Source organism: Neolamprologus multifasciatus, chromosome 22 (genome assembly GCF_963576455.1).
Source record: "Neolamprologus multifasciatus chromosome 22, fNeoMul1.2, whole genome shotgun sequence".
NCBI lineage: Eukaryota > Metazoa > Chordata > Actinopteri > Cichliformes > Cichlidae > Neolamprologus > Neolamprologus multifasciatus.
This window is the reverse complement of record NC_140459.1, coordinates 27,491,702-27,780,059: the sequence shown is the minus strand read 5'-3', so window position 1 is coordinate 27,780,059 and position 288,358 is coordinate 27,491,702. Positions and strand designations below refer to the sequence as shown.

The 288,358-nt window shown below is 40.1% G+C and overlaps 5 protein-coding genes and 3 long non-coding RNA genes across 13 annotated transcripts; 2 read left to right on the top strand and 6 right to left on the bottom strand.

Moving 5' to 3' along the window:
• Positions 1–20,810: 20,810 nt before the first annotated feature.
• On the bottom strand, positions 20,811–57,606 carry LOC146493659 (uncharacterized). The gene is made up of 2 exons (XR_014871970.1): positions 56,832–57,606; positions 20,811–22,373 (listed from the first exon to the last, which is right to left on the bottom strand). It is a non-coding gene; the product is annotated as an uncharacterized LOC146493659 (long non-coding RNA).
• LOC146493660 (uncharacterized) lies at positions 24,465–27,663 on the top strand. Its single transcript, XM_085148890.1, has one exon. It carries the CDS (start codon positions 24,861–24,863, stop codon positions 25,929–25,931), a length of 1,071 nt encoding a protein of 356 aa, XP_085005016.1. The 5' UTR covers positions 24,465–24,860; the 3' UTR covers positions 25,932–27,663.
• Positions 57,607–103,481: 45,875 nt separating the features above from the next.
• On the bottom strand, positions 103,482–159,170 carry fam135b (family with sequence similarity 135 member B). The gene is made up of 20 exons (XM_085148877.1): positions 158,800–159,170; positions 153,026–153,122; positions 149,981–150,060; positions 139,326–139,465; positions 134,637–134,707; positions 133,682–133,855; positions 133,001–133,127; positions 129,326–129,485; positions 128,610–128,659; positions 126,012–126,167; positions 122,022–122,095; positions 121,787–121,941; positions 119,725–121,681; positions 114,381–114,547; positions 114,009–114,100; positions 113,823–113,920; positions 112,543–112,694; positions 112,274–112,384; positions 111,610–111,723; positions 103,482–107,795 (listed from the first exon to the last, which is right to left on the bottom strand). The coding sequence occupies exons 2-20, from the start codon at positions 153,100–153,102 to the stop codon at positions 107,590–107,592; spliced, it is 4,161 nt and encodes a 1,386-aa protein (XP_085005003.1). The 5' UTR covers positions 153,103–153,122; positions 158,800–159,170; the 3' UTR covers positions 103,482–107,589.
• A 3,265-nt stretch (positions 159,171–162,435) lies between these two features.
• col9a1c (collagen, type IX, alpha 1c) lies at positions 162,436–198,120 on the top strand. Of its 2 annotated transcripts, XM_085148883.1 has the most exons (39): positions 162,436–164,321; positions 164,700–164,838; positions 169,269–169,354; positions 170,710–170,781; positions 173,802–173,931; positions 176,460–176,856; positions 177,228–177,308; positions 178,770–178,787; positions 179,174–179,263; positions 179,341–179,376; positions 182,886–182,957; positions 183,178–183,222; positions 183,308–183,343; positions 183,446–183,469; positions 183,560–183,613; positions 186,343–186,414; positions 186,771–186,809; positions 186,966–187,022; positions 188,263–188,316; positions 188,487–188,540; positions 188,652–188,705; positions 188,782–188,835; positions 188,944–188,997; positions 189,088–189,141; positions 189,243–189,296; positions 189,841–189,894; positions 190,458–190,502; positions 190,642–190,695; positions 190,807–190,860; positions 191,006–191,059; positions 192,990–193,061; positions 193,141–193,176; positions 193,270–193,314; positions 193,410–193,442; positions 193,763–193,909; positions 194,157–194,211; positions 194,305–194,499; positions 194,978–195,064; positions 197,394–198,120. In XM_085148883.1, the coding sequence occupies exons 2-39, from the start codon at positions 164,810–164,812 to the stop codon at positions 197,594–197,596; spliced, it is 2,850 nt and encodes a 949-aa protein (XP_085005009.1). In that variant the 5' UTR covers positions 162,436–164,321; positions 164,700–164,809; the 3' UTR covers positions 197,597–198,120. The 2 variants fall into 2 exon arrangements, with proteins under 2 accessions (XP_085005009.1, XP_085005010.1); XM_085148884.1 differs by lacking the exon at positions 178,770–178,787 and having other exon boundaries at positions 162,436–164,838.
• Positions 198,121–198,663: 543 nt separating this feature from the next.
• col22a1 (collagen, type XXII, alpha 1) lies at positions 198,664–288,070 on the bottom strand. Of its 5 annotated transcripts, XM_085148870.1 has the most exons (66): positions 287,238–288,070; positions 286,923–287,000; positions 282,805–282,953; positions 282,141–282,707; positions 277,424–277,504; positions 272,005–272,116; positions 270,547–270,670; positions 270,064–270,339; positions 269,889–269,969; positions 268,568–268,684; positions 268,410–268,454; positions 268,238–268,300; positions 266,950–266,988; positions 265,358–265,411; positions 265,212–265,265; positions 264,468–264,521; positions 248,319–248,372; positions 248,168–248,212; positions 246,484–246,537; positions 246,326–246,379; positions 245,779–245,814; positions 245,258–245,287; positions 244,780–244,833; positions 244,570–244,623; positions 237,827–237,880; positions 234,868–234,921; positions 234,695–234,748; positions 234,518–234,571; positions 229,541–229,594; positions 229,409–229,453; positions 229,245–229,307; positions 228,882–228,935; positions 228,676–228,717; positions 228,557–228,589; positions 227,671–227,724; positions 227,165–227,218; positions 227,028–227,081; positions 226,879–226,932; positions 226,723–226,776; positions 226,198–226,302; positions 223,903–223,947; positions 223,309–223,386; positions 223,016–223,051; positions 222,883–222,936; positions 222,671–222,715; positions 221,293–221,319; positions 221,108–221,221; positions 220,748–220,801; positions 220,538–220,591; positions 220,382–220,435; positions 220,237–220,290; positions 220,016–220,069; positions 219,814–219,867; positions 219,665–219,718; positions 219,532–219,576; positions 217,943–217,996; positions 214,158–214,211; positions 213,924–213,977; positions 210,050–210,121; positions 209,905–209,940; positions 209,780–209,824; positions 207,594–207,773; positions 207,420–207,486; positions 207,136–207,318; positions 202,014–202,091; positions 198,664–201,931 (listed from the first exon to the last, which is right to left on the bottom strand). In XM_085148870.1, the coding sequence occupies exons 3-66, from the start codon at positions 282,893–282,895 to the stop codon at positions 201,738–201,740; spliced, it is 4,860 nt and encodes a 1,619-aa protein (XP_085004996.1). In that variant the 5' UTR covers positions 282,896–282,953; positions 286,923–287,000; positions 287,238–288,070; the 3' UTR covers positions 198,664–201,737. The 5 variants fall into 5 exon arrangements, with proteins under 5 accessions (XP_085004996.1, XP_085004999.1, XP_085005000.1 ...); XM_085148873.1 differs by lacking the exon at positions 286,923–287,000; XM_085148874.1 differs by lacking the exons at positions 266,950–266,988; positions 268,238–268,300; positions 268,410–268,454 and having other exon boundaries at positions 287,238–288,068.
• LOC146493656 (uncharacterized) lies at positions 235,526–237,820 on the bottom strand. The gene is made up of 2 exons (XR_014871968.1): positions 237,193–237,820; positions 235,526–235,849 (listed from the first exon to the last, which is right to left on the bottom strand). It is a non-coding gene; the product is annotated as an uncharacterized LOC146493656 (long non-coding RNA).
• LOC146493655 (uncharacterized) lies at positions 239,353–244,563 on the bottom strand. The gene is made up of 2 exons (XR_014871969.1): positions 242,551–244,563; positions 239,353–242,513 (listed from the first exon to the last, which is right to left on the bottom strand). It is a non-coding gene; the product is annotated as an uncharacterized LOC146493655 (long non-coding RNA).
• Positions 251,081–260,056, bottom strand: LOC146493654 (uncharacterized). The gene is made up of 2 exons (XM_085149357.1): positions 258,300–260,056; positions 251,081–254,290 (listed from the first exon to the last, which is right to left on the bottom strand). Exons 1-2 carry the CDS (start codon positions 259,896–259,898, stop codon positions 252,728–252,730), a joined length of 3,162 nt encoding a protein of 1,053 aa, XP_085005483.1. The 5' UTR covers positions 259,899–260,056; the 3' UTR covers positions 251,081–252,727.
• Positions 288,071–288,358: the final 288 nt, after the last annotated feature.

The following is a 288,358-nucleotide window of genomic DNA, read 5'->3' as shown; positions in this document are numbered from 1 at the left end:
GTGCTCTCCCAAGATTGGAGAAAGTAATATTATGTGGAAAGAAAGACTATAAAGACGGCATACACATGCCTGAAATGTCATTTGCTTCCACAGGAGACTCATCGGCTGCTTTCTCAAAACAACATGGCTCCTGGTAAAGTTAAAGCTTTCAGGTTAAGCTGTTTGTGTGAACTTACCCTGTTGGTCCTGGCTGCTGCTATGAATAAACAAGTGGACACATTATATTCCTGTCTGAATAAAAGGTAGGTAATGCTTAATAGAGTTTTACTTCATATCAAATAAATGTAGTTTTCTGGTACAAAGAATGAAGTTTAAAAGCAAAAATTCTAAGCCACAGTGGATCAAAAGGATTTAAAAAGCTCAGGAAAAAGTGTGTTTTGAACATGAGCCTATAATTCCACAAAAACCCCACTAACTTCTGATGAAAACTGTGTAATGTGTTTTAATGGCTCTGCCTTTAAGATCAATAAATAATTCCTGAGACATGTTTAGCTGATTTGACAGTGTCTGCTACACACTTGCTGCATTATACATATATATATATATATATATATATATGTATTTATAGGATGAGAGAAAAGTAAGCTGTGAGCAAAACTGAATTGCTGCTCACTTCATTGTTTCAACTCCAATAAATAAATAAATAAATAAATGCTTGTTTAATGTTACAGCTTGGTTGGGAAATAATTTGAAGTATAATATACAAATGCACAAAAATTCTGAGTAAGTGGAAAAAGTGAGGAATGACCACATAATTACGAAGTGGTTAACAAAGAAGGGCCTGAATAACTAATGAATATCGACTTGTACAGCTGATGAAGCTGTTAGAGAATAATCTATGTTATATCAGTGAATTATTTAACAAAATTGTGGGTTATGTATAAATACCTGTGAAATGGAATAAAAATCCCTTTCTTCATAAGTTATTTCTGTGCAGGCATGTTCGGCTTTTGTATTTACTTAACCTTTAGAAAAGATTTTGCAATTAAATTATCAGTTGTCTTGACCTTTCAACTGTGTAGGCTTGTAAGGCTGCAAAAGCGACTGAAGAGGCAAAAAAGAAAGAAAAGAAAAACCCTGTTTTTAAATTTTGACCCAAAACTATTTTCAAAGGTAGAATGGGAGGCAGATCCTTCAGTGTTCAGACTTCTTTTATGAGGAACCAACTCCCAGTTTGGATTGAGGACACAGACGAACTCTGTTTTTAAAATGAAACTTGAAAATTGATGTCTGGCAAATGCTGAGGTCTGACAGATGTATCTCCCTTTAAACTGGGAGTTCGTCTTCACTGGGAAGCGTCTGATCCTTGGGGTTATCTTTTTAATGTTGTAGGGATTTTATGACAATGGAAAGCGCCTTAAGTAGATGTTAACTTGAGCTATTTTTTTATGTTTAATTAAATAGAAGATTGATAATAGCACATTAGTATATAGAATTAAACAGGGGTGATTTACTGGCAATAAAATGATCGAGCACTGGGGAGATTTCGGAACAAGCCTGAGACGATGTAATGACACGAAGTCAGCTGGATGAGATAAATTCCTGGTTCACTCAGAGGGGGTTGAATGGTGATTGGGCACAGCGCAAAGGGGGTCCTGCAGAAAACATCCATACCCTCAGGGCTCCTGCTGGGATAATCCATCCTCGATAACAGGAATGGATTTTATTCTAATCTCCTCCTTATCTGCGCTGGCTCCATTTGGATGTATGCAAGACACATTTTCTCCTTTATGCACACGAGTTTCAATTTACAATGTCAACACAAATGTGTTTAAAGTTGTTAATTAAGAACACACATGTGAGCACACACGCACCAGCGCTACACAATATTTGCAATAGGAGTCATCTTTGGGTTTGTCCTACATGAAGCAGAGCATCACCTGACTCTTATTAATGTCTTTTCGAAGGGGATGAAGGGGATTATTCATGTATAAACCCAATTCCAAAATTTAAAAAAAGAACATTGTGCAAAAATGTAAATAAAAGCAGAATGCAATGTTAATTTTTTTAATAACAGAAACAGGCAGAAAAACTCTGTTTGTTGGTACAAGAAAATGTACCAGTTTGTGATGGCTGCAGTCACAGCCACACAGTGGTCATTTCAGTGTAGAGGCTTACACACAACACTGCATTCACGTTTGTCTTTCTTTAAATATAAGGTTTCATTTACAGGATAATAAATAACTGGTTTTGGTTTAGAATTAATTCACATATTAACATGACACTGTATTCTTAAATAAGTGCACATTTTAGTTTACACTGTTATGTATGATTTACTGAGTTACTGAGCAAACCTTGATGGAAAGCTGCAAATTGGCTCATTCAAAACTCGGGACCATGGGGGAGAATTGTGTTTATTATGTTAGTTTTAGTTATGTGTTTTGTGTGTTTTACCCCTTTTTGTGTTTTCTGTGGGCTGATCAGCAACTATTTACGTTTCCCCTTTGTCTCTTAGTTATGTCAGTTTGTTTGAGTTATCAGCATAGTTTGCAGATACTACTTAACTAAACTTTGAGTAGAGTTCTGTTATTTCAACCTCTTTTATGGGCCCAAGATTTTGATTTCGTGTATGATTTAACCAACCATGTTGTTGGGTTAAACAAAAGTACTTTTTTACTTTCACCTGTGCCTGACTTTCTTTCACTGCTCGGTCCATCACACAGTTTCAGAAAAATAATAGTAATATTGAAATAATAGTAAAATTTGGTTGCACATTCAAATAAAGTCCCACTATTAAGGATTAGTAGGGCATTATTATGGTATGAGTAAGGTATTATTAATTACTCCTCCTTTGTATGTCATTTATATACAGATGTGTTTATTTATCTGTTACTGTTAAACCATGTGCAGCTTTCAATGCTAATCATAATTTCTCTTAAAAGGCAATTTCTTTTTACTCTAATATTCTTTATTATTCACATTAGTATATTCAATTCAATTCAATTTTATTTTATTTATATAGCACCAAATCACAACAACGGTTGCCTCAAGGCGCTGTATCTACATTGTGTAACAATGACAGAGCCGATAGGAGAAGAGAGAGTGAAAAAAGAAAGGAGCAATATTCATTTGCTGCATCCGAATCAGAACAATGGGTCACCAACTGCTACTTCTAAAAAAAAGGTTTGTGTGTTTCTGTGTATGTGTCTTCGTCACAAAACATCTTTGATAATGAGGGCCACCTGACTACCACCCCCCCATCCCCCGAAGAGCAATGAAGTCCTGAAACCACACTTCCTAATGACAACTGCATGCACGCCCCAGCAGAAGGAAGATGGAGCTCCCAGACGGAGCCTCCACAGCCAAAGGACAACAGCCTCAGAGGACCAGAGGCAACAGGCAGCTGACCCCGACAGAAGCTGGCTATCCTAGCACAAGCCCAGGACGTGACCCCAGCACACCATGGCCCCAGGTAACCAAGAATTGCCCGGCAGAGATCGGGCACGGAGCCACCAAGTACCCCCAGCAACAACCCCCCATCAATCATAACCTTGTCTCACAGGGGCCAAAGAACAGCAATCCCCAGCCCCAGCAATGCGCACATTCAGACACACACACAGAGAAACACACACGGCAAACTGTGTTCACAGACAGTGATTTCTGGAAGCGTTCTGAGCCCATGGAGTGATTTCTATTACAGAGGCTACGTCCACACTGGCCCGGATAAAAATGTGAAGAAAAGCTATCTGGAGCATGTACAGACTGATATTAATCTTTAATAGGGCCGTCGAAATTTAGAACAAACAAAACAACTGCTGTATAATGCCCTCCGCTATCTCGGTTGAATTGGTCACATGACTGCATCATATGACTAAAATGTGTCTTCATTTTCGAAAAGTCTGCGGGTTCGCTGTCCACACTGCGACCAGAAAACGGCGTTTTCAAATGTATCCGTTTTGGAGAGCGTTTTCAAAACACTGCGTTTTCCTTGACCGAAAACGGCGTCTCAATGTGGGCAGAAGGCCAAAAAGGAGAGAAAAAGATGCGTTTTCAAACGCAAACGTATTAGTTTGCCCTCATTAAAATCATGTCTGTTTTTAATGAGGACACAACAGCTCACGGGCATCCGTTACTTTCCTTCCACACAGAGATTTCTTCATTCTGACATTCTTTTGAATGATATATGATACTGACAGTGTTGGGGAGTAACGGAATACATGTACCGCTGTTACGTATTTAAAATACAAAATATGAGTAACTGTATTCCGTTACAGTTACCGTTTAAAAAGGTGAAAGGTGAAAAAGAAGAGAGCCTGACGAGCCCAGTTGTAAGTAAGCTATTAGGACTCGACTGTACACCGTGTTCGTGTTTTCCTCCGAAAACAATAAGTTCCGTTGAAGCAGCCTTTCAACGCCTCTCTCTGTCTCTCGCTAGCAAAGTTGATCCAGACAACAAAGTAAAGCTAGTGTTCAGCTACGAGCCTGACACAGAACCCACCGTATTAGCCAGAGGTCCCTTTACTACGGTTCGGAGCCGCGGACCTTCAGTAACAGTAATAAATCACAGCAATAGTACATTCATGTAGTTGTAAACAGAATGATAATATATTAAGTAATCCAAAGTATTCAGAATATGTTACTCTCATTGATTAACATAACGGAATACGTTACAGAATACATTTTGGGGCATGTATTCTGTATTCTGTAATGGAATACATTTTAAAAGTAACCTTCCCAACACTGGATACTGATGATATTATGTTCTGTGGATGATGAGATATTTAAAGTTATGAAGTTGCTCCATAATGTCTTCATTCAATGTAGCATATAATTTTACAGCCTGGTGAGGCTCTGCCCATCTTTGCTGCCGCTCTCTAAGACACTCTTTTTTTCGAACCAGTCATATTACTGACCTGTTGCGAGTGTCCCTCCCTAACGATGCTGTTTTTTGGTTGTTGTCCCAGCTTTTTGAGATCCGATGCTGCCATCAAATTCAAAATGTGACAAGCTGTTCCTCAAAATGGTCCACTTACTCAGTTCAAACATTTTTATATGTTTTCCATGGGCCATTGCAAATTTTCATTTACACTTTACAAACTGTCCCTACTTTTTCAGAATCCGTCTAATACGCACATACTGCTTTGGCTGTTAAAGATTATGACATACAGGAATTTTACACCTGTTATTAAGGTTTTTCTCATTACAGTTATACACCCTTAAAATGTGTTCCTATTAACGCTGGTTGCTGATGTCGCTAATTAACCTCAAAACTGAGAAATCAATTATGACTTAAAGTGGCCACAAATGAATATCTCAAGCTCACTAAAGACTTTTCTCATCTTTCCCAAACATTGTGTTGGAAACGCGTGATATCAACATCCTGTATGCTGTTTGCAGTCTGCTCCATAAAAGTAGAACGCTGACTGCTGTCTCTTTTTGCACACACACACACCCACTCACGCGCACACACACATACACGCACAGGGGGAGGCGGAAATAAAAATGCTGCCATAAAGACTCGTAGATCCATAAAGACTGAAACATTTCTAAAGCTGTCTCTGCAACACAACACGCCTCCTTTACAACACAAATGTAGAAACATGCTGTTTAGCGTGGCCTCGGGCTGTAAATGTTGAAATATTCTAGGGCAGATGTATCCCGTGCTGGGACAGGCAGGATGCAGAGCAGGTGTCATTGTTGGAATATCTCACGCAGATGGATTCCAGAAAGAAAAGACGCGTGAATGCCTCAGTCCAACCGTGGAAAGGTATTATTAACACAAAGCCAACTATCACAATCTCCATTATTCTATTAATGAAGAATTGAGCAGACTCCAGATTAAAATGTCAGGGCCACGAAGGCAAAACCTCGACATGACCTCCCTGAATTTGAATTAATGGGATATTTAGACTGTGATTTTCTTTTCCTTGTGCCCTGAGGGCTACGTGATTATCCTAAGCTGTGGAATACATCTGTGTCTATTAATTTTCATCTGACACTAAGCAGGCAGGCACATATTCAGCAGACATCCCTGTCACATGCAGAGGAGCTTTCAACCTGCACGTTGTGGGTCAACAGTCATTTTGGTAATGCTGGAGAGCTCCTCAGCTGATGACATTTCTCCACCCTCAGTACTGAAGCTTCCAGCTGACTTAATTAAGAAGATGTCTTGGCCCCTTTTGAAGACTCTATTGCATGGTTTTCAAACGATTATTGAATCTTATGTTCATATTACACAGTACTACACTAAAAATATGGTATGAAAGAAGCTTCTCAAGGTTATAAAGCTTTGTTCTGTACATCACAGAAAAACGTTTCTGGTCCCAAAAAAGAAAAAAAGTACTCGGGAAGAAATGAGCTGATTATGTGAAGCCACGTGAATTCCGCTGGAAAGTCCAACGTGCATCCATCTCCTCCCTGGCACTTAACAAAACCACAAATCACCTGAAGGGGGCACACGAAAGAAATTTATCACCACATGACATCAGAAATGTATTTCTCAGAAGGAGCAGCACCATTAACTCCTCCATTTGTCTTCCTGCAGTGGTCATCTTGCATAATAAGTCTAAGTCGAGCATTAAATCGGGGCCCACCATGTAATCAGAATGTGGTGATACTTACATTGTATCTACATTTGATTTAAAACTTTTAAAATTTACCAGCAATAAATTGTCATAATTAATACAGATATGATTGTTCTCTCAAGCATTCGCCTCCATGATGCTGGTAATCTCCTTGTTTTGAAAATGTAATTTCCTTAGCATTATTATATGTATATGTATATAATATGTCTAAATAACTGTAAAACAAGTTACATTTGCATTATGGTTAGCAAAAATTTGGGCTGATAATTGGCAAATACTTTGGTGATACACCAAACACACTAAACAGCTCCATAGTGGGGTGGTTAACCCACCACACACTTTTTTCCAGAAATGGATGTTTTGAAGGAGGCCTCATACATTCCTTTTCGGAAATACAGTTACCCTGTTAAAAGCTTTTCTATTATGGAGTTCCAAATAGGTTAAAAAAAAAAGCACATGTGATAAACTAACCTTGGATGGGTCACTGGTGACTTTTTGGATGTCAGAGGCTTAAACAGCCACATTAAGACTGACCAAACTTAGCTCCTATAAAAACATCACCTAAGCCAATTATGAAGGCAAATTAAGAGGAAGTAAAGAAACAAGTTTGTTTAGGGAGGAAGTCTGTGTGGATGGATGGGCCAACTAAACATTGGACCTGAAGGAAGATTATCTATACATAATCCTTCTTTTGGGCTACATACATAAACAAAAATGCTGTGGATGGGACTTGTACTGTAGGTTGTAGGAGTTTCAGCAATATAGGGAAAAAGCTAAAAGGAAATTTCAGTGCCCCTTCAATCTCCCGGAGCCACCATTCTCCCAAATTTCTCCCGATTTTTCACCCGGACAACAAAATTGAACAACCATAACCCAGATTGGCCCAGCCAATTCCAGTTTCCAACAATGGCTACTACTACTGCAGCTACTTAGTTTTAATATCACTCTTATTACTCTTTCTGGGTTGCAAAATAGACTTTTAACATATTTTCAGGTGAGAATGTAGCTGTGTAAACTTCAAATATCTGAGCCGACCGACACATCGTCTTCAAACCCCCGCGGTCTTTCGCTACTCAGGTTAAACATGATATATAAGTCACTTTGATAACTGAGAGGCTGAGATTAAAGTTATTAGATTAGATTAAATTAAATTTAACTTTATTAAACCCTCGGGAGGGTTCCTCCGAGGGAGCCTGTGACGTACTACCCGGCTTTCTTTAGACTGCAAAGGCCGGGTCCTCAGGTGGAAGCAGCCTCTGAATTTGGACACCCCTGCTGTTTTCTGGGCCGGGCAATAAAAACGGTGACATTTAACGTATTTTATCCAATAAATAAACCATGTCAAATGTATTAACCCCCCCACAGCCCTTTTGAATGTTTCCCTAGTATGGCCACAACACCTAACTCTTGGAGCAATTTCTTGCCACATGTATCGCAAACCATGTCTCAGCTATTTGTGGAGGTAAAATAAGTCCGCACACGACTTTAATTACGCTCAGCCATTGTTGTGAGTGCGCACGCCAAGGGGCTGCGAGACATTTATACAACCGTATTTCGCACATGACTATGAAAGGTGGAAGAGGAAGTAGTTCCTTTGAATGTAGACAATCCGAATGTTATAGTTTCTTTCCACTGTGTTCCTGTTAATGATAAACTACAAATTTACTCTAAATTACTAAAATATCGATATTTTAATGTGAGAATCGATTCTAGAACATAAATGATTGGTATCGGAGGAATCGATATTTCAGGATTGATCCGCACATCACTAGGGATGGGTATCGTTTAGGTTTTATCCGATACCGGTGCCAAACCGGTTCTTTTGAAACGGTGCGGTGCTTAAACGGTGTTCAAACCGGTGCTTAAAGAATGGAGAACACAAAATTGGTCCAAAAACCTCTCATGTTCAGCTGTTTTTTTGTAAAAAGATAACAATGTTAGCCTTTTCTGCAGCTATGGGGCATATATGGTATCATTCTTGATACCATAAATTTTGTCCAAAAACCTCTCATGTTTAACTGTTTTCTACTTTTTCTTTGGTCATTTTAGCCTTTTTGGCCAGGGTGAAGGGAGTATCTGCCATCAAACAAGAAGACAGCTGCATGTAGCTATGATGATGTTTGCTAGTTCACCTTACATGCATTAATGTAATAACGTGGTTAGCCTACTCAACGTAAATTACACACGAACAACATTAAGCTACTCTCTCAGAGAAGAACGGCTGCTGCTGCCATCATCATCCATCATCATTTCTGCTACACTGGCAGGGCTAGGGTCCAGGACTCTCCTCTTCGGGTTTTTGGGGGATGTTGCTAACTTCGGGTCCGATAACAGGCACCACACCCGCAGTAGATGTGCTCGGTGTGAGGTCTCGCAGCAAGCTATCAAATACGGCGCATTTCTCAGCTTTAAAAAAAAACACTATGCGTACGTACCTGGACCCGCCTACTATCCTCGGAAACGTAAAATGTTGGCTAGAATCTAAAGTGTATCACAGCTCAGGAAAAAAAAAAGCACCGAAATAAAGCACCGAAATGTGCGCTGCTTTTCGGTCTGGTTACTACCGTTTATGACAGCATCATGCCACCGGATACTGGTACCCATCACTACTGATGACGTATCATGAGTACACGAGAAAGTACAGTGCACAAGTACGCATATTGAGACAGGCCCTATGTGCTTAAAACATAATGAAGTGCAAAAAAATAAGCCACACATTGTATAAAAAATAATCATGTAACTAAGGCACCTTTAAAACATTTCTTGGTTTCAGGTATGGATATGACTCAAAATTAACCTAACAACACTACTAGCAAGTGTAGCTAAGGTATTAATGCTTCATCTTGCATTTTCCCCTAACAAACGGAAATGTAGCCCAAAATCGCGGCAGATATTCCAAATGAAACATGAACACAAACTCCTCACATTCTCATTGGACAGCATGAACATCTCAACAAATGCACCATAAATAGTCTGACTGGACAATCGCCATCTTACAAAGTATAATGTTTATTTTTAAACAAAACCCATGCGCGATGCCACTGACTTTACCTTTACCTTGCAAAGCAAATGCGGTAAACACCAAGATGGCGCCCGCGCAAACAAGAAACTTGAACTACGGTGTCCTGTAGAGGACAAATGGTGGAAATTGCGCAAATCTACAGTTACCATGCAGCTCAACAGCGACCATCTGTGATGTATTCAAGTCACTACCGTACACTAAAATTACAGAATTTACTCAGAGGACACAAACTTGGGTTGTGTGGACACCTGTTAGGTTGGGTGTATTTCTTGTGTACTAGAGAAAGACCTGGATTTTTCTCAATACATTTATGCTGTGGTTCAGTCAAATTGTTCTCTCTGTTCTTTAAATTCCAGTCAGGCATGGATTATTATCCTCTGGGATTTGGATTATTGATTTCTTTTAGCTATTTATTTGTGGTCCTATTCTTATTGGTGACAGTTAGCTGGAACACTTGTGGGGTTTTCAAACTATGTGCAGTACTGGAGCGTGATCATTTTGTCAGGTGAGTAGTGAATCCAACACAGCGCCCCATGCTGTGCTGCAACCCTGCCTCCCCCCCAAAAAATATACTTTAGCAAAACCAAGAGATCCTTTAATCCTATAAAGCTATCATAGTTTTTATATTTAAAAAAATACTTGTAAATGAAATGGCATTGGTACTTTCACTGCTGTGTTTGCTTAAAGTACACATTAATTAAATGTGTTTTAAATATTGTGGTAGCCCCCTAGAAGTACGACACAAATATGCAGTTTTGTTTATGCAGTTTTTGCATTACACGAATAACATTTCTATATGTTTGGTGATTTAGATTGAACCTACTAAATGATATTGATACCTGAAATGATCCTATGAGTTGAATTTTGCTGTAAGACGGATTTAAATATGAACCTTTTGTGAGAATAATCGGTGTAATAAAAGCTTAAAAGCTTTTTATCTTGCAAGCTCCATGCAGCGGTTTTTACTGCATTCAGCGTGTTAATTGGATCTAAGAAAAAGAAACATTGAAAGGAAGAAAATCCATACAACAATGTAACTTTCCCTTGTCCAGTCATTAACAAAAAAGGGGTAACACTATCCCAGCGCTTTGTGCATTGATTTATTGATTTCCCTGTGGATCCCAACACAATTCATTTAATAAAAAGAAGGAAATAGCTGGAGTGGCGGAGTAGGCTAAGAACAAAAACAAGACGCATTGTACTGAAGTTGGTTGCTACTGGTTTTCCATGGAGATACTTTGAATTTGATGGCAGCTGCTGCTACTTTTGTAAAGGACAGACTTCCTTTCATACATATTATTTTATCATATGTGTCATACTGCCACTGTGCCATGGACTGAAATCAAATCACTGCATATCAATGTCTTACTGAGCCAGGCATTTCTGTTTCAGTTTGATTGAAAGCTTGATTGGTGCAAAGGTGGGAATACTTGCGAGATGAATGTATAATTTGTATAAAAGTACTGGCAGGGGTTTCTCTGCTAATGCAAGGAGGCAAAAAATGAAGAAAAAAATAAGCAGCTTCAGCATGAAATCAAAGAGGACCCAGGGCAAACAAGCAATTTGATCTAATTACCTGAAAGTCTGGCTTACAGAGGGAGCTGGAAAAACTAGAGGGCAACAAATAACTACTGACTTTAAAAGAAGTGATGGGGAAAAACAAATTACATTTACATTGCTATATTTAAAAAATATTTATGCATATTTCTATAATATATTTCTATAATATATTTAAGTGACTGCATATGTAATTTTTGATCTTTGCAGGATGCGAACACCCATATAGAGTAGCAGCAGTTATTGCTTTTCTTCCATTTGTGGACAGTTTGTTTAGACAATTATTCATTAAGTCAAATTAGCTTTGTCTAGCACTGATGATCAAGACATATTTAGCAACTGTTTAATGCAGCAATCAAGGCAAATAGGAACACTTCACAAACATTTCATGAAACTATAGTAGAACATATTGCGGTCAAAGAGCTGGGTATTTCCATAAGCATCTGCAAAAACCTCAAGATTGAATGTTAGCTTTGTGCTCAGAAACAACCTCAAATACCTTAGCATCTGCAATAACGCAAGCAGCTTTACATAATGCTTGCTCTCATGAAAACCAAAAGAGTCTATAGGCTGAAAAATTAGGCCTATTCTACTGATGACCACTTGAGGCTGGAACCAGAAGAGAATCAGACTTAGATCCTCCTGCACCGATCGGTGCATCGGGCGACAAGAGAACCCTATCGAACTCGGTCCATCGTGGCTGCTGCTTCATCCCATGACAGTTTGACCGAGCGTAAATCTTCATGAAAAGTACTCCTCCACGTTATTTTGGGTCTTCCTCGCCGTCTCTTTCCATGGTCATGTCCAAATTCATGGGTTGCATCCTCCTGAGGACGCATTTGCAGACCGATTACGTCACAGCGATGCGCCGAAGGCTGTCCAAATTCGTAGGTCGTGTCCAAATTCATGGGCTGCATCCTCCTGAGGACCCGGCCTTCGCGGTCTACATGGGCCGGGTCCTCAGAAGGTTGGGTAGGCCGGAAGTAAATGGCTGTGAAATTGGACGGTCTAGCCTTCTGATTAGCGTCTTCTGATTAGCTGGGCCGCACTATGAATTCTGGGATATGGTGGGTCACGAAGGACACACCCGACCGACCCATCCTTCAAATTTGGGGATAAGGAGGACGCATTTGTCGGCTGCATTCCGAGGAGTCTACGGCTGTGTCCCAATTCAGGGTCTGCACGCTTGAAGTACGCATTCTAAGTGCGATTACGTCACCGCCACGCGACGACGGCTGTCCCAATTTGAAGTGTACTTCAAATGCATACTCCAAATGCGCCGTCGATTTCACCAAATATCAAGTGTGGTCCGGTGCACGCTTCGTGGTCCCATATATCCCACAATTCATAGTGCGGCGGTGGGTGTGGATAATTTTGCCGCAAAACACGGCAGAAGGGAGCGGCCAAGAGTGAGCTGTCAAAAGTAAGTACTGAATACGACGTCACTTATTTATGTGCGAATGTTTAATAACGAAGAACATTAAAACATTAATGTTGGCCACATGTCGGCAAAGTTGTGTGACATTAGTGATGTTTGTACTTTCAGCGTTAACTTGATTTTAAAGCCTTTATATATATATATATATATATATATATATATATATATATATATATATATATATATATATATATATATATATAGTCTACCTTAATCTTACGGAGAATGTGATGATTTTATGGATAATTAAAGTCAGTCATATATCCACAAACACAACAAGCTGAAAGTCAGTGATGCTGCTCGGTTTGCAGTCCTGAATATCACGGCACAAGCAGGATCCACTGCACTGTTAATGTTAGCTATGTTATATTGCTGCCTCAGTTTGGTGGTGTCGAGAAAAACGGACTTTAATGTGTGTTTGAACGAGCTGACGGTTCACTCGTTAAGCTGAAAGAAAGATGCTTTAATCACAGGAGTCACACATGTGTCCACTGTACCATCTGGGAACTCTTCTTGTTGAGCACTCGTAATAACACAAACACTAAATCCTCCTTCTCTTGTGCTGTTTTGTAGCAGTGTCTACACCTGACACTGTCACCTGTCTGTCTGTCCTGCACTCTCTCTCTGTTTCTTTCTCTCTGATTGTGTAATAAAAGTATGAACATGTATTTATAAGTTACACTTGTGTTTGAATCCTGCAGCTTATCATACATTTGATTTCCATGTGTGACAACTGCAAGTGTCCAGAGTGAGGACAGACTGAGGGACCCACTGCTGCACATCATCTGTGAGGCTTTGCACCCCTGATCATCCACCAGGACAAACTCAGCAGTGTGTGAGGAAGAGGAGGAGGAAGAGCCAGCAGCAGCTGACAGATGGAGAGAATAGATAGACTGTTCCCTGTTTGTGAAAGACTGCTAGAAAAGTTTAAAATAACTAACTGTCTGTCCTGAATCAGTCTTATTAGGTAATGTTCAAATAATTTTATCATTCCAGTGTTTTCAGTGTGGGAGAAAGTACTCAGGGCCTTCGAGTTACACACTATGAAAGGCAGCAACAAGTTTAATGTTCAGAAACCTAAAGTATGTATCAGCAGCAGAATGGACCTAAAAATAAATGTTTGTTTCAGTTCTATGAAGCTTTGAGTATTTTGGATTAGTAGTACTGCTGTGTTTGTTGTATCATATTACTGTAATTGTTTATATGCTTTATGTATTCTGAGGTAAGTTGATCTATAGTGTTACATCATATTCTATAAGGATGTTATGTGTTTGTATACTTTCTGCCCAGTTTGACCCATTTAGCAGAGGTCAGCCTGTTTAAGGCTCTGATATCTATTCTGTATGACTTAAAGCAGTTATGACATGGTGTGATTTTCTCACCCAATAAAGGAATATTTAATATATCAGTCTACTCTTCATTCTATCAGAAACAGTTTTCACAGCTCGTACATTTTCCTTTTTACACATATATGTAAGCATTGAGCCACATGTAATAATGCCAACATATTAAACAAACAATATTTGTCTCTTATATATAATACATCTTTAGATACACTTTTGAGTGAAGATTTAAGATGATAGGAAATATAAATAACTGCAACTTGAATCTTCGACCCAGAGTTCAAGCTTACTGCTGTACATATATATATATATATATATATATATATATATATATATATATACTGATATATATATATATATATTAGGGGTGCAACGATACTCGTATCGATATTGAACCGTTCGATACAGTGCTTTCGGTTCGGTACGCATATGTATCGAACGATACAAAATTTTTAATTTATTTTATCAACTTTCCTTCTGACGATGCTGTCTGTGTTGAGCGCTCAGTGGATCTGCGCTCGACAGTGCAGCCTAGGCGGAGTAGTCGAACGCAGATTCACTGAGCGCAGGGCAAGCTAGCGAGACAGAAGTTAAGCTCTCCTTGCAACATGGCAAATTGAACCTCCCCCACCCTCATTCAGATTGGAGCGTTTGGAACTATTTTGGTTTTCATGTGACGTATGACCCTGAAGGTAAGCGCGTCATGGACAAAAGTAAAACAGTATGTTGGATGTGCCACGCAATGCTCAATTACATTGGTGGGAACTAGTGTGTTAGCGCAGTTAGCTCGTTAACGTGTTGGCCGTCCAGCCCCACGCACGGGGCGTTCCGCGGTAGCTCATTAACGGAGATTTGCCGTGTTGTGGCGTTAATGTCATTTCAACGAGATTTACGCTGACAGCACTAGTGGGAGCACAACAAATATGACTGCACATTTACTCCGACATCATCCTAGTGCAAAGACAAGTGGAAGCAGAGAAAAACAACAAGCAGGCATGCTACAAACTTTACCCGAGTCATTTAGACAGCCGTTAGCACAAGATTCTCCTTATGGGGACCTGATATGTTTAATATGCTGCTGAGAATATAGCCCAGAAGAAGCGTATAGTGTAGCTTTTATTTTGGAAAGAGCCATTTCTCTGTAATAAACTCTCTTTTCCAAAGATGATATCAGATACAGGGCTCGCTAAATTTTTCCAGTCGGGCTACCAAAATCTATCTTTGCCCTGCCCGTCGGCCTATCGTAGGAAGGAAAAATATGTGTCAATGCTTTTCCATTCTTTCGGAAATGTAGCTGGGTAATTATGTCATTGGCATCGGTGAGCCACTGTCAATATGTGACATATTGAAATCGCGTTTGAATTTGCACTTGTTTTTTTGCTTTCACTTTGCAATCGCGCGAACTGTGTATAGAGAGCGACAGCACTGATTGGTGAGTGATGATAATTTGCGCACCAATTCCTCTGACATCGTCTTATCAGTCGTTAGCTTACTATGCAAACATGACAAGTGAAATCTCCCGCAGCTTAAACATGTGAGAGGTTGATCGCACAGAGAATCGCTGAGCGTTATGTGAGTGCGTGTGTAAAAGCAGCAGGATATATATTTTAGTTCTGCTGAGCCAAATAAGACAGGTCAGGGTGAAGAAGTGACCACAAAACAGAAAAGTTATGACAAATCAGACTATAAGGCAAAAAGAAAGTGCAGCTTTATGGTTTCATGGACAAACGAATTTCTGTGGCTGTAATATGACGAGCTAAATAACCAGGGCTGCACAGAAGTCGTCCGCAGGTGCGCATTCGCTGTCAAAATAAAAAACGCGCACAAGATAAGAAGCTGCAACGCGTGTTTGCGTACATAAGATTTTCTGGAGGAGGACAGACATTTGTTTAGAACTCTTAAAGATGTCGAAGAAGCTCCTTTAAGCAATTACTTTGGTGTTCCTCCACCTCCAAAGAAATGTCAGAAGGAGTCCGAACCACAAAAGAAGCGCGTATTCTCGGAAAAGTGGTTGCAGGAGGTGAGCTGGCTTCAAACAAATGATGAACGCACTGAGATGTGGTGCAGAATGTGCCGTGAAAATTTAATAAATGACAAATTAAAAAGGCATGAACATTTTTTTTTGTATCGAAAAAATATCGAACCGAACCGTGAATTTTGTGTATCGTTGCACCCCTAATAAAAAAAAAAAAAAAAATATATATATATATATATATATATATCATAATAATCTGACAATACTGTAATATTGGCCATATTATAATTACATTACCACGGTGAGATGACTTCTCATGAACAACATCAGCTAATTGTTATTTACTAACTAATCTTGAACTGACTGTTCAGTACAGAAATGAAGCCCAACAATCATGTTTTACAGTCCTGTGGTCTCAGCCTCAGATACTCAACTAATCAAAGTGATGTCATGACAAAAATGAATGACCAAAAAAACATTTTTTCTCCTTCATTTATGTCACACAAAGCTGTATGAAACGTTTCTCGCGGTTAGTATCATGGTTGCAAGGCAACCTGAACAGCGCGACGAAGGCTAGACCGTCCCATTTCACAAGCCTCTCACTTCCGCACTTCTCGTACTTATAGTACGCACCGTACGTAGTACGCACCGTACGTAGTACGCGTAGTACGCGTACTTCAAGCGTGCAGACCCTGAATTGGGACACAGCCTACGAATTTGGACAGCATCCGGCGCGTCGCTGTGATGTAATCGGTCTACAAATGCGTCCTCAGGAGGATGCAGCCCATAAATTTGGACACAAATTCATGGGCACAAGTTTTAAAATTACTCAAACAAAGTTTGCAAACAAATAACATAGTTATTTGCATCAATTTACCTTTTACCTTGATTTTTTAAATAGCCATTTCAAACTATTTACAGAACAATCAGCTGTTCTGCATTCAATAAGATGCCACACAAATTTTTTGTGCCACTCCAAATATTTCTGCCCACTATAAAGGAGAACATCACAGCCTGATACCTGCAGGTCTGACAGCAGCAGGTGTATCACTCCTTTTTCTACCTGGAGACAGCAGTCACCTCATTGTTCTGACACACAACACAAAACTATCCACAACACTACACACTAACTACACAAGACAACACATTAACTACACACTCGAAACACGCTAAACCTCACAAATCTCTCACATCTCAAAACTCGCTCTCTCTCTTTTTGCTGTCTTCTCTCTCTCTTGCCGTCACTCCTAAAAAGTCCCCTGTTTTTTTTTTTTTGGTCATAAGCAGAGAGTGCTTGCTAGCATTGTCCTTAGACAGTAAATGTTAGTGATGTGTCGGTCGTGAACGAAATGGCTCTTAGAGCCGGTTCTTTGACGTGAAAACGCTGTGGGGTTTTTTTCTTTCTCTCACCCTCTCTCTCGCACTTTTTCCCGCTTCACTCAGCACGCGAGCCTTGTGCTTTACGCTGGGATGCGGGGGTAGGGGCGGTAGTTACACAGTAGCACAGGAACAGAGCAGGAGGGAGAGAGAGAGAGAAAGAGAGCCAGGGACAACAACGTCACATTAGAAAGGTATAGTAATCATCCACAACTATTTTGTCTGTTTCAGATGATAAAGGATTCAGAAAGTTTATTCATGCAGGTCCATATGACAGAGAATATGCATCTTCTTTTTGTTTTCATATTATAATTTATATTTAATTGTGCTGTGGTTTGCAGTGTTTTGTGTTGTTTCACTTTAAATTTGTAAAAGGAAAAAGCTGAAAATTTAAATAGTTAAAAGTTGTTTTTTGTATTATATGATTTATTTATTACATTTTATGTGGAGTGAATAAATAAAAGTATATTTACAGTGGCCCCTAGAGACAAAGCATGTACAAACTTCAAAACACGTACGAACTCTGAAGCACATAAAAACTCAAAACAACAGAAGTGCTCCAGGATGATAGGCCCAGTGTTGAGCTTTTGTTACCTAGTGGCTACACAAGCCAGGAAGTACCAACGACCGGATTTGGTGTGTGGTAGTAACAGGTAAATGAACTTTTTTTAAAATTATTTGAATATATATGAATGCTTGTGTATAAATACACAAACAATACACATATGCTTTCATGTTTTCAATTGTGTAATTTAAGTGATCTAGGTAGCTCTGTTTTGGAAGTTTTTTGTGTCTAGGGGCCACCGCATATATTTATATATAAACATATATAAATAAAACCACTTTTTTTTACATTAGTAATTCCTTTTATGCATAACTTTATATTATTGTTAATAATAAATTAAATAAAGCAACAAAACAACCTGAAGAGCCGGTTCGGAGCCGAAAGAGTCGGCTCTTTTTAGTGAGCCGAACCGATAGAGCCGGTTCTCTAAAAAGAGCCGGAAATCCCATCACTAGTAAATGTGACGAAACTATTGAGGAAAAATGTTTATCATGACTCTGGTTTTGCGTGGCCTATCAACACAATTTAAAAGCTGGTATATATCACCTTGTTGCTTTGTCTTGAAGTGGTCATGTGATTGGCTTACCACGACTACTTTATTCTTCCTCAGTCAAACAGCAGCACTCATGCGATTGTTTTGCCCTCTTAGCTCCAGGTGTTGTGCTAAACAGTGATCCACTGGCCAGCTGGAGTCAGTTTGTTGGGGTTTGTGCCCACCACCACCACCACACACACACACACGCACACTCACACCTTCTTCCCATTTTCACGTTAGGTTAATTGTGGAAATTGAAATTGGCTGTAGGTGAGTGTGGATGTTTGCCTGTTTTGTAATGTCCAGGGTGTACCCTATTCCTCACCTCATGACAGCCAGGATAGGTTCCATTTATATAACACAGACAGTGACACTCTATATTAGCACACATTTGTGATGCACACATTGACTTAAATGAACAGTTTCACAGACATTAACTAAGCTCATGCAATAAAAAGTGCTTCAGGAAACCTGTTGCGTCCTACATGTATTACTGCTGTAAATTCAGCTGTTAGAAAGCATTGACTGTAAAGTGTGAACCTCCTTTTATAATCTTTATACAAACTGTGACATATTCAGAGCAATGCTTTCTCTCACCCTGCTGGGCAACCATTAAATTCTGATTTGATGAGTCCGGTGCCAAACGCTATATGACAGTGAACCTCTGCTGTCAGATGTCAGTGAAGTTGGGTAAAAAGATACAAACACCCGTAAAGAAAGCAGATAATTTGATTGTGTTCCACTGGTTTAGCTGGTGACATTTATTGTGGACTGGAGAAGAGGAGGCCAGAGAGGGTGCAACCAGTCTGATCACTAAACCGAGCTGTGACAAATAGCTCTGACAGTCCTGTCACTGGTGCAAACATTAAGCCACAGTGTCTGAAAGTGAATGGAAACCTGCCACGCTCCGTGTGACAAATCATCTCAGACTGACAATTTGTCTGCCTGCTCACATACTTTCAGCTGTCAAATAATGTAGAGCCAAAGCTCAAAGATTATGGAATAAATGCCACATTTCTGTTATTTATTTATTTATTTTGTTTATTTTTGTTTTTGAAGTAGAATAGTATTGGGCAAAATTACTCAAATATTCTTAGTGGCACCAATGCTGAAGCTCATAGTAACTCATAGTACACACTGCGGAAAATAGTTAAATGGATATGAAATCACCTTGGGAATCACCTTGTTGATGCAAAAATACTATTTTCTGCCTGCCAAACTATGTTAGCTTTGGCATTTTTCATAGATTCAGCAAAAGAAATTGGAGCAAATTATTTTTTTACAGGCTTCTAAAGCACCTAAACACACTATTTGAAAGTGGTTCTTTGCTAAGTTGTAGGTGTGTATGGTTTGTTAGTGTACACACAAACTGGTTCATCCCTTTAGTTAGGAAACTTAAAGAAATTCTCTGAAAATGGTCCGGACTAGATTGCTCAAGACAACTTTAATATGCTCATTTAACAATTTGCTACAAAGACAGGTGGCATTTATATGCAGAGATGGGCGCGTTACTGTAATCCGATTACTTTTTTCAAGTAACAACTAAAGTAAGGGATTACTATTGCAAAAACAGTAATTAGATTACCGTTACTTTCCCGTAGGAACACTGCGTTACTAAAACCTTGATTTTTTTGCGAGACTGTCTCGTGACAGTAACGTAAACGAGTGCGACATTTGTGACAACAGCTGTGTGCAGATCAACAATGGATAATAAATGGAGTGCGGGAGAGAGTATGAGCATGCAGAATTTAAAGCGTGGAAGTACTGACCTTACTTTGAGTTTGATTCCATAAAAAGTGACAAAAACATTAGTGTCCGTTGTGCGTGGGAAAAAATTATTTTTACAGCGAAAAAAAACCCCTAAATTTCCAAGCAAGCATCGAGTGCGCTACCACGTAATGGGAAATTCACAGAGAAACTCGCAGATTCTTCCACTGACCGCTGCGGCACACCTGCACCAGGGTAAACCTCCGCCTACCCTACTCCTGCTTTACAGGTGAAAATAGAGCAACAGGACCGCTAGTCTTTGACTTTATTTATTTTCTGCTGTGTTTTACTTGCATCTATTTGAAAGAGTGAGTGTAAACACAAAAAATATATATATATTTTATGTGCTGGAATGTGTAGAAAATAGGTTTAAATGTTAAACAATTTTCTTCCAGTCAGAGAATGGTGCATATAATTAAATTTTGCTTGATGCATAAAGTTAAAAGATTAAACTAGTAAAACAAGTTTTAAAAAGAGACGTTTCCATTTGATTACATTTTGTATGATGGATTATGCAGAAAACAGAATTGGGCTGAAAGATCTATCTCTTTATCACCTATTCAGGTTGTAAATCATGTTTTTAAAAAGTAACTAATTAATTAATTACTTTTGAAAATAAGTAATCAGTAAAGTAATGGGATTACTTTTGGGGGGGAAATAATCAGTAATTAGTTACTGATTACTTTTTTCAAGTAACTTGACCAACAATGTCCCTGGGTCGTTTAGAGCAATCTTGATTTTTTTTTTAACAGGGTTAAACGTAGGGACAGAGGGGAGCATTCAATTCAAAACACCAAAAACTGGATCATGTATGAACTCAAGTTGAGGTAAAGATGATGACTTGGTGATGAAGCATTCAGAGGATGACACTGTTGATACAAATTTCTATTTTTTGTCTTTCAGAAATCAGAGCAGTGAAAGGCCAATACAGAACTAGAAAATGCATTTTCTGAAGAAACTGGATTCTGAATGCTGAAATCTGAATGTTTGAGCTGAAATGAAATAATTGCTGAATGTTAAGTTAAAAATGTTGAATGAGCTGGAAAATACAGAAATTTTCACCTGAAAACAAAAGTGCAGAACTTTTGAAAGCTGACGTTCACACAGAAGAAGTTTAAAAATATCTGAACGTGTTTAAAAAGGGAAATGAGAAAAAGCTGAGTAAGTAAGCTGACAAAAGAAAATTTAGAGTCAGAAAACATCTGAATGAATATTAAAAGTTCATATTCTATAAATCACTGAATAACTAAAGTGTGATCCCTCTACTTGCATCCACACAGTTTAAAAAATTTAAATGTCTGAGCTTTGAAAGACACTGCTCGTGTCCAAATTCATGGGCTGCATCCTCCTGAGGACCCGGCCTTCGTGGTCTACGTGGGCCGGGTCCTCAGAAGGTCGGGTAGGCCGGAAGTAAACGACCGTGAAATTGGACAGTCTAGCCTTCTGATTAGCGTCACCGCTGTCTCGGTGGAGTTTAATAAACTCAGCCGTCTGCTCCTTGCTATCTAAAATATAACAGGACACTGGCGTAAATTCTCGACTGTCTCACACTTCTGTTTAATCAGTTTTCTGTTTGACGTTTATTCAGCTGTGTGAAAACCAAGGAGGAACCCACCGGGGGTTTAATAAAGTTTTATTTTATCTAATCTAATCTAATAACTTTAATCTCAGCCAAACCGATTGACTCGCGAACAAACAAAACACCGAAAAAAGCCCAACAATAACATTTTTAGGTTGTCTAAGTGACTTATATATTACGTTTAACCCGAGCAGCGAAAGTCCGCGGTGATCTGAAAATGATGTACCGGGAGTTGTGCCGTTCTCGGCTGCATCAGTAACCCTCGAGCTCCCGGCGAGCTATCGAGCTGGTGGGTAGCAGACGTCTCCGAAAACGTCGAAGCACTTTTGCAAATATGCGATATCTTGATAAACCGAGCAGATATTTGATGTTTACACAGCTACTTTATTGCCTGAAAATATGTTAAAAGTTTATTTTGTGACCCAGAAAGATTAGTAAGAGTAATTTTAAAACTTAGTAGCGGCCGCCATTGTTGGAAACTGGAGTTTGGCTGGGCCGCGCTACGAATTCTGGGATATGGTAGGCCACGAAGGACACACCCGACCCATCCTTCAAATTCGGGGAAAAGGAGAACGCATTTGTCGGCTGCATTCGGAGGAGTCTACAAATTTGGACAGCCTTTGGCGCGTCGCTGTGACGTAATCGGTCTACAAATGCGGCCTCAGGAGGATGTAGCCCATGAATTTGGACACTACCATTGTGTTGGAAAGAGAACAACAATGGCTACGTTTTGAGGGTAAAATGATGGCTGTAGAGCGAACACTGTGGACACAGCAGCAGTTGAAAGAGAAGTGTTTAAGATGAATCTTGGCAGAGTGGCAGACAGAGCTCGTTAAGCAGGCAGGTGTGAGCCTGGTTGCTATAGAGATTGACAGACCACGTGACTTTCGCGCATTGCATGCCGGTAACTCGTGGCAAAAAATCCAAGTACCGCATCAAATGCAAGCATTTGCAGAACCGCAAAACGTTCATTCTCCGGTTCCAATACCTTCTTGCTTTTTCTTTGCCCCCCAAAAAAGTTATGTACAAAACGAAGGATAACAATGCCGGTCTGTACAAAGACAGACTTGATGAAAAGTCAAAGAAAAGATACGAGGAAAAAAATCAAAGGAGTGAAAGGGTTAGACCCTTACGAGCACAGAGTGGACAAAATACGTTAGCATGCTGCCCAACTTTCACCACGCTCATATTTATAATCATACGGTTCTTGGAGTGAGTGCATACACTCATGAAGTTTAGTAACTTCAGGTCACTGCAACAAGCCCAGGTACAGTTTACCGACGGATGGGTACAGGACCATGAAATGCACCGTGTAGAACGAAAGACCATCGTATGTATCATAAGTTTGCCAGTCTCACAAATCGTCTTCATAAATACACATTCGTTAACCGTTTATTAATAGGACCTTTAAGCTAAACGGTAATTAATTAGTAGTGGAAATAATTTCTGGTTCGCATTACAGAAATGTAGCAGTGACAATAATATTGTATGCTGTAATCGTACTGGGCAATTAGTGATACAAAAAAACCTGTTTTATCCTGTGAATAAAACTACATGTTTTTGTCAATGTACCATGGTAATAACAGAAGCGAAACGCAATATTGTGTCAGGACAATTCACTATTTATGCACAATAAACAAAGGAGCATAGCGCCACAATTTCTGTTCAGCGCCAGACTTGCTTGTAACCTATATCACCAATTATGTTATAAAAAATGACGTATTAACTACAACTGAAGACTGACCTTTGTGGAAATGCTTGGAGTAGACTCACCTGTGAGCTGGAGTGTTCTGGGACGTTATATTTGGTCTTTGAATGGCTGTAATCCAGGCCATCCGTCGCCTCTTTTTACTTCGGAAACATGGCTCGAACAATTTCTCTTCAACGACGTAATCCGATAAAAAAACGATCTCTTTACCTGTCAGCTTCCCGTGGCTGTCATGCGACCGGCTATTGCAGTTAATAATACAACAGCTTCTTGACAGTTTTTTGTGTTTCTTTTTATCGCTGTGTAACTGATTTCAATTGAAAGCCTGCGTGCGCCAGTACCTCTTGCCACGAGTTCCCAGAATTCTTTGCGGTTTTACCCTTGAATGACGTCACATCTCTATAACGACTCAGCCAGGGGCACCACACAAGCACACAGACAAGCGCCTCTCTTCTGCTGCTTCAAATAAACAGAAAAGGGACACCGAAACAAATGCTTCCCAAAAGAAAACTACAACTTGTATTGACGAAATTTTTTCACCGTGAGCGCCAGCAATGTCCAGTCTACCAAATTCTCAGTTTTCATGCCTGTTGAGTTTATTATATGGACGTGGTGACAGTGTAAAGACAGCCCGTACTTCTGATTTTCAAATGAACTTTCTGAGCCATTTTAAAATTGGACTCTATGAAAGAGTTGCAGGGAGGAGGCTGTGCATTGGTGACATTTATGAAAGAACCATAATGTCTACTACAATAATAACAACATTGGATGAAAGAGACCAACGATGGCTACGTTTTGAGGTTAAAATGATGGCTGTAGAGCGAACATTGTGGACACAGCAGCAGTTTAAAGAATTTTTTCCCTCCTCCCACTGTAGCAGTTGAGCTGTCTCACTCTAGCGCCAACATTCCGTCCCATACACACCCATTATAAACTCTGAAACTGGTGAAAAAAAGCATGAAATTTAAACTTTCAAGCATTCACACTAACTAGCTGATGAATCTTAAATTTTTTACTTTATTTTTAAAGTAAAGTCTGCATTATTCCAAAACAAATCGGAAAAAAATTCTGATTAAAAAAAAAAAAAATGTATATATTTCAAAACCTTTTATTAATTTTTTCTAAATGTCCATTACAGGTTTATAGATTATGGAACCATTAATTAAATTTACCACATGATGCTATTGTTTTGTTTTTTTCCATCATTTCATCTGACATGTTCATTGTGACATCACATGTTTCTTATGACATCAGCATTACTCATCACATTCTATTAGAATTCCTTTGATCTTAAACAGGCTTCCTTTGCTCTGAAATCCATATAGTAACCCAAACCCTACGTCCATTCAGTTCTAACCTCACTGAACAGGCAAACAGCTTATACACTTGACTGTAATTTGAGGCACGTTTTGTAGTGAAAAAAGAACACAGTTGTAAGTAGTAGATTTTAACTTTAGTTAAATTATAAAAATGGCTGAGTCCCCTTCCATTTCCAGTGACGTGATTGAAGAGAATGAGAACCTTCGCCAGCAAGTGAGGGAATTCAAAGATGAGAATGAAAACCTCCAAAAAAATATTGAACTGCTTCTCAAAGAACATGGGTTTTCTAAAAACAAGAAGAAAAGGGAACTACAACTAGAAAATGAGAAGCTTTGCTTGGAGAATTCAGACTTGAACTATCGCGTTACCAGTTTGCACTGTGAAAATCAAGCTTTGAAACAACAAGTTCAAGCAAAGGAGAGTGCTTATGAACAAAATGCTCAAGAATTGAAAAGTGCTCTGGAGGATTCCCGTAAAGAATTCCAAGACTTTCTTGACCAGCAGAGCAAGAGTGTGGAGATTTTGCTCAATAAAGATTTGCAAGCAGAAGAAGAGCGTAACAGAATAAAGCAACAAAACAACGCTCTGGAACAGGAAGTCCAGGAGCTTACCAAAAAGTTGGCTGATTGTCAGAAGGAAGTGAGACAAAAGAAACAGGCTCTGGAAGAAGAAATGCACCGTAAGCAGAGAGAATATGAAATGGAGAAGCTGGCATTGCAGCTAAAAGTTGAAGCTCTCCAAAGGGAGAACCAGGCATTCAGATCACAAAAGGATGCTGCAACGGGGAGCACGTGTGATCTGATAGAGAGTTTTCAAAATGAAAAAGACAAAATAAAGCAACAAAACAACGCTTACCAAAAAGTGGAGCTTACCAAAAAGTTGGCTGATTGTCAGAAGGAAGTGGGACAAAATGAACAGACTGTGCAAGAAGAAATGCAAGAGCTTGATAAAGGTGAAACCCATCAAAGTAGTTTTGAGCTCACACCTGAATCCAATGAGTCAACTGAAAAGGAAGAGAGGATCAAAACAAGCGAAACTACAGACCTGGAGGAGAAAAACAAGGACATCCCTACAGAAAGTTCATCTCACATGGAAACTCCTCAAGAGCAGACATTTCAACCCATGGACGTGGAGGAAAAGGATCAGTGGAGATGGACAACATGGCTTCTACGTGCTGCCTTGCATTTAGCATATCCTGACTACATCTATCCCCATTTCTGAAAGGTAGTTTGCAGTAAGTAAGGGGAACTGTGCATTTCTTCCCCACTTCCATCGTTCAACATCCCATGTATATACAACACTACAACTCTTTCCCCTCAAGCCCCATAGACAGTATAGAACAGGGGTGTCCAACTCCAGTCCTCAAGAGCTATTATCCTGCCGCTTTTAGATGTATCCTTGTTCCAACACACCTGAATAAAATGGATGGCTTGTTATCAGGCCTTTGCCAGATTTGATGGCATGCTGAAGAGGCAATCCAACCATTTGATTCAGCTGTTGGAGTAGGGATGCATCTAAAAGCTGCAGGACAGTAGCTCTCGAGCCCTGGTATAGAATATAGACTGTATAAAATATTGATATAGCTACAGTAACATCATCCATTGGTCTCTGAAGTCCCATTTTGTAGTGTCAAGAGGAGCATTATCACTGTTGCCATCTTGATGGCAAAAACCAGCTGTGATGAGGGGGAGTGGATCAAGAAAGAAAGCTGTTTACCTATAGATTTCTATAGGTTTGCATCAGGCTAGCTGTTGCCATCTGGTAGACTTCAGACTGAATATACACTTAAGGTTCTTCTGTATTTGCTTCATGTTTCCAACGAACAAGCTATGTCCGTGTTTTGTACCATCGATGCCCCAACCAGTCACGGGAGATGGCTGCCCCTTCCTGAGCCTGGTTCTTCCGTAGGTTTATTCCTGTTAAAAGGGAGTTTTTCCTTCCTGCTGTCGCCAAGTGCTTGCTCAGAGGGGATCGTTAGATTGTTGGGGTTTCTTTTATATTGCAGGGACTTTACCATGCAATATAAAGTTTCTTGAGGCCACTGGCTATGAATTGGCCTAACTTAGCCAGTGGTCACATTGCATACATAGCTATTTATCAACCATCATTTGCATTCTGGATTCCAAAAGATGGAATCTGTTGATCTGGACGTAGCGTTTTCAGTGGGAGAAATGTTTCGTCACTCATCCAAGTGACTGAAGGAGAATGTTTCTCCCACTGAAAACGCTACGTCCAGATGAACAGATTCAGCCTTTTGGGATTTACTTACCTGGATGACTGAGCATGCATCAGTGCATTCTCTATTGTTTTTCCATCTTTTTTGTATGGTTGATTATAAGATTAATGGAGGTTTTCTCCATTTTCTTGAGCTGGGTTGGAAACTGTTCTTAGCATGACCTTTAACATAATTTGCTGATAAAATAAAAAGAAATTGTGAAACAGTTTAAAGCTTTGTACTGTTTGATTATTGGATCGTAACAAAAGGTTTGGAGAATATGCTACTTTAGTGAGACAGTACTGACATAATCAGGATCTAAAAGAAGACGCAAAGAACAGTGCTTTTCAAGAACATGACAAAAATATTTTTATTAAACTACTGTTTTGGTAATGTTTGTAGCTTATGTGAGTCCCTAATCTGAATGAAACGTATCTAAGCCTCACAGGGAACAGGAAATCATATCTGTGTAGCTAAAGCAGTAAATTCTTGTAAACTCAAATCCTTACAAATGTGATATACTATGAGTTTTACCTGATTTCAAAATGAATGGCAATATTATGTCTGTGTTACGTGCACCTGTGCATTGTGGCTTGTAAACTGTTTTTGGAGTGTGTGGCTGACCCAACATCAAAATCAAGAACATTTGTCATACAAATAAAAACCCTGCAAACTGAAATATGTTGCCATGCAAGTGTTCATCAAACAATGATGCTAATAGTTCCTGTAATGAATTAATCTGCAAAGAAGAAGAGTAAAAATATAATGATTTTTTAATGATTTTTATAATTTATAATTTTCATTTTTTTGATGTTTATGAACAGTTGTTTTTGCTGTTTCACTATACACAGCGATATAATTAAGATAAAAAGAATAACATGATAGATTAACACACATATCTGCGTTTAAATTGATGAGCGAAGCAAACAAGTGGCGCAGGCTTAAAGAAACGATGGTAGGATGCATTTTTGCTAGTTTAAGTAAGAAGGCTTCAAAATGTGGTGTCTGGAAACCAGAGTGATGTCATGGCATCTGTGTCCATCTTTTACTTACAGTTTTTGTATATATTTCCCAATAACAGTTTTGAACCTTATGAAATCCTTGTGATTGTTCTTCACTATAGAAACATAAAAATCTGAAGTTGCAAAGACCATGAAAAACAAAGTTTGTGCTCCTGCCGAAACTTTTGGTCATAGTTTTGTCACTACTAATGTGCTTTTGGAGCCAACTTCAAATGGCTGAAGTGAAGAGGAACTGCAGTTTTAGGCACTTCTCGGTTTGTTTAATTGTTCAGAACTTAGTGCTTGGTAAGCACATTGTCCAAAATGGCCCTTTCTCATTGTATAGCAAACAGTAGTAGATAGCTTGCATCAGATGGACCAATTGAATTTCATCACCAGTGAAACTGGGAATCAGACCTGCAGAATCAGTAATGAGATCATCAATTACATTAAATGCAACAGCAATAGGATGAAACTTTAAAGTCTGATCCTCATTCACTCATCCAGCTGATATTATAAATGGTATAGAACCCCTAAGCATTCCATACCTGACTCCCACTCTGCACAGAAAGGTGACTTTTTGCATAATGCTGTATGCGTCTTTCTGTCAGGTAACACAAAGTTATCCTTTTGTACTGTCACTCTGAGACATAATGGTGCAATTTGACTGGAAATGCCAAGTACATTAAGTGTATGCAGTTTTGACATAAAAATCTTTTACAAGTTAAGCATTAGAATCAGATTTTATCAGAAATATGGAGTCGATGTTGTTATTAATTCATTAAAATAGAAAGATGTTGCATAAATAAGCAATGGTCAAAAATATAATTTCCATTTTACACCAGCCAAAGTTCATCTATTCATATTAGAAGACAAAATACTATAGAGTGTGGATTAAAAACCAGTCATGATCTAGAATTTTAGGATGACATTTACAAGTTAATTTTCACACCAAAATACTAGAACAGAATAGAATAGAATAGCTCTTTATTGTCACTGTTACAAGAACAATGAAACAAAGGTCTACACCTACTATCACTAGATGCATGAATTACATGGCATAGCCTTTGTGTACAGTGGTACAGTGATAGTAATAAGCAAATACACACCATGTCAGTTGTAAATGTTAGAATGATACGATTTTCAAGGTTCGAGGTTCTTTATTCGTCACATGCATATGGGGTAAGTAGAACACACAGTGAAATGTAACCGGACACGCTCCTTGACTTGTGCAAAAGGGGGGAGGGGCAGTCCAACACCCATGTACACAGACAGCTGTTGAGTCCCAGATCCCTCAGCTTTGTGAACAGTCTGCTGGGCACTATTGTGTTAAACGCTGAACTGTAATCTACAAACAGCAGTCTCACATAGTTACCCTGTTTCTTGTCCACGTGGCTGAGGGTTATGAGGAGATGATGTTCTTCAGCAGCCTCTCGAACACCTTCATTACTACCGAGGTCAGTGCAACTGGCCGATAATCGTTCAGGGATGAGGGTTTGTTGTTCTTGGGCACAGGGATGGCAGTGGATCTTTTGAAGCATGTGGGGACCACAGACTTCACCAGGGACTTGTTGAAGATGGAAGTAAACACACCTGCTAGCTGGTCAGCGCAGCAGACGGCCGGTGATGCCGTCTGGCCCCGCCACTTTCCTTGTGTTCACTCTCCTCATGCTCCGCAATGCTGATCACCGGTCTCTTGCTGATGACGTCACTGTCCTCAGTAGTCAGGCAGTAGTTAGCATTAGCTGCCTGGCTAACCTCGAAACGGGCGTAAAACTGGTTCAGCTCGTTGGTGAATGCAGAGTCGGCGTTGATCGGCACAGTGTCCCTGGCTTTTTCTGTGAGAAACTTGAGATTAGTATCTTGCCTAAGTGTATTTGACATGCAGACTAGAGCAGCCAGAGATCAACACCAACCTTCCAATTAGTAAATCTACCTCCTGAGCTACAGTCACCCCGTAGTAAGGATTTTTTAGGACATCATTTAAAATTGGGGGGGAAAAATCCTTTGAGATTCTACAGGCCTGTTAGGATTTTAAATGTTCAAGACAATGAACAATGTCCTTTGGGCACAAAAGGCCAAAGTGGGATAGCAACTGTCAAGCACAGCGGTCAAGGGCTGATGATTTAGGCTTGTTTTACAGCCTTAGGACCTGGGCACGTGGCAGTCAATGAGTCAACTATGAACTCCTCTGTTTACCAAAGTATTCTAGAGCAGCGGTCCCCAACCCCCGGGCCTCGGACCGGTACCGGTCCGTGAGTCATTTGGTACCGGGCCGCGAGACTTGAGGCTTAGATGTGAAATGTATGGTTTTCAGGGTTTTTATCAGTTTTCAGCATTATTTTGTTATCATTTTTATTGTTAACTCGGTTTTCCTGGGTCTTTTCACGTGTGTTATGAATAAATCTTCTTTTTTCGGTACCGTTACTTTATTTATTTGTATTTATCCGTGACACCTTAAAGGCCGGTCCGTGAAAATATTGTCGGGCATAAACCGGTCCGTGGCGCAAAAAAGGTTGGGGACCGCTGTTCTAGAGTGAAGGCCAACTGTCAAACATCTAAAGCTTGGCCATAACTGGATCATGCAACAGGACTATGATCCCAAGCTCAAAGTGCTGCAGTGGCAAAGTCAAAGTTCAGACCTCAACACAATTTAAATGTTGTGCTGGGGCCAGAGAGCTGTGCATAAGTGAATGCCTGCAAACCTCAATGATCTGAAGCAGGATCTGGATCAAAATTTCCCCACAACAATGTCAAACCCTGATAAAGTCAGAAAGAAAGAAATTACTTATTTTGCAGCTCAAGGTGGTTGTATAATTAACACAGGGTGGACTCAGGGTGGACTTACCATGAATGTACATAAATTAGTATGTAACAGTTCCTAACACATTATATATTACTAGTCCCAAACATTTTCTTGCGCTTGTCCATCTTTGAAATCATAATCTTGAACGTGTCATTACACACCACCTGAGTCTTTTGCTTTAACTGCTAAGAACAACTATTTTAAAATCATTTGTACACATATGAAATGACAGGATTTTTCCCCCTCGTTTAGTATTGAGTCTTTCCAGGAGAGTGAGGTAAAAACTTGTTTCTGATCCCCCTGATAATGGAAACAGAAATGGACTGGCATATATATAGCACTTATCTACTCTTACTGATCACTCCTGGTTGTAGCAACCATTACTGTGGTCTTTTTTAAATGAATGAATGAATGAAGAAACGAAAGGAAACGAGTCAAATTTAAAGTAACTTGAGCAGCTCTGAGGAGTTATTGCAGGCCTACGTTCTAACAGCACCAAATTTTTTATCATGATAAAACTTCATATTTACAGCCTGGAACACAAAAAATGCATTCTGTACCAGGCTGAGTACAATGCATAGTTTTGTTATAACTCATCCAGGTGGATACTGGAGTTAGGGGAAAGAGCTGGACCCAACAGGAATCTCACGGGCCTATCTGTCTATCAACGTAATGGTAATCAGGACTATCTACTATTATGGCTTACTGTGTGGCTTAGACCACCCTGAAGTTTCAGTTTGTGTGAGTAAAATTCTAGTTCGTTATTAATGCATTACATAGCATTAATAAGCTGATCTGTGTCTGTGTGTTGCACCCTCACAGTTTTTTGGTGTACATAGGTAACAAAGTACAGCTAACACCTGTTGCAACCATGTTGGATTCCAAAAGTTGGAAGATTTGTCCGTGGCACCACCACCAAAATATATTTTTTTATTAAATCCTTGTGATTCTTCATCACTACATCATAGAAACATAAAAAATATATATCATCTTTAAAAAAATCTATTCAAATTAAGTCTGATCAGCAATTAGCCTAAGTCACAATTTGCTCAGTAACGCAGCATGTGTTTTATTTTTAACATGAATACAGAATACAACAAGAAAATGACAGGTTTTACATGTATGGTGAAATAACCAAGAATGATCAAGAATCATTGCTGTGATGATAACAAATGTACTTTTGGCTCTATCATGAAAAACCCCTATGTGAACATGATCAAGAAAGGCTGCAGCTTTGTCTGAGGCAAAGATTTTTAAAATGGACTAGCCAAATCAAAATGTGATATCTAAATGCCACATCCTTTCAATCAACGCTAAAAGGGGCAATTCTGTTTCGTTATGACCTCTCAGTTCAAAAGCCTGCAACTATCGGTGCACAAGTGACAGTGGAAGTGGCAACTTCGACATGTGGAAAGGCATATAATGGTTTAGAAGCAAGATATGCTGTGTTATTTTTATTTTATATCTATGTTTTAGAATCAATGTTGTAATTCTACAATCAAGCCTCCCTTTAGAAGCTTGATTTACACAAGTTGCTTACTGCAGAGTTTGTTCCCTTTTCAATAGTTTATACTGGCAGTGACAGCCGCTTCAAACATTTGTCTGTGGTATACATTGATACGAGAGAACAAAATGTATATTAGTATTGTCAGTTTTTGAATAGGAAAGAAAACCCACTCTGAAATGTTAACCTTATAATCTCTCATTCAAAATAATTAAATATGCTCTAATGTACTCCTAGTGCTGGTCCCAACCCTGGATAAAAGGAGAGGGCTGTGTCAGGAAGAGCATCCAGAATATAATCTTTGCCAAATCAAAGGAATGGCTCATCGAGAAGATTCATAGAAGCAGCAAAGGAGGATATGGAGAGGGTTGGTGTGACACAGATAGGGTGAGATGGAGGCAGATAATTCCTCTTTGTCCTCACCTCATCAATTGTTTTCCTGCCTTGAGTTACCTTTTGTTATGCTTCACTATTGGACTTGGTTTTATCGCATTAGCTTGTTAAGTAAAGCTTACTTTTTTGTTGTGTTTTGTTGGGCATTTGGGCCTCAAGCTAATGATAAATATCACCTCTTTTCTCAGTCTATTGAAAAGAAGCAGAGCTATACCTAACTCACAGCAGAGTACTTAATAATCCTACACAAAATAAACAGGACTAGAAGCAAAAGGGGAAGGAGAAAAGTCAGCCATTAATATGTGAAGATGTTATGCAGCCACCCAGAGTTTGTAATGACCAGTAACACCATCTCCTGTGTTCCTGACCCAGTGATACCCCGTTTTAAAATAAAAAAATGAATAAAAAATTATTTCTCTTTTTTTTATATGCTGTCAACCACAAACAGCCAAAGGTCATATATACAGAGAGAATCATGACATAGAGCCAGGCCTGTTACAAAACCCAACCCAAATTTTCAGACAGATTTTCATTTCACCTTGTGTATGTTAACCCTCATCATCCTAAAACTAACTTCAAACCAGCCATAATGTATTTGTTGTTCTTTTAAAAAAAATTCTCTGACACTTTGTCAAACAGGAGACAAAAAGTGATGGCAGATATCAACATTTGTTTACTTTTTTTCCCCAAAAAGTACTTAGTTTTCTTCTTCTTACTTTTTTCAAAAACACAGTGTTGTGGTTAGGGTGTGGGGCTACGGCTGAGATCATCACCAACAATGACTCAGGGCACAAAGAAAAGATCTGGGACTTTCTCATGCTGTAAGCAACGTCTACACAGATTCACTAATCACTCTCTTTCTTAATCTTTGTCTATCTATCGTTTAACATTCTGCAGCATGTTGTTTTATGACTCTCCCTGCAGTCCAAGTCAAGCAATTATTGAGTTACTTAGATAAAAAATGAAGTAACTCAATACTTTTCTCTGGAGCCAGCTCCATTTACATTCCATGTAACGAATCTTAGTGCACCCATATTTAACCAACTCAAAAAACTACAGGCAGATGTTGTCCTTTTACAAGAGACCCACAGACCTCTTAGAGGTTCGAATGAACTTAAAACACCTGAGTTTCCTAATGTGTTCTCAGCCTGTTATAATTCTAGACAAAGGGGAGTAGCAATTTTAATTCATAAAAAAATTAATTTCACAGTACTCGATACAGTTATAGATCCAGAGGGCAGATTCTTAATCATTAAACTATCTATACTTGATAAAAATCTATGTATTGTAAGTGTATATGGTCCAAATGTTGATGATCCCTCATTCTTTCACGGTTTTTTCAGTGCACTCTCTGAACACTTAGATGGCACACTTGTGCTTGGAGGCGACCTCAACCTTGGACTGAATGAAGAAATGGATAGGCTCAATACAGCAGGAACTCAGCGTAATTGGCAGTCCACAAATATAATCAAACAGTATATGAGCGACTTTGGTCTTTGCGATGCATGGCGCTCCCTTCACCCCACCAGTAAGGAATATACTTTTTTCTCACATGTTTATCACTCCTACTCTCGTCTGGATTATTTTTTGGTCAGCAGCTCACTGCTGAGCGACATTTCAGACATTGAGATTCATCCTATAGCTGTCAGCGATCATGCTCCTGTATCTCTAACACTAATGCACAAGAATAATACTATGCCAAGTAAAAACTGGAGATTTAATACATCACTGCTTAATGATGAAGACTTTATTAAATATTTTAAAAAAGAGTGGACTTCATATTTAGACTTTAATGACACTCCCGGAACATCAGCTTCTGTTTTATGGGAAGCAGGGAAAGCTGTGATGAGAGGTAAAATAATTTCTTTCTCATCACATAAAAAGAAAAAAGAAAACAAAAATATTCAGGAATTAGAAAAAAACATCAAATCACTAGAAGAAGCCTACGCGTCCCACCAAGATCAGGAAACATTGAACAAAATACGCAAAACAAAACTAGAATTAAATGAGATAATTGATAGAAAAACAAAATTCTTAGTACAAAGACTACGCTTACAAAATTATGAACATAGTAATAAATCCGGTAAATTTCTAGCAAACCAGTTAAAAATAAATAAAGAAAAAACAACTATATGTGCTGTTCAAGATTCATCTGGGAACACAATATATGAACCGAAACAAATAAACAACATTTTCAGGGATTTCTATAAAACGTTGTATTCACCACAAATAAACCCATCTAAAAAGGAAATTGATCAATTTTTAGACAACATAACTCTCCCAAAATTATTAGAATCTCAAGCAATGGCACTGGATTCGCCACTGACATCAGGTGAACTCCAGGAAGCCCTGATAAATATGTCCAATAATAAGGCTCCAGGTCCAGACGGCTTTCCTGCAGAATTCTACAAAGAATTCTGGACGATTCTAGCACCAGTTTTTTACAGAACGTTGTTAGAAATCAAAGAAAAGGGCAGACTTCCATCAAATATGAATTCTGCAAACATTAATCTCCTGCTAAAACCAGGCAAAGACCCTGTATATCCCTCAAGCTATCGTCCAATATCCCTTATTAATGTAGACCTCAAAATAATCTGCAAAGCTCTCTCGAAGAGACTAGAGAAAATAACCCCCCTCTTAATTCATCCTGACCAAACTGGTTTCATAAAAGGTAGGCACTCATCAACAAATACACGTAGATTACTTAATTTGATAGACTACTCATACAGTAAAAACCTTGAAACTACAATATTTTCCTTAGATGCAGAAAAAGCGTTTGACAGAGTTAACTGGAAATTTCTATTTGCAACTTTACACAAATTTGGTTTTGGATCTTCTTTCATCAACTGGTTAAAAATATTATATAATTCCCCAACAGCTTGTGTCAGAACAAATGACCAGACATCCTCCAGCTTATGTCTCCTGAGGGGCACCAGGCAGGGATGCCCACTCTCCCCTTCACTGTTTGCAATTTTTATCGAACCACTAGCAGCAGCAATTAGACAGAATTCAGCAATTAAGGGCATAAAATGCAAGAACGTAGAACATAAAATCAGCCTTTATGCTGATGATGTGTTACTCTTTCTCCAAAATTCACAAACCAATATCACTGGGGTGATTGAATTGATAAACTCTTTTGCAAGAATATCAGATTACTCAATTAACTGGTCAAAATCTACAGTCCTTCCTATTAATTGCTGCTTCCATAATTCCTCTTCTACTCCACTGCAATCGGGAAATATAAAATATTTAGGTATTAATATTTCTCCCAAGCTTGCAGATCTAACTAAATTAAACCATACCCCACTTTTAAAGAAAGTAGAAGGTGATCTGGCTAGATGGAAATGTCTACCCATATCACTCATGGGAAGGGTTGCTGCTATAAAAATGATGGTATTACCAAAAATAAATTATTTATTCTCAATGATCCCAACTAAACCGCCGCAAGATTGGTTCAGATCTTTAGATTCATATATGTCCAAATTCCTTTGGAAAAATAAGCCCCCACGTATAAGCTTAAAAACACTACAAAAGACCAAGGATAAAGGAGGATTAGAACTACCTAACTTTCAGCACTACTTCTTAGCCAACAGGCTTCAGTTTATCTCAGGATGGCTAAAACATACCCTCTTAGATGAACCTTGGCTAGATGTAGAACAAGCACTTTGCAATAATCTAGAGATTTCAGATCTACCATTTATCAGCTCAAACATCCAACGACATGAATGCTTCAAAAGCATCAACATCAGCTCTTCTCTGACAGCATGGTGGGAGTTTCTGAAGTTGACAGAGTCTTCATTAATCCCATGCAAACGTACACCTATCTGGAACAACCCTGACATATTACAAAACAATAATATGATAAACTTTTCAGATTGGAATGGTAAAGGAATCAAATATGTAGAACATATACTAGAAGGAACAGAATTTATTTCATTTGACAGACTAGTTACACAATATGGGATCAACAAGAAAAGATTTTTAGAATATCAACAAATTAAATCCATAATAAAAAAGAAATTTAAACTGGGTCAAGTTGAACTACAAACACCACCAAGTGTGGTTCAATTTTTTACTCTTAAAACCCCCAAATTACTATCCAAAATATACAAAATGCTTTCTAAAACAGATGAATCAATATCACTTCCTATTGCAAAATGGGAAGCGGATTTATCAGTTAACTTAGACCAAAACTTCTGGTCTCAGATTTGCTTAAAAACCTTTCATCTAATCAGAAATCCCAGTCTTCAATTAATTCAATACAAAATACTACATAGAGTGCACTATACAGGTCATCGGATGTTCAAGATGGGCTTTGCATCTACCAACAACTGCTCACACTGCCAAACCAATTCACCGGACAATTATATCCACGCTCTTTGGTTCTGTCCACCAGTTCAGAAGTTTTGGCGCGAGATATGTGAAGACTTATCAAAGTGTCTGAAATGTAACATTCCAACTTCCCCCTTAGTGTGTTTGTTGGGCAGCTTAGATAATGTCACTTCAGAAAAGAATATAGCCCATATGGTTTTCACTGCTCTATGCATAGCCAAGAAAACAGTCCTCATGAACTGGAAAAATAAAAACAATCTTAATTCTAACCAATATAGAAATTATCTATTAGATTACATTAGTCTTGATACAGCCTCTGCCACCACATCAGATCAATCGCTCTGGGCTCCTCTGATCAGCTCCATCACCTAGTGGGGGTGGGGGGTCATATTTTGGTCTCGCCTTCACTGTTGTGATTGGTGTGGGGGTAGGGTCAGGCTTGGGGCGTCGGGGGGTTCCCCGGGAGCATCTTCCTTGGGGGGCTCAACCCGGGGTAGCGGTCATGGCCAATTAGGGGCTCTGTTGGTTCTTAGGTGACGGCTTCCTCGTGGCTACGTGCAGCGGGGCTAGGGGAGGGTCTGTGCTGACGGACGGGGGTTACTGACCTGGTAGCCTGGCTGCCCCTGGGTGGGTCCGGGACGGGCGTGAGGTTCTGGGGGCGCTCCGGCTCTGGCCTGGGGCCCTGGCCGGGCCTCGGGGGCCTGGGTCCTGGTTGGTGTGTTGCCGGGGTTGTGGGCCGGTGGGTATATGGGGGCCCGCCACTGGCGCAGGGTGCCGCCGGTGCGCCGAGCCAGCTGGGGGGCTCTTCAACTGGTGGGGGGGGGGTTGTCACATCTTGCAGGGGCTTTCCTCTCTCAGGAACTCTCTCTGCAAGAGGGGGAGATACAGGAGAGGTGGAGGAAGATCTCAGCCTGGGCGTCTATTGTCTTATGTAGTCTGGAAGATGAGTGGATGATGGGGTGGGTGCAGTTTTCTCTGTTGTGGGGTTGAGTGGACTGCCCCGGGCTCTGTGGGGCCGGGCGGCGCCGCTGCGCTGGGCCCCGGTTCGGATGGGCCTGGGCCCCCCTTCCCTGGTGGGTCGCGGAGTATGGGGGTGCCTACTGGGGTCAGCGGGGGAGCTGGCCCCAGGGAGGGGTCACTTGCTCCTCCCTTCCTTCCCTCCCCATCTCCAGCTGCCTCCCTCTTCCCGCTCCACCACAACCACCCACACATGCAGGGCCTTGGAGTGGGGGTATGTCACCAGGGTGCAGAGGAGGTAACCCCCCCCCCTCTGTCCCCTTCTGGCTGCCTCTGCCTCAATTTTATCCCGCAACTTAGACATTCACATTACTCACATTCTCATTACACATAAATATAGGATCTTGGGGGTGGGCACGCTACACGGAATCCCAATTACCATCAGGGTGTACACCTCACCCCCGGCGTCGTTGCCCACCTCTCAATTTTAAATACACGTAGACATTGAGGGCTAGCAGGAGGGACTATGCGCTTACCTGCTGCTCTCTGGCAGGTAGCTCCATGCCCTCCTGGGTTTTAAACGCACCTTAGAACACACATACATCAACACTACAATGAGCGGGTGGAGGGAGGTTAGGAGTCTTCTCTCACCCTCGTTCTCTGCTTTCTGCTGGGGCGGGGGGGCTAGGAGGAGGAGTTGGCCGTCCGACTGGGGTCCGGAGTGTGGGGCCTCCCTGCTGCTGCGGAGTCGGGGCGGTCTGCTTCTCCCCACTGCAGGGAAAAGGGTAACACAACCTGGGTCTGGGTGCAGTTCCCCCCTCCAGGGGCAAGGGTACCTAGACCCGGTTCGTAGAGTACGCTTGGGGAGTGTGATTGTGTGTACAGCGTCTCTTTATGTCTGTCTCCACGTTGGTTGAGTGTGGAGTAAGTGCATATGAGAGCATGAGGGTGGGAATGGATGTTTGTATCTGTGTGTGCCTGTATGTCTGTGTCTGTATGTCAGGTTGGGTATCAGATGCCACCTCTCTGAGGACAGCTCAGGCCCTCCAAGGTTTGGAGGCCTATCTCCCCCCACCACTTCCCCTGCCGGGGGCGGACTCCCTCAGACGTCGGTGCGTTGGTGGTTCTTTGTGTCCGGGGGTGGGCGTCCGGGTACACACCGGCTCACTCCTTGGCGGCTGCTTATCGGGGCCTGGAGCCTGGGGCTCGCTTGGGCCACTTCGGAGGTGGGGTGCCCCCGGCCTCTCGGCCTGGGGCTCGGTCACTCAGGCACAGCTGGCTGCCGGCGGAGCTCACGGGCACGTCACTGCAGCCCCCCCTGGCTTCTGCTCCGTGGCTGCTGGGTGACCCCTCATCTGGGACTCTCCTCAGCTCTTTCTGGGACAGTGGCGCGGCTGCCCCTCTGTTGGTCTTCCTTGGTCTCTTGTGTTCTGGGGGCCTCTGGATGTCTGGGGTTTTGATCTCCTCCATACCTGCTTCATGCCCTGGAGGACGGGGCAGTGGCCCCCCACACCCTCTAGCAGATCATTACATGAGGGAACCTTTTAAGAAAACAAGCGCGTCCATGCTCACAGGTGTACACACGGGTGATCACACACACAAACTACACCCTTTTTGGCTCCTACCTCAATGCACACTGTGCTGTCGATCTTACGTGCTGCACAATAATGTTTAATATTTAGTATTTACTGTCATATTCCCATATATCATTGTGATGTGGTTTATTGTATTACTCTCGTTTTCTTCTGCTTGTTTTCTTTTTTCTTTCTCAACAGGTGATCCAGGTGATCGATATATGTATTTTTTTTTTTTTTTTTTCTTCTGCTTATTCTGTTGGTTTTTGTTTTTTGCCCTTCTCCCCCGTCCCTCTTCTCAACTGTTTTTCTTCCCCTCTTTCTTTCTCCCTTTTCTTTCCCCCAGTCAAGTCTGTCCCGTATTCAGCAAGTGAAAATAAAATAAAGAATAAAAGGTGAATCAAATGGACCATTACGGCAAAGCTGGGATGGTCAATTTGGTAAAGAAAATCCGTTGGGCATCTTTCTTCGCCTTTAGACAATAATTCTGATGGCAAAAGAACCAAACGGGACAGGCAAAAAAGAAAAAAAAAAAAAAAAAAAAAAAAAAAGATAAAAAATGAACAAACTGCCCTAAATTGCAGGGAGATGGGCAACTTAACTGAAGGTCACATTTGCATACAATTTCCCACTATTGACTTATAACCTGAACAACGGAGGCTTCGCGAGGCGAGTATTCCCTCTGACAGCAGCAACATGCTTGAGTGCCGGTGAGAAAGCCCCGGGGCTGTGTAAAGGCTCCGGGTAAAGTGTTTGTCACACACTCTGAAGCTCATTTTTTTCCCAGACAACAAGCTTTCCCTCTCCTTCAGAGTGCCACAGGCGCACACACACAAACAACAATGAGAAAAAAGTGCCTCTGGTGCAGAAATGTCATGCAAATTGACTTGTTAGTAAATCTGGAGAATGCAGCTTTTGTTGCTAAGGTAGTGTTTAAAAAGGAGAAGAAAGGGAAATAGATTTCCAGCAAGTCAGTACAGATGAAAAATGGGGCACTGATGGCCAGTGCCCTCCATCTCTTCTTGACACAGTTAAAGCCTGAAGTTAAACTCCTCAAGCACCTTGACTCTCAATAGAAACTCGTGATAATTTCGGTTTTCTAAAGTTCTCCATAATAGAATAGTTCTTTTTTTTGGTGTCACATCAAGATGTATTTTAGGCTTCTTCCCCCCTGCAAGCAACATGTGACCAGCTCTCATTAATTTAATCATACACTCCACCCATGGTACTTATCAGTGGGTCGTGCCCCATTATAAATACAGTTTTCTCTATTCATGCACACAGTGATTCCCAGCAGGGTTGAAGAGTAAGTGATTAATTTGATTGGCTTTCCCCTCTGGCGGTAAAGCCTCAGACTTGGCGAGAGTTTTGTCATTGTGCTGAGCAGATGGGAACTGCTACTGCGTTGCTGATGAAATTTTAGGCAAGTACAAGCTCACCTCCGTGCCGCACAATGACAAACACCTCGTCTAACATATTTTATTTTCAGTGATAAAACACAACTGTGTAATATACTTTAATTGCTGTGCATCATGTTTACTCCCATTGAGCAGTAGATTAAAAATTATCATGAATAACAGTCATGCAAACATTTGATAAAAGGGCGTTTGTATAGGTACCAGTTACCGAGGTGATGGTAGAAATTAGAAAGAAGGCGACTGGACTTCTTTAATTATATTTATATATATTTTCATATATTTATGAATAATTTGGAACCTGTGTTTTTAGCGATACATCCTGAGCAATAGTATCACGGATCCACTTTATAAGTTAACATTAAGAAGTTATTTAAAAGATATTTAGTTAAACAATTCTGTCTTTCCATGATGCTAGCATGCCTAGGTCCTATAAATCTTCTGGATACTAGTGATGAGCTCATGATAACTTTGTACCAAGAAAAAGTTATTTTTGTTTAAATTTAAAACATTACCAGTGTTTTTTAAAGATATTTTAAAGCAGCAGTCCCCAACCTTTTTGTGTGCCACCAACCGGTTTAATGTCAGAGAATATTTTCATGGACCGGCCTTTAAGGTGTCGCAGATAAATACAACAAAATAAAATGATACGACCGAGACAAAAACTGTGGTATTTTGTAAATATAATAATGAACGTGAATTCACTGTGTAATTGTGTAACTTTATTAGCAGCGTCCTCCTGAAATGCGCCAACAACATTGAGAGCAACATCCTCCTCCCTGCCCCTTAATGTTGTCTGGTCGCTATGGTAACGCGTAAATATTTCTTTCAAAATAAGACACACAACTATAACAAGGGAAAAGACGCAGGGAAACCGAGTTAACGATAAAAACCCTGAAAACTATAAACTTCATGTATTTAAGAAATGTTATTTAAATAATGTTTTATTTCTTAATTATCTGAGCAAATTTAGGTCAGAACTACACTATGCTGCAACTTTTCTGTGAAGGCTTTCCACAAGGTTTAGGTTTATGGGGATGTTTGACCGTTCTTCCAGAAGCATATTTGTGAGGTCAGACACTGATGTTGGAGAAGAAGTACTGGCTCACAGCCTCCACTCTAATTTTCCCCAAAGGTGTTCTGTCAGGTTGAGGTCAGGACTCTGTGCAGTTAGTCAAGTTCTTCCCAACCAGTCTTGCTGATGTATGTCTTGTCTAACCTTTCTTTGTGTGCTGGTGTGCAGTCAAACTAGGCACAGTGCAGTCAGACAAGGACTGATTTCCTGGCAGCTGCCAAATACAGACTCATTGGATTCCCAGACGGAGACCTGATTTGTTATTCCAGAGAACACGTCTCCACAGCTCTAGAATCCAGTGGTGGCATGCTTTACAACACAGAATTTGACATTTTGCATTCAACTTGCTGATGTAAGGCTTGAATGCAGCTGCTCCACCGTGGGAAGCCATTCCATGAAGCTCTCTACACACTGTTCTTGATCTGATGGGCACTTGGAGCTTGGAGGTCTGTAGCTACTGACTCTGCAGAATCTTGGTGACCTCTGCACACTTTGCACCTCATCTACTGACCCCACTCTGTGATTTTACGTGGACTGAGTTGCTGTTGTTCCCAGTCGCTTCCATTTTGTTATAATAACACTAACAGTTGACTGTGGAATATTTAGTAGCGGGGAAATTTCACGACTGGACCTGATGCTCAGCAGGTGCTTGATTTTATACACCTGTGGAATTGGAACACCTGATTTTGATGGGTGAGTGAATACTTTTGGCAGTCTAATGTATTTTCATTGTTAGGGAACAGTGGAGTGTCACCAGCTGAAGGATCACAAGCCAAATTGAGACTTCAAGATAAGCAAGGTTTTTATTTTAGCTGATAAAATTTTTTTTTTTTTAAAAAAGGCAGGATTTAAATGCTCACACACGAGCTCATCAAGTGGAGTAGATACAGGACGATAGACTCAGGTCAAACCAATAAGGATAACGACACAAGGTAAGCACAAATAATACAATGCAAGGTGACAAAATACCCAAATAGAACAGGAAGTAAGTAAAAAGGTTAGACGTTACACAAACACATAGCAACTTTACACTAATGGGAAGTCTGGGATAAACTAAAACACAAGGTATCAAATTGTAAACAATAAACAAACCAAGAAAAGATCTGTTCTTCTTCTTCTGCTCCTTCCTTTAGCAATCGCCACAGTGGATCACCTTTCTCCATCTCATCCTATAGCATCCTCTTCTGTCACAGAGGAGGGTTACTCTCACGGTCCCCTTTCACAACGTCTTTCACTGAATCTTCTCTGTGGTCTTCTTCTTTTTCTCCTGACAGGCAGCTCACTTTTCAGCATCCTTTGTCCAGTATGTCTTGCACTGGTACCGCTTCTGTATATGTCAAAATCATCTAAGCCTTGCATCGCTGAAATTGTTACAAACTGCTCAATCTGACCTCTGATGACTCATTTCTAATCCCGGTCACTCCCAGTGAAAATGTTAACATCTTGAGCTCTGTCACCTCCAACTCAGCCTGTTGCTTTTTTGTTAGTGCTACTGTGTCTAAACCATGAATCACAGCAGATGTTTCAAACATCTTCACCCGCTCTGCGCTCTTCTTTACCTCTCTTGTGCACTGTTCATTGCTTTGGATGGTTGATCCTCTCTTTATTACAGGTATGTAATTTAGACCAATCACCTTTCTATTGTTTATCAACTCCATAGCTACTCTCACTTCCCCTGCACTCCCTGATTTAATAAACTGTTCTCCATCCATCCTCCCTTCTCTTTCATTTTCTACATTCGTCAGCTCCTCAAATTAGTCCTTACATCATCTCAAGACACTCTCTTCACTTTTTAGCTCATTTCCAGCTGTACCCTTAATCACTCTAACCTGCTGCACATCTTTTCCAAATTGATCTCTCTGTCTAGCTAGTTGATATAAGCCAGTTTCCACTTTTTCATTCAAAACTTGAAACTTTTCCTTTGCTGTTTCCTCCTCTAAACACCTCCTCATCACCTCTGTTCCCTTCATCTACATGTCAGTTGAAGTTCTCTATTTTCTGTTGAAGTAATCACCAATCCCTCCCCCATAGAAACACTCTCTATTACTTAAAAAGCAGCTCACACATCATGCATCATGATGTTTGGTTGCTAGTGACCCTTCCTGGTTCAAATTGTGCAAGTAATGTATTTTTCGTGCCTTTATGCCAATCAGTTGTATCCTTTACTGCTATGGATACTGTTAATGGTCTGCAATGACCCTTTAATGTGTTTATTTCTGAATTTACCTCTTGAGTAGTGTTACGAACTTGCATGTTCATGTGTTTGTTTTGTGCAGGTGATGTATCTTTTTATGTTAATTCAGCTGTGCCAGGGCCCTGCTCTGATTGGTGCGTGGATACACTGCCCCGACGTGACTGGTTCCAGCTGGAGGACCCGCCCATTAAAAGGAGGCTGGAGTGCAGCGGGAGAGGTCCTCGCATTTCTCCTCATGACCCAGCAGTATTCCTGTGGCAGCCGCTGGCTGCAGTGCCGCTTAAAAGTTGTGGAAGTGGAGTGGGTACGGGTGAGCTGCCGTTTCTTTTGATCACCCGTTTACTCCTGTTTTGACTTAGTTAAGGAGGTCAGACTCTGTCTTTATTTTTGACTTTGTTTTGGTAAGGTCAGGGGTGCGGGATTTGTGTAGATTTGTTTTGTTTATTGTTTTGGCCTTGGCTCACCCTGAAGTGTTGACACTCCCGTTTTGGTTCCTTTTTTCACATTGTAAATAAATCACATTGTAACTAACGGATTTGTTTCCTGTGGCTGCTTGGGTCTTGGGGGGGGAAGCGAGTGCCTCACTCATGTTATTGCCTGGCCCTAGACGGGTCGTAACATGAATTGGGGGCTCGTCCTCTGCCTTGTCCTGTGGTTGTTTTCGTGTGTTTTGGTCTGTTTGGCGGTTTTCTTGGTGTGGGGATAGTAGGTGTGTGGGATTATGGAGTTTTCTTTGGATGATTTTGTTACTTCACCTTCATGGGATAAAATAGTGAAGTGCAGGAAAGCTGATTTGCTCATTATTGCTAGTTTTTATGATGTTCAAGTGTCCTATAGTGCCCGTAAAGCGGAGGTTAAGGACGCTTTGTGTGCAGGGCTGGTGGAGCGAGGCATCCTTCCTGCCCCGAAGGCAGCTGTAGAGCAGCCTGGCGGCGGGGGTGTGAAGGTGGCTCCGGAGGCTGAGCCGGGCCTGTTAACATGCTCCCGGCTGAGGTGGAGTCTGATGCAGCTGAGGCGGAGTCTGAAGCAGCTGAGTCTGGTATGGCCGGGGAACCCCTGGTGGGGCGGTCTGGAGGAGGATCTCTGTTTGACCCTCGTATAAGGGAGGTGGAAACCCGTGCTAAAGAGCTTGAGGTACAAGCAATGCACCTCCGTGTCAGAGCTTTGGAGCTGGAGCTCCAAAGCGAGTGCCTCACTCATGTTATTGCCTGGCCCTAGACGGGTCATAACAGTAGTTTTTAGCTTTAGCTGATAAAATAGAAATAAGTTAAATGAACGCAAATGTTCAAAGATATTTTTGTGATTAGCTTCTGTAGAATTGAACCAAAACCTTCACCACCAGGGGGCAGCATTAAGCAGAAGGTGTGTACAAATATTTCCAAACGTGTCCATGGTTTTTCATCAACAGACTTAGCTAGCTCAGTAGCCCAGGACGTAGAGCGGGCTGTTTGTTATACTGCATGCCAAATGTCCTCGGGCAAGATGCTAACTCCAAGATAGCTATTTGATGCATCCACTGTGAATGTTAAATAAAAAACATTTACATATAGAAAAAAAACTGCTTGCTTGAATGGATGTGAATGAGGCAAGTGCTTTGAGTGCCCAGAGAGAGTAGAAAAGCACTATGTAAGGACAAGTCCACTAAGTATTTATTGCCCGTCTGCCAAATAAATGAATAAAAAGTTAAATAAAAAGGTGCTCCTAAAACTTGTCTGAGATCAATATCCCTGTGGGGCCATTATTTATAGATATTCGGCAGTTAGCTTTTGCATTTTAATGCAGCTTGATTAAGTTTCAAGCAACAACTGCGGTTGGTTGGGTTTGGGAAAAGATTATTGCTACGGTTGCTTCAATAAGCCGCAAGGAAATCGGCTGTCATTTCCAGAAAGGGGTGGGAATTGTCTCCATAGTAATCAAGACCTAAGGCATCTTGCCTTTCTTGTAATTTTAACACATTACATGCCACCAACATCAAATGAGTAGATATGTGTGTACTCATGCTACTACCACTCACACTCTGTAATCAAGTGTTACAAGGATACATGGCATTAAAAAAGAAGCACCAGTCTGTGCAGATCAAAGACCGTTTGTAGATGTATTATGAAGAAAGATGAAGTCTTCTGAAATCTTTTGAAATCAACTGTGTGAAGTTTTATACATACAGTCAAACACCTTTGGGAGCTGAAGACTATAAAATATAGATATTTCTGCATTTACTGCCTATTTTTTCAAAATAGTGCAAATTGCACACTTCTTGCAGAACATATTATATACACTACAAGTTACTACACAGTCATTCCTTTCTCTTGGATGTAGTTAACAGTTAAACAACAGTGTTAGCTTAGCGTTGCGGCATTTTTCTTAGTGCATAAGGCTTGCTTCAAGTGTTATTAGGTCAACCTGTTTGACAGAAAGGCTGCTGCTGTAAATGCACTTATTGGCAGCAGATTTTCCACTGTGGTGTCACTAGTGTCAAACCCACTTAAGCATTTCAGAAGATGGAATAAGTTCAATTCAATTTTATTCATACAGCACCAAATCACAACAACAGTCGCCTCAAGGTGCTTTATATTGTAAGGTAGAGCCGACAATAATACATACAGAGAACAACCCAGCAATCATGTGACCCCCACCCTCCCGCCACCCCATTTAACAAGTGAAGTCTTGGTGAATGCCTTAATGCATATTAACAAGACTTTGATTGATTTACACATCTTTAATCTGCTGCCACAAATCAGCAGGCTTTTTATCTTTTTATTTCCCTTTTATAACTACAGCCTTACCAACAAGCACACCTACAATGACATACTTTACTTCTCACCTTGTAGCACAGATGCACTTCAGTGGTGCTGAAGGAAGCTGGAGGGGGGGGGGGGGGGTTGCTCAAGCTAGGTGCTTGAATAATGGTTCATGAAGTGTTGATAACCTTTCAGCTTATTATGCCAATTAGAGTACACAGCTGGAGGAGGAAATTAATTCAACACCGGGCCATTTTGTTTGTTTATTTACCAACGTGTGCCGATTGCAATGGGGTAAACAGAGCTTGAGAAATCGAGGCTTTTGCTCGGCGCCACAACGATGGTCGTTGTTTTAACAAGACGCGCTTTAATTTCCAAAGCAACGTCAGAGATGCTCGGGGTCTAATGAAAACTATTTGTTTAAACACACGGGGATAATCATAAAGACCCCATTTGTATATCTTCAATTTAAAAAAGCTGATTTTGTCATTAGAAATATCTAATTGCAAGTAACATAAGTCACAACAGATGACACTAAACTCCAAAGATAAACTGACAAAACACCAACAGTACCATAAAGCAAAGAGAAAGGACGGGGAATTGATAATCAAGCAGCAGATGGAAAATTTTCTTTTGAGACCACACAGTTGGCTCATTTGAAACTGAAAGATGTATGACAGGAGAGAGGAAATTGTGCTTTCCTCTGTTCTCCTCGAGCCATAATGTGGGTTTCCTCTGAACTGGTGTAATTCCCCTCCCAAGGGGACAAGGTTGTTCCACATGAGCTGGTTCCCTAATAACCAACCCAAGCCTCCCATTGCAAAATCCATTAAGGTCAAGTCATGCATAGTTGATTGAACATCTCGTCTGGTGGTCTGCTAAGGAGAGCCATGAGCCTAAGAATACCACATTAATCAGAGGCAAAATGTTTTTATGGTTATGGAACCGCAGATGTTCTTTAGGGGACTTTTTGGCACATTTGTATCATTAGCGCATACGTCTGATTTCGAAGCATATTGCCAGCAATGACTTGATGTATGACTGCAGAGCTGGAAGTAAACAAAAGCAAGGGACCTTTAAATTGCAGATCCAAACACTCTGAAGGGATCATCCCGCCGGAACCCCCTAGGAAGCCATGGCATCTTTCGCCACTAAATATTTCTCTGCTTCCTGAAAAAGAAAAAGGAGAAACCCCGATGACAGTAACCTGCTGTTGTGCGAATGCAAAGAGGTGCTTCAAGAGCACCCTGATCTCTCCTCCACCTCCTTCTATTCACAGGCAGCCTGTGTTCTCCCTGCTCCATTAGTTCAGACACCGCATCCATCCCGCCGAGCCTCACACGGGGGAGGCAGAACCAAGGACGTCACCATCTGATGCTGTGCGCGTTCTCATGTGTGTCTGTGTGTTTTGTATTGCGGCGGTGGAGTGTAGCGCCTACGAAACGATGCAGTCGAGCATGAAATCACCTCTCTTCAGGTTTAAAGGGCTTACATGGATTTTTAATGATGAGCCCGTATCTTTTATGTGCCAAATATACTCAATGACTCCATTCTTTTCGATGCATATTTAACAGTAAGAAAGAGGACGGACTGTAACAAGATTAATGGGATATGCATAGACGCAGGTGTCTCTCTTTTTCTTTGGGTTAACAATGAAGCTGTTGTGTTCCTTCAAGCTGCCATTTTTTAATTTAGTGAGGTTTTGGGTTTTGTTTTTTTTTTTTGAGAAAACATCAAGCTGATGAGAGGACAACTTAATTATGGTTAAAAAGTCAATCCTAAAACTTAGCTTGTAATGTCTAACACTTATAAGACATCTAGTCATTTAACTTACACATACAAAGTGAGATTAATAATACTGATAACAATTATAAATATCTAAATAGTAGCAGTTTAGTTTGTATTTTTTTAAATTATAATTGTAAATGTACAGTACATATGTACAACTACTTCATAGATTATTATTCTATACTATAAGTGTGTTAGGTGTAATGAAGACGTTCAAATTTGCATTGTTACATTTCAGTCAGTCAGTCATATCAGTGAGCATGTTGAGATGAGCTAGTGTGTTGGCAGAGAGGAATAATACGTATTGTAAGTCAGTGACACAGGCTTGTAATGTTTATGTGTTGTGGTAACATACAATTTATAAGGATGTTTAATTTGTGCTTAAACATCTGAAATCAGGGGTACTGTGCATTTTTACAGTTAAAAAAAAAGCATAAGAAGCAGAGGTATCGTGGCTTTCAGTTCTAGAGTAAATGAGAGCAGGAGTCGACCTGCTAAAGTGAAAAAGAAGGCAATGTGAAGCAGTAAAACTGTAGATCCCTTAATGGTAACTTGAGGTTGTGCTTATACGTGAGGCCATCTATATTAAAGACCAGTAGAAAGTTGTTTTAATTCAGAGAGATCTGCTACTGGCCAAGCTTTATACCTTCTTTTCTTTTGTTTATTTCTATCTTCTCCCCTTCTTCTGTGTGCCTCCTGTGGTTGGCTCCACAGGGAGTCAATAGAATTTACATGTTAAAATGTCCACTTATCAATAATCATTAAAATGCATGTTTACAGCTGGGTAGGAAAAAAAAGTATACTTTCCCCAATATAACATAATATTGAATTTTTTAAAGTCTTTTTCTAGGATAATTCAGTCAGATCGGTGGTCAAAGATGACTGACAAATGTCCAGGCACAGGCAGGTGGAGTATGGTAGGCCTCATCCGCTACTTCTTCCATTAGGACTTGATGTCTTCATTGAGTATTGTTTTAACAGGTGGTACTGAAAACACATCTCTGTGTTCAAGCTCCGCTATACCTGATGTCTGATAAATATCTTTAATATACAGACCCCTAGTTTGTAAGACAGGTTTTCTGTTTGAAGTTTCGAGGCACGACTGAGATAATTCTATTTAACTGGTAAAATATAGACATCTCCTGATTAATTAATTCGGCCTTTTGGAGGGGCTACCTCATCAACGTTCTCTTTGTCACCATTATCAGTACTTAAGGAGTGTTCATAGGAGGTAATTTAGTTGCCATCCAGGTTCATAGGAGAAACCAGGTTGCTAATGTGGCCATTATGGGATAGCTAATTAGACCATGAGGTAAATTAGTAGGTTACTTTAGATTTATACAAGACCAAAACTCCTTAGCCCTGTTGGCAGCAGTGAGACCAGAATGAGAATTACCTTTCTTACACTATGCACAGCCAATAGTGGGGAAAAGCTAAGCTTGTCTTAAGGATCTAAACTGATCTAAAATATGACGTTTTTCTCAAACTCAGCTTATCCAGCTCAGTCCTGCATTTTAAGATTTTTGGACATCTCAGCTAGAAGATTTATAATCTGACTTTTCCTGCTAAGTAGATATACTTGGGCCCAATGGTGCTTTTGTTTGTGCTCATCATAGCATATTGACGTCTATCAAGAATAAAATTGATGGACACCCATCCATTTTCAACCACTTATCCAATTTGATGTCACTGGGAGCTGGAGCCTATCCCTACGGAAACGTAGAGCTGCCACCCGGGCAAAAGAAAAATAGTATTTCACGTTATAACATGAAAACTTTATTGTTCTAACAATGGCAGCTCTACACTTCCGTATATCCCAGCTGCTGTAGGGCAGCTCCCTGTTTTTAGCCTGTGCCAGAGACACACAACCATTTACAACAACAGCACAACAACAAAACTATAACCATTGGCCAAAATGGTTTTTGCATTTGCCTCTAAACGTTTTATTGATATTAAAGCTGAGGTCATTAACATGGGAACTGAATTACTTTTGGAGGCAATCACAGGTGTTTATTAGAAAAACTGCAGTTTTTCTTATATTTTAGCTTAACTTTTGAATTAGCTCATCATGCAAGAGCATGCAGTTCTTGTCCTTAAGCTGAACTACTTATTTTAACCTAACGCTAGTGCTTTCTTTGCACAATGGATTTTTAACCCCTTCAGTTCATTGTGTCCACCGCTTCTTGTGAATAGCTGTTGACAGCCTGCGTGTTTCTTGAAGAGATACTAATACGATAGCAGTGCAGCCAAAATGAGACACACCACTTTTGAAAACACTCTAAGCTTGGTTTGCATTACACGATGCAGACCAGAGACATGGCATCCCCCCGTTACTGTAATTATGTTCCGCAATGGTGCCAATGAATTTAAAGCAGCCACATTATTACAACTGACAGTAGACTCATCTCTTCATCACTTATTCAGCGCAAGGCAATTTTCCAAGGCTTCCCCAGATGGCTGTCAATTTTATGCAAAATGGAAAAGAGATTCAGTCCAACCAGGCTCAAATTGATATCTCCAAGTCATAGGTTGGATAGCTGTTTGAAAGCGTTGAAATAAAGTATGGGGTTTTGGTCTCATATGTGCCTGACAAAAAGTGACAAAGAAAAATACATGTTTTGCACAGATATTTTTCATGAAGGATGACAAAACATCCTGGCTGGCTTTTATGGAGCCATTTATTCCACTTTAACATCTCCCACACTTTTAAGGGTCACTTAGGTTGCGTTAAAAGCGGCCATTAGCGCAGCTTTCAGAGACAGGGACCTCATGGACGAGGAACACCTTTCGTCTGATCTTTCTGTCTGAATGCGGCGGTTCAGCCGCAAAACAAACATATCACGCAGGGTTAAATTAGAATGTGTCCAGATAACACGTTACAACCTGCTGAAAATGCATTAACACCACAAGCATCAAGTGTACTCACTCTATTTACTTTGAGCAACCTCTAATTATTATTTTGACCTACACAATGCAATGCTTCATGTTTTTGTAAAAAATCTGATACACAGTTTTTCTAATTGTTTGATGTGTTGAAACTGCGGTTGAGTGTTTTGCTTTTATTTTTCTCTCGGGGTTGTTTTTTCTTTCTGTTCGGCTCCTTTGCTTAAAAGCCCATGATGGGTAGGTTAGACTTGACCCGACTTGAGCTGAATGAACTATTACTTCTCACAGCCTCAGAACTAACATTGTGGGAAGGGAAGTGGTGATCCCAGAAGAAAATCAGTATTATTTTTTTCTTGATATTATATGGTTCTATTATATGGTTTATAATTATGATTATTTGTATTAGGTGCATTTGTGCCTTTACCAAATGTTTATTATCTATTACCACTCTTTACATTAATGATTGGCTGTGTTGTTGTGGGAGATTGAATGAACTGGTTTTGGTCATGGTGAGTAAGACTGACTGAGATACAAAATGCAAAGCACCGTTTCTGAAAGTGAGAAAATCCATGAATTTTGCTTGACATGGTAGATTGCTTTAATATTCAAGTTTTCAGTCAGGAAATGTTGACTTTTCTATGTCAGTCTGATTCGGTACCCAACTTAAATATGTACAGAGGGAATATATTCATAAATTAATTCAAAAAGGCAAACATTTATATATATTCTTGCATTAAATACATATATGTCCAACTTATGAAAGGCATTTTTAATTTTTACGTTTTCAGTTTTTTCAGTGTTATTTATAGAGCGCCAAATCACAACAGCAGTTGTCTCAAGGTACTTTATACTGTAAAGATCCCACAATAACCCCATTTATACTAGTGTTATTAGTACTTCTTTCAGTAGGAATTACTGCATCAGTAAGGTGTGGCAGGGAGGAGTTTAGCTTGTGGCACTGCTGATTTATTAAAGTCCTGACTGATCTGATCTGCGACTGTATTTTTGGGTTGGGTGTTCGTCATCGTCCACTTGTTCAGGTCAGGTCAGTTGTTACGGCAAATCAACCATAGCACTAGCATGATCAGGAAGCTGTTTAGTAGTAGTATTGGCCCTTTGGTTAGATGCTAAGTCCTGCTAGAAAGGAATGGGTTTTTCCATAAATCTGATTTTACGGTCGAGCAGAGGTAGCACGTTCGCTGTCTCCTCCAGTCTGGGACTGACCGTCTGCCTGCAGTGATAGAGGCAGTGTACAACCGGACTCTATCTTGCGCTGCTTTGGCCCATCAGTTTGTTGTCATAAAGACAGAAAGTTATTACATAAAAGGAGCTGAAGTGAAACAGAGTGTTTAAAACAATGAAATGTGTCCAATGCAGCCACCGTCTTTTCATGCTGTATTTTTTGGCTTATCTTTACAGTTCTCCTGTTACCATTAAACTTGTTCCTGTCCCTATTTAAATATTCTGGCCAACTTGTTAGCAAGAAAATACCTTTCCCTCCTCCACCCGACCAGAACCCTGTACACTGATAGACAGGACTACAAAAAGATTTTCAGCTGATGGAAGCATGTAGTGGTCTAAAATCTAAAAACCTTGTAAGCAGCTGTGTTGACAGTGGACTTGATAAAACCACGACCACCTACTCCAACAGTTCACACCCCAAATCATCACAGTCAACTTAGAATTTGTGCCTCTCCGCTCTTCTTCCAGACTTTGATTTCCCAAATTAAAATTAAAATTTTACTTTCATCCGAAAAAAGGATATTGGACCACTGAGAAACAGTCCAGATGTTTGTTAATGTTTCTTAATGCTTTGACGCCAGCCCCGTTTCCTGTGAAATGCTCCCAAGCTTGAATAAACTTTTCTCGACTGTCGTCTTGAGGCTGCACTTAGCCCCGTTCCTCGTCCTACGACACCTCTCCCTTTCAGTCAACTTTCCACATGCTTACATCGATACAGCACTCTGTAAACAGCCAGCATTTTCAGCAACAACCTTCTGTAGCTTACCTCTTTGTGGAGGGTGTCACTGATCATCATCTGGACAAGTCAGCAGTCTTCCCCATGATTGTGGTTGTGTATGTGGAACTAGGCTGAGAATTTGAATATTTATTTCTTCAGACTTTACATGAAATAGTCTGATAAACTGAAATACTGGACTTCTGGTTTTCATTAGCTATAAGAGAATAATCAAAATTTAAATAGATAAAAAGCTTAATTTTATATTTTGATGATACTGTTTTTTAATTTAGTGTACAGTATCCATGCACACTCCTTAAAATATATTAGTTAACATGAAAAATCTTAACTTTTGATGTGAAAGTATCTGACCCTTCTTATATTATTATTATTTTGTTCATTGAATGCTTTGCTTGAAAAGTAATTGATTTGAATCTGTAAAATTTTATACTTTGCTACTAAAATTATTCATCAGAATATTTAATAAATTGATCCCTTAATTTTTTTTAGCAGTGCGTTATAAATACATGCCTCATAAGGGTCTAAAAAGACGAGCATTCACAGTAAAGATAAACAAATACATGATCATAACCAGTGAATATGAATGATATCAAATCATTTTCTATTATAACTTCTGTACCTGAGCGTACCTGGATTTTACTTGTGTGGGCAACTCAAACTTTAATATCATCCCAGTACAGACCTGCATCACTGAATTTATACACACTTTTTTATGCATGTGCACCCAGTTATTTTTATAGTTAGTCTTTTCAACCATCACAATGAATATACTACTGTACAATTCCTTCACTCTTTATATTTGAATTTTTTGAAAGATTAGTCACTACTTGCACATTTCACGTTTCCTTACTGTTAGGCTGATAACTGCACTTTTGCATCCCCGGAGAGGGAACAGGACTGAACATATCGATCGACTGACTGATTGAGCTGAACTCTCTGTTCTCTCAGCCTCATGTTCACATTCTGCAGCATCTTCCTCTTTTTTTTCTTTTAACCCGTTTTTCTCTGAACAGAATAGAACATTGCACACACGAGGAAGACTGTGGCCAAACACTCCTTATGTTTCTGCTCCACTGTTCAACAGTGTTTCAGTTTCTCCCTGGAGCAGGATGGAAAATAATCTGAAAAGGAGTTTATTTGTAGTCTTGCAATCAGCGACCCTGCAAAGAGCCCCCATCTTTGAGAAATCTAATAGGTAATATCTGAAAACATTGACTGATAATAACATATTGTTTTTATGAGGGTGGCAGACTTTTGCAATCTTTCAAAAGTTTTCTGGCATGGTAGTCTTCATACACTTCAGCAGTGTATAGAATAAGTTTTAAGTCAGGATCAACCAAATTTAAGCCTAGACTCAACTATTTCCAGTTTTATTCATTGGCATGCATGTGAATGGATATGGCTATGGCTGTTTTCTGCTATTAAGAACTGTCGTTTTTATTTTCATGTCTGATTTGCAGCAACACTGAATCAAAATAAAACAAAGGGGAATTTAAATTATATTAAATTATGAAAATCAATAAAGCTGTACCGTCAACACCTTCACGGTCAAGCAGTCTAATTATGTAATAACAAAGTGAAAAGAGGTCTTCAACAAAGCAAAGAAAGGCATTTCTTTGAAAATGAGAGCAAAGCTCACGTTGCTAGGTTTTTTGTGAAGATTCAACTACTTTTAAATGATCTCGCCTCTCGCGGCGCTGACCATGGTAAACACAAACTGTACATCCAATGGCAGCGCTAGACATTTCCTCCTAATCAGAGACAAAATCTCCCAATCAACTCCTCACTGCTGTGTACGCTCAGCTGCTTGCAAAGCGTCTGCTCAATTTAAACCTTTTAAATGACACGAGACGCCGTCTTCAGCGTTAGAAGCTGTACAGGAATGTCCAAGTGAAAGGAAGGTTTAAGCTGAAATGGCTTTTTTGTTACAGCTGGTGCATTTGTTACAATGTTTGTCTTTGTGCTAATAGCTATGTGTTGACTGTCTGCTGTATGGTTTGAAGGATCAGCAGTGACTTTATATGACTTTAGCACACAACAAGGTGAGCCTTGAGCTGCTAACTCTGTAGCAACAGACTGCGAGAAACCTGATAACATATACAGGAGCCTAAATAAAATAAGATGTGGACCCAAGGATAAAGTTTGGATTTGCTGTAACTCTGTTTTACCCCTCTGAGTCTTTCATAGAAACATCAGCTAGGGTGCAGAGATACAGCAGTTTCTCCAAACTGTGTGATAAAAAGATTGAAAATGTTTTTGCCTCATTATCACTCTATTGCACATCATAGTGGGACATACCTCATAATGGCCAACAGCTATACTCTAACAATACAACTGATTAAGCTGTAATTTTATGTACTGATTTTCAGGCAGCTCGTTGCAAGACTGAGTGTTAGATGAGTGAGGAAGCTTCTCCTCCACCCACATTTTGTATTGACTTTATAGGGCTATAAAATGTGTCATGCTTCATCCCTGATTGTCCTTACTTTTTGGAACTGAGGACAATCTATAAGCCAACAAGAGCGAACTGAACAAATACCAAATTAGCTTCAGACAGATAGAAAAGAAAAATTCCAATTAATACTAGTATAATCAATTTAGCTGATTCTGTGGGAGAATAAACTGTTTTGGTGGTAATCATTAGATATTACAAAATCACAAGTTAGAAGCATTAATGGTATTTTCTAAGCTTTTCTTGCTTTAGTTTGGGTTAGCAAGGTGCATATTTGGAGTAGCTCATTCACTCTATGTAAATGTAACTTCCTCATATGGAAAGTGGAAGTGCTTTATTTTTCAGCACCAATTGTTAATGCTTGGTCAGGACCAGTGCTCTTCACTTTATATAAAATGGGCTCTGAACACCTCAGGAACACACTATCCGTTCTATAATTGATGAATCCTGCTTCAGGGCCCAAACTACTCTGCGTTTAATAAGGCTGTTGTGTTTTTAACATGTTTTAATGATTTGTATCTTGTTCTATTTAATCTCAACAAGCCCCTAAAAACAGGCAGTGATCACTGTCGGCCTCTCTATGTGTTTATTATCACTGTTCATTTTAAAGCTCAGTTTTTAAACTCTTACGATGTAACTACAGCCCAGTCCATGCAGCAGTATATTAATGACTAACCTCGTATTGTGGATGAATTATCTCAGTTGTTCTCCCACCCTCACGTTAACATTTATGGAAAAAAGTTAGCGTTCATCCCCCAGCTTCGCTGTTTTAATTATGCTAACATAGCTGTGTCGCTAGCGATCACGTAGCACATCATTATATACCAGCTAGCCCAACTTCAGTAACCCTACAAACGTCACTGCTGTTTACTCGCCTGTCTTCATTTATGTTGGAAGTGATAGCGGAGCTGTACGTGTTAATTTGTCTCAGAAATCTCTCAGTCCGAACATGCTATATTATATTTAGATGGAAACTAGCGAGCTAACTCCCTGCTAACTTCTGACTCTGTTAAATTTAATAAATTCTGTTTTCATGGATGCCTGGATGCTAAACTTAATTGTTACACCTGGTAAATTTTATTTTATTTCATTTTATTACAGATGAAAGAAATTAGACAGTTTTTCAACTCTCAATGATCCCACAGTGACTGTGTGACTTTGGGACCTGCAGCAGAGTTTGGACCCAGACACGGCTAATGACATCAGACTTAAAGACCGGATTGAACAGTATAGATGAACACTACAGGGAGGAAGCTTGGAGTGATTTATGACCAGTACGTGTTCTTTCACTAACACATTAAAAACAAGAGTTTACAGTTGTCTTCTTCCTAATTATATCATAATCAGGAATACTGTCTCAGTTAAGATTAATTGAGGAGGCACTGATCCAGCTTCATCCAGTTTCAACAGAGTGCTGAGACCTTGGATTCCAACCCAGTGTTAAAGTCTACCTCATTCTGAGGAAGAGACTGAGAGTCATTCTTTTACAGTGACATCAGGCTCAAACTAACTGTTTCTGTCCTAACTCTGTAAAACATAATAATAATAATCACAATAATATATATAGATATACTCTAGTCCTATGCAAGAATTTAATCCACACAGGGTCAAAAGTATATATAAACTCTTTTATATACATATAGTCACCTAATATTTTAGTAAGTGTTGCTTTAGTGTCTTTTAACTTGACAAGGTCTATTAACTTCTCGTTAGTGATCATGATTGAATACAACTGGTTTTACTTCAGCAGCATCAAAAGGATTTGTTTGACAGCGCTCACTGGATGAAAGTGTCACAGTCATGAAATACCTTCAAACTACTGATTCTTTGCTGTCAGTGTTCTTCATGCTGTGTTAGCAACTCTGCTAATAACTCATTCCAATGGCTGGCATTGCAAAGAATAACACAGAATTGAATTGAAATGACTAGATTGACCATATAAATTGCTCTGTGTCATGACTCAGCTTTCTGAGTTGGGATCAGACTGATATCTCATTCAGATACGGTGTAGGTGCCGCCCTAGTCCTGGTCCTAGCTCCAGCATCCTCACTTATTAAAGGATCCAGACACGCAGACAAGCAGTGCTTCTTGAGTCGCTGCAAAGAAGCTTTGTTTTTTTAGTGCTGACCATTCTAACAGAATGAAATATACTGCAAAACAAACCCGTTCATACCTGCACATGATAAGCAGCAAGGACCGAGGCTTATTTGTTCTGCGATGCATTTCAGCAGGACGAAAGACTCTGCAGGAGACACCGCAGAGAGCTACGGAGGTTTGTATTGATGCAATGACTGTAAAAGATGCGGCACCCTCTGCTTTGATTTATTAGCTCCTGCTCAATGTAACTGTAGCCACAGTTGAAAGGTACATATTGGTCACAGCCCGATATTGATTTTTCTACAGTTAAATGGATGGCTTTGTTTAACAGTGAAAAAGTGAGCAATTTTACTCGCACTAGCAAGCTGTTTAATAGTCCCAAATCTATATTTCATTAAAATGATGACACATTGCACTCCCAGCCCCTCTCTTTACTCCTGTTCTATTGATCTCTAGCAGTTTGGGCCTTGCAGAGAATCATAAATCGTCCAAGCATCTGTGGCACTTTTTTTTTTTAACACTTACCTTCCATCTCACAAATAATGAAGCACGGGAATTACACAGAGCCATGAGCGAATGTGAGGTCTGCGTTTCAGAGTATTCTCATCCTCATCATTTCCATGCAGAGCTGGACAGTAAACACCAGCTAGGAATGTCGTCATGTACAGTGCATGTTCCCTGTCACAAAAGAATTCATTCACTCAGTAGTTCTCAGTTTTTTGGAGATAACAGCAAGGAGAGTAACAGCCATATAATTCCCTCTTGTTTTCCTTTACTCAAAACACTCTGTGGCTCACACTCGCCTTGAACAACTACAGGTTACATCCCTGCTTAATAAGCTTGCAGTGTGTCTTCATTGTGTCATCATTCCTGAATAGATGACCTTTATAGTCCCTAAACTAGCATTTCTCTGGAAAAGAGAGCAGCAGACTTTTCCCACATCTACCTTTCTCTCCTTTTTATTTTCACACAATTAAACCAGAGGCAATGGCTGCACAGCTCAAAACGGGATGAGGGAATTTTTCCGTAATGGGAACCTGTTGTGTTTATGATGAATTCTGGCCAATCTGTCTGCTTCTGGAGGGTAAACACGTTTGACATTTGGTGATGACCTTATCCATTCTATTAGGCTGCTTGTTTTTCTGACAGAGATGGATAAGCCTGCTTTTTCTCATTTCATCTTACAGAATGATGTTGGTTAACAAGGTGTCCTTGTTAGGTCAGAGCATGTTCACATTTACATGTTTCACTGGGACTGTCACTGTCTGTGAATACAGACTCAATTTGATAAAAACTTTCATTTTAAATGCAAAAGAATCAAACAAACGAATAAAATCCATAAATTTCAAATAACATTTTCAAATGTTTGACTGATTTTTTTTAGAAACTGTGTAATATTTCCTTGTTTTCCCTTTTTTCCCTCCTAAAAAAGCTGTTACTGTAACTTTGTAGCATAAAAAAAAGTCGTGCTGTCAGCGTTAATCTCGACATGACGTTAACGCCATAACCGCATTAACGCGGCAAATCTCCGTTAGCTCGTTAACACAGATCGCCCCGTGTGAGGGGTGCACGGCGTCAGCGCCTTAGCGTGGTTAGCTCGTTAACACGTTAGCGTTGTCCAGCCGCACGCGCGGGGCGATCCGGCTCTTTGAGCTCCTCCCAAAACTCCTTCAATTAGCTTCTGTCCAATTATTACACACGTATTCTTTTTTAAATCATAATAGTTAAATATGTTCTTATTAATCAATTATAGTATGTCCGTGTGTATTTACTGACCTCGTCCATTACAAGGTGATTTCCAGTCCCCGGCTGTAATTAGTTTCCTGTGCGTTTGTGATGCTCTTTTGTCATTATTACTGCAACAACTCTGATTTATGTTGATCGGCTTTTATAAAGCATCTCGTTTTTATTTAGAGTGAACTGATGCCTAGCTTAAACGATGAATTTGGAGCCTTAAGATGAACACAATGTGCCACATTTAGAATAATGATTGCTTAAGTATACCCACTGTTGGTCATTAACATAATAATTAGTGTGTAACAATTTTATTGTCATCATCACCAGGACTGACAGATGTTTTCATTGTTTTTTTTTTTGTTTGTTTGTTTTTTATAGATTTTGCTCCAAATATGAAGGGCTAGGCATAAAATTTCAGATGTGCAGGAGAAGCAGCCGTGGACAGGAGATGCTACAGTGGTTTAACAGCAAAAGGAAAGAGGTTGCTCTCCTAACAAAGTCAAGCAGTAAATCAAAGAGACGTCAGAGTGCCAAGCACATGGCTTGATTGACAGGTGACCTCTGGGAGGTGCTGTGCTGAAACTCTGTGGCAAGATGCTAATCAGGATGAGCACCTGGGATCAGGGGAGTGCGTTGGGAAACTGTGACAGTAGAGGAGACGGGAAAATGTGACCCTTACTGACCCAGACACACCAACCATCACAAAGCATTTACATCCCACAATGTGGACATATTAAGAAGACGGTCCTCACAAAGCTTGTTTGTTTTGATTTGTTCACCCTGAAATATGTCGCATTAAGGCTAACAAGACACTTCTGATGGAACCTATTTTTTTAGCTTATGCACAAAACAATAAATCTGTCATTAACATGTCAGTCTATAGAAGGTGGAGTGTACTAAAATGCATGTTTTTGCATATTTGTCACACTTAAATGTTTCAGGTCATCAAAACATAAATATTAGACAAAAATGACAAAATGCAGGTTTCACATGATGACTTCATTTTTTTAAAAAAGCTTTAAAAAAAAAAGCTAAAAAAAGCGTCTCCTGTTGCGGTCTTCTATGTATTAGTGCTTTCTCTATGCTGTTGTTTAGTGACGAATGCATGTTTTACTTGATGTGTGTATTATTTTTGTTTTCACTTCCTCTTTACTTTTACTTGTCCCTTGTTCTCGATCTGTTTCACATCTCCCAGTAACGTCTACGATGGATAAGTTTGCTTTTAGTCCTTTTTATTCCTGCTTTCTTCTTGTCTTTGTTTTATCCTGTTGTGCTCCTCAGTTGTTCTTCCTTCTTTTGTGCCTGTGTTTCCTGTCTTAACTTAGTTTTCCTACTGGTTTTTTTTGGAATAGCTTTTAGACTTTTGGATCAGGCAAATGAAGGCTTGACTTCCCCTATCCCAGCAGTTTAGAAAAATATACTCTAAAAGATAGCAGGCTTTTGATTGTCTCACCTCATTGTGATCTTCTTTACAGTATGTAAACAGTAAATGCACCATGCCGTGGATACAGTGCATTGCTGCGTTGCCTTCCTTTTACAGTAGACAATTGGCAACCCTTTTTCGGTGCTTACCATTTTTAAATATTGTAACATGTATTTATAAAATGCTGTTATATCAGTTATAGCATACATTACAAATGTTGATCCGTGGTAATTTCAGAGAGCTAAGACAGACAGAGTAAGACAGATAGAGAGAAAAGGAAATAAAGAAAAGTAAGCCTTGTTTTGTATCTATTTTCCTTTTAGTTTAAACAGGAACAATCATCTGTTTGATTTTTTTGAGCTGCTGCTAATGCTAGTTTTTGTCATTTTTTTTTGATGATTGTTTTATCATTTGCTGTATTACACCTATACAGTTACTGTGCATCAGAAAACCGACCGTGGATTTTTTTTTTTTTTTTTTTTTTTGCACAAAGTGGCTTAAAAAAATATTCTTTTGATATTTATTCTCACATCATGTGCTTTAATTGGAAAATACTCTTTGCTTTAACTCTCATGCTGCTTGTCACTAACTATGTTTGCAATAAAGTGGCTGTGTTTTGTTTTGAATTTTAGTTTTGTCTGCAAAGGTTGGACATTTAACCTTCTAGAGTCTAAGAAATTGCTGGTATGTCCAGATCACATGACCAATTAAGATCATGTAATAGCAACATACACTCTGGTTGAGTCTTCATTTCAAGTAATGTCGAATCTCAAATTGTTCAGTTATCTTGATAGGTCGGGTAAAACCAGACTTATGATAAATAAACTATTGTTGAGCTCAGCACAGGAAAAAAACAGTAAAGATGGGATTTAAGAAGATTTAAAACTTTCTGCTTGAAAGCACCACCAAGCCTTCTGGTAGAAAAATGCACGACGTCAGCCAATCAAAAGATTAGAAGGCAACATGAGGCATTTGGTTGCTGAGGGAAAGGGGAGGTTGTGGGCATGACAGCAAAAGCCAGAAGAGTGATATGAACAGCAAGTTTTGAAATTTGTGACATGGTGGTAAGAAGCTTCTCGTAGTTGGTCACCAGATTTGGACACATTTCACGAGGGCCTGTTTACCTAAACTCTGTAAAATCCTTTAGGCTTCTTTGGGTGAAACTTGAAGCTTCAGCTCCCTTTCTGAGGTCTGGAGCCTGGTTAGGCTACTCCATGACATTAATGTGCTTCTTTTGGGGTCTTTTTTTTAGCCATTTTGTATTGTTGGCGGTGTGTTTTTGGTCATACTACGAAGACCTATCTTCAGTCTACTGGCTGAAAGAAGAAGGTTAATTTTCCACGATTTTACACTACATAGTCCTGCCCAATGGGTAAAAATACTATACAGCAGCGGTCTCTAACCTTTTTTGCGCCACGGACCGGTTTATGCCCGACAATATTTTCACGCACTTTAATGTGTCGCGGATAAATACGACAAAATAAAACTAGTACCGGTACCGAAAAAAAGAAGATTTATTCATAACACACGTGAAAAGACCCAGGAAAACCGAGTAAACGATAAAAACGATAACAAAATAACGCTGAAAACTGATAAAAACCCTCAAATCCATACATTTCACACCTGAGCCTCAACTCTCGCGGCCCGGTACCAAACGACTCACGGACCGGTACCGGTCCGAGGCCCGGGGACCACTGCTATACAGTATAAAGGGCAAATATACAGTTTATCCGACTCCTAACCTCAACCTTAAATAGGTCACCAATAACCTGGTGAATGTTAAGAGGGTTTTTTAATAGCGTTTTATAATTTGGTGCCCCTCCCTGAGCCTGGTTCTGCTGGAGGTTTCTTCCTGTTAAAAGAGAGTTTTTCCTTCCCACTCTCACCACTGCTTGCTCATAGGGGGTCATATGATTGTTGGGTTTTTCCTCTGTATGTATTATTGTAGGATCAACCGTACAGTATAAATCACCTTAAGGCGACTGTTGTTGTGATTTGATGCTGTATAAATAACATTGAATTGAATTCATGTTACACATCAGCAACAGTACGCTGACTAATAAACAGTGAACTGAGCATTTTTATTGCCTTGTATTGTAGAAAATGTAGTGAGATGGTAGACGGATTTTGCAATGCTCAGCTACCATTGCATGACTAACAATGCCTTCATTATATAAAGCCCTGTTCATATAATTCATGTGCTTCATTTATAAACAGTTGCCTCCATTTGCTAAAGACAAAACTGTTCATTTCTGTTGCTCAAATAAATATGTTGTCATGTGTCATTGTTTTCTCAGTGCCCAGACCCCAGAAATAACATCCCATTAAAATAAAATTCTGTAAAATGTAGTCAGTTAAAATCATTAATTAATATTTATCTTTCTGGTTCACTTACTCAGTGGGATTGTGCGCATTACAGAAACGTAAAATATATGCTCGATTTATTGGCTTATTTGATTCGATTATGCTTTGGTTCAACAGGTAAGGGCTACAGCTGTTGTGATGGTCCCGGCTGTAAACAAAAATCCTATTAGGTCATGATAAATGATTATCTTTCTGTGAGAAAACTGTTCCATCGCTCTCCAGTGTGCCTCTTAATTATGTTCCTTGGCCCCGGTGAATTTAAAGAGGTAAATAATGATATGATTTTTTTATTACGATTCATCAACTTTGCCTTTCACTGCCATTTGAGCTCGGAGAGTGCCCCGAGTCATCATCTCTCATTAAGTAATGAATAGTGATTGGTATGAAATTACTTCACCCCACTCTGCTGCCTGTCCATTAGTCCGTTAATCAACAGCATATGACTGCCAGGCTGCACAAAATCCTCTTGCAAACAAATCACCCTCGCCCTCCGTCCCTTCCCTTACCCTAAAATACAATTCCTGATTTGCATAATGAGGGCCAAAGGAGGCCAATGTTTGCTCATAATCAAAATGCATTTATTCACAGGAAGCTGTCCTGTTTCACCCGCTTAATTCACACCTGCTCTTTTCTGTAATCAAAGCCAGGGTTCAGGTGGAAGCACAGGACTTGTAATGTGTTCTCGTTGGGCCCAGAGTCTATGAACTGACAAGAGAAGAATGTTTATGATTCAGCGAGCTTGCACAAGTACAGGCGAAGCAGGAGGGTTACCCTTCACCAACATGACATGTTGACGGCCGGTGATTTTTGGAATCATCAGTTTGTTCTTTGCGCTGTGGTCTTCTTACGTGATAAATACATGCAATGTGACCAAATGTTTGATAATAATGCACAAATTCCCACCATTTCATGCTTTTATTCCTGGTAAATGCAAATCAGGACTCGCAGCTGGCAAAAATCGAATTTCAATGACGTCGATGGATTAAAGCGTTGAATCATTGTTTTTATTCAGTCAGTAGATCAAATGTGTAATGTGCATGGGGGCTGCTCATACGGACAGCATGACAGAGGAACAACAGCCAAATCTGACACAAGTTTAAAGCACAATTTTAGTGATTTTTAGCTATTAAGCTCATTTAGAGTTTGTATCTCACTTCTCTTAAAGGCCTTTAGGGAATGAAAAATTGATCCGCCAACACCAATTCCCCCAGAGATCCTCACTCCTCAACAATCCTTGATCTTAATGCTTAAGGACGGTGAACGGGAAGAAAAGGCTGAGGAATGACACATCACACAAGAACTGCACTGAAACAAGTGTTTTGGAGTGATGGACCCAAATTTAAAATTTTGGGTTGAAATCATCATCAGTTTTCATTGTTCGTTGTTTAATAGCCATTTGCAACCTACGCTTTTAACCTGGTTCAGTATGAACTGTGATTTCTTTTGTGTGTATATGAGAATTTTGCTTGTAATTTTTCTTCAGCAATTGATCTGTGATGTATTGACTGAATACCAATAAAGGAATCTGAATCTGAAAATCTGTGTACGGAGGTCAGAAGAGACAAAGCACTGGGTGTGTACAGCCATCAGTAAAACATATGGATATAAGAAATGTCTATCTGTTTTTAAAAAGATAGACTGGTGCAATAATTTTATGCTCTAGTACTATAAGAAAATCAGAAGTTAAGCTTTAATTACAGATCAAAATGGCATCAAGCTTTGAAAAATTCTAGCATTTCTATATCTAGGCTAGTTGTTTTGAATTGAAAAGATGTGAAAATAGTTAGCAAACTCTAAATGTGAAGGTTTGGGTGTAATATACATAGGGATGGGTATCGTTTAGGTTTTATCCGATACTGGTGCCAAACTGGTACTTTTGAAACGGTGCCAGTGCTTAAAGAATGGAGAACACAAAATTGGTCCAAAAACCTCTCATGTTCAGCTGTTTTTTTGTAAAAAGATAACAATGTTAGCATTTTCTGCAGCTATGGGGCATATGTGGTATCACTCTGGGCTGGAAGCAGTGCTTAAACAATGGAAAAAACACAAACTTTGTCCAAAAACCTCTCATGTTCAGCTGTTTTCCACTTTTTCTTTGGTCATTTTAGCCTTTTTGGCCAGGGTGAAGGGAGCATCTGCCATCAAACAAGAAGACAGCCTCATGTAGCTATGATGATGTTTGCTAGTCCACCTTACATGCATTAATGTAATAACGTGGTTAGCCTACTCAACGTAAATTACACACAAACAACATTAAGCTACTCACGCAGAGAAGAACGGCTGCTGCTGCCATCATCATCCGTCATCATTTCTGCTACACTGGCAGGGCTAGGGGCCAGGACTCTCCTCTTCAGGTTTTTGGGGGATGTTGCTAACTCCGGGTCCAATAACAGGCAACCCACTCGCAGTAGATGTGCTCGGTGTGAGGTCTTGCAGCAAGCTATCAAATACGGCGCATTTTTCGGCTTTTAAAAAAAAACGCTATGCGTCGCCAGGTGTTTCATCAGATTTGAGGTGTTACCTCCTTTGACAGTATCACAGTATCAGCTTAAAGCACTTGTTTCAGGCTGCTGAGTTTGCATCTTTTGCTGTGAAGTACAGCCAGACTTTAACCGCATCGCCTTGGGCATTTTTAATCTGTAGCTCTGCTCTAAAAGAACGTACGTACCTGGACCCGCCTACTATCCTCGGAAACGTAAAATGATTGGCTAGAATCTAAAGTGTATCACATCTCAGGAAAATAAAGCACCGAAATGTGCACTGCTTTTCGGTCTGGTTGCTACCGTTTATGTCAGAACCGGTGCCATCATGGCACCGGATACTGGTACCCATCCTTAAATATACATATAATTGATAGTAGACCTAATTTATGTGAAAAACTGTGATATACTGTTGAAATGAGGCTGTTCATCATCTCTTTTGTAAATTAAATAGCCACTTATTAAAAGAGGAGAATATCTTAACAAGAAATAATGCCTCCTGTTGTGCAGTCATTTGTCAGATGAGAGGTGTACGGGCTTGTGGTTTCAATTTTTTTAAATCCAGGCAATCGCTCAAGTGAACATCATCTGAATGCAATTATAACTAAATCTAAAGAAAGGGGAAAACATTTATTATTTTATGGATAAAAGGTATCATGCATTTGACAATAAATAGGGTAGCATCTGGCCCATGAACTAAGGGTAGTTTCACACTCACAAAATGCTGCAAAACTGGATAAGACACATAATAAATTTTTGTTTAAGTGTGTTTTAGCAGGGACCAAGAAACTTGCAGGTGAGTCCAGCAATGGCTGAATTCCTACAAATCATCCACCCACATAGCAATAAATAGCCTCCGAGCAGAGTTCACTAAAAGTCTAAATGTGCTATAACTCAGTTTGTGTTTGTTAAAGGTCTTCAGGCAACTATTTGGCAGGCTTTTTAACAATATGTGTTTTATGTCCCTGTTTTCACCATTGTTTTTGAAGGAGATATGTGATGGTCTTTATGGGATTTGAAGCAGCTTTTATTTCTTCTCTGCACAGTTTTATGAGTTCTTTTGGAAATACTTCAGCAACTGAGGAGTCCAGATGAAGCGTCGACGTGCATATGGTCCAATAATCTAATCCATATGGTTGAAGTTATTCCTCATGTAAACATCCAATTAAATATGCTCTCTCATTCCCCGCACAGTGTTGATCTATCATTACTGAACAGGTGCTGTTTGAATAGTGAAATGTGTAAATTGTGGAGCTTACTTGAATCTCTTGTCTCTTGACAGTCAGTGTGCATGTGCAGAGAAAAAAGACAGACAAGGAAACGAAGTCATAGTCCAGATCAATGTACCAATATATCACTGTGGGGGGGAGGTGGTGCACTCACACCAGATTTATTCAGATCATTGCAGCAGATCATGCTGCAGGTTCAGTAAATCTGAATTTTAAATGCTCCCAACTGTGTGGCTGTCTGTGGAGGATCAGAAGAGTCACGCACATCAGATAAAGAATTTCGTGCTTCAGTAAGAATTGTGGAATGAAATATCTTTAATTGTTTCATTTATTAGATATGACTAAAGTCATTTATTATTTAATTTTTTAAAATGCAATTTTAAAAAAGAGAAATAAGTAAATGGACCTCCCCGTTGCCTCTATCATGTCAGACTTACTAGAAGCTCAATGTTCTGGTCTCTGAACTGTTGAAGCCTTTAGTAAACACCTATCTGGGAGTTCTTGATTGTTATCAAATGGCTGAAGAAACCCAAAGTAGAGCTTCGGGCTGATTTATCTGCAGCGCACATCAGTGCACAAACTCCACAGGTCTCAATCGATATACAGTTTACAGAGAGTTTATCAGTCTAGAATCAGTTGTAAGTGTAGAAACAACATAGTTGGTGTTAAAATGCTCCTCTCATAAAATGATAGGCTGCAGAGATTTTTTTCCGGACATTTAACATTTGCATTGAAAAAGCTAGCAGCGCTAAATGTAGGGTTCAGTTTGTTCAAAGGTCTTACTGTAGTCATGCTAAATTTATTCTGTGCAGATTGGATGTTTTTAGCAGCACGACTGGTCTTGAAGAAGCTGCTTGCAGGTTCAATAAGAAACATCTGTAGTCACACATCTGTCTGCTTCCCAGGTGTTTGGTGGATAATCTAATCACTTCCACTTGAAGTGATATGTTTTTTTTTGTTTTTTTATTGATTAGCATTCAAATATCTCAGTGAAGACAGAACAAAGATTTACCACAAAGCAAGAAAGCATGAGACAAGGCTAATCAAAAGGTATTGGCTGAAGCATTTGCTTATTACGCCAACCCTTTTAACAAAAGATATTTTAGCATGCAGCTCCTGTACACACGGCTCGAAGCAAATAATAAAATTCAATTCAATTCAATTTCATTTATATAGCACCAAATCACAACAAATGTCGCCTCAAGGCGCTTCATAGATACAGAGAAAAGCCCAACAATCATATGACCCCCTATGAGCAAGCACTTTGGCGACAGTGGGAAGGAAAAACTCCCTTTTAACAGGAAGAAACCTCCGGCAGAACCAGGCTCAGGGAGGGGCGGCCATCTGCTGCGACCGGTTGGGGTGAGAGAAGGCAAACAAAGCAAAAACAAAACAAACAAACAAACAAACAAGAAAAAAAACAAAAAAAAAAAAACTTTCCACCTTAGTAAGTAACAACATCAAAGCAAAAGAATCAAGAGGTTTTTTTGTTTTTTGTTTTTGTTTTTTTTTTTGCTCTTTTCATTCTTGATATATATATTTTTCTAATACTCTATTTTTAAACATATTTTTAAACAAGGAAAATGAACTACACCTTTTTAAATCACTGTCATAACTATTCCACAGGTTAACTCCTCTAACAGAAACACATCTCTGCTTTATATTTGTCCTTATCTTGTTTTTTTTAAAGAAATCTGTTCCCCTTAAGTCATATTGACTCTCTCTGACTTTGAACAGCTTCTGAGTACTGGGGCAAAGCAAGTTATTTTGTGCTTTATACATTATCTGTGCCATTTTATATTCAACTAAATCATAAAATTTCAGGGTATTCAGATTACAGTTTTTCTCCATTGGTTTGGCTCATTTCTTGAAACAGAAATTACATTCTCAAAACTCTAAGATCATTTGGCAAAACACTCTTACAGTTTAGCACAACACTATAGCTCACCTGCAAATGCTCATATCTCTTCCAAAACTGTTCACTCAGGCTTCAATCTAAATCTCTTTCTCATTTAAACAGTCAGTGTCTCCAAAATGGCAAAGATCCTTCTCAATAGCTTTGGCTCATTTCTCGACACAGATCGGACATTCTCATCATTCTTGGTGCTTTTGTCAAAATAAACCTGGATGGTTGATCACAACAACATGGTCCACCTGCAAAAGCTCATATCTCCCCTAAAACAGTTCACTCATGTGTCAAAACTACATTTCTTTCTAATCTGAATAGTCAGTGCCCCCAAAATGCATCGTCCCTTTGGCATTGTGTGAGTACTGCCATACAAAATGTTTAGATGTTTTGTCACTATGGCAGAGGACCAACAATATACAACAGAAAAGAGTAGCCTCCAAGGTTTGACATCACAGATTGCACTCACACTACCAAGGAAATTATAACCATTTTTTATTCACACGCAAAGAAAGTTTCATACATATGTAAAAAGAAAATGTACATTACAGTAGTAAATTGTATGAACACAAAATCAAAAAACAAGGACTTATTCAGTGGTTGCTGTACTAATTCTCCCGCTGCACAGTGACTGGAATACTTCTCTAAACTGTATGAATTAGGTAATTCCATAGTTTACAGTAATTTGTTCAATATATTTCTTGTCATATTTAGTATCAAAACATTCCACTAGTCCTCTCCACCTGCTAGTATAGACCTACCACTGTAGGAAGGTGCACACAAAATCTCTACAGTAAGTTATACATTTTTTGCCTCACGCATAGTGCCCTGTCCTATATAACATATAATTCCATTATAGATGACATAGAGTACATACCTGTTTTCCCTGCGAAAGGTTTGGATAATGGAGGAGACTGTAGAGCAAGGCACATTAGGCTGAACTCGACGACCTGCCTCTGACATTGTGAGGCCATGGTTTATGACATGGTCTATAATTGTGGCCTGAATTTCATTCGGGACAGCACAGTGTCTTCGTGCTCCTCGGCCTCCTCTTCCCCCTATTCCTCCACCACGCATTCTCAGTCCTCCTCTTCTTCTTCTTCTTCCTCCTCTTCCTTGAGGAAGAACTTCCCCTTGTCCGTTTGCTTGGCCTTGTCTATCCATGTTCAGAGATCGGACTGGCTCTGGTCAAGCTCTATATATCTGTGTTTGGCAGCACACAAACATGGAACACACCTGTGTGTGACACCTAGTTTCACCTGACTGTCAATGACTGTCATCAGTTTATCAAATATTCAAAGAAATTCATATATGGTATTCATGGTATTATGTTCTTGACCAATTTTGACAATTGAACAGACAGTTGTGCATGCGAGTACTTATACAATGAAATCATGCTGACATGTTTTGGAGAGAATGATCATTAGACTGAGAATCAACTAATCACTTTAGATCTACAAGATCTATTCATTTGGAAAATGTGCTACATGTGGGCTAACTGTATAACTGTAGGCTACTTGTACTTAATCATTTGCAAAGATGCACTGAGACAATTGAGACATGTACTAAGGCATTTGCCATTTGATAAAATGAATGAGAAATGCCATTCTGTTGTGAACATTTGCCAAGAGGTTTGGAGGTTTGTCCATGTTATTTTGAGAATGTAATTTCTGTTTCAAGAAATGAGCCAAACCAATGGAGAAAAACTGTAATAAACAAAATGTTAGTTGGTTCTATATAGTTTGATTGGTTTATAATTCTTATAGCTCTTTTTTGCAACTTGAAAATAGGAAGAGTGTTCGTTTTATATGCATTACCCCATATCTCCAGACAGTAAGTCATATATGGAGGCAACAGAGTACAATAGAGTGTGTATAATGATTTTTTGTTCAGGACATGCTTTGTTTTATAGAGAATAGCAATGGTTTTTGACATTTTTGTTTTTACATGGTTTATATGAGACTTCCAACTCAGCTTATCATCAATTATCACTCCAAGAAATTTATTTTCGTACACTCTTTCAATTTCAATTCCATTAACCCTGATTTTAGATACATTTTTCATTTGTCTAGTGCCAAAAATAATCAATTTTGTTTTCTTTATATTTAATGATAACTTATTTACATCAAACCAGTTTTTTAATATATTTAACTCCTTTTCCGCTGTAGTCAGAAGCTGTTCTAGGTTTTTACCTGAGCAATACAGAGTGGTATCATCAGCAAACAATACACATTTTAACAGTTTGGAAATGCTACATATGTCATTTACGTATAATATAAATAATTTAGGGCCCAGCACAGAGCCCTGAGGAACACCACAAGTTACCTTCAACTGCTTAGATTTTACATTATTGAATTCGACATATTGATATCTGTCATCCAGGTAACTTTTCATCCACTTGTATGCTAACCCTCTTATGCCATATCTCTCTAGTTTATTCATTAATATAGAATGATCAATCGTATCAAACGCCTTTTTTAAGTCTATAAAAACACCAACAGTATATTCCTTATTATCTATAGCATTAGATATCCCTTCTACAAGTTCCATCACTGCCATCGAAGTGGACCTTTTCACTCTAAAGCCATATTGGTTATCACTTAGGAGATTATGCTTCTCAATATATTTATCAAGTCTATTAACAAATAACTTTTCTAAAATTTTTGAGAACTGTGGGAGCAGTGATATTGGCCTATAATTGGTAAACTGACTTCTCTCTCCGTTTTTATGGATTGGAATAACTTTTGCTATTTTCATTTGTGAGGGAAACACACCAGTTTGAAAGGACAGATTACAAATGTATGCGAAAGGTTGCACTATATATTCTATAATACTTTTAACTAATATCATGTCAATACCAAAACAGTCAGTGGACTTTTTATTTTTAAATGTCTTCACAATGTTAATTATTTCTCTATGAGTTACAGCACCAATAAACATGGAGGACACATTCTGAGTAATATGTTTATTTAGGTCGTTATTATTTCTTGACTCTGGAATTTCTTTTGCTAAATTAAAGCCAACATTTACAAAGAAATCATTAAATTCATTTGCAATGTCTTTAGTTTTATCAAGCACAATATCTTTATCTTTTTTAAAATAATCTGGATAATTCTTATTTTTTGAGCCCTTTTTGATTATACTATTTAATATCCTCCATGTTTCTTGTGTGTTACTTCTACTTTGCTCCAATAATTTGTGGTAATATTCTTTCTTACTTGTTCTTATAATATTTACTAATCTATTTTTATATAACTTGTACTTTATTTCAGCATCTTTTGTCCTCTGTTTTATGAATCTCTTATATAGATTATTTTTCTTTTTACATGCATCTTCTATCCCCTTTGTGATCCATGGCTTATTTGATCTGTGATGCTTTCTAGTGATTTTCATTAAAGGACAATGTTTTTCATATAGTGAAATTACAGTTGATAAGAATGCATCATATGCACTATTTGAATCTTCATTTGCAAAAACCTCATTCCAATTGTGTTCCTTTAAGTCCACCTGGAGGGCAGCAATGGCTCTTGTTGTTCTAAGTCGTATCATATCAAATATTTGATTCTTTTGTTTAGTTTTAATCCCAAAATAATTTTGAAAAATTGCAAAAACAGGAAGATGATCGCTTATATCAGTTATAAGAAGTCCACCTACTATTTCATGGTCAATTTTATTTGTGAATATATTATCTATCAATGTAGCTGTATCAATTGTTATTCTACTTGGTTTTATAATTACAGGGAAAAGGGAGTTACTATACATTGTATTTATGAAATCTGTTGTTTTCTGATGTCCATTTGGGTTTAGCAAATCTATATTAAAATCACCACAAATTATTTGCACTTTTTTATCATTTAGGTTGCTAAACATAGCAGCAAGTTTTTCATTGAATGTCTCAAGGCATGAACCTGGTGTCCTATAGATGCAACTTATAATTATATTGTTAGCTTTTTCAACATGGATTTCAATAGTGACACATTCCAATACGTTATCTATGGTGCTTGACATACATTCAATCAGACTACATTTCAAAACTTTATCTACATATAAGGCAACACCGCCTCCTTTTTTATTCACCCTGTTCATTGTAAATAATTCGTATCCTTCCAGTCCCATTTCACTAATTTTCTCATTATCGAGCCATGTTTCTGATATTGCAATTATATTAAACTTTTTTAACTTACTTAAACATTCTGTAATTTTAGAAAAATTTTTATACAGGCTTCTACTATTGAAATGTATGACCGACAATGCATTTGCCATTTTAATATTCATATTGAATTGGTCATCTGTATAGTACTCACAAGTATTATTGGTGTTATTGTAGAAGTGGGTATCTGGGTCAATGTTACTTTCAGGGTCATGCATGTTGTGCTCTGCATAGTTAAACGTTTTGAAGTTCGTTTTCTCAGCGTGTGTGGCAAAATAACCACCTCGACAGTCCTTTTCATAATCAAATTCTTCCTCTTCAATATCTCTGAATGGAAACCTATAATCTGTGTCCAAACTTGTCATTTATGTGTTTTTGTTTTTGTTGTTGTTTTTTGAGCCGTAAGGCCAGAAACACTTTCCATACCCATTGTTCATTATCCAATCGTCACTTTTCCAATAGATTCCAGAGCAGATTCCTGATTATTTATATTGCTCTAAGTCTTTGAGTTCTCTTATCATCACAACTTTCGCTTCTTCGGGAGTGCCATTTAGTCTTATCATTACTTTGCAGTTCCTCGTCCATGTCGCTTGTATCTTATTTTGTTTTCTCAGGCTGTGTGCCTGTCTTGCAATTTCAGCAGTCTTTTTCGTTAAATGTTCATTTAAATACACACCAGTCCCTTTAAGCTTCTTACCCTGTTTCAGTAACTCAATCTTTGTTTTGCGACTCACAAACCAAAGAATAATTGATGGCTTTGTTTTACTGTCTTTCCTGGGGAGCGTGTGGCATGCTGCAATATGATGGCTCTGAATACTTACATTCTTCGTTTGAAGGAATTTTATCACTTGCTGTTCAAGCGTTTGCAGCTCCTCTACCGGGGCATCTTCACCATCTTTACCTCCCCCAGCTGTTACTCCGGCGTAGGTTCGGTGTTGCGTCTCCAGTCCACTTATGACTAAATCATCCATTCTTGTGTATTGTTCAAGGTCCTCGATTCGCCGTTCCAAGTCGTCTATTTTCTTGTCCTTGTCCTTTATGAGGTTTTTTAGTTGTTTTATTTCATCCATTAGGTCATGTAGCATACCTTGTTGTTTAGCCACTTTGCTCAGTTCATCAGACATGAAATTAAGCGATTTCTTAATCTCCTCCAACTCCTCTTCAACTCCTGGGTTTGCTCTTTTAGGCGGCATTTTGAAAATGATGAGATTTGTATTTCCTTGTGATGGCCCGTTGAAGTCACTGTTGATTAACTTGTTGGTTGAGCCTTGGCCTAGTGGCTGCTGGAAGAGCCTTGGCCTGGTGGCTGCTGGAGGATCCTGGGCCTGGTGGCTGCTGGAAGAGCCTGGGCCTGGTGGCTGCTGGAGGATCCTGGGCCTGGTGGCTGCTGCAGGAGCCTGGGCCTGGTGGCTGCTGGAAGAGCCTGGGCCTGGTGGCTGCTGGAGGATCCTGGGCCTGGTGGAGCAGGAGGGTCCTGGGCCTGGTGGCTGCTGGAGGGTCCTGGGCCTGGTGGCTGCTGGAGGATCCTGGGCCTGGTGGAGCAGGAGGGTCCTGGGCCTGGTGGCTGCTGGAGGGTCCTGGGCCTGGTGGAGCAGGAGGGTCCTGGGCCTGGTGGCTGCTGGAGGGTCCTGGGCCTGGTGGAGCAGGAGGGTCCTGGGCCTGGTGGCTGCTGGAGGGTCCTGGGCCTGGTGGCTGCTGGAGGGTCCTGGGCCTGGTGGAGCAGGAGGGTCCTGGGCCTGGTGGCTGCTGAAGGATCCTGGGCCTGGTGGCTGCTGGAAGAGCCTTGGCCTAGTGGCTTATTTTTCAGTTTTGGTGCAACAAGCTACCAATTGTCTGGTGTTCGTTTCTTTTTCCGTAGATATGTGTGCTTCCTTCTTGTGTCATTTGTTGTCTTCAGTTTTGTCAAAAAAAAATTTTTTTTTGTCTTCAGTTTTGTCAAATTAGTAGAATACCTTGTCTTGGGCTGCTACTCCCTGGAGTTCTGAGTGTGACAGCGGCTTGTGACTCGGCTTCTCTGCCGAGGAAGAAGATGACCAGGCAATAATGTTTACTCGACACACACTGCACTTCAACACACTGTCAAGCTCATTGCGACGTCACTCGTCTAATCCAATCACGTTTCCGTCTGCCTTCTTCAGTCCAATCAGCCTCCACTCCACGTACTTTAAGTGTCACTGCTCATTGCAGGCACCTTCATACGATTCACCTTCTCCCATCTCAGCCTCCCCCAGGTTACTCAGGCTCCAGCTAAGTCTCCATTTTTATGTCTGCTACAAGCATCTAACATCCTGGGGTTGTCATGGCCTAATCCCGATCACCGCTGGGATTACATTCTGCTGCGATGGGCCATAGAAGCCTAATCACCAAATACCTTACTTAAATTCTGCATATTACAGTTTTTCTCCATTGGTTTGGCTCATTTCTTGAAACAGAAATTACATTCTCAAAACTTTAAGATCATTTGGCAAAACACTCTTACAGTTTAGCACAACACTATAGCTCACCTGCAAATGCTCATATCTCTTCCAAAACTGTTCACTCAGGCTTCAATCTAAATCTCTTTCTCATTTAAACAGTCAGTGTCTCCAAAATAGCAAAGATCCTTCTCAATAGCTTTGGCTCATTTCTCGACACAGATCGGACATTCTCATCATTCTTGGTGCTTTTGTCAAAATAAACCTGGATGGTTGATCACAACAACATGGTCCACCTGCAAAAGCTCATATCTCCCCTAAAACAGTTCACTCATGTGTCAAAACTACATTTCTTTCTAATCTGAATAGTCAGTGCCCCCAAAATGCATCGTCCCTTTGGCATTGTGTGAGTACTGTCATACAAAATGTTTAGATGTTTTGTCACTATGGCAGAGGACCAACAATATACCACAGAAAAGAGTAGCCTCCAAGGTTTGACATCACAGATTGCACTCACACTACCAAGGAAATTATAACCATTTTTTATTCACACGCAAAGAAAGTTTCATACATATGTAAAAAGAAAATGTACATTACAGTAGTAAATTGTATGAACACAAAATCAAAAAACAAGGACTTATTCAGTGGTTGCTGTACTAATTCTCCCGCTGCACAGTGACTGGAATACTTCTCTAAACTGTATGAATTAGGTAATTCCATAGTTTACAGTAATTTGTTCAATATATTTCTTGTCATATTTAGTATCAAAACATTCCACTAGTCCTCTCCACCTGCTAGTATAGACCTACCACTGTAGGAAGGTGCACACAAAATCTCTACAGTAAGTTATACATTTTTTGCCTCGCGCACAGTGCCCTGTCCTATACAACATATAATTCCATCATAGATTACATAGAGTACATACCTGTTTTCCCTGCGAAAGGTTTGGATGATGGAGGAGACTGTAGAGCGAGGCACATTAGGCTGAACTCGACGACCTGCCTCTGCCATTGTGAGGCCATGGTTTATGACATGGTCTATAATTGTGGCCCGAATTTCATTCGGGACTGCACAGTGTCTTCGCGCTCCTCTTCCCCCTATTCCTCCACCACGCATTCTCAGTCCTCCTCCTCTTCCTCTTCCTCCTCTTCTTCTTCTTCTTCTTCTTCTTCTTCTTCTTCTTCTTCTTCTTCCTTGAGGAAGAACTTCCCCTTGTCCGTTTGCTTGGCCTTCTCTATCCATGTTCAGAGATCGGACTGGCTCTGGTCAAGCTCTATACATCTGTGTTTGGCAGCACACAAACATGGAACACACCTGTGTGTGACACCTAGTTTCACCTGACTGTCAATGACTGTCATCAGTTTATCAAATATTCAAAGAAATTCATATATGGTATTCATGGTATTATGTTCTTGACCAATTTTGACAATTGAACAGACGGTTGTGCATGCGAGTACTTATACAATGAAATCATGCTGACATGTTTTGGAGAGAATGATCATTAGACTGAGAATCAACTAATCAGTTTAGATCTACAAGATCTATTCATTTGGAAAATGTGCTACATGTGGGCTAACTGTATAACTGTAGGCTACTTGTACTTAATCATTTGCAAAGATGCACTGAGACAATTGAGACATGTACTACGGCATTTGCCATTTGATAAAATGAATGAGAAATGCCATTCTGTTGTGAACATTTGCCAAGAGGTTTGGAGGTTTGTCCATGTTATTTTGAGAATGTAATTTCTGTTTCAAGAAATGAGCCAAACCAATGGAGAAAAACTGTAATAAATCATGGAATCCTTCTAATGATCTCTATTTATTGAAATGGTTAATTCAACAATGGCTGAAGCTCTTGGTGAGTGACCACTGAGTTTCTGTTTGTTACAGAAGAAGTTTGTTACAAGACCTGCCTAGCAACATTTATGCACACATCACTCACAAGTAGAAAAGAAGTGATAACAGTGAATGGCATAGTTTATAAAATATCCTATTCAGTCATATAAGAATGTGTTTCAAAGTGACCAGTCACCTTAGTGTTCATATCGTAGCTCTGTGGGGAAACGAGGAGCTGGTTCTCATGGATGAGCAGGTTAAACACAGACTTTAAGTTTCTTTGTTTGTTCTCAATCAGACTCATGATATCGAGTATGTTGGAACACAGCACAATATCAGATAATGCTCTAGTTATTCTGGATGTATTAAAGAGACCCAGAATCAAGGATAATCTGTGAAATGCAAATTTCTTTCCTGTCTAATGACTCATGAAAATGTTTCAGGGCTTTCAGCTATGCTTTTGTGTTGTGTGGCATGTTGGACATGAGAATTAAAGTTTTCATAGGACTTGCTGTGAAAAATGAAGTAAACTCCACGAGTCAGCAGCTGGTAGGACTACTTGTAGCTGCAGTAACTGATTTATTTTCAGTACAACTTTATCAGTCTCTCCCGTCTTTGTGGAGGAATCTTTGACCAACTCTTCTTTGCTTCTGTATTTCAGTTCATTTCGATTTTGTGCGCAGCTTTTTTAAGCTACCACCACAACATTTTAGTCAGGTTAACATCTGGACTTTCACTGAGCCACTGCAATACCTTGATTCTTTTTTAGCCATTCGGTTTTAGATGTGTTGCTGTGCTTTGGAATATTGTCCCATTATATTGTAGAGGAATAATTTCTCTCTGCTTTGTTCAGGATTCTGCTGCTGTAGGCCAACACTTCTTCTGTGCCTAATGCACTTTGTTGAACAAGCACAGCTCCAAGTCAAACCGGTCTGTGTACACAACAAAGGATAGGTCAAGGTTGGGATGGCCTAAGATGTGAGGGGATATCAGATGTTGTTTAAGTGTCTCAAAGGAATGCTTACATTCTGTGGTCCAATGGAATTTGGCTCCTTTTCAGTTTAAAGCATTCAGCAATTCTAGGAGAAATTCTACTATTCCCAAGAACCTCTGAACATCCTTGAGAATAGTAGGTGCTATGAAATCCTTCATACAACCTGGATGCTTTCTGCTGATACACTGTGATCTTAATAAATTTATGTCTTTGTCTGGAATAAATTAGCTTGGCCTGCCTTAATTTGTCTAACACACACCGAAGATTCAAAAAATAACTTTGAATTTGAAAAGGTCAAAGGGACACCTGAGCGCTGTTTAGTCAATGCTGTTTTTCTGAGACTCACCTAGTAGCTACGTTTTTTCCTTTCACAGAGAGCCCTCTGGCTGGCACCACAAAAATATAAAATTAAAAAAAGGATAAAAATAAGGAAGTTCTTGGGCAAACCGTTACAATATGAGCCAATTTCAGCCAAACTTTAGCTGTCGGACAGATTCCCTCACATTTGAATATAGAATATTTTAGTCTACAGGGATGTTCATGTTCATTTGTAAATGGTTTAAATGCAAAGATGAACTTTCATATTGACCAAAAGTCTCAAGTATATAAGAACATTTCAAAAGAAAAAGTTTATGTTGTAATTTATGTAACTAACACACTGTCTCCACTCTGATGTGTAGCAACAAGCTGTCTGATATGAAATGCTGTCATTTAGAATTAGAGGATTTTAAAATCTTTAAAATGTATATGAAAAAAAAAATCTATTTTTATTTTTCTTCCTATCTGCTGTTTTCAAAAAACAGCAGCCCTTTGTGGCTTTAGTCAGATCGTTGACTACCAACGAATATGTGCATACATTCAATCATTCATTAGCTCATTCGTGTTTTGTTTTTTTTCTTTTTAATAAAGTTGAATTAGAATTCAACTTTATTGTCATTGCACATGCACAGGTACAGGGCAACGAAATGCAGTTTGCATCCATCCAGAATTGCTTTTAGTGATATAGATATATTTTATATATATATATATATATATATATATATATATATTAGCAATAATATAGATATGTAAGTATATTACAGAAATGGGTCTATTATGGTATGTTATAATGTACACGGTATGAAGTATGTTATGAATATTCTATACCTATAAGTATGTACAGGCTGTAGTGAGTACAAGCTATGTACAGGCTATGAACAGGATACAATATGAAATAAAAAAACTATACAGAAATCTGAAATATACAGTTATACAGAAATGTGAACTATGCAAGTTATAAACAGTTGTAGGATTAAAAATTATCGTATGTACAGAATGATTATTTACACAGAACTATACAGTAGTGCAGTTAAGATAAGTGAGATATGTGGATAATTTCTACAGAGGCTTTATAAAGTGCTAGTGGTTGTGAGTGGTGGTTCAGTCCATGTTATTATTGTGTGTTTGAGGGTACAGTTGTCCATTGTGTGTGTGTGTAGGTGGTTGTGGGTGTGTGTATGTTCAGTCCATGAGTTTAACGTGGGTCAGAAGTATTTAGTACTTTGTGTTATTTCTACTTCCTTTCTGACTTTTTCTGTGCAGGAGAAAAGTGGCCAACGCTTAACTCAACACATGATTAATATGTCCTGTTTTAGTCTACGAACGTGATCCACATTACTGTTCATATTTATTCCAGTCACAGCAGATGGCCCCGCCCTTCCCTGAGCCTGGTTCTGCCAGAGGTTTCTTCCTGTTAAAAGGGAGTTTTTCCTTCCCACTGTCGCCAAAGTGCTTGCTCATAGGGGGTCATATGATTGTTGGGTTTTTCTCTGTATGTATCATTGTTGTGTCTGCCTTACAATACAAAGCACCTTGAAGCAACTGTTGTTGCAATATGGCGCTGTATAAATAAAATTGAATTGAATTTACAGTGTATTTTCTAAGCTGCTGCAATTATTGATAGCAAAGAAGACAGTTCCACTTTGAGGGCATCGCCCAACCTTAAAAAAAGTTTTACTTTTAATGTTAGTACTCTGCAACTTCAGCTTCACAGTAGTTTCTGACATCTTCCAACTGTTGGATAATGAAAAATGCATCACCATTGATCTCTGCTCTGTTGCAAATCTTGCATAACGTCGACTCTGTTGAACAAACCGTCCTCTTTTATTTCTGTTATTCATTCTTTGTCCTACCTGGTCGCCATTAAAATGTAATCTTGACAGTTTGATACCCAACATCAAAGCTGCCAGCACCACTTCTACCCAAATGAGATGAGGCCTCCTTTCAATTAAAACTGACTCCTGACTGTTCTTTGTTGGACTTTCTCTGTTCATGATTTCCCTGTAACCCTTTCATCACCTGCTCCTCATTAATTCACCTCACATGGTGTATTTCCTCCTCTCTCGCGCTCCTGTTTTCTGGCACATGATAATAATGAAATGGAGAGTGGTCGCAGCACGCTGTTGTCCGTATATTTTTCAAGACTGTAATGTAGGCACATGGAATATAAGAATTTATTTTTTTAAATTCAGAAAACCCACCTGCACCAGCAATTTCAGCAGGTCGCTGTGCACTGTGCTGGCTTCCAGGAGGGCAGAATGAAGCCTGGGATTAACAGACTAACACAGCTTTACGTTTGCATATTTTTCCCCTCCTTTTAAATTCATGAAGTGGTCTATCCTTCCCTCTTTGCTGGATGTCCCCACTGAGATTGACTGAAGCTTCATGTTTAAAAATCATCTGCGTTTGACCCAATATTTCTGTTTGATTCTTCTTGCAAAGATTTCTGCCAACTCTGCAAACTGCTTAGTTTCAGGCCAACAGCATAGTGAAGCTGGCATTTTAAAGTAATCCCTGGTAAAATCTTTTGTCTCCACTATCTTTATCGAGAATCCACATCTGCTAGTGATTAAACGGCTCAGCAGCTTTAAAAATTAGCTCAGAATCATATTACTTTTTATTAATAGACTTCTCCCTCATAGTCCGGAGAGAGAAAACTATATCTCTGTAAAATTAAAAGGGTGAATAGCCAACTTCGCAATTCAATTCTGAAATTTAATCAAATTGCCAATTAACTGTATTAGCAGGGGAGGCTACATGTTTAGAATTGATGGATCCCAGTTGCTCCCCTTCCTTGCGCTTAATGAAACTATAAGGCAAGTGAAATCTTCAGAGAATGACCTTCATCTGCTAATCTGGTAATTAACTTTGAATTAGACTTTGATGCTTAATTATTTACCTGCATATGTACAACTACATTTTCACAGATTACGGGGGTGAAGCATAAATAAAGATGAGCAAATTTGTGTACCGTGTCCTATTATGGCATCCTGCAGCCATAACCACCCAGGGAGAGTAACTAAAACCCAGGCAGCTCTTACGCCCGTCCTCCTCCATCTGTCCGTCCATCCATCTCAATTCACTCCCCTTTTCTTACTTGTGCCCATCAAGACCAAGTGTCAGATGGAGGTGGAAAAAAGCATTTATGAAAGCAAAAAATATATCAAGGACTGCCATGGTGCTCTGAAGTTGCACAATGCTTTGCACAATGCTAAAATGACATCAAAAAAGTGACAGCCTAAAAACCACTTTTGGAGCAAAGGCTCCATGCAGTAGTGCTCTCTACTTGCTACAATATTGTAATGTTGTTATGCTCATTATGGCACATATGTATTAGTTCCTCACACATGCAGTCAGTGTGGAAACATACAGCCTGTTTTTAGTCTTAATGATCCCTAAAAGCCACATATACTCTTTCATAATATATAAATTCAGCACTTTATTTTATGCATTTCAGTACATGGCTGGACAGTTAATGTTACTGTAATGTATATTCCAACAATAATTTAAAAAAAAAAACAATCACATAATTGCTTTAACTACAAAGCTGTCATTTTGTCTGGTGTTATAAGCACATGACTTTTATTTAGCAGTGAAAGCCCAAATTCACGTGCAAATGTGATGGAAAGAGAAACATTTTTATAGGTGAGCATGTGAATGGATGTGATTTGTCTGCCTATTTTGCCACTGCTGACTTCCCAAGCTGCATGAGTCCGACTGAGGCTCCGGGACTAGCAGAGCGCACCAGCTACCTTTACAAGCTTAACTTTATGGTCAAAAATATGAGCAATTCGGTCTTTAAGTGATGACGTGATGAATCCTGCTTCCGGGCCCAAACTACTCTGCGTACTCTGCGCATATTAATGACTAACCTCGTATTGTGGATGGATTATCTCAGTTGTTCTCCTGACTGAAGTTTGGTCCGTTTACAGCATCCTGCCATGCGATTGCATTTGTCCCTGAACATCGGAAACCCTCACGTTAGCTTTTACTGAGTGGGAAAAGTTAGCGTTCATCCTCCAGCATCAATGTTTATATTATGTTGGGATAGTTGTGTTGTTAGCGATCACGTAGCATAGGGTGACCATATTTTGTTTTTCCAAAAAGAGGACACTTGGCTCAGTCATGAAGAGCTTTAATAATACAATAATACAACTTTGGGTGACTTCAAATACATGGGTCCTCTGTCGGACTATAGGAAAACCCGGACATTTTCATCAATCGCGAAAATCCCCTTGGACGCCACGGACAGAACGTGAAAAGTTGACATGTCCAGGGAAAAGAGGACGGTTGGTCACCCTAACGTAGCACATCATTAAATACCAGCTAGCCAAACGTCAGTAGGGGAGACCGGGGATAGTTGTAACATTTTTGACATTTCTGTCTGTAAATTGGAGCTCTTTTAAGGTAGTGGATTCAAAATGTAATGCAAAGTATTTACATGTCTCTGCTATTAAATAGTGCAGCTATTTTCTCTGCAGCACAATTACCCATTGCATGATATGGTCTCAAACACAAAGAGTGAAATGTTACAATTAACCCCATAGTCTGGGTTAGTTGTAACATATCCTGGGGTGAAATGTAACACAATGAAATAAGGGTAGTAACAAAACATTAACATGTAATCTTTGTTTATTCAACACATGAATGCACTTAGAGCCATTTATGTAACTGTGTGTGTGTGTGACAGAATGCAGAAATCGAGCTTTTGAACATATGCCAACCCCCCAAAAAAGACAAATTATGGAATTTTCTGCAACTGAATATTTCATTAATTTTGGTTGGTCTTCCTTGAGTTTGGCCTCATTGGCTCAGTGGGCATTATAACCTACAACTCTTGCACCAATTTTGAACATAATAATGAAGCTGAAAAATGTAGTTGTTCACCAGCATTGCAATTCCATTACTTTTTATCATGGCTTACCTTGGTGTGGTTTGCAAAGTGCTTCAGAAAGATGAGGAAATCTGTTTCTTGCACCCATCCTGATTTATTTCCACTACCAATACTTCCTACTTGTTATGTGATGGCTGTGTGCAGGCAGGAGAAGGACCCAAAGTGCAGACTCCGGAGACAAAACTTAAACTCAAAACAAGGATAGAAAAAACACACAGCTAAATAAACGGTAGATCGTGACAATGACAAACTGAAACACAGGGCTTAAATACATAGAGGGAGCAATCAGGGAATGGACAACAGGAGGGAAACACAGCTGGGGCAAATCAGAACTGACGAGACAAGGAAGCGTAAACTGAACACACTGAGATAAGACAGAGACCTTCAAAGTAAAACAGGAAACACATAACACAGACTGAACAAAAGACACAGACTCACATGCAGGCACTACAACAGAGGGAACAGAGACGTGGGACCAGGGCAGACACAGACACTGACTGGACACGGGGATATAGCAGACAGGGGAGACAGCAACTAAGGATTACACAGAGACAAACCATAAGACATGACTCTAACGAAAACCCAAAGACTAGAAATTATAAATAATATAATAAACTCAAAAACCCTGGGTCAACGACCCAGGCATCCTAACACTACTGGTCCATCTCTGACACAGTGGTCTGCATAATGTATGTGTGGGAACACAAACAGTGGAGGAATTGTGTTGCCAATGGCATTAACCGCATATACAAAAGTGACCAGTGAACCTCTCTCTGCTGATGTCGTTGCCCCAACTTGTTTAATATAAGTTAAAGTAATAGTGTGGTAAGTTGTAACATCTGCATTATTGTTACAACTAACCCAGACTGTTGCTGTTACAACTGACCCAGACTCCTATAGCCATGAACTAGCTAACATTACAGCCAACGGCTAAAACATTAGCACTAAAGACCTACACAGAATATATCCCCATAGACATACATTGGATTGAATGGATGGTGGCGCTGTCACTTGGTGTTCGCTCGCTCGCTCTGTGGTATAGTATCGCTTCCTGTTCCTGCTCAAACACAGTGGTGTTTCTGAGTAGCTTATTTGCTTAGCAGTTTAATTAACAACTTTTAAATACATTCTTTTTTCACAGTATAATCTTCACGTGGTTCATCCGAAGCACAATTTCTGTGTACTCACTACCTAATTTATAGTATTCACTCACTGTCTCTGTACTGTTTCGCTAGCTTAGCTCGTAGCCGACCCGTTAGCACCATGGCTACTTCACCTGTCCCTTCTGCACTTTCTTGCTCATTGTGTCAGATGTTTAGTTACTCCTCGGCCTCCTTTAGCAGTAATGATATCTGTAACAAATGTAGCATATTTGCAGCTCTGGAGGCCAGGATTACTGAATTGGAGACTCGGCTTTGCACCCTGCTCTCACCCTTAGCTAGCCAGGCCCCTGTAGCTGGTGCAGCCGAAGATAGCGTAGGCCCCGCTAGCTGTTCCCCGGCAGACCCCAAGCAGCTGGGGAAAGGCTGGGTAACGGTGAGGAGGAAGCGTAGTCCTAAACAGAAGCCCCAGGTACACCACCAACCCGTTCATGTGTCTAACCGTTTTTCCCCACTCGGTGACACACCCGCCGGGGGTCAAACTCTGGTAATTGGTGATTCTGTTCTCAGACATGTGAAGCTAGAGACACCGGCAACCATAGTCAATTGTCTTCCAGGGGCCAGAGCAGTGTTGCCAACTCCTCAGTAAGGAAAATCGCTATTGGTTGTCCTAAAAGTCGCTAGAAGTCGCTAAATGACGTCATCGCCTAATTTGCATAATTGGTCATGCTAATGTAATTGTAACCTACGCTGCTGGAGAGAGAAATAACGTCGTGGACGAGACATAAAGTGAGCAAAAAACGTCCTAAATGCATTTAGAATTTATTTAGAACTACAAATTAAATTTCTTTTAGCAATTATTGTTTTTTGTAATGTCACAATTCCAACCCTGCTCCTTTACCCGGGCTTGGACCGGCAAAAGTGACCCGAAATAGGTACTCTGGTGGAGTTACTTTGTGTGTGTGTGTTTATAAGTAGTTTTAAACCTGATCCACAAAACAGCATAAGAGTAAAAGAAGAACTGACTGCGTTACAGCACCCGCTGCTTGTTGAGAGTAAAAGCGATATGTGCTTTCACGTCTTTTTTTAGCGACTTTGTTTAGAAAAAAAGTCGCTAGGGGGTCTGAAAACTCGCTAAATATAGCGACAAAGTCGCTAAGTTGGCAACACTGGGCCAGAGCAGGCGAAATTGAAGGAAATTTAAAACTGCTGGCTAAGGGTAAACGTAAATTCAATAAAATCATAATTCACGTCGGCAGTAATGACACCCGGTTACGCCAATCGGAGGTCACTAAAATCAATATTGAATCGGTGTGTAACTTTGCCAAAACAATGTCGGACTCTGTAGTTTTCTCTGGTCCCCTCCCCAATCAGACCAGGAGTGACATGTTTAGCCGCATGTTCTCCTTAAACTGCTGGCTGTCTGAGTGGTGTCCCAGAAACGATGTGGGCTTCATAGATAATTGGCAAACCTTCTGGAGGAAACCTGGTCTTGTTAGGAGAGATGGCATCCATCCCACTTTGGATGGAGCAGCTCTCATTTCTAGAAATATCGACAAATTTATTAAACCCCTCAAAACATGACTATCCAGAGTTGGGACCAGGAAGCAGAGTTGCAGTCTTACACGCCTCTCTGCAGCTTCTCTCCTCCTGCTACCCCCCCCAAAAACCCATCTCCATAGAGACTGTGTCTGCTTCCAAAAAGACAAAAAACAAACTAAAAACCAGCAACAAACAACTTAAACAATCACAAAGAAAGAACAATACAGTATCCACATCTGAACCAAAGAGTAAAACAGTGAAATGTGGATTATTAAATATTAGGTCTCTCTCCTCCAAGTCTCTGTTAGTACATGACTTAATAATTGATCAACAAATTGATTTACTCTGCCTTACAGAAACCTGGTTGCAGCAGGATGATTATGTTAGTTTAAATGAATCAACACCCCCGAGTCATTCTAACTACCAGAAATCTCGAAGCACAGGTCAAGGGGGCGGTGTGGCAGCAATTTTTCACACCAGTCTATTAATTAATGAAAGACCAAGACAGACTTTTAATTCATTTGAAAGCCTGATGCTTAACATTGTCCACCCCAGCTGTGAAACTCAGAAACCAGTCTTACTTGTTATCATCTATCGTCCACCTGGGCCTTACACAGAGTTTCTGTCTGATTTCTCAGACTTTATATCTAATTTAGTTCTGAGCTCAGATAAAATAATTATTGTGGGTGATTTTAACATCCATGTAGATGCTAAAAATGACAGCCTCAACATGGCATTTAATCTGTTGTTAGACTCAATTGGTTTCTCTCAAAATGTAAAAGAACCCACCCACCACTTTAATCACACTCTAGATCTTGTTTTAACATATGGCATAGAAACTGAACATTTAACAGTGTTTCCTGAAAACCCTCTCCTGTCTGATCATTTCTTGATAACATTTACATTTACAATAATTGATTACGCAGCAGTGGAGAGTGGACTTTATCAAAGTAGATGTCTTTCTGAAAGCGCTGTAACTAAGTTTAAGAATATAATCCAGCCACTGTTATCATCGTCAATGCCCTGTACCAACACAGAGCAGAGCAGCTATCTGAACGCTACCCCAACAGAGGTCGATTATCTTGTTAATAATTTCACCTCCTCACTACGTACGACTCTGGATACTGTAGCTCCAGTGAAAACTAAGGTCTCTAATCAGAAGTACCTGACCCCGTGGTATAATTCTCAAACACGTACCCTAAAGCAGATGACTCGTAATCTGGAGAGGAAATGGCGTGTCACAAATTTAGAGGATCATCATTTAGCCTGGAGAAATAGTTTGTTGCTTTATAAGAAAGCCCTCCGCAAAGCCAGAACAGCTTACTACTCATCACTGATTGAAGAAAATAAGAACAACCCCAGGTTTCTCTTCAGCACTGTAGCCAGGCTGACAAAAAGTCAGAGCTCTTTTGAGCCAACCATCCCTTTAACGTTAACTAGTGATGACTTCATGAACTTCTTCACAAATAAAATTTTTATCATTAGAGAAAAAATTACCAATAATCATCCCACAGATGTAATATTATCTACAGCTACTCTTAGTTCCATTGATGTTAAGTTAGACTCTTTTTTTCCAATCGATCTTTCTGAGTTAACTTCAATAATTACTTCCTCCAAACCATCAACGTGTCTTTTAGACCCCATTCCTACAAAACTGCTCAAAGAAGTCCTGCCATTGATTAATTCTTCGATCTTATATATGATCAACCTATCTCTAATAATCGGCTATGTACCACAGGCCTTCAAGGTGGCTGCAGTTAAACCTTTACTCAAAAAGCCATCTCTAGACCCAGCAGTCTTAGCTAATTATAGGCCAATCTCCAACCTTCCTTTCATATCAAAAATCCTTGAAAGAGTAGTTGTCAAACAGCTAACAGATCATCTGCAGAGGAATGGTTTATTTGAAGAGTTTCAGTCAGGTTTCAGAGTTCATCACAGCACAGAAACAGCTTTATTGAAGGTTACAAATGATCTTCTTATGGCCTCTGACAGTGGACTCATCTCTGTGCTTGTCCTTCTTGACCTTAGTGCAGCATTCGATACTGTTGACCATAATATTCTATTAGAGCAATTAGAACATGCTGTAGGTATTACAGGTATTGCACTGCAGTGGTTTGTATCATATCTATCTAATAGACTCCAATTTGTGCATGTAAATGGAGAGTCCTCTTCACACACTGAGGTTAATTATGGAGTTCCACAGGGTTCGGTGCTAGGACCAATTCTGTTTACATTATACATGCTTCCCTTAGGCAGCATCATTAGAAGACATAGCATACATTTTCACTGCTATGCAGATGACACCCAGCTCTATCTGTCCATGAAGCCAGATAACACACACCAATTAGTTAAACTGCAGGAATGTCTTAAAGACATAAAGACTTGGATGGCCACTAACTTTCTGCTTCTTAACTCAGATAAAACTGAGGTCATTGTACTTGGCGCTGAAAAGCTTAGAAATATGGTATCTAACCAGATTCTTACTCTGGATGGCATTACCTTGGCCTCCAGTAACACTGTGAGGAACCTTGGAGTCATTTTTGACCAGGATATGTCCTTCAACGCACATATTAAACAAATATGTAAGACTGCGTTCTTCCATTTGCGCAACATCTCTAAAATTAGAAATATCCTGTCTCAGAGTGACGCTGAAAAACTAGTTCATGCATTTATTACTTCCAGGCTAGACTACTGCAATTCATTATTATCAGGATGTCCAAAAAACTCACTGAAAAGCCTTCAGTTAATCCAAAATGCTGCAGCAAGAGTACTGACAGGGACTAGAAAGAGAGAGCATATTTCTCCTGTTTTGGCTTCCCTTCATTGGCTTCCTGTTAAATCCAGAATTGAATTCAAAATCCTGCTTCTCACATACAAGGTCTTAAATAATCAGGCCCCATCTTATCTTAATGACCTTGTAGTACCATATCACCCTATTAGAGCACTTCGCTCTCGCTCTGCAGGCCTACTTGTTGTTCCTAGAGTATTTAAAAGTAGAATGGGAGGGAGAGCCTTCAGTTTTCAGGCCCCTCTTCTGTGGAACCAGCTTCCAGTTTGGATTCAGGAGACAGACACTATCTCTACTTTTAAGATTAGGCTTAAAACCTTCCTTTTTGCTAAAGCATATAGTTAGGGCTGGACCAGGTGACCCTGAATCCTCCCTTAGTTATGCTGCAATAGATGTAGGCTGCCGGGGGATTCCCATGATGCATTGAGTTTTTCCTTTCCAGTCACCTTTCTCACTCACTATGTGTTAACAGACCTCTCTGTATTGAATCGTATCTGTTATTAATCTCTGTCTCTCTTCCACAGCATGTCTTTATCCTGTCTTCCTTCTCTCACCCCAACCGGTCGCAGCAGATGGCCGCCCCTCCCTGAGCCTGGTTCTGCCGGAGGTTTCTTCCTGTTAAAAGGGAGTTTTTCCTTCCCACTGTCGCCAAAGTGCTTGCTCATAGGGGGTCATATGATTGTTGGGCTTTTCTCTGTATCTATGAAGCGCCTTGAGGCGACATTTGTTGTGATTTGGCGCTATATAAATAAAATTGAATTGAATTGAATTGAAATAACATAATTTAAGTTTGATGAGTTTAACTGCAAAGCAGATAATGCTATTAGAAAATGAAATAAAGTAGAAAAACTTACTTTTTGGCATACAAATTACTTTTTTTCATGTTAAATTGTCTGTGTTTGACAAAATGTGCTGATTTTTCACATGTGATAGCAGAACTGAATTGGGCATGCACAGGATGAGTCACATCATTTGAAACTTAGCCCTGATTGGAGAAATTGGAAGTGTTACAACTGACCCACGTTACAACTATCCCCGGTCTCCTCTAATCCTACAAACGTCACTGCTGTTTACTTTTCTGTCTTCATTTATGTTGGAAGTGATAACAGAGCTGTACGTGTTAATTTGTTTCGGAAATCTCTCAGTCAGAACATGATATATTTAGATGGAAACTAGCGAGCTAACTTCCTGCTAACTTCTAACTCCATTAAATTTCATTAATTCTGTTTTCATGGATGCCTGGATGTTAAACTTAATTGTTACACCTGGTAAAGCAGCAACGCTGATCATTTTATTACAGATGAAAGGATATAAACAGTTTTTCACTCTCAGCGATGCCGCAGTGATCGTTTGGCTTATGGACCTGCAGCGGAGTTTGGGCCCAGACACGGCTAATGACGTCAGACTTAAAGATCGGATTCTGGGAATAACGCTCTACCAGATGACTCTGTGTCCCCCACTGTCTGAAACTCAAGGAAATCCCCAGTAAAGTTCAGTATCTACCTTCTATTCACGTCTACACACAGGAGGAAGCCAATGATTCCAACTCACAATATTCTTCTTATGAGATTTCTGAGTCTTTGGCTTTGTTATTGGGAACAAACGAACGTTTTATTCTTGGTTTAGTTACAGTATTTTGTCCACTTCTGTAGTGTATATGTATAATGACTAAACAACCCTAATCCTACCTCCACTCAGAGGTGGATGTTAAGACGCTAAGGCTTTCATTCCATCAGTATCCTCTTTGCTTCAGTGTTTTCTTCTCCTGTGGAAAGACAGAGTCTGGCTTTTTGAAATATTCATCCTCACTGCCTCACTCTTTCCCCACCTCATCCCCACCAGCTAAGATGTTGCAGATTTGTCATTTCAGGTGTCAGGTATACTTTCTTCTGTAATCCCAGGCAGCGTCAAATGAAAACCTCAGCGAAAAACAAACTCTTATTATACAGCAGTGAGCAAAAACTCTCTCCAGAAACGTCAGACTCATCAACATTAGATCTGTTGTATCTTTTCAATCCTCTGCTGTTCTTTTTTTTTTTTTTTTATTAAATCTTAAATACATCGAAAACAAGCCACAGATTTGCTTGTTTGTGCTTGATGTGACGTTTGAACCTCTCTGTCATCTCTCTGTTGTCTTTGCATGAATAATTCCCCTATAGTCTATTCTATACTGTCTATTATTAAATAACTCTCAATTATGCAACTTAAAATGTCTTTTTCAGTCTGCACTCTTCACCGGGGCCTGTAGCCTGAGGCTGGCCTGCAGGGCTTAAACTTTCCAAAACTCCTTCACCTTTCAGTTTCTCTTACCACCTGAGAAGAAGCAGGCTGAGGCTGCAGAAGAAGCAAAAGTAAACAAGTGGAGGACAAATGCTGTGCACGTAAAGCGTCTGATTCTTCCTCGGTGTAGTTGTGTGATGTTCAGATGAGGACCACGAAGGCCCCTGACATCTGAAGAAGATGCTGTCGATTCTAAAGAGTGCCAGCAGTGCGATCTTGAAGAGAAGGGGACTGTACAAATGCATGCAGCTATGATGGTGGATTTGGATGCATTTCAGAAAAGCACACCATATGTACTTGTCACTGAGTGGATAATCCCGAGATACACAGGATCAAGGTTAATCTGTCGTTAAAAAATGAAATGGATTCAGAAGATATCAAGACCAAATATCTCTCACTCAGCACGTTCTGTGGTTTTGCCAATGCAGCACATTTAGCTGGAGGGCGAAAGTCATGATGACTTACTTGAGAGTCCAGACGTAAAGCCTGCATGGGTTTATGTCTGTATATCCTCTTTCACCTTTCTTTCACAGGCTTTCTTTTGCATGATAGAGTGGACCTTTGTAAAGATCATCTATCATTATGTGGGATTACTATTTCTTTGCATGTAGGGATCTCTTGGGATTACAGGGAGATTACTTCATATTTTTAAACCCCTGTGCCAAATCTGCCTTTATCTTTTCCATCCAACAGTTTTTGGTAAGACACTCAATCTCCTCCATCCTGACGACTTCTCCGAGAATTAATTTCTATTTTGTCAACATTAGTAAAACTTGTGATTTATGTGCATCCATCACCATTCTAGCTACCTCTGTAAGACCAAATCAGTATTATATGCTTCAGTTTGGGTGTTTTTTGTAGGTTTTTTTTTACATTTTCATATGCATTGAGCAAACAGGTTTGAAATTTTCCTCAAGACTTGCCTGTTCTCTCTCCCTAAGGATTTGAAGGAGACATAGTAGCTGTTTCATGTAGGAAACTGCACTTTATTAACAACGCAGGAAGTCAGCTGAGTAAATTTGAAGGTGATATTCTGGTCTGTTCTCTTTTGCCTTCTTGGAATGGGGATAAAAAATAGGCTTGGGAATTGTGTCTCCAACAAAGCACAGGAAGCTGGCTTAAATAAAAGCCAGCTTCCTAGATAGATAGATAGATAGATAGATAGATAGATAGATAGATAGATAGATAGATAGATAGATAGATAGATAGATAGATAGATAGATAGATAGATAGATAGATAGATAGATAGATAGATAGATAGATAGAATTCATTGGAGTTTGGGCAACAACTTGATTTAAGGTCATGCCAAAGTATCTCAATCAGGCTTTAAGTCTGGACTTAAATACAATGTTAGTTAGTTTTATGTCAGATGTAACAGGATGCAAACCTCTCTTGTCAGTCCACAGGATATTTTTCCAAAAGTCTTCATCTGTATGTTTTTGGCAAATATCAGATGAGCCTTTATGGGTTTTTATTTTAGGTCAGCAGTGGTTTTCTCCTCAGAACTCTTGCATGGATGCTATCTTTGCTCGGTCTCTCTCTTATTACTGAATTATGCACTCTGACCTTAACTGAGTCCTGCAGGTCTTTAGATGTTGTTCTGGGTTCTGTTGTGACCTCCTGGGTGAGTCGTTCATGCGCTCTATTAGTATTCTATTTTGTAGGCTGGCCACTTCTGGGAAGTTTCAAAACGTTTTCTCTATTTCTGGATAATAGCCAACTTAGCTGTTTGTCCATTTCAGCTGTCCTTACTGCGTAGGAAATGCAAACAGTGACTTTAACCTTAAAGTCCAGACATGACTGATGGGATGATATTAATCTATTGGATTACCTAAAATTACCTAAAAAACACAAATAATGCTGATTTCCCACTGCAGACATTTTCATCAAATGATCAAAGCTGGACAATTTAATGAAACTGGTTGTAACTCAGTGTCTAAGTGTTACACACTGAATGACCTCTCAAACAATCGCGGCAGATGGGAAGGGGAGTTTTTCTTTCCCACTGTCGCCAAAATGCTTGCCCAGAGTGTGTCATCTGATTGTTGGGTTGCTCTCTGTATGTTATTGTAGGGTCTACCTTACAGTGTAAGGTAACTTGAGGTGACTGTTAATGTGGTTTGATGCTGTATATATAAAATTGAATTGAATTAAATAGAAAGAGGCACCGTGAGATGAGTGTGCACCGTCTAAAACATGCGACACTGGAAAAATGGACTGTTGGTGATCATAAAAAGTTTTGTAAAGCACCATTATTTCATTTTATTAGGGAAAATATTTCACCTTTCTAGCAGCTGTACAGTGGAGATTGCAGTATTCACTTCTGTGGATACTGCTAAAGTTTGGAGCGTAGCTGCTTTCCTGTATCCTGACATTCAGAGCAGCTGCTGCAGCTCCACCGTGTTCGTGGTTTGGTACGTCCTATATAAGAACACAGTGCTTCCTGTTTTGGTTAGTGAAATTCTGCACCATTGCATAACCATTAATGTTTCTTCATTCAAGAAGCAAGAATTTTTTGTCCCAGCAAATTATCTGACAATTTATTAAAAGCACTAATACTATACTTTCTCGTGATCCCTGCCATCAGATGCCTTAGATTGTGGAGCACTCTATACGTGAGAATAAGTATTTTTCCTCCAAATGTTGAACACTCGCTTTAACCACATCATTTTCTTCTCTTATCCTCCCACTTTGCATCTGCCCAGCTCTTTCTTGACAGCCTGTCACCCCCCACAGATATATCTAGTTTCAGGTTTCACTGACCTCTATAGTTACAGCCCAGCCCAGCTGAGAAATGATATGGATGTGTCAGGTGAAGTGTGTTCACCAGCAATGACACAAAATTGGTAGGTATTGTCTGAATCACTTTTGGAAGCCGACTTGCTATTATCCCACAGCAGAGGTTGGTCACCTTGAGGAAAGATGGAGGAAACGGGTCTCATCGAGGTGAAAACGAATAGATTTTGTGTATTTTTTCCTTCCTTTTTTCTTGCCTGCTTTCTAACCACTTAGCTGAGATATGAGGAGGCATCTTGACACTTTATGGCCTGTAAGGATGCTACAGTAAATGTCTCTGGATCAATATCATTGCCTGTAGCACTGCACAGTACAACATCTCTCTCACTTCTCTGCTCATTATAGATGCATCTGACCCATGGGTCTACATAACCTTAAAACTGCACAAACAGGAGCTACATAAACATAATGCAATAATTTAAAGGGCACTGTGTAGACGTTTTTTCCCCATATTACTGACAAAATGTTTTCATTGATGGTTCTTTTAATAACAGGCTGCAGTTACAGGTGCAGTAGCATCACCTGCTGGACAAACGCACCATGACAGAAGACAGCCAGATGTATTTATGCCCTTACACTACAGCTACAGTAATATTCAACTGCTGCAATGCAATGTCGAAACGCAACACCCTGCGTTCTTGTGCATGCTACTTAGACACATATCACACACTTAAATGGTGTTTCAGACCAAACATATGTTCTAATTATGTATCTGATCCATAGTGAACTTGCATAGGAGTTGTCACCATCTTTTCATGATTCACTGGCATTTCAGGAGACAGAGTCGATTCTGTCATGGTGATTAGTATAAGACAAACAATTTTGAATGTATATAACTCCATCTAGCAATTAGAAAAATTGTAATTTTACTTCTCAGTATAACATTTTTGAAAGATTGCCAGCAGGCTGTGGTGTACACATGCTGTCGTCAGTGACAGATGAAATGACCATTTTAAGGAGATTGACATCTCAACTCTATAAAAGGCTCGAGTTCTGCAGCTTACACTGCACCCAAAATCTGTCAGCCATCTTTACAATGAGGGTGAAAAAAGTGCAAACTGTTTATTTTAGCTGAGAATCTTTTTTCATTTATACATATTTGGAAGGCCAAGCTTGGAAGCAAATATGTAAAATATCTGAGATAACAGTCGTAGTGATGTGAACAGATTATTCCAGAGCCAATCCACGAGAGTGTCATACTGTTTGATTGGTTTAGACATTAAGGATTCATGAGATGACATGCTCCTTTGATGGTAGTTGTTTTTCACATCAAATATTTGATGTGTAGTTAAATTCAGAAACAGAAACTTACATGTGTAAATGAAGCAGCTAGCTGTGCTGGCCTTAAGCAAATATGAAAAGTGCTTCTAAATTCTGCCTTTGTTGTTAGCGTGACTACAACATCTTGGATGTTTTGGGAACAGAAGGGGCAACGAAGTGGAACCCAAGTTTTCAGCTCATGCTTGCAAACATTTTCCTTTTTTTAACAAAGTTAAGAACTAATTCTGTTAATTAGTCCCAAGCAAGTACACCAAAAATAAAAAGCATTCAGAAACATTTAAAACACAGTCTTCTTTGATGAGATAGTGCACACAGCAAGTAAGATAATTACAGCAGTAAAAACACAGTTAAGAGGTCCAGCTGGTTTATCTGCTGGGATGAACCTAGCAGATAAACCAGCTGGACCTAGCAGATCCTGGCAATCACAGCAGTCATGCACCAGTATAACCAGTATAAGTTATAAAAACAATTAAACCAGTGTAAACAGGCTTTTTGTAAAACTGTGAAGTAGATTTTAAGAAATCCACAGTGACTGACTGTCATTTGAAAATTAGAGGCATTGTGAAGAACTGCACTTAGTCTGGAACTTAAAGGCCAGCTTAACTTTTAGCCCATGCTAACATTTACCCACAGGTAAATTTACCCACAGGTAAATGTTAGCACAGAGCCAACTCAGGACAACGAGTCATCACAGGTGGTCCCCTAAGCCTAATCCTAATATATTAGAAAGGAAAAAAAAGATTTTACAAGAAAAAATGTGAAAGTTGTGTCAGTTAGAATGATTATACTCTTTATTTCCCGATCACCAAAACAATTAGGAAAAAAAGACATATTCGGACTGCTTAAGGTTAGAGTTAGCGGTCACAGTTAGTCACAGATGGCAAGTTAAACATCTGAGGATTAAAAGTCAAGGAGACTGGTTGGTTGCATCTCAGACAAATTGTGAATTTCTTCATTTGACAGCATGCAAATATAAAATGAGTAACTATATTTGGATTATGTTGCACTATGTTGCAGGCAATTCATCAGGTAATTATAGCTGGCTGGAATTCTGGTTGGCTAGCAAAGATCACCTGAACAAGATTAATAAATCCTTAATTTTCAATGAATTTAACGGGAATTTGTGAATTGACTATAAAAGAGAAAACTGTATCTCTTTCTTCTACCACAGTGTAAACATGTTTGTGTCTGTGGACACTAGTGTCTGTGGGGACTGATTTGCTTCTAGAACCAGGCTCAAGTAGATCTTCAAGGAACTACAGTTTAGTACGAGAGTACTTTAAGCTGTAGCTTCTTTTTTTGGTCTCAGAGGCTGCTGGTTGGATTGAGTAGTTATTTTAACATTAATACACCGCGCCGCGACTTGCATTCTTTCTGAACTGTTTGCTACCCAAAGTTAAAGGTAAAGTGTTAAATATATGGTTATTACTCTCCGTTAAATCACTAAGTAAATGGTAAATGGACTGGTTCTTATAGAGCGCTTGTATACACTGTCTTGAGCACTCAAAGCGCTTTACACAACTTGTGCACTCACCCAATCACTTTTTCCTAAGCTTATCAAGCACTTCCTAACTAACATTCACACACACATTCATTACTACCATGGATGCATCAGAGAGCAACTTGGGGTTAGTATCTTGCCTAAGGATATTTAGCAAGCAGACTAGGGGGAAGCCAGGAGTCGAACCACCAACCTTCCGATCAGTAGATGACCTGCTCTACTGCCTTAGCGACAGCCTGAGGAAGTCCATTTTTGTTGATGTTTTCATGCATCCTGTCTGCACATAATGGTACACTACACTTGTTTTTAAAGGCATGTAGAGTGGGGTATTGTTCTCAGTTGGATCTTTCTTTCAAATACATCATTTTCCAAACAAATTCTGCAACAAAAATCCGTAGCGGTTAGGCTTCAGAACCGTGTGCACTTCCAAACAACAGACAGCGAGACGTCATTCAGAACAGCTCTGGAAGTCCAGTTCCGTCAGATTTGTGCTGCTTTATGTCCCCAATATTTAGGTGTGAAATCCTGCTAATCAGTGTCACTGGAGATAATGAGACCATGTGAGATCTTATTACCTTCCAGCACCGACAGTTTCATGCAGCAATAATTACTCCCACTGGCGGCTTGCTTATTGACGACGCCTGCCCAAAGTATCGCTCTGGGACTAATGGTTTCCCTCCTTCACAAGGCAAACAATGGAATGAACACTGCTTCAATCAACTCTGAGTGATGGATTTAATGACAAAATCATCCCTCGCTCCGCTTTATGGCCGGGGCGGAGCGACACATGCAGAATGAGATGGGTCTCCGAGGGGATGTGTTTGTGCGAGAGTCGAGCTGTAAACAAGAAACATGCCTTTTATTTGCTACGATTTCCCAGCATTCGATGATAAGTGAATGTGACCGACAAATTACTGTTAACTTGATGAAAATGAAATGCATTACTATGTGTGAGCGCAACTCCCTCATCATTTTTCCAGTGACAGTGATGTCTTTAGGGTTGGGGGAGGAAAAATGAGCTCTATTGATTTCAGGGAGGGAAGAAAGAAAGGAGAAAGGCAAGTAGTGGGACTCCAACTAGCCTCAGTTGGATCATGAGTTCAACACGCAATGACAAATGGGGGGCGGAATGAGAAAGAACACCCTGAAATCAAATTGAGTATGGATTGTTGTGGGCCTGGATTTATAGCTCCAGGGTACCCCAGACCTGGAAGTCATAAATTGATGTAGTTGAAATGGGGCGTCAGTAGGGGATTGCTGCTATGATTCGTTTACTGCGCGTGTCAGCGTTGGACAATACAAATGGCGAGTCACTGTAGTCCCACAACAGGGCTCGTTAATAGAATATACACAGACAGAATTTAAAGGGCGTGACAAATCTGCCTCTGTGGGCCGAGTGGCTCAGGGGGGCAGGAAACAGCCACATATCTGCGCGCGGCACAAGCACCGCCAAGGGACACTGATAGGTTGACATGCGAGGTTAGACCAGGTAGAGTACGCATTTTTTGTAGTAGTTGTAGTTGTAGTGTAAAAATACACAAACTACAAGGTAAGCAGTTACCTTGCAAAAAAATAAAGTGATGCGTTAAATCTGAGGTTTCTAAACCACTTTCAGTAAGGTCCATATGGGGAAATAAGAATCCCAAGGAATAGAAATTTTTAATAACCATGTTCGTCATTGGTGAGCCTAAAATGATGCTAAATGTTTATGAAAATGTATATTTTCAACATTCAAGGGATAAAGAAAGTAACATATAACAAAAATCTATTCACTTTTTTAACATTCTGCATGTTAGTTGTTGCTTTTCTTAAAAGTAATGCATTACATTACTTCATTAGTCACCAGAGAAAGTCATGGGTTACACCAGCGGTCCCCAACCCCCGGGCCATGGACCGGCACTGGTCTGTGAGTCGCTTACCGAGAGTTGAGGCTCGGGTGTGAAATTTATGGTTTTCAGGGTTTTTATTGTTAACTCTGTTACACTGTGTCTGTTACACTGTGTTGTAGTTGTGTGTTTTATTTTGAAAGAAATATTTACGCGTTACCATAGCAACCAAAGAGCATTAGGGGACAGAGAGGAGGACGTTACTCTTACTGTTGTTGGCGCATTTCAGTAATAAAGTTACACAATTACACAGTGAATTTGGGTTTGTTATTATATTTACAAAATACCACCGTTTTTGTCTCGGTCGTATCGTTTATTTTGTTGTATTTATCCGCGACACCTTAAAGGCCAGTCTGTAAAAATATTGTGTGACATTAAATTGGTTCGTGGTGCAAAAAAAGGTTGGAGACCGCTGGGTTACACTACGTGTTACATTACTTTCTCATTACTCTGCAGAATGACCTGAAACACCTTATCACACACCAACACAATTCCCCATTTTCATAAGGAGACAGAGATAGGATCTTTTGTTTAGTTTTTAGGTATAGTTACAAGTCAACAACACAAAGTAAAAGTTAAAAGAGCCAAAAATACGTTGAAGCGATCGTCACAAAGATTCTACTTTAGAAACATGAACAAGTAGAAGTAGAGGTTGTAAGCCTGACTGCTCATCACTGCTTTAACGTCATTTGGCTAGCTTAGCGTTAGCTGGCCATCTGCGTAGGTGCTAGCAAAGAGCAGAAGTTCTGTTAGCAGCATAATCCAGCTGTCCTGGATGCAGTTTGCACTTTACCATCTCACTCTCGTCCTTTTGTGCAATAAAAATAAAAGTAATGTCCACATCCACGCTGTAGGCTGCAACACTATTTTCCTCGTTCAGCACCAAATTCAAATCAGTGGATTATAGCAGTAGTGGACTGATAAATGGAAATGATAGGCGAGCTAACAATTCCAAGGAATTGAACTGTAAGAGTTATTTTTTAATTCCGATCCCTACTTACACCTCAGAGGGTTAATACTTCACTAATTCCCAAGGAAATTATGATTGAAAATCATTTGAAAAGAGAGAGTTGAGCATAAAAATGAAGCTCTCAGTTTATCAGTCGGTCTACGCCCCTACCCTCACCTATGGTCACAGGTTTTGTGTAGTGACCGAAAGAACAAGTTCGCAGATACAAGCGTCGGAAATGAGCTTTCTCCGACGGGTGGCTGGCCTCTCTCTTAGAGACATGGTGAGCAGTTCAGCCGTCTGCTCAGAGTAGAGCCACTGCTCCTCCACATCGAAAGGATCCAGTTGACGTGGTTCGGGCATCTGACAAGGATGCCTCCTGGGCGCCTCCTGGGTGAGTAGTTGTGGGCATGTCACACCGAGAGGAGGCCCCGGGGCAGACCCAGGACACGCTGGAGAGATTATACCTCTCAGTGGGCCTGGAAACGCCTTGGTGTTCACGTGGAAAGGCTGGAGGAGGTGGCCGGGTAGAGGGAGGTCTGGGCTTCTCTGCTTAGGCTGGATGGATGGCTGGATGGACATGCTTGTATTTATTTGAAAATTATGTCTTTTATAGTTTGTTGAAGTACAGTTTGGTCCACATAAACCCTTCAGCCCGTCCAGAAAAATGATTAGCCCTTATTAGACAAGCACAGTAATTAATTTGGAATACAGTTGAACTCACAACAACCTGTCTCACAAGGCTGAAGCCTGAATTGGATAGCTATTGGCATGTAATAAAACCAAATACATCCTGATGTAAAAGAAAACCGATGAAACTTTAATTTTGACAAATTCCATATTGTGACACAAATCATATGTCTAGATAATTCCTAGCCTCTTTCACAGGTCTAAACAACAAATCTCATTTTTTAATATATACAAAGTTGCCAAAAAGTAGCATTTTTTCAGTCTTCTCCATGAGAAAGGAAGATTGATTCTGCTGCAATTTTACATCTTTGCATTAATAGCCAGCAATTGTTTCCGTATTATTAACCAACACTTTTCAGGACATTTTCCATGTCATGTCAACACATTTTAAGCTTTTCACGAGTCATTTCACCCTGAGAAGGACTGCCAGAATTGATGGAGCAGAGACTACAGTAACTAAGATAACCCCTCTTTCGAACTGTGCTGAGATGACAAGCTTCTCAGAATGCATTCTGCTGAGGCTGCACATAGTACGCTCACGAGTTGGCTCACAACAGCATGAACGAACAGACCAAACTTGCAGCACGTCAACAGTTCACGCTCAGTATCAGTGAGGTGTGTTGTGTTGCCTGCACCAATCAATCACTGTTTGAATGCTTTGTGGCCCTTTATGGCCACAATTTTGCACCTTCTCAAGGTAACTTCCAACATGAACATGCTTCATTTCACAGAGCAGTCCACAGGATGGTTTAATGAACATGACAAAGATTCATATCATCAGTAAATACCAGTGACCCGGGTCCAGTGGCACCCATGAATGACAGTGCAGTAATTATGCCTTTTACAATGTTTGAAAGATGCTTTGGATCATGAGCTTCTCATTTCCCTTCTCCATACTCATCCCATCCCTCTTCTACGAGTTCATCTAGGTTTAAGCTGTCCCGAAAAACTTGTTTCATACATGAACAGACTTTAAGATGTTTCCTGTGAATGTCTTTCTGCTTGGAAGTGTTACCTGTTGTTTGCCTCTATTCTAGTCTCTTTACTGTACTTAGACTTGGATTCCTTCTTTTTAAACTGTACCAGGTTTTTGATTCAGTTCAATTCAGTTTAATATGTATAGCCCAAAATAACAAGTCACCTCAAAGTGCTTTCTATTGTAAGGTCAAGACCTCACAATAATAGAGAGAAACCCCCAATATTCAGATGATCCCCTATGAGCAAGCACTTGGCGACAGTGGGAAGGAAAAACTCCCTTTTAACAGGAAGAAACCTCCAGCAGAATCTGAGAGAGGGGCAGTCATCTTTTGATGTGTATCAGTCAGAATGATTACTTTCTTTGTCGCCCCTAATTAAAAGTACTTTTAAGGGGAAAATATATGCTGATACTCTGTTAGAGTTAACAGTAATGACCTCGCCGAGCTAAAACCTAGCCTTTACCTCATGCTATGAGAATATGTAACATGTATGACCTCTTAACACGAACCAGGCTCCTAAAACTAGGCTTGTTTACCATGTCGCCAATATGCAACACATCCGTACCCCTAATCCTAAAGCCTTGATTGTACTTTCTGTGTCCACAAGTACGCTAGGATCAAATCAGGTATGAGTGACATGAGTTTCATTATAAGACAGTGAACACAATGGTCCACATGAATGCAGAGTTTTTGTGACCGCAACGACTCTTGCACGTGCTCCATGTCTAGCTGTTCGCAGTGTTAAGTGGCTGATCCTCTGAGATCTAAGGCATTATTAATGATAATCCTAACCTTATGCTAACTCTGTACTTTTAACCCTTGTGTGGTGTTTGTATTTTTGTTACTCAGCCGGTGTTCATGGGTCTGGTGGACCCGCTAGAGTTTTGGCTTTCCAATTAACACTATCAAACAATTTTATGTTAAATTACTCAACAGATGTTTACTTCATCCCAATTACGAGCCATGTGAACAGCAAACATGGTTACTTTTTTCCCTTTACCTTTGTTCGATCACATTTATGAATTAATGTGCTTCTCGTTTTTTTTTAATAAAATGTTATAAAAAAAATAAAATCAGTTATAATCAAGTGTAAATATCTTTATACCATATTTTGCAGATTTTGATGGTCTATACTGCCTAAAGGGGCAGCGGCCTCTAAATGGCATTGGTCTCACAGACCCGAACACCATACAAGGGTTAAGAAAGAAAAATGTCAATTTTTAGTGTTTATCAGGTAGAAAGATTCTTTTCTTTGTTTTGGGTTCAGGTTGGGATCATCATTCAAACTGAGAGAGTTAACATCAATATAGAACTGAGGCTCACAAACAAAATAATTATGCAAAAGAACATTTGTCATTTATTTTTTTCATATATGTTATAACAATATTATGCTATATACTACATATAATTATATTTCTATTTCTACATTGAACACAAGCTACTAAGGAATGCGTACAGTACAGTCAGCAACATAGAAAAATATTATAGTAGTATTGGCACAGATGAAGTAGTATTTGTTTTATACTTTACATGTTGTACATTCAGCAAAAGAAATGCAGAATGAAATAAATTAATGATTCTTTGAGGGACATGAAACATTTTTTATAATCAGATCAAACAAATGGAGGGTCCAAAATAACAGGGACAGCGAAGACAGATGAGCTTTCACAGACATATAACACAGTTTCCATACACACCTCCATGTGCTACACATAAACGAGGCTCTCTAAAAAGTCAAATACAAAATGGTTCAAGTCAGTCAAGTGTTGGGTTTATAGAATTTACTCAACAACATAAATGTACAGTTAACAGCCAATAAATATTTGGTAAAAAAAAAAAAGAGAGCTAAGAGTGATGTAAATACAATTCTTTCTGATGAAACCTTCAAATGAAACCTTTTGCAGGACAGCCATCCATCTCATAAAGCAATTTCATACCTCTGTTTGCCCTTGAAGGGGTCAATCTCAATACCTCTCCATCACTTTTTCCCTCCATTGATTCCTGCCGACTCCTTTGAGTAAACACACACAAAGGAAAAGCAAACAAGCTTAAGCCTCAGCCATGTACAGTATGTGTGTTTGTGGTGCATGATACACGGCAGCTCCAGCAGACTGCTTGCGCAGCTTTGCTTAGCGGGTCTTTGAGAACCATCGTCCTTAAAGAACCCATTTGGTTAGAGTCGATCACAGTGACAGAGCAGCAGCTTCCACACGGGGGAAAAAAGCACTTTGCCGTGTCACACCGGTCGTTCTTTGAGACAGCACGCTTTGAACAAAGGACAATGCTTGTACAGCCAAGACAGACAGGTGAGGTTAGTTTTTACAATGAGAACAGGACGTGACCTTCAGACCTAAAAAAGAAAGAAAAAAATCGCTGTTTGTAGTTTGTAAAGCTAGTGGAAGTTGATACGAGGTTTTCAATAAAGTGCACTTCAAACCAGTGCAAAGGTTAAAATATATCTCTCTGTCTGTACATAACTACATATGCAGCAGACGCATAACTACAGCTGGAAATGAGACGTGTGTGACAGTTCTCTAATATCAGAATATGTAAACACTGTCTGATGAACAGCACGGCGGTGAGGAAATAATCCTCGCCAAGATGCTAGAAAACAACACTTTGCGTCTGACAGCCAAGGATGTGGGATAAGCTGATGAGATCACAATACGGCATGTTACATGTTCAAGAGAACATTCGACTGCTTGCAGAGCGGTTCCCTGCTATCATCATGCATCACATTGCGTAGACAGTGTGCGGGGGAGAAGCTTGGCAGTGTGTCAGTATTACACAGAATCATCCAGGATAACAAAAGCAATGACACCCTGATTTACACCAATTTAAAAAAAAGCAATGCATTTAAAAGGGTTTTAATCTACAGCTTTACATGGCTAATTAGAAAATAGATCCTCATTAGACCACAATAGTCTGTTGTATCGTACAGTCATGAATGGCAAATCTTTGTCACATGCATGCACATCAAATCTGCCGTCGATTATATCAGCAAGCCTATTTACCGCCTGCCATTCGAGATTTAAGACGCATTATCAAAATAACTGATTAACTAGAGGCTACAACTACTAGTAGTTGTATATAATTTTATATTTTATAGCAGTAATTCCATAAAATTGCTTCAGCATTGTTAGATTGTTAAATATTCATCACATCAAAGGAAAAATTGTTTGCTAAACCTCTCTCCCGGTTAGCTATCGCTCCATCGTAGCAACTCGTTTAGGCACAAGAAGCCTGTCAAGCTATGGATTTCTGCATGTTTAAGTGCGTGGGCATTTATACAGCTTTTCTAGCTTTGTTGATAAATCAAAGTGCTTTTGACTCCAAGCCACACTTAAACATGCATTCATAGAGTGCTTTACTCAATGCAGTTTAAATATTTTATCTATACATCACATGCAGGCCAATTTAGACTTTAGACTGTGGAGGAAGAGTACCCCGAGGAAAACCTGCTCATTTACAGGGAGAACACGAAAGCTCAACACAGAAAATTCCCAGCTGGGGTTCAAACCAGTGAAGCAACAGAACTAAACGCTGCCCGTGGCTTGTTCCAAAACCAAAAGTAGGCACAAAAGTATGGGAGGGTATGATAATGTTGGGTGCTACCATCAGCTGCAGCTGTATGCATTTACATCTTACATCATTGTAACCTATCCACTTCCACATCCAAAGATGTCAGTGCCAAAGCAGATGAATAATTTGTGTTATAGGTTGTGAAATATAAGAAGTTGTAGACTGACTTTAGATAAATGTGACGTTACCTATTGGAAGAAAATGTGCTGTACTGTGCTGAGGGCTGAACATTTTCACTGTCGCTACTTTGGTGTTTTTAAACAGGATGTGAGAGGGGAAACTGACGGAGAACCAGAATGCACTGCATACACATGCAGCAGCCACTTGTCAACCACACAGCAGCCCTGGCCTAAGGGCTTTTACCCTTTTACTGTTTTTTTAACCTACTAAGGACCAGAATTTACCAAACCTGCACTGTGCTAGCCACTGACACCATAAAAGAGATCAGAAGAGCCAAGGGCAATTTTTCCATTGACTATAGAAGTTCTTTTTGATACAAGAAGAGTCGCCCCCTTCTGGTCATTAGAAGAAATGCGTGTTTAAAGCCACATACAGTATCTTTTATTTGGAGCTGGTTTCTTTTTATTTTATTTTATTTTTTCTGCATTATTTGACAAATACTATGGCTGTGCAGTTATTTATTTCAAACACACCATCTAAGAAGTCCAAAAACATTATGAATCTACATATACATGTCTCGTTCCAAAAATCCCAAATGCCAAATTCACATTCACTTTTTATATAATGCCATGCACACATTGCCTAAAATTTGTCTGCCATATTGGACATGATACAACAACCTGTTGCTAAGGAAACATATGTATGCCTTGACTGGTTGGCAGCAAATGTTTCCTGTAGTTCTTCAGATTTGTCAGCAAACACTTTTATCGGCACTATTAGCCAAGCAGATATAAAACAAACCAGAAAGGGAGAACGCTCACCTTCAAAGTAATGGTCAGACTGTCACTAAGCTTTTGTGTCTAGTCTTCAACTGATCTTGTCACCATTTTTGGCACATGTTTAAAATGGGTGATGAATGGTTGGTGGTCAAATGTCTACAGAATCAGTATAAAAACGTCTAATCACAACTTGTACTACTTTTTCCTTTGTGCGCTGTTTAACACATTTTGGGATGTTGGCTTCCCCAACCAACATACCCCAAAACGTGTAAAAATCATGCAAATAAAGCTATTTTATGTCTAAATTCAGCTTAAAAAAGGAAAAATTGTAGGCAACAAAGTCAAACAGAGGTATGATAGTCAAGTAGCTGAGATTAGCTTGATTGGTTAGCTAGCTAACGCTGAAAAATCCAGGAGCAGTGACAGGTCTGCTTTCGTCTACTTAGGTCTGACATCACATTTTAGTAATGTAAACATTACTGCAGGTTGGAGGGGTATCATTCTAAATTGCATAAGGGCCTTGAGAGGCTGAAAAGCTCGACAGGTGGCACGATGGTAACTAAGGGGAGGTGGGGCTTAGCAAATGGTCCGATCCTGAATCGTGTTAATCTGTTACTAAATCAGTACAAAAACACAATTACAAAGTAAATGCTATCACAGCAGGTAGGATCATTTCTTATCAAATATACTTTGCTGCACACTTCTATGCAAACGTTTGTTGTAGCCTAACACTTAGCTAGTCATGGACAGCAAGATTTTTTGAGATGTACAGATAAACATACAGACAACACACTTTTTACTTTTCATTTGACACATTTGATGATAATTACACACAGAGACTTAGATGTAGACGGACTACTTACACTGTAAATAACATAAGCAGGTAAAAAATAAATAATTTTAAACAATATAGTCATTTCTGTATAAATGAACATCTATGTTTCGTACAACAAAATACTTCATGTACAATCAAGGACATAAATGCTATGCATCTATTGCCTTGTAAGGATAGTGTAAGACTATCATTAGTGTAACCCTTAAAGAAGAATTCAATCAACCAGCGATAGCAAAAGCTCTAAACCAACTCTAAAGGGAAAGTAAGTAAATGCTTTAAACCACAATTAGCATCTGTTAGTGTTCTGGCTGAGAGGTTATTCATAAGGCCGACAAAACATCTACAATCAATCCTGTCATCGATGTCAGATGTTTTGCTTTGACTGGCTACACATCAAACTCAGACTTCTGAGTTAGCGGTTTAAACAGTCACAATATACCAATCCTTTATTAACAGCTGCTAACCATCCTAGCAAATGAGATATACAAATCTGGCCTCTTGGATACCAGCAAATATATACATTACATCTATTGTACAGGGTAAAATAACCTCATCCCCTTCCTTTAGACTCCTTTATCCACCATTCAGATCGGTCCAGTAAGCCTGCAGTAGGAGCACCTTTACTTGAAGTAGTTGAGTCCTGCCACTAAGAAGAACTTCTCCAGGAATAATTCAGAGTCCAAGACGGCGATGTGGGCGGCGCGGCCGATCAGCGTGTTGGCTGTGTTGGGCAGAGCGTGGAACACATTCTGGCGGATCAGGCGGCACTCTTTAGCTTCTACGAGTGGCTGCAGGAGGTTGTTGATCATCTCGGTGTACACGGGCCCTTCAGTGCGAGGGAAAAAAAAGGAAAGTAATGGCGAGTCCTCCTACGTGCATGATGTCTTATTCATATTCAAGTGTTAAAACTTAGGGCCACAGTTAGATTCATTAGTGATTCATCAGCTGTTTTTGTTTGGTCAACAAATGCCAGATATTCTATGGAGAAACTTACTTTTTCATGTTGATAGAGTGGATATAAAATTAGGAAAGCTTCTAAATATAAAGCAGTGCAGAACATCACCACCATCTAAACGACCTTAATATGAAACATGAAACATACGCCCCATAATAACAATAATTCTTGTCAATTTTTCTGATTTGGATACTTACTTACTAGGCATTGAAATCTCTGATGAGTGCAAAGTTTTGGCATTACTGAGTGTTTACCCTTACTGGTATTTTTGCATGTACAGGTGCTGGTGAGCCAGACTGCTTTTTGCCCCAGTGCAATGACTTCCTAGAGTCTTGGCTGTTTGCCATACAACACCCTAGAGCCTAATCTCCTGTAAAACTGAAAATGTCATGCCAACCCCACTAACCATGTCATGTGTGGAACATGGGTGACAGGATCAGTTCAGAGTGTCTGCACAGATATGTATGACTTAAGTTTTCCATATGGGTAGAAATTTAGAAGAAGTTGCTAAATCTGAGGTTTATAAATGAAAGCAAATGAATTTGTTAAAGACGTCATCAGGCAATGCATTCATATTTAGCCACATGCTAAACAGTTTTTATACAAACTAGGACATGTTTAAAGAGCTTGACGGCTTGATGTATTAAGGACATTTCACTTCCCATTCAAGGTTTCTTGATTTCTAAAAACAAAAGGTGCAGAGTCTCAGGTATTTACCTCCCAGTCGGGGTTAAACAGAGCTCGTGGCTTACAACACCAGCTATCAGCTACCTACCATGCAGTCTTGAGATCTCTTTCCAGACATTTTACCCCTATTCACACTTTGCCTCTAGTTACCTTAAGGTCTCGCAGCGATTTAACCCTTAACTCCTAGTGACGTTAACAACTTGCGCCAGTTTTCACACCTTAGCTCATGTGATGACACGCATGATCAATAGTGGATCAACGACCCTCAAGACCACCTTGAAATCTCCACCTTTTGGTTTTTAAATCTGAAGAAATCTCTTGCGCTACGTCCATGGATATTTTTGAAAATGGAGATTTTCCGTTTTCGTTTTGAAAAAACAAAACAAAATTCTGTCCACATGTAAACGCTAAAAACAAAATGTTCAATCAGAAGTCTAGAATCCTGGTGTCAGCGTTTTCAAAACTACCCATGTACGTGTGGACATAGCCTTGGATGAACGGTCCAGTTCCTTTCTTTTTTTCAGCTCTTGAGTCTACCCTGACCTGGATGACTAAGAAACATATAAAACTAGAAGATGATACATCAGTGAATGGTATCTGGCCTACACTGGCACAGTTACAGGTCTTCTGCTAACCCCCTATAATCACTGATAACCCCAACCCTAAATGTATGGTATAAGATTTTTTTTTTCATTATTCCATAAAGTCTTGGCAATCAATGGACAAAGAGAGGAATAATTCTCACTGACACATATAAAAATCTGTTGAGGCTATTTTCCAAAGAGGTACTTTTTTGCTTCTCTCCAAATAATAAGGTCAGTGTTGAGAGCAAAGGCTGGAATCATCACTGATGAAGCCCTTAAAAGGTTTTGCATGTGGGTGTTCTAGATCCAGATACACGTAAAACAAAAGTAAACCATTCCTATATCTTATTTTAACTCAACAGGGATGGCATGAAATGAGAAAAAGTGTGACTAATTAACCTTCTGGCGTTTAAGTCATCGATGACACCACCAACTCTAACTCCAACGCAAACTCTGACCTGAGGCGATCAGAATATGTAGTTGCTGTTTTTATGACACTGTTCTGACAAGTCTTCCCTATTAACCTGCTGTCACGATCCTGGGTCTTATGACCCAGTGTTTTGAGTTTTGATGTTTATATGATTAAGCTCATTAGTTTTTCTAGTTCTGTGTTATTAGAGTTCCCTTCTGTCTTCCAACCCCGGTTAAGTCTCCCTTGCCCTTCATGTGTTTCATGTCTGTGTCTTACGTTGTCAAGTTCTGGTTGTCATGTCTGCGTCTCATGTTTCCTGTTTTATTTTGAAGAGGTCTGGTGTTCCTGTGTTCATCGTGTTTACTTTAGCTGTGTCCCATTTCAGGGTCTGCACGCTTGAAGTACGCGCACTACGCGCACTACGCGTACTACGTACGGTGCGTACTATAAGTACGAGAAGTGCGGAAGTGAGAGGCTTGTGAAATGGGACGGTGTATGCTTCGTCGCGCTGTTCAGGTTGCCTAGCAACCATGATACTAACCGCGAGACACGTTTCATACAGCTTTGTGTGACATAAATGAAGGATAAAAATGTTTTGTTGGTCATTCATTTTTGTCATGACATCACTGTGATTAGTTGAGTATCTGAGGCTGAGACCACAGGACTGTAAAACATGATTGTTGGGCTTCATTTCTGTACTGAACAGTCATTTAAGATTAGTTAGTAAATAACAATTAGTTAATGTTGATCATGAGACTAAAGTCATCTCACTATGGTAATGTAAATATCATATGGCCAATATTATAGTATTGTCAGATTATTATGATATATATATATATATATATATATATATATATATATATATATATATATATATATCTCACTGACTTTCAGCTTGTTGTGTTTGTGGATATATGACTGACTTTAATTATCCATAAAATCATCAGATTCTCTGTAAGATTAAGGTCGACTATATATATATTTAGAAGTAGAGGCTTTAAAACCAAGTTAACGCTGAAAGTACAAACATCACTAATGTCACATAACTTTGCCGACATGTGGCCAACAGCAATGTTTTAATGTTCTTCGTTATTAAACATTCGCACATGAATAAGTGACGTCATATTCAGTACTTACTTTTGACAGTTCACTCTTCGGCCGCTCCCTTCTTGCGGCAAAATTATCCACACCCACCGCCGCGCTATGAGTTGTGGGATATATGGGACCAAGAAGTGTGCACCGGACCACGCTTGATATTTGGGGAAATCGACGGCGCATTTGGAGTATGCATTTGAAGTACACTTCGAATTGGGACAGCCGTCGTCGCGTGGCGGTGACGTAACCGCACTTAAAATGCGTACTTCAAGCGTGCAGACCCTGAAATGGGACACAGCCTTTTACTCTTCCACTGTGACGTCGTTATGTTCATGTGTGTCAGCTGTCCCCCATGTGTTCCCACTTCTCTCATTAGCCTCCTGTGTGTATTTAGTCTGTGCGTTCTCATTCAGTCTTTGTCGGATTGTCTGTGTTGTTCCCATGCGTTCAGGTTTTCATATATCCTCATCGTTGCCATGTTTAGAGTTTGTGTTTCTGTTTGCCAGGGTTTTCATAGTTTGTGTTTCCTTTCTATGTTACCCAGTTTAGGTTATTGCTTAGTTTGCATTGTTTTTGCCCTTTTATTTTGTACTGTTCTGCCTTAATAAACAGCTCATCAGTTAAGTTTGAGTTTTAGAATGTCTGCACCTGGGTCCACTCTTCACACTCCACGCAGTTTGCCTCGGCAAACTGTGACACCTGCAGTGTTAGAGGAGAGAAGGGGACACAGTCTTACCTGCTGTCATGTGAGGCACACTCCTTTCGTGAATAATTTAAAATGTCATTCCAGGAATAAACAAATGTGCTAAAATAATGTGGACGACAAGGCCCCCAGGTGCCCAGATATCCAGATAGAAACTATTGAAATACAAATATGAGCTAAAGTAATGACAGCTGCATTGTTCACCTGTGGTTCTATCTTTGAGAGCAGTTTTGCACATCTCTATTCTGGCAGAGTGAAAAGGAACGTAGCGGTCCTGCGGAGACGCCACCAGCACAATGTTCTTGAAGAACTGGAGCCCTACAAGGACATGAAAGACGCAAGTAAAGGAGACAGCACAGAGTAGAGAGAAGGAGGGCAAGACAGGGTAAAAGATTGAATTGGTTGTAAAATGCAAAGTACAATCACAAAGCACAATGACAGGCCTTGATACGATAAAGCTGTGTGTTTTTTTTCTGTCTCTCTCTCTCTAGTCTCCTCTCTGTGTGCTTTTAAGAGAGTGCACTGGTGGGTTTCCAATGACAGGGTTTGGATCACTTTGTCAGCCTGCCACAGCTGTACAGAGTGGGGGAAAAAAAGCGTTTTCAGGCTTATCTTCTTCAAGCCTGTGTGACAAACGACTGCTTTGTTCCACTCACACAGTGGGGAGGCCTCTCACAGGCCTCTTGCAGCTCGCTGGCAGGGGTTTGAGTGTTAGCGAGCTGACACGTACAGAAATTTGACAAAAAAAAGACAAGCTGACAACATTTTCATGAATATTTGAACAGCCTGCCTTTCAAGCAACAGTCGGTAAAGTGGGGCCGTCAACACGCAGCCTCTGTTTCGGATCTCAGCCGCTTTCAAGCCGTACCTGGTTTCTGGCTCAGGAGATAGAGGAACGTTTTCCGTGGATCAACGTGATCTCTGAAGGTGAGCTGCAGCAAAGATCCGGATTTTTTCAGCTTCTGCATTAACCACAAACCTAAGCAAAACACACACACACACCAAATCAGGACTCCAACATGCATCACAGTAGCTGAGCAGTATGGATGATATGCTTAGACAAAAGACAATATGCTGCTGAGAGGCGCGAAACACGCAGCGCTGTGCCTTCTTCCAGGAGACGAGCCGTGGCCTCACCTGTGCTGACCAGTGTGCTGTTGTTGTACAGCGTTCCCAAGTGTGGCCCTGACAGCGAGAGGAAAGTGTGCAGTTTGGGCAAATAGCAGCGGAAGCGAGGCCTCGTCAGCACCGAGCGGATGATGATGTTCCCCAGAGAGTGGCCGATGAAGCTGTTGGCCGAAGACAAACAACTTTCAGAGAGAGGAACTTGCAGCATGAGTGGGCGGCTGGAAAAAAAAAAATGCCTCCAACGCTGCTGACCTACGACACTGCCCGATAGCTTTGGTAGATTCCTCTGGAAGCAGGAACGGGTTGCAGCGGAAGCTATTTGGAGATTCCTGCTGCAGCATGGGGTGATTACAGAAAATTCATTAACTTGCTAAATGTTTAAACATCCTCAAAGGCAATGACAACTTATTGATGCGAACATAGAGGACAAACCGCACGAATTAATAGCAGCTTCCCAGCAGTGGGAAATATTAGATTCATCAAGCTATGTCTGTCACTTAGTTTAATTACTGTACTGTTGCGGCTCTACCCACAATCCCTCATCTCCATGCCTGCTCCTTCTCATCTGTCTGCTCCCAAACTAAATATAGAGGTAATGTGGAAAGAACCAGATGCTGTTGCGGCACTCCATTGCCTTTTGTCTTTGATACTCGCTCCCCAGAGACTACGCGACAATAAAAAGAGAGTTAAGAAACTTGGGCAGAAACTCTCACAAAGAAATAAATTGTCACATTGAGGGCAATTAAGCGGGAAGATGAATAGCTTAATTTGATTGGAACTAGGCAGCACAGTGCTGCATAAAGCAGCGCAGTCCATCATGTGAAAGTCACAAGCTTATTGGCACGGTATGATAAGAGCTTTTCATCTGTTTTGTGTCACTTATCCATTTTGAGTCTATACATTATCACGGAGCTGTCATTCTCCGAAGTTAAGACTTCCACAGAAGAATCAGGGCAAAGTCTCTGCTGCCATCTGCTGACTGGACTGAATACTGCTCAGGCTGGTCCTTTACTGGTTTCCCTTAACCTCAAATGACTTCCCACATGAGAATCTTCTAGCAGAGGAACTGTAAGACCAAAATGAAACTACAAACTCAACTTGAAGGGTGATATATTCTAATTTCTGGAAGCAGGCTTGTTTGAAACTGTCACTTGAATGTATTTGCACCCTATCTCTGCCCTTAGGGGGTTCACCAGCAAGCTAGTGGATATTAAGAGGTTTAATATCCAATCAAAATGAAATGTGTCAATAATGGGCAAGCTGCAGCGTGTTAAACCTGGCCGACTGACCTGATCCTGGCTATGGTGAGATTGTAGAGCTGGATGTGCTGAATGATTTCATCCAGCAGCCTGTCCGTCATGGCGTCGAAGTCTGCAAACGTGTCGGCCTGCGGGAGAAAAGCAAGGCTGTCAGCGCTCTGCAAATTGCCTCGAAGCACACTTTCACAGTTTTGCTCCCGTCACTGTCAAATGTACCTGGTTCCTCTCAGACATGAGGAAGTCAAGCCTGGATCCTGGCAGTCCCAGCTCTATGAAAGTCTTCACAAGCCGAAGGTCAGCACTGTTTCCTGGAAGCAGGTGACGAAACAGACACACAAAGTTTGTAGCTCTGCTTTTATTAAGCATGTTCGATAAACATTTAAAAGTTAACCTGAAATGCGTTTCAGGGAATTAGTATTCACAGACTGCACAGTGCAGTGTAATAAAGTTGTAGGACTTTATTACATTTACAATGCTAATAGGGAATCATATGAAAGGCTGTACAGAAAGTTATGGATGTGTCAGTGCAATGCAGACGTGGAACTGGATCGCAGCGAAGCAGAACATTTTTTAAATGTGCAGCCTCACCATCAAGCCCATGGACGCACACCACCAGGTGTATGCCGTCGTCAAACTCCTCATCATCCTCTTCAGGAGGGAAGTAGGGGAGATCTGATGCCAGGAACGGGAGGTCGCTGTACAAGCTGGCCTGGAAGCTCAACTCTTTGAACAGCTCCTCTTTGGCTTTGTAGAAACTGGAGAAAAAAATGTGATATTATATTACTAAACTTATACTGAACAATTTTAAGCTAATGAGATATGAGCTGATTTAAGCCTTTAACCCTTTGCTGTCTCAGCCATCATACGTTCTAATTGTAATCTAGTCTTAAAAGGGCAAAATGTGACTACTTTTTCATGTGTGACAGAATGATTCATTTTTATGATTCGTGACTGTAAACACTGGAGAGAATAGTTTAATAATATTTTTTAAAAATTATATACTCTAATTGCCTAGCTTTAGACTTAGGCCTGAGTTTAGGGTTGGCATGTAGACCTTAGAGCAGGGGTGGCAAATTAATTTCCCCAAGGGGCCACATGAGATGTGGAGGGTTGCGCCAGTAGTCTTATAAAAAGATCAAATTGATATTAAGCAGAACTGAGTCCAGCCTACTGGTACAGTCCTCCACAACAGTCCCAGTATCTCACTTGCAGCCCGTTGGGAAAACCTAATTGTCTACCCCCGCCTTAGAGAGACAAGTTGATGAATGTTTCATTTTCCAAAAAGTGAATTACTCCTACAGCTTTCGCTGTGTAGCCCAAATATAATAGACAACCTACATTCAATTTTCAGAATTTACATTGCTCATGCTGCCCACTTCTTGAGCCCATGTTGCTTAACAGAAGTCTCAGACTAACCAGTAAGCTGCTCAAAAGTTTTATTACTCTGTCATTCTGCCAGGTTTCAGATTACAGTCATGCAGAAGTCAAAGCCAATCCGATTCAAGTTAGTGTACTTCCAGCTTATCATGATGGATTTGTCTGTGTACTCTTTGATGTGACTTAATACATTCAGGAGGCATTTCACCTTGGCTCCCTTGCTTCAAATTTGCCCTCGTTTCATTTTGTTATGCTAGACTTTCCAAGCATGAGTAACTGCCAGCTACTGCACCAGATGTCAGGAGTCATCTCCCAAAATCCATGAAAACCCCTCATGTTTTGGCCTTCAGTGATTCCTACGATTAGGGACAAAACAGGTTTTAATTTTCTAAAATATATTTTTTAATTTTTCAAAAACACATTTACATATAATTGTTACACAAAGTTTTGGCTGTCTCACCATGTTTTGGTACAATCTCCCAGGTGTAACATTTTTTAATAATTTATGTTTTTGCTGGAGAAGTGCAAGGTTTTTGTCAACACCGTCAGACACAAAGAAATGCAAAAATATATATTTTAAATTCAGTTGTTTCAGCTATTTTGACTATTACTTTTCTTACTCAGTTGTATATAGCATTTGTATTCTATTTTATTCTATTGTATATATTATTCTATTCTATTGTATATAGTATTTTATTTTATTCTATTGCATTCCAGTGTTTTCTAATTTTTGCTACATAACTTTGCACTTTTGCTGTAACAAAACAAATTTCCCACCTGAGGGACTAATAAAGGTCATCTTATCTTATCTTATTAGCAGCTTTTCTATTCTATTGTTTATGCACATATGTTTTCAAAGTAATTATACCACATTTAAAAGTAAGATTGTTTTGGCTTTTTATTATTAGAGTTACAGTCATACATATTTTCAGAGGCTTGTATTTAATTTGTATAAGAAACAGTCATATTAAGCAGCATGCAAATTACACATTTATTGAGAAAATTACGTATTTTTATTGGAAGATCATGAGGGAGGAAAATATATGGTTCTCCAAAAGAGAAAAATAAACAAAAACTCCATATTATGGAGTTGATAATGTGCTGACGGTGGTGACACACTAGTAGAAAACAAGATATTATTTCTTTCAAAATGACAATTAAACCTTAACAACCTTTGTAATATCACAAGACACATCATAACAATTCTGTTTTTGCACATGTCAAGTTCTACATCTTAATCGTTCACCAGCAAGTACCTACCTACTACTCCTTGATTCCTAAAGTTCTCTGTGGTTGTGTGTTTAGACCCTGCTGGACTTTCTCTCCTTTTGTCTCTCTGTGCTTGTTTCCAAAACCTTCTCTTCTGACTTTTTTCTCTTTCTTTCAGATCACTGGTGTTCTTTATTTTTCCCTCTTTCACTCGATTTCTCCATCTTTCCCTTTCCTTTATGAGAAACTCTTTCTTTAACTCGGGCTGGCTGTTAATTTTTTCTCTCTTTCTTTTTTGATCATCCCTGTTCCTTCTCTTTCGTTCCTCTACTGACAGGTTCCCCTTTGCTATTCTAGCCTGAAATGTACCATTTTATAATTACTATAATTTTTCTGAACCTTGTGCTTTTTCACAGATTAAGGATGAATATTCATAACACAATTATGCATTAAGCAATAGAAATGCTATCCAGCCATTAAGTTTGATGTCATTAGCCAGTCATTATCCAGGTCCAAACTCCGCTGCAGATCCCAAAGTCAAAGGAACTCTGCGGCATCACTGAGAGTTACAAACTGTCTAAATTCTTTCATCTTTAATAAAATGATCAGTGTGGCTGCTCTACCAGGTGTAACATCCAGGCATCCATGAAAACAGAATATATGAAATTTAACAGAGTTAGAAGTTAGATTGCTTGTTTCCACCTGAACATGATACACCAGCTCTGCTACCACTTCCAACATAAATGGAGACAGAAAACTAAACAGCAGTGACTATTGTCAGGTTACTGAAGTTGGGCTAGCTGGTATATAGTGATGTGCTACGTGATCGCTAGCGACACAGCTGTGTTAGCATAACATAAACACAGTGAAGCTGGAGGAAGAATGCTAACTTTTTTCCACTTGATAAAAGTTAACGTGAGGGTTCCCGATGGTTAGGCTGACAGTGATCACTGGCTGTTTTTAGGGGCTTGTTCAGATGTAATAGAACAAGATCAAAAGCATTAAAACATTTTAACAGCACAACAGGCTTAATAAACAGAGTAGTTTGGGCCCGAAAGCAGGATTCATACATCATCACTTAAAGAACAGCTCTCGGGGCACAGCTAGCTCAGTAGATGCCACATGATCGAAAGGTTGGGCGTTCAAATCCAACGAACAGAGGCTATCCTGGATTGGTAGCTGCCCACTGCATCACTGAGTAAATGGGTTAAATGCAGAGGACTAAGCATGTAGGACTCTACAATCTACCTAAATGAGGCTGTTTTTACAAAAAAAATAATTAAATCTTGGATTACATCGACTTTGGTGTTGACGCACTATGGTTGTGACACAGAGTTTTATCAGAAAGGTGTGCAATAAATGAAATAAAAACAAACAGATTATCACAGCAGTGACCTCATGGCATGTGTATCAAACAGGAAGGGGTAAAGGGGTCCTCAGAGTGTAAGCTACCCACAATAATTCCTGATTTTTTTGTACTGATGGTGTTGACAAAAACTCTGGACACGATTTTAATCACTTAAAAAATATTTTTTTTTTTTTCAATTGCATATTTTGATATCATATAAGGTATTGACTTAAATACTTAGTGACGAGAGCCATGATGTTTAATTTTACATTACTTTTAATTTTTTTTCTGTATTTTAATATTATCACACCTGCTTCTGGACAATGGATTTTTAAGGTACTGGTAATGTATTGTACCATTTAAAATAAATATATATTTATAAAAAATGTAAAATCATAGTTTTGTTGTAAAAACATTGCCTTGGTTTGTCTTTTAGGCAGTTGGGTTAACACTTGTATGCATATTTTTAACCACAAAATTGGGTTTTATCTGCCGGACATGTTTTGTCCTTTATCTCAAGAATCACTGCCTTGTTTCCTGCAGCTGGTGTGGATGATGATAACACTCCAAAATTTTCCTTCAGAAAATGAGCTAAATTTTAGAAACATTTTTTTTATTGACACCCAATTGAGAAAGGAACCCTGAACATAAATCCAGCCCACCATAACCCCCTGAGATCTAAATTCTCATTAGTGATGACCTCAAGTCTCAAACCCTAACCCTAGCCCAATGTTTTGGAGACAAGCAAGTATTTATCAGAAAAATGTCTACAGATTTTGATGCACATCTGCTAGGATGGTTACTTTACTTTTACACTAATTGGCAAGAGCTTTAAAAAGAACAAAAATATTATATTCTCAAGTTTCTTTTCCATCTTCCGTATTTGGTGGGTGTTAATCAAGAAAGTCTTCCAGCTTTGTTGTACAAGACACACTGTACATATTTAATAGATAGTTATACAGACATTTAAGCTAGATACTGCGCTTCAAAACTTGTGAAATTGATCACATCGGTCATTGAACTTTAAAAGTGCATAACAGAACTGATGTCATAGGACTGAGAACATTTGCAAAGCTATGTTAATACATGTTTAAATTTGCAGCTACTCAGTAGGTCAGTGTTGACCGAAGTCAACAGTTTAATGCCACATTGTAATGGTAACTAAGTTTAAGGTTTATTTGAAGCATCCAGTTAACCCTAGGCCAAAGTCATCATAGGTGGTAACCATAATCCTAACCCTCATCCTATCCTAAAACAGTTTTTAGAAAAAGGTAAAAGATGCCTTTATTTGAATAAATATGAATAGTTTTCAGTGTCCGTTTTTTTTTTTCTTTTCCTGATTCCCTCATTGCCAGAACTTGAGGGAACACATTAAAAAAACATATATGACAAATTCCCACTGATTATGGTTAGGTTGGGATTAGAGTTGGTGTTGCCAGTGATGTCAACTCAGACCTCAGAGGTTTAAGATCTTCAGACTGAAAATATACTTGTGCTTCTTTAAGTAGGCGGTTGTTGATTTTCTTGCTTGTTCTGCAAACCAAAGTGCAGCACAAGTCTTATCTCTTTGTTAGCACACACTAGCACTGTATGTGTATCATTCTTTGTGTATTTCTGCTTTTTCCCACATTCCCAACTTCATGCAGCTTGCATATTGTTTGTTTGCTTTGGGAAAAGTTATTTTACTTTGCAGTGCAAAGAGAATTGAACACATTTCAATGAGACGTTATATATTAGCTAAGTTAGCAAGCATTGCTAGGCCTGCCGGCTTAGCTAATGCATTTAATTTTTCATTTCTAAATGTTACTGCTTGGTAAATACCAAAAGAAAGTTGAATAGGCTTATAGATCTTAAAACTCTGTGTGAATTGGATGTGATTTGCACTTTAAAATATCTTTTTTGTATTGAGCAGCAACACAAAAGTAAGTAGTAAGTGTACTAATAAACTTAGCGGGATACAAAGAGGTAGAATGCCTGTTAGGAAAAACAAAAACTCACTTCAGCATTCGTTCATTTGTCTCTTCATCCATGTTCAGGGGACTGAGTGAAGATGAGGAGATGATACCGAAGGAGCCCAGAGGCTGATGGGTGATAGGTGAGGTTGTCTGACGAGTGGACATTCCACTGATAGATGGAGAGTCTCTCAGGACGGATGAAAATGGGAGGCAGGTTGGGGCACAGGAGACTGACATGTTCACCACCTCCACCATCTTCTTGTTCACAAAGGCTAGTCCTGAGTTAGGGATCTTGGAGGCCTTGGATTGGCAGTCCAAAGGCGCTTTCTCACAGCTCGATACTCCATTTACATCAGCAGGTGAAACTATCTCTCTGTTTGTCACGCCCAAGGGGTCACTTGGCCTCTGAGTGGTGCTGTTACTGTTGGGCAGATCACTGAAGCATGAAGGTTTTATAAGTATCTGTGAGGGATCTAGACATTCATGTTTCTCAGGCCCGAATAGTTGGGTCTGATGGAAACTTTGGCACTCATCTCCCGTGTTAATCCTCTCCTGATCTGTTGCACTTTCATGCACACATGGTTTGTTTCCACAGCTGCAGGGCACTGTTTCCGATTCAACGACAAAGACATCCTTCACTGAGGTTACTCCACTGATGTGTGTTTGATTGTTCGTATTCTCCCTCTGGCTGCCAATAACAGCTCTTTCCTTGACATGAGGGCTTTCTGCAGATTCTTGTAAAAGTAATACTTCAGAAACACTGCTTGATGCTGACTTTATCCTGTATGTCTCTGACAGGTACTGTGGAGAGTTTGACTTTTCAGAGGTCCCATTCTCCTTGACAATATAGCCAGGATTTGATGATGAACTCATGTCTAATGGAGATAATTCTGACTGTCCAGAATCCAGGTTGCTGTACAAAGAACAGTTTGTCCTACATGAATCTTCATGCTGTACTAAGCTCTTGCAATCTGTTTCCTGGTTAAGCAGCATATGGCCATCCTCTACATCTTCTGGGCTACTTATCTGCGGCGCAGAAACAGACTTGGTCAGCTTGCTTAGCTGCCTCTGATGCTGATCCTCCTCATAGGGCAGAGAACTAATTGATGTAAGTGAAGCCTGTATACCTCCACTTGGAAGGCTGCCGTTGCTCTCCATCTGCAGGCCTTCCAGATAGCTGCGGTGCACCGGATGATTTAACACTATTTGCTGTGGGATCTCCCGTTCGCTGGAAAAGTCCAGAGGGGGTCGTCCTCGCAGTGCGGCCTCCACCGGCCACGCTACAGAGCTGGGCTCACTCTCGATACCAGAGTCTGAAATAACAGAGGACGAGCGCTTCATGACCTTGGTGCCGACCAAACCTCCGCGATGAGTCGTCTCTTTTCTGAGCTCACCCGGAAAGAGTGGTATTACTGGACAGCCAGCGGGTACACTGATAGGAGGGACATCCTCACTTTCATCATCCACTGAGTGATTTAAAGGCATGGCGATGTTAGGCTGCTCTTCAGTGTTTTCATTCTCTATTGCATTGCTGTGGTTTGTGGCATCACAAAGTTGGGCAATTACTTCTGTTACAGGATGAGAAGACTTGTCACTGTTGTCTGCAGAATCTGTGAGGGGACTAAAGCTTGAGGAGGGAGCCAAAGGTGCCTCTCCTCTACAAGGATCACATGACTTATTTGCAACAATCTCGCCTGAACTATAGCTCTCCTTATTTTGGCTGTGATTTTCTGCTGCTTCCGTCAAGTTTTCCTTCACTGCCACGGAAAGTTCAGTTCTGCCCTCAGTAGGAATGATGTTCTGGGTACATCTGGTGTCGCTCTTATTCTGGTCTGCTGTGAGCGAGACATACAAGGGCAGGTCCGTGCATTCACGACCCAGAGAGTCCTTGGGTACTGCTGGTGATACGGCTTCTTGGCTGCTTTCGAGAATCCTCTTGGCAAGATCTAAGTTGGTTTGTTCATCAGCAGTTGCAGGCATTGGCACATGTGATGTGTACTCTGGAAAGATAAAGAAATTCAGTTTGAAGAACAAGAGTTTGGTCCTGAGACAATACATAATGAAATGTTAATAGCAGGTAGCAGAAGATATATATTTTGTAGTACGTGTTTGAGGAGACTCCACGTATCTGTCCTCAAAGATGATAGGCAGGCTGTTCCAGTCTCCGTCGATGTCCAGGCACTCAACAGGTAAAGGAGGCATCTTGGTCAAGTAGTCTGAGCTCCGTACTTCTGCAGCTATCTGGCCGTGTCTATTGATTCTAAATCAGGACAATTCAAGATTAAATATTATACTTCTTTGCACTCACAGAATGAGTTTTCTGACAGGCGTGGTACTTACAGTTCCTCTTGAAATGTCAGAGATATCTCTTTGTGGTGCTCGGTGAAAAAGTATGCCTCAGAGAACCTCCTGACCTTGTGTTTCCAGAGACATACAAAAAAATTAATTTTTGATAAGAGCCTCAGTCTCAGTCTCAGATCACCGGCAAACATATGGTTGGGTTCAATTTCTTGGTTCAATAAGCAAGACAAATTTACCAAGTATTTGATGAGCACAAACAACAGACAAAAAAGCTTGAGAGCTACTCCACTGTGTAGCACATTTTCATATTAAACAGCCCAGTGATTTAATAGAAACTGCAGGGGAAATCATATTAGATTGCTCAGCAAGTTTTAGGATATAGAGGTCCAGAATGGCATTTATAATTTGAATAATTCCTTTTGAAACACTCAAAGCTCACAAATAATCAAGTGCATCAGCAATGAGACTAAACATAGTCTAAACGTGGACTCAGAGAGGGAGCAGCAAGCCTGCTGTGTTAATGGCAACAGGTTTGATGCATTTTACACAAGATTGGAAATTAGTGTATTCAATATTTAACAACAGAATAAATTATGTGCATGGAAAAAAGGACAACTTGATTTAATGGGACATGTCTGATCAGGGGTTCATGATATGAAATTACATCATTTAAACTTTTGTCTCTGATCTTACACATATTCAGTAAGCATAGCTGGACTGGCCATCAGGCATACCGGGTATTTGCCCGGTATGCCCGATGGTGATTTTTCGTTTTCATCGGCTGATGTTTTTTTGTTGTTGCTTTTTTTAACGGTATAAACAATGAAAGGTGGTGGATTGGCCAGATGCTGGCAGATGTGTAAAAATAACTGGTGGTGGTGGTGGTTTCTATGGCGAAGCTTCCATAGAGGCCAGCAGGTGGATGAGGGAAAGGGGAGGCAGGAGGAGCAGAGACCCGAGGCGGCCGCCGGTCCGAGTGTCAGGTGAACTAAACGTCCGGTAAGAAGTTATGACCTGCAGTCTATCTGGGTCAGATATAAACCGAGTTTATGTGTAGTTTATTTTTGTTGTGCTGACTTTTTACAGTCAGTTACGTCAGTTACAATAACTCGTACAGCGTACTAGCTAGCATGACAGAGTTTCTATACTGCTGGGTGGGAGCTATGATGTTACTGATAGTGAACTTTATTTTATTCATAAGGTTAGTTAGTAGAGTTGCCAACCGTCCCATAAAAAACGGAATCGTCTCATATTCAGGGAAAATATTACGCGTTTCGCATTGAGCTGAGAAGGAACACAGTTTGTCCCAAACTTCAGCTAGAATGGAAAAGACACAAAGCTGGAGTTATTCTGTGTCTTTGCTGCACAGCTGCCTCTTCTTTGCTCATTCTCTCCTCCTCTCTCTCCCTCTCTGTTGTTATTTCAATCATGAAACTGATCAATGATCAGCTGATCGACTTTTCTCTCTTGTTTGTTTATCGCACCCTTTGCGCCAGAAAGAGGAAACCAGCGGATGTCGCACTAAACAACAGCAGCACGTTTACGCTTGATCAACTGTTGTCAAAGGAGCTTGCAAAGAAAAGCGTCTGGACTTCTTTAAGTTGCTTGAAGACGTTTCACCTCTCATCCGAGAAACTCAACTGTTGTTAGAATTTTTTAATATTAATTTCTAGTATCAGTTGATGTTTGCTGGAGCCACAGCTGTAAAGGCTGCTGGTCATGACATGGGTTTGGATATGTGGTGAGAGGCAAACATGAAAATGAAACCAGGAGATGTCCTTACTGAATCATCAGAGCTGAACAGGTGATGGAGAAACAGTAGGGGTGCAACGATACTCGTATCGGTGTTGAACCGTTCGATACAGTGCTTTCGGTTCGGTATGCATATGTATCGAACAATACAAAATTTTTAAGTTTATTTTATCAATTTTTCTTCTGACGATGCTGTCTGTGTTGAGCGCTCAGTGGATCTGCGTTCGACTACTCCGCCTAGGCTGCACTGTTGAGTGCAGATCCACTGAGCGCAGCGCAAGCTAGCAAGACAGAGGCTAAACAACATGGCAACTGCCTCAGCTGTACTTTTGAGTTAAAATATATATTTATAATTTTAATAAATGACAAATTAAAAATGAACATTTTTTTGTATCAAAAAAATATCGAACCGTTACACCAAAGTATCGAACCGAACTGTGAATTTTGTGTATCGTTGCACCCCTCAGAAACAGGTTTACCTTTTAGGTTATGAACTGTTTCTGAGAGACAAATAACACCAGGACCCTTTTCTAAGTAGCTGACAGCTGGTAACTGTGCAGGGGCGGGTCTAACAAAGTTTTGCCAGGTGGGCCAGGTAGGGCATTAACATTTAAAATGTTTTGCTTTTAATAAATAATTATCTGAATCTTACAACCAAAGTTTTGATCTTATGTAACATGTATAGAAATCATACATATACCAACAAGACAGTGCATATCACTGTCACAACAGCGTTTATTTTCATTCAAAGGCTTTATGGCTTTTCTTATAATACCTTGTCTCTAGTCAAAATGCCCGGGCAGATTTTTTTGTCCCAGTCCAGCCTTGTCAGTAAGCTAAGCACAGACTTTTCATGCTCCTTACCCACCTGCAATCAAATCTTCTGTTTGAGAAAGTCAACTAGGCTTAAGGGCAGGGGAGGGAGAGCTAATAAGGCTTATTTAGACAGAGGATGAACTGAGGGTCAGTATGGATATATAATAATAAATTGAAATCATGTGCAGTTACTCTAGAAGAATCCAAGAATAAATATGCAGAGCTGGAATTGAGAACAAAGCTCCCCTTTTAAAGACTGACTTGGCTGCCTCTGGTATCTTATTATCTTCATGTAATTAAACAGACATTGATGTCATGGGATCAGATGTATTTCCAATACCAAACTTTAAGGAGACAGTAACATGTATATTCTTTTTACAGAACTTTATGCACTCCTGTGAAAAACTAAGTACACCTCATTCAGCAGCTTATAGAACCATCTTTACTAGCAAGAATGTGAAGTAATCACTTTCTCTATGACTTTATTAGATTCTAACATCACTGTGGGGGGATTTTTGGCCCACTCATCTTTACAACACCGTGTTGGTAGGGTGCAGGTTGACTTTGGAAGTCAAGAAAAGGAAGCAAGTGAAGGCAGGAACAGGGATTAAATATTGGAAGTTGAAGAAGGAGCAAAGCACAAAAACTGGTCCTGGGTGGTAGGGAAGAGTTGCCAGAAGGTGTTGAAGGTTAAGGATGTAGGTGATGATCAGTGAACAGAGACCAGCCAGTAATTGGTAGTAGAAGAAGAAGAAGATGAACAGTAGGTAGAAGGCCTGATCTGATTGATGGATTTTTCAAGTCTTGAGGTTTGCTCCTGGCAGCTCTTCCTAAAAAGTAATTTTTGTAATATCTCTGGGCTTTGCTTGAGGTAATCTTGGGATGAATTTGCTGGGATGTCCACCCCTGGGAGGACTGCGTCACCTCTGCTTTTACAGAGGTCAGTCCTTTTTGGGACGATCACTTAATCAATAGCACCTGGCTCCTACTTAACCTCCAAATTGGAAGCAATAAGGCTGTACTTCATTTTTCACGAGTGCACATTGAGTCCTGTGAAAGCGCTGTATCCAAACTATCTTCATGATGGACAAATTTAACAGTACTTTTTTAGTGCATAACAGTTACTGATGCTTGATTGGGCTTAACTTTGACATGTTTTTCCTCATCAATGTGAAAGTTAGTTTGATTCTTCTTAGACAGACTGTTGTTCAGTATCATGTTACTTTCTGAAAACTGGTGACAACATGCCTTTAAGGAGCTGCTTTCAGAGATAAAATGTCAATGCTTATGAAACATGTTTTATTGTTCTGTGGTATTCTTGCATTTTAGCGTGGGTGGATCACAATCACTATATTTAAACATATCGGCACCAGGGCCTAATAAAGGCTCAGCACCTCGGAGAGGCAAATGATGACGTTTGAACATTGTATAAGCCTGCCTTTGATGGAGCTGAACTCTCACCCTGAGCGTGTGGTGCTCCTGGGCCAGATAGGACAGGATGTGGGGGTTGAACACAGCGGCCTCCAGGAAGCAGCTCCACAGAGCAGCCAGCTGGAAGCAGAGCTGGCTTACGTCCCTGCTGATCTGCTCCGCCACCTTCTCGTGGCCTTCTTGCAGCTGAAAAGAAAAACGCAGTCCTGTAATATTTAGCTGAAAGTGTTGCATTTCAAAGAACTCCCAGAATAAAGCATGCACAAGTCCAAGGCTGGGTGATTGTCCTGCTCACATATTTATACCTACAAAGAAAACAGTATCTACAATCTGTCTGATATGAAAATGACTGTGGGCGGATTATTAATAGGAAATTTATGTCCAAGTATGGAGTGGCAGTTTGCCTACACAGCGAAGAATTGTCAAATCCTAGATTGACTGGTTGGCAGCTGCTCAACTAAACACTAATCACGACCATTTTTACTGGTATCATCTAATAGCTTCATTATACTGAAAAGCTCCGGCCTCATAAACAGATTTTATTAAATGCCCCAACATATTCTGATTAAGGCACATATCAATGCACACTGTGATGCCAGAAAACACAGAAATTAAAACCAAATGCAGAAAAACAACCAGGGTAAAAGCACTTAAGTAGTAACAAACAGAGTGGGAAAGGAGTGAGACGGAGATCACACAACAAGCTGACAAAGACTGAAGTAGAAAATCAACTAACTGCACACAGCATGGAGAATAATAATAACAGGTGAACGCCATCAACAATGACAGGACAAAAAAATGAGGGAACTAAAACACTTCCTTTTTTTCAGCTAAACTAAAGGAAGTAAACTGAAATAAGTACTAAGAATAGATTCCCGCACATAAACATAAAGATCACGAGAGCCTGAACTCTCTTAGTCAAGCTTTCATGTCATTTCTTTAAGGAGCTTTCAGGAATAGTTCTCCAGGATTCACTCTTCTTTGGATGTTGGCTGCTTTATGCTTTTTGGTCAAGGTGAACACTGTGCACACTGGTAAATGGACTGGTTCTTATATAGCTTTTCTACTCTCCCGGAGTACTCAAAGCACTCTATACAACACGCCACATTGACCCCATACACACCCATTCACACAAGCACTATGAGAGCTTTCTAACTATCATTCATACTCTGATGGATGCATTGGAGAGCAAGTCGGTTAGTACAACACGAGGATATTTGTCATGCCAACTGGGGGAGCCGGGGACCAACCTTCCAATCAGCAGCTGACCTGCTCTACCTCCTGAGCTACAGCCACCCCAAACTGTTACACTGTTTCAGTAATGTTGAGGTCCGAGCTCTGGAGAGGCCTGTCCATGACTGATGATGTGTGTCTATGTTTTTACTGCAGTGTGTTTGGGATCATTGTCAAGCTAAAATAAAAAGCTGTTGCCAATCAGAACTCCAGTTGTATCATGGTGGATCAAAATCTGATGGCACTTTTCTATCTTCATAATTCCATACATTAGACAAGATTCCCAACACCACTGGCTAAAATTTGTATATCTGTATATCTCTCAAATCAATTCAATTCAATTTTATTTATATAGCGCCAAATCACAACAAAAGTCGCCTCAAGGCGCTCTCATGACCCACTCAATGATTTGAACCCCAAACGTATATAACCACTACTTATACTACCACCACCCTTCCACAGAGTCCTTTTCTGATGAGTCTTCGGATTTTTTCCTAAATCAGATACTGTTCATCTGTGATATATATCATTAGGTCTGCTACATCTTATTTTGTCCCACACTTGCTCAGTTACCTCCAATTTTTTAAGAGCACATTGCACACCATGATGAGATACGCCAAGTTTTTGACTAATAGCTCTTTGAGAATCACTTCACTGGTGTAAAAATACTGTTTTATAAGTTGTCTTTGGCATTTTTTGCAGATTCATCTAAACACATGGAAGCAAATCGTGATTTTTTTCACAGGCAGCTCGTAATAAAGTGCCTATAGATAATACTTAAAAGTCTTTCTTTGCTAAGTTTCTGTTATGTCCGGTGAGAACACTGGCTCATCCTGTACTTGATTGCTTGATAGTTCATAGGTCAGTGTTGAGTGACTTAATAAATGGTCAGTGAGAAGGAGTGGACTAAAAATGTTGAGTTAGAATGTCTAGAAAACTTTTGCTCCAGATCACTTTAAAAATTAAGACGTTTGATTCCTTAGAAGCACATAACAATATAAAGAAATAACTTTTTTAATGTGAATCTATTCTTAGCATGCTGGTGCTTTTTTGTATTAGAATAGAAACAAACAGGAAACAGCAGGTACTATGGACTAGTGACATATCAAAGTGAAAAGTGACAGAGGCTGCTTTGTTGGTTAGACTCTTACATAGAGCTCTATAATAAAGTATTTTTGTTATTGTCAGTGTGTGCTGTGTGTTGATGAGGTTAAAAATAAAATAGCGTTATGTCAATAATTCACATACAAGTAATGGTTTGATTGATTGTTAAGTTTAATTATTTTTACTTATAGATTAACCTGCATTTTTCCTATTTTTTGTTTAATAAAATATTTATAAAGAGACAATAAGATAAGATATGTTTGTTACTATCATACAAAGGCATGAACTTACCTGTAGCTCTATTGTCAGCTGATTTAGAGTTTCTTCTACAGGCGACACATCTGTGGGAATAAATATTTGGGGAGTTTTAACTTTCATTATCCTGTGACAGAGGGTCATACACACATATAGTTTGAAAATCTTATAAAACAAGTTAAGCATATGTGCACAGTTTTAGATATAGACAAGCTGAAGTGAAGGGAACTGAAATGGCTTGTTTTACTGTGGCTAAGAGGCTGCACGAAGCCCCGTCTAAAAGGGCAAATATGGAAACATTTACATTCACTGCTTAAGACCATGTGATCAAACTGTGTTCAGGAAACTGGAGGTTACAATTAGCATGCTTGTACTCCACTACATATATACGAAGTTAAGGTTTTAGGGGAAATGAAGTGTCACTGTACCAGAGTTGGAAAAAGGTTTACAGAATACATAACAAGTACTCTAAGTACATCAAATAATAGCAGTACTTATAGTTTAGTTTTCAGTACAGGTAAACTGTTTAATGTTAGTCCTCTATTTCTATTGGGGTGATTTTAAATTACTTTCTGACAAGGTCATTAAAATAATACTTTTTCTACAGTTTTAATCATATTTTTTTAATAATTTACATTGTCGTAAAAATAAAAACAGTTCATGCATTATTAAAATGTTCCAATATGTTATTTTCAGATCTCACTAGACTTTTAATGAAGAAACAGGTCCAAGGCTTTCTATATATGTGCCACCTGATTCCAGAGGAATCTGCTGCAGCTGTGGGATCTCCTTCATCAGTGCTGTGTAGTACGTGTGCAGGCCTCTGTGTGCCACCAACAGGAGGCGACAGAGCCGCCGGTGCCACGTATGAGCTCTCTGCAGGCAGTTTTCACTGGGCACATAAAAACTTCCCTGAGGAGAAGGACAGAGGAAATGTCAGCTACTATGTAGGTCACAAGTCACCTCTCAAGTATAATGTCCTCTTTTAATGACAAACATGCACACATACTTGAACTTAACAGGTTCTACTATAGCCTGGTTTGAAGGTTTGTTGCTCTGACCTCTTAGTAATAGAAGCTTACTTTTGCAGTCACAATAACTCCTTGGAAGATCTGATACAATAAAACAAATGCCTCTTAAACACAGCTAGCTGTAAGCTGCAAAAGCAGATCAAGACATTTATGTGGCACATGTGGATGTATGGCAGGTCCCAGGTGTGGGAACTTGGCCCAAGAAGCAAAGCACTGTTTGGAGAAAAGTCTTTTTAAAATCTGTGCAACAATCTGTATGAAATAGTACATAGTATAGTATTTAACTATGCTTCACATTATATCCACTGAACTAGAATCAAACGTCCAGACACAGGTCCTTTGTTTGTGCCTGTAGGTAGATATGGTTTTGAGTAGATGAGTCATCCCCCAAATAGTGCCCAAAAAATTGCATCTCCGTCATGAAAGCACCACCATCAGTTTTTTCTGAGTGATAGCTGGTGTAGAAAAGTTCTTTTTATTTTGCACTTCATCCAAAAGAAGGAAACTGAAACTCAGAATGTAAAGGGTGCGAGTCATCAAGTATAACAAAAACAACTAACCCCTGTCAGTGTCTGCTGTGGCTCACTCATCTGCCTGCCAGCCCATTAACCACTGAGTGTGTCTTTCTTACATAAATAAGTGTATGCTAAAATGTAGGTGAAAAGCTGCTTGACAAGGAACCAGCACATAAAAAGAGAAATAATAAAAACAACAAGATCTGGTAGCTTAAGTACAAACCTCTGCTTTCTGATCGGTCATTAAAATCTGGGCTGTAATATGGGCCTTTGTTCCAGCAGATGGCTCTCTAACAATGAAAGACGGGCTCTAGCTGTGCTTCACCAAAGCCGTTAATAGCATTTGCTGGCACTGTGCAACCAACTACAAATCACCAAAGCCTTGAAGTCTTCTAGAAGAGACAGTGGTCTAAAAAGACTGTATCACTTTAGACGTGAGTCATCACAGTATGCCTACCACCATCCATGGTCCCTGACCCCAAACACTCATCAGAGTTCTTCCCACCCAGTGACAAGATTTCTGGCTGCCTCTGTGGAGCGTAGAGCTCCAAAAGGCATGTGATGCCTGAGTATCAGGACATACTGTAATTTCCCTCGAGCTAGTGAAGTTGCCAGCCCTATCATCATACCTGTGCACACTCTGTAATTGCTCCAGTGGAGTATACCCGAACCAGGAAGGAACACCTGTATGTTTTCTTCCATAATTCTCTTTAGCTTTATAGAGGCCCGCTGGGAACAGTCTGTAAGCGAGGTGCACCGAAAAATAGCTTTTTTCCCCCTATAAACTAGTCATTACCCTAAAAGCACAGTTTCTCTACACACTAAAAATGGTTAAAATCTGCCACAGTTCACCTGATGTCGATTTCTGCTTCTGTTTGCTGCTTGTTTAATTTGCTATGGAGCCGTTTACTTCTGAAGCATGCAGGTAGCGTTTCTTTCCAGTGTTCCAGTTTTGTGTATAATTTTTACAAAGAAACACCAAATTTTAAAAAGTCTTATCTTACAGCAGAAGCACAAGATTTAGACAAAATGACACATGTTAAGGGGGAAAGTGCTGGAAACTAAGTGTAGCCGCAGGTAAAAAGCTGTAAATAAATGAAGGTGAAAGAGTCTGCAGCGTTGTGCGCAGCTTTCACCTGCAGCTATGTGGTACGTGGCGCTTGCAAGCACAACTCATTACTGTGATCAAACGCAACCCCCCCGCTTGGCTAAACGCTGAGCTTATTAAAGCGCCCAGCCAGGGGTGGGAGTAAAAACTGGGAGGAGCGGCAAGGTGGCGTGGGGGCCTGGGAGCTCATTAGGATTTACTGTGCAGACCGTGACGTTCACGGAGACCTGAGAGATGCATGTTATAAAACCTGAGGAAAAACTCTTTGTACCTTATGTTGGTGTAATTACCAAATATACAAAAGAAAGCTAAACTCAGTAAGGAGCAACAGCCCCAAAATATAATTTTTGGATATGAGGTGATACCTGAAAACAGCAGCAGTGATTCGAGTTGCGTTGGGAGTACACCGCTGCATTGGGTTCTGCAATTCTTGGAAGACTTGAAAAAGGTCACACTTTTTGTTTCCTTTTGTCTGCTCAGTACTGTTTGCTCCGAGTCCAAAGAGTCACGAGGACAGGCTAGCTGTGCAAAGAGATACTGTGTGGCTCCTTATCTGTAAACTACGCAAACTAGTCTAGACAGGAATCTATGTGAGATTAAAACTATCATTCACCCGTGCTTGGTAGAAACACTGCATTGTAACATATTGAAATATAAAATATTTTCTTCTAGTTTTAAGAAGTGCATGTAACTTTATACATGAATCTTCCATTTACAGGAGAAATGATGGTAAATAAGTGGCACTGTGTCTCAAATGCACCCACACAGTGGATCGACAAATGCACAAAACCTTTTTATGAGTCTTTTGGAAAAAAGAAATCGCTGGAATCACCACTCTGATTTTTAATGATATCTTTTCACACTGGACCCTCTGATGAGGCCTTTTCGGGCTCGCTTTCCATACGCTTGACACGCCTGCTGTATACTGGTTGTGTCTCCGTACGGCTGCAGATTTCTCACTTTTATCTGTGAGCTGTAGGGCTTGTTAACCAAAGTGCTGCATTCTCTCCTATTGACAGCTAGCTACACACTCACAGAATCAAGGCTAATTACACAACTAAAGAAAGAAAGAAGTTGTTGAGTCACAATAACAAATATGAGTCATGGGTGTCTTTTATCACCTGCTACTATTGAATACAGCTTTTTACTAATATATGCCTAGGTGAATAAAAGGCAATAAAATAAATTTGCTATAGGCCATATATAATCATGATTAGTAATTATGATAGATTATTATTTATTTCATTGTGAATCTTAAGTGCGCTATAAATAAGCCAGAAGCATGAGAGACAGCACCATCATTTCCAGTGGGAGTTCCTATCAATTCCAGATGCTAAGCCTGGAAGCCTACAAGCCTGGGCAAGCGGCTTCAACAAATAGTATGAAACACCACAGCGCTGCACAGTGATAATCACCACGTTGGCCTCTGGTCTTAAAACCTACAGGATTCTGCATAGTGCCAACAAATGACTGATTCCGAAGGACAGACAAGGTCTGGAATCTGTAATCCAAATCAGGACGACTCCCTTCCCAGCTCAAAATCCCGTTGCTTCTGGATGACATGCCCAAGCAAATCCCGGCTAAATCTGTCGGCCTCTGTTCCTAAACCTTTCTGTTTACGTCATCGCTTGGCATTTAGCTGCTCGCTGACAAAAAGAAGAGAACAACCAGCTCAAAGGGAGACATTTGTTTTCAGCTTTGTGAGACAAAATAGGCTTTGACTTTGTATGACTTTCTATCTGAAAGCAGCTGAACCGCTAAAGGTTAACACACCTCAGAGATGACAGGTTTGCAGTAGCCAGCGCCGAACACGAGGTTCTCTACAGACATGGCGGACGGGTCGTTCGTGCTCTCTGGCGAGCCCTTCCCAAGCCAGGAGCCCTTCCCCGTACGGGCAAAGCTGGAGAGAGGGCAGGGATGACACAGCAGGGGCAAAGTATGAATATGTTTGTGTTGTGTTTAGCGTTTGTGACTCTGAAGGAAGACGTGAACTGAGAAATAAGAGCAGTTCTGCTGCAATCAGTCAAGTGCTGCAGTAATCTATGTAATGCATGTTGGAACATCGACTATGACACTGACGGCTGAATTCATCAGATGAGTGTTTGGAAAATTATTCATTCAGCTCGCCAAGAGATACATTATCAATCGCAAAAGATGTGCCAGCAGTTCAAGCTCACGTTCTCGCCTGCTTGACTGTATGGGTTTCTTTTTAGTTAAAATTTTCACTTAAAAAATTAAAACCTGCTCATTGCAGATGTTTGACCTTTTTTCTTGAACACATCTCCAAACAGCATTCAAAGCCATAGATTACAAAATGATTAGCGGATTAGCAGATTGTGCAGTGAAAAGAATAGTTGGGTTCCTGAGATCATACCAAATCAGATACAAATTTGTGTAATGTGAAGATTCGGGGTCTGCAGGATGCGAAAAAGTTGCAAGCTTTCCAGACTTTACCTGAGGAGGGGCTGATGTAAGGCAACCAGTGAAGCGTGGATGGAGACAGAAATGACTGACAAGTGGAAATAGTCGAACATGACAGGGACGTGGTGGTGGAGGCCTCTTCGCGGGTGGAAATGGAGGCTGAGGGTCCGACTGCTGATCAAGGGGACAGTCGCTATATCAGCCAACCTGAGGGAGTAAAAACAAACCCAACTCTTTAAGTGAAAATCGTCCTTTTTTGCCATCGTCCATAATGTTTGCAGCTGTTCCATTAGAATGGCTCATCTAGCAAAGGACAGAATATAACTAAACAACATCATTGATGGAAGTACTCAGATGTTTTAATTAGATAATGCTACACTGTAAAGTTCTCCGTTGGTATATTAACTTAATCAGGAAACCCTAATGAAAATATTTACAGTTAAAGTTTTTAATATGACGAATCATAACTGTTATTTATGTTATGAGTAGACTGTTAAAACTAAGCAGAATTTCAATGCCTGCTTTTTTCAGCACTGAAAATGAGAATGAAATAATACATTAAAAAAAAATTAAAATCTGATCATCTTTGTATCTGTGCCAGAGAGTGCAGATTAACTAAAGAAGTGGTTTTATTGCTGGTAGTAAAAGTGTGACCCTGGAGCGCCTAAAACTTCTCATTAAAAGGAGCATCTCATATTTAAGTGAGTGGGAAATATCAGGGCAACTGCCTTTAGCAAGTACCAGTTTTAAATAACTGGGAAAGCTGCTCACTCATAATCCAATATCAACAATGATGATACAATCTAAATATTTCTTCTTCTTCCTTTTGTCCCAAGCAAACATACAAATCCCTGTAGTCATGGATCGTATGCCGTATATTTGTGATCAGGTGCTTAAAGTGATGTCTAGCAGCCAAATGGGAAAGTCGCTCACTTCACATCTCAAACACACACCAAACACATATTTTCAAAGTGGTTCAGAAACTTACTGCTGCTCATTGTCAGTGAAATGAAGATCCAGCTTCAACTGAAAATCCACCTCACTCAAGGCCTCCTCCACCTGCAAAATGGAACGATAAGGATTGTTGATGCATAAATATCAAAAGACCATGGGCACAAAAGAATCATAATCATAATCTTTGTATCACAGAACAAACCAAAAAAACCATGTAGACAGGTCAAGTTCAGCTACCTCAACTGGTCCCTGTCTGCCAAGGTGACCACGCCCCTAACTACAGTGTCCAGATGTATACAAATCTATCCGACCACACAGTTATTATGGTTGGAGAAGTTTCCATAGAAGCCAAATCCCTTTTTACCAGGTTTCTAAACATGCTTTTTTATGGTGTAAAATAAAAATGAACGTGGGTTAACTCGCTTTGGACATCGCATCAAGTGGCCCATGAGTCTGTGAGAGTTTGGTCTCTGTACCTTTGCATTAGTGTATTTTAATTGGTGTTTGATTATACTTATTTACTTCCATTTATTTGCTAACCAAATGTAGCATTGATATCACATAGAATTGTAACTGCACCTTGCTAATCAAGCTAGTTAGCAATAGCTGATAACCAGAGATGGGCAGTAACGTGTTACCGTAATCCGATTACTTTTTTCAAGCAATGAGTAAAGTAAGGGACTACTATTGCAAAAAAAACTAATTAGATTACTGTCACTTTCCCGTAAGCACACTGCGTTACTGTGTTAGTAGACCATGATTTTGTTTGTGAGAGTGTCTCATGACAATTACGTAAAAGCACGCGACGTCCGTGGCAGCAACAGACGTGTGTAGATCAATAATGGATAATATGGAGTGCGGGAGAGAGTACGACCATGCAGCGTTTAAAGTATGGACGTACTGACATTACTTTGAGTTTGATTCTGTAAAAAATGACAAAAACATTAGCATCTGCTGTACACTCAGCGTGGCAAGAAAACTTCTTTCTACAGCAAAAACTTTAACTTCAAATCTGAGCAAGCACCTAGCACGCTGCCACAGGAATGTGAAATTCACAGAGATCCAACCACTGACATGACCGCTGCAGCACTGGGCAAACCTCCAGGTGACAATAGATATAAGAGCGACAGGACTTAGTGCCGCTAAAACATTATTTTACGTTATATGCTGGAATATGCAAAAAAAAAAATAGGTTTAATTGTTAAACAAAGCTCAAGTCAAAGACTGTTTCTTATAATTACATTTTTGCTTAATGCAATGTGCATAAAGCTAAAAGATTAAAACTAATAAAACTTGTTTTATTAGTTTTCACTTGATTCAATTTTATATGATGGATTATGCAGAAAAAATAGAATTGGGCTGAAAGGTCTGTTGCTTTAGTATGTATTCGGGTTGTGTATCATGTAACTAAGTAATAAAGTAACTATTTACTTCTGAAAATAAATAATCAGTAAAGTAATGGGATTACTTTCATGGAGAAGTAATCAGTAACTAATTACTTTTTTTAAGTAACTTGACCAACACTGCTGATAACACCCAACAGCTTCCACCCTGGCACAATGGCGAATGCAAAACTGAGACTTCAGAACGGAAGTGCAACAAATCAGTGCAAGAGGCTGTTGGGTGTTTCACACAGAAGACTAGACTAGTGTTCATATCCAGATTTAAGCAACACAGGTAGGCTGGTAAAAGTCACCGTATGTAGATTCTGATATTTCACAAAAACATATTTTTTTTATAAATGCCATTTCTAGATGACAGGGTTCAAAAATCTCCCAGAGGTGGATGTGACAGCTGTAGCCTCAGCTTTCACATTATCTTTGCACTCATCAAACCATACGGCAGCCACTTGTGCTCTGTGGAGAAGGATCTGACTTTCATTTATTTACTGTCACTCACGTGAATGGAGAAATTCTGAATTAATGAAGGGGAACGGCCATCACACGGTACCAACAAGAACATGATGGATTTGCTGCTATTTGGCACAGAAGCTAATGTAACCAACCTTGTTTGCAATTCTGATTTAGCCACTTTAGTGTTCTTTTTGATTAACTGTTTATGTTCTCTGTATTCCGGCATTTATGTCTTTCATGTGGGCTGAAAAAATCAATTACTCTCATGTTCAAAGTGCCGTAGAAAATAAAGGCATAAATCTGAACAACAAAGTGGAAAAAAAAAAAAACGGTATTATGAAACTACAAAGCCGGGGCCGAAAATGGATGCAACAGACTCTTCTGAGGATTGGTGTGCAGCGCTGTTAAATTTTAATAGAAGCAGTTCCACTTTTGTAGCGCTTACAGTAAACGTATAAATCCATCTGATATTGATGGTGTGATTGATTAAGAATACATCGGGTGTGCACAGGGGAAATGAGAGGCTATTTTCGTCTGCGCTATCTGTAGCTGTGAACAGCAGATAACCTCTGGAAGGTTAATGAGCGGGGAGCCTTCGGGAGAGCTTACAGATGAAATCTGATATGCCTTTAAGCTCTTCTGTCTCCACACCTCCACAGCAACACCTACGTTTAATGAACATTTCTAAAATTAGTTGTCATGTGAGACAGAAAATCCACATTCGGGCAAAAGCAGGAATCCTTCCACAGTAAACTAGGCGTATACACCACATGTCAGGGAGCAGCTGAGCGACGGTTTAGAGTAATGTCAGCGTGTGAGCTACTGCTATCAAATGCATGATTAGCTTCAAATGAGGCCATCTTTATGCTCCCACGTCCCAGCATCAAGCCCGTGTCACCGCTGTCACTGCTGATCAATTTGAGCTCCGGTGGCTCCCACAGGCAAAAACGGGCAGAGTGGATTCTCAGGGTCACGCCCACAGTAAAACATAACATCAATAACTGTCAGGTAGGTTTACACACCTGATCAGTTGAACTAAATATGGCCGGTCTGGGTGCACAGGCACAGTCTTTCAGTTACATAACATTAATTTCACGGAACGAGTCTACGAGCTCGGTGACCCTCGCACTGGTTGAGTGGTTATTATGATTAGGACAGAATTCCTTTGAAAAAGGCAATTAACCTTTTCTAGTGAATAGCTGTTGTTATCTTTCAGGGAACCAAACTCCTGTTAATCATTTCATCACATTTAAAAACCGCTAATGCCTCCGTTAACAAAAAAAACTATAGTGTGCCCACAGACCCTTAAAGAAAGTATTGGAGACAAGTTCTAGGCCTGAAAATGAAAGCCAGCTGTCAAAAAGTTGAAAAGTTCAGTTCTTCTAATATTCCACTTCAGACCTACTACAAAAGTAAAATCAGTGCCCATTTAAAAACATCTGTTACATTCAGTATCTGTTACATACAGTTCATGCATGTAGCTAACCAATTAGCAGCCATTTAATAGTTAAATTAATATGACCAATGCAATCGCAAAAACAGTTGCTGTGTCTGAGGTCAACTTAGCTTTCAATAAGCTTTATTACATTTTCTGGGTTCATAAACATTGAACAGGAAGTTCTGAACTGGATTTCCTTTAATGTCTATCCAAGTATCCGGGCTACACTGGTAGCCTCAGGAAATTAGCTATTGGCACCAAAGGGCGAGCCATCAGACTGACCAGTAGCTCCAAAGATTAGAGCTACATTAACTTATAAGCTTTGTTTATTTAAATGCATTTTTATCCCTGTTATAGCCATCACATGAAATGTTTACCCAGAACATCAGTGCAAACTGTTTCTAAGAATATGGCAGCTGTAACTGTGATCAGTCTGCAAAAATCACAAATCTGTGGCTGTCTTCATACACAACTACTTCCATTTAGAGTTCAGCCACAACTCATAGATCTGAAGTAGAAATTCAGAAAGTCCTCTGCTGCATGACAGCACTTTAATTTCAATTTGCTATAGCTGCCCGGCAATCTTGCTTTTCAACAGGAATCTATAATCAGAATGCAAACAGTTTATATAAGTTGAGTCGAGTCCCTACTGTAAAGTGAGTCCGATTGAAAGCAACATATTGGCAACCCGTCTGCTTTATTTGCAAACCTCCGCCTTCATCTGGATGAGCGTGACTGCAGTTAGTCTGAGTCGGACTGCAACTGTTTGGAGATAGGTTGCCACCTGCCAGGTGGCCTGTGCAATCATCAGATGAGGGTGTTGCGCACTGACAATTACTTACAATTGGTTCCCAATAGCAAAACAATTTCATGCAACCACTGGGCGCCCATCGATTGTTCCTAATCGCAGGATACCCTATTTTCATTCTACAGTCAATGATGCTTTAGACATCTTAAGCTCTGTTAGACAAACCTTACAAGTCAATGTTTCCAGAAAGTACATCTTTGCAAATTGAGCTGTCTTTGGCCAAAGAAATAGAACGGCTCTGACACCCCTGCTTTAAATCTATACAGCTATAAACAGATAGACTATATATTTTGCAGTCTGAACACCTGCAAAATATATAGCACCGTAGTTTTTCATCTTTTATTCCCTGTTGTGTAAAATATCTGCTGTGATTAAGTGGAACGAATGTGTGTGTTCTGAACAAGGAGTATCGTTTGTGTCCGATGATAAAAACAACAAGTGCAGAAGGGAATAGAGAATGATGAAATCCATTAATTACGGCCCATTTAATGTGCTGTAAAGCTACAAGTTGCTATGGAATAAATAAAAAAGCGAGCAAATGGCAATCAATCCACCCCCCCCCCCCCCCTTTCAAACTGGATATTTGTCTGTGTGTGTGCAGAAAATGTCACCAGCATGACTCACCCGTTCTCCGTCCAATAGCAGGTGGACTTTGAAGTTCATACAGTCATTCACTGATATCTCCTCGTTTCTGTACAGGATCTGAAATATCCGGCTGAACACGGTGCCGTCGTAAACCCCCGCAGAGCTGAAGCTGCACTCTCCTAATGTGGGACGCAAAAGCACAGCACAGTGACAGCAAGTGCAATTAGTATCCACATATGATAAGACATAGATCCGATAGACTACAACAAGCATTAAACACGAATGTTTAACTGATAACAGGAGCTTTCTCAGAGCTCGCTGTCATGACTACAAACAAACAAAACATCACTTTATGTTTGCACAGCATCAACAGGTTTGTGAGGATCTACACAGTTCTTGACATTTGCACATATTTACAGACACTCAGAGGCAAGCATCTACGTTTAGCTCTAGAACCAAGTGATGAAATCTGTAAATGAGTTTTGGACCAAGAACGCTAAAAAAACAAGAAATCAAGCAGCAAAATGGAAACATAAAAAACGGCAGTTCTTCATGTGAACACTTAGACTGGTTCAGAAAGCAGGTCAGCGCACACTGTTAACAAAAAAAAAATCATTCGGGCCTCTATGAGTAGGTTCCCTCTAAACCTGTATTGACACTGGCTGCGGATGCTAGAGAAAAAACCTTCCTGCAGTTGTATTGATCAGTTCAATTCAGAAGTTCTTCCACAAATAGCGAAGTAGTTGCTGCATGATGGCAATTTAATTGCAAAATCCCACATGTACCTGGCAACGCTCTGTTATATCGGAATACATATTGTAGAATAGAACCAGAGTCGAGGCCCTGACTACAAGGACACGTGTCACAGGTGAGGGCAGACTGACTCGGGTTGACTGCAACATTGGGTGATCTGTCAGCTTTTATTTGCAGCTACCTTGAAAAATTGTGATGCAAACAGGAAGCAGGGAATGTTCAGTGTCAGTGTAAAAGCTGTTGGTTTCAGCAGTAAGGAACAACATTTACTTTGAAAGGTGAACATTCTCCATTTCATTAATCCATGGACAAATGGCACATGTTTCCCAATCGTGGCAGTCTGTTAGCAACCAAAGCAATCACAGTGAGGCTGTTGGTGCAGCAGTCAATTTCGCCCAGGGACACCCAACAACCTCCAGAAACTACTCTGGAGTTTTTCTAAGCAAAGTTACCGCTTGTCTCTAGGCTTGTTTAACTAAAGCAAGGCAAAGCAAACAGCTGTGGGCTGTTTTTTTATATTTAGGTCTATCGATGTTGCTCACATCAAATTCAACTGATAAACTTTAAAGTCCTTTAAACTTCTCGGTGTGGGAATGCAGAGCCAGTAGTACCTTTAAATTCACGTATGTTTTCAAGCACAAGGGAAAACTAATAAATTGGATTTTATGTGGAAAAATTATATCACACATTTGCCCCCAAAACTCACATGATCTCAGAAGCAACCCATTGTTTCAACTGCCATCATCGTCCACGTCGTAGCACTTTGGTGTGCGACGCGGTGGCTGTTTACTGTGTGCGACTAGCGCATTTTTCCCTGGCAGCACTGCAGAGCTGCTGTCCAGCTGTGAGCCGTGAGAGGTCTTTGAAATCCCCTGCTGAGGTTGTGCTCTTTTCTGTCTCGGTCTTACTCTCCCTCTCTCTGCAGGCCTCCTCCCGATAATGCTGTCACTACTTGCAGCATCAAGCAGCCCCAGCCAGGGTGACGGATGTGTGGAAGCACGAGTGCTGTCAAAGGCTTGGTGGATGTGTGGCACAGACAGCATAATCCCTCTGGGGATGTACTTTCTGGGGTAGGAGTTGTTGCGCGGTGTTAGCACGGTCTCCTTACAGTTGCATGAATGTGACTTTGATGTTCTTGTTTTTATTTTGTTTTTGAAACAAGCTCCTGTTTCAAGACACATAAGCAGATTAGAAACTCGACACCGTGTGCTGTCATTAACATAAATTATTCTCTGTGTCTATTTGACCTGTGAAGGACTCATCGTTTCCCTCGGGAGCCTCCGTGCTTCACAAACGCTGGATTTCTCCCTTCATGTGGCCAGAATCACTAAATCAACAAACTGCACCTGCTGCAGTGGCTGCTCTCACACGCTCACAGATATTATACTTCCCTTTCAATGTCTGTTTGTTCTACAGACTTGATTAAATGTTACAATACGTGTCGAGGGACTTTCAGTGATAAGGCCTTGATAAGAACGCAGCATTACTGAAATAACAGCTTTGACACATCTAGCAGTGCTGTGCACACTTGAGGTGGAAAAAACACTAAACCAGCCGTAAAATGCAATATAACAATATTATAAAGCCTTCTTTCATAAGATTGAAAATCAGTTAAGATGGAAACTGATAGTCGGTGTAACACTATATTGTTTATAGTTTGTTTATACAGAACTGGCACTAAATTGGCTGTAAGCTATTTGTCATGGCAGTCACATGAGGCTGTAGAAGAAAAGACCTTTAAATATACAGTGGGGCAAAAAAGTATTTAGTCAGCCACCGATTGTGCAAGTTCCCCCACTTAAAATGATGACAGAGGTCAGTAATTTGCACCAGAGGTACACTTCAACTGTGAGAGACAGAATGTGAAAAAAAAAATCCATGAATTCACATGGTAGGATTTGTAAAGAATTTATTCGTAAATCAGGGTGGAAAATAAGTATTTGGTCAATAACAAAAATACAACTCAATACTTTGTAACATAACCTTTGTTGGCAATAACAGAGGTCAAACGTTTACTATAGGTCTTTACCAGGTTTGCACACACAGTAGCTGGTATTTTGGCCCATTCCTCCATGCAGATCTTCTCAAGAGCAGTGATGTTTTGGGGCTGTCGCCGAGCAACACGGACTTTCAACTCCCGCCACAGATTTTCTATGGGGTTGAGGTCTGGAGACTGGCTAGGCCACTCCAGGACTTTCAAATGCTTCTTACGGAGCCACTCCTTTGTTGCCCGGGCGGTGTGTTTTGGATCATTGTCATGTTGGAAGACCCAGCCTCGTTTCATCTTCAAAGTTCTCACTGATGGAAGGAGGTTTTGGCTCAAAATCTCACCATACTTGGCCCCATTCATTCTGTCCTTAACACGGATCAGTCGTCCTGTCCCCTTGGCAGAAAAACAGCCCCATAGCATGATGTTTCCACCCCCATGCTTCACAGTAGGTATGGTGTTCTTGGGATGCAACTCAGTATTCTTCTTCCTCCAAACACGACGAGTTGAGTTTATACCAAAAAGTTCTACTTTGGTTTCATCTGACCACATGACATTCTCCCAATCCTCTGCTGTATCATCCATGTGCTCTCTGGCAAACTTCAGACGGGCCTGGACATGCACTGGCTTCAGCAGCGGAACACGTCTGGCACTGTGGGATTTGATTCCCTGCCGTTGTAGTGTGTTACTGATGGTGACCTTTGTTACTTTGGTCCCAGCTCTCTGCAGGTCATTCACCAGGTCCCCCCGTGTGGTTCTGGGATCTTTGCTCACCGTTCTCATGATCATTTTGACCCCACGGGATGAGATCTTGCGTGGAGCCCCAGATCGAGGGAGATTATCAGTGGTCTTGTATGTCTTCCATTTTCTGATGATTGCTCCCACAGTTGATTTTTTCACACCAAGCTGCTTGCCTATTGTAGATTCACTCTTCCCAGTCTGGTGCAGGTCTACAATTCTTTTCCTGGTGTCCTTCGAAAGCTCTTTGGTCTTGGCCATGGCGGAGTTTGGAGTCTGACTGGTTGAGGCTGTGGACAGGTGTCTTTTATACAGATGATGAGGTCAAACAGGTGCCATTCATACAGGTAACGAGTGGGGGACAGAAAAGCTTCTTACAGAAGACGTTACAGGTCTGTGAGAGCCAGGGATTTTCCTTGTTTGAGGTGACCAAATACTTATTTTCCACCCTGATTTACGAATAAATTCTTTACAAATCCTACCATGTGAATTCATGGATTTTTTTTTCACATTCTGTCTCTCACAGTTGAAGTGTACCTCTGGTGCAAATTACTGACCTCTGTCATCATTTTAAGTGGGGGAACTTGCACAATCGGTGGCTGACTAAATACTTTTTTGCCCCACTGTAGTATATAACAAAATTTTAAAAGTTGCATTTTCTTACACATTCGGTAGAACACACTCACACACCATATATTATATATATATATATATATATATATATATATATATATATATAATTTACGACTTACAATATAAATATATTAAACTGTAATTTTGCTGGTATCTAACACTAATTGATAAAAATAGTAATATCATAATCTACTATAATAACACTTCTGATTACTTATTTTAAATGTAAATATTGTCTATGTCTATATGTTAGCCCTGCGACAGACTGGCGACCTGTCCAGGGTGTACCCCGCCTCTCGCCCTATGACAGCTGGGATAGGCTTCAGCGCCCCCCCACAACCCTGAAATGGATAGGCAGTAGTGAATGGATGGATGCCTATTCTTAAGGAAATATTAAGCATCATCAATCCCAAGGTATTTTTTTTACTCAGGCCGACAACATCTCAAAATGAAAGTGTTCTTATTTGAAAGTAAAATGATACTATTTTTGATTGAATCAATATCGATGAGAGGGTGGCACATGTTGCCAGCCCCTCCCAGGGAGTTAGAATTACTCCAATTAACTGAAGGAGCCTTTAAAACTCACACAGGCAGTTCAAAACATGTAAACAGGAAGGCTCAAGCTGACCCACATGTTCATTGACAGAATCTGGTAGCTGTAAGCGGCAGTGCTGACCACTGTTCCACCGTGCCATAAACATCTTGTTTTTTTACTCCCAGTTTTGACCAGTTTCTTTGTCTTTTTTCTGGAATAGTCATCCAGAAATTTGTAAGAAGCAAAACCTATTTGACACAAAATGACCTAGCATCATCAAACTAACTACATATTCACATGCCATCAGAAATCACTCGGTTCTGACACTCATCTGGTGTACTGTGCTTCTCACAGGTACTGGACTGTTATCACATCCTGCATATTAAAACCTGCTGAAACGCCCTTCAGCTTTAGCCACAGTGCTTCTGTGCTGGAAATAATCAGCTTACAGCCTCTGCTCTGCATCTGCTGTGTGTGTGTGTGTGTGTGTTTGTGTTCTGCCTATCAGTAAAGCACACAGAACTCGCCACACAGATTTGCTCCTCGTGATATTAATAAGAAAGGGCATCTTAGTCGGTGCAGTAGGAGACGCCGTAAACAACACTCCAGTTCTCCCAGTTAACATTCTGACTTGAAAATCCCAATCTTACTGCACATGAATCACAGTCATTAAATCCTTCAGCTGAGTGTGTGGCACAATCCTTCACAAGTAATTCATTTTTTTTCTGAAGGGCACAGACAATTGAAATGTCAAGCACACGCTTTCAAAGAGGACACAGTAAGGGAATTGTATGATGAATGTAATTGTTCTATCTGTGGCCCAAATGGCAGCTTTATGTTTATGATTCAGTCTGTGAGGTATGCGGGCTCAGTGCATGACCTTGTGGAAAGAGCTGCAGAGGAGAGGGGAGGGCCGCAGCCTTCCAATTACAATATGCATGCAAGATCTTCACTGTAATATACGTAGCTGCAGTGTTTCTTGCTGTCTACATATGCTAATGGCAGGTGAAACATTGCAGTGTAGTCAGCAGCTTAGATATTAGTGCATCAAAAATGCACTATACCAATCTATATCAAGTGCTAATCAAATGTATTTAATTATTTGATCATTAGAAAGTGTCACGCCAACTATTAAAGCAAAGGTTTTGGCTGTTTGCTGCTCTGTAGCGTTCAGGTGAGCATTAACACAATGGAAAAATTGTTCGCGGAGCAGATGACCCAGCAAATACACAACAAGATCAGACCATAAAATTCTCAGAGAAACTGCAATAAACCTAAGAGCTGCATTTCAAACTCCACAAACCTCAGTTAGTGTCAGACGTTAAAGCTCATGATAGTACAAATATATAAAATATTGCGTATATAAAAGAATTGCCCGGAGAAAGTCTCTTCTCTCTAAAAAACAAAACAGGACTGAATGGCTTAGGTTTTGCAAAGCTGCATTAAACACAGTATATCAACAAAACAGCCCATGCCAGCTGTCAAGCATGATGGTGGAGGGATAATTATTTTAACTTGTTTTGCAGCCACAGGATCTGGAAACCTTGAGTCAACCATGAACTCACAAACATGAGCATATATCAAAGTATTCTAGAGTCAACGAGACGCCATCTGTCTGACAACTAAAGCTTGGCCCGAATTAGGTTATGAAACAAGATAATGAAACCAAACACATGAGCAAATGTGAAAGTCTAGAGATCAGCCTGACTGAAATGCTATGGCGGGACCTTAGAGTAGCTTAGACTAGACTAGCTTAGCATGCTGGAGTTTTCCTTACTGTATATGAAGAAGTATTTTATAAAAAACGCAATTTGTGAATTTGAGGAAAGTTACATGTTTAAAACAAATCATGAGCTCAAGCATAGTCACCTGTAGTTTGGGATAATGTATAGGGCTACAGTTGTGTAAACAGGTAGCATTCTGTCAAGACACAAACTGTCATTATTTAAGCAGCTTTTAGGTGAAAAGACTGAATAGTAAGCACCATTAGGCACCTCTAAAAATGAGTTACATTATTAAATACATTTGTGTCAGCTAATCTGAGCTAAAGTAACAAAACTGAAGCCTCCCCTGTCTGGAAAATGATCTACTCTTTCTTTACAACATGTAAAAAAGCTGATCCTCCAGGATTCAGCAGCCCTAAAAATAGACAAACTGCTATTCTTCATTTCTATTCAACTTGACATTATGGTGGCTACTTGGAACCAGCAGTAATGAGGGAGCAAGAAATTCTTCTTAATCAAAAACCCCGTGCCTCCTGTCACTGTGTTTTAGGTGAAAACACTCACACATCATCTTTACAATCACGCACACATGGTCAGTTTGGTGTTGCTGGTGGTGCCCTCCTCTATAGCAGTGAGAACACTGACAACAGCTACATGCCTGAGACTAATATCCTGCTCCAAAAGACCAAAATGCCCTCACAATCTAAAACATCCGAATGAAAACAGTAGGCTGCACTGTCAGTACAGCTGGTGTACACACACACGCACACATACACACACTGCTCCAGTCATGATATGCTAAAAATAGCCAATATTGAGAATCAGGATTGGCAGTGAAACAGCTTTCTGCAACGCCACAGATCCACATTTTGACAGTTAGGTAGGTTTGGAAGCCTTCAGTCACAACCTATGAATACAAATATGGACGCAACAGAAGAAGAATATTTCATGATCTTTGAGGAACCTGAAAGTAATTGTATATTTGTATAGGAATGAAGCATTCAATGTTCACAAACTTTCACTATAGTGTATTTTTTGGTGATTGTTTACACTTTTTTTCTAATTAAGTAGGAAACAAATGTGTTTTAGAAATTGAAAGAGCTTTTTCAATACATGGACATTTTCCTTAAGATGAGTTTTTCTATTATGCAGCACAGTGCAGCTTTAAGCCTGCTTTGCCCTTTTCAGCCAAGACTAAAGACTTTCCCTGGATAACTGGACATCCAATACAATTTTATTAAACGTTTAAGAGTTATTGTTTGAAATGTTTCGAAGCTATTTTAGATGCCAGATATTCTGCAGGATGAGTCACTCAGTTTTTAAATCTTAAATCATATCGGTAAGACGGGGCCATAAAATTCCCAGACAGCGCTCTCACTCTCTACAGATCCTGGATAGCTGGCACAGTGGTGGGACTACTTACTGTTTACTGTAACCTTTTGTACATTTCTGTCTTTTATCCACAATAGCAGTGAGAGATTACAGTGCATTTGGAGACAAATCTGAGTAGTCAGCAGTCAAATTGTTGGTTGTTTTATTTTCCTATCGTCATTATTATTATTGTTGTTATTATTATTATTATTATTATTATTATTATTATTATTATCTGTCATCTGTTGACAGCTCTACGTTAAGAAAACAGTCACATCTTTAATTGATACTTTTTTAAATATAGACATCAAAATTTTATATTCAATTTTTTAATATAGTGCCAATTTAAGGTGGTTTAAATTCTTAGGTAAAGATGCTCCAACATTAGAGAGGATCACATGTTGAGACAGTCCTAATGGTAGGGAGAAAAACTGCTTTTAATAGGAAGAGACCTCAGGCAGGCTCAGGGGTCTTCAGCTGACTAGAGAGTAAGGGGCAAAAGAAGAGAAAAAAGGAGGGCATGCAATTGCAGCATATAAATGCAAGGGGAGTGAAAGTACGTGAGTGACAGTGGTCGATGCATCATAGGAAGCCTACAGCAGCTTAATGGTTCAGGATTTCCAGAACCAGCCTCAACAGTAAGCTTTAAACAGGAAAATTGGAGACATCATAAAAGTAGAGAAGGCGTCTGTCTTCTGAACCCAAACTGGGAGCTAGCTTCACAGGGACCTCCCATTCTACTTTTGGAAACTTGAATTGTATGCTAGAAGAATATATTTAAGCTCAATTCTGGATTTAACAGGAGCAAATAAAGAGGAGCCAGTATGTGAGAAATATTATCTTTCCTTCTAGTCCCTTCTATCATTCATGCTGCAGCATTTGGGGTCACTTTTCAGAGTGCTTTGAGGACGAAGAATTTGAATGTTCCAGCTTAGAAGTTTAGAACAACTGCATCAATTATTCTTTCAGGATGACTCATAGACAGATGTGCAGATGAATGAAGACTAGTTTAGAGATTTGATTAACCTCTTATATCCCTGCAAGGTTCAAATCTTGTCCTTTGTATCCAATTTATACCTGTCTGATTTGAAAATCTTAGAAGAATTGTGAAACCAAGACACGTCTAAGTGACTTGATTTGAAGGGTGACATCTACTTTTTCTTACTTGCATGTTACTGAAATGTAATCTAATACTACATGTTTCACTAGTCACCACTGGGCAGGGTTCGCAAAATCGCTAACCCGACATCCCGGGGCTAGCGAAATCTCCGGTCGGTCGACCAAAAGCTATATGATTGCCCGACGGGCGGGGCTGAGATAGATTTTGGTTGCCCGACCGGAGATATCGCTAGCCCCGAGACGTCGGGCTAGCGATTTTGCGAGCCCTGTGGTGTATGTTAAGAGGTTAATGTTTGAGTTAAAGCACAAAATAGCCAAAAATAATGCCAAGGCTCCTTACAGTACTACTGAGAGCCAAGGTAATACAACAAAAATCAAGCCTTAATGTCTTTCAGACACACCTGCAATTTAACTAACTGTATTATCTTGGTTCATAGACAGATATAAATGAATATCATCTATATAGCAATAGTGATTTATATAGTGTTTTCCAATAATACTCCCTAAGAGATGAAAATATAATGTAAAGGATATTGGTCCCAGTATAGAACTTTGTGGAACTCCATGACTTATTTTGTGCGCGAGGATAACTCTTTGTTTACCGGAACAAATTTGAATCTATCAGACAGATGCTGAAGTAAAGTGTTTTTTACAAATTGACTCAAATCTGAGACCATTATTTTTTTTTCTCTTTCTTTTTCTTCTCTTTTTCTTTTTAAAGAAAAACATTCTTTAAATCGACCCTGATGATCTCATAAGTATTTAAAATGAGCCTACTGTGGTCACTAATGATGCTTCTTTTTTTTTTATCAATCTCACAAACCTCAACGTTGCATTTTAAATCCAGACTGGTCACGCATGTCTGTAATAACAATAACAAGTTCCAGCCTGCAGCTAGCAAACCAAACCATTAAAATCACTCATAGATGTGCTTCCCCCATGGTGAATAAAACTGAGACCATTACTGAGATCATTAGTAACCTTCACTAGTGCTGTTTTTTGCTATGATGCGTTCTAAACCTTCACTTAAACTCTTTGTTTATTTGAAGACCAGCTTAAAAGACTCTGGTACTACAATACTACAGGTGTTCACAGCCAGGCCATGTAGAAATGACTGCAGTGTACAGAATCTTATTAAGCTTTAGCTAATATTTTTCATGAAATATTAACTATATTCAATATTCAATCTTTTTCAAAAAACACAGTGTGTTAACTGAAAGGTTTATTTGGTCTAATTTTCTCATGTCTGGTAATTTATTAATGCAGGTAAATTTGGAGTCTGTGTGTTGTTTCTCAATGCAATTTACCTTTAACTGTTAGAAAGTCATTCAAACAAGTTTAAAAAGATCCAAAACTGTATGAAAAGATCGATCAGAAATGACCACAAAACAGCCAAACATGGTTGTAAAAATATTCAAAAAGAGAAAAATGGTGAAGCAACACAGAACAACCTTTATAGTCACAAACTACACACAGAGAACAACACTATATATGAAAGCGCAATGACTAAAGGGTGATGCCAACTAACTGCTGAGAGACACCAAATGGCCAGAAAGGGACAATGAAGAAATAAAAATGTGAAATTGACCATGACAAAGCACCAGTAAAATGACCAAACATGAGGCAAAAAAAACAATAACCATGGTCTAGTACCCAGTGTCAAACTAAAGTATTCAGACTCCACATATGCTCCACCATCTATTTAACAAAACCACACTAACAGATTACTGAACACAACACAGCAAATTAAGAGTTCCTCCACGCACCAGAACGAGTGGTAAAGTTGATGTGTGTGTTTCTCAGAGTGTGAGGAAGTAAACATCGTCTGTCTTACCTGCATTGTCTTGTGTTGTTGCTATGACCCTGTGGGGCACTCGAGGTGAGACCTTCAGCCCTGCTCGTATCTGGTAGAACCTGAGGTGGAGGATAAAAACAGAACAGTCACGCTTAATGAAGCAGCACTGCTTAACTTCACCCTCTGGAGTCTGAGAGTAGGTGAAAGGTATCAACACAACTTTAAGCTTTAACAATTGTTTGTATGTTTATTTTAAATTACTTTCGATTTACTGTCTCTGTTTGTACTCTTTGTATGTTTATTGGTTTTATTTTTTATCTTTATCCATTTCCTTAGTGTTATTTATCCAGTGCTTTAGATCCACTTTATTGGTATTACAGTTTAATTGTTTCTCAGGGTTTGTTTCTTTTGATTCAAGAGTTTCTCTGTCTCAGGTATATATTTATATAAGTATAGGTATATTTGCTGTGCCCTTAGTTTCCTTTTAGTTTCTAGCTTTGATAACAGTTTCTCCATAAGACCCTTGGCTTTCTCTCCTGTGTCAAGTCCTGTCTCTGTGTGAGGTGTTTCCCTGTTTAGTTATTTCCTGTTTTATTGTTTCAGACATGCGTTCCTTGTACTTTGTCTGTATTTTTGTCTCGTTGGTGCTCTTTGACCTTAATAAAGGTTTTAGTTTTTTATATCCTTAGTATTGGCTTTCGATTCCCATTCCCACAAAATATTTTCTTGACAGAAATGTTCTTAAGCCCATCTTTCATTTAACTTTGCAGTTGTTTGTAAAACTATTCTTCAACTAAAGCCACTTAAAGTCAAAATATGTTAAATATCACATCTAGCCTCTTCCTAACCATCCATACAAACTCCACACAGAAAGGCCCTGGACACTGGTGGAATCAAACTCAGGCCCTTCTTCTATGAGGCAACAGTGCTAAACACCACGCCATCATGCTGCCTACGCCAATTTCTGGCTAATTAACATTCAGTTTGCATGTTAGTATAGTGGAAGTGACAAGAAAACGGTACTTAAAAATTGCATAAAATTGTCTGTTCATATTACTGTGTTCACCAGGCCCATTTGTTTTGTAGTTAAACACTTGGAGCAGAAGTTGCTAGGACAATTAACAATTAAAACAATTAAATAAATGGTTTGGAGGTAATGTATGTGTTAGCTAAGTCATTTCTGGAACATAACTGTACATTGTACCATGTATTTATATTAATGTGATAAACTCATTTAAGATATTTGCCACTTATAGTTTGACTTGCTGAAATTTCAACAAGTGAAAAATGCAGTTACAGATCTTTGTAACTGCATTTTTTAATAACAAGAAGATCCAGGGAAACTGATTTAAGGTATGTGCAGTTTTGGCATTGTGAAATTCACCTGGAGCCTGATACAGAAAGCTTTGGCTAATTTGGCTAACTTTGCAGCTCTTGTTTAAACCAACTTATTGCAGTAATCCTGTTTACTGAAACTGATTAGAGTCTTTGTTTTCAGATTCTAACGTGCTTTCCATTAACTTAATGAGAAAATAACATTAAAGCTACACAAAGTCGCCCATCGATTGCACAAATATTCTTACTACTACTATTAAAGAATTATTGACAGAGGGTTATTAATTAGGTAAAAGTATTGGAAAATATCTCAAATAGGGTTCATTTGAAATGATAAACAGTCTTTTTGTTTTAAAAATGTATCATTTACATTGAATCATTGTGACCCAAAGCAGATTTGGATAAAACCTTCACATCATTAGCAAGCTGAGACCAAAGCATGGCTGTGAACTTGATTATGTCATCAGTGTGTTAATGACAGCGCATGACAATACAGAAAATCAAAAAGGTGTTTTTTGGAAAGAAAATAGGTCAATTTAGTGATCACTTCTTACTCATTTGCTATGTAATGGCAGAGATGTGTAAACAGCAGTGTTCCATGAATAGTTTTCAACAAGCTGAATTGTTTTTATTAAAAGGCTAAATTGCAGAAAGCACAGAATACTGAATAAGAAAATGCACCTGTGTTTTTAAAACTTACTTTTCCTATTACAGTATAAAATGTAAATGCTGCTCATCGCCATTTTATCCTTTGCAAATCAAATGCAGATTTAATCAGTATTCCTAATGCAATCAGTGGACAGCTGTGTGGCCCACTAGTCTAGCACAGGGATTAGTATTGACTTAAGAAAGCACATTTCAGTGTGGGAAGATGTGTAGATGTTGGTAACTAAACTATTCTCTGTCCATAGGGCTTCATCTTTACACTGGGGTCAGATTTTGTTTCGTGCTCACAACGGATCTCTTCTGATATCACAGAGCAACGTGGCATCGAGTAAAAACAAACATATTAGTGCACTCAGCTGAAGGGATTATCGTGATAAAGCTTTAGCCCATCACATTTGGAGAGGGAAAATCATTTTGATAAAGCTGGTGTTTCACTGAGCCAAATGACATGTTTTAATCTGCAGACAGAGCAGGCTACACAGGGCCCTTTTAGCCTGGGAATATCATAAAAACTGCAACAAGAAAGAAGAACTACCTCTATCATTAACAAAACCTTTTAAACTCCCTATTTGTAAAGCACTGGATGTAACATCTGTCTTTTTCATTAATAATACCACATTATATAATAATAGGAAGATGAATTTTCATTACAGTCAGTCTGCTGGTGGCTTGTGCATGTGACATTTTGCAACACTTTACTGCAAACATTTACTCTTAGTCCTGTGCATCGGCTAGCAATAGCAGAATTAGCAGCTACAACACTCTAGCTAGTTAGCGCCAGTTTTGGTATAGCTTTTGGACTTTAGCCACATCAAAAGCTTTAGATTGTGCTAACAAATTGAACTAATGTTTGAACTAATTTTAATTAGTTGTGTACACAAGCTCTGTGTCAAAAAATAGCATTGTTATTGTTCTATGATGAAACAAACAGAGATTTTGATATTAGCTAACAATGGTTGCATTTAACTAGCAGAGTATTTAACTAGCAGCAGAAATAGAAATAGAAATCTTCCAGTAAATTAAATGATGCAGGATATGTGCACTTTTTAAATACTATTAAATATATATAAGAAAAATTCTTACCCCCTTTGAAAGAGATCCACATTGTGAAACTTGTGCAACTCTAGAGAAAACTCCACTGTTCCCTGTACTTCAGACATGATATGATCCCACTCATCACCTGTCAAAAAAGAAAACAACCAATCAATATGATGTATAAGACCAATGAGCCAAAATAACACCAAATCCACACTGAGAGGTAAGACAAATGATGACATTTCTAAAACTAGCTCCCATGGAAGTGATACTGCATGACTCATTCAGTCCACTGCAGTGTGGATAGCAGACTGTATGAGACAAAGATGGAGACCCTGGTCTGAATATGGTTCTCATTACCAGTGGTCAGGTTAATGTTGCACATATGACAACCACCCCTGTGATTGAATTATGTCACAGTAAAAAAAAATGAATGTGTGCAGCTGTATGTTCTCTGTCTTCTATCTACCTTAAAAAGAAAAGCTGTGAGCCAGGTTCTATTGTAGAAAACATCAGTTTATTGGCAGCAGTAGCATTGTCACATTACCTTTATAGTACATTTGAATAATAATAACTTTTATAACACAGCTATGTTTTTCATTTTTAAACATCACTTTTGTACGCCCAATATTTTAAAACACAAAGAAGAAGAGTCTCCTTATTATGTTTGACATAACAATAACATTTAATACTTATAGTTTAATGTAGTGTATCGCTGTGGTGCCCATTTATTCAAAAGAAAGGGTGATTATCTATCACAGTTTTGTTTACTGTAGCACAATTTTTTGAATCCATCCTTTGGATACACAACACAGAAACCCATTATCTTTCTCCAGAAGCCTTACTATTATACAGTTATATAAACTAATATTGAATTTCCATTGTCTCTTGACTTAGGTATCTATTGGGATCTCTTATTGGTAGGATCTAATAGGTATTTGGGATCTGGGAATGTGCTTAAATAAATCACAATTATAAACCCATGTGTCCAAAATAACTTCTGATCAGTAGTTATGACGGAGAGCCAGCAAGTCTAGTACATACTAGACTTGCTGACTCTCCGTTCATTCATACCATATTAAAAGTACTACCTGTCACTTGTAATTAAAGCTCAGAACATGAACCATCCAATTTACTACAAACATTAGATACCAACCTCGTAGTACACAGGCTATAAAGTGCTATGGGAGCTGAAACACGGCAAGTTTGAGCTGCCATCAATCGAAAGGTGCTCAAACACTGACTGTGTTTACAGTCATGCAGATTAAGAAACCCATAATTAAACGCTTTGAAATGTAACACCACCATGTGTGTGGTATTGGGTGAGTGTTCCTGTAAGCACTGTAAAAGATATAAAAGCAATATTATTATAAAGTAAGATGTACACAGTGACGTATCATTACAGGTAAACAGTGCTGGGAAACACCTTTTAGAAGTGCAGCTTGTGCATAACAAGCAGTCCTCAGCTTAGCTGGCTTAAAAGCATAAGTCCACTTTCATTAACCAGTAAAGAATTATCTATCTGATTTCATTTCATCAGAGCTCAGACACTCAGAGGGTATATCATTTGAATTTGCAATAAGGAAAATGGGAAAAAAACATCCTGGTTACAACTCTCCCTGTCTCAGTATTCAGTGTATTTATATCGATATAGCATGAGGTTAGCATTGTTGCCTCACAGCAAGAAGGTGATGGGTGTGTTTGCAGTTAGGCTAATGGGTGATTCAATATTGCCCATAGGTGTGAATGGTTGAGTTAGTTTAAAAAAGGGGCCTTTGGGGCACTTTTTTTTAAAGCTTCAAGAGACTTGTTTTAAAACAAATGCACTTTAAAATACTTACGCAATGTGCTAATAGCTAAACTACAGGTATATCAACTGGTTTTTCTATTTTTATCTAATTTGTTTTAAATTGAGGATTATTTAAAAGGAGTCCTTGACTACACACATAGTATTTCATTAACAGCTAAACTATATGCATGAGTCAGACAAAAGCACAGATGGTATAAGGGCGTCCAGCCCAAGCTAACTTGGAGGTGCCAAGCTAGCTTAGCAATCTTCCTCGAAGCAAAAAGACTTCTGGTGGTATAGAAGGCTACATGCAATCACCTGCCTTCAGGTCACTTTAGGTGTCACCTTAATAAACATTTCCCTGAAAATGATGGTCATTCTACGAGTAAGGAAGAAAGATTATCTGGAATATCCTCATTGGGGAAAAGTTAGTAAGTCATTATCCAATAAGCATCTAATGGTGAGTTTCTGAGTCAGTTATTGTAACATTTGCATAAATGTGTCTGGGCGGGGACAAAAAGGCTTCTTTTATTTCAGAATTTTTCCAAGATTCTTTTAAGAAGATGTTACAGCTTTAAAAAAAAGAAAGAAATGTTAAAGAAAAAAGTCTGACTTGTCCCTTCATCTGAGCAGAGAAATTAATTCCCAGTGTCCTCTCTTAACACTTTATTTGACCAAATAGGGTGGATCTAAGGTGTCCTGACAGTTGGCAGAAAAACGCTCTCTTCTAATGCTGATAAGATGGATTAGAAGATTCCTGCCAACAGTGGAGAAAAAGTAAAATCCAGTGCCCACATTAAAGCTGAAGACCATAAAAGCAAATGAGTACAGTCCTGAGACACACAGTACCCTTCCCTAATGTAGTACATCAGCTGCCCACTGCTGCAAATGGCCTAAGGAGACGAGTAACGACAGAGACACTTTCTCTTTGTGCTGACTCGGCATGCTGCTTGTAAGAACAGTTATAGGTCATTTGATGGGAGACGGTGAGATGCTGAAATATGTTTCTTTTTGCGCTGCTTAAGACATAGCTAAAGCTGCTTCGTCGCTTCCTTAATTCACTGAACTGTTGTGCAGGCCACCGGTATACTTATCTGTTATCTGCTGTCTCCAACATACATAATAAGAAGGAGCAGCTCACTTCTCCGGCAATGTGTTAGGTAGGCAGTAAGTCGAATGAACACTGTGTACTTGATAAAATGGAAGCTCACAGGCCGGGGACTTACTGTAATATGTTTTTATTTCCCAGTGAAACAATCAGCAGCTACAGTACATGACAAGAGCACCCAGACGCATGCACTGATTATCAGCCTGTGTTGAAAATTCATCAATACGTTCATCAAATCAGAGAGGCACACACCAAAGCACCCACGCTGACAGCTCCAGAGGCATACAGCTGTCAGTCATCTAAGAGAGACACTCTGTGTTTCTTTTCATGATGATGACAACAATGATCTTGGTTGATGAAACGCCCCACCAGCTAAACTGCAGCATCGGACCTTTTAAAGCATTCTCTGTACCTTTATGTCAGCATTAATAAATTAGTGAATAAGTTGAATCTACATGCCTGTGGAACTGAAATTGAAATGCTGGCATTTAAGGAATAAGAGAGAATTGCAATGCAGTTCAGTGTTATTAATATAGCGCCAAATCCCAACAACAGTCACCTTAAGGCGCTTTAAGGTAAAGACCCGAAAATAATACAACAACAGAGTTTTATTTTATTCCCAGTAAAAACTGTTCAATTTGCACAACTCTTGCAGAAAATAGAACTCAAAACTTTCTTTTTTCTTCCATTTGTTCAATTTCCTCAATTTTTTTATAAACCCATTGCACACGATGCCGCTATAAGCCCGATTTTTAGATAATACATGTTTGGGAATCGGTGTGCTGGTGCACAAATACTAAACAGATTTTTTTTGTCTGTTTGTTTTGTAGATTCGACAAAAGAAATTGAACAGATGTTGAGTTTTTGCAACATACTGCTAGTGACAAAGTGCCTAAAGGTACAATTTACATTTGGTTCTTTGCTAAGAGGTTTGTTATGTGTAGACACTGGCTTACCTTTTGAGTTAGGAGGCCTCTTTTATGCCTGAATGATTAACAGGTCGATGTCAACTAACATAACAAGTAAAAACACATTCCTGCATTCATACAATGTCCTTAATACACTGTTTAATTAACTGTGTTCAAGCACAGCTCCCAGACATCTCTACATAACCTGTAGCCAAACTACATTTGGAATTTTCTGCTTGTGCAATTTTGTGAATTATCTCTTTCTTACTAGAAGCAAATCATTAAACACTAATCGTTGCAAAACACCCATCTGCTGTCTTATTATTATTTAATGCAGGCCACAAACACACCACACACTCTGGCATTCTTGGAGGTTTAAAGTTTGCAACTTGGCTAATTCTACCACCTTAAGGAAAACCTAAAAACTATTTGCTGCCCTTAAGCTGCCCTCTTTCCTTTGCTGCAGCTCCACCGATTGACATCTCCAGTGTCAATTTGAGAACGGATGAAGAAGCAACGCGTTCACAGTGTCTGCGTGTGAAATAAGCACATTGTTGCAGGCTTAGCAGGCATAAATGTCACTGTAAGACAGAGAGTCATTGTTTGCCATGAGCTGCTGTATGTGCACATAGCTCAAAGAGCCGGAAATTAATCTCAGACATTATTCCACTGATTAACATCCACATCCCTCTCATGCTCACACAACAACAAAAAGCTGTCACCAAATATGTGACAAAGGGCCGTTAGGTTACAGCACCTTCTTATAAGCAAGGGTATCAAATCACAGTTGCTGTAGCAAATCCATCATTTTCACCATCTCTAATTTCGAGAGAAAGCTATCTGCAAATTGGTTATTTGGAGTGGCACTTTACAGAAATCCACTGAGCCAGCCCAGCAATCATGTGATGGCATAATCTAGCATTTGCTAAAACCCCTCCATGATGCTGTATTATGCTCTCTGTTGTTAAATTACAATATTACAACGCCAAATCCCTGCAAAAAAAAAAAGGATTAAAAAAAAGAGAACAAGAGAGAGAAGGAGTGGGCCGAGTTATGGAGTTAAATGAATCAGAATATGACTTTGAGAGGATGTGACTGGCATCGTTGCAATCGCCAAATTAGATTCTCTGAAGATCAAAAGGCTTTTCTGCTGGTGTTTGGAGGGCTGCATGCAATCCGTAAACAGATGTACTATTTGTATTCACAACTCTGAAGCACTTGTATGGAAACCGAGTGCTGGTCACGTTGTCCAAAGAAAAAACTAGTTAAAAGTGTGAAGATGGGCATTAAAATGTAATGCTCGGTGTAACTGGTTTCAAAGTACTCTAACCTCGGCGTTATATTCTATAATGACATTTTGAGATCAGTCAGCTACACCAGTCCCTGAATTTGTCACATTAGTACATGAGCAACATTATTAAATGAAGACTATTTGCCCTTATGTCATCAGTTATATCTGTTTTATATTTTTGCACACAAGTTTCAGTCTCTGCTGTGTTTGTGTTACACTATTTGAGCCTACAGAGGGACAGCTTTGACAAAAATCCTTTGTTATCAAAAGAAGTCCAGTGCTGCACCAAACACAGTTGCCAGTTATCAAAATTAAACCACACTGTAGTATGTGGCTTGCTTAAAGACAATTACCAATGCTTTTATTTTGAAAGCTACATGTATTTTCATCATTGCTTCTTCAGCTTATCACTGTAGAGTGGGCTTAAATGTTTTGTTTCCTCACTGGTGACCACATATATGCAATAGGTCAGACAGAGACCCTCAGCTGCCATACAGAGGAAACGCATATGGACTATGAATTTAACCCGTTAGCCTCCGTGTTTTAAGCAAACCCGTGAGCCTTGCAGCTCTGGCGCCGAGCAGCAGTGTACTACAGAAAGCAGCTTTCTCTGTTGTAATGTATGACAGCTGAGCTTCCCTCTATCCTCTCGTGTTCCGAAGACAACAAACCAGCCAGCAAAAGGCAGAGGAGGAAGGTGTCACATGAGGAATGAAACAGCCTCACCTTAGCGCTGATGTGGAGTGATATCCGCAGAGGGTTTCTGGTCCAAGCCTCTACTGGAGTGAATAGCTGTTTGCGGACGGATGCGCGGATGTAAATGTTTATATCATCGCTTCTCCTGCTGCTGCTGCTGTTGCCATGGTTATTCATCCAGACCCTGTGTGCTCTGCAGTCCCCTCTCGCTCCCCGTCTCTCTCTCTCTCTCCCTCCCTCCCCTGAAGGGGATTTCAGTTTGGGAAAAGTATCGCTGAGTGGCCGTGTCTTTGTGCACAACGCTGACCGCATATACTGACTGTGGATAGTTTCACAAGGTGAATATTAATAGTCAGCAGCACCCAGTCAGCGTAGTGCTGCTGGTGTCCGTACGGCAGGGCGGGCTGACGTCAGAGCCGGCCCCCTAAAAGCTGAAGTGAACCGTGCACGCGGAAATTACCATGATAAGAAACAAAAGGGTGGCTGTTATGCAAACAAAGTGTTATTGCAATAATAAGCAGGCGGACGTCACGTGATTTGGACACACTGTTGGGCTTAGTGGAAGGAAAAATAATAATGACTAAAATGAAATGCGTGATTGCTTAGAGAAAAGAGCTGTTCGATAGGTGACCATAGGTTTCTTTGGGAAGCGGTTTGATTATAACCCATAATTATCCTCTGAGGTTGCTATATGGCAACAAAGTTTGAATAGAATTGAGATTGGGGTGGATGGAAGTTTCTTTTATCCATCATATCTTTAACAACATGTGTATTACCATAATAATGTTAACAAATCAACATTCCTATTCAAACAGAGGCAAGAAATTCTTTATTTATATGTTTTATTATGTGAGCCATTAGCATACATTATATTTTACAGTAACAGTGTGGTGTTTGGAATTGGATGTGAAAAGCAAAGGATGGATCTGACTGACAAGTCATTAGCCAAGGAGCATATCCTGGATAATAATTTATAAAGTCATAAAAAATTTAAATTTTTAAATTGAAATTATAAAAATAAAAAAATATAAAATGGATCCAGGTCATGAGCTTGTACATGAACGGATCTGTATCTGATCTGGGCCGAATGAACTGGGAAATGACTGCATCCAAATGGTTTCCAGTCCTGATCTGTTCCATATTCATTTTGTTGTGCAACTAGAATCCATTACTTAGCCGTGTCAATTATGCATCCGTGGTAGATCCAGTCCATGGTAATGGGCTAAAACTAGCAATTTAACCCATAAACTCATCAGGAAAGTGTTCATGGAGGCCACAGAGCATGGGAGCAAGGATTTCTTGAAGTCTTTTACCAGTGGAGTCGCTCCCTACTGCTCATTCAACAAGATCTGCACTTCCATGTTAGCTTTGTGTTTGTGACCCAAAAGTGCTGTTCATCGTTTAAACTGTCCAGGATTTCCTTACCTGTTTTGTTTTCAATGCCATTTTGTTTTCCTGTGAGATTTTTCTGGCTTCACACAGGTTTTTGGCCCTAAAACCGATGCATTCTTCTGCCTGTATTTTACCCACTACCAACACTTCAGCTGTATATTTGTAAGTTTATTGGCTAAATCCTGCACTGTGTTCAACCAGCTAGTTCTAAACATAGCCTACCTGATAATGATTAGCAGAACAGTGGGTGTTTCTAAAAACAGCTCCTGATGGAGATTTTGCTGAGATTGAAGCATAGCAGTAAAGTTAGAAGCAGTAAAATCAAAACAAATGGCTGAAAAATGCTATGACTCCAAACAAAATGATACAGTAAGCAATTTCTGCCCCTTAGAATAAAACATATTGAATCATTAGGTGGACGACCTCATCTGTTTGATTGTTTTGATCATGTAAGACAACAATCTGGATTCCTGATCTAGGTTTTCTTCTTGAAGACACAATAAATTCACAGTGTAGCCACTGTCTAGCTTGTTCCTGGCAATCAGGTACAATTAAAAAGCCATCTGTCCTGGTTAAACAACTCTTCACTGACTAATCACTTGTCAGATAAGGGGGAGGGGAGGATTATGTAACAAATGAATAAAAATGCCCATAATCTGCTGGCTATGGCAACTGTGTGTTTAACTGCTGTCAGCAGCAGAGCATTAGTTTCCTCTAACAATTTGTTTGGTTCTTCTGTGTCTCTGATTCACCAAGTGAGTGCTGGATAACAGTTCTCCTGTGTTCTAAGCTTCACCTTCTGCTTAAAAACCCAAAGTCAATTGCTGCTTTTCTCTTGTGGCATTCTGCCATAAGCTCCAAGCACTCTTGATTAAAAGGGGAGCACTATTGATTTTCTTTTTTTCAGTTTTTCAGGCAGTTGCCAGAGCCCAGATGACTATATAGTCTGGGAAAAGAAAAAAAACTGGCTGAATTTCCCGAGGTTATACAGCAAGGGCACCAATTTTCTGAGAGTCCAATATCGAGCTTGCATTGCTTATTATTGCGATTAAATGCGATATTTGTTTAATTCTACTATCAAGTTGGATTTGATAGATTTATGTAGGCATTTGTTTTTAATCCCTATCACTAATGAAGTTGAAAATTGTGTGAGTCTTAACATTGATGACCTTTTATACCTAAAGTAAAGTTACACACACTTGGATATTAGTCATATTTGCTAAAAAGCAAAAAACTACAACTGTTTGATGGTCCTACGCAAAATTTTCCTGCTGCTTTCTGAACAGTAAAATTGTTAAATAAAACCAAATACTGTTCTGTTAAAAGAAGTCCAAATGCAAACAAAACAAAACAAAATTGAGTTAAACTGCCAATAACAAAAACTATAATCCACCAAATGTGTTTATCACATCTGAATTTCACAAACTTGACAAAACAAAGAAATGTGTTATTTCCACAGTACTACATTCATGTAGACTTCCAGTATAGAAAAGCTAAGCATACAGTATTTATCATTTTGTTTTCATTTCACATATAGGTTTTTAACTATATGTTTAAATGTATTTACAGTTGGAACAGCTACAATAGCTAATGTTTCACTTTAGGACTGGCGTTTTTCATTAAAGATGATTTTAGCATTTTTTGGCTCTCTAATGCTAGTCAACGGCTAAATTCCACCACTAAATAAAAAGTGCATTCAGTCTTGTTAGCATTATCTTTTGCTTCCTCCCAGCATTAGCAGTGTTAACTGAAGGCTAGACCGTCCAATTTCACAGCTGCTCACTTCCGGCCTACCCAGCCTTCGCAGTGTTGCCAACTCCTCAGTAAGGAAAACCGCTATTTGCTGTCCTAAAAGTCGCTAGAATTCGCTAAATGACGTCATCGCCTCATTTGCATAATTGGTCATGCTAATGTAATTGTAACCTCGGTTGTAGGTTTATGTCTCATTGCGGAAGAGACATAAAGTGAGTTAAAAACGTCCCAAATGCATTTAGAATTTATTTAGAACTACAAATTAACTTTCTTTTAACAATTATTGTTTTTTTTAATGTCACAATTCCAACCCTACTCCTTTATCCAGGTTTGGACCGGAAAAAGTGACCCGAAATAGGCACTCTGATAGAGTTACTTTGTGTGTGTGTGTGTTTATAAGTAGTTTTAACCCTTGTGATCCACAAAACAACATAACAACAAAAGAAGAACTGACTGCGTTACAGTCAGTGCGGGAGCAGCGGCTTTGCTCATGCGCGATTCATCTGCTGCCCTGATAGCAGCTGGGGACAGTGTTGCCAACTTAGCGACTTTGTCGCTATATTTAGCGAGTTTTCAGACCCCCTAGCGACTTTTTTTCTAAACAAAGTCGCTAAAAAAAGACGTGAAAGCACATATCGCTTTTACTCTCAACAAGCAGCGGGTGCTGTAACGCAGTCAGTTCTTCTTTTACTCTTATGCTGTTTTGTGGATCAGGTTTAAAACTACTTATAAACACACACACACAAAGTAACTCCACCAGAGTACCTATTTCGGGTCACTTTTGCCGGTCCAAGCCCGGGTAAAGGAGCAGGGTTGGAATTGTGACATTACAAAAAACAATAATTGCTAAAAGAAATTTAATTTGTAGTTCTAAATAAATTCTAAATGCATTTAGGACGTTTTTTGCTCACTTTATGTCTCGTCCACGATGTTATTTCTCTCTCCAGCAGCGTAGGTTACAATTACATTAGCATGACCAATTATGCAAATTAGGCGATGACGTCATTTAGTGACTTCTAGCGACTTTTAGGACAACCAATAGCGATTTTCCTTACTGAGGAGTTGGCAACACTGGCTGGGGAGGACTATTCTCCATCCGTGAGCGCTTTGGCACGGGCGAGGTGCCCATGGCAGCACCCGCTGCTTGTTGAGAGTAAGAGCGATACGCGCTTTCACGTCAAAAAGTCGTCATAAATGACTCTCCCATAACACCAGAATTAGTCACCAGATTTGTCACTAGTCGCTTTTTAGAAAAAAGTTGCTAAGGGGGTCTGAAAACATTCTAAATATAGCGACAAAGTCGCTAAGATGGCAACACTGGGCCTGCGGAGGACCCGGCCCACATAGACCGCGAAGACCGGGCCCTCAGGAGGATGCAGCCTATGAATTTGGACACACCATTACCAAAGACATTGTGTGAGACACCAGTAGTTATTCTAAAACTACACTACTTTACACCCCAGAAACAACATTAGCATGTTCTGTAAGGACTTTTGCTACAGCGTGGAGTTAGCGAAACCTCTGTTATCTTACTCTTTAGCTCGTTAGCTAACAATGCTGTAGCCTTTTAGCTCACGTGAAATTAGGCCACATTTGAAGCTTGTGTGTATGTTTGTTACTTCTCAGGGTATAAAAAGATTTCCTCGATGGTTAAAAAAAACCTAGAGGGTCTCATCTGACTCCAGATCACAAGTTGCCTTGTCATGTGGCGAGTCTCATGGCTGGATCATCCCAAAATGCCTTCTCTTTCTCTCTCCTTGCGCCGTCTGTGCATGTTGTCTCATTGAGAGCAGGAGGTCTTCATTATCCAGGCTGGACACATGATCTTTCTGCTGAATCTCTGAGGAGCGCCAATATCTGTATCGTGTTTCCTTTACAACTCTCTGAGATGAGTGCATTGGTGTGGCTACACAAACAATCGATTCGTGAAATATGATATAGTAACAAACTCTGGTAGTAAACTGACTATCAGAAGACTGTGAGGCTATTGATTCACAATATCACATCATATAGAAGGGACAGCAGTTGCCAGGATCAATATATACCCCAGGGAAATATAAAACAATAAACAGCCTTATGAATAAAAACACACTGCGGCATGTAATTTTGTCAAAGCCAAGGCATTTTTTTGTGCAATTGTGGTTAAAAGGGGTTTTCTTTTTCTTTTTTCCACAGAGAGATCTGTGCCTATGACCCAAGCAGTTCCTGCCTCCTCTGACATATTTTTGGGCAACATAGCCCTGTGAGACATGTCAGCATACCTGTGCATGCTAACGAAAGCTGTATTGCAAGAAACCGCGTCATAGTCTTTGGTTTTCACTTCAGAAGATCTAAGAACCTAACAACAAAGAATCAACTGCAGAACAGGCAGGAAACATAAACAGTGTGTCTGCCTGAGGCCCTTCAAGGTAATAACAAGGCTTTCTTCAGCGCTACAGGCTAACATGCCTTCTCCAGGTAAACTGATGAGTAAACATGATTATGAAATCCACATTTCATCACTCTCCGGCTGCTCCTTCACTATCTTGATGATGATTATTAGGAGAATTACACGCAGGCAGCACATGTCATTAGGAGGCACCATAAAAGAAGAGAAGCGAGCAGAGGTGTTTCACATAAAGGCCATATGGGTTTCTGCATCTTTTTAAGTGATGGTAATAAAACTTAGTCACCACCTCCAGAAAACCCCTGGCCAATAGGAGCCCACTGAACAAACTTTTTATGTGCCCTCCAAAAATGCTTGAGCATCCCCTGTGCCACTCCGGTTAATTCCTCAACATGCGCAGGTAGGACCGACTTCAAGGGAGGGAATTTCATGACCTTGTGCTTCTGCATCTCGACCGAGCGCCTCTCTGCCGAGCTCTGTCTGTGTCCCGTCACGGAGGGGGTGTGAAACATGGCCCTCAAAGTCTCCGGTTTGAGGAGGTAAATATCTCAAATATCTGTCTTTCTGTCAGGGCTCTTCATAAATTTTTTTTATTTTATTTCCAAATTTATGCACAGCCATTTCTCACTAACTAATAATAAATTTGTAATCTTTATTTAGTAGGAGGAAATGGCTCCATTTTCTCTTTCTCATAACTTTATGGGTGTAATAAGAATCGTCTGAGCATAAATTAAAGAAATTAGACGTTTGTCTTTTAATCCAACCACATCTATGCACACGTCTTCGCTGTTTCCCTTCCGGCTGTTAGGATAAAAGAGTTCTTATCTGAATAATTACACCGGCTTCAACAGCACTGAACATTTTCACATAGATACTATACTCCTCAAAGTTTTTGTCCACACATTTCCTGCTACAGTCAACTTGAATATGACTGAACCACATGGCCAGTTGCTTCGTGGCCAACAGCGATCCATTCTTGGGTAATTAACACAAACAGGAGAGCATTAATAATGTCAAGAGTTGGCAAGCTGGCTTGCTCTCAGCATTTTGGGAGTGCCTAAGGGGTACTGAAACATGCACAACAGCAAAGGGAAAGTCTGTCACTTACAACCATGTCAAAAGCCAAAAGACGATGAATCAGGAATTCAGTCAGGAGTTAAAGGAGAGGGCATATCATTACCTAACTGAGCTGAAAGAATGATTACATGAAAGGATTGCTCTAGGAATATAACAGAGGTTTTGTCTTGTCTTCTGATGGTAGAGGTAGGGTTTTGTTATATATTTCACTTCTAACCCGTTTATATTTTTTCATCAATTCTCATCAGTTTCGTCGGTGACAAAGTAGCACATAAAAGATTTATTATTAAAAGGGAGTTTTTCATTCCCAACATCTCTATGAAGCGAAGCTTTCTCTTTCTTATATTTCTGTTGTTGTTTACAGAACTGTAGAAGAAGCTAAATATAGTCAGATGGAAGACAAGCTTGATGAACAGTTATAGGAAGAAATCCCCCAAGGAAAACAAAGACAAACTCAAATCATGCTTCAAAGAAAATACTTACCTGTCTTAGAGGAATTCTCTGACATGCAGGGCTATAAATTTACTTGCTTTCTTGCTGAGAGTAAGATGAAGAATCAATACCACTCTCTTACTCGCAAGAAGACAGTTTCGGAAAGATAGACTGTTGAGTGTTGCAAGATCAAACTAGGTGCACTTTATGTGAGTGTGTCTGAATTCATCCATTGCACTGTAAACGCACATCTATCCACTGCACAAAGTTGTTGTGTGGCTTAAGTAGGATTAAAACTTTAAAAAGTAGAATTGAAACCTTAAACTTAGCTGATAAAGCTGCTGCTTTAAACTCATTAGATATTTCTGCCACAATAGAAAATGTTGGTGTGTCACGCAATATTTATCACGGTACTTTAAAGAAATCTACTATTAACACCACATATTTCCAGTAGCCTTTTTAGCTTCTGTTGTAACTACAATAACTGAACTCTGACTGCTAGATTCAGACATGGTTAACTTAGTTAGGAAAGGCTGAAAGATTGAAAGCAAGGTGAACGATTGCTCAAGTCTTGCCAAATTTTCCGCAAATGTCAGGCCATTTAAAATAACAATAGAATCATACATTTGAACCCCATATAGCTGCACTAGTCTAGAATAGTGATGGATTGGTGCTTAAGACAGACAGCCCACTGGGGCTCTGAAGATGCTCCTTTAACGTGAAGGGCATAATGTTAGAGACCACGCCTCCTCTGAAGAGGCCTTGCTGACTTAGCCATTAGTCATTTCTTCAGACACTACACACACACTGGCACATATTCCTCAAGCAAACACACACATTAGCAGGAGAGTTCACACTCTAGAGGTGGGTTACGCCCTCAGTAACACCACCCCAACCTCATCCATTTCTCAGCTAGACAAGCTGCAGCATTTGCCTTCAGAGGAGAAGGCCTCCCTGTCTCTATCAGTCATGTTGACGACAGATTCAGAATAGCTGTAGAAAGCTCTCACAATGCAGGACACATAAAGGAAGCTAAAGCGGCCGAGTGTGATAGTACAAGTGTGAACAAAATGTAGCACTGCTCAGACACTTCAGCTGTGAAAGATAACCTCAAAAAGCTGTGTAGCTACTGCTTTATATCAGCCACCTTTGGCAATATTTAAGTAAAACAGAGATACTTCAACTGAAAGCTTTGGTGAAGTATTTCATTGATGCTCGTAGAAGTAATTAGTAAATATGCACATAAGTTCATGCCCTCATTGAGAAAGCTCTCCATATGAAGGATTAGAATTTGCCTCGGAGACAGCCGGGCAGAAATGATCTGATTTAAGTTAAGCACGAGTGGATGGAGCCATTGAAATACAGTTTGTTTGCCTGCATAACACATGATGATGCCCTCTGAGAATAACGATGAAGAGATCAGCTTACCCCTGACTTGTAGTAAAGGTTTTGAGGAAATAGTAAGGCTGCTTATTTTCTGACATCATTAGTTCTCTAAATGAATTTGCTAAATGGTTCCAGTGTGAAGCTGACTGCTGGCCGCTTGTTGATATTCTAGACATACAGTTTTTGAGGTAACCTTGTGATGCATTTACTAACAGAATATATGTCTGATATATGACAAAAAGGTTATCTATCACTTTATGTCACCAATAGCTAGTTTGCCTGTAGTCAAACTAGAACATTTCATTAGAACAAACCGATTCTAGACATTTGCATACAACACACAACCTTTGCAGAGGTCACGTCAGAGGGGCTCATACACTATCTCATACACTTAGGTATGACTGGAAGTGTTTTTAAAAACCTAGCTACCTCCCCCTGGTGGCAATTAAAATTAATCCCGCTTTAACGCCCCTCCATGTTCATGTCAATTTTCAAACTTGGAAGCTGCTTACAACTTTTTCATTCAGCTTATACGGTAACACATTTGACGTATAAGGAGTTTAACCAACTGTTTCCCAGCCTTTTGGAGCCACGGCACACCACCAAACAAAAATGTCCCGAAAAGCATATCGATAGTTTTTTCCCGCGCACCAGGCATAGTGTAATTGTTTCGATTTGTCCCTGATATGCTGCTTTCTTCTGACCGCTACTCATGCTAGGGCCTTCATCTGGGTCAGATTTTCTCCAGGACCCAGGTCAGACTGACTACCTTTTCTTTTCAACTATTTAACTATTTATCTATTGCTATTATGTGCTGTGTTGTTCTACTCACAGCATGACTATTACGTAATTGCTTATTCGTCTTCTTCTGTTTTACTGGCAGTTGGCAACCCATTTAATTAGAGCAGGTAGTTGTACTGCCCTCTAGTGGAAGAGAGTGTAATTGCTCTGCCTGTTTCTCACGTGGGTCGCTTAGAGCAGCGGTCCCCAACCCCCGGGCCTCGGACCGGTACCAGTCTGTGAGTCGTTTGGTACCGGGCCGCGACGGTTGAGGCGAGGGTGTGAAATGTATGGTTTTCGGGGGTTTTTATCGGTTTTTAGCATTATTTTGTTATCGTTTTTATCGTTAACTCTGTTTTCCTGGGTCTTTTCACGTGTGTTATGAATAAATCTTCATTTTTTCGGTACCGGTTCTAGTTTTATCTTGTTGTATTTATCCGCGACACCTTAAAGGCCGGTCCGTGAAAATATTGTCAGGCATAAACCGGTCCGTGGCGCAAAAAAGGTTGGGAACCGCTGGCTTAGAGCAGCTGTCCCCAACCTTTTTTGCACCACTGATTAGTTTACGTCTGACAATATTTTCACAGACCGGTGTAAATACGACAAAATAAAACCAGTACCATTGCCAAAAAAAAGAAGATTTAATCATAACACAGAGAAAAAGACCCAGGGAAACGGAGTTAATGATAAAAGCAATTAAAAAATAACGATAAAAACCCTGAAAACCATACATTTCACACCCGAGCCTCAACTCTCGCAGCCTGGTACCAAACGACTCGTTCTGGAGGTTGGAGACCGCTGGCTTAGATTACCAATCAGGTGAAACCAGATAATCTCCCACGGTACACTTGATCATTTATCATGGCACACCTATGTGCTGCGGCACAGTGGCTGGAAAACACTGGTTTAACCCCTTATTGAAATAAAACTGAAATGATTATAGTACCTTTAAATTTACCATAGATCACTGTAATTACTGTAACGCAGTGAGATGACTGATTTATCTATGGCTCCGAGGTTTGGATTTCTCCAAATTAAATATAGTTGATCTTCAAATCATGTAGCAAAAATCTTTGTTCCATTCATAATCTACAAGGTATTTGTCAAACAATTTCTCCAACTTCATGCACCATCAACATCACATACAGCATTTTTCTTTTTCTCCTTTATCTTAACTGCAATGCAAAGAAAACACAGAGGTCACCTGCTACGTGTTATTCATGTGTTGTGTTATAAACTCAGTCAGAGAGATCTGTGAGTGTGATACTGATGTTTCTCCATCATTCCTGAACAGAAAGCAACCGTGCCATCTATTGATGTCGGCTTGCTCCCCCATCTGTGTGGCTCTTCTGTCCTTCCTCCTCACTCCAGCTCTTGGTCGTAAGTCACATTACAGCACAGTGTGGAGTCACCTGACACAACACAAATCAGAGTCCCGTATCTTACATGGATTACACCATTGCTGTGACTCTGTCTTATAAACACAAAGAAAGAAGGTTACTGTTAACACCCAAATGCTGACCTTTATTAAGTCAGACTCATCATTAGAGGTCACAAATCAAAAGCCATAAATAGTATATTATTGACATATTGTGCCGGTCTGTGTGGTGGCAGTACATCGGATTAAACGTGCACTCTGATAATCGCGGCAGACTCACTCTCCGCTCTTGTCTGGGGCAGACAAAAAGTCAAACTACCAGCTGCAGATTGTGCACCGCTTTGTGGAATTCGCCTCATTATCCAGGCGCACACATGCAGATGCACGTGGCATTTTAACCGTGGTTCATCTCCAGCTCGTTGCACTAATGACTGGCTTTCTGAGCGTAACGCTGCGGCAAGCAGTAACTTTTAACAACTTGAGGCCCACATGCACAGTCAGATAAGTATTTAGTGGTGGTAAATATGGGATTATAAATATCGTCTCACCACTTTATCTCATTTCTCAGCAGTTTTAATGGGGACGTGGGAACGACTTCCAGATGTGTTGCGTTCACGCCGCTCGCTGTCAATGAGCTGAGTCAGCTCATTGACTGGGGAGCCCCTCTGGCTCTCACCATCTTCGTTTCCCAGAGCTATTCACGAGGATTTCCTCCTGAACAACTGCACTGCGAGGAGTCAGGATAGCGCCCTCCTCTGGCACATCACACAAATAGATTTTCTGTGACGATGAAAGTGTTTTTCACTAGAAACTCTATCAACTGTAAACCTGTTGTGATGTAAAACCTGTCCATTATTTTATTATGAACATAAAATTATAGAATAAATGTGTAACATTAATGATGAAAGCAGAAACAGGATGGTGGTGGGATGTATAGCAGGTTGTAATTTTGATAAATCGCTTCCACATTGCCCCGCTAAAATGTTCCTAATGACATGTGGCTTTTTCTGCCCGTTGTAGTTTCTGACCTTGGTGGAATATTCTGAACAGGGCGCTGAGAGATCTGTATTATAAATTACAATCACCGCTTTGATTAGTCTGAACTGCAACTGTCTTAATGCTCAATCATCCAGCTAAGTAAATCCCAAAAGGCTGATTCTGTTTATCTGGATGTAGCATTTTCAGCTACATCCAGATGAACAGAATGAACCTTGTGATGTTAATCCAGACCTCGCTTCTCCTTTGTTGCCGTCTATGACAAATGAATGAAAGTGGCCAGTATTATATATTAGCTTTGCCACATTTAAAGCAAACAACAAGTGCGGCAGGATTTTTTATTTTATTTTTGTCCCGTCAGAACTGGATCTGAACAGACTGGATGGAGATTCTGTCTGCCCGCCAATAAGAAGTGGCCAAGATGACCTTCCAGGTAAAATACTTAGTGCGACACTCTTTGAAAATATACAACAGGAGCTTTAAAACAACAAATCCAAGTCTAGAAAATCCCTAAAAGAGAAAAGGAAGGCGGTGAGTTTAATTGGAGGAACAGGGTGGGCTGCCTAATGCCTCAAGATTTCAAATGAGGCAAATAAAATGTTCCACTTGAGTTTAACAAAACTGTAGAACAATACAAACTCAGCAGCTTGTAACCGCTTGGCACTGCTGCTCGGTTCACTCCTACACATCTGCTCACACGCTGCTCTGTGGTTTTAAGTTATTTACAATCAAGTAAAAAAGCGTCTTTGTTTACATCCTGTTCATAAGGAAGAGTTTACACTTTAAATGTATGGAAAGACGATTTGGCAAGGATTGGAAATCAGCCTGCCCCATACAGTGAATGCACCTCATTAATATTTTATCCATGCAAGCTCCTGTAACTCCTGCCAAGTTAAACTGTGTCGATGTAAATACAACAAACATATGAAGTAAATGTACAGAAGCTGAAGCGACAACTGATTCGTTGCCTTGTCATAAGATCATTTCAAAACAGGCTGCACTGCACATGAAAGCTGTTTCTGCAAACGAGCTATACAACAAAAGTGCTGATCACTACTTTATGCGTGAATGTAGCAGGAACGGTGTGACACAAAACCGCTAACGATTCTAATATTAGTGTGAGTAGATGTGGAATCACAGATAGTAAAATCAAAATGATTGTTATTGAAATGTTTAAACTTATATTAGTGCTCATGTTATGTGCAGTGCTAATCATAATGCTAATGATATTGTTGTTCTCTTCACACTAATGGGATCAGCACTAATACTGCAAACCCAGTTCTGTTCTGAATATGTTGGAACATTATACGCAAAATGTAAAGAGAAACAGTATGCAAAGATCTGCAAATCTCGCAAACCAGCGGTTCCCAACCTTTTTTGCGCCATGGACCAGTTTATGTCCGACAATATTTTCACCGACAATTGCTGTGTCCCAATTCGGGGTATGCACGCTTGAAGTACGCACACTACGCGTACTACGGACGGTGCGTACTATAAGTACGGGAAGTGCGGAAGTGAGAGGCTTGTGAAATGGGACGGTATATGCTTCGTCGCGCTGTTCAGGTTGCCTAGCAACCATGATACTAACCGCGAGACACGTTACATACAGCTTTGTTTGACAGAAATTAAGGAGAAAAATGTTTTGTTGGTCATTCATTTTTGACATCACTTTGATTAGTTGAGTATCTGAGGCTGAGACCACAGGACTGTAAAACATGATTCAAGGGCTTCATTTCTGTACTGAACAGTCATTTAAGATTAGCTAGTAAATAATAATTAGTTAATGTTGTTCATGAGACTAAAGTCATCTCACTATGGTAATGTAAATATAATATGGCCAATATTATAGTATTGTCAGATTATATATATATATATATATATATATATATATATATATATATATATATATATATATATATATATCACTGACTTTCAGCTTGTTGTGTTTGTGGATATATGACTGACTTTAATTACCCATAAAATCATCAGATTCTCTGTAAGATTAAGGTCGACTATATGTATATTTAGAAGTAGAGGCTTTAAAACCAAGTTAACACTGTAAGTACAAACATCACTAGTGTCACATAACTTTGCCGACATGTGGCCAACAGCAATGTTTTAATGTTCTTCGTTATTAAACATTCGCACATGAATAAGTGACGTCATATTCAGTACTTACTTTTGACAGTTCACTTTTCGGCCGCTCCCTTCTGCCGTATTTTGCGGCAAAATTATCCACACCCACCGCCGCACTATGAATTGTGGGATATATGGGACCACGAAGCGTGCACCGGACCACGCTTGATATTTGGGGAAATTGACGGCGCATTTGGAGTATGCATTTGAAGTACACTTCGAATTGGGACAGCCGTCGTCGCGTGGCGGTGACGTAACCGCACTTAAAATGCGTACTTCAAGCGTGCATACCCCAATTGGGACACAGCAAATATTTATGTATTGCTATTACGTGCTGCGTCATTTTACTCACAGCATGACTACATAATTGCTTCTTTGTCTTCTTCTGCTTTACTGGCAGATGGCAACTCATTTAATTAGAGCAGGTAGTTGTACTGCCCTCTAGTGGAAGAGAATGTAATTGCTCTGCCTGTTTCTCACACGGGTAACGGGCAGTTTATGTCCAACAATATTTTCATGGACTGGCCTTTAAGGTGTTGTGGATAAATACAACAAAATAAAACCATTCATAACACATGGGAAAAGACCCAGGGAAACCGAGTTATCGATAAAAACGATTACAAAAAATAACGATAAAAACCCTGAAAACCATAAATTTCACACCCGAGCTTCAACTCTCGCGGCCTGGTACCAAACGACTCGTCCCGGGGGTTGGAGACCGCTGGCTTAGATTACCAATCAGGTGAAACCAGATAATCTCCCACGGTACACTTGATCATTTCTCATGGACCACCTATGTGCTGCGGCACAGTGGCTGGAAAACACTGGTTTAACCCCTTATTGAAATAAAACTGAAATGACTATAGTACCTTTAAATTTACCATAGATCACTGTAATTACTGTAACGCAGTGAGATGACTGATCTATCTATGGCTCCGAGGTTTGGATTTCTCCAAATTAAATATAGTTGATCTTCAAATCATGTAGCAAAAATCTTTGTTCCATTCATAATCTACAAGGTATTTGTCAAACAATTTCTCCAACTTCATGCACCATCAACATCACATACAGCATTTTTCTTTTTCTCCTTTATCTTAACTGCAATGCAAAGAAAACACAACTCTCGCGACTCACGGGCCGGTACTGATCCGTGGCCCGAGGGTTGGGGGCCCCCGTTGTAAACCCATGATTTATTCACAATATGTGATATTTGCTGCTTTTTAAAATTTCCAGCCTTTTACTGGCCCATCTAAATGTTTTTGAGACGTGTTGCTTCCATCACATTCAATCCTGCCATCGTGTCATTATCCCATGTAGGGTTTGATCTGATTACTCAGTTCCAGCTGGATGTTATTCCCCTGAAAGGTGTGAGGAAAGTGGATGGCTCCACAAACCTCCAGGTGGCCTACCGCCTCGACAAAGAGGCCAACTTCCAAATTCCAACTATGTAAGTAAAGCAGGGGCATCTTTAAAGAAGCTGATTTTTTTAAATGTCAAACAGCACCAGCCCTCATGCAGGTGTTGCATTATTACAGGTCTGGCACAGATGTTGCTGCTCGGCGAGCGGCGTATAATTGTTTGAGGAAAAAACATGTCAGGACGTATTTGGCATCTCTTAGAAACACAAAGAGTCAGAGTATTTTTGGATGTGTTTGAGTGAGTGCAGAGAAATAGCAACTAAGACCCTGATTGAAGCTGTTTCGTCAGGATAAGAGAAAAAAAACATAATTCACCACTTCTTCTTTTCTTTTTCTTTTTTAAAGCTAACTTTAAGTTGTACTTACCTTCAGACGTTTAGGTATGAGTGTACCATAGCATGTACTGACAACGGTTCTGGCTTCCTGTGAGGAACTTTGCTAGTTTGTAATTAAAGGTTAGCTGTAGTAATCTGGATGTTTAAAGGACTACTTTTTTAAATATCATTTTTTAACCATGATCTGCAAATGTTACCATGTTAACCATCATTTCCAGTAATAGGCACACAGATTGTGTTACTTGCCTGTTTGTTTGTGTGGTGGGAGGCGTGAGAAGGGCTTCAATATTTCCCGTGGGCTGTCACGTTTTGTTTTAATGCTTCTAGTGTAATTACTCCTGTTAGTCCTTTTAATAACAAAACACAACTATAGTGGGCATTATTTGAAGGCTAAGTGGAATCCTACCTGGGAGACTAAGAAGCCACTCTTGGGGGCTTTCATAATGGGTCGCAGTCACTACACCAGTTCTCTGACAATCCAATATAAGTAAGCATTTGGCAATAGTGGGAAGCCACAGATAACTTTTAACGGGAACAGACCTACAGCTGGGTGGCCGAGTGGTTCAGTGGTTTACACTGTTGCCTCACAAGTCCTGGGTTTGAGTCTGTTAGCATGGACAATATTCTCTGCATTGTCTCCGGCTACTCCTGCTTCCTGCCACAGCCCAAAGCCATTGTTTGTGTCTCTGTTTATGGCCCTTTGTTAGACTGAGTACCTGTCCAGGGTGAACCTCACCTCCTGCGAGGGGTTTGTCTGCTAATATCACATCATACCTGAAATACCAGTTATCAGTTTGGCACTTGGCACATGGAATAGTTTAGCCTCCACCTTTCCTGATGAAGATTTATGGGAGAAGAAATGCTTTATTTATGCCTAAGGTTGGGTTTACTGTGGCAAAGCAGACAAAACATGATAAACAACTTAGCTCCATAAAATAAATATGTCAATGTCACAACCCAAACAGTAAAGAAGGCATTCAGTAATAACAGAAATAGAAAATACAAAAAAGTGGAGTGGGTAAAGAGCTAAAAAGGTAATAAAAAATATGATACAATAAAGAGCTGAAATCTGAAATGAATGCAGGTGTTGTGGCAGCAGAATTGAAGTAGATGTTAGAGAAAGTGTTCAGCTGCGTGTCCAGATGGCCAGGGTCCTGTCAAAAATGGACATATAGTAAACCTGGGGACCTGATCATTACAGCAACTAAAATATCAAGATTTCCCCAGTGACATAGCCTCTTAACATGGACCGGCTCACTGCAGACACGTGTCGGGTCAAGATTACAGCTGGGGTTTCTTCTAGCCACATGCTCATCAGTCCGTTTTATTTAAAAACCACTTGAAGTCTTATGTTTAAAGATCTTAACCCTAACCCCAGATGCCCAATAACCTGGCAAATGTTACATGTTAATTTCCAGTAACTTGTCCTAGAACAAAATGTTACGTAAGCAGAGATGCCTCCTGTTGTTTCCCAGCTTGCCTGCTCCAGTCTGTTTTGGCTAATCTGTTCCTGGAGGCCAGCTTTCCTTCGAAGCTCTTATGTAAGTTGCTGGCACCCTGCATCTATGCCCCTTGGTTCAGTCATGCTAAATGTAAATACTTGTTTTTTCCCCCACCTCACAAGTCCAGTTGCACAAGCTGTGCTTTGAAGTCTTTGCTTCAGCTGCACTCCTGCTCTTGTCGTCTGCAGGGCAAAGGCTGCACATACTCGCAGCACTTAGCTGAAGAGAAAGCTCTTCATTTGTTTTATTGGGTTTTTATTGCCTCACCTTAGTTATTTACTAGGTGGTAAAAGGCTGTAGTGCCCATCTATGAATGCACCACCCACCGAGATGTTGGCTTGTCAAAAACACAGAAAGCACCAGACTGGATGCTAACCAGGGTAGCATATTGTGACTGAGCTGCTGATTTATGCACTGAGACAGCCTCCCTCACAGTATCTGATTTTTGATATAATAGCACAATTTAAAACCTCTCTTTGTTTCTTTGAAGTGTGTGCCTTTAATTTGAATCTCATAGACAATGACGACAGGGCTTTGAGTTATTTTTACCCAAGTCTTGCACTTGATTTGATGGTAGTTTTGCTAAGTGCTGATCATAAATTAACTCTGACATCGGGAATATTTTGAGTGTTTTAACCCGGCTGGGTGAGTGGCGGTGCATTTTGGTGTGATTGGCAGAAACCAGAGGATTTGAACCCCTGCTCCTCACTTCTCCCTCAGACTCATCTTTCCTCGCGGCTTCCCAGACGAGTACTCCTTCATGACGACCTTCCGCATGATCAAGAACACAGTGAGCAAGGTGTGGAACATCTGGCAGATAGTTGACGAAGATGGCTACAAACAGGCCGGATTACGGCTGAATGGTGACGAGCAAGCTCTGGAGTACTTCCTGACAGGCCCCGATGGAAATCTGCAGACAGTCACTTTCCCCGGCCTTTCTGTGCTCTTTAACACCAAGTGGCATAAGGTGATGATCGGCGTAGAGCACGACCAGGTCACGCTGTATGTGGATTGCCAGCCTGTTGATCAGAAACCCATCAAAGGCAAAGGCTCCATCAACACAGAGGGAGACACTCTTATTGGCAGGCTGGATGCTGATCCCAACGCCTCCGTAGTGGTAAGCAAGTATGGAGAACTGCCTGCTCTATTTAATAATCTTCACCCTCCTTACGAGCATTATTGGGGAAATTGTGCTCTTTGAGAACAACACATTCAGGTTTATGTGTGTGCTGAGCTCTGCTATAATTCTAAAGTGCTGCTGTCACGGCAAATCTGCTCAGCTGGGTCCCAGTAGGAAAAAAGGAGGGGGGGAGCTAATCCCTGCAGAAAATCACATTGGTGGAAAATCAAGCTCAACAACCCATATAGACGGCATTGATTCCGAGCTACAAAGAAGTAACAGCACCACGAAGAAGCATTTCAAAGCCCTTTCTTTTCTCAGTTTCATTTATGAAAATAATTCCACATGTTACCATGTCTTTTTTACAGTTTGAGCTCCAGTGGATGCTGATACATTGCGACCCAAAGAGAGCCCAGAGAGAAAGCTGCAATGAGCTGCCTCCCTCTGAGGTACAGTAGCGGAGACAAGGATCTGCTCAGCATCTGTTGTGGTTTGTGGTTTTACTCAGGTTGATGGAGCTTCCAGTGATTTTGAAGGGAAGCGGCAGAAATGCTGAGACAGAGCTGCAGAAGTGTAACAAACACCTCGCCAAGCAGTTTTACTCTTTAGCTCTTTATTTTTTATTGTCAACATTGAGCTGTTGTCCTACAAACATTTGTTGGAGGAAGAGCTGTTTTGGAGCTACTTTAAACCTACAGACTGTATATATAAACTGTGACACCACCCACTGGTGCCTGGACTTAGCATTATGAAGTAAGGGTATTGGTTGCAGCCATATTGGCCTTCCTTTTTGTTGCTTTAAAAAAAAAAGTTACGATATCATATTGTTAGCTAGTGTAAACACTTATTAGCTAATTTGCTAACTTGGTTAACAAAGCATATCCACAATTAACTGTGATATTTAAACGGGAGCTAACTTTGGAGGGTTAAAAAAGACAGCCTTAAAACAAAATTTATTTAATGTGAAAAACAAACAGCCCTCTCTATATGCAGTTTTATTTTATTTATGCAGTTTTACTGTTAGCTAGGGTCAACACATATAAGCTAACTTGGTTAGCAAAGCATATCCACAGTTAACTGCAATATTAAAGGGGAGTTAACTTCATTAGGTGAAAAACAGCCTTAAAACAAATGTATGTATTTAATGGAGAAACCAAACAGCCATCTTTATGCAGTTTTATTAGCGGAAAAGGGGTAACTTTAACCCTGTTACACCAAGTGCATCGTAATTGATACATGAGGTTTTGAGCCCTTTATTATATCATCAGTGTGATTTTTTTTCTCCTGAAAATCTGATGTACAGGATGTAGCAAGAAAGAGGGGTTTTGTTTGTTTGTTCTTTTTAAAAGCATAATTAAAACGTATACGTAAAAATAAAACTAAAGCATAGGAATAGTTACTCCTTGTGCAGTTGATTCAATTTTCACTAAGTTTTCCAACCCCGGGAATATTACTCTCTGCCTCAACAATGTGTCCCAGTTATTCTCTGTTTATAATTTGATTTCTAATTAAATATTATGTTTCATTTCTACTGTGATTAATGAGATGGCTGCCTGCGATGAAAATGCCACTCTGCAGTCTCACATTTCGTGCTCTGTGAACTCTGCTGTGCAATGAATTAGGATTAGTGAGAATTGTTTTTATTTTTTTAATTCAATTACTTTCATCAAAATGTGACTGATTGTACACCCTGTGGACAGACTCATTTCCTGCCCTGGTGCACTCTATTAGCTCTCAGGCTAACACGGGGAGTGTGGGTACTGTTTACGGGGCTTTTATATTTAAATGACAGCATGACATCACTCACTGCCGTTGTTGTGAACCAGAGCGCTTTTGCTGACACTTTTGGTGAGGGTGGTGTGACTACTTTCACTAACTCTCCCTTTATCTGATTTCTCTTGCTTCTTCAGATGTATGCCAATGCTGAGGTATTTATTTTTCATCTCTACTTTCTTTTTGCTTTGTGATTTTAAACCAATAATCTGTTTCAGTGCTTCAGTTGCCTAATTGCCTTAATGCTTTGTTCTATATCTAATAAATGGTGGTGATATTATTTGTTTTTAGCATTGCATAGGTTGACCATTCTTACATTTGTACATCAAATCATGTGCCCAGAAGTAACTTAAAACCAGGTGGCACAGAGATAATTTCCATAGATTATAACTAAATCTGTGAAGAAGAGGCCTTTATGCTGAAAAAGACTTTATCTTCTGTTCTACTCAAGTGTTTAGATTGAACATTTAAATTCAGTTATCTAGCATTTCTCATGTTTTCTGTGATAATATGCTAATTGTCTGTTTGTCTCTTCTGTCAGCCTGAAAAATCAATCCCAGGCCCCCCAGGTACCCCTGGCCCAGAGGGCCCCCGAGGACCAGCAGGAGAAAATGGCAGAGATGGAAGAGATGTAAGTATTTCCTACTTCCATTAGCACAGAGTGAGTATTTTTCTCTCTTATTTGACTTCTTTTATTTATCTCTCCAGGGTCTTCCAGGGCCTCCTGGCAGTCCTGGCGCTCCTGTGAGTATTAAACGCAAAATGATTTACTGACGACGTACCTCGAGGCTGCGTTCTCCCTCTCAATGTGTTTGTTTGTCATATGATACCCCAGGGAAATGATTCACGTCGCGGCTCAGTTACACAGTTTCAAAACAGATTTGTCTGACACAATATGACTCGGCATTGCTTACTATGATAACACTTCTTTGTAGACCAATCCTGTTACTTCTGTAGTGTGTCTCCAGTGAGAGAGTGTTGAAATAATCTGGGTAAATTAACTTCAGAACATCCACCTGGTCACTGACAGCTAACAGTTATTCTGGCAAAGTTTCCTACACTCAAAGTGTAACATGACCAAAGCCTTGTGAAAACACAGGAACCCAAAGTCAGTCTGAAACCCTGATACTTTATCAGGACCTCTAACCTCTTGAATTACAGGACTCTAGCCTCAAGTGGCTGTTAGAGGAGTTGCAGTTTTTGGATCTTTCTTGAAGGCTTCTCTTTTTCATCCTGGAGATTGCTCCTTAATTACAATCCATTCCAATGTTCATATATACTAACTTTAACAGTGCACACAGTGGTTAGAATTATCTCTTAACAACAGCAATGGGAGGTGACATAGAGAAGAGGTTGGTGTGGATGAATGGGTCAACAAAACATTGGACTTTAATTCAAATACAATGTAAATGGAATATCAGTATAAATCTCTTTAAGACAAAAGTCTGGATTTCAAATGGGAAGCATCAGTGACGCTGTAGTAATCAGCAGCTACTAGGTCAATTCTGTTTTTTTGAAAAACATGCACAGTGCAGCTTGGTAAGTTACGAACTTAAAGGCACGTGTTACATCTTATTTTTTGTTGACAAGGGCCTGTGTTCATAAATACTTAATATCCAAGAGGCTTCGACAGGAAAAGGGTCAACTTGGGTTAACATAAAGTTTTTTGTGGATGTTTTTCCTGTTTTGTACAGCCAAATTAAAAAGCTTATGAAAGAAGAGTTGTCAGGCCAAAATGCATCTACTGCTTCTACTTTAACTTCTAATCTTCTGAAGATGTGGTTGGTTAGCATATGGCTAAACACAGCAAAACCCAAATGCTAGAGATCTGTTGGATATTAAGAGGGTAAATAGGTTAGTGTCGCAGAATGCAGTGGCAGACTGTGGAGTAGCAGTGAAAAGGACCCAAAATACAGGACTCTTATAATGAACAGTGGATTTATTTACAGTGAGTGGAAAAACAACATGGCTATATACAAATCCCAGCACTGTGGCCCCGTGGCGATTCTCCCTGAATCCCACATAGTGAAGGTGAAAAGTAGCAACTCAAAGAACTCCTGTTCCCAACACCGTGACTCCAAAAGCACTCTGCTCTCCAATTCCCAGTAACACACAAACGCACTCAGGTTAGCAGGATTAAACAAGTTCTGACTCAGGATCCAGAGCTGACTGGAGCTCAGCCACACTCTTAAATAGGGCGCACTTAACGAGGCCATCAGCTGCAGTTGGTGATGGCTGACGAGCGGCAGGTGTGGTGGCTTCCAGCGTGGGAACACTTCCGGGTCGCAATCCCTCAGCAACCCAAAACATCCAGGAATATGAATGAACATAAACACACACAGGGAGACGGAGGAAAAAGGATACACAACAACCAAAACACTACATAATGAAAAATAGAAAATAAAATAGAAAAATAGACATAAATACAGAAATACATGAGGCCTGGGTCCCTAGGCCCAGGCCATGACAGGCTGCGTCATATGGCTGCCTCTCATAGACGTTTCTTCCTGTTAAGAGTTTTTTTATTCCCACTGTCGGGAAGCGTGTCCAAATTCATGGGCTGCATCCTCCTGACGCCGCATTTATAGGCCGATTGCGTCACAGCGACGCGACAAAGGCTGTCCAAATTCGAAGACTCCCCCAAATGCAGCTGACAAATGCGTCCTCCCTTTCCCCAGATTTGAAGGATGGGTCGGGTGTATCCTTCGTCTTCCACCATATCCCAGAAATCATAGTGCGGCCCAGCCAATTCCAGTTTCCAACAATGGCATCAGCTACTTAGTTTTAATATTACTCTTATTACTCTTTCTGAGTCTGAGATATTTTTAGGCGAGAATGTAGCTGTGTAAACTTCAAATATCCGCTTGGTTTATCAAGATATCGCATATTTGCAAAAGTGCTCTAATGTTTTAGAGACGTCTGTTACCCACCAGCTCTATAGCTAGATGGGGCGAGAACACCAAACTCCCGGCACATCATTTTCAAACCCCCACGGTCTTTTGCTACTGAAGTTAAACATGATATATAAGTCACTTGCAGGAGCGAGACAGCTGCTGACGCAAAAGGCTAGACCGTCCAATTTTGCAGCCGCTCACTTCTGGCCTACCCGACCTTCGGAGGATCCGGCCCACGTAGACCGTGAAGGCCAGGTCCTCAGGAGGATGCAGCCTATGAATTTGGACACCCCCAGGGGGTCATTTGCTTTTTGGGGTTTTCTCTGTTTTCTTCGTATTATTGCAGGGTCTTTACCTGACACTAGAAAGCACCTTGATCCAGCTACGGTTGTGATTTGGGGTTATAATAATGGATGATGGATTGGATTTATATAGCGCTTTTCAAGGCACCCAATGCGCTTTACAATTCCACTTCATTCACTCTCACATTCACACACTGGTGGAGGCAGCTACAGTTGTAGCCACAGCTGCCCTGGGGCAGACTGACAGAAGCGAGGCTGCCATATCGTGCCATTGGCCCCTCTGGCCAACACCAGTAGGCGGTAGGGTAAAGAGTCTTGCCCAAGGACACAACAACCAGGACAGAGAGCCCGGGAATCGAACTGGCGACCTTCCAGGTGCGCTTCCCAACCCCCTGAGCCACGGTCGGCCCATGAATAAAATTGAATTCTTGAAGTCTTGGTGTTGCAGTGTACTTATCTTTCTTCTACCAGTTTAATTTGATCACAAGTAGCTTTGTCACAAATAAATCAATTTCCTCCATTAAACGAATGGCCAAAAATAAAAATAAAAAGGGGGAGTGCTCAGTGGGTAGCGTGGGTGGGAGTTCTCATATGATGTGAATGCCACTTAATGTGCTGCTCTAAACTTCTTAATATAGCAGTGAAATCTTGGCTATGATGCCCTGTTTTCTTTCATTCAATAATAACTGAGATGTCTTTGTGACTTTGTAATAAAAGTGTACAACAATTAAGTTTCCCAAGAAGAGTAGGCTTTCTACTAAAATATTAGCATTTATGCTAAAAGAGAAATTTAGGAATAAAGCCGTGCTAAGTAGCAGACACAAGCCTGGTTCAGATAAATGCCTCATGTTAAGCAGTGCCTTTGTCATTCACAGTCACGCCGCCTTTGTTTTCGACATAGCCTTACACAAGCTCATCTTGCGGTTGATCGTCGAGTGCGGCCCACCTTTCATTGATTAAATGTTGACTGGCTCTGCCTCTGTGTATCTAAGCAACGGGGCAGGAAGATGCAGGAAGAAGATAAAACCGTTTTATTCTTGTTGTGTCTGTTTCCTAGGGCAGCAAAGGAGAGCAGGGGGAGATCGGTCTTCCTGGACAGAGAGGCCTGCCCGGTCTTCCAGGACCTGCTGTAGGAAACACCTGACACATTTTTTATACCTGCCAGTGCTGCCTGTTTGTGTGTGTGTGTGTGTGTGTGTGTGTGTGTGTGTGTGTGTGTGTGTGTGTAAATATATGTATGTGTTTCAAGCTAAGGATAAAAATGTGCTCGCTAAAAAGTGTTACAAACATTCTGTGTTGTAGTGTGTAAGGATGCCACATTAATTTGACTGTATGTTGACTGTCTGCAGGGTTCAGCTGGTCCAATGGGTCCCAGAGGGCCTGTAGGAGAGAGAGTGAGTCAACATTTACTTTCATTCAAATCCATGATTTACAGGAAATAATTGACAATGTGCTGATTTTCTCTGCTTTCCATCAAAGGGACTTCCTGGCTTTCCTGGACCTCCAGGTCCTGCTGTAAGTGGAAAGAATTCTCATTTAAAGCAACATATGCATATGGAAATGACACTAAATGACGACGATGTGATAAATGTTCCTTCTTCTGTGTCTCCTTTCCAGGGTCCAGCAAGAGAAGGACCTCCTGTATGTGTTTGCTACAGATGTTGATGTTTTGTTTCTCACATGTACATGGCCTTACTGGTGAATTATCTGGTTTCTGTTCATGTCTGGCAGGGACCTCCTGGAAAACCAGGAACCCCAGGAGATGAGGGGAACATTGGACCAGAGGTCAGAATGTTTTTGTGGTATAGGTGTACAAAATAAAGTCAAGTCCCATAAAAAGAGCTCCCACAGCTTGCTTGTGGAAGCATGTTATTGCAACCCATAGTTGTACTTTATTGCAACAATGATGTTGGTGAGAATTATGACAGGAGCTTCACTGTTGAAGCTTGTGCATCAATGCCACGCTGTTATGGGGCAGCCATGTATGAAAATGTGTTTTTGTGGAGGTAGGAGGTAAAATGATTTTGAGACATTACTGCTCCAGCAATGTCTCAACTTCATATTGTCATAAGTCGGCTGTGTGAGCTGTTTATTGTGGACCCAAACACAAGACGCAGGAGTAAACAGGTAATGCTCATAAGTGCAAAATTCCAGGAACACACAAGGAACCAAGCAAGGGAATCCAAAAAGATAGAAATGAACAGGAAGCACGTATTATCAGGGAAACTCAGAGCAGGATGAATGTTAGGGTGTCACGCAGCTATGAGGGATGACACAACAATGAACAAGCGGAGACTGAGGCAATAATAACAGGTAACAGATGGGACACACAGCTAGAGACATAATAAGATGGGTGGAAGTTAAAAGCAGCACAAGACTCAGAGAACGCCCCTTGCCAAAATAAAACAGGAAGTGCAACACGAATCAGCAGGGGGGATAGGATTACCTCGACACAGTGGTAGGATAGAAAGATCACACAGGTGTGTGTAGAAAGACAAAGATGAGACAGAAGGAGGAAGTGAATAAAAACACAAAGGGAACAAACTAAAAGATAATGTGAGAGTGACCAAACTAAGAATAGTAGACTCAAATAACCAGACTTGAAAATCAACCATAAAGAACCCACAAAAAAAGGAGGTAAATGAGACTTTAACACAAGGGCTCAATAACCAGGAAAGCAAATACTGGTTAACTAAGGAATACAGAAGCCAAAACCAAAGATAACCTCAAAGAATGACTTCAAATAGCAAGAAACAGGAAATGTAATAATACATAACACCAAGAAAAAGAGAATACTACTTTTTAAAGGCAAACAAACAAACACAGAATAAAAATCAAAAGAATAAAGAACTAACTGAAAACTTTTTAGTACTTTTAAAAGACATCCTATCAGTTCCAAAACAGCCACTACATCAGAGAGGACTGTTTTTTGCTTTGTCGATATGTATTTGATATTAAATGATATGCAATGCCTCTCTTTTAACAGGTGTGGTCCCTACATTCTGTAAGCATGCTGTTGTTGAGCCGATATTAAAAAAGAGCAGTTTGGATCCTACTCAGCTTAAGAATTATAGGCCTATAAGCTTCCATTATTATCAAAAATCCTGGAAAAAGTAGTTGCAGATCAACTTACCACTTTTTTAGAAAAACATGAAATTTATGACAAATTTCAGTCGGGTTTCCGTAAAAGTTACTCAAAAGAAACCACATTACTTAAAGTCTCTAGTGACATTATGATGTCAGCTGACTCCGGAGCATCCTCAGTCATGGTTTTGTTGGACTTGACATCTGCCTTTGACACCGTTGACCATACCATCCTGATTAACAGGCTCTGGGACGTAGTCGGTGTGTCCGGTCTGGCTTTGAAGTGGTTTCAGTCGTACCTCTCCAACAGATCTTTTAGTGTTTTTGCGAATCGGTTTATGTCACATTCTAAGGATCTGACATGTGGGGTACCGCAGGGTTCAGTTCTGGGTCCTATTCTTTTTCTTTTGTACATGTTACCTCTAGGACTTATAATTAGGCAGTTCCCTGAGGTGTCTTATCACTTCTATGCTGATGATATTCACCTCTATTGCTCTTTTAAGCCGATGGAAGTCCATAAACTGTCCTCTTTAATTAAATGTTTAGCTTCCATTGAACAGTGGCTTGGTGACAACTACTTACAGTTGAACTCTGAGAAGTCAGAAACATTAATTATTGCCCCCGACAACCAGATATCTCTAATCAAACAGCATCTTGGTTCTCTTGGCTCATCTGTTCACCTGAGCCTCAGGTACCTTGGTGTGATCTTTGATTCTGCCATGTCCCTAGAACAACACTCTCGCCAGTTAATTAGGAACTGCCTTTTTCAGCTAAGAAACATCTCCAAACTGCGAACTTTGCTGTCTAAATCTGAGTTAGAAATGGTTAGATGGTTGGCTCGTTTAGATTATTGTAACAGTCTTTTTCTTTGTTTGAGCAAAAGGAATCTTGACCGTCTCCAGTTAGTCCAGAATGCTGCTGCAAGGCTTTTAACTAAGACACGAAAAAGAGAGCACATTACACCAGTGTTACGTTCATTACACTGGCTTCCAGTACATTTCAGAATTCATTTTAAAATCTTGGTACTGACTTTTAAAGCTTTGAATTGTGATGCCCCTGCTTACATTTCTGATCTTTTAGAACCCCACGCTCCCTCTCGCAGCCTGAGATCATCTAATCAAAGGCTGTTGGTAGTCCCTCGAACATATTTTAAAACCAGAGGTGATAGATCTTTTAGAGCGGTGGCCCCCAGGTTGTGGAATGCTCTCCCTCCATCATTACGTTGCCTTGATTGTATTTATTCTTTTAAAAAGCAGCTTAAGACTCATTTATTTAGATTGGCTTTTAATTCGATTTGTGCTGTGTGTTTTATTAATAATGTATTTTATGTATTTATGTTTTATATTACTGTGAAGCACTTTGTGGCTTTTATCCTGTGAAAAGTGCTATATAAATAAATTGATTTGATTTGATTAAATGTGTTATTGCAGGGTCCACTTGGGCCTAGAGGAGGACCTGGGGTTCCAGGGCCTCCTGGCCCTCCTGGCCCACCAGGGCGTGTGGTAAGAACCTGATCCAACACTGGTTTTATTATCATGTGAGACTTTATTATTTCATACATTTCCTACGTTATATACATACATGGTACAACAGCACACATGGGGTTGTCTACCAATCAAGGTTGGTGGTTCGATCACCGGTACTTCCAGTCTTAGTACTTAGCGATGCTAACAGCACACATTGTAACTAGCCCTTTCCTTGCGGACGAATCTCGTCCTGAGCTCAGATCTCTGTATGAAATCACGAGCATGTGATGGTCCCGCATGCAGCCGTCTCTTTTCACACATTCAAATCTGGAACTTTCTGTGAATGTCTAACCCCCTGTGGCTGTTTTAGATCTCACTCTGCTGTGTTTTAGGGACCGCCCGGTGCCAGCAATGAGGGAAGTGGGGAAGCTGTGAGTGTTTTTCTGTCTTATATGCTGCCAAATTTTTCCTGGATGCATGGCAATTGGAGTGGTGACAGTGAATTTGTGACAAGAATGAGTCATGTTAAAAAGAGGCTGGTAACAGCCACGCTTGTTGAGTATCTGACTGGCTGTGTATGTTTATAGTGTCCTGCAGCCTGCCCTGCTGGACCCCAGGGGCTGCCTGGGCTACCAGGGATGAAGGTGAGGAATGTTAATGAAGGATGTTCAGTGATTCAGCTAATTAAAAGCCAAACCAGACATTTAAATTAGTAATCTTGTCAGACTGGGAGAGGTTTTTAAATGTTTAGGTTATCATGAGACTGCAAAAAATCTTCATTTATATCCCATCTAATATCATTCTGCAAGGCGTAGCTTTAGACTTAAAGTTTACTTAATAGGCTGTGAAGCTCAACATCTCATCATCCTTAACAAATATGGAATGACTAACATCAATGCATCGACAAGTGTCAGCAAGTCAGCAAGAATGAACTGTAGAAACTCAGACTCTGACGATCAGGTCAGGACATTATCCAGAGTTGTTCTCACATGTAACTCAAAGAGACTGTATATAAAAGATGGATTCAGATCTCTGGATGCAGCATGACATTGGCCAAATGTTATTTTTTCTGAGCCATATGTCACCATATTTTGACAAGAGAGTGGCGTGCTAATTTGTCAGCTAACATTATCAACCAGTTTACCAAGCGAAGCACAGATATACATAGCTATTAATAACGTAATGGAAATCCACACAACAAAGTTGAAGCAGTGAGTTAATGGATAAGCAGACGATTTTATTTAAACCATTTTATTTGTCAAATAATTGCACTGAAACTGCTCCAAAAGGCACCAACAGCAAAAATAAGGACACCTGTTCAGTGATTCGTTTTAGTGAAGGTGTGGCTTTGCAGACAGTGATCAGCTGCGTATGATTCAGGAAATATCTGTAAACCTTCTGTAGAGCCCACAACAGCTTTTGTACCGTGCTGTAAAAATGCTTTTAAATACTGTTTAGTTGTTCATTTTAACAAAGGAGCTGATGGGGATTAATTGTATTAGAGATGCTCTATGTGGACAAAGGTTCTGGGACACCAAGTGCTGTGGCCCAAGACTTTTGTCCATATAGTGTAGTCCATTGAATGTAGTCAAGAGTGCTACCTGGATAACCCTAGCTAGCTAGTTAACCCTTGCTATTGCCTCACTGTCACAAACAGACATGACAGCATGTCTGTCAGCTGGCACGTTAGATGCAGAGTGATCATGTTGGCCTTTTGTAATGATAGATAGATAGATAGATAGATAGATAGATAGATAGATAGATAGATAGATAGATAGATAGATAGATAGATAGATAGATAGATAGATAGATAGATAGATAGATAGATAGATTGATTGATTGATTGATTGATTGATTGATTAATGATGTGATTGTTACCTTTAGGGACACAAAGGTCTGGATGGTGCGCCTGGCAAGGACGGCGTTCCTGGAGAGAAGGTACAAGCAGAGTGAAAACCAGACAGAGCATACAGTACATACAGTAGTTACCTTGTAGCAATGAGCTATGTGTCTCTACCAACAGGATACCAAGAACCATTTGTACACATGCTACAATCCACCCTCACAAAATGTGATGTTAATGTGTTTACACTTGCGGTTTTCCACAGGGGGAATCAGGAAAGCAGGGTCCTCAAGGACCACCAGGTCACATGGGAGATGATGTAGGGAAGCTTCTCCCTTGGTTACACTGTATTAATATTAATGAAATTATGTCTCCCTAAAGATATAAAGTGATAAATATCTACAAAATAAAATCTCTTTTGTCCTTATAGGGACAAAGAGGACCCATCGGAGTCCCTGGAACTGCGGGAGAGAAGGGAGACAGAGTACGTTTAACAGTGATGACACAGACATTTGGACCTTTGTACATGTAAATGAAAGCTAACTCTTCTCCATTCTCAGGGCCCACCTGGCTTCAACGGTGTCCCAGGACCCACTGGTCCTCCTGGAGCTCCTGTAAGCAGTCTTAGTTTGATCAGCTCCACGGCCTCTGATCTTCTGGCATTTGCTCTAAGAGCGAAAAAGGGCAGGATGTACTTTAACCTGTAACTAACTTTCTCTCAGGGTGTGGAGGGAATGCGTGGACGTCTGGGTTTGCCGGGGCCTAAAGGCGAAGATGTGAGTCCTGCTCTCTACCTAAGATGATAGATTATATAACAAATCATAATTCGAAAAGCATTTAAAAAAATGTGATTTGATCTTGTTTAGGGAGCCATGGGAGCTCAGGGATCACAGGGTCCTCCCGGGGAAAAAGGAGATACTGTAAGTAAGCTGGAAGATATAAAGTAGAAGTGGAAGAAAATGGATGAATGGTGAGACATTTATTTTTAGCACAGCATTGCTTAATATATAGTGTTTTTCAGGGAGGGCCTGGAAATAATGGCTTAGATGGAAGTCCTGGAGTTGATGGCGCCAAGGTAACCGTTATCCCCTGTGATCTTTTTACTAATAAAAGTGCATCATACTAAACTAAAACTCAATAATTGTCTGGGAGACATGGAAAGATTGAATTGGATGGGCCTGTTTCTAAAACATACAAGACAGAAATACATCAAATCTACAAGCTAATGGTGACACGTGGCCAAGAAAGGCTGACTCAACCAAAAATCTAGTATTCAGTTAATTAATTAAGAAAGAAGGAAACACATCAAATATTATTATTGCATATTGCTTTTAATGTTTGTTTTTTTTATCAGGCTTGAAATGTCTGACAAAAAAATAACGATTAAAAACCATGCATTTGTGAATGAAGTGGGGACCGCTGGTCTACAACATATGGTGTCCCCCCAAAATTTACCAAATTATTCTGCTGAATGCATCATGGGTGTAGTATGGCGTCCATTAGACTTTTGGCTGACGCCATGTTGGTTTCTTTGGATAAATCGTTGAACACACATTCAACAAAAGTAAACTTTTATACCGCATACAACAATCTGTGCACATTTTGCATCTCCTCAACAGGGAGAGCCCGGCACGCCTGGAGCTGTTGGTGTCAGGGGGATTGTGGGTATTCCAGTAAGTCAAACTTAATTTTTGTAGATTCTGTTAAACCTGTAATTGAATTATATCCTCTGTGGTTACGATTTCCAGGAGTTAGCGTTTCATTGGGAAGCTAGTGACGCTGGTAAATTAAAGGAGGACGAGCTTCTCTCTGAAGCAACAAAGCTGGTCAGCTAAATAAAACATTAAAGTCAAACAACCTGCAGGAAGGGCAAGGGCACACCTACTGTTGCCTGTAAGGCTGTGAGATGAGAGGATACAGATGTGACTTGAATGGTAAATGTGAATTCACAAACAGCACAGTAGATAAAAGGACAGTGTTTTTACTATAGGCTGTGTGACTTATTTCCAGTGTGCTTTTACTTAAAGATTTTTATTACTACTGTTTCTCAAACAGTTATAAGTGTAATAAATTGAGTTCCTGTTAATGTTAAGTAACGTTTTATGCTACTTCGCTGCTATGCTAATTCCCTGACCCCATTTCCTGTTAATGTTAATTATTGCTCCTCACAGAAACAGACGTGAGGCAATGACACAAACATTTTCAGTATGTTTTCGTGACATGTTTTTGTTCCTAGGGTCTGCCAGGGAAGCCGGGAGTAGCTGGAACCCCCGGTGAGAAGGTAATTGGAATCATCATCTATTTAATGAGGCATGTCTTTATAGCACATCCCTAATGTTATTGCAGCTGACAGCTTCAGTAGAACACTCTCTTTGAGGTTTGAGCTGACTTATTCAGTGCAATTCCTGCTGTGGATTTAGGGCAGCACTGGTGCAGAGGGACCTGTCGGACCAGCTGGACTTTCTGGAAAAACTGTGAGATTACTCTACCCACAGAACTCTATCCATTAGCCTCTAATTTTACAGATATTTTTCATCAGTTATGTTGGTTCTGCAAGTGATATTCACACTATTTTTCTCATATAGGGTGAGCCTGGAAAAGATGGAGCAGATGGAAAACCTGGAGATAAAGGAGCAACTGTAAGTTGACATTTTGTCCCCATTGCTTCATGATTTTTATATTTAAATTAAAAACAAGTTACACTTTTAGACTTTTCAGGTACGTTAGTACCAGTAAATTCATGTGCAAACTGAAGTTGAGGTTTTACTACTTCTTGATGTACAGGGTCAAACAGGAAAACAAGGACCAGTTGGGCCTGCAGGTCCACCAGGAATCCAGGTGAGATACACTGATGCACTACCTGTCCATCCATCCATCTGCTCCCAGCTGGGCATTCCCAGAAAACATTCAAAGAGAAACACACAGGAGCTATCCTGACTATTTGTCTAAACCGCTTTAGCTGGCTTCAACCAAAGTGAAGGCGCAGTAGCTCTACTCTGAACTCCATCGATGTGTGTGAGCTCCTCTCTCTATCACTAAGGCGGAGTAAACCCGTTTTAGCTGCTTGATTGGCAACTGATGACATCAGTGTTGTCTCATCGTTCAATTCTATGTTCCAGAAGCGAGTCTTTTTGTCTTATTGTCCCAGGCACGGCTTTAAAGCTTTACAGAGGAACAGAAACTTTGATGACGTCTCCGGAAGTTCAATTCAATTTAATTTATACAGCGCCAAATCACAACAACAGTCGCCCCAAGGTGCTTTATATTGTAAGGGAGACCCTACAATAATACATACAGACAAAAACCCAACAATCACACGAATCAACATGAGCAAGCATGAACCACCTGCAGACAGGGCCAAGGAAGACAGGATAAAAGGAAGCTGACATGCTGTGGAAGAGAGACTGAGATTAATAACAAGTATGATTCAGTGCAGAGAGGTCTGTTAACATTAGGGGTGGGTTTTGATTATCGATTTATCGATTGCAATCAATTCTAGCTTGGATAACGTGATATCGATTCATTAAAATCCTGAATCAATTTTTAAATATAAATTCATTTTGCCCGAAACTCCAGAATCTTAAACCTCCAAAAATTTCAACAACCAACAAAAACTTTAAACAGTAAATGAGAGCAGTACACGGATTCTGCACAAAGACGTAAACACAACAAAGCGCGGACAAGAATCAGAATCAGTGAGATGTCTGCTTTCTCACCATGGACATGCTGTCGGGACTGAAAGCTGACAGCTCACTGATTCAGATGCGTCGGCGGCTCCGCTCTTTGTGTTTGTCTTTTTTGCGCTCAATTCTGAAGCTGCAGGTTTGATCTCTCTCCAAACAACATTGACTGAACCAGCAGCAGAAGAAGATCCAAACTAGCTTCACGTTTCGCTTCACATAAACATCGTCATGAATTCCCTCTTACTTTTGCTGTTTTGCTTCCACCACGATAAAAATCACACTTCATGCAGAGCTCTCCGTCTCTCTCTCTCTGTTTTCTGCATTATTCGCTTGCTTATTACCCACCAGTCTACCGTTGTGTACAGAGCTGTCTGCTACTGTTTTTTTTAAACTTTTTTAAATTATGCAAAATTGCAAAATGCTCAGCTGTGTCTTTAATAAAACCTCTGTAACTTTGCTCTGTTTCACTTCAGCAGTATCAGGTAATGTTCAGATGTTGATTTATGGTTTTCTTTCATTTTTGTTCTACTGCAGAGTATTTTTATCTGCTATAAAATCTCAGGCCAGGAAAATCTCCTTCATGTTTTTCTGTGTTTTATCCTCAGTTACTTTGACACAATGGCATCTGCTGAGATGTTTACACCTTTGATCAAGTGTCAGCTTTGTTTTTATAGATATAAAAATATGGATATGTACTGATAAGTGATAAGAATTATAATGTTTCTGACTGTCTGAGGCAAAATTTTCCCGATTCAAAACGAATCAATCGAATCAGGACCTTGTGAATCGGAATTGAATCGATTCTAGAAGTCAGTGACGATACCCAGCCCTAATTAACATATAGTGAGTGAGAAAGGCAAAAAGAAGAAATACTCAGTGCATCACAGGAATCCCCCAGCAGCCTAAATGGAGATGTGTCTGTAACAGCTAATGATGAAGAGTTAGTTTCTGCAAAATTCACAAATGACATCATGTAAAAAGGTGAATCAGAGCAGGGGTTATGGGTGGTAAAATAAAGCTACTTCAGCTGTCTCAACCCTGTTGCTCTGAACACGCAGACATAAATATGTTTGTTGTATTTTCAGGGTGAGAAAGGAGTTAAAGGTAACCCCGGCACCAAAGGAATGAAGGGCCATACAGGGCACAAAGGTGATCTGGTGAGACAAATTTCATTCTTTACCAAAGCTTAGAAATCTTATAATAAGAATTTAGTGAAGAACATAATGTGTTGTTTAGGGACCTGTTGGACCAGTAGGACCGCAAGGAAGTCAGGTGAGAAATATTATAATTTCCAGTTTATCTGCAAATGAACCTTAACAGTTCGTCCAGTAATTTGACTTTTTTGCTCAATCTGTTGTAAAACAGGGGGACAGAGGAGTGCAAGGAGATCCTGGGATAAAGGGAGACCAGGTATTTGACTCATATGCTTAATTAAATGCAACAAAAATGTATTTTCTGTTGCTGGATTTGAGAGATGTTGATTTATCTTTATGTGTGTGTCTCAGGGCCCTCCTGGTGTTCATGGAATCAAAGGAGAGGTATGCATAAACAGTTGTCCTCTATAAAAGCTCACCTAAGGAGCTTTTTACATGGAAAGTGTTTCATGACTTCTAACATTGCAAGCTTGGATTGTATATACAAACAAACAATTTAGAGCATTTGAATAGGTACTACAATCAATTCCCACCTTAGCATATGGTATAAAAAGCGTACAGGATGTTATTGAAGCTATTCGAACACTGAAGGAATCACTTAGTTGTGTATTGTTCTGGCACACAAGCTATCTTAGCTGATAGGGGCAGTATCCTACTGCTGACACATACAGCCTTAGTTCATGATGATTCGTTTTCACCATTAGCGTGGGGAGAAGGGCCAAAGAGGAGTTACAGGAGCCGATGGCAGACCAGGCCAGCCAGGACACGAGGGTTTGACGGGTCCAATGGGAGCTCGAGGGCTGGAGGGAGAGCCGGGCCTTCCCGGAGCACCAGGCCCGAGAGGTCTACCTGTAAGTGACACGTTTAACCAGTATAGTAAATGCATACACTTAAACCACATGCTAGCAAACTACATCTACTTTTAGCAGACATGCTAGTGGTTCTAGACAAGGCAGCACCTGATCCACCAGTTTGGTTTGGAATAATCTCAGCAATTATTTCTAACGAATGAAACTGACAGAAACAGTGCAAATGCAACTGTTGGCTGCATCAACCCTTTGCAGTAACTTTGCAGTAATAGTATTCGTGATTTCACAGGGGCCAAAAGTGAGCGACGAGAAGCTTCGGGAAATGTGTTCAGTTGTTGTTGAAGGTGCCGTTTGTTCACCTTAATAAATCCTCACATTGAACCCAATGAAGGGTTGAGCAGTTAAATATTAAAACCTATTTGTTGCAATTCATCTAGAGCAATTAGCTGAATTTATGAAAGAACTCTCAAAAAAGCCAGCAGCCATTGGTGCCCCTGGTACTCCTGGACCCGCAGGTCCTCCTGGACTCCCTGGACCAGCTGGAGCCGCAGGAGCAGCAGGAGCTCTAGGGCCAATGGGCCCCAAAGGGCCTCCAGGCTACTTTGGACTTCCAGGCGCACCAGGACAAAAAGGTCAGTATGGCATTTCAAATGTTTTCACCTTTAGTAAAAACTGAGCCTCGGTTTTTAGCATCCTTTACTTACAGCTGTATGTGGGTTGTTCATTATGTATGCGTTTCACCCACACAATGACAGATAAGCTGCGAGGCTGTGATAGCCTTTTGCTTCTTCTCTATTTTCTTGGAGACCTTCCAATCCTAGAGTGGCTGTAGTGGAAAAAATTAAATTAATCCTTTAGAGAAAACAATGCTGTCAGCTCTGGCAGTATGCCTTTGTCTTTGCCAAAGCAAACGCTGAAAGAAGTTATGCAGAGAGCTCTGAGGATGGAAGAGAGTCACTGATGCATAACATTATACAATCAATGATGCACTAAACAGGGCGGAATCAGAGTGGAGTCATTAAGTTTCCTAATTACGCGCCTATAGCTGTGCCTCTCCATTTCATCTCAGCATTAATGTGCGTGTCCCTGATGTGTTCGGCTCCTGTGCAGGTGATGCCGGGGAGAGGGGAGACAAGGGAGACAGGGGAGAGGATGGTGTGGGAATCAAAGGAAGCCAAGGCGCACCAGGTGCACCAGGTAAGGATTCTTGTTGTAATTAGAGCAGAGCGCTGGTGACAGTAAACAGGGAGTCTTCGAAATGTCAAACTGAGCTAAAAACTGACTTTAATTTTTAATTCTCATTAAAAGTGCAGTTTTTGTAGCACGTTAGAGAGATAACCCTCACATATAAATATAAATATATATACTGTACTGTCTAAAAGTCATTGAACTTGCTCAAATACAGGCTTTATCTCACAGCAGGCCAATTTATTTGTCAGATCATTCCATTTAAAATGCTCCACAAATCAACCAACAGAAAATACCAGTGTAGTGACCACTATAGAGCTCCGCTGTGGGGCTCCGGAAGTAAAGATTTCATAGGGATTTTGATATTTAGCCATTATTTTATAGCCGTCCAAAGCTGTTGTATTACTTGAACTGATAGTAGATGCACAAGTCTAATTGACATCAACCCTGTTTTTTAAAAATGCAATGTGAAATGTCATAGAAAAAATAGTTTGTTACTTTATTTAAAAAAACCCTCAATAAAGCTTCGACAGCTCGCTATTCATCACTGATCAAGGACAACAGTCACAACAGCAGAGAGTCGGGGCTCTGTTGGGCCACTATTCTTTTAACTATTGCTTTAAGTAGCAATGACTTCATTCATTTCTTTAAAAATAAAATTTTAAGCAGTAAAGAAAACATTACTGTTATTCACAGCCTTTCATCTGATGTACCATTAAGTACAGCAACTTTAATATGTTTTCATCTGTTAACAGGCCACAGGTTGTATTGCCGGCTTTTAAAGTGGTGATAATTAAACTACTTACAAAGCCCAACTTGAGATGTAAAGATCCCAGCCTTTACCTACTAGTTTGGCGTCCCCGGCACTGGAAAGAACAGCTGAGCCTAGTTCTTGTAAAAGGAAGTTTTTCCAAGTGGAAGCTGATGGGGCGTTTCTGATTATTGTTCCATTATAAGGTCTTTACCGTACAGAATAAAGCACCTCGAGGCAACTTTTGTGAAATTGAAATTGAATTGAAAAGAGCTACTCTACCCAAAAACTGACATCTCTGCAACATTTTGGTGGAGCAGTTACTATGGAAACCAGAAAATGTCAGGTTGACTAAACTGCAAGAACGGTTAATACAGCGAGTTACAGAGCGCTGTACTTACTGAGAGCTAGGCCATACTTTACCACACACACAATTACAAATACTAAACACTGTTATAATTCAATATATACACAACAATGAAAAGGATACCATTTAAGAAGGTTAGAAGACATTGCCCTGGAAACTGGGATTTGCAATGGATTATGGGATGAGTAGTTCCTTCATCACTAAAAGTAATTGTTTACACAATCTTATACCTTTTCCTGTTTTTTTTTATTAGTATTTTTATCCAGGGAGGGGCAGCCTCTCTCAAAGTAGCAAATGTATGTTGTTTAGGGTCATACTAAGACAGGATGTTTCTAATTGTACCAACATTTATGCCAATGAAAGACACAACATACTAGAGACTTGTTTAATGTGAGCATCAAAGAACGAGTGAGTCTCAAATACCAGCTGAGCCAGATCAGCTGATTTAGTGTAAAACCAGAAAACACGACCTGGTGTAACAAATGTCGATAATGCTTCTTTTTCCTTTTGCTTGCCTGTTAGCCCGTCATCTTATTTTTTAAACTGGAAAGATCCCAGTTCACCCCGTCCATGCTAGATATCTGAGAGAAGTTATGTGAAATATACTTTAAAATGAATGAAGGAGGATTTCTGTAAGATATGGATCACATATGGATCACGTGTGTGTGTGTGGCTGTTTTAGTAGGTTGTTAACGTGCACCCGCAGTTTGACTTGTCTTAGTGTTGTGTCATTCATATTCAGATATTGACCGCTTTATTCCTGGAATCCTAGAATTAAATGAACAGATGGTTAGGGTAAAGAAAAGGGAAGGTTATACATTATACTGTTCTATGTGGTGATGAGATTATGTGATTAGTACTGTGTAATATTATAAAATGTAACAAAAGAAAAGTTAAAAAAAAGAAGAAGGTATAACATAGTTTTATCTGAATATCGAAACTGCACATCATCCACACCTTTATGTCTTTAAGGCATGTCTGTAACTTAACTAAATCATTTGTGTCGTCCACTTTCATAGATAAATATACCTGGATGTCATCTGCATAGCAGTGGTTATTTACCTATTGCCTTTATAAACTGCCAAAGAGTAGCATGTGTGACATGAAAAGTATTGTTCCTGGTGCAGAAGCCACTATATCTGACTTTTGCAGACATGGTTTCTTTACATTTCTTTTCATTTTAAGTTGACATAATACTTAACATGTTTTTGTTTCCTCAGGTGCACGCGGCGCCCCCGGCATTGGAAATGATGGTAGAAACGGAGAGCGTGGTCAGACAGGTAGTCCTGGTATCCCTGGACCTATTGGTCCAAGGGGGCTCCCAGGATCTCCTGGCTTTTGTGACCCATCAACCTGTATAGGCAGACATCCTCCACTTTATATGGTTGGTGGGAAGAAATCCATTGGCTACAAAAACCCATGACACACCCCAAGCTCACTGAAACACTCCAAATGTCATCCTGCCAGTGACCACATTTCAGGACTTGTCAAAGCACGGTGATCTTTGGAAGTCTCCATCTGAACCACGGAACGAAGAGACGCACAGGGAAACAGAAGTGAGGCACAATTGGAGATTACTGGACAGATGTTAACTAACCCAACATTCAAAAACCGCTGTTACTGATCCCGGAGCAACTTCTGACTGATGGCAGGTCCAGGGCACACAAGTCACCCACCACAGTCATTCAATATCAATTCTGCTCTTTTAGCTAATATTAAAGTCTATTATGTGACCCATATTGAAGCGATCATGAGCCAATCTTATAGTGAAGCTAGGTTTTACAAAAAAAACCCAAAATCCTGATACTAACGTCAGACATGAGCTGATATCTTCAACCTGCTATTTAATTTAGGATCATACATTTGTTCCCCTCATTTTGTCAAATCGATGATCTTGTTCAAATGCTGCAATAAAGTGTTGTGTTTTGAAAGTGTGCCATCATGAAATTCCACAGCCTTTTTTGTCCAGACAAAAAATAGGTCCCTGGGTTATTATGGATATAATGTTGATTCAGCAAGGCATTTCACAGTTGCCTGGTTACAAAGGAAAGTCAACACCATCCTCACCTCTGTCTGCACAACACAAACATACTCACAGATCAAATATGACTTTTATGTAAGCGGTTCGGAAGGAGTCTGCATAGGAGCCAGTCCAAGGACATCCCTTTCATCTAACAGATGTTATCGTGTTTATAGATGTGTACTGTAAGTGAATGGATGCTCAAGGTTCATGAAGCTTGGTATAGGAGAAGAGTGCAGCATGATTTCTATAATCAGGTTTAGACATAAAACATGATGGATGTCTCCGTCTTGGAATTGATTATCATGCATTAGTGGCAGAGCAGGGCTGGAGCTCTTGAATAAATAACATAAACATTTTCATTGTAAAGAGATGTACATCCAATGAAACACAATGGGTCTGCTTGTATTTCAGCATTACGTAAAAGAGCACGAGTACTGGCTTTTCAAATGACGAGGCAAAAGTCCGAGTTATAAAATTAATCTGTTCCAGTCTTTATTATACAGTACAGTACAGGTGTGGTTCGAATACTTACAATATGCTACTACTTTAAAATATCTTAGCACCAATTTATCAGGGAAATTTGGGAAAGGGTTAATAAAATGCAGTTAATTCATTACAACATGATTCTATTTGATCAAATCCTGATTAATTTAGCAGTATAACAGTATAAGTTACAGCCTCTATGCATTACAAATACTCTCCCTCACCAACCCTGATGCAACATCTGCTGATGTAACCATTTACAAAACCACCAGACAGGTGGTTTGTTGCAATTTACAAATCGTTCAGTGGCAAATATGGGATGGGGAACATTTGGAAATGGTAGAAATTGCAGGTCACATAGAGCCATGTTGATTCTACACAAAATGCATGTTTTTGAATTGTGTCAAATTGCTGTCATGTACCGAAGCTCTTAACTATAAGAGCTGCTCTGAAGGCACTGGTGGAGTAAAAGCTGAGACAAAAATAAGGAAGAGGGTTAGCTTAGCATTTCTAAGTTAGCTATTTAGCCTACAGTTTTGAATGACTCATTTTGGGGTATTAATGCAAGCTAAATTCAAGCTAGCTGAATATCTAATCCTGCCAGAACCATGAACAAAATAAGTCATTGTTAATTAGTTTAATGTTGCAGACATATGCAACAGCTACGGTAACATGTCAGACTTCTGGATTGGAGGATCCACAATCATGCCAGGGTTTAAACTCTGTGCTTGTAGCTGCACTAATCAAAATGAACATTGCTTCCACATCTGAAAGTGAAGCCAGTGTGGAAGTGTCTTATACATGGATTCTTTGTCAGCATATGGCTGCAAAAAGGTCCAGTTGTAAGGAAAGTCTATGAGAAAATGACCTTACTGCTCACTTCATGACCTCCTTTAAGATGTTGATAATCAGTGTGCCGTCTCAATCTCTAGTTTACAGCCTTCTGCACACATGACATATATATTGTAATTTGCATTATAGAATGAAACCAAGATAAAGCAGAGCGCGCCTTAAGGAATCACCTACCCTGTTACTGAGAAGACACTGCTATATTTCTAAAAGTGATACAAAGGCTTTGCAAACTTGGCATCACCATGGCTATAATCTACAGTTTGCATCTACAGGCCTGTGCTAGATGGTTCATCCAATCATCTGCAAGGTAGTTTTCAAGAACGTGCAAGTTTTCCCCACAAAGACCGGAAGCTTTGTCTAACACGTGCTCTCTCTGTGGCTAGCTACACTGGCTGCTTGCTAGCTTTCAAGGCTAGGAACGCCCCTCTGGCAGTAATACATTTTGCGAAGCTATATTTGATTGCTTGTGGAGTAAACATTTTTCTATTTGCAATATGACAATGATGTATTTCCATTTTCCAAAACTGACAGACTAACTTTAACTCAACTGTTTATGAAAACGGCCTCTAGAACAGCCTCAGAAATATTGGTCAAGCTGAAAACTCCTGTCAGCTTCACCACACAAACCTAAGTGCTGTCAAAGCTCTGTCTTCACTCTCGTCATAGATGATCTTGTGTTACGTAACCTGAGACAGAGATAATGACAAAGTATAATCAGCCATTAGATCATACTGTAAGATCTGTCAAGCTCACATTCAGATGCGTCTTTATTTGAAGGAGTTTCTTTGTCCTTTTAAAATGAACATTATTTTTAATTGGTTCTAGATAACCAAGGTGTCTGAGGTTGGGAGGAACTCTAATTGGTCCGTGAGGGACATAAGACAAAGGGATTGTTCAAACTGTTACCACAACAGTCCGATCATCAAGATGCAAGAGATCGGCTCTCCAGTTTCAGGTTTCAGGGTACAAATAAGAACAGCAGTGTGTCAGGCACTTAATAAGCATCACCGAGACAGAGAGGAAGTGACAGGTTTAGGGAAAGCGGAGTGAAATAGGCCGCTTTTCAAGAAAGGTGAACAATGGCTGCAATTACACCACCTCCTCAAAGCTGTTTGCTGTTCAGGTCTACGTGTAGCTCAGAGAGAGTGACCGGAGCCGCTTCATTAAACATGAAAGCACAAATCTAACAGCGACACTGTTTGCTGTCTCATCTTCTGGAACAAATCATTACGTGGCATATATTCATGGTCAAAAGAGCAAACTTAAATGAAGTCCTTACAAAAATACAAAAAAAACCTAGATATCCACCCTTAAATGTCACATGCACAAATACAAACAAGACTTCTGGAATGAAATCCTTCGAATCTCACCAAAGCATGAAATGACATTGCAGAGATGCTAATTTGTGGGTTGTGACAAAGAGGTCATTCCTGCCGCCTTCAGTTTATTCCCAGAATAAAATCTTGTTTCCTACCTGTCTAAATGAACCAAACAAACTGCACTATTTTAAAGGCGCATTTCTCTAAAAGGCATTTTATTTTTCCGTTTGTTTTTGCATCCCTGTGTCACCAAAAACAAATGCGATATAACAACATACATGCTGCTGTGGATGAAATGCAAATGATTCATCACTCGAACCGATTGAAGCTCCTCCGACACAAAACCCACTGCTGCTGTTTGCATCTCACCGTCTGCCACCGTTTTCTCCCAATCAATGACCGGAAAAGTGACACCGAGTAATTACTGCGACTGTGTCAGTCACTGACTTAGTGAGCAGTGAATGACACGTGCTGCCTGATGCTAACTTGTGACGGGTGGCTGATGCAGAACGGTGTGAGGCAAGCAGCGAAGCGCCCGACTGAGATGATTACTGATGAAATGATATAATATCGAATAGCAGGATCTTTACTCCTGATGTTCGGGGCCGTGCCATCCATGTTATCTTCCTATATATTTACAGGAAGCATGCAAGTGAGGGAAAAAACTAGCTGCCCTCTTTATCCCATAATAGATCAGAAAGAAACTCCCACGTTGCTTAATCCCCATCCATCCCGAGCGTCGTACCAAAATCAAAACATAGAACCTGACCGGCAGCACCTGTGGCTTCAGCCGTCTGTACTGAGGTTAACAAAAAAAAAAAAGTTCTTGATTCTTGATTAAGTTCATAAATACAGCTGGTCTCCCGACTCTGCTTCGCTCTTCTTCTTTAAGTTCCCTTCACATTTTTGTTGTGGGGCCGTTGTGCCAGGCTGGCATAGTAGGCACACTGGGTTGGGTCGCACTGGCCAGCAGGGCCCGGAGGTCCAGGCTGACCGTGGGGGCCGGGGTTTCCTGGCTCTCCTTGGGCTCCGGCTTGTCCTGGGCTTCCGTCTTTGCCGTAACCAGGCATACCTGCTGGGCCTGGAACCGGAAGTAGAGCATTAAGGAAACTTATTAGAACTGGACCACCTCTTCTAAGAGTCAGAGTATGTAAAATCCTTACCTATGGGTCCAACAGGACCTTTCTCTCCTCTTTCACCAATCCCGGGGTCTCCCTTCTCTCCCGTTGTTCCTTTCTCACCTGACACACACACAGGAACAGAAACAAAATGAACAACGTTTATCAGTTTTAAGGCGAGGATGTGGTTCTCTCCTGCATTAAGCAGCTCAATTCATCACAGATTCTCATACATTTACATATATTTTTTCAGTTTCAGCCGTTAGATGTCTAAACCAGTGTGAAATATGGTCAGAGGCTGCTGCTGTGTGAAGTAGGTAGGGTGATGCAGTGAACATCATGTCCTCATTATGCCTGCATCATCAAAGGGGTGAAAATGAAGCAAATCAAAGAGGAGGGGACTCCTGTCAGAATAAACCACTAAAACTCTTCAAGTTACGACTGGAAACATTTAAGGACGACAAACTAGAACAGACATTTATCACAGTTTCCAGACATTGCACAGACTAAATAACTTCATTAAACAAGATCATAAACACCTCCAACCGGTGGCAGCAGATGGCCGCCCCTCCCTGAGCCTGGTTCTGCTGGAGGTTTTTTTCCTGTTTAAAGGGAGTTTTTCCTTCCCACTGTCGCCAAAGTGCTTGCTCAGTGGGGTCATATTCTGACTCTGATTCTGACATGATTGAGGGGTTTCTCTCTGCACCTTGAGACGACTGTTGTTGTGATTTGGTGCTGTATAAATAAAACTGAATTGACTTATTTTCCAAAAGAGAATATAAATTTTTAATGTGACCACGGCTTTCTGCCTAGTCACATATAGACAAAGTCTAAACCTGTGTTTGAATTCTCTTCTGCTATTTCTTCTTCGCTCTCAGACTGAAATCCCACCACAGCTGTCTTATGCACATTTACCTTTAGTTTAATGAAACATGCATTTTGCCAACTTTCCTTCCTGGCTTCAAATAAGCTGAACTTTATTAATACAGTAGCTCTTCTCCAGTCTTACTGTCCAAAACATTTAAGGCCCTCACAGATTCATATGGTGCTTTTAAATCTAAACTACTCCAGCTCTTTTCCTCCTACACTCTCACCACTGCTTTGTCTGCAGCAGCTGTGTTACTTTTAAGTCTGTAATGTGTATTTAACTCTTTTTCCACCTAATATTACAGGTTTATCTTACTTTGTAAACATCAGATACTCTGTTTCCAGCACACTTTCCATATTCATGATTGGTCAGATGATTTTGCTGCTGTGTTAGAGGTTGATCACCAGTTTCGTGCGACCTTTTTCCTGATTGTAATTGGGAATCAGCTAACGGAACGATACGCTGGGCATGCTGAACTCACTTCATCGTACAGGACTCCCAGGTTTAAATTTATGGATATGTTGGTTTGACAACTAAACCAAAAGCTGCTTTGAAGAACAAAAAAAGCTGATCAGCTCCCACAGGATTAAACAGCATACTGACTCTATATTACAGCCAGTCTGCTAGTTTATGACAGAACTGCATCGGCTATGGAATGACTTCAATGACCTCAGTAGATAAAAAAAAAAATCCACTCGGGCTTGTTTACCATTAATTTTAAACAGAATGCACGCAGTGATTCAGGCATTTAGCGTCTACAAACCCGTCAGCTTCTTTCTTCTTTCTCTTTCTCAGGAGACATTTTGACATGTCACAGCAGGGTGAACGCAGGCAGAATTGATCGGATTAACTATGTCCTGTTTACGCCGTCACAGGCAGGAAAGAAGGCCACTATGAAAGCCACAGGGACGCTTGTGTAAAAGGAACATGGTCAGAATTCGCGTTACACCTGTGGTTACCTGATAATGTCATGTTGAAACAGCTGCTGTGAAGACGGCATGCATAACTTTTGTCTCAGGGAGCCCTAAGATGAAAGTTTAAAGGAGCAGCTGGTGTGAGGCGCACAAACACAGACAGGACAAAGTCTCAACTCAACCACCACTGTTCCACTCTCTCTCAGTCTCTGACATGAAATCTCTCTGGACCTCATCAGTGACTTAACAAGCACAAAAGAGGATTTTTTTTAAAAATCCCACACCACATAATCCATCCATTTCTCACTTTAAGTTTTTATTTCATTCCCATTTGTTCTGTTATCTTCTCGTAGTTTAGCCCCATGCAGGAGTTTGACTTCTTTCTCCTCTGACACACTGAAAGAAGCTCTACAGAGAAGAATGGAGAAACAGTGTAACTGTGTCTTTTTAAGACAACCCAAGTTAATGTTTAATGATGTCACTAATATGTGTCACTGCCCTCTGCACGGTGTGGGAGAAACAATTCAATTCAATTCAATTCAATTTTATTTATATAGCGCCAAATCACAACAAATGTCGCCTCAAGGCGCTTCATAGATACAGAGAAAAGCCCAACAATCATATGACCCCCTATGAGCAAGCACTTTGGCGACAGTGGGAAGGAAAAACTCCCTTTTAACAGGAAGAAACCTCCGGCAGAACCAGGCTCAGGGAGGGGCGGCCATCTGCTGCGACCGGTTGGGGTGAGAGAAGGAAGACAGGATAAAGACATGCTGTGGAAGAGAGACAGAGGTTAATAACAGATATGATTCAACACAGAGAGGTCTGTTAATACATAGAGAGCGAGAAAGGTGACTGGAAAGGAAAAACTCAATGCATCATGGGAATCCCCCGGCAGCCTACATCTATTGCAGCATAACTAAGGGAGGATTCAGGGTCACCTGGTCCAGCCCTAACTATATGCTTTAGCAAAAAGGAAAGTTTTAAGCCTAATCTTAAAAGTAGAGATAGTGTCTGTCTCCCGAATCCAAACTGGAAGCTGGTTCCACAGAAGAGGGGCCTGAAAACTGAAGGCTCTCCCTCCCATTCTACTTTTAAATACTCTAGGAACAACAAGTAGGCCTGCAGAGCGAGAGCGAAGTGCTCTAATAGGGTGATATGGTACTACAAGGTCATTAAGATAAGATGGGGCCTGATTATTTAAGACCTTGTATGTGAGGAGCAGGATTTTGAATTCATGCTTGCACATGGACGTATAGACTGAGGCTACGTCCACACGTACACGGGTATTTTTGAAAACGGAGATTTTCCGTTTTCGTTTTAAAAAATAATCCCGTCCACACGTAAACGCAGAAATGAAGGAAAACGCTGCTAGGAACATGCCAAAGCAGCAGGTGGCGCTATATTCCTAACCGTGTAGAAATGCTGGCCAATCAGAAGTCTAGAAGCCTCGGTGGGAAATGGTAAACAAGGATGGGGCATAGAAGCAGAACCGAGTCGTATGTGTGGAGGGACAGTAACTGTGTGTGTATATGTAAGCATTTAAACACTGCAGAGAGAACAATTAACAGTAACAGTATTGTAGAAATTCATTTCACCAAAACAATAACGTGGCGCACAGTGTGACAGCAAAAAAGGCGCACACCTTTGACGCTGCGTTTTCTCCGTTCTTCTCGTCCACACGTAAATGCAAAAACGGAGTTTTCAAAAATATCCACCCTGGCCGGAGTTTTTAAAAATCTCTGTTTTCAGTGACCAAAAACGCCGTTTACGTGTGGACGAAAGGTGCAAACGCTTAGAAAAATCTGCGTTTTCAAAAATACATGTGGACGTAGCCTGAGATGGACCTCATATCTTTACCTCCCTAACTCAAAGTAACATTACGGGTTGTATGAACACTGCTCGCTTCGTGTATGACAAGACTGCAGCCGTTCAACCGGGCCTTGTATGGTTGGTGAAGAGTGTGTTTATTAAAGGACAAGCACTGTGGAATTCCTAGTACCAGTGTCATCGGGAGTTTTTGACTGCAGCCTCCTCTCAACCACTGAATACAACCCACGTTACAGCAGGTCTAACTCTGTGTACCTCAAAAGAATTATTATCTGACATTCTAAATACCTAGATATTACTAATAACTGTTTTAAACTATATATCTCCACCTCCTCTTCATCTACCTCACCAGCTGGTTAAACACCTGCCAGGATACGACAGATAGAATAGAAATATCCTTTATTGTCCCTCATTGGAGACAAAAACTTTTCAGTTATTAAGTTTTTAAAAATGATTAAAAAGTGAAAATAGAAAAAATGTGCAAATAGCAGCAGTGATATAAACAACTAGAATATAAACATCGTATTGCTTTTGTTGGGAGCAGTGATGGTTAAAAAGTCTAACAGCTGCTGGGAGGAAGGACCTGCAGCAATGCTCCTTTGTGCACCCACGATGCAGCAGTGTGTCACTGAACGAGCACCAGTTCTCCAACAGCTTCATGCATGGGGAAGGAGACAATGTCCGAGACTGATGCTAATCTGGTTATAAGCTAACATTATGCCAGCTAACTCACACTTTTACACCATATGTGAGCTTATTCACCAAGCGTTTGTCAACTGTAGATCCACTTCAAAGAAAGCGTCAGTAACTCGTGCTAGCAGCAGCAAAAACAGCAAGAGCTCACCTCAGCATCATGTCATCGGACAGAAGTGAGCTTCACTGACTCATCGACTCATATTTCACAAGGTTTGACAGACTCCTCCAAGGTAAATAGTTGTGGAAACTCCAAACCTGGGATTGAGATGTAAACAGCGATCTAACAGCCTATGCTCACTCGATAAACTCCAGTGTTTGAGTTCGTTTGGGGATAAAAATGTCAAATATCACAAAATATTGGCCACATTTTTGTATTCCTGATTTGTTGTTTTGATATGATTAAAATGTGTTAAGATATAGTATGCACAAACTGTAATAGAAACTGAGAGGAAACGCAAGATGGCCAGCCACTATGCTAGTAGGTGTCCATCTTTTATATAAAGTCGCTGGTTGATACACATTTTGTGTGTGGCTTGATAAGTCAGGCAGGAAATACTAAAACATGCTAGTGTCGTCATTTAGAGTAATTTAGTCAGTGTTTGGAATGCTAATATGCTAAAATGCAAATTTTTATGCTAATTCATTATTATAGAAGCGCTTTAATTAGAAATTTAAAAGTATGGCTGTCGCTAACTTTAAAGACGTTATGAAATTTATCACAATGTTGAGAACCACAATACTTTTGGGTTTATTTTGGGTGTTTGTTTTGGAAACAACTAAACAACAATGATCCGACAATCATAAGCAAACCAAGAGCAGCAAACCAAACCAAAAAACATTTCTCTGAATCTTGTCCTACCCTTAGGGCCCATGGGTCCCCTGGGTCCTTCTCCTCCATTCTGTCCGGGCATCCCAGGTTCTCCAGGGGGCCCAGGGCGTCCAGAGCTGCCATCTTTACCCGGAGGGCCCGGAGGTCCGGGGCGGCCCGCTGTGCTTTTCACATGTGCTGGCTGCATCTGAGCCACGAGATAAGCTAATTTGGCTGGAAGCAGAAAGAAAGGTTAGCGTAATATATCTAACAAGGTTATTCTCATTGAACCCAAATGAACAAATATCTCAAAGGGTACCAGAAGAACGCCTCACCATCCAGCTGTTTTGCCAGCTCCTCCTGGATGAGCCGCCTCATCTGTTCCAGTGAAACTGACTCTCCCTGGAGAAGCAGAGATGCTAATGAAAATTCTCATCTGATGGTGCTGTGCATACTGCTGTAGGGCCGATATTGTTTCAGAGTCTATTTCAGCTGGGTTTATGACTCACCCTGGGCCCTGGAAGGCCAGGGTTTCCTGAAGGTCCTTGTGGCCCTGGGGCTCCGATTTCTCCTTGTGGTCCTGACATACCCATCATCCCCGTGTGACCCTTCCTGCCAGGGGGACCAGGGTTTCCCGGCATACCTGGCTCTCCTGACTGCCCTTTATCTCCCTTTGTACCTGAATCTCCCTGGAACAGATGTCACTATGTTTGTAAATGTTTAGCCTCGAAGAACATGATCCCAAAGTAACCAGCAAGGCAGCTGGGCAAAAGTTAGTGTTTTTAAGATGGTTGACATTATAAATGAACTGTGCATATTTAAAAAAACAAAAATACCCAAAACTAATTCAGATTTGTCTGATCTCTCCGTTAAGATCACTTCCTCACACGATCAGTGCTGTTTTTAGTGTAGCTGTTACTTTTAGATTCTGACCACTCACTTCACTGAGAACGATCTTCTGTTACAAACTGAATCAATCTTTGTGTCCAAGGCACATCAAAAGCAGGACAAAATAATAAAACACACTTCTATTCATATCCACACATAAGAGCTCAAATGCCATTTCACACGTTATTGGTGGTTTTGATCTAACAGCATATAGACCTACGCCCCTTAAACTTGAAGCAGTCAAACATATTCCTGGATGGAGTAGAGCTTGAATTAGCTCCAGAATTTAAATATCTTGGGGTCATTCTAGACCCAACATTATCCTTCAAGAGTCACATAAATAAAGTGTCCCAGATACTTAAATTTAATAATCGAAATTTTAATCATATACGTAATAATTTAAATATGAATGTTGCAAAAACTTATTTTTACTCAATGATCATCTCTCATATGGACTATTGTTTGACGTCCTGGTCACTTGCTTGTCCAACAACACTTAAAACTATTGAAAACATTTATAAAAGAAGTTTAAAACTACTTGACAAAAAAACGACTTCCCACCACCACTGTCATGTGTTAAAAAAACATAAATTACTGAACTTCAATAACTTAGTGAAACTTAAAAGAGTGTGTTTAATATATAAAGTCTTACACTCCCTTGCTCCACCACCACTAAAGCAGTTCATTAGGCATAAAGAAAGCTCAGACAGGACCACTCGAGCTACAATCTGAGGAGACTTGTTTATACCCCACAGACGGACAGCATTTGGGCAGAACGTCCTTTCTGTCCAGGGTGGCCATCTGTGGAACAGTCTTCCTCAGCCCATTAGAGAATGCTCTACATTCAATTTGTTTAAGGCAAAGGTTAAAAACTGGTTATGGACAAATCAAGTGTGTGATCATGTATGAGTTGTATAGTTTTAATGTTTTATTTGGGAACAGAATGGTGTGTATGTGTAAGTTTGGTGATGGAGTTTTTATTATGAACGAATGATGAATTTTTATGAATTATTGTCTATTTTTTTATGTTTAAGGACAACAGATGGAAATTAGCCATTTATGCCATTTTTACATTTATGTTCATTAGCATGCACTGTCCTAAATAAATAAATAAATCATGACACCTGCATTTTTTTAATAAAATAGTGCAGACACCACGCCACCATCCTCTTATCGCACACTTTAACACACTCCAATGTTCTTGCTGTCTGTGTCAGATTTGTTTTAAAGTGTGGCACCATGTTAGCATCAGTGACAGCTGAGAGATGTTGATGCGCCCACATAGAGCCCATAGCAAATTTGCCCTTACAGAGCCCTGTATGGCTTTTCTATGGGCAACCTCACTGTAGACTGCCCATAGAAAACTGTGGTGGAGTAAAATGTCAGCAGGGTCTGTATGGGTTAGCCAACAAGTGAGCCAATAGGGGCTGTTTATCAGCAAGCCGACAATGTGGACATAAAAAGGCAAAAATGCTATGGTCCACGTGTGGGCAGTGTGGGTTTGCCCTGCATTTACAGCCCCACAGTTCATACACACCCACACACTGGGCCCACACCGACATGTTTTCCATGTGATTATAGTGTGCTCAGCACAATAAAGTCATTAGTTTCCCCCTCATTTCTTTATTTTAAGTTTCTTTAAAGGATTTTGGGGGGAAACGTATAAATTCATTTCTAGCATTTTTGTCTGGTTGACTCAAAATCCTGTGGCACATCAGTAATTGTCACACGCTGCTATAATGTGTAAGTGTGTATGTCGAAAGTGGTCAGCAAAATTGATTTGGTTTACACTCCTAGCGCTGCTCACCTTCTCTCCTTTGATACCGCGATCACCAGCTCTGCCCGGCACACCCTACAAAATACCACAGACAAGTAAATGTTAGTGTGGATATAAAGATGATACGTCATCAGTTCTCTTTCGGAAAGTCTTACCTGTTTTCCTTCTGGGCCAACTGGACCGGATGGACCCTGGAAATCAAAATAAAAGCTATTATTACCCACAGCTGCTTGTATTTGCGAGCTGCGATTAATCTTTACATCAAAACATGAATATATAAATAAATAATCTTGCAGTCACCGAGGGGCCTTTAGGTCCACTGAAGCCTGGTAATCCTGGATTGCCCGGCTCGCCCTTGTCTCCCCTGAGACCCTGTAGGACAGCAGAGACATGTTTGTCACATGGCACACTGTAGATGAGCAGGGTTGCATCATTACTGCAGATTTAGCTGCATTTCCTGCTCAGCATGCAGCAGAGCTCTGGATGAAATTTTCATAAATATTGTGGCTTGAAAACATTAAAATTCATATTTTCTAACCAGCGCGTGGGTTCAAAGACAAACTGGTTAAAGCATCCACAGAGTGGAGAAACGTATTAATGCCCATTTTATCGACACTTTCTTTAAAAAAAATGCTATATTTTAAATCTTTGATGTGCTTCTCTATCACCTCTGCTCCTCTCCACTCACTGCACCCCTTCCTTTTCTTTGCGTGGTAAATCTGACATCTGATACCATTTTGGTCGATATCTGACCCTTCCTCTGAACATCTCCTTCGCCATCCACTGAAATCACTCTCCATCTCCCTCTGTAACCTTTCTGCATTCTGGTTGCTGCCCTCTTCCCTCCCCCGGGCTGCTCCTGTTGATCTTCTTCCTCTGCTGACTGATATCATCGACTCCTCTGATAACTTCCTGCATATCGTCTGCCCTCCAGTTAGCAACATTTAGTCCACCTCCAAAGATACCATCCTTCAGCCCACAGGTCGGTGCACAGGTCCTGTTATTCCTTCCCACAGCTTATTAACATTCTCGTTGCACATGATACGCCACATAAACTGATTTGATTTCAGCACGAATCACTAAACAAACACTCTGCATATTTCAGCCTCTTCCTCAATACTCTGACGTTACCAACTCTACGTTTAGCTGTGACATTTCCAATAATGTGACACTGCTTTACAATAAACAGTTTGCTTCAGGATTTATTTACTCTCAAATAAAGGTTTATTTATCATACTAATGATACAGCATTTTGGGCTTCATTGGGCTTCACTTCAGCTAATTTGACTCAATGAACTCTAAAATATCTTAGTGTAGTTGGTGCCTTTTGAGGAACTTTCATTGTGTTTTGCACAGACTATTAGTGGCTCTGTGTGTCTGCAGCCTATAAGGTTCAGAGGTTCAGTGCACAGAGGTTAACAGAGGTTATTGCCTAACACTAGCTTGCTAGTGTTTGTGCATAAATTTGGTGGCTGGGTTTCGCTTTTGGGAACACATTGCACATTGAACCTCTACGTAATCACTTTCAGTCACAAGAAGTTTGAATAGGTTTGGCACACGGAGGTTTGCTTTGACTCGGATTGACTGCAATCACTCACAGACAGATTAGTGAAGATTTACTAACAATAATGGTCACAGCAACTAACTGTGAGTTGTTGCAGACTGGTCCCCATCTTCTAAGTAACCACATCTGTTGCATTAACTTTGGTTGTAGTGCAGTCTCCAACATCTGCTCTTCCTAGTGTTACTGTAGCAACAAGGACAGATGCTGGGACCAATTCTACATACAAGGCTTCTTTTACAAAGCAAGAAGTATTGTTCATATTATGGCAATAAAACTATCATCAAGAAACTAATGGGGGACATCATGATGGCTACATCTATCTCCAGTAACACAACAAGTCAGGAATCTTGGGGTCATTTTTGCCAGGATATGTCCTTCGATGCACATATCAAACATATATGCAGGACTGCTTTCTTCCATTTGTGCAACGTCTCTAAAATTAGAAACATCCTGTCTGAGTGATGCTGGAAAACTAGTTCATGTATTCATTACTTCTAAGATGGAATATTGTAATTCATTATTATCAGCTTACCCTAAGAGCTCTCTGATAAGCCTTCAGTTGATGCAAAATGCTGCAGCAAGAGTGCTGACAGGGACTAGAAAGAGGCACGATCTGATATCCTCGTGTTGGTGTTGTTCCCAGATCATCATACTAAAGGTTGTTCCAGGATCAACATTGCAAGTGACCAATCAGAATGTTGTGATGTCATACTTTTGCGACTTCGGGAAAAACCGGCGTAAAACAAAAAACTACTTAAGCTGCGAGAAACCGCCTTTGTCAACCGATTAACGGACCCTAACCCTGACCCTAACCCTAACCCTTTAATAAACGCTAAGCAGAATTGATATTGTCCTTGCAACATTGGAATTTCATAAATGCACGAATGGGTTGGTGCGCAAAAGAATAACGTCACAATAATGTGATTGGTCACTTGCAATGTTGAACCTGGAACAACATTTTCATGATGATCTGGGAACAACACCAACACGACGATATCAGATCATCCTAGAAAGAGAGAGCATGTTTCTCCCATACTGGCTTCTCTTCTTTGGCTCCCTGATAAATTAAAATTAAAAATTTCTCCTCACTTACGAGGCCCTGAATAATCAGGCTCCATCTTATCTTTAAGACCTCATAGTGCCATATCACCCTAATAGAGCACTTCGCTCTCAGACTCCTGCGTTACTTCTGGTTCCTAGAGAATTTAAGAGCAGAATGGGATGGAGAGCCCTCAGCTTTCAGACCCTTCTTCCGTGAAACCAGCTCCCAAACTGGGAGCACGTTCCACAGAGGACAGGCCTGAAAGCTGAAGGGTCTCCCTTTCACAGAACCAGCTCCAAACTGTCACTACTGAGCACTTAGCTGCACAATCTCATACACACACACCTTCATACACCAAGTTTCTTTTTGCACATTTCTATTGCACTGTCTTGGGTCCACATCGTGTAGTGTTGCACTGCCTTTGTTTTTTGTTGTTGTTGTTTTTTGCACATTGCACTTTATGCAGTCCTGTGTTGGTTGTCTGTTATATGTCATATGTAGCACCATGGTCGTGTAGGAATGTCATCTCATTTTACTGTGTACTGCCCCACTGCACATGGTTGGAATGACGGACACTGTCTCTACTTTTAAGATTAATCAGAGTGAAAGTTTTAAGCTTAAACAACTAATAAAGGTTACTTAGCTACTCTGTGACGAGCTTAGACTGAGTCTCTGCTGCTGCTGAGCCTGGAAACACAGTTCAGGAAAATATGCAAAGGGAATTCATTTAACTCTGATATCCACTTGGTAAGATGCTTAACCCTCACAACTGCTTCAAGTGAACTCTGAATGTAGATTCTGATTACAGTCAATTATGTTCAAAGCAGTTTAGAAAGGGATCATTTAATGGCCAGTTTGAACAGGACGGATAATTACAGCAAATGAAACCTGTTTAGCGTTCAAGTGCTCATTTGAATATTGTTTCCTGACAGACTCAAAATGTAAATGTGAACCAATTCTTTAACCGATAGCTTTCTCACTGCTGCCTTTTCTCCAAATCCTTTTCACTGTAAAATCATCCCTGAAGGAAACCTTGTAAGCCAGAGTTGTTTTTCCTCTGATATCAGGCACTCTGTGCAAAACCTTCCAATAACCTTGGTTGCATTCTGCCTCATCAGACAATTCAGACCTTTTGTCACCAGAGACTCAGCTTAGGCGTGTCTCCGTGGGTGCGCGTCAAAACACAATTACTAGATGAGTCTTCTAGAAAATGACGATCACCTGATTCACTTGGCTGTGAGGGTTTTTTTTTTCTCCAACTAGCAGCAACCCGGCCAACTCCCTTCCTCACTCAGGGGAAAGTGATGCTCCCTCCCCAGTCAGAGCAACATTTTCTCCAATGTTCCATCAAAATCTGACGGCTCATTTCTTCAAAAAGTCTCCTCTTGCCTTCAGTTTCATGTACAGGAACTGCCTGTTCTGCTATCACTGAAAATACTGCTTCAGCTCATTCATTCTCTGGGTGCTTGTCACAGAGTTAAATTAGGGATACGTGCTTCTTACATCAAAGGTGAAAAAACTGTAAAACTGAATGCAAAGATTTTGCAGAACAGGAAGAGGAAACTCACCGGTGTTCCGGGGAGACCTGATTTTCCTGACGGTCCCGGTTCACCCGGCTTGCCCTGGGATACAAGTTAAAAAAACAAGAAGAAGAAAAAAAGATACAATGGAAAAAAAACTGATGAGGAAGGGCAGTGAGAGAAACAGCTTGAGTGCCACTTTATGTCCTTATCTGTCAGCGTGACACCGTGCTGTCTCTTCTCTGCATCAGACAGACATGCCAGTGACTGAAAATGACTCACCGGCTCTCCTCTTGGGCCTAAAAGTCCTTCTAGCCCTGGAGGTCCCCGTAGACCCTGTAAGAAGACAATATTAGTACCCTGCATTCAAACTGGTTGAATGAATTTTATCGCATCTTCAGGCTAAAATGGCCAGATGCTAAATATTAGCATCAGTGCAAAACCCTCCTTTCTGGAGTGAGCGGCATCTTTCATCACTACAGTAAACGTGTACGGAAAGATGAAGATACTTATTTCTTTTATTGCTCGTATTATATACTGTATGTATTTTATTTTCTTCAGCTGTTGAACATTTACAATTTAGATTAGATTAGATTAGATTAAACTTTAATCCCTCGGGTGGGTTCCTCCGGGAAATTCAGTTTCCAGTAGCAAAGCACCGAAAGAAGTTGCATGTTACAGATACATTAAGGGGAATGAGAGTAAGGATATAAGCATAAATACACCATATATACACATATACACATATATAGATACAGAATATACAATATGGGTAAATAGGATTGCTCATTTGAGTGAGTATATTGCACAGTGCTTATTGCACAGTCGAATATAAGAAAAAAAAAGACAAAACAAAAACAAAAAACAAATATTGCAAATATTGCACAGTGTAGAAAAGCACCTACAGCTCAGTTGTTCCCGCCCTCCCTTGTCCCCCTGTTTCTCCTCCCTCTCCCCTCCAGTGAGGAGTTAAAAAGTTTGATGGTGTGTGGGACAAAGGAGTTTTTAAGTCTGTTGGTTTTTGACTTTGGGAGAAGCAGCCTGTCGCTGAATAGGCTCCTCTGATTGTTTATGACCGTGTGCAGAGGATGCAGATTTTTATGCAGTAATTTACAGCTGTTTATACCATTTATTTATTTATTTATTTAAAAAAAGCTCTGATTGGTCCCCAACGTGGCTAAAGCAGTTGATATCAGCGCGAGTAATCAAAGGTGAACAGTGCCAGAGATTTAGGTCCATTCTATAAGGTGTCACTGCCTCCTCTATTAACACACGGTCATCACCAAACGCTGGATTTCGTTTTTTGAGATGCTCTGCCAGGACTTTACTACAGCCACATTCAGTTGTTGCCTATTTGTGGGTCTTTTGCCTTCAGTTTGGTCTTCAGTAACTGAAAAACGTGCTTTGTTGGGTTGAGATCAGGTGACTGACTTTGAGAAACTCTTGTGTTGCTTTAGCAGTACGGGTCAATACACTACGAAGCTTTGTAAAATTACTTTGTGCAGCATTTGCCTGCATCTGAGCAGAGAGTGGAGAGTAATCAGATTCTGAAATACAGTGTGGATACCACAGTATCTACTGCTCACAGAAATATTGTTGCTGTTTTCTTGCCTGTTGGACAAGTCGGCCGTTACAGGCCTCTGATTTATGCAGAGCGGTTTATAATAAAACAAGCTCAGAATTCATTTAGAAAAAGCTTCCTCAGCCTCTTTTAGCATCCGCCTGCAGAGCCTGCGTTTGATGGGAAAAACCACACGTTGTAGCCAAAGAACCGCAGGTGTAAACACCAGTTCTTACACTGGAGCATGCTTTCCAGATTCAAGTAGCATCACGTGTAGCATCAGGTCATTCATTTGTGAGCTGCGCTCAGTTGACTGTGTTGCTCAATAGTGAAAGAAACATGCAAAGGGCTAATTTGATCTCCTTACGTAGCATTGCCTTACTGGATCGCAGCCTCTCCTGTAGGAGGCTGTTAAATGGGAATTCTTGTTGTTGTAGGTGAAAAATATATTCTTACTTCAGGAGCCGTGAGCTGTGAGAACATTCTGCCTCATTGCCTCACAGCCAGAGGATCAGCTTGGTGAAAGAGGTTTTTGTGAAGTGCTACTGCACATTGTGCCACAAGAAAAATGGGGGCTTAACAATCCTGCAGTTTCTGAGTGTATGTGCGAGTTTTCACTTTGACGAAGAGAGAAAAAAAAAGAAAAAAAACCCAAAACGACTCCCACACAGTGTCAAAAGATAAAAACGGCACTGCCACGACTTGGCCGCAGTCGTTATAAAAGACATGATTAAAGATGCCGGTGATGGTGTGCCAGGAAGAAACTTTTTATTATCTGCATTCCCTCAATCAATACATCTGCTTCCAGACAACATTAATGATCACGGTCAAGAGCTCAGCGACTGAGACAGAACGTGCTGGAGGATTTCGAAGGGGGTGACAAATGTTTACAGCAGGGGGGATATCAGAGAGCAAGTCGAGGCATTATCAGGGTTTATTTGGGGTTTTTTCATGTGTACATTTCTTTCCTTTAAAGGTATTGTCTGTTCCTCAGTGCGCCATAAGGGCTGAAAACTGAAGATAATAAAAGCTGCATTTTTCCTTGTGGTGCCCCTTAATAAATGCTTAATAACTGAATTAGAGCGTCATAAAAACAAGAAGAAATCTGGGTTTTGATTTTTCTGGAATCACTGTTTTCATTTTGATGCTTGTGTGTTGTGTTCAGTTTTGCTTCCCCTGTCTTGTTATTCCTGATTTGTTCTTGTTCAGCTTAATTACCTTCCTGTGTATTTACTGTCTCTGTCCTCCACTACCCTTTGTCACATCCTCTCCTCTCGCAGCGTCTTCCTCGAGTTCCACGTTTTCGCAGCTTCTTCTTTGTTTGAGTTTGTGAATTATTGAGCTTTAGGACTAGGGCTGTTCGATATAACGATATATATCAGATGACAATATAAAAACGTCTATCGTTTCATTTTACGCTATCGTTTGTTTTGTGGTGTCGCAAAATAAACTGTTTACGGCAATATTCTTTCATCGTTTTGATGGTCACTGTAGTGGCTATAATAATTTCTTAAAGGTATCTCTTTCTCTTATATTTAATATAACCACACTACAGATGGACAAGCACCTGTTTTTATGCGTTGTCGTTAGCAACAACGACGGTAACATCATGTGTCCACTTGTTTATGTTCCACATAAACCTTTCACAATAAAGCTCAAGATCCTGTTGAGACTTTTCAAAATAAACTTAATCACTTAATCACGAGTATGCAGAGTACCAGGTGCTAAAAAATAAACCTTAGACTCAAACGTTAGAACAGGCTTTTCCCCGCAGCACGCCGTGTAATAAATACTCAAAGAAAACGGCGGCTGTTACAACTTATGTCTAAAAATGTATCGTTTCATGCATCTGTTAAAACACTCGACTCCAGGTACACGACGCAGCTGGAAACACTTCCCGCAAGTCGAGCAGCTGATTCACAGAATTTACAGAAAATGTTAAATTTTTGTGATTTATATCGTTATCGGACGATGGAATTCTTATATTGGGATATGAGATTTTGGTCATATCGCACAGCCCTATTTAGGACGGCAATAAAACTGTCTTTTAGTTTATTCTTTGTCTCTGATTTCTGCAACTGTGTCCCACACGACCTGCCACACAGCTGTGTGACATTTATTTATTAGGAGAGTAACTGAATTTACATCTTCACACCCGAGTTTGAGTCAGCACTCAGAAATTAATCAAGCATAACATTCATTCACTAAAAAAATGTTCAGATTAGGAATGCAAGTAAATTAATTGGCAAATTATTGGCAGTTTTGTCAAATAATAATAATATTTTGTGGGTTTTTTTTGGTAAAACAGTACATTTGAAAATCCCTAGAAAACTCATAAACGATAATGTTAAAGTTACAAACCTGCACATACTGGTTGCTAATTCCCACTACTGTTAGTTTAGGGCAGCTGTGTGATAAACCTTAGCCTGAGTAGTTCTCTAATAAATGTATTAAGCACTTAAAGTAGAAAGGAAGGAAGCGAAGTTTGATAAAACCCACCACGTACCTCTTTCCCAGCTTTACCGTCACGTCCAGGTGATCCCGGCTTTCCATCTTCTCCCTGTGCCACATAACAAAAAACATCAACTAAACAAAGAGAGAATATGAAGGTTACGTTACGATGACTCATAATGTAACCTTTGCTGCTTACAAGAATAACACAACACTGCAGACCAGAGAGCTTCCTGTAAGGATCTATATGATGCTTCCAGACTACGCTGAGACATTCTGCACTTGTAAAATCTACTTTTAATTTTAAGATTGAGTTTAATTTACATGGAAGTGACAATGAAGGGTAAGTCTCGTGTCTACGGCAACAATTCTTCTAATAAGCTGTCTGCAGAGTGGCTGCAGGGCAAGCAGGCTGCCTGCCTCGCTGTGACTCACTCAGACTTGTCTGTAATGAGCCATGCTATTGGTCACAGCAGGTGCAATGAGTCTCTATTAAAACAGGTGTTTAAAAAAAAAAAGTGAACCTCAGGGCTGGTGTCAGATATGAGGTGACGGCGCAGTGCGGCAAGCTAAACAGCGAACGTGGCTGTGTGCTATACCCTGCACCCCTGCTGTGAGTAAGGCTGTTGAGTCGGAGACTAGGTAACACTCCTCGCCAGTTTCACACTGCATGCATTTGTGAGCAGTTGAGAAAGTGACGCTGCGGCACTTTTCAAAGCCACCAACGACGACACTCGCGGCTACATTTGTTGTCCTTTGTCGCACCATCACTGATTATATTTGCATGTTTTTACTTGGTTTTTCTTGAGGGTAACATGAATGCAGCAAGTCTGCACAGACACCAAGATTATTTTGGGTAGTTGTTTCAGGACCCATCACGTTGTCTGGGAAACCGCACACCTCTTCAGGAAAAAAAATGCTGTCACAAAACATAAATAAAACTGCACTGGTGCAGATTTTCTGCTTTTTTGCACTGCCAGAATCTCAAAATGGTTTTAGCTTGCATTTTTAAGGTCAGCTGTTTATGCGCGGCCTTGTGAAGTAAAAGGAGAAACTGTGTCCCTTCTTGTTGCTGGAATCTCTCAGTATTTGTATTCTTTAGTCGTGGCATTACAATAGTTGATAAAGTCTGTAATGCGGTGGGTTATTTTACTTTGCTTTAGGAGTCTGATACTGCATGAAAAAGGAAAAATAGCTATGTTTTAGTTCAACTGAGGGTTAGGCTACCAGGCAAGCTCAAGATAGCCAGAGTTTCTTTGTGGTAACTGGCTGAAAGAAACCTTAAAACCTCAGTAGGCGACAGTATTGCAACAGTGGTTATCAACTTCCTTACGTTTCATGTGTTAGTTATTCAGTTAAGTGGAAAAGATAATAAACAGCTATAGAGAAAATGAAAAATGTCTTCAGAAGTTACCCATCATGTCTCTATGTGTTGCTCTCAAAAGCCAGATGTCTTTAAACTGGTATTTTGAAGTTGTCCTTTGGTCATTGGCTGCTTTTTAATCATTATGATTTCAGTCTTTGTACCTGATCATTCATTAACACTGACCTATAACTCCTCCTCTTTCTCCTGTAATGTCTCTAACATATTATTCTTGTTTAACAGCGCACCTCTCTGCTCAAATACATTAAAAGCAAACCAACCTTAGTTCCTGGAGCTCCAGGTTCTCCTCTGTGGCCTTTAAAGCCCTGGTTAGAAAGAGAAGGTGCAGCGAATCAGTCACAGCAATTTGCATATCACCAGGTTCTTCTATCAGATCTACTGCTGGCTACTTACAGGGAGTCCCCTGAGCCCTGAGTTTCCTGGGGGTCCAGTTTCACCTTGTTTGCCCTGAAAGGAAACAATGTGTATAAATAAATACAGACAATATCTTCCAGTTAGTGTTCAAACTTTTTATGCTCTGTGGGTCATTTCCATCAACTTACAGGTTCTCCTGGTTCACCTGGTCTGCCATCTTTTCCCATTTTGCCAGGCTGCCCCTGTGACAAAGGAAAACAATTATTTAGGGTCTGCAGCGTCAAAGACCCAAAGGCCCACTTATGGTTTTATATTGCTGCCTAAAATAATCGCAGCATCCAGCAGGAACTGCATATTCATGATGCTTTACGTTCTCATGATTTTTCTTACTATCAAGCCAGGAAGCCCTGGTGGTCCCTGGATTCCTTTGAGACCCTCTTTGCCCTGGTGAAAACAAACACAAAAACGGGTCACCAACAAAAAAGAAATGATTAATAGCCATTATTACGGCACAGCACGGTGACCTACACGCTAGAGGGAAGCGGGTTGTACAATAATGACACATGGGTAATGGGTTCTCTGAGCGGAAAGTACACAGGGTGCTAACTGACCTTTTCTCCAGGGGGTCCTGGGGGGCCCGCAGGCCCAGGCAACCCATCGTTACCCTGAAGAGGAAGAGACGATGTCAGTGGAGGTCAATATTCACTTTTCACGTATTCTGACAATGTTGTAAACAAGGCTGAAACATCGACTTACAGGTGTACCCATTAATCCAGGAGGACCTGGATGACCAGGAGGCCCCGGGTGACCCTATTAAACAGATAATGCTCATTAAAATCGAGCTGAAGACTTTGGATGTTTCTTCAAACACAGCGAGAGGAAGGTTGGAAATGTCACAGTGGAAAAACACACCTTGTCCCCTTTGTCTCCGGGGTTTCCAGCAGGTCCTCGATCACCTTTTACACCCTGTGGTGACAAAAAGAGAAAAGCATTTGGTTGGAAAAACTTTAGGCTTGAGAAAATAAAGTTCAAACTATCTCCCTAACATCTGAATGATGTAAAAAAACAAAACAAAACTGATGGAAGCAGCTAATAAGTTTAGCAGTAAGTGAGCACACATGCCTTTCCTCCATCGGCTCCGGGGGCCCCTGGAGGTCCGGCTAGTCCTGGCGGGCCCTGCAGTGACACAGCAGACCATCAGTCTCTGTCCGAGCCAACGGTGGCGAGCACCGTCGCTGGTTGCTAATCGTTCACCGCTACCCCCCAGAGGAGGCCGAGCTAATGATGCAGACAGAGCCTCGCCATCCGTCACCTGCTGTGACGGATGGCGAGGCTCAGACCTCATGACTCACACAGGGCAGCAAACACACACTTTATAAAATGTGCTTAAATACGTGCTGTTACATTATAATAGACTTTAGGCAAGAGAAGTGAAGTGAGGTCATTCACTTTAATTATGACATGTTAATAACTTTGACCCACTTGGTATCCATCTTCTCCATTTTTCCCAGGAGGTCCCTGTTGTCCTTTATCTCCTGGGATTCCTGGGAGTCCAGGTGGTCCCGGTGGTCCTGCAGGGCAGTCTGAGCAAAACTCCTAAAGATGGCACAGACACGCTGTCATCAATTGATCCACATATCAAATCAAATCAAATAATAGCTTCTTACCTTTGGGTCAAAGTCTGGGGCTTTTCCCTGGGACACAGAAAATAAATGAGTTAATGGAAACAAAGTAACATCAAGGGTTCTGTGCACAAGCCAAAAATGTGTCCAAAAAAAGTATCACATATATATAGAATATAAACATCTTGCTCCAAAATGAATGCTGCGTTCTAGTGGACTCTCAAGATTTCCAACCTCAACTTTAAAACTAGATTCCAGAGTTTTATTCCCATTTCCCCGAGCTGCAGCCAGAAGCTGAGACTCTAAGGTTGACTTTAATCTTTAACAAGAATAAAATATAGCCTTATAAAGTTGGTAGGATGAACATGTTAGCAACTAATCATTCAGCAAACACAAAGCAGCATCCATTCAGCCGTGCATCTGTTTCCGGCCATTTATTTGGGTCCAGGTCGTGGGGGTGGCAGTCATGGCCTCCAGGTCTTCTGGTAAGATACTGAGGTGACGTCAAGGCAGAGAGGACACATAAGATGCCCAAACCACCCAAACTACTCTGAGCCCCTCCTCAATGACCTCATCCTTGCTGTACAGCTACACCTAAAAAACCTTCAGAGGAAGCTCGCTGACACCACCACAATGGTAAATGGCCTGTATTTATATAGCGCTTTACTAGTCCCTAAGGACCCCAAAGCGCTTTACATATCCAGTCATCCACCCATTCACGCACACATTGGTGATGGCAAGCTACATTGTAGCCACAGCCACCCTGGGGCGCACTGACAAAGGCGAGGCTGCCGGACACTGGCGCCACCGGGCCCTCTGACCACCACCAGTAGGCAACGGGTGAAGTGTCTTGCCCAAGGACACAACGACGAGACTGTCCAAGCCGGGGCTCGAACCGGCAACCTTCCGATTACAAGGCAAACTCCCAACTCTTGAGCCACGATCGCCCCACAATCAGTCACTGCAGTCAGCGTGTGGCCATCAAACAAGAGCTGGATGCAAACCAAGGTTTTAGACCGACGAGCAACAGGCCTGATGCTTTGTACTTACTGTGAAACCCCCATAGAAAAGCCCAAAGGACACTGCATGTAGTTTCCCAAACTCCCGAGCATGCTCAAACAGCAATCTGAGTATTAATTTAGTCTCTCTCCAACATTGCTCTCATTTTATGTCTATTTTGTTTCCTGTTAAAGTCTGAGACACATATTTAGCTGCTAAGCTTAGGTCTTTTTAGAACCTGCTGCGACCAACAAGTCCAAACAATTTGGTAAAAATTGCTCTGATAACTCACATGATCCTAGTGATAGTGACAGGACAAAGTGTTCTCATATCCCGCTTTATATTTAATGCATGCACTGAAGCAAACAGCTGGAGAAACAGAAGCTCTGATGTAGCCTGTTGTTCTCTAGCTGTGTGTACTTACAGGCTCTCCTGCTGAGCCCTTTTCTCCTGGCCTTCCTGGCAGACCCTACATTTGGAGAAAAAGCCACACATTACATTTTCTATCAGCTGAAGATCACAGGCATGCATCAGCATCCACCAAAACTGTGGTTCACTGCAGAGAGTTACACAAGTCAAGACAAGTGAAGCATAAATGAACTTATTTATGAGTAAATATTTCAGTGTTGGACTTACATTGTGACCTGCTGGGCCTTGAGGACCAGCGACACCTGGTGGACCCCTCAAGCCCTTAAACCCAGAAATGCATGTTAAAGATGATACAATATTAGCATGGAGTTATTTAAAAAATGCTTCAGTAAATATTCACCACAGGTCCAGATGGTCCAGTTTGTCCTGGAGGTCCCTGTAAACAAGAGTCATGGTGAAATTTGTGGCTAACGTTAAAGCAACATTGTAAATCTTCAGGATCTAGACGATGAGATGTTACATTTCCAGTAAAGTGTTGCATATTTTGGCATTAGAGTTTACCTTTGGCGCTTCCAAGCAGATAAAAGAAATTAAACAAAAATACGATGGGCATTAACAACACTCTGTCGCTAACTTAGATGGGTTACCAGTGATCTGAGGTTCAAAAGGATCACTGTGGCGTGGTGTACGTACCGTTTGTCCTACTTTGCCTTCTCCTGCAGGACCCCTGTCCCCTGGTAACCCAGGTTCTCCTCTTGACCCTGGTTGACCCTGGGACGAAAAGAAAAAGCTCAATTTATTTCACCCTCCAGCTGCCAGTATGTTTAGCTAAGGTTCTGGCGCACTGCATTCAGCAATGATTGCCGAACCCAGAAATACAACTCAGTTTTTTTCTGAGTGATGGGGAAAAAAATGAATAAAACAAATACAATCTAAGGCTGACATTTCTGTAGTCAGAAGAGAAAACGTCTTGGTGATGAGGGTGAGCAGTTTGACACCATAAATCCACCAAATGCCCCTTCCCAGCCTCACGCATGCTGAAACTTTCACATCAAGCTCTTCACAACAAAGAGGCAGTCATAATCAGAGCGACGGTCACAGAGCAGTGGACACGGGAATTGCTTTTGCTGCTTTCTACAAAGATGAATTGTTTTTTTCCCCATTCGGGCAACAACAACTAAAAAAAAAAAAAGTTTTTCCACATCAACAAAAGAGCACCTGTGCATGATAAACCGCAGCAGCTGAGGAGACCTAGAAAACTCTTACAAACTTCTGAAATGACATTACCTTCAGCCCTGGGGGTCCTTGGATTCCCTGTGGCCCCGGGTCTCCCTGTAACACCACAAATAAAATTGGTTATTAACCAAAATACTGCAATTAAACATCTTTGAATAAATCATTTATGGTCCACAAAGAGCTCCTATTCTTCATGCACGTAACTGTATTGAGGCCTCAGGGCCGCACCTGGCAGCTGTAAAAGAAGTAAAAAGAAAAAAAAGGGGAGTGAAAACTGCTGTGAGGCAAATCCGTTGTGCCCCTCTGCTGTTTAATGTTATATGTCTTAACAATGTCCTTCCTGTTTGCTCTGCCCCGTCAGCAGGACGGCCACATGTTTGGATCACGGTGAAAAATGATGAAGACACATGTTGAGCTCCAGCACAAAATGTGCCAACTCAGGCTTGTTTTCTGCCTCATACAAGTGCTCATATTACGCTGCGGTTCAACAGGCAAGGAGATGTTTACCAGCAGAACACATGTGCAAATACAAAAGACTGTTCTGAGACACAGTCACACGGGAGAGGTAATCCTAACCTCGATAAACATACATTTCTGTTGTTAAAATGCAGATAGACTTCATAAGATTTGCAAAGTGTCAAATAATAGTCAAATAAAAAGAGAAAATAATATGGTCTGTCAGTGTTTACCAGGATAATTCTTCCAAACTTTAAAGCAGCTGAAGGTAAGCTGCTTAGGAATAACAAATAGGAAAAATGAATAAATTCTATTCAAAATTCCTTAAAACTGCAGTTCTTCTAAAGGCCACTTGAGGTTGGCTGCAAAAGTGAGCCAGCCTTCGCAGACTCCAACGTTAGGGATGCAACGATACCAATTTTTTCAAACCGATACGATACCAATACTTGGATCTGAGTACTTGCCGATACCGAGTACAAAAACCGATACTTCTACCACACACACACAAATGCAATGAATTGGAAGACAGGTTTTATTTTATTCTCTGCCGATAATAAATAATATCTTAATAAAAATGACCACAAATAAATTTCAAGTGAAAAATAAGCACTTCTCCACATTGTAATTTAACAAAATATCACTGAACTATTGGCACTGTCTCGAGCTTTCAGAATAATAAATAAACACTTCTGTTTGGAATAAAATAAATACAAATTAGGTTTGAGAATAAAATAAACTTTTAAATTATTGCAGAGTGTCCATATTATAAACAAACAAACAAAATAACGAAAGTATTTGGCATTGACAAACGAACTCTCCATCTGCCCTGGATCATCAGTCCACTGTGCCGTTAAACCAAGGACTGACATCGCACACACTGCTTGTCTTTACCTCTTTAGAAAGTTTTGACACCATTATCTCCCTGATGTGTGGGCGGCTGGAAATTTCATATCGCAGCTCGAGTAAGCTGAGAAGACGGTGCAATCCTATGTTTTCCACAACCGGCATTGGCTGGTAATCCAGAGCGATAAAATGAGTCAGAGCCTCTGTTATTTTAACTGCCCGCAGATTTTCTCTTGACATTTTTCATCGCTTTTCCAAAACCCGAGTTAAAGTTGGCTGTTCCGGTCCACACTGCTGACATTTTGTTTAGCCTAGCTACAGCAGCCTCCAGTTTCTCTTTTTTTATCTGGAGCTGCCAGTCTCACTTGCCTAACCCTGTGCCTGTTTAGCGCGGGATGTCCCCCTAGTGGCCAATCTAAAAAACTACAACAAAAATGACAATCCACTCTCTGATTAATGAAATAAGTTAGTATCGGTTCGTGGTATCGGTTAACTTTTACGAGTTAACCAATACCACATTTTACAGTATCGGTCCCGATACCCATCGGTATCGGTGCATCCCTATCCAACGTTTGAATACCAACTTCAGCCTTGAAAACAACTTGTTTACAAGCCGGTCATGCACGTCTCTAGAGGTGTAGCCAGTAGCAGTCGGCTACACCTCCTGTCTGTGTTTGTGTCTTCTGACCATTTTATTTGAATTATTGGAAAAATATTATGAACGCTATGTAATAAAGCCTTTACACAGAGCCTGTGCTCTAATTTTAGGTGTTTTTTGTTTTTGTTTGTCCTCTTTCTAACTTGCGTTAGCTGGCTCCATGGTGTAGCCTTTGACAGTATAAGAGATGGATACAGCTGCCATGGCGATGGAGATGAAAAAATCTTAATGTGATACAGAAGGGCTGAAATCCAGAAAAGTTGATCTCTTCTAATCATAATTGTGGCACTGTCCTATAATATGATATTGTATTAAATGACTTTGAATATCATTATAATTGTAGGATGAATTATGGTAAACATTCAGCAAATAACATAGCTGTGCCTTACATTTTGTCCATCTTTCCCCTTCCCTGGTAGTCCAGGAGGTCCAGTCAAACCAGGCTCTCCAAGTGGTCCTGCGAGACCTTGTTGTCCTGGTTTTCCAGTTTCCCCCTAAAATAAATAATGGAATAAAAAGATTCTGCTTTTGTCTCTCAAGTCAGCAAAGCAGATGCCTCAGATACTTTTTGTTGCTCTGGATTCTGAAAGAAATTTAGGCAAAGTCAAATTCAATTCTACATATGATTATTTATTATTTTAAATCTCAGTCTTATAATTATTCTACACCTTGTCCTGCATATTAAAACTGCAGAGAGAGTACAAAGAGCTCTGAATTGCTACTCCTACATGTAGCTGCTGCAGCAGGATTCAAATGAATTCACAAACTGAAACAATGATGGAGGACATACAAGGTCACTCTTTTTCTCAGCAGTCTGTTTCTCTGCACTGCCAATACCAGTCTCAGCAAAGTCCTGATCCTGTCAAATCACACCCACCAAACACACTCATGGATTTTAAACACAAGTGACTGACCTTGTCTCCTCTTTGTCCAGCTGGACCTGGAGGCCCAATAATTCCCGGTATGCCCTAAAACATAAAGATAATTCTTAGCTTAATTTAATAATGTGTAGTATAAAGTCACAGGAAGCACATGCAACAGACATAAATGATCAGAAAGAAAAGACTAACCACACTTCCTGGTAGTCCACGGGGACCCTGAAGGCCAGCTACGCCAGGTGGACCCTGGAAGAAACACAGAGGTCATCGTCATCCTCTATCGTATAGAAAACGTAGCGCTTGGTGTTAAAAAGTGAATCCTGTTAGATGGAACTACTTACTGGGTCTCCAACACGCCCGGTTTCTCCAGTGAGTCCAGTCTCACCATTTGGCCCCTGGAAGCAAAGCAGCTAATCAGAGATATTCCATTCGGAATGACTGTAGCTTAAAACGAGTGAGGAGATAACAAGCTTTGTACCGGTAGTCCAGGTGGTCCCTTAAAACCTTGCTCACCAGGTAGTCCTCTTGGACCCTACAGAGAAGATGCATTAATTTAAAAATATATTTAAACATTTCTCTTAAAGCGTTAAAAGGGCTACTCTAAAAATGAATGAAGAATAGTGATGATCCTCTACGACAAAAAGACTTACTGTCATATGCTGCCTTAAGAATATGAGTCTCTTAATTCCAGCACATAATTCATGTTGCCTATTTAATGCTAAATATACCAATGCACTCTGTCCTGCTGCACCTAATATACAATATATCAGCAAAGCAGAGAGGACAGAGATTCAGGGCACTGCATGACTGTGTCAAATATTTAATTTACTTAGCCAATTAAGGGAAGTCTCGGGAGCTCTCTCACTGTAACAGGACATCCTCGCTGCAGCAACGTCAAATCTCTACTGGCACCTAGTGGGATCCTGAGCGTATTGCTGGTTGAAGCTTGGTTATCTAAAAAGAGGAAGTGAAAACTAAACTCACCATCTCTCCTGGTTTCCCTTGTTCCCCTTTCTCTCCTTTCTCTCCAGGTCTCCCCTTAAGGTAAAAACAAGCAATGAAATAAATGGCAAAAATGCAGAAAATGAAAAGAGTAAGAACAGTGTTTATACTGATCAGGCATTATGACCACCTGCCTAATGTTGTGTCTTTCCCCCTTTTTTCTGCCAAAACAAACCTCGCTGAGGCATGGACTCTACTAGACCCCTGAACATGTGCTGAAGGTGTGATGAGGTATTTGTTACCGAGATGTTACCAACAAATACTTTAAGTCGTGTAAGTTGTGAGGTAGCGTCTCCATGAATCAGCCTTATTTATCCAGGACATCCAACAGATGCTCGACTGAACTGAGTTCTGGGGAATTTGAAGGTCAAGTCGATGCTTCAAAGTCATTGTTGTGCTCCTCGAACCATTCCTAAACCAGTTTTGCTTTGTGACAACAAACTGGACATTCCTGTCACTGGTTCACCACTGTTCCTTCCTCGAACCACGTTTGATAGACACTGATCACTGCAGACCAGGAACATCACACAAGAGCTGCAGTTATGGAGACGCTCTGACACAGTTGTAATAATCTGGCCCTCGTCACACTCGCTCAAATCCTTACACTTGCCCATTTTTCCTTTTTCTAAAATGTTCACTTGGTTCCTAATGTATCCCACCCACTAACAGCTGCCACAATGAAGAGATAATCAGTGTTATCTGCCTCACCTGTCAGGTGTCAAATGTTCTGTCTGATCGGTGGTATATAATATGTAAACATATTTATTTATTTTTTCAAATCAAGCAAATTAAAAGAAAGAAACAAAAAAAACAGCCATTCTTCACGGATTTGATTCTGGAGTTTGTGAAATAGAAGAAGCGTACTCACAGGTTCACCAGGCTCAGGAATGACGTTTGCAACCTGTGAAGAAGAAAGCAGGTGACATCGCACCACATGTGCACTCTATTACAGTTAACACGCACACAAACAGCAGAAATATTACTCACATTTCCCGGAATGCCCGGCGGTCCCATAGCTCCCACTTCACCCTGAGGCAGGAGACAATATGTTCAGAGTCTGGATGCTAATTACCTTATTACAGATAATACTGCAGGGCGACCATTAGTGAGACAAATGCAGCAGCGTTCATCCTATTCCTTCACTTTATTAGGTGTCCAAAATATAAAAGTGGCTCCGGATTTTTGTGTTTTACCTTGTCGCCTTTTTCACCTTTTGGCCCAACTGGTCCTGTCTGTCCTCTCTCTCCCTATGGAAAACAAAATATTCATTTTTTAAAACAGATCTCAGATATTCATGTGCATATTAATACAGGGAAGCAAGAACTTTATAATTGGAAAGTCAGTCAGTCTCAAAATGGCATCTGGGAACAACCACCGGGCCCCAAGGGTTCCCAGGAGGTCACCCAGTCCAATTAGGGACATTCATTTTACTAGAGCTGACTTTAATAGAAATGATTACATAATGTACAAAAGTGAAGTAAGGACAGTGCCCCTTGTTTGCAGAAGTAAATCAGAGATATAGCTGTGAATGACTGTGAAAGCTTTGAGAAGCTTACCGGCACGCCTCGGTCACCTCGTGCTCCAGCAGTACCTAGCTGTCCAGGGGCACCAGCTTCCCCCTGGAAAAAAATTCAACATTTCAAAAAATATGCCAAAATAAAATGTATCCCATAAAATCCAAATGCCAAACAAACAAAAACGAAGGCAACTGTGAGCTCACTCTCTCCCCTGGAGGTCCTCTTGGTCCAGGAGGCCCTTCGTCGCCCTGCAGAGAAAACGCACTAGTTAACATGGCGGTTTTCTGAATAAATAACAAGCTCAGTGTATTTCTGGGTGAGGTAAATCACGTTACCTTGGGTCCAGACTTGCCAGGAAAACCATCTGCTCCACGCTCTCCCCTGAGCCCCTTTGGAGACACAAGATTATAATTTAGATGTCATACTTTCAAAACTCGTCCCAGCCAAAAGCATTTTCCAGGCATATCACCAGCCCCGTGGCACCAATGAGCCCACTGTTTACCAACCAAAACATATTTTTTTAAAGTTTGCTTGTGGTTTCTGTGCAACTTTTCTTTTATGAGGAAGCAGAGTTTGGATGAGCAGCCTGGAGCTCGCCTCCAAAGTTGCCCAACAGCCACAACACACACAACTCTGCACAGAGTCTCACTCGATGTGAAGAATCTCCCAATCAAATGTACCAAAGCCCTGAGATTTGCAACAACGGTAAAAAAAGAAGAATAGACTTGTTTTCTGAGATTTTGTGATTTTGGATTTGTTTTGCTTCGTCATTTTATCTTTTCTCATCCATGCAGACACTGCAAAGACGTAAGATTTAACTAAATTTCTGAATATGGCTTCTTTAATTGATAAGTGTCCCAACACACGTAGCTGTAGCTTGTAGCTATCTGCCTGGCCTCATCTTTGCTAATTCAGTTCCACTGTGTTTCTGCTATCAGAGAGTTTGCAATGTAATGTAATTATCCGGCAAATGACATGATACAGCCCATCCAAGACGTTTGTGCTTCAGATGTGGTGAGGGAAATTACAGTATTTTATTAGCCTGTAGCTTAGCGCTAATTAACAGAATGTGCTAAATAATGCACCCATATATTTATGGATGGAGTGTGGTTGGTTAGCATCGTTCAATTGCTTGTTAATGCAAATATCAAACCAGCCAATAACCTGGAAGCACCTCACTGCATTAAGCCATGTAGTCAAGACAACCTGTTGAAGTTTAAACTGAGCATCAGAATGAGGAAGAAAGGTGATTCAAGCAACTGTGAACGTGGCCTGGTTATTGGTGCCAGATGGGCTGGTCGGAGTATTTCAGACACTGCTGATCTACTGGGATTTTCCCCACACAGCCATCTTTATGGTTTACAAAGAATGATCTAAAAAAGAAAAATATCCTGTGAGCAACAGTTGTCTTGTCTAAAATATTTTCTTGTTGTCAGAGCAGAATCGCCAGATAGCTTTGAGTTAATGGAATAGAATGGAAATATCCTTTATGGTCCTTCACTGGGAAAATTCAAGTGTTCCGGGAGCAAAGTGATAGCCAGGTGGAGCATACAGATTCACACAAACGTAAAGAATATAACATAAAAAACAATAAATAACAGTGTATGGGGCAAATTTAGAGCGCTGTACAGTTATTAAAAATAACATATTCAGATTCAAAGACATGTTGAGTAAGATAATTTACAAAAAGATGTACAAAAAGTGCTGTAAATGTAATTCAAATAACCAATTATTACAACTAAGGTATCAGAGAAGAGAATCTCTGAACACACAACATGTCAAACCTTTGGTGCAGATGGATTAAAGCAGCAGGAGACCAGTCCTGTTGGCTAAGAACAGGAAACTACAATTCACGTTACCTGATCTAATGAGTCTGAATTTCTGCCGTGACATTCGGATGGTAGGGTCAGAATTTGGTATAAAAACATGGAAGTGTAAATCTACCTTCTATCCACTGCCTTCTTCAAAATATGCCACAAGGAATTAAAGCTATCCTGACATCAAAAGATGGTGCACATGGTACTAGCTGTGTCACTTTTAAGTCAAAAAGGCCAGTATGACTGTTACCACTAGTGATGTGCGATACCACTGATTTTCTTTCTGATCCGATACCAAGTAATATTCAGGGTGGTATCAACGATACTGATCCGATACCAATACTTTGCACAACAACTTATTTTATTTATTGTATCTCAAATTATAGCGTCATAATGATTACAGGACATCAGATTATTTGTTCGTATCAATTAATAATGCAGGGTTCATCATATAGAAATAAAAAAAAAAACTGAAGTTGTGCTATTTGAACACCTTGCCTGCCTGCAGCACTAAAGGACTCCGTGAGAGACGTCTGTCTCGCCCCAGCAGCACCTGTCCCTCTCCTCCTCTTCAGTTCGCGCCAACATAAACTCATCATATTCTGTGATATGATTTACTCTGAGGTGTTTGACAAGGTTAGTGATGTTGCCACAACCATACAGCCAACCCTCCCGATTTTTCCGGGAGAATCCTGAATTTCAGTGCCCCTCCCGAAAATCTCCTGGAGCCACCATTCTCCTGAATTTCTCCTGATTTTCCACCCGGACAACAAAATTGAAAAACCATATCGCAGAATTCATAGCGCGGTCCAGCCAATTCCAGTTTCCAACAATGGCGGCAGCTGCTTAGTTTTAATATCACTCAAAAAAACTAACTTTTACTTTTAACTTTTAACATATTTTCAGGTGAGAAGCTGTAGCTGTGTAAACTTCAAATATCTGAGCCGACCGACACATCGTCTTCAAACCCCCGCGGTCTTTCGCTACTCGGGTTAAACATGATATATAAGTCACTTTGATAACTGAGAGGCTGAGATTAAAGTTATTAGATTAGATTAAATTAAATTTAACTTTATTAAACCCTCGGGAGGGTTCCTCCGAGGAAGCCTGTGACGTACTACCCGGTAAAATGTATTTACCCCCCCCAACAGCCCTTTTGAATGTCTCCCTAGTATGGCCACAACACCTCACTCTTAGAGCACTTTTTTGCCACATGTATCGCAAACCACGTCTCAGCTGTTTGTGGAGGTAAAATAAGTCCGCACATGACTTTAATTACGCTCAGCCATTGTTGTGAGTGCGCACGCCAAGGGGCTGCGAGACATTTATACAGCCGTATTTCGCACATGACTATGAAAGGTGGAAGAGGAAGTAGTTCCTTTGAATGTAGACAATCCAAATGTTATAGTTTCTTTCCACTGTGTTCCTGTTAATGATAAACTACAAATTTACTCTAAATTACTAAAATATCGATATTTTAATGTGAGAATCGATTCTAGAACATAAATGATTGGTATCGGAGGAATCGATATTTCAGGATCGATCCGCACATCACTAGTTACCACCTGCAAAAGCTGCTTAGCTATCGCAGCCCAGCCACAAAGCTTTCAGTGCACATATTTGTGCTGTTGTTAATGCCGGTGGTTTTGAGCTTGAACTTGAGTCAGCAAGCTGTTAATGACTTTTTAAAGCGTTGACGACTGTACACCTCTGAACCGAGCTGTGGACCCTAAATGCCTCCACTTTGCAATACCACTTACAGCTGAGCGATGGTGGGCTCCTCTTACAGCATCGTACTCAAATTCAACAAGCTCCTTAGAACCATATATTCTTTCACAAATGTTTGCAAAGGCAGACTCCATTGGACTGGACTGGAAACACCTGAGGTGTGGGTTAATATTTTTGTCAATATAGCGTATATCCTGAAGGCTAAATGGCAAATTATCTTTACTTATATCAGTTAAGAATATATGCTCCAAGATTTTTTCCAGTATATTCTGTGGTTTAGTTATGCTGACACTCAAACTTGGTTCATAATTACCTGAATGGAATGGTAAAATGGTAAAAGCCTAAGAACCAAAACCCTTCCTTGTTGCTAGCTTGTAGCTTAGAGACTCATCAACCTCCCAGTCACCAACATTAAGGGGTCACAGTAAATACATGTAAAGTTTTTTTTCTTCAGAGATTATGTGGAAGAACACCACAAAAATATGACTAACATACATTAAGACTATTATTCATGTCTGGCCTTACGTAGATGAAATTACTAACATGCTAGCAAAGAGTTGTCTAGTTTTCAATTCTAGCGGACAAAAAGCAACATCAGTATTTCTCTGAAGCTTTTTGTGTTGGCACAAGTATTTACCAAATAAAACCTCTCAAGATTTGTTATTTTATTCACAAATTCCTCACAAATAGACTCAGAGTTTATTGTTCTTTATTGTTCTTAACATATCTACTTCCCCTCCAGCATGTTTTGAGCCCCTTTGAGGACATCTGCTACCACTGCTACGCAGACGATATCCAGTTTTTTAAGCCAAGATGTTTCTAAGCTACAGATTTTGAATGAGTGCTTAGATTGGATGGCTGAACACTTCCTCCAACTTAACGAAGGAAAGACTAAAGTCCTTGTATGTGCCCCTGATAGACACGTACCTAAGATAACGAATGCTCTTGGTCCCCTTGCAACATTTGTGAAATCGTCTATCAGGAACCCAGGGGTCATTTTTGACCTGGCTCTCACTCTGGATGTTCACGTCAAATCTCTGGTTTGGTCCTGTTTTTATCACTTAAGAAACATTTCTAAACTAAGCCCTATTGTATCTCGTACTGAACTGGAGATTGTCATTCATGCTTTCATTTCATCACGACTGGACTGCTGTAATTCTCCATTTACATGTTTAAACAAAAACTCTTTGGAGCGTCTACAGATTGTTCAAAACGCTGCAGCAAGACTTCTGACCGAAACATCTAAGTAATCACACGTGACACTGTTGCTCATACAGCTGCACTGGCTCCCCATTGAATTCAGAGTCCATTTCAAGATTCTGGTACTGACTTATAGAGCTCTTCATGGACAAGCACCTGCCTACGTCATTGAACTTCTACATCCTTATGTCCCCAGCAGGTCTCTTAGGTCATGTAATCAGGGTCTACTTGTCATGCATCATACAAGGCTGAGAACTAAAGGAGACAGAGCTTTTGCCACGGTGGCAAAGTGATATACAAATAAAGTTTTACTTACTTGCTAACTTAATAGTTTGAATGCCAAAAACTGCTCATTAGCTATTTGCTTTATCAGTTAGCAAGTTTCTAAAGTTTCTAACTGTAAATGTCTAATCTGCTGCTGGAAACAAGGCTGATCTGCAGAGTGAGAGGGGACAAAACATAGAAACGTTTGGAATTGTGAAACAAACAATAAGCTAACCGTAACCATTTTGATTAGCACACCTTTAACGTTTGTTCATCGTAGGCAAATCTAAAAGTTTCACTCACCATGGCACCGTCACTTCCAGGAAGACCATCCAGGCCATCTTTACCAGGAATACCCTTTGAAAATCAGACACCAGATGCTGACAGTCGGTGACACACACAGAGGAACTACCAACAAACACTTGGCATTATAAGTACCAGCATGAAGTTTTTATTTAAGCCCTCAAAAGGTTAACTCACAGGTTTTCCAGCCTCTCCGTGTTTGCCTGGAAATCCAATTTCACCTGGCAGACCCTTCCGGTGAGAGAAAAAAACACAAAGGCATCTCATCATGTTTTGAAGCAAATCTTCCTTCACTGCTAAATCTTATGTGCAAAAATAAAGACTTTCCTTTCTACATGTCAGTCACTTACAGGAGGTCCAGTGTTTCCTTGGTTTCCTGGTGGTCCAGGTGGACCCTGAGGACCCTGAAAAATAATTTTTAAAACGTCTGGAAAAAGTTGACTTGATCATATACAAATATAATGAAATAGATCGGGCAATGTGCCAAGACCTTGTTTTCTTTTCTCTAAATCTCTAAATTTGAATTTATTTTCAATTTTAATCATATGGTTTTCCAGAAGGCAAAGTTCAAATCATTAGCGCCAAGCAGCCACTAGAGGGGAGTATTGCAGCACAGTTTACCACCAATTCAACCTTGGCTAGTGCTTGAACACAGGGGACATGTCTGTTTGGCTACAGGGAGCAATTTGGGAAATTAATTGGTATAACCTGTTGGTTTTCATTTAGCCTGTTTATTTTCTCTCTATTAAAACATACAATGAAGAGACCTTTGAGAGCACTGCAGCAATGTTGTGCTTTGTGGACCACAACAAATATTGAGCAGCCCACATAATTTAAATAGCAAATTATTCCTCCTCAGTTCTCCGTGAGAGGTCATCGGGGCCTTACAGGAAGCACTGACATAAGATGTTCATAAACAACACATCAATGTAAACAGAGCTACATGGAGGATGATGCTATGGCAACTTAAAATGAGTATTACGTTTTTCCAAAGCAACATAAACAAAAGTTTTCCATGTTATTTTTAAAGACTGTGTGAGCTAGAAACTTGGGACTCATTTAAGAAAAGCCCGGTGGTAAGCTGCTGTTTTGTGAGCCTCTATGCTGCTCACATGTAAACTGTTAGGGTCGAGGTAATGCTGGCTGGTCTCATCCATGAATACAAGTAGGGTTAATATGTACTGTATGTCTAGCTGTGGCTGAAAAAGAGGATCTGGTTAGTACGGCAGTCTCAATGGACATGTTTCATCCAGCACCGAGTCCTGTCCACCAGAGAGCGATGGCTCCCCAACAAATCAAAACGATGCTAATCTCAAGACTTTTTTATAGACACTACTTAGATGAATACAGCATTCTGGATAAATTCCAATCTGGCTTTCGTAGAGCTCACTCTACTGAAACTGCACTTCTTAGAGTCTCCAACGACATTTTGATGAGATGTGATGCAGGAGAATGCTCCGTTCTGTTGATGTTGGACCTGACCTCCGCCTTTGATACTGTGGACCATCATATTCTGCTAGATAGGCTGAGACACTGGGTGGGTATATCAGGGGCTGCTTTGGACTGGTTTGAATCCTATTTGCATGAACGATCCTTTTCTGTGGCTACCTCCAAGTACAGTTCCTCTTCTACTTTTCTTGCTTATGGTGTGCCACAAGGTTCAGTTTTGGGGCCTTTATTGTTCTTACTGTATTTACTTCCTCTTCAACGCTTATTGAGCACTTTTAAGGACATTTCGTATCACTGCTATGCAGATGATATTCAGTTATATATCTCCTTTAAGCCCCATGAGGTTTCCAAGCTACAGATTTTGCATAAGTGCATAGACTCCATTAGATGTTGGATGGCTGGAAACTTTCTTCTACTAAATGAGGAGAAGACTGAAGTTCTTGTTTGTGCTCCTAAAAATGTTGTACCTAGTGTTATGGAAAACTTGGGTCCACTTGCTACATTTGCAAAACTGTCTATCAGGAGCCTTGGTGTTAGTATTGACTCAGCTCTGACTTTGGATGCCCATGTAAAATCTTTGGTTCGCTCCTGTTATTATCACTTGAGAAACATTGCTTAGCTGAGTCCCATTGTATCGCGCTCCGAATTAGAAATTGTTATTCATGCATTTGTTTCATCTCGTCTGGACTATTGTAACTCTTTGTTTACTTGTTTATGTAAAGCCTCTTTGGAGCGTCTGCAAGTCGTTCAGAACGCTGCTGCAAAGCTTCTGACCAAGTCCTCCAAATTTTCCCATGTCACACCCCTGCTGATTCAGCTGCACTGGCTCCCCGTTAAATTCAGAATCCAGTTTAAGGTTTTGACCTTGACTTTCAGGGCTCTGCATGGACAAGCACCAACATATATAAGTGAACTTTTACATGCATACATTCCCAGCAGGTCCCTGAGGTCATGTGACCAGGGCTTGCTTGCTGTCCAACACACGAGGCTGAAAACAAAAGGCGACAAAGCTTTTGGAACTGTGGCCCCCAGACTGTGGAACTCTCTCCCTTTGAGCCTGAGATCTGTGGACTCAGTGGTCGCTTTTAAAAAACAGCTAAAAACTCATCTTTTTAAACTTGCTTTTGGTTGATTTTTATTTTTAGGTTTTAGCTTCTGTGAAGCACTTTGTGATTTTTATCTTGAAAGGTGCTATATAAATAAAGTTTTACTTACTTTACTTTTACTTACTTCATATTTGCATTATTGCAATTGTTGAAAATAGAGTAGGAATTTAAATTGTACAAAATTAGGATTATTTAGAATGGGGGAACCTTACACATATTTTAATACAGCTCTAGAATCTGGAAGTTCATTTCTAGTAATTTTTTGTAAAGTAATACATATTTGTTTAAAAATGTACTGCATCCACAGACAGTATAGAAGATGGTCCACGTCTAAAAACTTCTTTTTAAAAGGCCACCAGGGGGCGATAGCTGTGGTTACAAAAAAGCTTAGAAGTGTACTTATATTTACATAGTCGTCTATTTGCTCATTCATTTCTGTCATTCAGTCAGTGTCAGAAAGGAGGTTTTTCCAGGATGTGCTCATTGTCAAACCCATCTCAGGGCTTCAGAATGGGACTTCACACACCATCACAGTAGCTACTTTCATCTTTTATACTATTACAACTTTTTGTAGCTTTGTTTTTATAATAATGCTGTATTTTTTCTAGAATTTACACATGGATAAATACATTCGGTCTGCACATCTCTCGTGATGGATGTATTTATGGGTTTGACCTAGCTTTGATGAAAGACAACTCTGAGAAAATAATCTTTATCATCACTTTGCATGCTGCAAAATCCAAATTGTTCTTACAGCAGATCCAGGAAGGCCATCCACCCCTGGGAGTCCACCTTCACCTTTCCTTCCCTATAAGATAACAGTATAAATAGAACAATGACATGAACAAATGGTAACAATAATAAAATAATCAGCACACAATTGTCTTAGTAACATCTGAGAAATGTGAGCTTATATTTGCTACTGAGGGGTTTAGAAACTTTGGAGTTCAGAGTGCAGTACTCTGAGCTGTTCTTCAAACACAGCAATCTTGAAAACAGCTTTCAGACCATAAAACTGGGAATATTTTAGTTGAGCCTCTTTCATTTGTGATGCTCTCTAGAAATGATAAACTTGGTAAATATTACAGGGAAAATGGAAAACTCAGAGATTTTGGTTAAACTTCAGTAAGCTGCTGATGACAATGATGTCGTCTCTGCCTATGCGCCTCTGATGCTCTCATTTTACAAGTTGAGAAGCTGTTCCTTAAACATTAGTGTATCCATGTGCTTTTATGTGGGCAGATGGCCCCGCCCCTCCCTGAGCCTGGTTCTGCGGGAGGTTTCTTCCTGTTAAAAGGGAGTTTTTCCTTCCCACTGTCGCCAAACTGCTTGCTCACAGGGGGTCGTATGATTGTTGGGTTTTTCTCTGTATGTATTATTGTAGGGTCTACCTTACAATATAAAGCGCCTTGATGTTGTCATTTAGCGCTGTATAAATAAAATTGAATTGAACTGAATTTCCTATGGGCCATATCGCTGTAGATAGGTAAAATCTCATAGTCATGTTGGGTGTAAAAAAAGTGTAAAAAGTAACGTGTTAAATGTAACAATGTAACAATTTGATTAATTTAAGACATTACTGTACTAAATTCACAAATTGCATTGCAGTTACAATTACGTCATTAGCTGCATTCTACAGGATTTTCAGTTATCGGCATGCCAGGCATACAGAAAAAATTTAAACAAACTTTGGGATACAGTCAGCTGATTTAACTTTTTAAGAAAATGATGGATAGGTCTACAGAGGAGATATGGATATTACATTTAATAAGAAATAATGAATGTAACAATAAAAGAAAATTATTTAAGATTATTTTATGGAGTAACAAGAAGGAGTGTAACAAATTACTTGTTCTGGGAGTAAATGAGTAACGTACAGCATTACTTTTAAGAAATGTAACATGTGTAATACATTACTTTTACTAGGTAATGACCCCAGCACTCTCTAGAAGGTACAGTGGGGCAAAAAAGTATTTAGTCAGCCACCGATTGTGCAAGTTCCCCCACTTAAAATGATGACAGAGGTCAGTAATTTGCACCAGAGGTACACTTCAACTGTGAGAGACAGAATGTGAAAAAAAAATCCATGAATTCACATGGTAGGATTTGTAAAGAATTTATTCGTAAATCAGGGTGGAAAATAAGTATTTGGTCAATAACAAAAATACAACTCAATACTTTGTAACATAACCTTTGTTGGCAATAACAGAGGTCAAACGTTTACTATAGGTCTTTACCAGGTTTGCACACACAGTAGCTGGTATTTTGGCCCGTTCCTCCATGCAGATCTTCTTAAGAGCAGTGATGTTTTGGGGCTGTCGCCGAGCAACACGGACTTTCAACTCCCGCCACAGATTTTCTATGGGGTTGAGGTCTGGAGACTGGCTAGGCCACTCCAGGACTTTCAAATGCTTCTTACGGAGCCACTCCTTTGTTGCCCGGGCGGTGTGTTTTGGATCATTGTCATGTTGGAAGACCCAGCCTCGTTTCATCTTCAAAGTTCTCACTGATGGAAGGAGGTTTTGGCTCAAAATCTCATTCATTCTGTCCTTAACACGGATCAGTCGTCCTGTCCCCTTGGCAGAAAAACAGCCCCATAGCATGATGTTTCCACCCAATGCTTCACAGTAGGTATGGTGTTCTTGGGATGCAACTCAGTATTCTTCTTCCTCCAAACATGACGAGTTGAGTTTATACCAAAAAGTTCTACTTTGGTTTCATCTGACCACATGACATTCTCCCAATCCTCTGCTGTATCATCCATGTGCTCTCTGGCAAACTTCAGACGGGCCTGGACATGCACTGGCTTCAGCAGCGGAACACGTCTGGCACTGCGGGATTTGATTCCCTGCCGTTGTAGTGTGTTACTGATGGTGACCTTTGTTACTTTGGTCCCAGCTCTCTGCAGGTCATTCACCAGGTCCCCCCGTGTGGTTCTGGGATCATTGCTCACCGTTCTCATGATCATTTTGACCCCACGGGATGAGATCTTGCGTGGAGCCCCAGATCGAGGGAGATTATCAGTGGTCTTGTATGTCTTCCATTTTCTGATGATTGCTCCCACAGTTGATTTTTTCACACCAAGCTGCTTGCCTATTGTAGATTCACTCTTCCCAGTCTGGTGCAGGTCTACAATTCTTTTCCTGGTGTCCTTCGAAAGCTCTTTGGTCTTGGCCATGGCGGAGTTTGGAGTCTGACTGGTTGAGGCTGTGGACAGGTGTCTTTTATACAGATGATGAGGTCAAACAGGAGCCATTCATACAGGTAACGAGTGGGGGACAGAAAAGCTTCTTACAGAAGACGTTACAGGTCTGTGAGAGCCAGGGATTTTCCTTGTTTGAGGTGACCAAATACTTATTTTCCACCCTGATTTACGAATAAATTCTTTACAAATCCTACCATGTGAATTCATGGATTTTTTTTTCACATTCTGTCTCTCACAGTTGAAGTGTACCTCTGGTGCAAATTACTGACCTCTGTCATCATTTTAAGTGGGGGAACTTGCACAATCGGTGGCTGACTAAATACTTTTTTGCCCCACTGTATGTTTGTATTAACAAAACCAAGATGTGAAATTGTTATGGGTTCTAGCTGTTATGTGTAGGGCAGCACGGTGGCGCAGTGGCCTCACTGCAAGAAGTGCCTGAGTTTGACTCCACCATCTGGTCAGAGCCTTTCCAGATACTCTGGCGTCCTCCCACAGTACAAAGACATGCAGTTAGTGGGGTTCTGTTAACTGGTGATTCCAAATTGCTCATAGATGTGAATGTGAGTGTGAATGGTTCTCTGTCTTTATGTGTTAGACTAGTGACCATCCAGGGTGTACCACGCCTATCGCCCTGTCGTAGCTAAAACAGGCCCCACACACCCTGATGATGATAAGCGGAAGAAGAGCGATGGTGTAACTGAGAAACATTAGTTTTGGGGCAACTCACATTTTCCCATTAAAGCTATCGTCAAATTATACTTAAATCACACATTTACTTCATGATTTATTTAGAAAATATCATTCTTCTCACTATGTAGGCTAATTTTTCACAAAATTTTACTGTTTTAAACTTTTTTTTTAAAAAGCCTTTTGTGATGATTGCTGTTGTTTCTCTTGCTTTCACATAAAACTACATGCTGTCAGATTCTTCTTAATAAGTTTGTTGACGTAATCCTCTTCAGTCCTTTAAGATAGTCAGTCAGCATTCCAGGCTTCAATCAGCGATCATATAAGGATAAAGGTGAAGAAACAGGACTCAGCAGCACTGAAACCAGACAACTGATGACTGCTTTTCAGCAGCGGAGGTGAAAGCAGCTCAATCTATACCTACTCAACCATATGGCCAACTCTATTAGCACTGGCAATAGTGGAGGCCAACCCATTATCACAGCTCAGAGCCTAGCTTTAACTCCCTCACCTCCACACACACACACACACACACACACACACACACACACACACACACACACACACACACACACACAGACTTTCTCCCTGTGAATCTTCAGAGTGGGTTTAACAATCCAAAACCTGAAGAAAGAAAATAGGTCAGACTTCTCACAGTCTGTTTTTCTGCACGACTCTCTTGGAAAGTACCCCACGAAGCTGCAAAGTACTTCAGCAGGACTTCCACTGATATCATGAAAAAAACAAGGCTACACAGAGGGATGTTTTCTACATATTCTGAAACATAAACCCAGTGTGGCTGTTTTATTAATGCTGTTTAAGCATAAATATTTTGGAGGTAGAGAGTTTGTCTTTTGACAAGGTTTGGCTGGACTGTGTTACCCAGCTGAGCAATGACAAAGTCACATACTGCTGATAAGAAGTTCATTGCTCCCAGTAGAGAAGGGAGGGGAGAGGAGGTCAATGTCTTTGTTAATGTTTTGGAGGAACATTATGTAGAACTACTGTCTGTTTTAATTACAAACTGCTGTGTAATAGAACCAGTGTTGAGAGAGAGAGAGGAAGAAATATACGAGACACATGGGACGAGTTGTTAGAGAGCACTGATAAAAGTTACAGCATAGGCTCTGACTAGCATGAATAATAAACAGCATCTTTCTTGATTCCATATAAAATCAAAATAATCCAGCTGGAAGACGATAGGTTAGGGACTAAACAGCCAAAAAATATAAGTTACAGTTTTTCTCATGAAATCTTTGCAAATGATTTCTTTTTAAGAAATTCTCAAAATGCGGTAAGGATAATATTAATCATATAAAATATTTTTTTTACTGATTTTTTTATGTTTGTTAGTTTATTTGTGAATGTTACTGAATATCATAATGATGTAGTATTGGTCCTGATTTATCATTGCTCATAACCTTAACCGTATCCTTATTCTATCAGAATATATGTGTACACTACCAGTGTATTTGTATATGATTTATAGTAAAATGCAAAGTTTGGACACACCTTCTAGTTTAATGATTTGTCTTTATTTTTACTACTTCCTACATTATATATACAAATTTAAGACATCAAACATTTGAAGCAATATATAAACATAATTAAGTAACTCTAAATATGTCTTATATTTTAGATTCCTCAAAGTAGCCACCCTTTGTTTTGTTGACAGCGCTGCAAACCCATGACCTTCTCTCAATGAGCTTCATGATGCAGTCACCTGAAACGGTTTTCACCTCACAGGTGTGGCTTGTCAGGGTTCATTTGTGGAATTTCTTGCCTTCTTAATGGGGCTGGGACCATCAGTTGTGTTGTGTCAGGTTGGTACACAGCTGACAGCCCTATTTGACAACTGTTAAAATCCATATTATGTCAAGAACCAATCAGCTAAGTAAAGAAAAAAGACAATCCATCATTACTTCAAGCACTGAAGGTCAGTCTGTCTGGAAAATTTCTAAAACGCTGAATGTGTCCCCAAGTGCAGTTGCAAAAACCACCAAGCGCTATGATGAAACCGGCTCACATGAGGACTGATCCAGGAGAGGAAGCCCAAGAGTCACCTCTGCTGTTTAGGATAAATTCATCTGAGTCACCAGCCTCAGAATTAGGCTCAGATTAGATTAGAGGCCAGATAAATGCCACACAAAGGTCCAGTAGCAGTCACATCTCTACATCAACTGTACAGAGGAGACTGTGTGAATCAGGCTTTTATGGTCAAATAGCTGCTAAGAAACCATTAAGGAAAAGCAACAAGCAGAAGAGATTTGTTTGCATCAATGGAAATCTGCGCTTTGGTGTGGTGAGTCCCAGTTTGAGATCTCTGGTTCCACCTGTCGTGTCTTTGTGTGAAGCAGATAAGGTGAACGGATGGTCTCTACATGCATGGTTCCCACCGTGAAGCATGGAGGAGGAGGTGTGATGGTGTGGGGATGCTTTGCTGGTGACATTTTTGGGATTTATACAAAATTGAAGGCACACTCACCCAGCATTTGCGTTTAATTGGACCATTATTTATTTTTCAACAGGACAATGACCCCATATACACACTTGAGGCTGTGTAAGGGCTATTTGGAGCAAGGAGGGGAGTGCTGGAGTGCTGTGCCAGATGGCCTGGCCTCTACAGTCACCTGACCTAAACCAAATCAAGATGGTTTGGGATGAAATGGAGGCAGAATGAAGGCAAAAGGGCCAACAAGTGCTCAACATCTCTGAGAACTCCTTCAAGACTGTTGGAAAACCATTTCAGGTGATGACCTCATGAAGCTCATCAAGAGAATGCCAAGAGTGTGCAAAGCAGTAATCAAAGCAAAGGGAGGCTATTCTGTTTTGCAAAAATTTCGTTTTTTGGTTTTCTCCAAAATATCCGGCTGGTGTTTGAGTTTAAAGCTAGGATTGGGATCGTGACTGATGATGACTTAGACCTCCGAAAGCATTTAGTCAGATGACCTTGAATCCTCCCTTAGTTATGCTGCAATAGGTGTAGTCTGCTGGGGGATTCCCATTGAGTGTTTTTTCTTCAGTCGCCTTTCTCACTCACTATGTGTTAATAGACCTCTTTGCATTGAATCATACTTGTTATTAATCTCTGTCTCTCTTCCACAGCATGTCTTTATCCTGTCTTCCTTCTCTCACCCCAACTGGTTGCGGCAGATGGCCCCGCCCCTTCCTGAGCCTGATGCAATGCATCACGACTTGTTGTGATTTTGAGCTACATAAAAAATTTGATTTGAACTGAATATCTTTTTCAAGCTGAAACACTTCCTGTGAGTTTAAAGTATGTGTATTCACTCAGTTGCTAAAACTGTCAATGCCATATTCAAGGTGAAAAAGCAAAATGTGTCCGAGTTCCACTGTAATTTAGTTTAAAATTGCTGAGTTACATAAAACCAAAAATACAATTTGGCAATGTAATAAGAACAAAGAAACAGGCTGCTCCTCACATAACATCTAACCACGGGGCACGGCTCTGTGTCCTGTGGTTAGAGCTGGAAACAGAAAGTCAGATGATGCAAAGATAAAACAATCATCAGGTGAACTGATCCTCCCCCGGTACAGTAAGGTGATATTCTGACACCTTCCCAACAAAATGAGATTCTTACCCTCTGGCCAAATTCTCCAGGGTTACCGGGTAAACCTTGTTCACCAGGAGGACCCTGAGGAATAAATCACCAAAATTCAAAACTGCAAAACTGGCATGTTAATAAATTGTTGAGCATTGCATCTGATTGTGGGTTTTCAAACAACAGCACCTATCAAAAGTTAAACAGCAGGAAAGCGGAAGAAAGGAAATAATAAATCAGGATCCTTACAGGAGGCCCTGGGTGTCCTTCAGCACCTGGAGGCCCTTGTGGTCCAGGCTCACCCTGAAACAGGTCAAACAAACACGTTTTAATACAGTAACAGTGAAAAATTAGTGAAATTAATCATCAAACTTTTCAATACAAGCTAAAACTTTAAAACTTATAAAGGCACGAGTCCAACGTGAGATCCTTTCTATACATTTGGTTGGGTAGTTTATCATGCATTTGATTAAGCAAATTAATATATACTCTTCAATCCATTATTTTCATTTACTGATATCAATATCGGTTAGTTTTACAATTCCAATTTAGATAAAATGCCATATTTCACTTACTTTTCATGCACAAAGCTACATTTTCCAAAGACCAAAAACACCAAATTATTCATAAACAGCATATTTTGTCCGGATTATTTTTATATTGGTGCCTGGATTTTCATGCTGCAGTAACAATCTGCTTTCAGTGAAACTGTTAAACAACTGCTCACCTTCTCACCCCGTAAACCTTCTGTTTGTACCTGAAATTAAAGCACTGAATAAATAATGACATCCTCACTTAGATTTGTGAAATTCATTGATAGTTACTGTGATGAAAAAGTGTATGTAATTTCTTTTCTCAAAGAAAACAATATATCCATCATTAGTCATTATTAAGCTCATTTTCTTCATCCCATTAAGAGATGTTAAAACTGTGTTTAACCCATCAACTGAAATAATCTATATTTTTAGATATAATAACAAGTGTTGTCAAGTTTCAGCTAAAGTCCTGCACTTCACTAACAGACACAGTGATCTCGCTTCCTGTCTTTTTATACACTTCAGTTAAAAACACGACGATCGCTCTTTGATGATCTGCTCTGTCTTTAGCAATAATCATTAAAAAATAGTTAAAATGCAACATGTGAGGTTTAAACGCATGCTGCTGTAACCCTGCTATCTTCATCATGACACAAACCTATAATCCTAGAGTATAATTCTTATGTACCTTTGGTGTATTTTTGGCACTTACCGCATCCCCAGGTAATCCGGGAAGACCTCTCTCCCCCTGTGACATAGGTCACACAACAAGGACAAACCCATCATTAGAATCAAGAGGCTCTCAGGGCAAAGTCCCTTAAGGGATATGATGACGGCACAGCGACAACCATAATTTATGAGATGAGCTGTGCGGATGCTTACTGCAGGCTAAAAGAAAGTGAAACTTGTGGGTAAAGAACCGCGGCAGCTCTTTGTGCTTGTGTGTGCATTAGTGTGTGTGCAGCTGGGTGTGGTAGAAGCATGTGCGTTCCACTGGAGGAATCATCAAAGTTGGTAATTACAGACAGACAACTGAACTGCGTTTTAGTTTCTCAGACAAATGAGGGGGCAGACTTTGATGGTGCACAGAGGAGACTGAGGAATGTCTGGAGAGAGCAGACAGTAGCTCGGGAAGCTTTTGATAAGTCTTTGAAAGAACTCATATCAGCAGCACCTAATAACATTACACAACAGTATCATCAACTTGTAATCAGGTGAACAGTGTTCCAAATACAATAAAGGTAAGTGGGTGGGCGTACCTTGTCACCTTTAACCCCGTTGGGCCCAGGTACTCCAGTCAGACCTCTCAAACCCTAATCAATAAAAGAAAAAAAACAAGCAACAAAAACCTTTTAATACAAAGGTGACGGACCAAATGTGTCACCGACTGATGTCGCCATCAAAAATCAACACTTACATCCTTCCCAGGAAAGCCAGGTTTTCCAGGCAATCCATCAAGACCTGGCTCACCCTGAAATGGGAAAATTACATTTTCTCTTTTAAAATGTAGGCAAAAAGGCAAACTTCAAAACCCAAGATAAAAGAACCTTCGAGTAATGAATAAAGAAGGAAATAAGAAACAAAAAACATAATAGCATAAAATCATAATAGGACAAAAGAATAATAGCTCTTGTAGCTAAATGCCACAATACTGGGGACAGTTTCACACAAGTTAATGCTGACTTAGACATGAAAATGTGTTTTGCTTAATAATGCTGGTATTTGGTACTGGTAAATTTACTTGCATAATAATTTACATCCAGTACTTCCTATACAAAACGTTCTTCACTTGCAATATACAATATCAAGAAAGACCTTCAATAAAAGGTCTACACTACCATCAGGTTCCTCCACCATCACCAAGTATAAGACTTGTTATTAACATGTCCTTTGGGCCTCCTAGATATCTCGACATAGTGGCTTTGGTTTGAATCTGACCAACCACAGTCGTGGTTAGTACGGACGTGCTTAATAAAGAACAGCTTTTTCAGTCAGCAAGCACAACTTTAAATCAGTCCTGTGTGTCTCCTCCAAACCACCTATTCCCTTTATCGCTTCACTGAGGTAAGGACTTTGCCAGTACTTTTCAGCAACAGGAAATTGCTTACTGTCTGACTGAACAGCTGATGGACAGCTCTAAAAGGGGCATCGGTTTGTCTGAATGGGCCTATATGTGCTTAGAACCTGCTACTCATCCCCATGCCATACGGCAGAGTGATCAGTGGACTGATTTGATGCACAGTTCTTTATTCGAACCACGTTAAAGACGTTTAGCTTGAAGTTAAAGCTGACCTCTGAACAAGAAACACTGAGTACAAAAACAACTCAACACAAAGCAGCATTAAATAGTTGAAAACAGCTGTTGATTCAGGGAAATAACCTTTCACTGAATTATTAAAAGCCTAAATAACATTCAGTGTGATGGCAAACAGCTCCTAGAAAACCTAAGACATCAACAAAGCTTCAGCGAGCCTGAATGAAGTGCATTATATCCTGTAACGCCCCCACAGAATTCCAGACAGGAAGTGTGGAGAGTAAATCAAGGAAACCACATCTGTTTGCACAATTACGCCTCTCAGTTCTCAATTCCTCTGAGAAGAAAAGTCTCTTTCTGAAAAGTTAAGCCCGTTATCAGGATTTGCAGTATGAGCTGGTGTTCTGCGCAGGTTCAACCTAGAAACGTGGCCCAAATCCCAGGACATGCTGGGAAAGCAAATGAGCTAACTCTCTCGTGACCTTCAGCAACAACTGTTTTAAAGATGTAGCTCGTATCTGCTGCAGCGGAACTGTGTGGCCAAACGATTAGTGGCTGTAGCAGGAGGCCCCCAAGCAGGAATAAGTGAAGAGTGAAGCAACTGTTTAAACTCTATCAGGTTGCCGGTAACCTGGTCAGGTTCACGTCTACCTCTTTATATGGAATTTTCACAAATTTAGTTTACCCAAATGGAAAACTTTAATTGTCATTAAAGTGTATTTAATACACTTTGAAAGATGTGAAAGGTAAAATCTTTTAGTTACTGAAACTGTGTTTGTTGTAGCATGCGGCTACAATGCAACTTCTCCATAAGCCTAAGCCGAAGTGGTTTTAATACGTGACTTACCCTGGTTCCCGGTGTTCCCGTTTCACCTTTTGTACCCGAGTCACCCTATAACAAACCAAAGCAACATAATTATTTTTATAGAAATATATTTCTATAAACTGCCATCAAATCAGACCATCATTTGGTGGAAGTTAATTCGGATTATACTTACAGTGACACCTTTTGGCCCTGGTGCACCAGGAATTCCAGCATCCCCTTGAAGACCCTGTGAAATAAACAAAACAAATACTTGTATTAATAAAAGTTACTGACTTCCACCAAAGCATCACTATTTCTGACTCGAGCATACTGAGGCTCGCTGGGGTCGGCTAAACCTCCAAAAGATAAAAAAAAATAGCTTCTGTCACTGATAAAAATTATCCCAAGAAACCCTTAAATGTTGACTTATGACCTTCTGTCCACAAGCTACCCATCTAAAATGAGCAACTTTGTTGATGTTGTGACATGATCAAACCTTGAAAGACCTTCGCAAAATTAGAGAGAGAACCTCAATGATCAGATGATTTCCTATGAGGAAGCAATTAGTGACAGTGGGAAGGAAGTCCATTTAAATGGAAGCAACCTCAGGCACAAGTTTCTTCCTGAGAAACGACAAACAATAAAAAATAATAAAGTGCTCAGCACACTGGAGTCTAGAGATGGCATGATACCACTTTTTTATGTCCGATACCGATACCGATATCATAAATTTGGATTTCTGCCGATACCGATATGAATCCGATATAGTGTGTTTTTTAAACAATAAACCGTTTTTTTCAATATCTTGTTGCATTTTGTATAAGTTCAGACTCAAGTTTAAATAAACAACAACACTAAAGCTATTCTGTTATACCTGTATGTAAAAAATACACTGCGCCCAAAATATTTCATAGTTCAGCAAAACTGATCAATCTAATAAACTTAAACCTACTCCATCCTTCCTATTCTGGTATTTTAAAGAGTACTTAGCAGAATTATTAAGCAACCTAACTAATAGGGTTGCAAACTCCCAGCAAAAAAAAAAAAATAGGGAACCACCCCCCACCCTCCACCTCATGATGCTTAATCGATGTAATCAAATTTAATTTGATGCAGGGGAAAAATGCACAGAAATAAATTATTTTTCAAGAATAATTAAATAGATTCAACATTTTTCTTCAACAGAATTGCAGAATTCACAGATGGTACTTTCCCAAAGGAAAAAGTACTACAGCTTACTAGTGTATATTAGACTTAACAGTTACTATATACAGTAATGGACTTCTATATATTTTACATCAGATTAAAACTTTGGGTGTAAGAGTCAGATAATTATTTATTAAAAGCTAGACATTTTAAATGAGAATAAGAAAGAAAAGTATGTCTTTGTGCCCCCTTTTTCCTGTTAATGCCCTATCGGTCCCCCTGGCTAAACTTTGCTACATCCGCCCCTGCACAGTTACCAGCCGTCAGCTGCGTAGAAAAAGATCCTGGTGTAGAAAGTTATATTAAATAAATTCTAACAACAGCTTATCAAGCTTAATAGTGCTGCTGTTGTTCAGCCGCTGGTTTCCTCTTTCTGGTGAGAAGTGGGCCAAAAACAAACAAGAGAGACGGACTCGCGACAGAAAAGCCGATCAGCTGATCATTGATCAGTTTCAGATTGAAGTAGCAGCAAGAAGAGGGAGGGAGAGAGAGAGAGAGGCAGTTGCTCCATATATCGATTATTAAGCTTAACGCTGGAATGCTTTACAAACATTCAGAGATGAACTTACACACTTGCTTTACTTCTCTCTGGGACTACAAATACACACAGCCACTCTATCACGTGATGCACACTGCTGCAACGTGCTACGGTTATGAGCCGAGTTACGCCGTGTAGCAAGTTTTGTGAGGTGCTTTTTTGATATTTAATGGATCGGATTACATTTTTTATTTCTTGCCGATATCCGATCCAGTAATTTGGGTCAGTATCGGACTGATACCGATACGTAATATCGGATCGGTCCATCTCTAGTTATAAGCTCATGTTTTACCAACTAATGTTTTATATGACTGACCTAAAACTTACACTTTTGCTCTGATAAACAGTTCGGCTACATTCTCACATCATATCGTTTATTTGCTGGGTGTGACAACTAAGTTCCCCTTCAAAGGACGTTTTGGTAACAGCAGCTAACAGTGTCAAAAACAGCAGCACTTACTGAGAGAAATCCTGAAGAACTCAGCTCAGTATGATTGTCATCAGACAGAAGTAAGCTTCTTTAACAAAGTAACAGAAACACACCGGCCATCTGCAGTCATTATGGGGTACAGAGGGTCAAGTCTGACATCACCATCTTCAAATTACTCAAATATGAGCGATCCCTCTCATGTACTCATTTTTAATCTTGTTCATTCTGCTTACTTTATATGAATATGGTAGCATTTTCAATTCCTCCACTTCCGCCTCGACTTCCTGTCTTTCTGTTAGTGGCACCATGTCCAAACCATGCATGACAGCAGGTCTGACTATCATTTTTTAAGTCTTCCCTTTTATGTCTTGCTGCTCATTCATCATGCTTACACCTGTCACAAGTCACCACTAATACTTGTCTTCATCCTGTCTGCATCCTCTTTTTTACGTCTCTTCTGGACTGTCCATTGCTTAGGATGGTTGACCCCAGATATTTAAACGCATCTACCTTTGCTACCTTTGTTCTTTGCAACTTTACTGTTACACCTGCTCTCTCTAATTCACACTCATGTATTCTGACCTTCGTTCCTCTTGTCTCCAGTGTATACCATCACGTCTCCAGGCTCTTTTACACCTGCTCCTTATTCTTCTACAGATCACAATGTCATCTGCAAATATCAGGTATACCATGGCCTTGTGCCACTCGAACCAAAATGAGTACATTTAATCCAAAGCAAATAACCCCAGGCAAACATAAGTGTGGGTGAGGAGCTGGCTAAGATGGGACAATGACTTTTAGCCATTTTTCCCTGTGAAGGAAAAAAGATTTCAAACTTGCATGTACATCTTCTCACCAATAGTATTAGATACAAATAAGGCTTTTGTGAAAACACTGAATAAAAATGATACATATTTGCTAAATTAGGATAAAATAGAAGGCACAGAGTGATACTGAATGGAGAGCCATTTGTAAACCGTAAGAGTCTCTTCTAAGGGAACAAAGAGCAAAAACAGCCAAACAGCAGATACATTAAAGTATTTAAACTTAATTTAAAGGAAATAAAGAAATGCAACTAAAGTGGGGTACAAAAAACTTAAAACCACAGATACAGATAAGAACACACTGTCTCACTAAAGTAGCATATTCTCCCAACCTTTGTTAAAAATCAAATAATCAAACAGTACAAAGCTTTAAACTGTTTCACAATTTCTTTTTATTTTATCATGAAATTATGTTAAAGGTCATGCTAAGAAAAGTTTCCAACCCAGCTCAAGAAAATGGAGAAAACCTCCATTAATCTTATAATCAACCATACAAAGAAGATGGAAAAACAATAGAGAATGCACTGATGCATGCTCAGGCATCCAGGTAAGTAAATCCCAAATGGTTGAATCTGTTCATCTGGACGTAGCGTTTTCAGTGGGAGAAACATTCTCCTTCAGTCACTTGGATGAGTGAGGAAACATTTCTCCCACTGAAAACGCTACGTCCAGATCAACAGATTCCACCTTTTGGAATCTAGAATGCAAATGATGGTTGATAAATAGCTATGTATGCAATGTGACCACTGGCTAAGTTAGGCCAATTCATAGCCAGTGGCCTCAAGGAAATTTATATTGCATGGTAAAGACCCTGCAATATAAAAGAGAACCCCAACAATCTAACGATCCCCTCTGAGCAAGCACTTGGCGACAGCGGGAAGGAAAAACTCCCTTTTAACAGGAAGAAACCTACGGAAGAACCAGGCTCAGGAAGGGGCAGCCATCTTCCACGACTGGTTGGGGCATCGATGGTACAAAACATGGACATAGCTTGTTCGTTGGAAACATGAAGCAAATACAGAAGAACCTTAAGTGTACATTCAGTCTGAAGTCTACCAGATGGCAACAGCTAGCCTGATGCAAACCTATAGACATCTATAGGAAAACAGCTTTCTTTCTTGATCCACTCCCCCTCATCACAGCTGGTTTTTGCCATCAAGATGGCAACAGTGATAATGCTCCTCTTGACCAATGGATGATGTTACTGTAGCTATATCAATATTTTATACAGTCTATATTCTATACCAGGGCTCGAGAGCTACTGTCCTGCGGCTTTTAGATGCATCCCTACTCCAACAGCTGAATCAAATGGTTGGATTGCCTCTTCAGCATGCCATCAAATCTGGCAAAGGCCTGATAACAAGCCATTCATTTTATTCAGGTGTGTTGGAACAAGGATGCATCTAAAAGCGGCAGGATAATAGCTCTTGAGGACTGGAGTTGGACACCCCTGTTCTATACTGTCTATGGGGCTTGAGGGGAAAGAGTTGTAGTGGTGTATATACATGGGATGTCGAACGATGGGAGTGGGGAAGAAATGCACAGTTCCCCTTACTTACTGCAAACTACCTTTCAGAAATGGGGATAGATGTAGTCAGGATATGCTAAATGCAAGGCAGCACGTAGAAGCCATGTTGTCCATCTCCGCTGATCCTTTTCCTCCACGTCCCTGGGTTGAAACGTCTGCTCTTGAGGAGTTTCCATGGGAGATGAACTTTCTGTAGGAATGTCCTTGTTTTTCTCCTCCAGGTCTGTAGTTTCGCTTGTTTTGATCCTCTCTTCCTTTTCAGTTGACTCATTGGATTCAGGTGTGAGCTCAAAACTACTTTGATGGGGTTCACCTCTTGCCTTTCTTCTTGCAGAGCCTGTTCATTTTGTCTCACTTCCTTGTGACAATCAGCCAACTTTTTGGTAAGCTCCTGGACTTCCTGTTCCTTTATTCTGTTACTCTCTTCTTCAAAGGATTTGAGTCCTTGTAAAACAGATTTGACTTCCTCCTGAACAGCAATGTTTTTTGCTTCAATGTCTAGTTTCAGGTCTTGGTTTTGATTGTTCAGAGACTCAGTTTCCTGCTTTAATTCCTCACACAGTTCTATGATATCGTCGAAATCTTCCTGGGTTGCGTTTGCCTCATGGATGTCAGTTTGGAGAGCCTGGATTTGTTTTCTCATTTTATCTTTTTCCTTTTGAAAATTCTGTTTCAGCTCACACATGCTCTGTATTGTAGCATCATTTTCTAATCTGAATGCCTGGTTGTCTGTTTGGAGATCTTCAACTTTGAGCAGCAATGCTATCTTCTCCATTTCATACTCTTCATGCTTACGGTGCATTTTTTCTTGCAGAATCTCTTCATTTTGTCTCATTTCCTTCTGGCAATCAGCCAACTTTTGGGTAAGCTCCTGGACTTCCTGTTTGAGAGCGTTGTTTTGTTGCGTTATTCTGTTACTGTCATCGTCAATGGATTTGAGTCCTCGCAAAACAGATTTGACTTCCTCCTGAACAGCAATGTTTTTTGCTTCAAGGTCTTGTTTCAGGTCTTGGTTTTGATTGTTCAGAGACTCATTTTTCTGCTTTAATTCCTCACACAGTTCTATGATATCGTCGAAATCTTCCCGGGTTGCGTTTGCCATATGGATGTCAGTTTGGAGAGCCTGGATTTGTTTTCTCATTTTATCTTTTTCCTTTTGAAAATTCTGTTTCAGCTCACACATGCTCTGTATTATAGCATCATTTTCTAATCTGAATGCCTGGTTGTCTGTTTGGAGATCTTCAACTTTTTCCTGCAATGCCAGCTTCTCCATTTCATACTCTTTGTGTTTACAAGGCATTTTTAAGTTGTTTTTAAGTTGCTCCAGAGCACTTTTCCATTCTTGATCATTTTGTTCATAAGCACTCTCCTTTGCTTGAACTTGTTGTCTCAAAGCTTGATTTTCACAGTGCAAATAGGCAACGCAATAGTTCAGGTCTGAATTCTCCAAGCAAAGCTTCTCATTTTGTAGTTGTAGTTCCCTTTTTTTCTTGTTTTTAGAAAACCCATATTCTTTGAGAAGCAGCTCAATGTTTTTTCGGAGGTTTTCATTTTCACCTTTGAATTCCCTCACTTGCTGGCGAAGTTTTATATTCTTTTTAATCACATCACTGGGAATGGAGGGGGACTCAGCCATTTTTGTAATTTAACTAAAGTTAAAATCTACTACTACTTACAACAGTACTAACTGTGTTCCTTGTTCACTACAAAACGTGCCTCAAATTACAGTCAAGTGTATAAACTGTTTGCCTGTTCAGTGAGGTTATAACTGAATGGACGTAGGGTTTGGGTTACTATATGGATTTCAGAGCAAAGGAAGCCTGTTTAAGATCAAAGGAATTCTAATAGAATGTGATGAGTAATGCTGATGTCATAAGAAACATGTGATGTCACAATGAACATGTGATGTCACAATGAACATGTCAGATGAAATGATGGAAAAAATAACAATAGCATTATCTGGTAAATTGATTAATGATTCCATGATCTTTGAACCAGTAATGGACTTTATTAAAAAATTAATCTCTGAAAGACAGAAATTAGAAATTTGTATCAGCAGTGTCATCCTCTGAATGCTTCATCACACTGTGAGTTATGTTTTTATCCTTCAAGACTGAGCTGATGGAGAACAGGGTTTTTTTTATGTATTTATTTGACTTAAATTCACCAAGTCATCATCATTACCTCAACTTGATTTCATAGATGATCCAGTTTTTGTTTTTTTGTTATTAAATGTCCCCCTCTGTCCCTACACGTAAAACCTTGTTAAAAATCAAGATTGCTCTAAACAATCCAAGGACATATAAATGCCATCTGTGTTTGTAGCAATTTGTTAAATAAGCATATTAAATAATATTAAATTAATGCACAGTTGAAAAGATTCAGGTCTTTTCTACCTTTTTTTTAAATTCAGTCATATTGTATGATTAAATGCTGCTGCTGCTGCTGCTGCTGACATGAACACTGAAATCGGATGTATTCTATGGATGTTCATTTAAATTTGTTTGCTGCTTGTGTGATTACAGATGCAGTGAGAATCATGTTTCCCAGGCTGAAGACATCCTAAAACTTTCCACATACTGAGGATAGAGGACATTGACGATGCTATGTCACTGTTCCTGTCCAAGGAGAAGAGCCTACAGGTTCTTTGTGTAAATAAAACTGATTTTAATGGAGGAATTTATATTGCCAGACTTTCCTTTTTTTGTGAAACAGACAAGTAACTGAAAGAAACTAGAATAATAAAAATATTTTTGTCATGTTCAGAGGGTTTAAGTTGTTCCAGAATTCTTTTCAGCTCCTGAGCTTGTTCTTGAAAAGCACTGTTCTTTTACTTCTTCTTTTAGAGCCTGATTATGATCTTTGAAAAATTCATTTTCCTGCTTCATCTTACAGTATTTTCTCTCGTTTTCTGTAATTCTCTATCATTTTTTTTGCCTGAAGATCATATTGAGGAGCCAGGATTTTGTGATGCATTTGAGCTTTTTCCTGCCGAAAGTCGCTTTGCAGCTCACACGTGCTTTCATTTCCATCCTCATTTTCCTGTCTGAAAAATATTTGCAGACCAATGCTTTACCGGAAAGACATCTGGTTATAAGCTCATGTTTTACCAACTAATGTTTTATATGACAGACCTAAAACTTACACTTTTGCTCTGATAAACAGTTCGGCTACATTCTCACATCATATTGTTTATTTGCTGGGTGTGACAATTAAGTTCCCCTTCAAAGGACGTTTTGGTGACAGCAGCTAACAGTGTCAAAAACAGCAGCACTTACTGAGAGAAATCCTGAAGAACTCAGCTCAGTATGATTGTCATCAGACAGAAGTAAGCTTCTTTAACAAAGTAACAGAAACACACCGGCCATCTGCAGTCATTATGGGGTACAGAGGGTCAAGTCTGACATCACCATCTTCAAATTACTCAAATATGAGCGATCCCTCTCATGTACTCATTTTTAATCTTGTTCATTCTGCTTACTTTATATGAATATGGTAGCATTTTCAATTCCTCCACTTCCGCCTCGACTTCCTGTCTTTCTGTTAGTGGCACCATGTCCAAACCATGCATGACAGCAGGTCTGACTATCATTTTTTAAGTCTTCCCTTTTATGTCTTGCTGCTCATTCATCATGCTTACACCTGTCACAAGTCACCACTAATACTTGTCTTCATCCTGTCTGCATCCTCTTTTTTACGTCTCTTCTGGACTGTCCATTGCTTAGGATGGTTGACCCCAGATATTTAAACGCATCTACCTTTGCTACCTTTGTTCTTTGCAACTTTACTGTTACACCTGCTCTCTCTAATTCACACTCATGTATTCTGACCTTCGTTCCTCTTGTCTCCAGTGTATACCATCACGTCTCCAGGCTCTTTTACACCTGCTCCTTATTCTTCTACAGATCACAATGTCATCTGCAAATATCAGGTATACCATGGCCTTGTGCCACTCGAACCAAAATGAGTACATTTAATCCAAAGCAAATAACCCCAGGCAAACATAAGTGTGGGTGAGGAGCTGGCTAAGATGGGACAATGACTTTTAGCCATTTTTCCCTGTGAAGGAAAAAAGATTTCAAACTTGCATGTATATCTTCTCACCAATAGTATTAGATACAAATAAGGCTTTTGTGAAAACACTGAATAAAAATGATACATATTTGCTAAATTAGGATAAAATAGAAGGCACAGAGTGATACTGAATGGAGAGCCATTTGTAAACCGTAAGAGTCTCTTCTAAGGGAACAAAGAGCAAAAACAGCCAAACAGCAGATACATTAAAGTATTTAAACTTAATTTAAAGGAAATAAAGAAATGCAACTTAAGTGGGGTACAAAAAACTTAAAACCACAGATACAGATAAGAACACACTGTCTCACTAAAGTAGCATATTCTCCCAACCTTTGTTAAAAATCAAATAATCAAACAGTACAAAGCTTTAAACTGTTTCACAATTTCTTTTTATTTTATCATGAAATTATGTTAAAGGTCATGCTAAGAAAAGTTTCCAACCCAGCTCAAGAAAATGGAGAAAACCTCCATTAATCTTATAATCAACCATACAAAGAAGATGGAAAAACAATAGAGAATGCACTGATGCATGCTCAGGCATCCAGGTAAGTAAATCCCAAATGGTTGAATCTGTTCATCTGGACGTAGCGTTTTCAGTGGGAGAAACATTCTCCTTCAGTCACTTGGATGAGTGAGGAAACATTTCTCCCACTGAAAACGCTACGTCCAGATCAACAGATTCCACCTTTTGGAATCTAGAATGCAAATGATGGTTGATAAATAGCTATGTATGCAATGTGACCACTGGCTAAGTTAGGCCAATTCATAGCCAGTGGCCTCAAGGAAATTTATATTGCATGGTAAAGACCCTGCAATATAAAAGAGAACCCCCAACAATCTAACGATCCCCTCTGAGCAAGCACTTGGCGACAGCGGGAAGGAAAAACTCCCTTTTAACAGGAAGAAACCTACGGAAGAACCAGGCTCAGGAAGGGGCAGCCATCTTCCACGACTGGTTGGGGCATCGATGGTACAAAACATGGACATAGCTTGTTTGTTGGAAACATGAAGCAAATACAGAAGAACCTTAAGTGTACATTCAGTCTGAAGTCTACCAGATGGCAACAGCTAGCCTGATGCAAACCTATAGACATCTATAGGAAAACAGCTTTCTTTCTTGATCCACTCCCCCTCATCACAGCTGGTTTTTGCCATCAAGATGGCAACAGTGATAATGCTCCTCTTGACCAATGGATGATGTTACTGTAGCTATATCAATATTTTATACAGTCTATATTCTATACCAGGGCTCGAGAGCTACTGTCCTGCGGCTTTTAGATGCATCCCTACTCCAACAGCTGAATCAAATGGTTGGATTGCCTCTTCAGCATGCCATCAAATCTGGCAAAGGCCTGATAACAAGCCATTCATTTTATTCAGGTGTGTTGGAACAAGGATGCATCTAAAAGCGGCAGGATAATAGCTCTTGAGGACTGGAGTTGGACACCCCTGTTCTATACTGTCTATGGGGCTTGAGGGGAAAGAGTTGTAGTGTTGTATATACATGGGATGTCGAACGATGGGAGTGGGGAAGAAATGCACAGTTCCCCTTACTTACTGCAAACTACCTTTCAGAAATGGGGATAGATGTAGTCAGGATATGCTAAATGCAAGGCAGCACGTAGAAGCCATGTTGTCCATCTCCGCTGATCCTTTTCCTCCACGTCCCTGGGTTGAAACGTCTGCTCTTGAGGAGTTTCCATGTGAGATGAACTTTCTGTAGGAATGTCCTTGTTTTTCTCCTCCAGGTCTGTAGTTTCGCTTGTTTTGATCCTCTCTTCCTTTTCAGTTGACTCATTGGATTCAGGTGTGAGCTCAAAACTACTTTGATGGGGTTCACCTTTATCAAGCTCTTGCCTTTCTTCTTGCAGAGCCTGTTCATTTTGTCTCACTTCCTTGTGACAATCAGCCAACTTTTTGGTAAGCTCCTGGACTTCCTGTTCCTTTATTCTGTTACTCTCTTCTTCAAAGGATTTGAGTCCTTGTAAAACAGATTTGACTTCCTCCTGAACAGCAATGTTTTTTGCTTCAATGTCTAGTTTCAGGTCTTGGTTTTGATTGTTCAGAGACTCAGTTTCCTGCTTTAATTCCTCACACAGTTCTATGATATCGTCGAAATCTTCCTGGGTTGCGTTTGCCTCATGGATGTCAGTTTGGAGAGCCTGGATTTGTTTTCTCATTTTATCTTTTTCCTTTTGAAAATTCTGTTTCAGCTCACACATGCTCTGTATTGTAGCATCATTTTCTAATCTGAATGCCTGGTTGTCTGTTTGGAGATCTTCAACTTTGAGCAGCAATGCTATCTTCTCCATTTCATACTCTTCATGCTTACGGTGCATTTTTTCTTGCAGAATCTCTTCATTTTGTCTCATTTCCTTCTGGCAATCAGCCAACTTTTGGGTAAGCTCCTGGACTTCCTGTTTGAGAGCGTTGTTTTGTTGCGTTATTCTGTTACTGTCATCGTCAATGGATTTGAGTCCTCGCAAAACAGATTTGACTTCCTCCTGAACAGCAATGTTTTTTGCTTCAAGGTCTTGTTTCAGGTCTTGGTTTTGATTGTTCAGAGACTCATTTTTCTGCTTTAATTCCTCACACAGTTTTATGATATCGTCGAAATCTTCCCGGGTTGCGTTTGCCATATGGATGTCAGTTTGGAGAGCCTGGATTTGTTTTCTCATTTTATCTTTTTCCTTTTGAAAATTCTGTTTCAGCTCACACATGCTCTGTATTATAGCATCATTTTCTAATCTGAATGCCTGGTTGTCTGTTTGGAGATCTTCAACTTTTTCCTGCAATGCCAGCTTCTCCATTTCATACTCTTTGTGTTTACAAGGCATTTTTAAGTTGTTTTTAAGTTGCTCCAGAGCACTTTTCCATTCTTGATCATTTTGTTCATAAGCACTCTCATTTGCTTGAACTTGTTGTCTCAAAGCTTGATTTTCACAGTGCAAATAGGCAACGCAATAGTTCAGGTCTGAATTCTCCAAGCAAAGCTTCTCATTTTGTAGTTGTAGTTCCCTTTTTTTCTTGTTTTTAGAAAACCCATATTCTTTGAGAAGGAGCTCAATGTTTTTTCGGAGGTTTTCATTTTCACCTTTGAATTCCCTCACTTGCTGGCGAAGTTTTATATTCTTTTTAATCACATCACTGGGAATGGAGGGGGACTCAGCCATTTTTGTAATTTAACTAAAGTTAAAATCTACTACTACTTACAACAGTACTAACTGTGTTCCTTGTTCACTACAAAACGTGCCTCAAATTACAGTCAAGTGTATAAACTGTTTGCCTGTTCAGCGAGGTTATAACTGAATGGACGTAGGGTTTGGGTTACTATATGGATTTCAAAGCAAAGGAAGCCTGTTTAAGATCAAAGGAATTCTAATAGAATGTGATGAGTAATGCTGTCATAAGAAACATGTGATGTCACAATGAACATGTCAGATGAAATGATGGAAAAAATAACAATAGCATTATCTGGTAAATTGATTAATGATTCCATGATCTTTGAACCTGTAATGGACTTTATTAAAAAATTAATCTCTGAAAGACAGAAATTAGAAATTTGTATCAGCAGTGTCATCCTCTGAATGCTTCATCACACTGTGAGTTATGTTTTTATCCTTCAAGACTGAGCTGATGGAGAACAGGGTTTTTTTTATGTATTTATTTGACTTAAATTCACCAAGTCATCATCATTACCTCAACTTGATTTCATAGATGATCCAGTTTTTGTTTTTTTGTTATTAAATGTCCCCCTCTGTCCCTACACGTAAAACCTTGTTAAAAATCAAGATTGCTCTAAACGATCCAAGGACATATAAATGCCATCTGTGTTTGTAGCAATTTGTTAAATAAGCATATTAAATAATATTAAATTAATGCACAGTTGAAAAGATTCAGGTCTTTTCTACCTTTTTTTTAAATTCAGTCATATTGTATGATTAAATGCTGCTGCTGCTGCTGCTGCTGACATGAACACTGAAATCGGATGTATTCTATGGATGTTCATTTAAATTTGTTTGCTGCTTGTGTGATTACAGATGCAGTGAGAATCATGTTTCCCAGGCTGAAGACATCCTAAAACTTTCCACATACTGAGGATAGAGGACATTGACGATGCTATGTCACTGTTCCTGTCCAAGGAGAAGAGCCTACAGGTTCTTTGTGTAAATAAAACTGATTTTAATGGAGGAATTTATATTGCCAGACTTTCCTTTTTTTGTGAAACAGACAAGTAACTGAAAGACACTAGAATAATAAAAATATTTTTGTCATGTTCAGAGGGTTTAAGTTGTTCCAGAATTCTTTTCAGCTCCTGAGCTTGTTCTTGAAAAGCACTGTTCTTTTACTTCTTCTTTTAGAGCCTGATTATGATCTTTGAAAAATTCATTTTCCTGCTTCATCTTACAGTATTTTCTCTCGTTTTCTGTAATTCTCTATCATTTTTTTTTGCCTGAAGATCATATTGAGGAGCCAGGATTTTGTGATGCATTTGAGCTTTTTCCTGCCGAGAGTCGCTTTGCAGCTCACACGTGCTTTCATTTCCATCATCATTTTCCTGTCTGAAAAATATTTGCAGACCAGTACTTTACTGAAAAGACATCTGGTTATAAGTAGAGATGGCACGATACCACTTTTTTATGTCCGATACCGATACCGATATCATAAATTTAGATTTCTGCCGATACCGATATGAATCTGATAAAGTGTGTTTTTTTTGTATAAGTTCAGACTCAAGTTTAAATAAACAACAACACTAAAGGTATTCTGTTATACCTGTATGTAAAATAAATAAATAAATAAATAAATAAATAAAAATACACTGCGCCCAAAATATTTCATAGTTCAGCAAAACTGATCAATCTAATAAACTTAAACCTACTCCATCCTTCCTATTCTGGTATTTTAAAGAGTACTTAGCAGAATTATTAAGCAACCTAACTAATAGGGTTGCAAACTCCCAGCAAAAAAAAAAAAAAAGGGAACCACCCCCCACCCTCCACCTCATGATGCTTAATCGATGTAATCAAATTTAATTTGATGCAGGGGAAAAATGCACAGAAATAAATTATTTTTCAAGAATAATTAAATAGATTCAACATTTTTCTTCAACAGAATTGCAGAATTCACAGATGGTACTTTCCCAAAGGAAAAAGTACTACAGCTTACTAGTGTATATTAGACTTAACAGTTACTATATACAGTAATGGACTTCTATATATTTTACATCAGATTAAAACTTTGGGTGTAAGAGTCAGATAATTATTTATTAAAAGCTAGACATTTTAAATGAGAATAAGAAAGAAAAGTATGTCTTTGTGCCCCCTTTTTCCTTTTAATGCCCTATCGGTCCCCCTGGCTAAACTTTGCTAGATCCGCCCCTGAACAGTTACCAGCCGTCAGCTGCATAGAAAAAGATCCTGGTGTAGAAAGTAATAATAAATACATTCTAACAACAGCTTATCAAGGTTAATAGTGCTGCTGTTGTTCAGCCGCTGGTTTCCTCTTTCTGGTGAGAAGTGGGCCAAAAACAAACAAGAGAGACGGACTCGCGACAGAAAAGCTGATCATTGATCAGTTTCAGATTGAAGTAGCAGCAAGAAGAGGGAGGGAGAGAGAGGCAGTTGCTCCATATATCGGTTGTTAAGCTTAACGTGGGAATGCTTTACAGACATTCAGAGATGAACTTACACACTTGCTTTACTTCTCTCTGGGAAAACTTCCTCTGAGATGAAATGCTGGTTTGGTAGCGATGCTACAAATACACACAGCCGCTCTATCACGTGATGCATACTGCTGCAACGTGCTACGGTTATGAGCCGAGTTACGCCGTGTAGCAAGTTTTGTGAGGTGCTTTTTTGATATTTAATGGATCGGATTACATTTTTTATTTCTCGCCGATATCCGATCCAGTAATTTGGGTCAGTATCGGACTGATACCAATACGTAATATCGGATCGGTCCATCTCTACTGGAGTCCCCAGGCAAACTGAGCCTATATTACCATAACGAACAGATGGTTCAGGGTCAAACCTTTTTCCTTCATTTTTGATAAAGCTCTAATGATAAGCTTTATCAGAAAGGAAGGTTTGAAGCCAAATCTTAATAGAAGACAGAGCGTCTGTCTCCTGAACTGAGAGCTGGTTCCACAGAGGAGCCTGATAGCTCTGCTTACTTTTGAGATCTCTGGGAACTGCACGTAAGCCCACAGACGAAGTGCTCTGTTGGGATAATATGATACTATGAGGTCCTTGAGGTCCATGGGACCCTCATTCAGAACTTTGTATGTAAGTAAAGACCTTTAAATCTAATACTGGACTTAACAGGAAGTCAATGAACAGAAACTAGTATGATTTCTCTCACTGTGACATCTTGGATAAACTGGATGTTGCGCACTGAACTTTTAGAGCAGCAGTGTTGGGGAGTAACAGAATACATGTAGTGTAAAATACAAAATATGAGTAACTGTATTCTGTTACAATTACTGTTTAAAAAGGTGGTATTCAGAATGCAGTTACTTTCTTGAAATAAATGGATTACGTGCTCTATTTTTGGTAATTCGACAGCGGTGGAAACCCAAACAAAACACACATTAAGAGGCTCTAATGCCTGTGTCTCAATTTCGCAGCCCATGTCACCTCTACTTGCAGCCCGCATAATGACGTGAAGAAATATTATTTAAAATTATCATTCAAAAGATAATTTAATATGAAGGCAATAGGCAGAGTGTTACAGGCATAGCCCTAAAGAATGTAGCCTCATGGAGGCAGCTGTTGTAAGTTATTAAGACTCGACTGTACACCGTGTTCGTGTTTTCCTCCGACACAATAAGTTCCGCCTCTCTCCGTCTTTCCCTAGCAAAGTTGACACAGATAACAAAGTAAAGCTAGTTTTCAGCTACGAGCCCGACATGGAACCGACGTATTAGCCAGAGGTCCCTTTACTACGGTTCAGAGTAAAGGGACCTGTTTTATATACGCGCTGAATAGTTTTCTATACGAGATCGCTGCAAAAAGTGCAGCCTTACCTAATGTCCACCCTACTGTTACTCACTTGATATTAAGATTTAAAAATCTAGTTGCTATTGGTATGGTGAGTAACCTTCTTAATAAATCACACAGCAACAGTACATTCATGTACTGCATGATAATATATTAAGTAATACAAAGTATTCACAATACTTTACTCTCATTGAGTAATGTATTCCCAACACTGTAGAGCAGCCTGATAATAACAAAATATATAGTCCAGCCTCAAAGTTTGTAAAGCTTTGAAGGAGCAGTAAAAATGTTTATTTATGAATTGAGCCAGTCCCAGGAGGTGTTCACTGTTTTTTTAATAATCTCGTATATCCTGTGCTGTGTGGTGATGCTCGTTCGCTTCAGTCTTGGGCAGTCTGTCACAGGCCAGTGGCCCAGCTTGAGCCCGCACCCATACTCCCATCTGCCTGACTCCCTCACCAGATGCTGCAGCTTCATCCAAGAGAAAGTCACCCAAACTGACTACCCCCTTTTTCACAAAAAATCAATACCAGCTTGAGAGGAAATTGTTCAAAAAAAACTTATGTACACTCACTTAACAGAACAAGTGCCTCTCTGAGATTGATGCCAAAACCAGAATAGCTTAAGTTTTTTTTCCGTTTTTTATATGGCCTGAAATGTATTTAAGACCTTTTCAAAACTGCACGTGCTCGTGCAGTCGCTCGTGAATGGATTAAAAGCTGGTAAACCACATTCACTCACCCTCAGTCCAGCTGGACCTGGTAGCCCTGGATCACCAGCCAGTCCTGCTTCACCCTGATTATGAAAAAAACAACAACATTTGCACAGTCACAATGTCTGCGTTTTGAAAAGAAATAGAAAACAAAGGTCAGAAAGTTAGACGATTTCTTTGAAAATTTATAATTGTTACAGTTTTACCAAATAGTGTTCTAAATACATGCCAATAAGACATTATTTCAAAATAAAACAGAAAACTGTCACATAGAATCCTCATCTACTTTTGAAATATAATGGAAAGAAATAGTGAAACGTTTATCTATCAGCTTTTATGAAGATAAAATAAAAAAACAACTGCTTTTGCTTTTATATTTTATCCTCATAAAATCTGATAAATAAAATACAATAAAGTTAAAACAGGAAGAAGAGTTGGAAAATATGTTTTATGAAACTACCAGTTCCTTATCCTGGTAGGAATTGCTTGGCAAAATAAACAAGGGATGATATAATGAGTATTGAGAAAAAATACTGTGAAAAAAATCATTTCCAAGTGTCCAAACAAAAACTGCTTTGTTTGGACACTTGGAAATGATGAATAAAATATAAATACACCATTAAGAACACCTGTTATTTCATGGAAAAAAAATCAGCAAATGCCTTTTTCTAAACATCTTTTTATTTTTTTTAAATATGCATATATATTTAATACTTTAAATTTTGATATACGGTATAAAAATAACACCATAGCTGTATAAGTTTGCTTCTTACTGTGTCGCCTTTGTCTCCACTTAAACCATCAATGCCTGGGATTCCACCAACTCCCTGTGAGATGGTTGAAAACACACAATCAGTACCAGTTTGGAGCCGTTTAAAACTCTAAAAGTCAAAAGTTCTCCAGGTCTCCAGCTTCACACCTTCTCTCCTTTTTGTCCAGGAGGACCTGTCAACCCTATGCTGCCTCTATCACCCTGTGAATACAAAACAAGCGTTAACGTCTATAGTTCAGTCACAGTAAGGCATGCAGGGGGGCCGGGGCAGGCGGCGGTGACGTGCTGTCAAAAAAATCAACCCAGCAGTATCACAGAACATGGTTTAGTACCCGATGGATGGACAGTCAATTAAACACAAAGAACAGGAGATGTATTATCACTGCACACACAGTAAAGTTAAAGTTATACACAGAACACAAAGACTCACATAAACCGAGACAAACAAAACACTTTTGAGTAAAGGTTCGGGAGCCAGAATATCCTTACAGCTTCACCAAGACCCGCTATGGTTTGGTCGCACATTCGACCAAAGACTCAAGGAACAATGGCTTCCCATTGTCCTCAGAGCATCACACTTTTGGTTTGTACACTGATGTCATCTTCTGTGCCAAGGAATCCCTCGTCTGAGCAAAAAGTAATGGCTGTTAAATTACACGGTACCATGAGGTCTCAACCACCGCAAGACTTCCCTCTGCTTCATAAACCACTTTACAAGTCACAGGAGGTTGCCCTTTAATTATTTCAATCATATTAGCACACGTTGTTTAGATCAGCAAAAGGGACTCCTGTTCTGCTGCACCCCATGGCAAAAAGACATTATCCATAAGAAGAGTGCTGCACGTGGAGCTCTCTGTTCTAAAGATGCGATTTGAAGCAATTAAACCAGTTTTGATTTTGCTCCCCCGCCACGTGCTCAGGGAGACTCGGTGACCAGCTCAGCCACTTTGAACCGCAGCTTAAAGTCAGTTTACGTCACGTGTTTGCATCAGGTTTCGAAAAGCAGCAAATTGCAGCCTTCACATGGAGAAAGTGAAGACAGATGCTTGCGCAGTAAGAAACAGAAAAAGCAGCAAGGCGCATTAAAGTTCGATTTAATGCGCGTTTTATCAAACCTGCAAGTTTTTCTTTTTTCAGCTATAACAAGTAGAAAAGTCAAATAAATGTATCATGAAATGACTTTTGCTGTCGCTCCGACTGCACTGCCCCCCTGTAGCGCACCTGTATTATCCAGAAGAATTTACAGGTGTGTTCTCAAAACTATCAGGATAACACTTGTCGTCTTTTAGATCTCTTGGGCATTTTTAAGTGTCCCTTTCAGTGCAGTGTGAGTGGTGAATACCGAGAAGTTTGTTTCAGGGAATAAATTACACCGTGGGACTCCCGACTGGCACTGGAAGGCAGCACAGAGGCTGTGATTTGTGCAGACTGGGTGGGCGTCTGCACTGGCTCCCTGCTACATATCCTCTGTGGTAACCTGTCCTATAATTCATACATCTGTTACTCTGACAATAAGAGATGTATGCGCACGTTCCTAGACACTCCCAGGAAAAAACATATAGAAAAAAAGGCAAAGGCAAAAAAGCAAGATAGCAAGAAAGACTTGAATAAAATAGATCTGAAGGAGCAGATTAGAACATTTTGTCTACATGCATATAAAATATGCACAATACACAGACAAACATGTATCTGGGTTAAGATGATGCTCATGCAGAGTTGTGAAGGACAGGTTTACTTACCTTCTCACCTCTGCCACCTTTGACAGAGTTTATACTGCCCTGCAAATAATTAACCAATAAGGATTAATTATTATCGAGGCTGAAAGAAAAGCAGAAAAGCTTGAAAGCGTAGCATGTGACGTGACCAAGACTAGTTTATTTAGAGTGGGGGAAATAATTATTGGATTTGTAAATTTGCTCCGATCACAGAAATGAAGGATTTTTGTGCTGAAATAAGTATTTGATCCTCTAAAGTTTGTCTGTGTGCCACACAATCAGTGACAATTACAGATACTCCTGATCTCAACTTATTATATGTATAAAGCACACCTATCCACAGAATCAGTTTTTTCCAATCCAACCTCTTCACCAACACAGGCAAGACCAAAGAGCTGTCCGTCACGCTCTATGTAAGATCTTACCTGATGGGGTGAGGATGATCATGAGAAAGGTGGTGGATCAGCCTAAAACTACACATGAGGAGCTTGTTATTGATCAGACGGTGGCTGGGACAACAGTCACTGGTAACATTTAAATGATTCAAAAGGAGGTTCTGGAGAAAATGCTGTGGTCAGACGAAACTAAACTCAAACTCTTTGGCAACAACTCGACCCAACTGAAGAAAGAGAAATGCTGAGTATGTCAAACACTCAAGTGGCAACATAATGCTTTTGCACTGCACTGTACAGGAAGACTTCACAGCACAATGTACTGTAAAATCTTGAATGAGAACCTCCTTCCATCAGCCAGAATACAGAAGATGGGTCATAGATAGTCTTCCAGCATGACAATGACCCAAAACATACAGCCAAGGCAACAAAAAGGATAAAAACAAAGAAGCACATTAAGGTCACGGAGTGGCTTAGACCTTCTCCGGACCTCAATTTTATAAATTTGTGGAGGGACATTTGAGTTGCAAAGTGGTATCCAAGAAACCTAAATGATTTTGAGAGTTTCTGTAAAGAGAAATGGGTTCAAATCCCCCCTGACATGTGTGCAAACTTGGAGACCAATTACAAGAAACATCTTAATGCCTGCTTGCCAACAACACTTCTCCACCAAATACTAAATTATGTTTTGGTTAGAGATCAAATGCTTATTTTTACTCAGTGACATACAAATCATTTTATAACATTTATGTAATGTGTTTACATAAAAATCATGACTCTTTCCTTCTTTGAAAGTGAGCAATCTTACAAATTCAGCATAGTAATTATCAAGTAATCATTTCCCTCACTGTACTCCAAAAGCTTTGAAGCTATCTTAAAAGTAAAAAGATGTGACTGTGGACATTTTTAAGTTTTCATACGCTTTGTCCTTTTTCTCCTTTGAGTCCAGGTGGTCCGATAGCACCCTTAGGGCCAGTGTCACCCTGAAAAAAGTAGGCAGGTTCACACAATAAAAATAAAGCCGAACAACTATAATGAAAGTGTAATCCTTTATCACAAACACTATAGAACTGAAAGGCAGTGGTAGATGACCTTTTCACCCATAGGACCTGCAACACCGGGTGCACCCATGCGACCCTGTGAGAAATGAAAACACAGCCGTCTTTTGAAAGCCATTGAAGAAAGGATTCCCACTCACCCGTGGAAATAATAGAGAGGGATTAGGCGTGGTAAAATCAGCGGGGCTTTACCTTTTCTCCAGCAGGGCAGGAGCAGTTCACGTGAGGGCCTCGTTGTTGCTCAGCACTGGTAGGTGTTGGCGTGGGGATCTTGTAAGGGGGAGCCTCTGTCACAACCGTCTTAGGGCACTGAAATGAAGCAATTTATTTTGATAAAACTGGACCATGATGCTGTGATAGAAGAGACAGGCATCTCTGATTAAGGCTAAAACTATTCAGACCCACACTACTTTTAAAGTAGCTTCTGCTTTAGAAGAAATGATACCTATATGGTCTATACCTTTATGATGAGCTGATGATGATCAGTGTCACTCCTGGGTTTATATTAGTGCTATTTTAAGGTTTGCAGGCATCCCTGTGATCTAAAAACTGACGCTTCAGGATGCTCAACTGAAACATTTCATTTCAAAAGTGGCTCTGTATGATGTCATAGAGAGTCACAAGCACACACTGTTTAAATCTTGTGTTTCTGAAGGTTAACCAATGAGAAGGAAGTGGGGGAAAAATGAATGAGAAAAAGCTTCAGACAGTGGATGAATTGAGGGGCTGCATCAGCAACCAACATAAATAAGAACTATTTTGAGCTATTGTGATTCATGCAAAGCTAATCTAGTGGAGTCCAAGAATTAAACATTAGCATGACAGCTCATGACAGCTAGATCCTATAGGCTGTTTAGTTGTGTCTTAATTACATAGTTAGCAAAATTAACTAGTTGTAAGCTGGTGAGATTGCGAAGACAATCATTTTTTTAATCTGTGGTAGATGTGCCTGGGTCAGTTCATTAGCGTTATAGCATATATCTGTGTTAGGCAAAGAACCACTGTACTTCTGTTTTTATCCTGAGGATTGTGGCACTAATGTGTATTATGTGTCAACTCCATTAATCAGCTAATAAATACCACCGTGTGGAGGTCTGATTAGTCACATTGGCAAGTAACTGCTTGTTTCTGTTTCCATCATATTTCAAAGGAGCAAGTGGAAAATATCTGGATTTTTTTTCACTTCATCTTAAATGTGTATGAGTGTCAAACTGCTCCTCTAAAGCTGTTTGAAAAAGCTGTATTGTACAGAGTTACAAAGTAACAAAGCTAAACTTATTATTCAAAGTAGCTTAGCTGTTCAAGCTACAACGGAGCTGGGGGGGCACACACTCATGCAAACTTAATTATTTGGATGTAACCTTTCCTTTAAACACAAAGCATCCCATCTTGTGGTAGATGTATATTTCTATGCAACCAGGAACCTCCACGGCTTAGCAGCAGCATCTGAAAGACGCGTTTCGCTTTCACTGCAAAGACGCAGACTCTGGGCCTGTTGGCCTGTAATACTTACAGGCCCGTTAGGTAGATCACAGCAGGTTTCCAGCTCGGCATGCTTGGAATCGCAGTAAATCATCATTCTCTGGAGGTCAAACTGTATGTACACAGATTAACAACAGGTCAACTGCAGAAAAATAACCTTGACTGACACGAATCACACTGTTGCCAAAACGGAGGTAAAGACTCACATCAATTGGCACACTGTCATACAGCCTTTTCCCAATCACTGTCTTCCCCTGGATATCAATGTCCTCTCTGTCTTCTATCGGCAGCGTCTCAATGTGCTTGCAATCCAAGTACAGAGACACAGACTTGGACTCCACACTGAGGGCAATCTTGTGCCAGTTGCGGTCAAACAGGTTGTCGACTTCAGGGTTTTTGAACACAGCCCTCACAGCATCTTTTGTAAGGCCCACAGCGTTGTACTCCACTGCCTTGTTCTCACCGTCCAGACGGATGGACACCTGACAGGTCAGAAGCACAGGGATGTGAACTGAAACATAAAGGAGCTTGTTTTCCATAGGGGGAAGTAATGAATGTACAAAAATAAATAAAATATTGAATGAAAAAGAGAAGTCAGCGAGGTGAGCCCATTCGATGATGTAATTCTCCAAGTTGGGCCACATGCAGAGACATGTACATCTGTCACTATTTACATTTGGCTCACTCACCTGTGGAATTCCATATTTGTCAAAAATCTGCCAGAGGTACCAGTCTTCACGCCTCGAGGTTTTCCTGAATTTAAATGTGGTCACAAAGGCATATTCGTCTGGCAGCCCTTGACGAAACACATCTCTGTGGAATAAAAGTACATTATTATTACTGCTTTATTTTCCCTTTTTAGTGGATGTGGTAAACCAACAGTTGCATTGGCTGTACAGCAGTTGAAATATTAATGTATAAGGTTAAACACAGTCCCAGTGTTTTACCTAGCAACCAGTGTGTTTGTAGCTACTCTTCCTGCTCTTCTTAGCAGTTTTACACTGACTTCTTATATTCAAACTGTTGCCTGTGTATTTATAGAAACAGCAAAATAAAATAAACTGTTCACATCTGAATTAATATTCATAAAGGAAAAGCTCAGAATTCTGTAAAATTTGAAAACTGGAAAAACCTTTCAAAGAATAGGATTAGCCAGGATGCTCACTGGCTAACAATTTGGGATTGACACCTTGTTAGCCAAAATCATTCTTTCACAAATCCAGCGCTTGTTCTTCTGTTTCAAAACACCACGGTGGTAAAAATGCGCACCATGACACTTCAAAAGGAACTTCAAAAATCAATGGGGCATGTTACTGTAGTCAAACCTATTTTTTAGGCTCTCTATGGCTACAAGTTAGCTTAGCATAAATACTGAAAATTGACACGGCTAGCTTAGCCACCAAGTAACAAGTAACAAAAAAAGGTTTAAACTTCACCAAAAACTGTGTTTTGGTGCTTTAGTTTAGACATTTGCACCATCAAAGCAGAATACTAGTTAAGGTGTATTTATTTTTAGCTTTAAGAGTTAGCTAATTTTATTTTTTCTGTAGCGTCCTATATAAAAAACAGTGCAGACCGAAAACACACTTAATGAGACAAAAACATTTGACAAATGGGGAGAAGACATCCACGTTCTCCTGGTTGGCCAGTTCTGAGCCTTCAAAATGACTTCCCTTTATCCCTTTATGGATCTCAGGATGTCAGGAATAAGTCTAAAAAAGACTAAATTGGTGTCATTAGTACTTAAGTAGATGGCTAGTGGTTGTTTCAAAGCTGCCAAAGAAAGTGTCTCTTTTTAATACCACATTTACTGACATTTCATCTGGCTGTGTTGAGATAGCGACATATCAACTCTAACTCCATAAGGTTAATATACAGAAGATGTCATTAATATAGCTACATCGTAATGATGTTTCACATGGGATTGTGTCATAATGTATTGCAAGTTGGTCTTAGTTGTGTTTGGCTTTGAATCTCCTCATTGTTGGAGTTGTTGTGCAGGAAACATTTCCTTTTCAGCCAGAACTGAGATGTAAAAGGATGAATTTTTGGAGACTTCAGAGACTTCCTTTTTGCCACTTTCACGTGCATTGACAGGGCTCAAAAACAAGCTGAGCTGTTTAAAGCATAATGGGCAGGTCACTTACTCTGTGTTTTGTACTATAGGCATGGTGCCAAGGCGAACATATGAACTTTGTCCATCTTCAGCTCTGGTTCCCAGAATATCTCTCACGTTGAAATACTCCATCAGGTCAAATCCTGCAGCAACACAGTAAAAAAGCCTAGTTGGACTCCACACACACATAAAAAATTCATGCCAGACTAAAGTTGAGTTATGGCTTTGTCAGATTTCTAGGGGGTACACTGAAGTTTAACTGGGTCAGTCCCACCACACCCTGCATCGACTGTGTTTTTGACTTTTTGAAGAATTGCTGAATTAATGGACAACTGGAAAATACAGATGTTTTCTGGACCATTTAAATATTTGTTAGATTTGTTGCCAGAATGGGGGGAAAAAAGCTCGTTTCCACTGCTGGTAAGGTCCTCGTGTGAGTCTGAGAGAGCGCATCTGTGTGTACATTGTTCTGCAGCGTGTGATTTGAAGTGGTGTGACCACAGACCATAGTTAGGTGGTTTAGAGAGGACACTCCCTTGTACAACAAACAAGTAGCTGTAGCTATGGCGATGCCAGTAAGACGAGCGCTTGTGCAGCACTAATGCTGCCAGTGTGTCCAGCAGCTCTCACTGAAAGCTGGTGGTTAGCCTATGTTGTGTAGTCTGAGCTCTCCGGAAAGCAGACTGCGGCATAAGTGAGTCAACAGAATGAGAACAGCCTGAACATTTTCCTGCACAGCCCTAGTTATGCAGCAAAATCTGTGTGAGACTTCTAGTGGGAATAATAACAGCAGCGCACTAATCTTTCAAAGAGGAAACCGCAGCATTAAGGTGGTAATGCGAGAGTCTGGCAGAAAAGCTCAGTGGATGTCATAGGAAATAGCTTGGAAGCAGGTGGTTAAGCGCACACGTAGCCTGCCCCTGTGTCATTAGCAACAGAGCAAAAAATAACGTTAGAATCAAAAGTCTTCATGACAGATGTAACTGATCTGCCATCAGCCGCACACAACAGCTGCTTTATCTGTCAGTAACGTGCCTCGCATGCACCGTTAACAATTATTTTATTCACTCAGCAGTGGGTGGAGACTTTCTCTTTGCTCAAACGCACACACACGGAAACATTTCTCATTGTCTTTCATTCATTTGATGAGGAAACAGCCTTATTAGTTAGGTTACCTTTACTGGCCACCAGATGGTGCTGTTTCTTTGCTCACTTAAAACACAAGAGTCATCAATTTTGCCTTAGCTTTTTTGTTGTTTGTTATTGTACGATCTACTGTGCAATATAAAGCGCCTTGAGGCGACTGTTGTGATTTGGCACTGTATATTAGGTAAATGGAAAACACAGCTTCAAACACACACACATTCTTAAGCCTGACATCTAATGTGAGTCATCTTTAATTTTCTCACCATGTTCATGCAGAAAAATCCAAAAAGGATTTGTTGCTGTGTTCTGATACCTGAGACTTTTGCCTTATTTAAACCATGGGATGGGATACTTGCAAAATCCCCCCCAGTCTCAGTTGGGTTATTTTTAAAACGTCTGCTGATATACGTGTGATCCTTTGCTACCTGAAAGAAAACACTTTGAGTAGTTGACAACTTAACAAGTAAAAAAGTAAATCTTTGCTGTACAAGAGCGATGTTTGCTGGTTATCAGTTGCTCGAGGAAGCCACGCAGCTGTGAGTTACACTGGCCTCGATTCTCCCTGTCACTGTGCTTGCATCGTGCACACCATGCTGTTTCTGTGGCTCTTTGGGGCCAAATCTGAGCACAAAGCTGTAATTTGAACTGGCAGCAGATAGCGTATAATCAACCCAAAAAGTTATTTTGGACAGCCAAAAACGACCACTGGGGTGATCTGCGGCAAAAGCCAGATGAGTTCACCGACTGGGAAAGGCGAGCGCATACACACAGCATTCTTTTGATGGGAGCAGATGGCAACATTTGTACAGTAGATAGTGAGCGCGGAGCCACGGAGATGCTCCGCAGCCTCTTGTGTGTGCTCGGTACCCTGAGGGGGTCTGACTAGACAGCCCATGATAAATACAAGTCTCATTCAAACCGCAGGTCTCTTGGCTGTCAAATCATAATAAGTGGCAAATAGTCTTGACATTTAGCAAAGAGAACTGCACTCCCTGTGCACCAGCACAGAGGCATTTGTTGTGTAATTATAAGAAGGACCTGCAGGAGTAGCAATGATAAACACCGTGTGTCTGTATGAAGAGAAAATCTCGGTGTGCTTACCCGCAAACTGAAAAAAAGTACTTTGCTCAAGCAAGTTTGACATTGTACATCTTAAAGTTAGCTGCATTTACAGAGCGACTGCAGCTTGGAAATCCCCAGACATCTTTATCATGTCAGGGAGCGTCAGACCTCAGACCGCTGTGTGATAACATTTCGCCCCAAGTGGAGCCCACAGCAGGTTTTTGCTCGCAGAAAAGACCTGATTGTGACGCAACTGTCTGTGTTACTGTGTTACATACATTAGAGAAAATAAGTCAATAAGCACCCCTGTGCTGTATCTACTGGTGCTAAAGTGAAATAAAAACTGAACATTTTCATTGGGCTGCCTTTGCTTCCAGACAACACTATGGGAACAGTTAAAGTATAAAAAATGAGTAATTATGATGGAATTTAAAATTATGATAGTGTTTAGCTGTAACTAAATGTAAAGCAAATATAAATCAGTGCAGTGTGGAGTGTATTCATGGCCTGTTCCACAGTATTCTATAGTCTGGGTACAAGAGAAGTGTTTCCCATAGAGTTTTCCACTGGAACAAGATCTGACAAACAAATCTTTGGTCAGAGGATTTATTCCAGTACGAGTGCCTAGCGCATCTGACAAAGTGACACATCTGCTTAAGAAAGCATCAGTGGCTTTCAGTGATTTATCAAAAGTTTGTTCTAATTTCTTTTGCGGCTGAGAGAAAAAGCCAAACCACATAATTAGCACTCGCCCAGTGACGAGGATGTGATAATGTGTCATGACAGCACAAAGTGACGCTGTGTCTGATCATGAAAACACTCTTTCAGTCAAAAAGTCAGCGTAACTCTAAGAGGATACATCAGGGATAAAGCTTTCTCAAAGGGTTCTGTACTTTAGTCCAATATATACTCTTAAAACCTGACTGCAGTATGACGGGAAATACTGTTCATTTAGCAAAACTGAAATACAATAAACAAATATGCACTGAAGTATTTAAAAGTTCAGTTTTACTAGCTCGTAATATTTCACAGAAGATCTCTCAAATAATTGTGAGAAATTAACTGATGATTATAAGATTATGTGGTTAAAGTACAGACTAATCAGGCAGGAATAACATGCCACTGCCATTCGCTGGTGCATCCAGTAGTGGATAGTTAACAGCTAAACCATAGTTTTTCTCACCAGGAAATAAATGTAGTCTAAAAAGTAGACTTCACATCATAGCTCAGTGTGCAACTCCATATTGATGTTGCACTTAATCACTGAATGTGAGAGCTGTGGATGCCAGCAGACTGACAATCTATACGGATGCTACAGAAAAACAGCTCCATGCTGGGACGTCTGCAAACACTCGCCTGATGAATTTACAGGTTCAGTAACTAATTTCATCGAAATTTGAAATCAAATTGAATTTTAAAAAATTTTATATTTTGGACGGTTTCAAATTTAGGACTATCCTGTGTATGTTCATTGTCAATCACAAGTTATTAGCTAATGAGACGTTCCTCATCTCATCTGAATTTTGTTAGTTTGTTGCCTTTTTACTAAACTGAAAAATACATCTGGGAACTTTTAAAAGTCTGTTGTTGACAATTATCTACTTTAATTGTCAACAACTTTACTACTATTTAAAGTCATATTCATCACATTAAATCAAGGAGCACTAATGACCCTGTCTCTCAGTAATTGACTCACGACTTCCATCAGTGGTTTAAAGCTGTTTCTGAAGTAAAAGGAAATATAGATATAGATACTGCACAGGACCCTCGAGCTCCCAGGCCTCTTGTAGAAGACCTGAGTTTGAAGGATAAAGACGGCCCGACAGGGGCGAGAGGGGAATTTAAAAAAAGTGGGCTGTTATGTTAAATAGAAATCATTGTCATCCATATTTGATTTGCAGATGTTGCATCAACAAACACAAGTCTTAAACTTAGCCAGTTATTTTTTGTCCAAAACAGATATATTTGGTTTTGTTTTTTTTATTTCATTTCATTAATGTTGTTATATTTAACTTCATTGCCAGCTGGTGTCTTTCTGTTTCAAGTTTCCATGTTATGTCTGTGTGGTTTTCCTCCCACATGTCTAAAGACATGCAGTTTTGATAAGCTGTCCTTAAGAAGTAACGTGTTTTTGGCTGTCATTCAGCAGCCTCTTCAGGGTGTACGCAGTGAGGTCCAGTAGAGTTGTGATGCTGACCAAAAGATATCCAAAAAAGATGGAAGGATGTCCAGGTTTTAAGTGATTTTTTTTAAAGAAATCAAAGTCTGTCTTTCCTGAATAAATCAACAGAGGACCCTGTGCCAGCCAAGTATGTTAAGCTAAAAACATAGCTTTTCGGTGCTCTTACATCTCTTTTTCCTTGAACCTGGACTTAGCACGAGTCCAAACACTCATGCCTGTGCATCTGTTTTTTCTCTTACTGTGATGGATGTGGGTGGGAGACACAGACAGGAACTGAGATTTCCCAGAACACACTCTTATAACTGGTGGGTAAACGGTTTTCAAGACCTCAGAGAAGAACCTTTAACACAGCAGTGTGGAATGTGTGGAATAAAAACATCTAATTATGGAGCGCTACATGCTAGTGAAACAGCAGCTTCTTCACTGCTTATCTTAAAAAGAGCAGCGCCTTGTCTTGACTCTTGTTTGTGACTTACATAGCCTGGATTTCAATAGTGAAGCTGCAATAACAAACACTGAGTGTACTGAGAGGTCACGTCTTTCTACAGATAAAGTGGCGGCGCCTCAAGTGGTCATCTGAAAGGTTTGAGTTTGATGCAGATGAAATGGATAAACTCTTCAGAACTGTTATCTCCCAGAAAAGGATGGTGACCTCGCTTCAGATAAAGCTGAGGAGTCTATCCTAGATAGAAAAGTAAGTTCAAGTATCTTGGAGCAAGAGATCAACCCACCAGCAGGTCAACCATACTGGTAAAGAGAGACGAACCATGAGGTGAAGCTCTGAATTGGCCCACTTTCAAACTTGATTTTGAAAAAGACGAGTGTTTTGTTTTCACAAGTATATTTAGAGAGCTGCCAGCAGCTTCCTGGTCATGAATTAAACCACTTCACTCTCTCATGGAAAGAGAGAGAAACTGTGTGTGAGAACAAACTCTTAGCATGCAATAAATGTTTTTGGAAAATGTAGGAAATGCTTTCAGAAATAAAGACCTGACCTTGTGGTTGACACGTATTGCCAGTGCTGCATGTTGCTGTTAGGAAAGCAGCAGTTTGCACATACCTGGAACCTCTTCAAGACCATAACTGGTGCTGCCGGGCTTAAACCGATCAGGTTGAACCTTCATATTTGGACACAGGACATCTGAGGAGAAAGCAAAAATAATTCAGTTAGACACGCTCGTGCTCTTATTGGACCATGGGGAGAAAGATATGGTAACCCGGTATCTTCCTGTTCAAAATCGAATCTCGTTACTGTTTTATTAGAAGAAGCAATCAGCGGGAAACGTTCTGAGAGGTCAGACGTAAGAGATGTGAAGTGGCATATTGTTAAAGGAAGCAGTCGGATCTTTGAAACACAATCTCTAAACTGATTTTATAGTAGGTGGGGTGACAGTGTTATATTTCCACACACGCGCAGCTCAGTGATGGTGATGACAGCAAGAAAGGCAAACCCTTCAGGTTGGCAGGAGAGCCATTTTCTGTGTCAGGATGCCAGCTTCTGTGAAGGGTGCTGTCTAGTTTCATAGATGTAAACGTTTGCTTAATGTGACCGACAGTTTCTGAGGATCTCTTCACTCCTGGTTAATCCATGGATACAGATAACCTTCATTCATATTGATTTTGCTGGTTCGCGTGAGTTTACGTTTGTTTTTCATTTGTTTGTTTTTTACTAAACTGTGTCATAAAGCACACGCACTAATAATCACATGTGAGCGTGCCGACACACTAAAGAAATGTGAACACGGCAAACTTTATCCCAGCCAAATGTTAATATGTCAACAAGGCCTCACTGCCTTCCCATAAACGCTGGGTGGAGGACATAATGATACACCTCAAAATAGAACAACTCAGGTACAGAATTCAGGGCTCACTTAAGTTCATGAAGAGCTGGTGGCTATTTCTTATTGTGCTGGAATAACGTCTGTTAACTTAATGTTGATTTGTTTTATCATTTTAATTGTTGATTTTTTATTTCTCATTGTACTATAGTGTATGCAGCTGGATGTCTGGCTATTCACAGAACATACGAATACTCAAAAAACAAAAAGAATCAGTGCAAATATTCAAATACAGTCCTGTGCAAAAGTCTCACTCCACCATCATTTATTCTTTATATTTTTATTCCAATAACTTTTAAAGCTGTCTTGAGCCATAGTTTCTGGAGGACTTTGAAAGTTTTCCATCATACATCGGTTGCTTTATTACTAATTTTCATTTTTAGTCCAGTCTTTGAGTTTTTTTTTTTATCGTTTTCAAAGGAGTTTGTTTGTTTGCTTACTTTTTGTTAATTAAGCCAACTAACCCTCACCTATGAATCATTCAAACATTAAAGTAGTGCTGTGTCTTGACAAAAAAAGCCAAATGTGACACAGTATAACAGGCATAAAATACTACTTTCGCACCATTAATGTGATTCCCAAAGAGCTATTTGATGGTAATTTTGAAGTCTAAAATGCTAACGACACAGGTTAAAAGCATCTTATAGTGAAATCCTTAACACAAAGTTAAAAATCCAGCAAAGACATGACACAGCGTCAGGAGATGTGTGCGGTCCTTTAGTTCTTCCATCTACTGTTCACTGAAGCCCCATCAAAGTGGTCTCAGTGAAAGGGTGGCTGTCAAGAACCCAGTCTTAAGGTAAGGGAAACAGGAAGAAAAGGATGAGGTATGTCAAATTACACAAGAGTTGGGCTGATATTAATAACAACTAATTTTACACTTCAGTTCAAATCATTGTAAGGTACACGTCTACCTTACAACAATGCCCACTGTTGTAGGTGTCCTGACTTCAGAAAGGAGGTCAGGACACCTACAACAGTGGGAATCTACAGCTATCTGTAAAACATGGAGGAGGCTCTGTAATGATTTGAGGCTGCATTTCAGCTCTCGGTGTTGAAGAGCTTGCCAAAGCTGATTAAATTCTGAACACAGAACAGTACAAATTTTGAGCTACCATGCAATACCAGCTAGAAAGAGCTTGACTAACATCAACTTCATTTTTTTGCATTAAATTTTTTTAGCATTACACTATCAGTGTAATGCTAAAAAAAACAATACCAGTGATGGGTTGGCCTCTTTATGTGGATTTTACGAGCATTTCTTAACATCACTGACTAGGATCAAGGCTAAGCATGATAAGGGGGAACCATAAAATTTTTTAAAAGTAGACAGAGGATGTGTCAACAGCACCAGTGATCGTCCATATGCTTGCTAGCTTGCTAGCATGCTAGCAGTGCACTTATAATAGAAGACTAACCATATATTGCATATGTGTTGTGCTAACTCTTAGGCTTTATGCATTACACGATTGTTTACAGGCACATGTTCACAAAATGCAGTTGTTAGTGTGACCATCATTGCAAAACATTGTAAACATCATATACCACACAAGTGGGTACATAGAATCTGTTAACAGAAATATCACGCTCATTTTAAACTGACATTAGCATTTGGCTCAAAATAACGCAATGCTATGCATTGTACCGCCTCAGAGCTGCTAGCATAGTTGTAAACTTAGACATGCAGACTTGCCGTTTTATGGTCATTCTTTTGCTCTAAGTGCCATGATAAACTTTCCACTCTGTTGATTGCTGAAATTAAACCGCATTTTTATCAAGACAAACCTGTATCCTCCACTCTTTGAAACTCACCCTGATCGGCTCCCTTGTGTTAACTTTCAGTCAACAGCAGCAAATCCAAATCGTGTTACCCTTTGGAATCACTATATCATGAAACCTGTTATTATGTCATTGATTTGTCTAACCCTGAATGCTATCCTGCATATATTATCTGACAAGTGAGACACTCCAAATTCCCTATTATTTGCTAAAAATCCAATTTTTTTTTCCAATTCACGGCTGTAAAAATCTTCACTGCAGAAAGGCTTTTAACCTGTAGCACTGATTATGAGCGCCTGTCACCTCTTGAATACTTTATCATGCCCCAAGTAGTGCAGTTATTTCAGTTTCTTGTGCATTGTTTTTAATTTGGGCTTGACATTTTTCATTGGGAGCAAAGCTGGAGGAGACCGTTTTTTGCTTGTGTCTGCTTGTGCCTTAATTTTTAAAAAAAAAGAAAAATTTAGACGTTAGATAGGACCTTTGGCTTATACTGTTTATAAAGCCAAAGTTAGCCAAAAATGACCATTCTGTAAAATATATATAAGCACATCACTCTTTTTTTTTTTTAAGATGGTGATGTCACTTGAGCATGCTAAATACTTGAGCTACTCTCAGATTTGTGGCCCTAAGGCTATAATTTCGGGGTCTGGCTGTGAGTTAAAGTGGAAGCAGTGTAAAACTTGCCTTTGGGAATGAATCTCTGTTACAGAAGTATCATCAAAAATGTATGCATTGCATGTGGCATCTGTTTTCAGCCATAAACTGGTAAATTATTCATTTTTGCTATTAGCTGTGTTCCCTGTCACTATTATAGCTGGTGAATTTTTAAACACCATCTGGGTGCCCCTTGTCTGTTATGTGGAGAATGGACATGTAAGGTCAAATATGCAATCTTAGGATTTTGTGTTCTTAGGTGAGGCCACACATGCTCTGTCGAATCAGTGTAGCACAGAATAAATAGTGTCCATTTTTAAAACTATAGATTAAAAGGTGAAAACATCTAACATGGACATTTGAGCCACTGTAGCTGACCCACTTGAAACATTAGAGCTATAATTTTCTGGGTGAAAATAACTCACATCGCTCAGGCAGCCAGTTTTGCTGACCACTGATGTACTTGGAGGCTCACCCGTGGTGATTTTAGAGATTATAGAAAGAAAACACTGAAACTTTTTTTACCTGACTGAATATAGCCTTTGGCTTGTTGAAGTTGATAAAGTATGATTTAAAAATACAATCTTATTGAGTGCCTCGTTCAAAACCTATGAGTCAAGAGTCAGAGGTTACTGGCTTTAAGACAAAACTACAAGCTGCCTTTAAAGCACAAGAGGTATGTAACTTTGTAACATGATACACCCTCAAAAAAGAATGAAGGCATTTTAGTCTTACTCATCACATTCTTGACAGGAATTACTGCTTTTGCCTGACAGGTTAGCACCAGGTTAAAATAAAAGTTGAGGGTTTGTCATTGCTCATCCTTAAGTAAACCATGTAATCATGTCATTTCCATTTTAGCATTTCTTGTTTGTGGTTAAGACTCATGGCATCCCTTTCTTTCCAGTCTGGCTAATTTTAGGCAGGAATTTTAAGCGTTGGCGCGGGAAGCATCCATCATCCCCATAAAAATGCTAGCAAACGGATGGGTCCCTGCTTTGCTACAAAGCTAAAAAAGTTGTTAAGATAGAATATTTTAAGTCTATTTTAACTGATTAAGTTAGCAGTGTAAACTGTTTTGTGTTTCCATGTTGAAACATTTTCTCAGCACACCAGTGGAGAAAGCATTGAGGTTAACACTAAGACAAGCTTTCTACTGCTAAATGCCTCTGCAGTATAGCAGCAGTTGAAAAGGCAGCTGTACCACAGATATGTCTTGGTCGGGAAACTGTCATTTACGAGCTAATTTTTGCAACGGCTTCATATTCAGTCACAAGAAGCCGGGATAGCTCAGTGTGCATGTGCATCTCTGTGTGGTTGGGGTGGGGTTTTGTGGTTAGGGTCTTTCCTCTTTTCACAGTGGTTAAAAGGTTAAAATAAGAGTCAGTTTGATGAAGTGCATATTGCAACTGAGGCAGGCTGTTCAAAGTATAACTTCAAAAAGAAGCCATGCGGCATGCAGTGTGAGTGTTTTGTTGGCAGTGGTCCCGATGGCTGACTTACTCTCACACAGCCTCCTCCTCAGCCTGTCCCTGATCTTGTCAATGGCATTGAAGTCTGTTACATGGAAAACATGGGCATTCTTTGGCTCCGCTGCAATCTCTTCCAGCTCCTCCTTCAGAGCCTCCCCTATGCCCACAGCAAACATCCTGATGTCCGCTTTGGCAGCTTTCTTGGACGGCTCCAAAACATAATCCTGGCTTCGGCCATCTGTGAGAAGAATGGCTACCTTCTGAATGCCTCTGGCGACCGGCCTCGCTCCATTTTGCACTGTGAAGATGTTGCTGGTTGTGTAGTTGATAGCATCCCCAGTCATTGTATTTCCCCCCAGGTAGCGTATGTTGCTTGCAGCTCGCTTCACATCTTCCAGGGTCTTGTGTTGCCCTAGGTTGAACTCAGTGGTTGGTCGGTCACTGTAGCGAACCACGGCTACTCTTGTCTTGTCAGGTGCTACATCAAAAGACTCCACCAGGTTAGACACCCATTGCCTAATCTTCTCAAAGTTCTCCTTTCCAACACTGGATGATGTATCCAGGATAAAAGCCAAGTCATAGTGGACGTTTTTACAACCTAGAGAAGGCAGATGCAGCAAGGATTTTAACACATACAGTCTATAAATGTTCTAAGGCTGCTATTACAACAGAAATTCTAATCATAATGGTCTTACCTGCTCTTTGTGCTTCCACCTTCTCACTGGAAAGAGTCAAGGCCAGGATGACCAAGACCAGGGTGATCCTAAATCCCAGTCTTAATTCCATCTCAGCCTTGGCTTCAGTCTGTTTTGTTTAGCTTATTATAACCATCAAGTTGTTCAGTCTGTGGAGAGATGAATAAAATCACAATTCAGTTCAATTCTATTCAATTTAATTAAAAATATTTATATATTTCTATTTATTGCATTTATATTTATATTGCCTATTTGAGAAGTGTTTTAATTGATCTGTGAAATGTATAGTTTCTGAAAAGTGGCCAATTGACACTGGCTCAAAAAAACAAAATCTACCCTAACTCCAGATGGGTCAAGTAGAAATCCCTCTGAACGCTAGACCTATGCAATCAAAAAATGGGATTTACCGTATTTTTCGGACCATAAGGCGCACCAGATTATAAAGCGCATTAAGTGAAACAAAGCAGTCAGATAAGTCAACTTGCTTCCTCCTCTTCCGTACCATTGATTCATTGATGTTGAATTCTATCACAGCTGCTCTATCCCCATGTTGTTGCAGTATATTAACAATAAACCTCATATTGTGGATGGATTATCTCAATTGTTCTCCTGACTGAATCTTGGCCATGCAATTGCATTTGTCCCTAACAATCGGGAACTCTCACGTTAACTTTTATCGAGTGGAGTTAGCGTTCATGCTCCAGCTTCACTGTGTTTGTTATGCTAACATAGCTGTGTCGCTAGCGATCACATACCACATTATTATGTACCAGCTAGCCTAACTTCAGTAACCCTACAGACATCACTGCTGTTTAGTTTTCTGTCTTCATTTATGTTGGAAGTGATAGCAGAGCTGTACGTTTAAAATTTTTCCCAAATCTCTCAGTCAGAACATGCTATATCCTGTTTAGGTGGAAACTAGCAAGCTAACTTCCTGCTAACTTCTAACTCCGTCAGAATTTGATATATTATGTTTTAATGGATGCCTGGATGTTAAACTTTTTGTTACACCTGGTAAAGCAGCAACATTGACCATTTTATTAAAGATGATTTGACTTTGTGACTTGAAGCAGATGGAGTTTTGGAATAGTCCGCGAGGCTCCTGACTACAGTAGCCGTAATCCATCAAGCGGTGCGGCTTTTTATCTTAGCAAAGTCATATTAAAACATTTTTTAACAGATTTTTGAGTGCCATGTACCTCATAAAATCGGTTTGAGGTCAGTAAGCACGACCAGAATTCAAGGCGCACCGGATTATAAGGCGCACTATTGATTTTTGAGAAAATTAAAGGATTTTAAGTACGCCTTAAAGTGTGGAAAATACGGTATTTTCTTTACAAACAAGTCTTGACAATCATTGGACAAAGAAGGCAATTGTTAGCATTCCAATAGCTACATTTTAAACTGCATTAGACACCTTATATGTGTCAAAGAAAAAGAAAAATCTCATCTCCACTATGGTCCAGTATTTTACTGTCTCCGCTTTGGTATGAAAGCTGGAAGGAAATGTCTTTCATTCTCAGGACATGATAATTGAAACCTAAGACTAAAATACACACTTTTTTGTTTTATAGCAGCAGTGAATACTTCATCCAGAGAAAAACTGGACTTGGTAAAGAGTGTTGGAATTTGCTGCATATATATCAACTCCAACCACATAAGGACAATGTCAGGTCTGTGATGTTTTATGATGATAAACTGCAAAAGTTAACCAAAGTAATTTCTTACTCTTTAAAATATGCATTTAAACACACATCTAACTGCTAGAGTGCCATTTTTACAGGTTTGATCATGTTGTAGCAGACATCAGTCTACCTCTGTTTGAATCATTTTTATGCTGTTGTCTCTGGGTGGCACTGAGAGGAGCCTGTCTTTTAAACTTAATACTATTCTTGATCTTATTGTACACAAGTGGTTGTGATGCCTGCTATTAAGATTGATGTGTGGCTGACTGTAGCCATAACACAGGCTCATCCTGATCTCATTGCAGGGAAAGTTGAGGAAAGTCTGAGTAATGCACAGCTTGGAAAGCAATAATATAAACCATCTTTTACTGTTGTGATATTTTCACTCAATTGTGCTTTTAATGTATGTTTTCCAGAAAGAAAAAGATACATTTTTGGTGGTGGATAGTAACTTTTAACTTCCAGAAATAAAGCAGTGCTGTGTAGTTTTCCTATAACGGAAGGAGCAGGTAATTCACCTTTTCCTAACAGTCATTAGAAAACTTGATATTGATATATATATTTTTTTTTTTAAAAGTAGAAGCTTAAAACACATGATTTTAGAAGGTTTTGCATCTGAATTTCAACAATCTGGAGAAGTGTTGGCAACAAATAAATATATCTGGGGTTGAAAAGTTCAGCCAAAATGTCAAACACTTTAGTTGATCCATAGCCACCTGAGGCCAGTGCCAAAAGTGAGTCAACATAGAGTCCCATGTTGAAATGCCCAACTTCAGTGAAAAAATTAACATGTTTGATTCAAACAAAAAACAAACAAAAAAAATCATCTTTTGGGCATTTTGGATAGTTTGTCCCTTCATAAAAACTACAGAGGTTGTTGAACTGAACCAAACCTCTGACTGCTTGTGATGATTTTGCATCACAAATCCAAGAAAAAACTTCAGTTTATGTGGGTAAATATCAGTTTGTTACTGTACGTAGCACTTATTAACAGGTATCTGCATCTATGTGTTGCATCTGTACATGCCCTAAAATGCATGCAACTTATTAGTCCAGTCACATCTCTGAATATAATAATTTGTTACGCAAAAAAAAAAACTCATTTAAAATAGTAATGTTGAGGCTTCAAGATGCACGCAAACAGTGGCTATGCCCACTCTGTGGTGGGCGCTGGACTTCACTGAGCACATTAAAACATTAGGATTGCTTATGTTATAAGGTAGACCTTAGTCACATACTGCCACTCAGTGATAGTTTCAAAAAAGTGTGATGCAAACTGGAAACAAAGACTATTCGGCTGCTAAATAAAAGTTGTTACTTACAAATGAAATTTTACTTTGATGGCAAACATTCTCTGTAGCCAACTTGTGTAAGACTTGTCACAGTTTCACAAGTATTTGCACACAGGTCAGCATTTTCTATACAAACTACAGTGATCCCAGCAATCTGGCAGCAGCCAACAAACTTGCAATGAGGTTTTCAGTTCAACCTTGTATAAATCTTTTGAACCAGTTTCACTTAGTGATGCCAAGCACCTTCCTGCAGCCACTCATCAACTGCTAGGGAATACACTTTTTTCCCTAGCGGCCAGATGATCACCAACTGATCTGGCCTTGGCAACTTTCATGAAGGAATGAATGGGATGAAAGTTAACCGTAACATCCCTTGAGCAGGTAGGTAAATTCTGTATCATCTAAATAAAGCTAGGCTATCTGTTTCCAGTTGTTATGCTAGGCAGAGCTAGTCACCTCCAAGCTGTCAATCTGTTGATCCAGTTCTTGGCATGAAAACCTGACAACCTGTGTTGTCCAAAATGTCAAGCTAATCATTTACTCGGATTAACTAGACTTTTTAGGACTATAGTGGAGAATGAAGTATAATGAAAGAGCATTAAGTAAACGTAACTACAGCAAATGTAAGAATATATTATTTTAAATTACAAAACGATCTAAACAGAAAGTCAGGAAATATTGTGGTGGGACTCGACAGCCTGTTGACTGTGCTTTAGCTTCTATGTAGTCTGTGACATAGAAAGTTCACTGTGGGTTGTACAAACATCTTTAGCGTATGGTATTGCCCTTATCTGATTCTCCACTGTGCCATTTCTGCTACTTGGTTTCAATGTTGCTATTAATGAATAAAACAGGCACTTTAGCTAAATTACTGTAATTGGTCCAATTAGTGTGCATTTAACATCTCAGAAATTCAGCCCAAAGAGCTTCAATGAAAAAAAACCTACAAAAAATCTCAGCTGCTCAGCTCGATGAGATTTAGTTTCAAGCTCCTAATCTTCATTACTCTGTATGTCAAACAGATTATAATTTATCTTTCTTTCATTACTGATTATATAAAACGTGGAGCTGAATTAATCTGCAGTTTTACGTAGCTACAGTATCTGACGTGAAGCTAAAAACAGGATATCAACATCCCAACCTGGGACCAGATTCCTTACGAACAGGCCTGTTTCCACTTCGTCTCTTGATGGTTGACCTGGGACTGCAGTGTAGATGTCTATAACAGAAGCACCACGTTTATCATTCCCGCAATGCAAAAAACAGAGAAAGGCCTTTTTTTATGTGCAACCAAAGGAGAGGAGAGAAAAAAAAGTATGTTTTCTGATAGCAGATCTGAGCAACACATAAACACAAAAAAAGCCAATAATACAGAACTGCTAAAGAATAAAAAAGCATTTAAGGAAGCAGAATACGCAGTAATACATGGAAGACTTCATGACTTTTTCCCCCTTACCTGGGCTGTCACTCAGTCAGTGTCACTGGAGGTGTCTCTCTTTCTGTCTTTGCCTCCAGCGCTCACACCCTGAATCAGCACTGGGAAAGCATCATTATCACTTGATAATAATCCAAACTGTCACCCCTGCAGGCATCAGAACTCACGAAGGGATTATAATATAATCCAGGGAGACAATCCAGTGCAGAGTGTTGTTAAAAAGTGAGGTGAGCTTCAGCAACCTTGTGGATGAGTGGACAAGGTGGGAGGGAACTGCAAAGGGGGAAAGTGTAGGGTTTCACTTGGGGACGAGGCAGCTTCTACTGTTCTTGACTGGGCTGTGCTCTCACATAAAAAAGGCAAAGAGGCACAGCCAATTATAGAGCCAACTTTATGGATATTTTTGTCCTTTTTTTCCTCTCTGCCTCTCTCTCTCTCTCGGTCCTCCATAGCTGCACCCATCTGAGGTGTTGCCCTTAAAGTAGAGGCATGGCTTCTTGGCAACCACCTCAACTGTCCAGCCGTTGCCACTGTTATAGCCACAACGGAGCCGCCCTGGGGCTGGCGGTGGGCTGGGCCTTATTGGCTTCTACCAGCAACACACTTTTAGAAAAAGGCTGTATTTAAGTTGGGGAAATGATTACAGAACACTTGTGCTTTCAGCTTTGTGTTGAATGGCTGTCCTTGCACTGGCTTATAGTAAAGCTCTGTGATCTATATGTTATGCTGTTTTTCTTGGTTTACACTCATGTCAGACCGCATACATTTCATTTAATATACATTTTTATCATATGAAATATATACTTGTATCCAAATTGATATGTCTCCTTGACTTTATGGTTTCTCATGTTTTTCTCTCCCAATTTAACGTTTTTAAGGGTTTTTTTTCTTTCCTTGGGATGTTTTAGTGCTTCCTTTTTGTGACATCCCAAGTTTCCTCAGATAGATGGTAAATGGCCTGTATTTGTATAGCGCTTTTACTAGTCCCGCCTAGGGACCCCAAAGCGCTTTACACGTCCAGTCATCCACCCATTTACTCTCACATTCACACACTGGTGGAGGCAAGCCACAGTTGTAGCCACAGCTGCCCTGGGACAGACTGACAGAAGCGAGGCTGCCATATCCTCGCAACACCAGTAGGC

Excerpts from the sequence above, each read along its gene's own strand:
- LOC146493660 (XM_085148890.1), top strand. The coding sequence starts at position 24,861 with ATGGCTGAGTCCCCTTCCATTTCCAGTGACGTGATTGAAGAGAATGAG.
- fam135b (XM_085148877.1), bottom strand. The coding sequence starts at position 153,102 with ATGTCTGAAGTACAGGGAACAGTGGAGTTTTCTCTAGAGTTGCACAAG. Across the intron at positions 139,466-149,980 it reads AACAACACAAGACAATGCAG|GAGAGTGCAGCTTCAGCTCT; the intron begins GTAAGACAGACG and ends GTCCCACATTAG. Across the intron at positions 121,682-121,786 it reads CGTGGAGTCTCCTCAAACAC|AGTACACATCACATGTGCCA; the intron begins GTACTACAAAAT and ends TTATCTTTCCAG.
- col9a1c (XM_085148883.1), top strand. The coding sequence starts at position 164,810 with ATGGCCCTCAAAGTCTCCGGTTTGAGGAG. Across the intron at positions 188,317-188,486 it reads ACGGCGTTCCTGGAGAGAAG|GGGGAATCAGGAAAGCAGGG; the intron begins GTACAAGCAGAG and ends GGTTTTCCACAG. Across the intron at positions 194,500-194,977 it reads AGGCGCACCAGGACAAAAAG|GTGATGCCGGGGAGAGGGGA; the intron begins GTCAGTATGGCA and ends GCTCCTGTGCAG.
- LOC146493654 (XM_085149357.1), bottom strand. The coding sequence starts at position 259,898 with ATGGCTGAGTCCCCCTCCATTCCCAGTGATGTGATTAAAAAGAATATA. Across the intron at positions 254,291-258,299 it reads ACTACATCTATCCCCATTTC|AAAATGGCTGAGTCCCCCTC; the intron begins TGAAAGGTAGTT and ends AGTTAAATTACA.
- col22a1 (XM_085148870.1), bottom strand. The coding sequence starts at position 282,895 with ATGGAATTAAGACTGGGATTTAGGATCACCCTGGTCTTGGTCATCCTG. Across the intron at positions 209,941-210,049 it reads GTGGACCTAAAGGCCCCTCG|GGTCCATCCGGTCCAGTTGG; the intron begins GTGACTGCAAGA and ends TTTGATTTCCAG. Across the intron at positions 201,932-202,013 it reads AGGTCCTGTTGGACCCATAG|GCCCAGCAGGTATGCCTGGT; the intron begins GTAAGGATTTTA and ends TTCCGGTTCCAG.